The 288358-nt window shown below is 36.7% G+C and overlaps 11 protein-coding genes and 2 long non-coding RNA genes across 25 annotated transcripts in view; 4 read left to right on the top strand and 9 right to left on the bottom strand.

Annotated features, from left to right (window-relative positions):
• LOC127978734 (non-homologous end joining factor IFFO1) overlaps positions 1 to 4106 on the bottom strand; it is a 10417-nt gene extending 6311 nt beyond the window's left edge. Inside the window, exon 1 of the mRNA XM_052583607.1 lies at positions 2808 to 4106. Within this exon, the coding sequence (XP_052439567.1) occupies positions 2808 to 3778 (971 nt within the window). The 5' untranslated portion in view covers positions 3779 to 4106. The remainder of the gene's footprint in view (positions 1 to 2807) is intronic.
• A 3237-nt stretch (positions 4107 to 7343) lies between these two features.
• Positions 7344 to 11458, top strand: LOC127978582 (uncharacterized). 7 transcript variants are annotated; one of them, XR_008158556.1, is made up of 9 exons: positions 7344 to 7445; positions 7540 to 7592; positions 8318 to 8388; positions 8573 to 8685; positions 9617 to 9725; positions 9871 to 9960; positions 10075 to 10138; positions 10436 to 10674; positions 10742 to 11458. It is a non-coding gene; the product is annotated as an uncharacterized LOC127978582 (long non-coding RNA). The 7 variants fall into 7 exon arrangements; XR_008158552.1 differs by having other exon boundaries at positions 8058 to 8388; XR_008158555.1 differs by having other exon boundaries at positions 7346 to 7445; positions 7540 to 7586.
• Positions 11459 to 17189: 5731 nt separating this feature from the next.
• On the bottom strand, positions 17190 to 21328 carry LOC127979624 (inhibitor of growth protein 4). Its single transcript, XM_052585205.1, has 8 exons — positions 21235 to 21328; positions 20735 to 20806; positions 20429 to 20595; positions 20129 to 20243; positions 19910 to 20024; positions 19057 to 19201; positions 18781 to 18842; positions 17190 to 18615 (listed from the first exon to the last, which is right to left on the bottom strand). Exons 1-8 carry the CDS (start codon positions 21269 to 21271, stop codon positions 18576 to 18578), a joined length of 753 nt encoding a protein of 250 aa, XP_052441165.1. The 5' UTR covers positions 21272 to 21328; the 3' UTR covers positions 17190 to 18575.
• Positions 21329 to 27478: 6150 nt separating this feature from the next.
• LOC127978577 (uncharacterized) lies at positions 27479 to 51914 on the top strand. 3 transcript variants are annotated; one of them, XM_052583324.1, is made up of 9 exons: positions 27479 to 27656; positions 37709 to 37746; positions 40109 to 40141; positions 42877 to 42985; positions 44046 to 44264; positions 45622 to 45762; positions 47483 to 47778; positions 48635 to 48886; positions 49671 to 51914. In XM_052583324.1, exons 1-9 carry the CDS (start codon positions 27629 to 27631, stop codon positions 49905 to 49907), a joined length of 1353 nt encoding a protein of 450 aa, XP_052439284.1. In that variant the 5' UTR covers positions 27479 to 27628; the 3' UTR covers positions 49908 to 51914. The 3 variants fall into 3 exon arrangements, with proteins under 3 accessions (XP_052439284.1, XP_052439283.1, XP_052439285.1); XM_052583323.1 differs by having other exon boundaries at positions 40106 to 40141; XM_052583325.1 differs by lacking the exons at positions 27479 to 27656; positions 37709 to 37746; positions 40109 to 40141; positions 42877 to 42985 and adding an exon at positions 42996 to 43198.
• Positions 51915 to 52088: 174 nt separating this feature from the next.
• Positions 52089 to 70500, bottom strand: LOC127978657 (chloride channel protein 1-like). The gene is made up of 23 exons (XM_052583457.1): positions 70260 to 70500; positions 64799 to 65081; positions 64584 to 64715; positions 64057 to 64185; positions 63528 to 63661; positions 63273 to 63350; positions 63035 to 63113; positions 62038 to 62163; positions 61868 to 61952; positions 61371 to 61472; positions 61125 to 61209; positions 60231 to 60386; positions 59880 to 59949; positions 59006 to 59116; positions 58563 to 58776; positions 57198 to 57331; positions 56677 to 56864; positions 56387 to 56468; positions 56127 to 56212; positions 55791 to 55835; positions 55510 to 55614; positions 54092 to 54178; positions 52089 to 54007 (listed from the first exon to the last, which is right to left on the bottom strand). Exons 1-23 carry the CDS (start codon positions 70308 to 70310, stop codon positions 53540 to 53542), a joined length of 3030 nt encoding a protein of 1009 aa, XP_052439417.1. The 5' UTR covers positions 70311 to 70500; the 3' UTR covers positions 52089 to 53539.
• A 2037-nt stretch (positions 70501 to 72537) lies between these two features.
• On the top strand, positions 72538 to 80071 carry LOC127979748 (tyrosine-protein kinase STYK1-like). The gene is made up of 10 exons (XM_052585365.1): positions 72538 to 73021; positions 74196 to 74248; positions 74377 to 74589; positions 74899 to 75132; positions 76922 to 77103; positions 77469 to 77549; positions 77829 to 78040; positions 78137 to 78177; positions 78313 to 78409; positions 78811 to 80071. Exons 2-10 carry the CDS (start codon positions 74197 to 74199, stop codon positions 79004 to 79006), a joined length of 1308 nt encoding a protein of 435 aa, XP_052441325.1. The 5' UTR covers positions 72538 to 73021; position 74196; the 3' UTR covers positions 79007 to 80071.
• Positions 80072 to 80161: 90 nt separating this feature from the next.
• Positions 80162 to 92767, bottom strand: LOC127979747 (solute carrier family 2, facilitated glucose transporter member 3-like). Its single transcript, XM_052585364.1, has 11 exons — positions 92476 to 92767; positions 91396 to 91523; positions 87089 to 87187; positions 86704 to 86864; positions 85551 to 85791; positions 85062 to 85224; positions 84258 to 84445; positions 83771 to 83875; positions 83591 to 83689; positions 83269 to 83472; positions 80162 to 82272 (listed from the first exon to the last, which is right to left on the bottom strand). The coding sequence occupies exons 2-11, from the start codon at positions 91408 to 91410 to the stop codon at positions 81910 to 81912; spliced, it is 1638 nt and encodes a 545-aa protein (XP_052441324.1). The 5' UTR covers positions 91411 to 91523; positions 92476 to 92767; the 3' UTR covers positions 80162 to 81909.
• Positions 92768 to 95514: 2747 nt separating this feature from the next.
• On the bottom strand, positions 95515 to 106746 carry LOC127978779 (neuronal pentraxin-1-like). Its single transcript, XM_052583680.1, has 6 exons — positions 106627 to 106746; positions 102717 to 103728; positions 100804 to 101380; positions 99661 to 99911; positions 98195 to 98374; positions 95515 to 98121 (listed from the first exon to the last, which is right to left on the bottom strand). Exons 2-6 carry the CDS (start codon positions 103410 to 103412, stop codon positions 97912 to 97914), a joined length of 1914 nt encoding a protein of 637 aa, XP_052439640.1. The 5' UTR covers positions 103413 to 103728; positions 106627 to 106746; the 3' UTR covers positions 95515 to 97911.
• A 7225-nt stretch (positions 106747 to 113971) lies between these two features.
• Positions 113972 to 122000, top strand: LOC127978774 (voltage-dependent calcium channel gamma-6 subunit). The gene is made up of 5 exons (XM_052583671.1): positions 113972 to 114029; positions 115245 to 116039; positions 116145 to 116219; positions 118306 to 118443; positions 120625 to 122000. Exons 2-5 carry the CDS (start codon positions 115640 to 115642, stop codon positions 120843 to 120845), a joined length of 834 nt encoding a protein of 277 aa, XP_052439631.1. The 5' UTR covers positions 113972 to 114029; positions 115245 to 115639; the 3' UTR covers positions 120846 to 122000.
• A 5968-nt stretch (positions 122001 to 127968) lies between these two features.
• On the bottom strand, positions 127969 to 138484 carry LOC127978724 (voltage-dependent calcium channel gamma-4 subunit-like). 3 transcript variants are annotated; one of them, XM_052583592.1, is made up of 6 exons: positions 138308 to 138484; positions 135538 to 135840; positions 133895 to 134122; positions 131236 to 131319; positions 130953 to 131093; positions 127969 to 130047 (listed from the first exon to the last, which is right to left on the bottom strand). In XM_052583592.1, the coding sequence occupies exons 2-6, from the start codon at positions 135566 to 135568 to the stop codon at positions 129263 to 129265; spliced, it is 1269 nt and encodes a 422-aa protein (XP_052439552.1). In that variant the 5' UTR covers positions 135569 to 135840; positions 138308 to 138484; the 3' UTR covers positions 127969 to 129262. The 3 variants fall into 3 exon arrangements, with proteins under 3 accessions (XP_052439552.1, XP_052439554.1, XP_052439553.1); XM_052583594.1 differs by lacking the exon at positions 138308 to 138484 and adding an exon at positions 135972 to 136836 and having other exon boundaries at positions 135538 to 135869; XM_052583593.1 differs by lacking the exon at positions 138308 to 138484 and adding an exon at positions 135972 to 136836.
• Positions 138485 to 143536: 5052 nt separating this feature from the next.
• On the bottom strand, positions 143537 to 161043 carry LOC127978718 (voltage-dependent calcium channel gamma-7 subunit-like). Its single transcript, XM_052583587.1, has 6 exons — positions 160826 to 161043; positions 155723 to 155918; positions 153727 to 153813; positions 153128 to 153268; positions 147829 to 147974; positions 143537 to 146343 (listed from the first exon to the last, which is right to left on the bottom strand). Exons 2-6 carry the CDS (start codon positions 155916 to 155918, stop codon positions 145888 to 145890), a joined length of 1026 nt encoding a protein of 341 aa, XP_052439547.1. The 5' UTR covers positions 160826 to 161043; the 3' UTR covers positions 143537 to 145887.
• A 16247-nt stretch (positions 161044 to 177290) lies between these two features.
• On the bottom strand, positions 177291 to 179480 carry LOC127978653 (uncharacterized). Of its 3 annotated transcripts, none has more exons than XR_008158583.1 (5): positions 179063 to 179480; positions 178249 to 178281; positions 178097 to 178166; positions 177877 to 177982; positions 177291 to 177447 (listed from the first exon to the last, which is right to left on the bottom strand). It is a non-coding gene; the product is annotated as an uncharacterized LOC127978653 (long non-coding RNA). The 3 variants fall into 3 exon arrangements; XR_008158581.1 differs by having other exon boundaries at positions 177877 to 177975; positions 179063 to 179472; XR_008158582.1 differs by lacking the exon at positions 177291 to 177447 and adding an exon at positions 177631 to 177723 and having other exon boundaries at positions 177877 to 177975; positions 179063 to 179475.
• Positions 179481 to 180416: 936 nt separating this feature from the next.
• LOC127979689 (glutamate receptor ionotropic, NMDA 2D-like) lies at positions 180417 to 263753 on the bottom strand. Its single transcript, XM_052585288.1, has 14 exons — positions 262846 to 263753; positions 227117 to 227717; positions 218472 to 218738; positions 214478 to 214806; positions 204286 to 204400; positions 202899 to 203104; positions 201169 to 201337; positions 200709 to 200862; positions 199769 to 199894; positions 199304 to 199533; positions 198141 to 198301; positions 189546 to 189733; positions 187986 to 188218; positions 180417 to 186604 (listed from the first exon to the last, which is right to left on the bottom strand). The coding sequence occupies exons 2-14, from the start codon at positions 227669 to 227671 to the stop codon at positions 183578 to 183580; spliced, it is 5760 nt and encodes a 1919-aa protein (XP_052441248.1). The 5' UTR covers positions 227672 to 227717; positions 262846 to 263753; the 3' UTR covers positions 180417 to 183577.
• Between the last annotated feature and the right edge of the window lie 24605 nt (positions 263754 to 288358).

Raw genomic sequence — 288358 nt, 5'->3', positions numbered from 1 at the left:
ATAAAAAAAATATATATCATACGTTGTTTATTTTTATAAAAAATTATTTTAAAGGGGAAATGTGTAATTTCTGTGCCACTAGCATAAAGAACAGAATTAACCTTCATGAGGGTAAATGGCATATTTATTTCACTGTCCATTCAATGGGCTGTACTGCCATTGATCATTCAAGAAAATATATATATAAAAAAAAAAAAAAAAAAAAAAAAAAACTTACATACACTTTTACATTTTATCAAATTAAATGTGGTGCATTTGACAAATAAATATAATTGTATTAATTTACATTTTAATAAATAGATAAGTAAATATGTACATTGTGCTTTTGTACACAGTCCTACAATACTTGGGTATACTTTGCATAAAAACCTGTATATGTATATCATTAAATTAATTTAGGAATATGTATTTGTAAAATAAATAAATAAATAATAATAATAACTCAGTCCGTACAGCTTTACTAAAGTAAACATGAAACTCGACACTTCCACACGTCATAAAAATGCAACCCCCAGCTAAGAGTGAGTGAATCTCAGCCAAAAATAAAATCTGTCATGTAACATGATCTAACACTTTGGGCCGGTAGTACTCTACTCATGTAGCAAATCAGCTTTTTTTGTGCAGAAAGCATTATGTAATGTGTCACTAGACTGTGTGCAGAGGAGACGCACACTACAGCCTGAGACAGGAAGTGCAGGACTGTTCACACTCATGCTCCTGCCGTTTTAGGCCATTACTGCAGTGTCACTGCAGGTGTTAGAGCAGGTGATTTATGTTAGTGTAACACTCAGATAACATCCACATAACCTTCTTCTTAACACAGCAGTGACTACAGACACCTGAATCAGTGATTCCACAGACCAGGTGCCACTGCATCACATATACAACTAAAACAAAGACAAAATATAACAGAGAAAACATACAACCAAGGGCTTTTTTCAGAAATAATCCTGACTGTTGACATTAAAAGTGCTATTTTGGCTGGGATTCGGTGGCTTTGGCAGCTGGTAGTAGTCTGGGGAGCCTGAACGGGAAGGTAAGAGAGAGATTGTTGAATTATTCTCTAGTGGCATCCTGGCAGTAGCAGCACTCAGTTCAGTACTGCATTGCAGATGCTGAGGCGCAGAGGGGAGGCGGCTGAAGTTGGAATGAAATAGATGGAGAGATGAAGAGAGAGATTCATTGGGAGGAGGGGTTATACAAGGTATTAACATAACTTTTGTGTTATTTTACTCATTAAATGAAATGAAATGAAAATGAATGCATTTAGCAAACGCTTTTATCCAAAGCGACTTACAGTGCATTCAGGCTACCAATTTTTACATGTCATGTGTTCCTGGGGAATCGAACCACCAACTTTGCACTTGATAAAGCAGTGCTCTACCAATTGAGCTACAGGAACACTAATCATCATTAATCATTAATCATGTATTCTTCTGAAACCATGCAGAAAGTATCATTCAACGCTAACAATACTTATAATATCAATGCATTAAATGAATACCTATTAAATTACATGATATATTTAAAATAAGTCATTTAAAAAACGTCTGTGGAACTATAAAAGAGAATTAGGTAGTTTTCCAATACAAGCTTACAATACTTAAGATTAGCAATTAGAAAAAAAGTTATAAATAAAATTTAAAAAGTACAAATAAATAAGCCTCAAAAAAGAGATAGTGTCTAGCTTTAACTACCAAATGCAAAGAAAATCGTGAAAAAATCATAACCTAAATTTTACTATAATAAAAATTGTTTGTCAATTAAGTAATTGGGGCCTAGGGCAACAATGCCACTAAAAATAACAAAATTATGTATTAGAACTTTTTTCCAAAGAAATAATTAAGGTAAAAAAGCACTGGAAAATTTGAAACTGATAAGCACTGTAATTTTTTTTTTATTGGGATTATTTAATAAGTACAGTAATATGTGAAATACTATTTAAAAGGTACTTCATACTGCCTCAAAAAATGGCAACTGAAGGACTGAAATATTAAGTGAGAACCAGCCCTAAATGACTTGTCTTGCTAAAGAACAAATGCACTTATTCAGTGAAAACACATTTTTCATATTTGTTGAAAAGGTTTCATGTATTTGCATTAAGTGCATCTACAGTACCAGATGTTTATGAGCTAGGCCCTGTTAGAGCAATCACTATTATAAACCTGTAATCTCACCTAACAGAATCTATGAAAAACCTGAGATTTTTGTTAATAAAACTAAAACTAAACTGCTAAAAAATGTTTTAAAGTCTGTAGTCACTGGTTTTTATGAACAGACTTTAATATAATGTATGGTTGATAATATTTTGTTATGGTAATGAAATAATGGCAATAAGATTTTTACAGTTATCAGAAAAAAAAAAAACACCTGGATAAGCCCTGAATTTATACAATATGTTAACTAATAGTCCATTACACGGATTGATTGTGAATTCAATTTCTCTAAACATGTGTTTTAATGCCACCTAACAAAGGTACTTATAAAACAATCATAAATTGTTTTGGAAATGTTCACAAGCCCTAAATAAATAAATAAATAAATAAATATGCTGTGTTCTCATAATTAAAGAATCATCAATCGTCCATGTAGATAGGTAGAGAGACAGACAACGAAAGATAGATAGTTAGATATATAAATGGATAGATAGATAGATAGATAGATAGATAGATAGATAGATAGATAGATAGATAATATACGGACAAGAAACAACTACTACAGAAGTTGCGAAGCGCGCAAAGTGCTGCGTAAAAGTTGCGCCTTCAAGCTCTCTATTTACCAGAACATCAGATTGTACTCATACTAACCTCCGTTTGTATTCGTCTCTCTCCCTCTTTACCTTGGCGAGCACATTGTACAGGGCCCGAATCTCTGGGGTGATGGTGTCGATCTGGACACCCACTCCGACTGGAGGCACCCACGACGACACACCCGGACCCGAGACCCGCGACTCACACCCGGCGCTGAACCTCTGATTATACGACCACACAGTGCCAGGGTGAAATCTGGGTGCAGGGTTGCTGCTACAGCCGATACCAGTACTGACATACTTCGCGTTAACATTGCTGAATGTTCTTGGAGCAGGATCAGTCGGGCTGATGGGGAAATTTGGGGTGAGATTGGAATTAGAGTCCGTCAGATTAGATGGGTTCAGGTTTTCTATTGTTGTACTGTTATTAGACTCGAGAGGGAGGGTGATGTTATTGAGAGTCGGTGAGAGCAAGGCTCCAGACAGATACGCGATGTCGTTCGCGTTCTGAAGGGGTATCAGGTCGGGCCTGACAGGAATCAATCCAACGTAGCCAGTCTGAACCCCAACATCTCGCGTTAAAGGCTTTTTATTTTCTACACACTCCGCGCTCTCATCCAAAGCCTGTTGCAGCTGCTTTTCCAATACTTTATTCCTGCGTTCCAGCTCGTGAACTTTGGCTAAAAAGCAGCGGAAACGCAAATTCAGAGTTTTGAGGACGCTGATGTTGGACCCCAGGTCGTTCCTCAGGGCCGCGGCGGCGGGAGGAGGTGGAGACACCCGGTGGAGATAGTTACCCAGGTGCAGATATGGTGTTCCCGGAGGAGGTAAAGCTCCAAAGTCCAACCCATCTTGCCCGATGCCACTCGTGTGTTCGCTCAGGAAAAGACCCGCTGGATCGGTCCAGTGGCCCGAAGCCGCGGAGTCCGAGAAGCCCGTCACCTGGTTCTGCTGGTACGGATACACGTTCTCCCCCAATACAGGATTCATTCTGGAGTAGGAAAATCTGAAATGCTCAAAGTCCGGCATGAACACTGATTTAACCGAGTGCCTTCGAAGCCGATCCTCTGAAGTTAATAAACTGAAGGAACACTTGTCTGATTAAGTGGGAATGAATGAATCCAATCAAACTCAAGCCTTTGATTACGGCTATGCTTGTTTATAGTGTTACACAAGGACGCGTTTCGCCTGTTTGCATGCCATTTGTTATAACAGTACTTTACCAGACGTTGTTTATTATCTTAGAGAAGATTAAACGCGTCTTCGTAGCGGAACGGCCAAGCTCCAGCTCCAGAGCAGAAACAAACATGAAAGAAGAACTGCGGCTCCTTCATACCGAGATCGCGTAATAGAAGCGCCTCACTCTTGCGCAGCGCAGCACTTTGTTTATTTTAGCAAAATTCAACGTGTTTAATTTAATCGATGCTACTAAATAACACATTTAACGCCAGGAATTGTGTTTGATTATATTGTATTGTGCAATGTTTAAGATTAGTATTTTGAATATGCGTTTGTATTTATGGCATTTACGGTAGCCAAGGTGTACCTTTACGTCACTGGATGTAATTTGGCGACAGCAGCGTGACACAAATCGTTACTGAACTTGAAATATTGTTACAAATTTATTTTTATCGGCATTTTATTGGTTTTGTAAATAATCAAAATCAAAACAATGATTTTACATCTAAATAAAAATATTAAAGGAGTTGCAGGTTTTTACAGCAAATCAAAGCAGTGTTCAATTTCCTTTTTAAAAATCATATTTTTGACAGAAAATTCCCATTTATGAGAAGAAATAATAATAATAACTCCTTACATTTTATATGGCGCTTTTCTAAGCACTCAAATAACAAAACATTTACACACCCACTAATAAATAAATAAATAAATAAATATATAAATATATATATATATATATATATATATATATATATATATATGTGTGTGTGTGTGTGTGTGTGTGTGTGTGTTAGTGTGTGTGGGTGTATATATGTGTGTTTTTTTCACACCCCCCTTTTGGCCCTGTGGACCTGTAGAAAAGATTAATAGTAACTATTTTATGTACCACAAAAAAACGGACAGAATAACATACTATTTCACAAATTTTTCTATTTACGTAATATTCACAAATGTTGTATAATTTGTGATTTGTAATGATTGAAATAAAAATACTCAGCTCACAAATACAATTACCTTGATTTTTCAAGTTCATGTCTCATATTTTATCTTAATTGTGCTCTCTTGAAACTTTTGTCTTCTATAGTAAAACAAAGTACACTAATATTTGAGAGAAAAAGTTATTTTATAATGTACTTCCATAGTTTAAAACTGAAACTCTTGGTTTGTGACAAGGTTAAAGCTATAGGAAATCTAGATTTTAATCAATCAATGTTTTAAAAAGTCATACTTTTACAACAGAATATATCCAAAGCCCAATTATTATCTATACAGTAAAGCTTTATTCATACAGCACCCTTCAAACACTGTTTACGCAGTGCTTTATATGTGCTGAATGGTAGAACAAGCAGGACTCAGACACATGCACACAGAGGAGCTCATTGTGTGACACTGCAAGCTCACCCTCATTATCATCTGAATCTTTAACATGACATTACAGTGCTATTTCACCACTGAAAAATATTATTCACAAAAAAGAAATCACATTAATAATTTGTCAAACTAAATCAAATGTGCCTTTAAATATGAAAGCACATGTAATACATGTCTTTTTCTATTTTTTTTTGTGTTCACAGTTTCCAGGTGGATCGGTACATTGGGAATTCTCTGTGCTCCAGATGCTCAGTCTGCTACTGCCTTCATGGAGCTTACCTTCTTAACCTCCTCACACTCATCTAATTAGTGTAGAATGGGGTCAGTCGGCAAATAAAAGAGCATTGCCACTAACAAATTGCTAAAAGCCATATTTTTGCTTTTAGGACAAAAAAAAAAAAAGAAGTTATTGTGTTCTGCGTGCTCTACGCTAGAAAATAAGTAGATAGAGAGACTGTCCACAGTGACTCATCACAGCTAGCTCTACTCATAATGAGATGATGTGGAAAATGAGCTGAGATGACAAGAGGGGAGATGAAGGAATGATTACAGCCTTTTGCAGGTCCACTGGCAGGTCCATGACAGACACATCAGGCACTGACATGTGAAACACCAAGAAAACCAAGTGTCAGATTATATTTAAGCATACAACCGTGAGTTGAACATGTATAATTACTTTAATGGACAGTGAACAGGACTTGCTGAATGTGATCACAAGACAGTAATGTCTGTTACTAGACTATAGTATGTTTTGAAATATAGCCATATACAGGAAACATAAATTAAATAAATAAATGAAATGCAGTCACTGGATGTGATATATCTGTTTACACTCCTGGTAATTCACAATAGAGTATATGTTTTCTATTTGAAGATATTTAAAATGTAATTTATTTCTGTGATGGCAAAGCTGAATTTCAATCACTACCCCATGTCACATGATCCTTCAGAAAGCATTCTGATTTGCTGCTCAGTTATTATTATAATTAGTGTTCAATTAATAATAATGGTTCTTATTAGTATCAGTGCTGAAAACTAATTTAGCTGCTTAATATTTTGTGGAAACCATTATATATATAAACTACCAATCAGCACAATTGTTTTTATCATTGATAATAATAAATTTTTCTTGAGCACCAAATCAGCATTCTGAAAATTCTGCTTCGCCATCACAGGGAATCAATTCAATTTGATAATTTATTAAAACAGACACTTTAATTAGTAATAACCGGTCACAATTTAACAGCTTTACTGTATTTTTTTAAATGTAGCCTTGGTGAGCAATTGAGATTTCTATCAAAACATTAAAAAGTTTGAATAATTCCAAATGATTCAGTTTGACCAGTAGTCAATGAGTGAAGTGCACAGTCATAAACATTCCTCGGAGGAAAGTTCTTCCATTAAATTGTACTGCTTCCATTTACACTGTATTTGTTATAAGTGCCCATAAACTCACTGAGGTCTGAGATGACTTTGCCCAAAGCCTTGGCAGTCCCCATGGAGGATAGAATGATGTTCTGCTTGGCATCTGGCTCATATGCACAGCTCAATAAAAGATAAATGCACAGTCCAGAACACCTAGATCAACGTGTCTAATCAATGCAGCAAGCAAACCTTTCTTAAGACTATATAATGGCATAACTACTTGTGTACAGACAGAAATCACTGAATTAATTTATTTCTAGTTTAAGTGCTGCGGTTGTCAGTACACTCAACTTCAAAGTTCGCGGTTAATAATAACGCGATTCCCGTGTCACTGTGTCACTAGGCAGCAGTGAGAACTAATTAGGCAGCCACACCCGTGCATTCTAGCTGTTCATTTAGCCTTTTTCCCCGAATGTAGAAATATATTGATATATAATTCTCAACATTATGTGCGATTGAAAATATTTACAATATAGTCCATGAAGGCGCTTTAGCAGCATCAGGACCATAGAAAGGAAAAGGCAGCATCACTGCAAAAAGTGGACCTCTTACAGTATAAGTCATAGAGTGCTTCCAGCGCTTTGTAAGAGAACTGCAATGCAGTATCACACGGTCGCAACAAGTCCTCCAACTCATACGACCGTATGGGTCGTTTGTCACTATCCATAAATACGACCCACACGAGCGTTCTCTAAATTAGCGCCCCTATTGGCAACAGGAGGTATGATAAATGAACTTTCGCCTAAATGCATTGTGGGTTTATTTTAACATGTTTGCTATTTGCGTTTTGAATTGTTTGATTTAAACTCTCCCAGATGTTCGTGGATTTTGATGATATGGATTTTAGATGACTTCGAGACATGTACAGGTAAGGTTTTCTCCCGTCTCATAAAGTAGTCGATCGTTTATGAATAATATGAGTTTTTATTTTCAAATCGATACTGGACACTGTATGTCCTATTAAACCAGTTTGACGTTCAAATCATTTAATCGAAATCTGCAGCTTTATAAAGTTAGTTTTCATTGTGATATTCGTTTGAAATTCGCCTGTGGTGGAAAGAGGTCATGTAAAAGTCGCGCATTTACCATGTTTTTACCATAGTAACATGTCGCTGAACCATGTCACGTGTTATAAAACCTCAGTAACCACAACTCAATGTATCTCCCGTCATAACTGTAGTTTTACTTTGGTATTTGTAGTATAAACACGTTACCATGCTTTTCACCACAGTAACTGTGCTTATTGTGTACTCTTTAGTTAAGTAACACATTTGCCATGCCTTTAATACCTTTTTGTAATGTAATTGTGATTCAGTGTTTTTTTTCTTTTCAGTTTTGCAGTTTCTTCATATCACATACATCTCCAGCTCCTACAACAACATTCAGTGTCCAGCAGCTCTTTATGATGCTCTCTCTCTCTCTCTCTCTTTCTCTCTCACTCTCTCTCTCTCTCTCTCTCTCTCATTTTCCTTTCCTATTTTTCTGAACTGTAATTCATAAATAAGTCACACATATTTTTCTTTCTTTCTCTTGTTCATCATGGCATATTTTCACAGCTCAGAATCAGATTTTGATCAGTTCTTGTATTAACAGGGAACTTGTACTCGAAGCTCAACTTGAAGAAGTTTCCAGTGAAGATGAAGTCCTTCAAAGGTTCGACACAGGTAATGTTGAAGATATGTAGTTATAACTGATTTACTTTAATTAATTTATCCTTACTTTATGTTAATAACCTTCCTTATAGTCCTTCCTTTCAAATATTTTGTTCACAGATCATTTCTAACACACTGTCTAAACATGTATGTATTAAAACAACAACAACAACTTGTTACTTTTTCTTTATTCCAGCTGAAAAGGAAGACCATGGGCCTGTCAAACCTTGTTTGTGGAGAGGGATGAATTTGACCATCTTGTGTGTTTACGGAGAAGACCAAAAGCTGCTAAGGCAGATATTTCCAGAGGTACGTCTGTGTTGATCTGAGCACGTCGACAGAACTTTACTGCAGTTACATTTTGCACCGAATTTTATGTTTTTTACTTTTTTAAATACCTCACGACCCCATCAGTACAAACCCTGTGCTATGTCAAAGTATTAATAATTCAAACAATTTCAGCAAATTCATATGATATTGTACAAGCGTACTCTCCAGCTTTTCCTCCTGCTGTCATTGACCATCGCCTCAGCTCTCATGCAGACTGTGTCCATTTTAAGTAGTCAGAGCGTTATATCCTAAAGTTTATATTGAGTCCACTGTATTCTTTATTAGCACCGTCTTAACCCGTTCTAACAGTACATGATATCTGTCCGCACCTCACAGTCTGCCTTTATTTCCATGTTGATTTTAATTGAACACGTCTGTTTAAAAGCAAGTCAGGAAATGCTGTGTAACTTGTCATGTGACACATCAGATCTTCAGTTAATTTGGCCAAATTAGATCATTTAAGGCTGTTCACACCAAGAATAGTAACTACAATAACTATTTTAGCATCCACACCAACATCAACCAATGATAAAGTTATGTTTATTAATATACACACTGCAGCGACGTTGATGTCTGCCACTTTAAATGATCAAGCTTTTGAAATGTGCATTTTGATTGGCTGTTTAATGTTCATCAGCTGGAAAATATATTCCACTGATGTTGTTCCTCTGTGTCATTAAGTATGGACTCATCCTTGGTATGAAGAGGTCTTTAAACTGCTTACAACAATCCTGCTGCATGTTATAGTGTAGAAAATAATTGAGAATAATATAGCTTGAAGATACAGCTTTCTTCCCTCTCATTTTGTTAAACTCAAACGCAAGATTTTGCCTTTCTTTGCTTGTTTGTCTTCATCTTAGTCCTTTACTCTCTCCACTCACTCACACATTCTCTCTTGCTCTGTTGTAAGGTACAAACAGAGCGGATGGTTGCATGATGGCCTCTTTCAGGTTTGTCAACTGAATGTCTACTAGTGTGGCTCAGCAAGTTCCTGTCATGATCAGCCCTCTCCAAGAAAGGTTTGTAGAAAATTGTAATCAATATTCATTTAATCCTCTAACCTGAATCTTTTGGTGAATTTACTTAATTATATCTGTCTTAATTCATATGTAATAAGCAATAGTAATTAAACATGGGGTTAATAGACATATTTTTGTTTTACAGCTGAAGAGCAAAAACACAAAGAACATCAGTCCTGTTGGGGATGAGGAATGAACATGGCTCTATTGTGCCCAAACAGAAAAGAGTGAAAAGGTGCTCATCCCCATTGATGTGTCTGTATTCAAGCAATGCATTAGTACAGCATATGATGTTGATCTCTATTCAAGTCAGCAATTATCATTTTTCACATATACATCTTTTTATAAGTCCTAGAATGAACAAATCATCAGGGCATCATTTCTGGAATTTGGGCAGAAAATGACTGAATATGGTGAGTACTGACACCTGCACCTGTATTCACCAAAACTATTTTTCTTATGGACTCATAGTTTTTGAAGGAGGATGAAGTCAGTTGATGGAGAAATGAAGAACGAGATGTGTTGTATATGAAGACTTCAGATGCAAAAGCCTTTAAGTTCTGTATGAAATGTTCTTCTAAGAAGAATTTTAGAAGAAAACTTCAGGTGGAACTTAGATGCCTTTGCATCTGAAGTCTTCATATGTACTATGAGTTTTCAATACATAACTGATTTGTTATGACTGTTTTTATTATTTTCTACTTGTACAGAAAGACTGCAGTAGAAGGAAAGCTGGTACTGAGAACATTTGTCTTCACTCCAGACTAAAGAGAAGCGGGGTCTGAGGCCAGAGATGGAGGAGTCAATGGTCACCAAATGCAGCGCTGCAGCCTGAAACTGTGAAGACTGAATTCCCAAACAGCTGTGTGACTGCACAGATGTTACGGCCATAAAAGAAACTTCACAACTGAGAGCCCATACCTCCAACAACCTTCAACAGGAATCAATGGTATGTCCATTACAACAATTCTAAATAATAATAATATATAATTGACACAATGATTTTGTCTCTCCAGGACATCTACGCAAGGTTTTTCTTTTGTTGAGGACCGTCAGAGACTCCAGCCACACGAGCCATGGATTGCTCTCAACATCACCATCAGACAGACATTATCACAGAACCAGCACCAGCAGACTGCAAAACAAGTTCCTTCAACAGGCAATCAGACTGAACTGAACTCGTACCAGTAACACCACACACACACACACACACACACACACACACACATACACACACCAGCAGCCTCATACTGTGTGCACTGCACTCTATCAGCTACACTGACTGGACTCTGACTCACTATTATTCTGCAACCTGATATTCTGTTTGCACTAATTCATACTGTACTGAAAGTGAAAGTGACGTGACATACAGTCAAGTATGGTGACCCATACTCAGAATTTGTGCTCTGCATTTAACCCATCCGAAGTGCACACACACAGAGCAGTGAACACACACACACTGTGAACACACACCCGGAGCAGTGGGCAGAGGTATATCTACAGTATACAGTGATTGTTGTTAATTGTTTTCATTTTGTTCTCTCTGTATAGTATAGTATTGCACTATATTTTCTACCTGTATTGAGCTCTTATGTATACGGTTTATATTTTTGATACTGTATATGTGTTGCAAATATATTCAGTACTTGTCATGCTGCAGTTTGCAGAAAAGCATTTTACCACCTGTATACTTGCATTCATGGTATTGTGATAATAAAATGATTTGATTTGAATTGGTCACATGACTTGTTCATCAGTTGTATTGTTGTGCTGGATAAGAATTGCAAATTGTTTATGACATTGAAGAAGATCATGATAGAGACATGGATTTGAAGAAAACCAGGAGAGCTCTGATGATGAGAAGGAAACTGGATGTGATTCTTTGGTGCTCAAGACATTTCACCATGCCTTCATCTGGGTTTCTTCATCTGATTAAAATAAAATGGTTTTAATGTAACCCATTTTTATTTCACTTGAATATAATTTGTCTTAATATGCTTCTTTATCTGTCTTTATGCTGCATCCTAGTAAAATATTGCGTATGGTGTTGGATAATCAAGTATGGTGAATATTCTGTACTAGAGATGGTTTTTTGGTAGATACACCATTTAATTTTGTAAACAACACATATAATCACCATGGTTGTTTTGATGAAGACATGAACATTTAGTAATATTAATGAAATTCAGTTAGATGAAGAGCTGCATTAGAAGAGACTGCATGGACTTCATGCACAACTGAAGGTGATGAATCAAGGAAAGATCAACATGAATCCTGTTCTGTATTATAATGAAGATGTTCATGCACATTACTGATGTCTAGCTCCTGAGCAGGACAAAGATGAGACATTCTTTACAGAGATTTATGAATTAGGTATTTTATATTATGATTCTTTAAATTGCATGAATTGTTTGGAACCATAAACTGCACACTGTCACACATTGTCTTACTGAATGACACATTGGCCTTGTCTGATGAAATGTCAGAATATGTATTTGTTGTCTTTGTTTACTATTAGCACTGTATTATTGCTCTTGATCTTATGAAATAAATTGAGCTCTTTCCAAATGGGCACTTATGTTGATTTTCTGGTGTCTTAATTCTAAGATAACTATGACTTCCAACTTACATAATGGTATGCTTTTGAAAAGACGACCTACAAAATGTGTCTCAACAGTTTGTTGCCAATGATGAGAGTAGAGCTGTGCATTTTTTTCCTGCCCTTCCATCCCCAGGGGCCCAGTAGAGTCCCCTTGAAGAGCAAAACAATTAACATTCCAAATGGCTGTAAATCAAAATCTGATTATAGTTTCAAAAAGAAAATTGGTAGGACAACTCATTATGCTATGTTTACTAAATAATGTTTGGCACAGCTTTCAAACATTCATAGAAAAGTGCTATACATGTGTTTATAAAAGTACTCTTAGTAAAATAAAAAATGTCAGCCTGCCTCTCACATATGTCATATAACTTTGCACAATAAACATGCTTAGATATCCCTTTGTTTAAAAAAAGAAGTATTTTTCACAATTTCATTATTAAACATTTTAAACTACATTGCCCATAAGCCTTAGCCATTCTATCGATGGAAAGTTAAAGTCATGGCGCTGTTTTTTGTAGTTCAATTAAGTTATGTTCAGGTTTAAGGTTAGGATCTCGGTAAAGAGGTAATTTCACAAAATATAGCAATGCACCATTGTTAACTGAAGGTACTATTGACGTAATAATTACAGCAAAATTTACTTTGCAACATTAAACGTTTTTTAATTTGGGCTAAAAGAAAGTCCAGTCACAGCGAGTCCTCGAGTGCCAAGTGGATTTCAAAGCCAATGAAAATCCAGTTGAGCAGAAGCGACACCCTTACTTGTCCATATACGGCCATTCATGACAGGCTTTTCCGGGTTCTTGTGGTGAATTTATTTTCACCCACTAAATATAAAACTAAAATGACGGATTTGCATTGTGGGGTAAACCTGATTCAGCAATAGATTTGTTGATTACAGTTATTTATTTTCAAACAAGGGCCTCATATTTGCGATTATACACATTCTTTACCCTAATATTAATGTACAATATTTAAGCTCAACATTTTTGCATATACTGTATGAAAAAATAATATTATATTTATATATTTATAGTGTATTAAATGTATACATTTAATCACTTGTGTGTTTTTTGGAGATGTATTTACAATCTTGCAATTTTTAGCTCTACCAGTTAAACTACAGAAAAAAAGGAAAATAATAATAAAAATAAATAAATAAATACAATTTAAAAAACACAGGGATAATTTTTTTTTAGTAATTTCCATATCAGTGTTTATTGATATGTCAAACTTTTCAGACAAACAATGCAAATAACACCATTCTTTCTCTCTAGTTTGTCACTATGAAGAAATAAAAACAAAAAAATAATATATTATTGTGAAATATAACAACTTTTAAAAATTACTGATTGATAAAGTAACTAATAGGTACAGACAGAATTATGTAATAGAAAATCCCTTTAAAACTAAATTGGCTAATATAAAAATATATATATAAAATTAAAAAAATGAATAAATAAATAAAAATTGTCAATTTGTTTGCAGAGAAGTTTATAAAATGCCAAATAATATTTTTACAAACCAGGAGTTGCAAGGCACCAGCTGAAATCATATTATTTTCTTTCATTTAAAAGTGATTAACTAATTAGAAAAATATTGTTAAGACTAATATTTCACATGATTACCTCTTAATCTCCTGTAATCACTGATCGCTTCTGTTGTGAACATATGCAAGACAAACTAAAACGGTTATTAATAATTATATTTTATAAATCATTTTCAGCTGGAAAATGCATTTCTATCATTAAATGACCTTAAAGGTCACACACACACACACACACACACATATATATATATATATATATATATATATATATATATATGGCATATAGAATACAGTAGGTGGGATGGTGATAGTGACAGGAGTGTTCACAGTAGAGATGGGAGTGTTGACTAGAGGAGAAATAATACAAGTAGACATGCTAACGACTGAGAGCAGATGTGCCACACAAGAGAGAGTGATGTGGATGCTTTTGGAAGGGCTGCTATTGTGGAGAGCTGATGGAGAAGGACTCAGTAATCTGTCAGAAATCCTGCAAGACAGGAAAAAATTGAATTTATAACATGATGAATAATTAAAACATTGACAACAAATGAAAGTGACGTGACATACAGCCAAGTATGGTGACCCATACTTAGAATTCTTGTTCTGCATTTAACCCATCCAAAGTGCACACACACAGCAGTGAACACACACACACGGAGCAGTGGGGATCATTTATGTTACGGTGCCCGGTGAGCAGTTGGGGGCAGCGCAAAAAAAGTCGTATTGCCGGGCCGAGACTCAAACCCACAACTTTATGGTTAAGAGTCAAACTTTCTAAGCACTAAGCCACGACTTCCCCCTAGCAACGGGCTAGTGGTTAAAGACAACATAACTGCAGCGTGTATAATAATAAACAGAACTTTATAATTTGTTGGTAGCGATGCTAAAGTAGTCATTATAGTTATTGTTCTTGTTGTAAACACCTTTAAATGATCTAATTTGGTCAAATAAATTAAAGACCTGGGGCCGGTTGCATAAACTGCTTAAACTAATCTTTAAAAAAGTTAGCCATATAATTTGATTTACTCTAGACTTGTCATAATTGTTTAAAGTCAGTTACAAAAACATAGATTGGTCCAATTTTACTAAGAAATATGATTATCTCTTGGTTAACTGCTAGTTGGTCACAGTCTTAACATAATAGCTATGTTTACGCAACCGGCCCCTTTTGTGTCACATGACAAGTTACACAGCATTTCCTGACACAGTCTGCATGAGAGCTGAGGCGATGGTCAATGACAGCAGGAGGAAAAGCTGGAGAGTACGCTTGTACAATATCATATGAATTTGCTGAAATTGTTTGAATTATTAATACTTTGACATAGCACAGGGTTTGTACTGATGGGGTCGTGAGGTATTTAAAAAAGTAAAAAACATAAAATTCGGTGCAAAATGTAACTGCAGTAAAGTTCTGTCGACGTGCTCAGATCAACACAGACGTACCTCTGGAAATATCTGCCTTAGCAGCTTTTGGTCTTCTCCGTAAACACACAAGATGGTCAAATTCATCCCTCTCCACAAACAAGGTTTGACAGGCCCATGGTCTTCCTTTTCAGCTGGAATAAAGAAAAAGTAACAAGTTGTTGTTGTTGTTTTAATACATACATGTTTAGACAGTGTGTTAGAAATGATCTGTGAACAAAATATTTGAAAGGAAGGACTATAAGGAAGGTTATTAACATAAAGTAAGGATAAATTAATTAAAGTAAATCAGTTATAACTACATATCTTCAACATTACCTGTGTCGAACCTTTGAAGGACTTCATCTTCACTGGAAACTTCTTCAAGTTGAGCTTCGAGTACAAGTTCCCTGTTAATACAAGAACTGATCAAAATCTGATTCTGAGCTGTGAAAATATGCCATGATGAACAAGAGAAAGAAAGAAAAATATGTGTGACTTATTTATGAATTACAGTTCAGAAAAATAGGAAACGAAAATGAGAGAGAGAGAGAGAGAGAGAGTGAGAGAGAAAGAGAGAGAGAGAGAGAGAGAGAGAGAGAGAGAGAGAGAGAGAGAGAGAGAGAGAGAGAGAGAGAGAGAGAGAGCATCATAAAGAGCTGCTGGACACTGAATGTTGTTGTAGGAGCTGGAGATGTATGTGATATGAAGAAACTGCAAAACTGAAAAAAAAAACAAAAAAACACTGAATCACAATTACATTACAAAAAGGTATTAAAGGCATGGCATTGTGGTTAATGATTTTTAACTACAAATACCACAGTAAAACAGTTATCATGGTAAAAAAAAAAATATGGTAAGTGTTGTGGTCACTGGTCATTTCAGATTCGTTGCGATTGCCACACATTCGTTCACTGGCATTCACAACATATTTGTAAAGAAAACGTCAAACTGCACTTACTTTGACATTAATTGCAGACAATCAGAACAGTACCTTAAAAAATAAACCATAAAATAAAATTGTTTACAAACCTGGACAACAACGCATGGTAAGATGTTGGGTCACGCCTCCTTTTTTTGGGTGGTAACGATGGTAACGACAGTCAAAGGTCATTTGATGACGACACACCCGACAAACGAGACTGTCGTAATACGGCCGCTAGAGGGCGCTTGATTTTAAAACGTAATAATAGGTCGTAATATGCTGCTTGCACAAACGACCCATGTGGTCGTTTTTAAGAGGAGGACAGTCTCCACGGTCGGGGACTCAACATTACTGTGCAATGCCTTTATAGATATTTCAGAACCTATGCCATTTTATACAATAAAAATAAATAAATAGGCAAAGTGTATTCAATTGATAAAAAAATATTTATAAAATTGCAAAATATTTCTATTTGAAATTGTTTTTTGACTCATGAATCATTCTTTAAGAACTTAAAGTATAAAGTTTTCCACAAAATATTTAGGCAGCACAACTGTTTTCAACATTGACAAAAATAAATATTTCTTGAGCATCAAAAAGAAAAACTGCTTTTCTACCATAGATAGCAATGACATTTAGAAAAAATAGAAAACAGTTATTTTAAATCATAACATTTCACTGTATATATTATTTTAATGTATTTTGATCAAACATGCAGACTTGGTAAGCCAAAGAGATTTCAAAAACAACTTTTGAATGAGTGTAAATAAAAAAGAAAGTATATATATTTTATATATTACATATAAATATTTAATTATAATGTTTTTCTCTCCACTTTTTTCAGCTTATCAAATGACTTCCATATACTATACTATAGTATTATTATTTTTAATTCTCAGATGACTTGAAATACTTTACACGATGTTCATGATACTTTTTTCAGACAACAGCATTCAAAAACCCAAGAATGACCAACAGACACAAGGACACTTTCAGAATCAGGCATTGTTCGTTCAGGATGGAAGACACCAGACCCAATATCTGACATTAGTACGGTACTCTAGAATATCTGGAACAATCCAATCACGAAGCAACATGACAAAGGCAAAACAACACATGACACAAACCCATCATCTTACACCAGACAATAGAATCATTTAGAACCGGCAACAAGGACTGTAGCACCAGGTTTTGCATTGTCTGACATACCTGTAATTATTTTATTAAAATAACCGAACCTTAAATACAAGCTGATATCAACACATATCACACATATGATAAAAAGTATCATACTGCTTTAATGACATAAACACAATGACTGAGAACCACTGTAAGCAATGCTGTGTAATTCACGCACTTAACTAAACCATACACATCATTATCTTTAATATATTCATAAGCACCAAAATCCAGTTGCAAAGAACCCTGTTGCTGAATACACAGCAATCGTTGAGTTAATTCATAGGTTACAAAAGAAAACACCAAATGCATTAATGACCAGGTGTCAAAGCGATTTAACTGAATATGTTACATGCTGAGTTAATGCTTTGCAACAGTCCGGAATATGACCGATTTCATACGATCCAACTAGTGTGTGACCATAAGCACCAAAAACATGTCTGCATTGAAATCTACAGTTGTGAAATGGACTTGAAATGACGAGGTGGTCTTCAAGTGCAGGATTTGTGAATGTAAGACAAAGAGAGAGAGAACTGGAAAAGGCTGAGTAGGTGTAAATCAAGTTAAATAACCCCGTTGAGCAGCTGTTTTCTCGTAATTGCTGCTTTGTCAAATAAACGTCTCAGATCTGGTGAGGTAAATTGATAACTGTTGCCCTTTAAAGAAAATCGCACTGAGAAAATAAGTTAGATAAGGGACCAGTTTCAGTCTAATCTGGGACCTGATCCCCTTTTTGTCTGTTAAAAGGCAAAAACTGAGATTAGCAGGAAATGATCCCAACTGAGAAGGATGTACTGACAGAAATGATGCAGTCTGAAATCACAAGTGCGACAAAGAACTGCGAGATCTCCTGATATGCCCCCTGACCGCTGAGTTCATGTGTTTAAAATGAGTTATAAAAAAGACTATACAAACAAACAAACAATCCGAAAATGTAAGAATATTAAAAAATGCAGAACCAAAACACTCCATAACAAAAGTCATCTTCATTACTGAGCAGATAAATTAATAACTACAGCTCCTTCATCTTCACCCGTCATCCCTTCTTACTGTCTGGCTGAGAGAGGGATGTGAAGATGGAAAAGAGGACGACAAGCACCAGATTAAGCAGAGAGTGGATCTATATTAGTGTCTATGGGGGGCCCTTGTGTCTGCCTCTACCTCCCTCTCTGTGAATTCTCTTGTTTTGCATGTTCATTTCTTCTTCCGCTCCTGTGAACATCTTGGGCAGTACCTGACGTAGAAGGAAAACAAAGCAAATGTTGAAAAATACATGCACATTCACTGTTGCTATATTTAGTGAGTTACTCCAGACTGAAATTTCTTTCAGTTTCAATACTGATGCACGACAGCAATGACTTGCATCAGTTTCAAGGGCAAAAATCACATGACTACTAACCATTTCCCTCTGGGTTTGGTGGTCAGACCCACACAGGCAAAGTGGAACCACTCGATAGAACACTAAACAAAAGTGAAACACACACACATTTACCACAGCTCTGAAAATACAGGAATCGGCTGTAATAATGCTGCAGCCTATGACTAGATATTTCATCTCCATTCGAACTTGTAAAGGGAAAATAAACCTAATGAAATAATAAAATAAATATCTATGTCAGCAATAATGTATGAGAGGCTGTGAGCTTGTTGACTTTGGATGAGAAAGGAGACTCACGTCTGCATTGTCACAGCCAATCATCTCCCCGTATGAAACCTGGTGGCAGAGACAATAGGTGGGCTCGTTGGGGTCCACTGGCATGTCCAGCACATCCGAGGGGTGCACGTTCCCGAAGTTCACAGCTGGGGCTGAAAACTCCGAGCTGGAAGACAGTTTTATACAAATTGAGTTCAGTTTTGGAATGTATTTATTTTTGTATGGTGCATTTGGCCTCTTTTATTGACAGAAACAGTTACAAAGGTAAAAAAAAAAATAATGTAGTCTGGACTTTAGGGGGAAAAGCTAACCATCTGGTATTTCAGAACAACTTCATAAACAATTATGTACATGGTGGGAGGTTTTTAATAAATCTTTTATGCTCACCTAAGCTGCATTTATTTGATCAAAGACAAAACAAAAACGGTAATATTTTGAAATATTATAACAATTTAAAACAACTATTTTCATATATTTTATAAGCAATTTATTCCTGTGGTTTATTAGCATCATTACACTTGAATATGATTAGCTTCGCAAGAAACATTTCTTATTATTATCAATGCTGAAAGCAGCTCTGCTCATTTTTTTTTTCTATTTTCAGGATTCTCTGAATAACAGAAGATTCATAAAAACAAACTTTGTGAAACAGAAATCTTTAGTAAAATCTTTGCTGTCATTTTTGATGAACTAAATGCATTCATGCTGAATAAAAATATACATTTATTTAAAAATCGAAACTTTTAACAGTAGTAGTTTATAATATATGAAGATCAACCAGATTTTACTACAATTCTGGCGCCACAAGCGATTAAAAAATGACACTTTACATAAAAAGAAAAGAGTTATAATAGAAAATGCGTGTGATTCTCACCCTTGCGTGAGTTTGACCTTCTTCTGACTACTCTTTGAGCTGCAGTCATCATCAGAGTTCTTCACCTTTGACCTAGTGCGAGTCACCTCCTTCTTCTTGGGTCCTCGATGGTCACCTTCAAACAACAATATACGACCATCAGAGACTTGTGGAGATATAGAGATCCACAAAAGAGATGTGCATGGGCCAAAACATCCCTATTAGTCATAAGAAGCTTACTCTTGTTGCCCTTGCTGGAGGTAGAGTCATAATCGGTGCTTTCTATCTGTTTCTCTTTGAGGTCAGCCTCAAAGCGAGCCAGGTCTGTATCCAACCTCCGGATATGCTTGTCCACCTAACGCATAGAACAAATGATGCATGGAGTCATATATATAAAATATTGACTTATTCAAATAAATTCTTACTGACCCCACACTTTTAAATAGTAGTGTACATTTATATTAAAATGTAATATATAAAAACAATTTGCAAAAGTTATAAAAGGTCATTTGTAAGGAGTAAATGCAAATTCACACTAACCATCTCATAGGTTTGCATGGCAAGCTGGACCTTGTCATCTCCAAACTCCTTACACTTCCCATAAGACTGCTGGATCTGTCTTAACAGTGAGAGCTTCTGTTCGGAGGACAACGTCCGAGCGTTGGCTGTGTATTCACGAGCCAGAGAATCAATCTGCCCTTTCAGATCTAGACAAAGAAGAAATGTAAACAAACAATCACTCACTATCTCAAGCAACCAGGCATTAAATATAAACATGTGAAAATGTCATTAACGGTATTCTTCTATATTACTGTATTGGGGGGCGGGGCTATAGTTAAGACCCACCCTCTGTCCTCTGGTCCAGATCTCGCATCAGCTGGAAGTTCCTCTGCAGCTCAAATGGCAGATTTTCTATGCCTAAAGAGAAAAAAATGGCATATACATCATCTACAGTATCATTAAACAAACCCATAAGGCTGTGGGCATTTGAAAACCAGCACGACAATAAACAGTCTCCATCCTGAGAGACGTCATTGCGGTGTTTTTATTTACGATATGTGATTATTTTAATAGCAGTAACTTTATATATTACATTCTGTCACGTTTATCAGTGCCGCACCCACCAAGAAAAACTACAAAACCATCGTTACCATCAAAACACTGTTTATATTTTACAGTTAGCCCTTTAGCTTCAGAGACCAATGGTCTCATATCTATGCAATGGTCTGACGTAAATAAATTGTAAATAGTGTGTGGGTGTGAAACGTGCAGACATGCTGGACAATATGAACGCAGAAGACGTTTATTAATGTGGATGGAAATCGAAACAAAGACAATAGCCTTACTGTCCAAATAGTGCTCTAGATACATTCCAGCCGCCATTTTGACAAACACAAACAAAGGTTCTTCCGGTTTCGTCGGAAGTCCTGGGCTGGGGTGGGGAGTGAGGGGTAGAGGGGGAGGAGTCATGAGTGAGGGCTGTCTGTTGACCTCTTACATGTCCTTCATCTTCTTTGAAAGTGTGTTGAAACAGAATGATAAATCTCCTCTTTGGATGTTCAGAGATATATGCCATGAGAAATAGAACAATGAGTGTAGTTGGGAACAAATTGTAGGATTTTATCATCACCATTATTATTATTATTAAGTGCATTTGATTAATGGTTATGCTCAACATTTGTCAGACGAAACATTTTCGATGTTAAGTGTTGGGATTAATCTCTGGAATATAGTGATCAATGTCATTATATTAGGCTATGTTGAAGGGGACAAATATTGATTTTATTTTGAAGTGAAAAGATACAATTAGTCCATTGGGGTAAGATGCTCCCCAGAATTGGTTATTATTAAATATTAAATGAATATTTAATTACATTTTTATTGTGATTTATGGGGTTATTATTATTCAGTAATTTCAAATGCACATTTCTGATGTTTTTGCTATTCATTAAACCATAACTGAGTGAAATCTTTCACTTTGAATTCATAGTGTTGCTATTTTGACATTTTCAAAAGTAAAATATAATTTAATATTGCATCTGTCTAAGTCATGTAATAAATATACATTTCAGCTTAACCTCTTTTATAGGGATTCTGCTTTGTTTGTCATTGGTTATTCAATTATTCCACCAATTTTTCTTTCTTTCTTTCTTTCTTTCTTTCTTTCTTTCTTTCTTTCTTTCTTTCTTTCTTTCTTTCTTTCAGAGTTGATGACTGAACAGCACTTGCAAAATTTTGTAACTGCATAATATAACATACAAAACTGCTTTTTAAAACTAATAATAAAAACATTAGTCATTATACAGTTTGTGCAACATACTAAGCAGCCCTTTAGGACTATAGTGTACATCAAAAGTGTCCCAAAATTATAATAAACAATTTTTTTTTTTTTTTTTTTTTTACATCACATAAGATCTTAATGTGTCTTTCTTTCCTGTACATTTTTCCAAATCACTTAATTGTTTTAGTGTTGTTCAGGACCTTCCCAGTATCATCTAAATAAAGCACAGCGTTAGTTGTGCAGGGAGTTCTTGCCCAGAACCCATACTGCCAATCCAAACTGTATGCTAACTGTCAGTCATCTTTGATGATAGTGGTCCTGACAGAAACAAACAAAAGAGGTTTAAATGTCTGTTTTCTCTCTGAATCCTCCATTGGTTTTATGACATGCCTTTCCCAGCATGTATTCAGTACTTTTCACCAGAAGAGGGCAATAGTCAATAGATTTTGAACTGTTCCACAAGAGAGAACCTGGAGACTGAGCTCCAGGGATTGTTGGCTAGTAGCTAGTCTCTCTCCCAGTACAGTCAGTCATTATCCCAATAAACACATAACAGAAGTGGAGCTGACAGCCAGACAATAACACAGCAGTTAAGATTTGTGTTGTGCAGTTTGGTGAGGATACTCAATTTCATTTAAAAGAGAGCTGGCACAATATGTCACCCCACAGGACTGCCAAAAGAACATAATAACTGCTGCTTTCCCAATCCAGATGCATGTCTAAACAGGCTTCCACCTTATTTTAAAATCGCTCGCATATGTATTCTGGACTATGTAGTCTGTGAATCTATGCTTCTGAATCATATTTGTAAAATAGCTGTAGATAAACATAATTAAGATCTAGCGAGATGATCGCTTTCAAAGTACAATTTAAGATGTTATTTGCATGCTGATTTCTTTTCACTTTTTTGTGAAGTCCTTTCCTGTTTTTAAAAGCAGTTTTTTTTTCAACCTAAGCAGGCACAGAAATGTTGGTTTGGATAAAACAGCTCTCCTCTAGCTGTGACTGGTATAATTTTGCCTCACTAACACCCACGTATCTTATGAAGTATTAAGGGAGCACTCTTTCTGTTTAGGGAGTGTTGTCAGTGGTCTCCCTCAAGGAGAAATTACTGTGGCAATGCTAATAAGCATTTATGCTCCCTTGAGCAAATTAAAAAGGGAGAAGACAAGCACTCTTTCCTAGACAAAGTAGTAATCGCAAAGCCCATGGCGTTCATTAATGGTAGCACTGCCATCATATTATTTGAGCGACTTGATTTCCATCGTCATTAATGCATAAATCTGTCAGGGGACATAAAATATTATTTACAAGAAATACTTTGAAAGTGTGAATGTTTTTTCTCTCTCTTGAGTTAGCAAAAGAGAATCGAAAATCAATCACAGAGCTGAATCATGAAATAAGCTTGTAGCCTAATTATGTGTATAAAATAACATTTAAAATACCTCAAGAACAAAATAACATTGAAGGGGTCACATGACGTTGCTAAAAATAACATTATTTGGTGTATTTGGTGTGATGCAATATGTTTATGTGGTTTAAGGTTCAAAAAACATTATTTTCCACATAATGTACATTATTGATTGGCTGAATACCTCAAGAATGTGATGGGAATGTTATGCCCCTTAACATACTGTGATGCCCTGTGTCTTAACATACTGTGTGATGCCCGGCGCCACAAGACAAAAACAATACATACTAATTATAATGACTTTTTACATTTAGCATTGCCTATCGTGCTACGAAAACATAAAGCCGTATCTGCATTTGTGATTGGAGAAAGACAAACAAGCACTATTCTACATTGCTCAAAACTTGCATTATTAAATATCAAATTTTAAATATAAAAAACTTACAGTCTGTGTGTCAGAAGTACCAGACTGTCCCGAACATTATTCAGAAAATTTAGAAAAAGATTAACCTAAATATCTTTTGGATAGACTAGAAGCAAATTACATTGAACTTTCTGTCATTTAGCCAAACCGCTGTTTCAGGGCACATGCAGATGGCTGTTCATGGTGGAGGTTATATATATATATATATATATATATATATATATATATATATATATATATATATATATATATATATATCAAGATCAACAATAGACATGAACTGACCCTTTCAACCAAACCCATGTGAAGGGTAAACTATCAAGTAAACTATAAATCCCCTGCACAAAGTGACAGGACTGTGAGCTCTAGGTGATTCACGTTCTCAGAGGGCCATAGAAATGTGCAGAGTGAATAAAACCCTGCTGAATTACTTTGGTCTAACATAGAGTTATTGATCGTGGCCAAGGGCAGTATAGAGCCGGGCCGGAGCCTGCTCTCTGTCTGAATTAGAGCTCTGTCGGCACAGCGCAGGTCTGATGTACTCACACTGTGCAAATGTAGAGGGAAGAAATCGGATTTGCAGCGGCTGTACTGCAGTTTGCTATGGGGATTGTTAAGAGCATTCTTCCCCATCATCATGCCTTGTACAGCACATTGGGAGGTCAGTACATGTTCAGAGCTATTTATAGTTATGCAGTTAGCATGACAGTAAGTTACACCAGCATGTAGCCTAAAAGCATGCAACGATAACGTTAAGTTAAATAACAGCATGTAACCTTCAAATTATAGACCCTGGCATGGGGCATATACAGTTATATTAAAATGATGTGTTATTATGTGCACAGACAGACACACAAAAATCTAAATATGCAAGGAAGTCATAGGAAGTCCCAGCCTCAAAGTAAATTTGATGTCAGTGGCTGCTTTGAAAATAAGAGCTAGGGTGGAGAACGGGAGGGAGATGGAGAAAGAGAGAGTGAGAAAAGGATGACTCACCCTTTGAGAGAGCCTCCTGTAACTTCAGGCAAGCTGTTGGGTGCATAAATAAATGATGATATGGTGTCCCAATGTTGGCTTTATGATGTCAGGATGAGCCTTCTGCCTCCCTCTTCCTTCCTATTTATCTCCCTCAGTGTCAGGTATACGTCTCGTTTTTAAGTTGGGGATAGTTGAGGCATTGGTTTGTGTAAAGTCATTTATATAGTGCGAAGTGTCGACACTTTGGGTGTCTGATTTTCTGAAGCTGTTGATATGATGATGTGTCATTTAATGGTGTTTTGACTGTCTCTCTTCCTGTGGATTAAGCTGAACTGTGTTAACGTAACTTGTTTGCAAGATCTGATGCAAAATAATTTAAGTTGATGCTAAGTAAACACATTTTTTTTTAATCTCAAGAACAATGTACAGGAGGAGAAGAGGCAGGAGATATTTTTTTCATGTCTTTAAAGAACTCTCTTGTGCTCATTTGTTTATTCGATCAAAAATACAGCAGAACAGTAATATTGTAAACTAGTATTATATATATATAATTACACTACAGTATATACAGTACAGTATATACAGTACATTTATGCATTTAGCAGCTGCTTTTATCCAAAGCAGCTTACAGTGCAATCAGGCTATACAATTCCTTTTTTTTTTTTTACCAGTATGTGTGTTCCCTGGGATTCGAACCCATGACCTTTTGCGCTGTTGCACAATGCTCTACCACTGAACCACAGGAATGGCCATTACTACAGGCTTTAGTGTCACATGATCATTCAGAAAAAAAAATAAAAAATCTTATCAATGTTTAAAAAAAATTGTGCTACTTTATATTTTTGTTAAAACTGTAATACATTTTTCAGGATTTTTTTTTTTATGTGTAGAACATTTATATGAAATACAAATCTTTTGTAACAATTTAAATGTCTTTATTGACACTCTTGATTAAGTTTATGCATCCTCGCTTGTATTAATCAGTATTAAGTGTATAAGTCTTAAGGATTTTTTTTTTTTTACATAGGCCTAATTTTGATTAAAATATACATGTAATAATTTCAATGACAGATGCTTGTATTAATTTATATTAATTTATTATTATATTTGTAATTTCTAAGTTTCCAAATGACTAAATGTAAATAATGGGCCATTTCTAAATACAGGATCAAAAATCATGCATTTTTTAGAGGGGGGGGGGGGGGGCAACAAAGCTTACCTCACTCTCTTCCTATACAAAAAACAAACAAACAAACAAAAAAACATAATAATAATTAAAACCCAAAAAATGTGTGAATGTGTTTGTGTATATGTGTTATAAAGTGTATATGGTCCTAAGAATGTACGAAGGCACTCAATTTAAACCTAAAAGTTTATTTTAGAAAAGAAAACATATTGTAGATTTGATGTGAATCAATATAAAACCAAGTGAACAGTGTTAAATGAAGTGCTTGGAAAACTATACATATCGAAACGAAAAACAATCAGCCCCGGCATCTGTTTGGACAGCTCCCCTGTAATATTACCACAAACATACATACTTCATCCTATCTTTCCTCCTCCCATCCCTGTTATCCCTTCTTTCCTCTCCTCATCGCTCTTTCTCTCTCTCTCTCTCTTCCTCCTGAATACTAATTCAGCCTCACAGTCCTTAATATGATTCAAAGCACACCTCCTGGGTTAGCCCTCTCCATTTCTCTTCAAAGGTTCTTCTTCTGGCAGCGCTGGTTGAATGCAGTGACAGAATGTGTTTGAAAAAGGAGAAGGGAGAAACCTTGCTTGCTTGAGGCAGAGACAGTGCGCATGTACCGTCTGGACAGCATGCATGTGTGTATGGGTATATTCAAGGTTACGGCTCTCCACAGACACACTGGACATGACAAGCAAACATGATGAGCAGGTTTTATATTGATGTGCCGAACTCTTCGATTTGAGCTTGAGGGGTGAGAAAACAAGTAGAGAGGGAGTCCGAGAAATCAGGAGGGATTAACAGATTTTTGTACATGCTTTGGAGAGTGCAAGCGCAACAGGAAAATAAGAGCAAGGGAGGGGCGGCAGAGCTGGGTGGGGAGACAGATGCACCGCATTGTCAAGCGATAATGGAGAGAACCAAAGAAAAGAGATGCCCCGTATACGATTGCTCAAGATATTGATCTGGAAACTCCAGGGAATTGTGTGGAACTTCTGATCGACGCTCTTTCTTCTTGTTGTCATTGACATTTCTCAATGTCATTGTTAGCTGTTTGATACTACAACCAGTTGTATTGATTACCAAGGGATTTAGGGGAACATAAGTGACCGGTGAGCAGTTTCACACTGTTCTCTCCCGTTTCACAGGCACACTGACTTAGTGACTGACTAACTGATATCTCGGCTCACCAGAGAGTATTGAGGGGGTTGCATTGAGGCAAGGAGGGAGGAAGGGAGGGAGGGAGGGTGGATGACGGCGAGAGCGTGTTGGAGGCACACACACACACACACACACACACACTCTCGCATACAGCCTTACAGAGACAGGAGGGGAGAGTCAGAGACGCGGAGAAGAAGAAGAGGAGTGAGAGAGAGAGAGAGAGAGAGAAGGAGAGAATGTCTGCTGAGAGGGTGGCTCTCGTTCCTCGTTCACAAACCGGCCCTCGCTGAGACACCATGGGCTGTATTGGCTCCCGCACCATCAGTAAGACCCTCTCCGTTTTGATTGCCTTTCTTTTCCAGGTTGAAGGGAGACCAGCCAGGGGTAGAGGAGCGATAGGTGATGCTCGCACGCATCCCCCCCTCTCAGGGAAAAACGTGTGTGTGTTTCTATGGAAACCTTTTGGTTAAAGGCCGTCTGTCCTCCAGGCTTTGACAGTGATTCGGCACACTGCTTGTGGGAAGCCGGGATGGAGATGTCAGCTTCTGAGAGCCGTTAGCGTGTCTGCAATTGATAGCCGTGTGTGTCCGCATGCATTCGGTAGGTGCAGACAGAGTGGTTTTAAAGATCCAACGTGGAATTTTTGGAGCGTACGATTGCATTCGATGCACCTCCAGAACGACTTGCAATATCTGACACTGTGCTAAGGTCACGTCAGGAGCTGTTTGTGTGAAAACAGCAGCAGTTCACAGGTTTGAGCGCGGACGTATATGCAGGTTAACTGAAGAGGGTGTTTTTTGGGATCAGAGGTGCTCACACGCAAAAAGCGTTTAGGTGTGACGTGGTGCCGGCTGAATGCGTCTCACATGTAGGTCAAATTCTGCAAAGTCAATGGCACCGGTGGGCACCTGTTCCCGCCAAACAGTTACGCGTTAACACAGCCGCCGATGACAAATTGCGGGTGTTTGGGCACAATTAATATTCTGCTGTAACTGTAAGTCAGCAGGCAGGCTAACTACCCCGGAGAGAAGACTCTGAATTGTTCCTCTTAAACGTGTTTTACAATGCCGTATGCCCATTAAGACGAGAGCGCAGGATCAAAACAAACCCAGGCAGCTGATGGAGGGATAAATAAATAAATGCTGCTGTATTTGACCTTTGATTGTCATTGAGCTTTCATTGGCAAAGGAACAGAGAGTCCGGATGGAGGATTTCTTTCACATAATAAAGCTCTTGCAGAAAGTGTCAGAGTGGGATATATATTGGGTAATTAGAGAAGCCCCTGCTGAGTAACTAAATTTAACCACCTCTAATAGATTTATATTTTTTAAGAACTAAAAATTCTTCAAGTTGTGGCACTGAAATTGGCCGTCTATCTGATATGCTCTTGAGAGGAACGTGGATGGCATATTTAGTGTGTTTGGCTATAAATAGTGTCTAGTTTACAGTGACCGAAAAGCAGAGGAGAGAGGACAAGATGCATGCTCAATAATATGGGTCAAGTGCCTGATATAGGCCTGTGATTGTTCACCCCTTATTTTGAATGGAGCAAACACTTATCATGTAAGCTGAGTGAATTTATGTGCTGTCGACATGTTGCACTGATGCTCTTAATGGCTCAGCCAAGGCCCCGTTATCGATTTTTTTGGTTATTCTTGATTTTATGAGCTCACCAAGCAAATTGTTGCTACAGCCAGAAATAGGACCATTCTTAGGTCTACATTTATCATCTCAAATCCTAGTGAGATTCTGTGTTTACAGTAAAATGCATCGCATTTTAATAATACTTTTAAACTTTATTTTTTAGATCAGGTTTGGGTTATTAATTAGAGTCATTCACACAGACATTGCTCCTCTCACAAGATCATGTAATGAATCAACCACAGCCTTTAAAGGGCACTACTGAAATACCTGAATCTGGTGACAGATTGTAAAGGGCAATTGCAATTTATTAATCAAAGTATTAAACTAGAAATACCCTCTTGCAGCTTTCGGTAAACGAGCATGAAAGGACACTTCACAGGCTTTCCTCATTAAAGTTGTTATGTTAGCTAAGCAGTAAAACCTATTCACCGGGAATATGTTTGCTATAATTAAGCTCTTCAGTACTTCACCAATCAGCAGTGAGGGTCAATCAATGGCTGTGTAGACACAGCACTGAGCATTAACATATTATCATGAATTAAGTGAGGATATATTGTTCATTTTGAACAGATTCTGTGGGTCTCTTCTAGTTATTTAACACATGATTAACATATGACAGATTTTTTATATTTTATATATATATATATATATATATATATATATATATATATATATATATATATATATATATATACATACTGTACACACACTTACATATGACACACATCAATCTCCTTCACAATGGTGATGTCTTTTTTAAAATCTTAACTTATGTTTTTCTTTTTATTCCATAATACATTTTCCATAATACATATTCCAGACCACTGAAGCCGAATAATTCATGATGTGACCTTATGGTTCAATCCTAAGTAAGTGTCTCACAGGAGTGAATAATAACAAGAGAAGTGTGTGTTGGCAAGCTTGAAAGTCCAGTCACACACTGCTGTGTAATAAAAGAGTTTTCTCTCATTTCTTTCTGCTCTTGTCTACTCTAGTTATGATTGTTTCTGAGGTCTCTTTAGGTAAAGGCATCTGTTTAATGAATAAATGTACATGTAGATTGTGTAAAGCGGCGTGTGTATTTGTTTGTCACAGGATTGCGGGTGAGAACAGTTGTGTAGGTGTGTTTGGGAGGGCATCAGGTGGATGGCTGAGCTCTTGGCACTGATGCCGATGTTTGCACTGGGTCGCTCTCTGTACGTGTTTGTTCTGTTCGGAGCTATTGCGTTACTCAGGGATGCCTCTTTCTATTGATTTAATTTCAGGTTCTGAAAGAGGGACAGACAAGCTGACATGCAGAGGGTCTCTGTCTACATTTCTCTCTCTCTAACACACACACACTCAATCTATTGCATGTGTGTGCGTTTGCATGTGATTCCATGATCCAGCTTGTTCGGTGACAGACATGGTCCAAGGTGACTGGCTCAGCATGATTGAGAGATTTACTCATCAAGGAGAAGGAGGAGGAGGCAGAAGGGGCAGGAGGAATCACAAAGAGAGAGAGAAGGACTGCAAAGAATGAGTCAGATGAATGAAAGGAAGGAGGGAGGGAGAGAAAGAGGGTGATGGACGCCCAGGGAGTGACAGACAGGAACTTCTCAAATGTCTTCTGGTGAATTTGTACCTCTTATCACTTTTTAATCAGTGCTGTCCATAAGGGGAACCAATCCTCAAGTTACTTTTAGGTTTTATTCTAAAAGTGCCCCTGACTTTTCTTATTTTAAGCTGCTGCCATCCACTTTCACCTGTCTGTTCGCTCAAACTAAGTTTGAGACAGCAGAAGCAGTTGCTTTTTTTGCAGATTTCCATTAATTTTAGGCTGAAGGTCACTTCATAAACTGATCATTTAGAAGAGAATTATAAGTCCCAGGTGAAGAAATGTTCAGGCTCAACAAGTCAATATCATAATGAAATGCAATAAAATGTTCAATCTTTCTTGCTATCTCTTTATTTGAAACTGAAAGATTTTGGTTAAGTTAGTAATGCAATTCTTTAGAGATATGGCATGGATAAATCACAAGAAAAGGTGTAGCCCCTTCATCATTATCATTATTTAGTTATCTATATATATTTATACATTGTTACAAATAAATGTTGTTCTTTTGAACATTCTATTCATCAAAGATGCTGCTAAAAAATCAGCTTTGCTAACACAGGAATAAATGACTTTTTAAAATATATTAAAATGTTACAATTTAATACTTTACAATATTAACTGTATATTTACACAATATTTGCCTTTGGTAAGAATTAGAAACTTATCTGTAAAATTATTTTTTTTTGAAAATCACACTTTTGAACTGCAGTATAAATATATATTCCATGTAATTTGCATATATACTTGCTGATATAATTTGCTGATATTTATTTTTAGGATATTTATTTGTTAAAATTCATTATGCAGCTTTTTTATAGCACAGAAAATGAGATTTTGGTATAATTTAATTCTCAAACCAGACTTTGGCCTAGTTTAACGACTAACTAACTGACTCATTTAAAGAGTGATTGCAGCTGTTCAGTTTAGTTGCTGTTCATGTATCTATTTCTCATGCTCTCCATCTCTCCTTTACTGTCCCCTTTTCACTTAAGGTCACTCTTTTTCTCATTAGAAGTATTTATATTTAGTCAGTTCATTTCTATTGGTCTGATTGCTACACGATCATGAAAAGTGAGTGCTTTGCGAAATACATTTGTGAGTGTTCACATAACACCTTTTTCAACTTCAACTTTCAACTGACTACTTTTTTATGAATTTTTGCCATTCATTTACATAACATTGGTATTTTAGGGGCCTGCACACAGAAAACTTTGAAAAAGGGTTTCAAAGTGCACGTTTTTGAAAACAATACTTTTGTCATCTCTGTGTAAACTACAAAAACATCATGCACATTCGTATTACATGTTCGGTCTATAGGAATGTGTGCATGCGCAGGTGTAGTGCTTTTTTTTTTTTTTTTTTTTTACAAAAGTGACATTGCCAACTACATGCAAAATACAGCATTTTATTAGTTTTTGCAGATCTATCTGAACTGGGATTATTTTGACAGCATCGATATCTGTATGTGAAACTTTTCAAAGACGCAAAGAAGCCTTGTGGTACCATCACAGAGAGGCACAAAATCACTTTCCAGAACATTATCGTTCACCGTTCCTGGCTGGTGGAATAAACTTCCCACCCCTATCCGGCAGAGGTGGGTTGAGTACCCAAAAACTTTACTCAAGTAAAAGTAAAAGTAATTCTAGAAATATTTACTCAAGTAAAAGTAAAAGTACTAGTCTTGAATAGTTACTTGAGTAAGAGTAAAAGAGTATCGGATAAAAAATCTACTCAAGTAGTTAGTTACTAGTTACTTTGGGTCATATATACGGAGCCTTTTTTTATATAGATATATAGACAAAAAATGTATGTAATGTATGTGTGTGTGTATAAATGTATATATTTCATCAGCCTTTAATCCAATTTATGTAATTTATTATAAAACCCTGTCTGTTTATTTAAGTAACAAATATAGGTGTCATGCCATAACATATTTTTAATACGACTGACTTTATTTTAAATGTGAATTTAACATTGAAAGTTAATGTGATATAAATATTGCTACTAATCTTTCATTGTTCAGAAAGAGAGCAAATAACATTTACATTATTAAACATAATTTTCACTGACAGTCTAGATTTCATTCACTCTCAGAAACTACCATTAAAATCACTGAAACTGTTAACACTGTGAAATCAATATCTTAATTATAGATTCGTACACACATCTGCACTTTGTTGTTTCTGACGAGAGAATTCGGCAGAAAGAGGTATTCAGTAAGTGAGCGAGTGAAGGAAGCACCGGCATTTCAGCGATGACTCATCGGAACGCCTCTGATTGGCCATTGCATTCAAAAGCTCAACAGAACCGTGTGTGATTGGTTAATGCGCAGCGCTGTAAAAACGCGTCTGTCTCTGGCTCAGCGCCAGCAAGCGATCACAGATCTGAATTTAGCAGCTGATGATATGACTTGCTGAACGTACTCGCACTGGTGTGATTGTATTAAAATTAATAAAATTTTAATCGGCTATTCTTTGTCTTTTGGAAGCTGCATTCAACCTGTTATAAGCCACACACGTACAACAAACTAATGTCACAGTGGTATCGTGTACTGTAATCGAATGTAGCCCAAGTTATTACCTGTTAAACAGTAGACAGCACACGCGTTCATCTAATAAGGATCTCCATCGCAAGCAAAGAATAGCCTTTGCAGATTAGCTTTCAATTCAGTGCAGTTCCATAGCCCCGTTTTCAACGTGGCTAATATTCTTAAACGTTACAACTCTGAGTGAACCGCTTCAGAGCTCAGCGCGTGCAGCATGGAACTGAACGACTCAATCAAACTGATTCATGAACCAATTCACTCGTTTGCCAATTGGTTTGATCAAGCCTTTGAACAGAGTTGACTCAAAAGAATGAATCATTCGCGAATGGGCATCGCTCATTGTCGAGAGAAAAGTAGACGGCGCGTTTGGAATAAACTGAAGCATTTATTGCATTAAGATAAAGTAACGAGAGGGGCGTCGCCCACAGTAACGAAGTAAAAGTACAGATTTTTCCCAAAAAATGTACTCAAGTAAGAGTATAAAGTACCCATCTTTAAATATACTCCGAAAAGTATTCGTTACCCCGAAAAATTACTCAAGTAAATGTAACGAAGTAAATGTAACTCGTTACTACCCACCTCTGCTATCCGGAATGCTAAATCCCTGACAACAGCTGAAAACTCATATCTTTCAAAACTACTTGGCTTCATCATAATTATTTATTTATTTATTTCTTCTCTTTCTAGCTTGTACTTATTTGAACTATGTCTAAAACTTGGTATTACACGCACTTCCTGTGTCTGTTTGCCACTTTAAGAAGAATCGCTTTATGTATCCCCCAATTGTAAGTCGCTTTGGATAAAAGTGTCTGCAAAATAACTAAATGTAAATCTAAGAAAAATATTTTGGTATTTAGTATAATCTTTGTCATGTAAACTTACCTTTAGACCACTTCAGAAGTGGTTTAAATGAGTTCAGGCCAAATATAAAAATGTACTTCACTTACAGATCTCAGAATTCAAACACTCTTTTCCATTTGAGTCGAAGAGAGCATTCATCAGAAAATGTCACTGCTCTGCATTAGCATCCATACACTGGGAACAGGAGATCTGATTAATATCCATTTTGCTTAGACACAAACCCAGTCAGAAAGCAATCTGATCGATTAAGTGTAAATACCCATTTTGTTTTCTGTTCTTCACTCTGATGGTCTGTAACTCTGTGCTTTCCCTCTGACTCTTTTCTTTTTTTGTGTGTCTTTTAACTCAGTGTCATTTTTATCTCATTACGCCTACCCTCTGTTGTCCTCAGTTTTTCTTTGTTATATCGCATAGCATAGCATTCCTTCCTTCCTTCCTTCATTCAGTGTCTCAGTCTTTCTCTCATCCTCTTTGTCCCTGTCTTTCCTGTCCCTCCCCCTTCTCTCCGTGTGTTTTTGGCTCAGCACTGAGGTGAGTCAGCCTCTTGGACTTCGCTCCTAATCAGAGTCACTGTGAGCGTCACCGTGTGTCAGAGTTCCAGCCTGCATTCCTTTATTTGTCCCTTTTTCTTCACTCTCTCCACCTTTACCTTTTGCTGTAGAATTAAATCTCAAAGAAGTTCCCAGACGTGCTAGGCGGTGAGATCTTTCAAGCCAGATTGTCCCATGGTCCAGTTGTTCCTCCATCTGGTTGTTGGTGATGCAGATCTTCTGCTGCTTCTCCCCGTGATACCATCAGGCTCACGCCGGGTGTCTAGGAATCTTCATCCTGTTCCTTGTCATTCACTGCGCGTTGACGTTAGCTTTTATCATCGTCACATGCAGATTTGTTTATCCCGTTTGACTGCTTCTTTCTCCGTCTCTCTCGCTCTCTCTTTCCTTTCCCCTGAAGCCCCGGCCCTCATAATGCTCAGTGTCAGACTCAGACATAAATGTAGATGGCAGGGTAAACAGTGCAGCGGCCATGTGGTGCTTAGCGACCTTGGATGCGATGGCTTATCCTTCATGTCTCTTGGGATTTTCTCAGTGTGTTTTCCTGCATGAGTGGAAGTGTTTTGTCCGTAACAACATCATGGTGGAATGGAAGGATAGAAAGTTATGGGTCCTGACAGCTGGGATGTGCGTCTATCTATCTATCTATCTATCTATCTATCTATCTATCTATCTATCTATCTATCTATCTATCTATCTATCGTTCACATCTAGTCATTGTTGCTGATATTCTGGTCTGTTGGTTCTGATTGTCTCCTTTAATTGATTATGAGTAGATCTGCTTTACCTCAACTCTCTTGATCTGTCTTTCTCTATTTACTCCTCACTCTTGTTCACTGATCTCCTGCAGAGCTGCGCTGCTCTGCATGGCTCTATACGTCTCTCCAGAGTGGGTTAGGTTGATTGAGGAAATGGCCCTGAGGCCCAAAGGCTCTGCTGTACTTACAGAGAGCGAGAGCCCAGCAATTAAAAGACACACGCTCACACACACACACACACACACATGCACGGGATGCAATTAATGCATTCTGAGATCCAAATCAGTCTGGAGTATGGAGTGAAAAAAAAAGAAAAGAAAAGAAAATCAGATACAAATAGAACAAGGACTGGTACATTCTGTTTTGATGTGATTAACCCCATCCCAATATTGCTATTCAATTGCGTCAACGGTTTAGGACTGTTGTAAATGAGTTCAATGAATCAAGCCAATGCTCAACTCAATTTCACTGATATTGAGCTAAATTAAATAGACCTAAATTGAATTGAGAGAGGTGGGGGAGTGAGAGAGCATGTGTACTGCAGCTAAACAGGGTCTCATTCACTAATAATTACGTACATGTGCACAGCGAAGGTTCCCATGCAGAATTCCTTCCATATTCCTAACACGATTTTGCCATTTGAGACTTTTTGGATTCATAAAATACTTTTTTTGTCATATGGAAAAGTCATCAGACTTGGATCTTTGAGTGTGACGTGCTCAGCATGCATGCATTTTAAAAATAGACTTTTATTTCTGAAATGCAGGAAACGGTTTATAAGAATAATAATACATCACTGCTCCACTACGGTGAATGGGAGCTGCTAAGAAAAAATGAATAAAACAAAAATCATGTAAGTCTTTGAAATCCGCCATTGTTATGGCAGCAATAGATATGCAATAAAATATTAAAATGTCTTATATAGACAAGTTTGCAAGACTAATCATTTTACTAGTAAACCAAATACCAATGTTAACTTGTTTCCTAAAAGTTTTTAAAACAGCATTCATCATTTAAAGAGCTAAAATGCAAGAAAGAAAATAATTCCTATTATTGAATATATAAATAAATGTAAAACATGTGACTGCCTACATTTTCACAAAACTTGCTCCTCCACCATGAATAAATCTGCATCTAAACACACAATTTTATAACTGAAGAATCATAAAAAAAAAGTATTTTTACAGTCTTCCCCGTGAGAGACAATTACCATCCCAACAGGGCTTTTGTGATGAATTTCTGAAAGTGTTAGCGTTTAAAGGCAGGTGCCTACTGTTCACTTTTAGAAAGCTTTTACCATATAAAGCTAGATTCAACTTTCATGATTTCCAAATTTTTGTCAGATGGCAAAGTCTTACAGTGTGAAAGCAGCTTTATGGAAAGTCTCATTGGGCTCATATTGTACAATCGGCAATTGTAGAAGGAAAAAAACGACAGAGCAGGCACTAGGTTTTACTCTTGTTCTACAATGAATTGATGAATCTGGATCGTTGTAAATGAAGGGAGCAGTGACCGCAGTTAGCAATTAGCATACACAACCAAACCAGTTCTGCATGCTATAAGGACTTCCACAATCTCCTTCATCATTCTTTGCAAACATATACTTACTTTCGCTAAAGGTGACAGCATGAGCAGCAAGTGTGCCATTGTCTAAACCAGTCGGAACAGAAGAAACATATTTTATATAGCCCTAGAGTGCAAGATCACCTGCATGTTTGCATACTGTTGTTTATATGTTTGATACAGATGATTGTTTGATTGCTGGTGGGCCTCATGGACCATCGTTTCGTCACCGAACACTACAGTTCCATTTATTGCTTTGTCTCAAAAACACAGTCATTTTGCCTCAATATTATGTGTTCATGCAGACTCTAATGTTACAGGGCGATTGTTTTCAGGCACATCATTCAAACTGTTAGTGCAAACTGGGTTACGTGTCATTTCTTGTTTGTCATTTTGAATGAGTCACTGTCAACACACCCACCATCAACATAATCAAAACTATGCCGAAGTGCAAATACACAGAAAGCTAGAATACTAAATAAACATATTTATGAATCCGATTTCAATATTAAAGATGTCTGAATTATTTTTTCTACACTTAATCTTAAATTCAGCATCTTTTGGAAGCTTCTTAAAATACAGTGCATAATAATTTGCATAATTGCATCAAGCACTGCGATCACTAAATGTTTTTATCATTTTATAGGAATAAAAGCGTGAAATAACAAATCTCCTTCCCCACAGAGTGCTGGCGGTTTCAGATGGATAATTAATCTAATTTAAGGTCTTTGTGTGAATGTCAGCAGAAAATGTAGCGAGGAGCTGTCAGTTTGACTTAGCATATTCGGTAAAGGTTGCATAAGCCACATGCCTATTCCCTTATCTCTCTCTCTGTCTGTCTCTCTCTTTCCATGCAGCAGCGGATGCAGTTCCCGTTCGGAAAGATGGGGAGCAGGTAAGTAAAACTACAGCGCTTTGCATATTTAAGATTTGCTTTGCACCAAACCCCTGTCCCATGTTGTGAGCTTAAGCTCTAAGCATCACATCTACATGACGTCCCTTTGCCAAGATGATACTTGTGCGACATCTGCATTTCTGTCCGAAGCTATTATACCTACCAAGTGCTGACATTTGTGCCTCATGGCACTTTAATGAAGTCTTTAGCTTACAAGAAGACCCCCTGCGTGCCACACACACGTCTTACGCCCGGTAGCGCTGAAAGCCAGAGAAAGCGTGATGGTATAATGTGTATTTGAAAAACATCTATATTAGATTCTCAGTAAAGCCACGGGAGCTGGACGCCATAGCCCAGCCATTACCGTACAGTATTGCCGTATAACAGCTTTGTCTCCTGGGAAGACATAGCCTCATCCGTCTTCCATGTTTGCTGCCTGTGTTCAATTCCTACCCAAGGGCAACAGCTCTTGCCTTGTCGCTCTGCTCATCCACCGATGAATTTGGCTCAAAATCTGCCATTTGGATTCTGTAAGCTGTCCAAACCAAACGGCATGTTTTATATCTCAATGCAGAGTTATTAAGCCGCGCCAGGAGGCGGTGTCATCCCACTGTTGCTGGAGCCAATTGAAACAGTGTCTGTGTTGTGCGTGTATACATTTGAGTTAGCAAGCCACACTTGAAAAGCCATGTGCTGGTTGCTAAATTAAGAATAATAAAAATAAAAGTAAGAATTTGTCATAAAAATTGCCCAGCAATGAAAATATCTCCAGAATCAGGTACTTAGTTGCTAAGTAGCAAGGCTATTCTTGTTATCTTAGTGCTAACTCAAATCCCCTCTATCTTCACAAAAATAAATCATTATAGGTTGAACTGAAAGGCACTGGATGGGACTATTTTGTTTGACAGAATTGTATGTTTATATATATATATATATATATATATATATATATATATATATATAAAATATGTGTTTTTCTCCCTCTCACAACCTCGAAGAAAGTATAGGCATCAAATTACCTAGCCGACTTAGCTAACTTCTGACTCTGAGAAATCTACTTGGAATACGTGGGATTGTGGTTTGTTATTTACAGTGCTCTTTATTGATTTTGACCTTTTTTGATAACTGAACTAAATTTTACTTTAGAACTTTTTGGCAACTCTCTGGGTGAAATAACAGTTACTGGTATTACATTATTCAGCCATGGACTGACTGAAGTGCTCATTATAGTAACAGCGCCTTTTTAGGTTTTAGATTTAGGTGTGTTTGCTTGGGATTGTACCTAAACTCTGCAGGACACTGGCCCTCCAGGAATGAGTTGGTGATCTTGAATAACTCCCATGCAGACACATTTTAGTGACAGCAACAACAACAAGAACAACAACAAAAATCTACAAAGATTCTTCTCATTTGTACATTAAATCACAGCAATTCTCTGTTAATAACTGTAACTTAAAAGTTGTTTTCAAAACAAATCCCATCCGAGACGTTCTTTACAGTGTTCCACCTTAGAGTGTGTGGCAAAAACATTATGAACTTAATCACTGGCTGTTAGAAAACAAATTCTATGTTTTTAATTTGCACTTAGCTGCTTTTGTCCCCCACAGAAAAGCTGTAGGTGGCTGCCCTAATTGCAAGCCAACCTCAAAATTTTATTTTTAGGAGCCAGCTCCACATTTATGTTACAGAAGCGGCCATGAAGACTAAGATGGTGGGAAACAAATCGATCAACCCCCGAACCGTCCAAGCGTGACTGTAGTCTGTTCAGAGTTTCTAAGGGACTGACATTTGCCCCACGCCAACGCCTTTCTGACACTGACCTCCATTTGACCTTTCACATTGATCTCCCTCTTAATGAACAATGAGCGGCCTCTGCTGTTGGTACTGGCACCAGTGTTTGTCTCGCTGCGATGGGTGTGGTGTACATGCGATCGATCGCTCACTGTGAGTATGTTTGGGTTGGCTAGGATTACTTACTCCAGTGCTACTCATCAAAGTCGCCTTCATCTCCTCTTGCTGCTGTCCTCTTCCAGTGTAGAGACATCAACACGGATACACTATAGGTGGTACTTCATTCATGAATATTTTACCCCATATTAGCGAATTATCTGTATAACACGACAAGGATGCGTACAAAGATGTATATTTTGGTTTGCACAACAGTTCATAACAGAAGAACAGCCTCCTTCTCCTTCTCTTGCTTTCTGTTTATCTGTTGTTCTTCCAGATCTAGCGTTCTGTACTTGGCTTGATGTTTCGCCTTCTGCTGTCTCCTGCTAACTGAAATCATGCTTCATTTTCTTCTCTTTCACTGTATCTTTCCCATCTATTCTTCATCTGTTATCTGCTTTGCTTCTAGCAGGGACGTGCCGAGTTTTCCTGGGAAGGAATCAATGTAAGTCTGGTATTGACATTTATGCCCTTCATACTTTCTGGCTCTTTTGTTTTCTGTCTCTATTTTCATTTTTATATAATATGAACATCTGTTTTCACCAGCATATTACTCTCTGGGGGTATCCAGTGGAAATATATATATATATTTTTTAACAAATGCTCTAAAAACATGGATAGCATCTTATGACAGATAAAGTCCTGTTTAAATGTTTGGAATAATTACGATTTTTATAGTGTTTTTGAAAGAAATCTCTTATGCTCACCAAGGCTGCATTTATTTGATCAAAAATATGGTAAGACAGTACCATTGTTCAATTTGATTTCTGAAGGATCATATGACAATGGAAAATTGAGTAATGACTTCCAAAAATGTTGCTTTAATCTTAGCTAAAACAATTATTTTAAACTGTAATAATATTTCACCATATTACTGTTTTTGATCAAATAAATGCAGCCTTGGTAAGCGTAACAGACTCCTTATATATAATTATTCCAAACTTTTGATCGGTATTGTACAATGTGATGTTGTGAAGGTAAATGTAGTAATACTAGACATGTTAAAATACTGAAAGGTTTGTATGAACATAAAATGCACCCGAAACGTCTGCCATGACTCCAGTGTTTCATCACTGGCAGGTTTTCTGGGGGTTTGAGCTGTCCGCCAGCTGTCTTCGATAGGCCACGTCATGTTATCTGAGATTCGGCCTGTTTCTGTGACTTGTAGGTGGCAGTGGATGTGAGAGATGATAACACAGTGTGGATGACATGGATTTAGTGACATCTGCTCTCACCTTAAATTGAAAAAAGAACAGTTAATACATCAGAAGTTTATGATTCTTACCAGTGATGTTAGCTTTTTTTAAAACGATTATATCATGTATTAATATTTTGAATGAACTTTTATAGTCACATTTTATTATTGTAATTCTAGTACTTTAGTCATTTTTTATTAGGTTTTGTTTTTTATTTTCTATTTAGCTTTAATTTATTTTTATTCTTCAACATATTTTCATTTGAGTTCAGTTCAGTTTTTTTTTCTCCCATGCAATCACAGTGAATGCAGACTTGAGCTTTCAAGCTTCTAAAACCACCATAACGTTTTGTATGAAAGACAACAGTCAACCTTAACCAAATTATTGTGAACTAAGTTAGGGCTGTCAATAATGATTATTTTGTCAGTCGAGTAATCGGTTGATCAAGTCGCCCAATCAAGTAATAGATAATGATAATAATTGTATAATAATTTTTTGGTAATAAAAATTGACCTAAGCAAACAATAGCCATAAAATTACTTAAAATACATATATTAAAGCAATAAGTTAGTAATAATTATTTCAAACAAAGTATCAAAAGCAAGTAGTCATATGGTTTTACTGAAGAAAAAAACTTTGAAAATGCATAATGTATTATAAACAATAGAACTAATGTACATCATGCATTATATCAAACAAAACGACAATGCGACAGTGGGCGACAATGGCCTTACAATTGTTTTTACACTGCGCGAATGAATCATTGTCTAATGTTTACTAAACAACATTTAATTCAAATATACACTTAAAGTTTAATATGTGGACATTTCTTTATGATAGAAAAGCTACAGCTACTGTCATTTCCTGAATATGTGGACATCAAAACATGTTAACTCAGCGTGAGGTTTGAGCAATTAGCCTATGTCGAAATTGCAATGAACCATTAATTTGCTATGTTGAGAAAGATAAAGATGTATTCTCCTGTGATTTACCTTACAAATCTGATGAAATGGTTATAATAAACCCAAACTCACAGCAATATGCAAAGTTTGAGACGCTCCACACATGTATGGGATAACAGTTTGTGTGGAGCAGCATTTACTGTGAACAGAGCACTCAGATATGTAATAAACATGCATTAAATAATTAAAGTGCATATATTAAACCTGCATTGCATATATTTAATTGAATAGTGAATTCACAATCACATTGAGCTTTATTATGATGTGTAAATTGGTTTAATATATCATGCAGCCTGTTAGAAAATGGTAATGAATTCTTGTCTGTCATGCTGCGCCACTAAAGGTATTTTGCCGGAACCTTACTCAACAAGGACAACCTACAGTCGATGATTTTTAAAATTGTGACAGCCCTTCTGAACTGAATCAAAATATTTAAAATCCTCAAAAAACAAAAACAAAAAAACAACAACAAAAGATTGGGTTATGACTTGGCCTTCACTACTTTTCTAATTAACTTGATAAATAGGGCGAATGATTTCAGTCTGATTGGCCTATAAAATTACTAAATTTCTGTAGAAGATTCAGAGTATTGTTGAATGAATCATGTTTATGGTTAATTTTTAGTCATTTTTGAGCTTGATAGCTCCAATCCTCTATTCCTTTCATTCCGAGTGAACAAATTAAGTAATGATGAGTAAATGATGACAACATTTTCGTTGCTTTTAGTTTTGTTACCACAAAAAGTTTACTATTAGGCTACCTAATTAAACTATATTACCTGGCGGAATTATTGTTTATTCTCAGTTATGAATAACAAATATAATTATTTATTGAGCCTTGGTGTCCTTTATCAGTGCCATTGCTGGTGTATAATGAAAGCAATAAGCCAGATGAGGCAGTGTGTTAGTGATTTTTGTGGTTTATAGCTTTAATTGATTTTTACTCCTACTTCTCTAACTTTTGCTGTTCTTTCTTTCTTTCTTTCTTTCTTTCTTTCTTTCTTTCTTTCTTTCTTTCGTCAGCTGTCCATGGAGGACACCACCTCCATTTTGCCCCGTCTGAAGCGGAACACCAACTCCAACTCCTATGGGATTGGGGCTCTGGCTAAGTCCTCTCTGACAGGTGTGTCAGGTGTGTGTCTGTCCTGGTAGCTGGTAACCAACCCCATGTTGGCTCCAGAGGAGGAGATGGCGATTGGAGCCAACATGGCTGCCCCTGTGGGTCCCCCTCCCTTTCCAGTTTCATCACCTGCCTCCTCCATTATATAGTGCATGTCAATGGCCTCTTTAGCCATTGATGAAATCCCCAGTCAGACCCAACAAGAGTTCACACAAAACGGTTGACGTAAGTGCACTATCCATCTCCACATGTTTGCTGCTGGGAAATGTAGTCTTTCGCTGTGATGCCAGCCGTGTATTGTAGTGTGTTTGTGGTTTTGTGAGGTGAAGTGCTCTTTTGTGAAGTAAACTCTTGGTCAGTAGTGTGTCGTGTTGTCGTTTTTTTAATGGATACTACTCATGGTCACAACAGGTTTCTGGAAACGTAGGTATCTGTATATCTCTCGATTTAATGTCTTGTATCTTTTGTTTTTCTCTTGTTTTTCTTAAAAGCTTGAAAATGGGGTGAAGTGCTCAAGTGATACCTTTAGATTGTTTTCCCCCTGGAACAGAAGTGATTTATTAAAGTATTTAAAGAGAGCAGTCACTTCATCAGATGGGGTTTTTATCATTGTCAGCAGCCTCGAGAAAAATCACACCACCATCGATGAGGTTACCATCAGACCTCCTTGTTTTTAACTCTATTTTGCATTCAGAGCTTTCCCCCGAATGCGTCTCTTGTTCGAACGAGATATTTGCATGCTAATGAGCCATTTTGTTTAAAGGAAATGTTTAGAAGTTCGGCTCTAATTATTCATACATGCATAAAAGCTTATGAGTCTCATGTAATTCATTAAAGATGGTCAACCAATCGCATCTCTCTCACCGCTCGCACAGCGATGGATCAAATCAACAGACTGTAGCTCATTCATAATCACTCATTCAGGTGTTATCATCCACAGAGCCTTGCAGTAGTTTACTGTAGTAACGTGATTAAACAGAATAGTGCACTGCCTGGCTGCTTTCATTTCGCCCCTTTCTGCAGCTCCATGCGGAGTCTGTACAGGTTCTGACTTGTGTTTCTTTCTCTTTAGGAGTTACCAGATCAATGAAGGACAAAGTGACCAAGCCCACTGCCATGGCTCAGGGTCGTGTGGCCCACATGATTGAGTGGCAGAGCTGGGGTCAACCATCTGCAGGGCCAGAAGGGGGAGCGGGACGCTCCAATCTGATCCGCGCGCGAGAGAGACGGCTTGAAAATGATGCCTATTGTGACCTGAGTGATGGAGAAAAAGAGGCACGAATGGCAGCGGGTGAGAAGATTGACTGAAGACATTGAGATGATTGGAAAATATATATTCTAGTCACCAGACACAAATGGCATCCCCCCTTTTCACAATTAGTTGTGGTACAGGTTGAAAACAGTGTATTAAATTAAAATATTATAGTGTTAAAGGAATTTTAAATAATGTTTTCAGTAATAATAAAAAATTATCAGTATATTTGGGTTTCATTTTAAGCTTAAACCTCATATAATCAAGTTTTTTCCCCCTTAAAAAGAACAGAAAAAATGTATGTATTACAAAAGTACGTACAGTATATTGACTATATATTTTCTTGAAGTCTCAATGTCTCATGCAGTTTTGCTTCTCTGGTCAATTTATCTTGTTTTAAAGATGCTTATTATTTTACAAAAATGTATAATGTGTACTATAATGTATGAGTAAAAAAAAAAAAAAAGGTAAAAGGGACTAATAATGTGCAATTTATCGTAATAAATAATAATATATTTTTGTTTACAACAAAGACCTTTGTTACAATTTATTGTTTTTCCCACAATTATTTTTGCTACTGTTAAAAAAGTTATTTTATGCTCAAAGCTGTATTTATGAATACAATTCAGTAAAATAGTAATATTGTAAAATATTACAATTTAAAAAGCATTTTAAATATATTTATCTATATTTTTATATATATATATTATATATTTATATATATTTTATATAATCGCATCCAAAACTTTTTTTGCATAATTACATGTGTGTTCTGTGTATTTGTTATGAATACATATAAAAACACACATACAGTATATATTTTGAAAATACATGTATGTAAATATCTTTATTTATATTTATATAATTTATATTATAAATAAATATATTTAATATATACAAATACAATTTTCTCCTAAATACATACAGGCATTTGTTTGTATTTATATATACATAATAAATAAACACAGTACACATACAGATATTATGTAAACAAAACTTTTATTTTGGATGTGATTAATCACTTGACAGCACTAATTTAAAATATAATTTATTGCTGTGAGGGCAAAGTGTCACATGATCCTTCAGAAATTATTGTAATATGCTGATTTGGTGGTCAAGAAACATTTATAATTATTATCAGTGTTGAAAACATTTGTGCTGCTTAAATTTGTTTTTCAGGATTCTTTGACAAGAAAGATCAAGAAAGAAGCATCCTTTCTGATATTTTCTTACGAAAAACAAAACAAAACAAAAAAAAACCTAAACTATTGAACAGTATTGTATATATATTTCAAAATAAGAGTTGGTAAGCGTTTAGTGGAGTCAGCCACCCACTAAGAATCTGTATATATTTAAAATGTTTGTTCATCAAAATCGTTATCTTGCTTTTTTGCAGGCATTATGCAGCAGCTTGCCATTTCCGAGGCCACACTCTTTGCCTGGAACTCGATGGAAGGAGAGAGTCTCTGTGCCGACTCCAACCAGGGCAGCGTGGCTCACCTCAGTGAGGTTAACCAGGAGAGCATCACCAGCAGAGGTGAGGCTCACAAATAACCACCTCATGCCATAACACAATGAAGACATTGTTGGAGTGATTTAGGATTTCTGTTATGTTACATCTAAGTTTCTGCCTTTTGTTTGACTTTAGATGAAAAGAACAATCCTTTGTTTATCCACTGCTCAGATATTACAAGCACAGACGTCTTAAGCACATCCTCACATGATTATTACACTGGCAGCTCAAAAGCCTCTGAATATTAAGCTGCTCTTGCAGTAAGAACTGTCTGCATCTTTGGACCGGAGTCTCATAACCACACCGCTATGCTTCACTGATGTGAGCGCTCGGATACTTCTGCAGATTTGATTTATGTTGTTTACCTAGCCTTGACTGATGTGCCTTCCAGTCCACTTGACAGGTCTAGAGCACATTGCCACTACTTTATTTATTGTGTGGAGATGTGTCAGAGATGCCAGCTGCAGGCCCAAAGGCGATGGGGGAGAATCGTAGAACAGTAGTTTTCCTGAGGTTCAGCTTTCACAAGCCCTGGCTTGAAGAGTAAAACAAACAAACAAAAAAAACTCTCTTTGGCCTGATTATGTCAAAATAATGAGGATTTTGTGTAGCGGAGAATTTTAATGATGAAAAACCATGATTATAAACATTTTTATAGCAATAATCCAATCAAATTGAAAAGTGTGCCATTTACTCACCCTCATATGGCTTTCTTTGAGGAACGTTTTGAAGAATGTTGGTAACAAAAAAAGTTTTGGCTCCCACTGACTTCCATCTTTGCAAGACTTTTCAGGACAGTAGATGGAATAAAAATGAACTCCCAAAACTGATTCTGGAAGATAAATTCTTGAAAGAGTGGTACAAGAGGATGAGCGATGCTGGTCCTTCAAGAGTCACGTTGTCTATAAAGCCTATAAAAAATCAGTCTTCATGCAATTCACAACACTTCAGCTTGTGATTCTTATTAAGTGAGGGTCATTTTGGGGATTTTTTAAACAAGCAAAGTCTCTGAGAACCTGACACATTGCGCTTCTGGAGACTTCAAATAGGTTGCAGTTCTGGAAAATGGTGGCAATGGAGACTTAAAGGTTCCTGATGGTTTCACACCTAATTCTTCCCCTTAATGCTTATTTCTTTTGCAGTTAACATGTGCCTTTTCTTTTCTTGTGCGTTATTTTTCCTGTATTTTGCTGTCCCACGGTCATGCCTTAACTTTGTAAAATCTAGTATTGCATAAGTATTGCCTTCTGGGAAAAGAAAAATATGATCAGATTATCAACTTTCCTGATAATTATGCATGCAATGTAGGAATTCTATACATTTTCGAATCTAAGGTCCTTTCACACCAAGTACGATAACTGTACCAATACTGGTAAAGATTTCGGTAAAAAAATCATTTTAAATTTAAAAGAATAGCTGAGTCCACATCACAGTAAGATTTATAATGACACAGAGGAATGTTATCTTTGGAATCACCTTCAGAACTATTTTTTTCCCAGCTGATGAATGATATAAACATTGACAGCCAATCAGAATGCATCCTACTATAAAGAGCTTGAGCATTTAAAGCAGCAGACGACAACTGCAGCACACACTTATAATAAACAGAACATTATTATTAATTGGTGTGGACGCTGATATAGTTATTTTTCTAGAAACCACTTGAGTTCCAGTCTGCATTTGAATTCTGCCCTTTACCTTCTGACTTTCCGTCTACCTCTTTGTTTCCGTCTCTGTTCTTCAGACCAGCCATTGCATCATTCCTCCGCAGATGTGTGGCCTCACACCTACGTCTCTCAAGGCCTTTACTGTCTTACCTCCTCTGATGCATGGGAGCCAATCAGCAACGAGCCATCGGGTGTGGCTTCTCCTGCTGCTGGCTCTTATATCATGGCGGGTGGGGCTTCAGGAGAGGGTTATGATGGCTCCACCCACTATTTACAGCAGCAGCAGCTGACACTGCAGCAGCAGAATCAGCTACAGCAGCTCCAACAGTATCAGCAGTACCAGCAGCAGCAGCAGCTCCTGCAGTATCAACAGGTCAGAAAACACACAGCTTGACATGCTGCCATGTTTACATGCTCACTGAGTTGTGTTTAGCTCTTCTACTTGACCTCTTTTAGCCAGGTGTCATCTAGGGAGGCACTGTAGGTGGTCTTGCTGTATTTAGAACAGCATTGACTATGACTGAAAAGAGTTCAGGTGTTACGTCTCTGTGGGAAGACTATTCAGTGCTTGATTAGAAATTCTTTCAAATCATTTTAAAATAATTATGATTATATGTAAATAATAATGTGTAATATATGTAATTAAAAAAGCTTATTGAGGTACAAATTTGCATAGAATGAAAATTCAGCTTTGGCATCACAGAATAAGTTATATTTTGAAAAACAGGTGCATCTCATTAAACTAGAATGTTGTGGAAAAGTTTGTTTATTTCAGTAATTCAACTCAAATTGTGATACTCGTGTATTGAATAAATTCAGTGCACACAGACTGAAGTAGTTTAAGTTTTTGATTCTTTTAATTTGGATAATTTTGGTTAACATTTAACAAAAACCCACCAATTCACTTAAATATATATTAAAATATATAAATCCATTTAAAATTGTAATAATATTTCAAAATGTTACTGTTTATTGTGTTTTCGATCAAATGAATGCAGTCTAAGAAATGTATTTTAAAATACTATCAAAATTCATCACTAATCAAAATTTGAAATAAAATAGTTGTAAATATTTTGATTAAAAAATTCAATTGTATTGATTGCAGTGCTTGTTAATAGTAGAGTTAATTTCCTTATTTCCCTCATTAAAGACGTTCAGTACAATTTTTTATTATATCTTTTGCTTCAGAGTTTTACCGATTCTTACTTTTTCCTTCATACCTCTTGAAGTCTTTGGAATATCGACTGCACAGCGCCTCCCACTCCTTACAAGCCACGCCCAACAGCACTATTCACAGTTTGGGCCCGCCCACTCACCCGAGACTGGCTGACCTGTGGGCGGCAGCTCAGGTGGAGCCCCATCAGGTAGAGATGATGGGACAAATGGGCATGACCATGGCCGAAATGGGAATGACTGAAGTGTTCGGTGAGGAATCTGTTGTGGTGGAGACCGAATGCATCCAAGAGGAGGAGGAAGCCAAGGTGGGAAAATTTTATTTCCACTTCCTTCACCAACAGTTCAGTGAGAATGTACTAACCCTTAGACATCCTAGATTCAGATGAGGCTGTTTCTTCATTAGAAAAAATCTGGAAAAATTTAGCACGCATGCTCTGCAGTAAATGGGTGCCGTCAGAACGAGAGTACAAACAGCTAATAAAAAACATCCACACATCTATCAATGAATGTCTTGTGAAACGAAAAACTGTGTTTACAACTTCAAACTACTGCTTCCGGATAACATACAAATTATCCGTAATATTGCTTTTTCCACTTAAAATGTAATCTTGTCTGAATAAGGAGCGAAAAATGCACAGATCAAAGACCAAGCAAACAGTACAAGCAAAAACTGTCCAAAACATTTCTAAACTAAAATGTTGGTGGATTTTTATGTGAAAAGACAATAGACTTTTTCCATTGGAAGAAGCATTATAATGGATTATGGACTGGTATTTAGGCCAAAAATTATGGTTTAAAGTTGAAACTCCTTAACGATGGATTTGTTTGTTACAAACATGCAGTTTTTTGCCTCACAAGAGATGAATTGACGGACTGGAGTGGTGTGGATTACTTGTGAATTATTGTGATGTTTTGACCCATTCACTGCAGAGGATCCTCTGGTGAGAAAGTGATGTAATGCTACATTTCTCAGAATCAGTTTTGATGAAAAAAATCAACTCATCTGCATCTTGGATGGCCCGAGGGTCTGTACATTTTTCATCACATTCTATAAACTATTCCTTTATTTTTTTCCCTCTCTTTCTCAAGGATGATGACATAACACTCACCCTCGAACCCGAGCTGACATCCGTAACTCCTGCCCTGACCCCTCCCCCTCAAAGAGAGGACTCTACCCCACCTGGGGGCATGAGCCCAGGGCGAGCACCAGCAGAGCCAGTGGCTGAGCACATGACCTATGAGGTCACATCCTGCGTCATCCAATCGCTGGAGGAGAAGGAAGAAGAGGTGGAGGATGGGGCTGTTGTCGTGGTGGCAACCAACTGATGGTTCAAATCAAGGGGCAGCTAAAAGAACAAAAAACAAAACCGTCTGTGAAATAATCAACAAGTTAAGCTTATCGTATACACCCTTTTACCCCAGATGTGTACTCATACGGACTGTCACATCAGGAACAGATTTATTCGTTATTAAACGCTGAAAGAACATGCACTGAGCGGAGGGCGCATTTAAAGACTAAACGTGGGAGAGCGTCAAAGCCGGGATGATGCATTACATGTGCTGCTGCTGCTGTTTTATGGCAGGAGCGCTGACGTCCAAGGCCGCTTGCAAATGAAAACGAAGAGTGCAATACTGAGAAATCAATACAACCAAAAGAAAGTGCATGCATTTGTTTTCTTTTTTTTTTGGAGTATTTAAGTGACTGAATTAACAATATCCACATAGTAATAATATATATTGATTTTTGTAATAAAACTAAAAGCCAATGAAACAATATGTATTTGTATGTATATATAACATGTATGTACTGTATGTTAGTATGAATGTATGAATGTATGTGTCTTTAAAGGTATATTCTGAAAAAACATTACGAATTTGCCGTTTGCGTGAAGTTTCCCCAGTGTACCTCCAACACATTCACGCACACACACACTCACACAAACACTGATGCACACACACGTACACACCCTGGAAAACATGTTTTGCTCTTAATATATCCAAGCACAATACTGCCCAAATGGAAACAGTGCTGCCCTTTTCAACATCCTAACTGTATTGTTACTAAGACTTATGCACTACTATGGACATAAACGAATGTATTGCCTATCTTCTTAGCGACAGCCCGGTTTTCTTCCGTTCTACGTTCTTTCTCATCGATGTCTGTGTTTGTCTGCCTGGCTGAGCTGCTCAATATTGATTTGCACTGAACAACAAAAGGCAAACTGAAGAGTCACCGTCATCATTCTGGGAAGTTCCATTAATCTTTGCATGCAGAAAGAGGAGCAAACTTTGAAGAGTTGAGTCTGAGACTACGGGAAACCAAACTGAGAATCATGGGTCCATTTTTGGTGAACTAATATGTAGAAGCCATTTATGCCATGCATATTTTCCATGTTATTTACGTTTTAGCTTTCCTTGTAGCTGACTTAATGCAAAGAGATGAACTCACATTACCTCAGTATCGTAATCATGTGGTAATGGGCTAGATGACATGTTCGGTCACAGTATGTTTTTGTCACAACAGACCATACGACTGTGGAAGGAAATGAAACAGAAGGTGCTTTTCTGGTTAATGCTTGCAGGCTTTCCACTAATTATTTAATAAGCTGTAAATGAAATACCTGCTGCAGAAAGAAGTGCACTCGACTACTAGGGTGCACATCTCAAACCTGTGTCGAAACTTATATACGCTCCAAGAGAGAGAGAGAGAGAAAAAAAAACATTTTGGATGTGGCAACATTAACACTAATTTAGAGTTAGAAGGCATTTGGTTTAGCAATGATTTTTATTCTTCGATGTTTTTGAGAGTTTTGATTAATGCCGTTATGCAATGCTGAGGCAACATTTATTTTTCTAAATTAACGAGGCCTGCGAGCTGTCATCCTTTGTGATATTTCCAACATCGTAGGACTAGCGTCTGCCGAACGAGAGTCATTTTCACAGATCTAGTCGTTGGGTTTGGAATCAAATCTCGAGAGCAGGCGAAATGAGAAAGATTGAAGTGGATGACCTCTCGTGTTTAACGAACAAAATGAGATTCTGTTAGAAGTACACTCTCAGCATCTTCAATGTCAGAGCGCTTTGTGACATGTCCAAAAGATGGCAACATTATCAGCTGACAGCAATGATGCCACAAGGACATATTTCTGTCATATTCTGTGAAATATGATGCATTTAGTGCAGAATGTCGATGCGGTTTTGATTATTGAGGAATATAAAATAAAGCTAGGTATAGCGATCTTGCAGTTTCTTCAACTCCAGTCGGTGTCATCCTGTAACCTCATCTAAATCATGTGCATTTTAATGTGCTGTAAATAAAATCCTTATTGTGAAGGTCTGTCTCATTTGTTAACGGCTAGAGAGAGTTATCAGTAAATTGTTTAGATATATTAAGACCTCTCTTACAGTTTCACTGAATCAGTTCATTAGTTTACACATATATGAAAAAAAAACATCATCATTTATCATTCCACATAGCTGACTAATCTTAAAATTATACGATAAAAGTTTTTTAATTCAAATGTATCAGTTTATTGAATTGTTAATCATTCTTGGAAGATATGAGACAAAAACAATCAATGTTTCAAAGCTACATTAAGAATCAAACATTTTTCTGTCGATATCTCATCACGCCAAGAAGGAAAGAGAATAAATAAATTAATAAATATGACAAAAACAAACAAACAAACAAAAATGGAGGCCAATCAAGTTATTGCTCACAGACTGAACAGATATAAAATTACATTAAAATAACTGTGTCGTTTAAAAGAAGACAGCAGATCATATCAACTAACAGATTGTTCATAAACAGCAGACAGTCCTTGGTTTAAAGACATGAGAGACACCTGAGAGAGATTTCAGAAAATTAAGGATAGATGAAGGCAGGACATAAAGGGTTTCATTAAGAAAGGACAGTGCGCACACCCTGAACTGGAAAAGGGCACAAGGAAAATTTGTTCCAGGTGAAAAGAAAGTTCAGATTCTGAAGAGGTCCTCAAAGTGCCACCTGCTGGCCATGTTTTCTTATAAAGATATTTTTGACAACTACTAACAATGCAGTGCAAATATTCTTTGTTGGAAATTGATTTTGTATATTTTATAACATAAAAGGGTTAATACCCTTTAAGAAAGGGTTCATATGAAATGATCCGGGTGTATGAAGACTTCAAGTGTTTTCATGAGGTCTGAAATCTGGCGCATGTAAACCTGGTTCAACATGATCATTTTTGTCAGTAATAAAAATGTTCATGTTTTAGTGCTCCAATAAACATTATATATATATATTTAAAAATATAATCATTAAATGTTTGAAGATTTTTTTTTTTTTTTTTTGACAGCAGTGTAACATTAAACTACTGAATGTCAAGAAATATAAGAAGTGTTATCGGGGAGTAAAAAAAAGAGCACCAATCTGAACATAATCCCATGGGGCAGTTTATATTCATTTACAGATTTATTTATTTTTTTAGAGGAAAAGGAAAAAAAGGAGGAAGAGCAAGTGGTAGTGGAAGAGATGACATTTATTTACAGAAATATTTAGAGGAAAGAGAAATAAACAGCGCAAGTGTGAGTAGAAAAGTGAGAGGAAAAACAAGAAAGACGAAAATAAAATATACAGAAAATTTTAGAGGAAGAGGAGAAATAAGAAGAGAACTCTTTACTTCTTCCTCCTTCCCCTTAAGTGGAAAAAAGAAAAAGAGGCAGAAATTTAAAAAAGGAAAATAAAGTTATTTACGGAAATGTATAGGGGAAACAAAGAGTCAAGAGAATAGAGGAAAAGGAAGCAGAAAAGAGAGCAGGAGAACAAACTAAGTGTGACTCAGGAAAATAACAGACAGTTTGAAACCTTTGAAATGCAGCACATGAATAAAAAAACATGAAAATGTTATATAAAAATAAAAGTGAACAAAAGTACACTGTTCACCCCTTAAATAAAAGAAAAACAAACTTTACTTGTTCTAAAGGGGCTCCTCGTCCTCGTTTTCTTCACCCTCCTTGTTCTCCGGGACGGGCTGCAGGGTGGAAAGAGGGATGGGGGGTGGAGGAGAGGAGGGCGGTAGGGCTGGGCTGCTGTCGGGACTTCCTGTCTCACTGTCACTACTTCCTGTCCCGCTGCTGCTGCCACTACTGCTTCCAGTCATCGTGCTTCTGCTGTTCCCCACGATCACCTCGCGTTTCACGCCCTCAATCCACACCTCCATCTCCTCCTCCTCTTGCTGCACTGGGGCCGCTGGGCTCGGGGAATGGACGTGAGGGACCACGGGTGCAGACAGAGTTGAGGAGGGAGCTGTGGTGGAGCCGGGGGAGGATGGAGGGGAGGAGGCCTGAGGAGGCTTCGAAGCTTTGCGATTTGTGTCACGGAAACTGGCAAGAGGGGGGCGCAAGCGTACGCCACTGCGTGTGGAGCCTTCAATGGCTTTTTGAAGCTGATGCAGAAGAAGAAATAAGGGTTAGACTATCTGGAAAAGAAGAATTAACTAGCCATGACAACTGATGGTTGGATGAGCTACCTCTTTCAGTGCCACCACTCCCACTAGTTTTCCAGTATTGGTTACATAGGCATGACTGAGGCCCAGCAGAGAGAACAGGGTATGAGTCTGGGGGGAAAAAGTGTTTTTATTGACCTTCTATATCATTAAGATATAATGAGCAGAACAATTTTATATCACCATGCTTAAATGAAAAAAATGTGTTCCAATTATGCAAGTGTTTTCCAAACTGAAGTTTGTGAGTTAACAAAAATTTAATGATTACTAAATTAAATGTAAAATGTAAATAAATAAACAAACAAATAACTGTACAATAAAAAAATTAAATAAAACGCTTGCTAAAAATATACTATTTTATATATTATTTAAAAATGTGTCGTTCTTGTTTTTTTTACCTGTGTGCCATGTGACTATTTACAGACATCAGTGAACTGTGAACATGCAAAAGTGTTGTTGAATTATTGAAATATTAACAAAAAATCTCTATACTTTAGGTTAAAGGGTTTTGACTAATAATAAAAAAAGAAAAAACAATAAATAGGAATATATCATTAGAATTTTGGCTGATACAATAAGCCAATAATTATTTTAAAATATTAAATAATTATACTAATTAAATGTAACGTTATTTAACATACTGCAAAATAAAATTTAAACTATTTTATTTCATTTAAATGTAAATACTACAACTGAAATTATTCATTTTAAATCTAAGTGAATTTAGGGATCACAACAATGTACATTATGAAAAATAGATTAATTTTGAGATTTGCTACATTACGTACATTTAACAATGTCATTTAAAGGAGTAATGAAATGAGAAACCAAATTTCCCTTGATTTCTTTTGCACAGAAGTATGTCTGTTGTCTGCTTAAACGTGCACTAAGCAATATTTGAAAAATGCTTTTGACCATGTTTTTGTTTTTCATTTTGTTTGAATATGCTTGTGTGTCATCTTCACTTATTTCCGCGATCACCCTTGCCAGGGTTGTGAACTTATGTGTGTGGATGGCTTGACATTTATTTAGGCTGAATGCAGAACAGAAATTTCAATCACTGCCTCTATCTTGTCTACACTGGATACAGTATACAGATGCGTCTGTCAACAGGACAAATGGAGTGAAAAGAATGTTACATTTGACGCATTTGGTTTAAAGGGGTCATCGGATGCTACATGCACTTTTACAAGTTGTTTGAACTGAAATGTGTGTACACAACCACCCTTTTTTTGATGAACTGATGAGCATTGCAACATCGATGCTGTTATTGAGCTGAACTGAATCAACTCTGAACTGACTTCGAATTTGTATTTGTTTCATAACTGATGAAGTTTGCAACATTAACTCTGTTATATTTTCGTGTTTATTACACAGTATGTTTTGTATAATGCACAAAGAGACATCTCAAATGACTTGACTTGATTTGGCATGTCTCTCACCTTATGCAGTGATGTTCTCTCAACCAGCTGGAAGGGGGAGGGGTCTATTCTGATTTGATCGATATCTAGAGGTTTGTCCATCTCTGTCTCCTCCCAGACTTTGATCTATGTGACCAAATCAAAACCACGTAAAGCTTCAACTGTGCAATGCCTAGTTTTATTTTAGCAATTCTTCTGCAGTATTAAAACATCTAACAATAATCCAGAACCTACATTAATATAATTTCCTTTCATGCTTTAATATCTACCCGGAAGCTTATTACTAATAGTATTGGTAATACCTGTTCTGGTGTCATTGTATCAGTTAAAGGTGGAGGGTAAGGCTCCTAGGGTGAAAAAATAATTATATTACACATGGCATGGTGCATTTAAACCAAGTATTCAAACTCATTAACATTTCAGCAAGAATATTTGCATATTGACACATTCTATGGAAGACCATTCACTTCCCTTTAACCGCACATGTCCTTGAAAAACACTGATGAATATTAATGCAGACCATTAGCAACACATTGGCTCTTCTCATTTTATCGACCTTACATTAAAATTTCATACATGCTGAGGGCAAGTCAGACACACAGGTTTTCACAAGGGACTTATAGACACTAACAATGTACCTGTGGCTGACCTTCTGTGTGTCGTTCTGAAGAGGATGAAAAGAAGTTACGTAAAATTCTCCTGAAAGACGGAGAAGGACCCTTATCTAAGCAAGAAGAGGAGGAGAGAGAAGAAAAAAATGGAAGAGACGGAAGGCGGATTAAAGGATGAGTATCACTCATATGGCCTCAAGATGCCTGTTCACTAGAAGTGCTTGCCTGAGGTTTATTAAGGTTTCTAAAGAGGAGGGCTCAGTTATGTTTGCTGGAGAGTTTCTCACCGGGAGACGTGTGATTGGTGGATGGTTCTGAAGGTTTGGGTGGAGGCACAGGACCGTTTCTTTCCTCTTGAACCGGTATCGTCTAAACATTTCACAGAGAAGAGTAAGTACAAACTGTCATTTTGAAAAGGCATGCAAAAGCAAAGTTTCAGGAAAAATAAAAAAAAACTATTATGTAATGTAATTTTATTATTATTTATTAAATTATATTTTCTAAGCAAAGCAGTTCCCTGTTGTGTTTTGATGGGTGGATGGATGGATGGGAATCATAGATAGATAGATAGATAGACCTTATCATCTTCATTCTCCTCTTCTTCCTCATCAACAAAGGCAAAGGATTCCCAGCTGATTTTGGCACAAGGCACTTGGCCTTGTGAGCTCTGTCCTTGTGTTAGGATCCGCCTCTCTGCTGACAGCCACCAATCACAGAGGGCGAGAAGCTCAGACCGCTCAATGCTGCCCAATAGAATCATAGATTCTGTTGAAGGTGAAGTGAGTTCAGAAGCCAGTTACATATGAGTATTAAAATGGTTTCTGACACTAGGGCTCTGTTCCAAAACCTGTACTGCTGTATAGAGATAGGCCTCATACAGGTCCTGACTGATTTGAAATTCTATAAAGAAGCAACTTCATGTGTCTAAGCAAACGACATGAGGCTGATAGCTTGTTAGGTTTTTAAACAGAGCTTTAGGACTGAAACAAAATACTAATTCATAGCTCACCTTGGTAGACTGCATGCAGCTAGAAAAATGCCATAATAGGAAATGTAATTAGACTCAAGAAATTGTCTAGACAGCCTACGTGACATTACCTTTGGAGTCGACCAGTGGGAAGGTTTTTAAAGAGGTCGAGTCCAGCAAATGCAGTACTTCTCTGTATGTAGAGTGGGAACATAAAAACTTCACTTTCCTCACCATGATGTCCTCCACGAAGATATTATACTGGCTGCAGGAAAACAGAAACTGTGTGGTAATTTCACAGGCTAAAGGCTGGTTGACAGAGCTTAAAAAGGTTATTAACTCTAGACCGGTGGTCTATGGTCTATTCTAACTGTTCAAGAGATGTACAATATTTAATCCAAATAATAAAATGCACTTACTATATATAAAAGTGTATAGTTAGTAAAATAAATATGCTTTTAAAAGGAAGCAGAAAATGTCACATTTCATCAAACTTATTGGCTGCTTTGGTAATATGGGTAAAATAATGACACATACTGTACCATATTAGGCCCAGTAATAATAGTCATAATTTTACCCCCCCCCCCCCAAAAAAAAATACCCTTAATTTTTTTTCATACTGTACCAGTGTTATTTTAGTATCATTAAGATTAAGAAGTATTATCGTTTTTTACAAATATTTTGAATTAGATTTTATTTTTATATTTTCTGCATGGTCATGCAGAATGTTACATTTTTAGTAATTGTGTTTTGTAATTTTTATTGTTTTTAAATGTCTAAATAACTTGTAATATTATTTTAGTACATCAAGATAAATTAAAAGACCTCGGAAACTAGCTGACATCTCACTGGTTAACTTTTATTTTAAGTAATCCCATTATGTTTTACTGTAACTCTACACTGTACATTATAATGTTGTACTGATGTCTAAATTAACTTATAGCATTTAAAGTCATATTTTTTTTATTTCCTTTTTTAAAAGTATTTCTTCATGACTTAAAATGGCTTAAATTTAACTCTACACCCTTACCTCTTTTAGCATACAGTATTTAGACCAATGAATATGCAAATCAGTCCCTGCCTCCACTCAATATGCCTGCTCCACTTTCACTCGCTTAACTGAAGTAGCAAACGCTACAGAACAACAGGTGGCAATACTAGATTTAATTCAGCATGAAGAAGAGGAGGAGTGAATCATAAAGGATTGTCTAAATGTCCATGCATCAGAATGCTAATGAATTTTATGCATTGCTCTAATACAGAAACAATAGCCCAAATCCAATGCATGTGGAGCGGCTCAGTGTTAGCTGGAAGGGTGCCAAAACTTCATGTTGCTGCCCCTCGTTAACAAGTGTATTCACTAACAGTTCCTGCTGCTAATGAATCACAAGGACTTTGAGATGCTGTGTGCATGCAAGGGTGAGGGAACCTGGTTGCGGTTTGAGCCATGCATACACGTGGAGCACATAGTGCTGGTGTTTGTGATGTCTGCGCACCTTATGTGGCCGAAGCCCAGCTCTGGGAGATAGGGCAGCTTCTTGACCTGGATGATGGAGTCGTACAGTGATGGCTGCAGACCCTGCGCTACCATGTTGGCCAGGATGACGGCGACCATCATGGGAAGGATGTGAGAGATCTGACCGGTCAGCTCGAAGCAGATCACCGCGGTGGAAACGGTGTGAGTGACGGCCCCCGTCAGAGCCGCTGCACCTTCAGGAACAGGGAGAAAACAATAGAGTACCAGGAAGGAAAGATGGAGAGCTGTAAGACAGGGTCATGACAGGGGTGACATAATGAGTGGAGAGAGTATGGACACATGCAGCGGAAGATAAGAGATTAAGAGAAGAAAGGATAGGAACAGGAAGTGACATCATAAGCACAATATGAGCACACATTAGGTAAGAGTGGTGGATTGGAAGAGGAGGAAAGGATGACTGACCAATGACAGCGTACCCTCCAGGGATGATGCGGTACAGTATTCCATCAAACAGGATACCGTGAGGAAAGAGAGTAGCCATGATCTCACCCACTAAGCGCCCGAATGCAGCACCTGTAAAGACATTGCAGTGGATATTCAAAAAAAAAGAAGAAATAAAATATAACATTTCTATGAAAGTAAAAAAAAAATTAATTATGTGAGTGTAACAAGTGCATTTAAATATTTACCCTGAGATCTGAAAGTCTGGGACATGCAGCTAGCGAAAATTGTTGCATAAAAAAATTTGATAACAAAAATAAATAAAATAAAAAATGTCTGACTAACTTCAGTCTAATAAGTGAATGTACATATTTAGCTGTTGAATATTATTGCATAAAGTAAAATAAAAGAATAAAATGAAAATAAATTAAATAAAATAAAAAAAATTATCTGCATGGCTAATTTCTGTAAGTCAAAGTGAATGTAAATATTTAGAGTGAGATCCAAGTCTGAGACTGCTACTGAAAATGATTGATTTTTTTTCTAATTACAATAAATGTAAAAATGTAATTAAATTATTTGTTTTACCAAAAAAATACTTATTTGATTAGTGTCCTAAAATTGTGTAAAAACAAAAATATTTATTTATAAAAAAGTCTTATATATATTTATATATTGTAAATAACACTCATTTCTTTGAAAACATTTATTTGTTCAAAATCTTCAAATCAACAAATTATTTTTATACATTTTATAAATTTGAAATAGATCTAAAATCCCAGCATGGCAACATGGTTTCTTTTGGATCCCACTGTATGTTAAAAGGATCCTTAAATAAATGAGAAAATATCCATAAATAGCAGCCACTAATAAATAAATAATACCAGTGACCTACCCAATACAAAGACAGGCATAAAAGCTCCAGACGGGATGGGCATCGTGGTGGAAACTGCAGACATCCAGAACTGTGAGATGAATAATAATGCTTTCACATGATTGCCTTAATTCTAAAATCTCAAAGACTGCTGTCAGCACAACCTGTATTCAGCAACTGCTTCAGCAGCTTCAAACATGACAGATGGAGAGAGAGAATGACTGTGGAACAAGCAGCTTTTATTGAAGCCAGCTAGACAACTATACATGATAACTAAAACTAGTGTCAGTGCACGGTACTTTCGTAGTGTTTAAAGAGAAAATTACTTAACTGACAGAGAACAATGTGAACAAAATATCGCAAAGGACCAACCTTCATGATAAAGAAGAGAATAAGAATGACAAAGATGCTGACATCAGGGTGAAACCACACAGCAGAGCGACCGAGACCAGGAGGAAGGGAAGAACCCCAGATTTTAGTCCAGGTGAAGTTATCAAACAGAGAGTTGATGCACTCCCTGGGCATCAGCTGCGGACAAACACAGTCAAACTCACATTTAAACCCAAATGATTGAAAAATTTCAAAAGATTTCAGTTTGTCTGAATGACAGACAGACCATAAACATTATAGCAGTGGTTCTCAACCTCTGTGACTCAAATTCCCACCATTCTACACAAAAAAAGATCTGCTGTAATGACAACGTTTTGTTTTTAAAACTTATTTAAATCAGTGAACACTACTCGTTTGTACATTCCATTTCCAGATTGCAATATTCTTTCAGGTTCCTACTCTTCAAAATCAAAATATTTCCAAGACCTTTCCAGTTGTTGTCGATTTACTGGATAAGCATCGAAGATGAGGATTTATGAAAGTATTTGTACTCACAATTTATACTTGATAAAATATTAGAGCTTGTAAAGAGCAAATATTTATTGATATATAATATTTTCTACATAATAAGTGATTTATAAAAAAATAACACCTGGTCAAACACAAAGTGAGAATCCTGGTTCATCAAAGACCAGAAAAGTAAAGTAAGAAATATCTAGATTTTTAGTAATTTTAGTTTATTTGTATGCTTTTTTTTGTCTTATTTAAAATCATCCTGGGGCCCCTTTTGGAGGTTTGCCAAGGTCCCCTTGTAGGCACCGGACCCCTGGTTGAGAACCTCTGCATTAGAAGAAGATCCTAAATAGCTGATATAATTTTTTAGTTATAAAAATGAACAAAACTGTAGCATCAGTTATCAAATATTTCTAATCTGACCTCTCCAGCCATGAACTGCCCAAAGCCCGGAGGGAATGTCAGTGTCGTAACCACTAAGGTCACAACAGCAGGGAAAATCAGCCGGCTGAGAAAGAAAATGTGACACATTTTGTCATTATTTTGCTTGAGTAATAATTTGAAAGATTGTGATTACAGCAAAATAACTCTCAGGTGAGTACTGCATACTAGAATAATGCTAAAGGTCATATATTGCCTGTTATCATGTGCGGCGTTCATTTCTCTTACTGTTTTGTAAGGAATCTTGTGAGAATGTTCGGTCTTCTCATGAACAGGACAACTTGGCGGTTCAGGTAAACGAAGAAAGCTCCCAGGAACCCACAAGAGATCCTGTGGAGAGAAAGCAAATCAGAGACAAAAACAATCACATTATTCCAGTGATTCAAATATAAAAATCACATTTACAGCTGTTAATAATACAAGAAGATTGCTGTGCTCTTTTGCTGAATTGTTTTGGATCAGTGTGAGCACAATTATTATGCAATATAGTACAATAACCTCATCAAAATGTGTTAGTGAAACATGACCTTCTAAAAAAAAAAAATCAAATATACTGCCACCATCTGGTCACTTTGGTTAAGTTAAAGAGCTGTGTGCTCAGGTATGCGAGTGTGTCAAGGGTTGCAGTATGGCACACACACACAAACACACACACACGCGCGCACACACAGCTTCAGGATTGTGCCCTCACCACGAACGGCACGCTCTTGCCCCCGCGCTCTCACCCAATAATGGCGAACGCCGGGAGCTCCTGCAGGTCGAAAGGAAAATCCATACGGAAGTTGGTGCGGAAGAGAGCAGTGATGGTAACTGAAACAACAGATATGGGAATAAAACATCCTCATTACAGACGAATGGTAGTGACTTCATTCACGAATATGACTTCGCATCTCACCTGCATCCTTATTAAACACAGACAGCACTCTAAAAATAAAAGCACTGAAAGTGGCAGCAAAGTAGCCCCTCCAGTAGTTTCTCACAGCAAAATAGGTTGATGTGACTTCAATGCTGAATAAAACACCTGGATGAACCAAAGAAAACATTTAGAGTGGTTACTGTCATCTAAAGAAGGGAATCAAATTTGATAATACAAATGTGAAATATATACATGTGAATTGTGAAATTATTTGAAATAACTGCTCACTATTTTAACATACTTTAGAATTTACTCCAGTCTTCAGTGTCACATGATCTTTCAGAAATCACTCCAATATGCTGATTTGGTGCTCAAGTAACATTTCTCAAAATTATCAATGTTGAAATACAGTTGCTCTGCTTAATATTTTTGTGCAAATCATCATACATTTCTTACCAGGAAAGTCTTTACTGTCACTGTCAACTTATTACATTTAATGCATCCTTGTAGAATAAAATTCTTAATTTCTTTCAACAACAACAATAAATATCTGCCTCCAAAATTCTGTGTGGTATTGTATGTCTTATTTATTTAGTATTAATATTATTTATACAATCAAAATATGAATGCAAAAACCTCTACGTCAATACATTTTACTGGCAAATAATCATACATTTTGCTTAAGATTCAGAATAAAAAACAATTATTTGAAATACAAATCTTTTAAGATTTAATTTCAGTATTTAATTTAATTTCAGTTAATTTCAGTACATTAAAATTAATTGTAACACATTTTTGCATACTAAAAGTATTAATTTCTTAAATTAAATAAATAAAAACTGCCAAAAAACTTTTCAATTGTTACTAATTATTATTTATTTATTACCCAGTTTATTCTTTCAGCACAAATCTGACTACATACTACATTTTTGTCTGATTTATAACTTCCGTTAGACACTTTACTGCACAACAAACATGAATCCTTTTAAAAAAGAACTGAAAAATCAAGGAAATGGCATTTCTGCACACACTTTACCTCCAAGAGGGGTTCCAAAACAGCATCCGACCCCCACAGCACAGCCCACTGTGAGGATGTCTGTATAACAGTATGGGCTCTACTGACACAGAGGCAGACAAAAACAGTGAAGCAGACACAGTTGAGGGTACAACAAGTACAAAAGCTGTCCTGCGCCTGGATGATAAATGAGCATTCAGCATTTTATGAATGGAGAAGCCAAATGTGCATTGCAGGATCTCCATGCACTTCTGCTTACCTGATAAACTCCAGAGAAGAAAGACATAAACCTGCTTAGCACAGCGGCACAGATACTGGCTATGTGAACAAAGGGACCCTAATGCATAAAAACAGCACAGTTTAAAGGTAAGCATCAAATGGGGCTGAGGCCAGTTTAGGTGACATTAACTGGCACCTGTACACACTAAATCCCAGTGCATTTTGTATCATGTAAAATGGAAAATTGAGGCCCCTGTGTATGTTACATGAGACTGCAAAATCAAATGTTTCTCACCTCTTTGCCAACCGGCATACCACTGCCCAGGCCAGCAGTGAGTCCCACCACCTTCGCAATAAATGCCTTGAGTGTCAGATACTCCTTCAGCACAACACCTCGGAGTATGGTTTTCAGCTCTGGAATACCGGAGCCTGAGGGGAAATAAGAGTCAGAGGAGGAAAGAAAAGAGACAAAACAATCAAACGGCTTGGAAAAAGAAGGAATGTGAAAGGTCTGTAAATCAAGTTACAACTGATCAGATGTGACATTGTACTGAACCTAAATAATTTGAAAGTGTCAGTTTTATAAGATAAAATAAAAGAATATCTTCCTGCAACCTGCATAATTACCACAGGTTGGCAATCAATGGGCTGAATAGATGAACCAGCAGGTGGCGTTGTTGAGTAGTAAACAGTGAGCAGAAGTTACAGTGGTTAAAGACTATTTTTATGTGGCTGATATACTGTACATATAGAGACCTTGGCGAAAGAAAAAGTAAACAAGTAAATAAAACTAAAGAAGCTAATGAAACAATGAAGCTACACACCAATGGCCTGAGGAGCGACCAGGTGGCAGAAGAGGGAGGCAAACAGGATGAGCACCATGGGATAGAAGACCCAGACCAGGTACTGCAGCGGGATATTTCCCCTCAACTCCCCATAAAACCACTTATAGGCTGAGAGACACGGAAAAGGACAGAAGTGATGGAGCACATGAGGTAGAGAAAGAGAAGGACAACATAGAAGACAAAAGCAAGCAGTACGTAGAAGTTTTAGAAAAGAAGAGTGGGAAAAACAGAGACAAAAGAATAGGACGTATAACACTAGGCAAAACAGAAGAGGGATGTTCAAATGTTTTGATACATGGACCCCCAAATCTCTCTCTCTCTCTGCACACACACACATGCATGCACGCAGGCACGCACACACACTTTGAATTAGAATAAATAAGACACAAATAAGGGAAATGAAATCAAACAATAAATATATACTAACTAAATGCAACATATGCAAAATTAAATAACAGAAGAATAAGTAAAAAGACAAGCAGATGGTATTCTGGGGAGACTAGTACCTTGTAGACTCTTGGCACTAGCATAGTCCATGGTCCAGCTAACTAATGCCATGGTAATACCCAACAACACCAGAAAGATCCAGTCTTCTCCCAATTTGGAGACGAGGAACTTCTGTACTCGAGCCACACAGTCTGGGAAAACATTACAATCGCTATCAGATTCCAGACTTCACATTTATTTCCTTCCGGCTTTGGCAAGGCTCACTGTTACTGACCTCTGCACTTGGAGTAGGATCTGCGTTTCTTGAAGGACGACGTGTGGCCTTGCTCCTCCTCCTCCTCCTGCAGGTCATGAATGCTGCCGATGTCCAGCTCCACATGCTTGCGTCTGTGATGGCGTCTTCGATTGTGAGTGCGCCCATGGTGGCTGTAATGGTGGTGTCCGTGGTAGTGATGTCCATGTCCATGTCCATGTTTTTTCCGCTGTCTCTCCATCAGAAGGCGAGTGGCCTCTCTCCTCTGGGACCCACCAGGGTGCTCCCTGTACTCTCCATATAGCTGATGGAGAATATCACAGGTTTTTGTTACAGAAGAGATCAGATAAATACCTGACATATTTACCTGAAGCAACTTACAGGTACAATCCCCATGGAGCAACTTTTAACATAACAAAACTTAATATAAATAACCAAATATTATAATAGTTAAGTAAAATAAATGTGTACATATTCACAATATAAATGAAAAAACTTACAGTAACCAGGTCAGATTATTTCCCACTACAACACACCACCTTATCTTGTGCAGATATACAAGACAACTGCTGTTATACCTTTAGATTTGTCCGAAAGAAGTCCATTTGAAAACAATTTGTATATGTATTTTTTTGAAAATATCTAATACTGAAGTCACATTTCTTGCAATAAAATACCAAAAAATCTTTTCAACAGTTTTTCAGGAGGTCAAAAGTAAATAAAAGCAAAATAAATGCTTTCCTTTGGTGTATTATTATTATTATAACTACTATTATTATTAGCATTATTGCTACGACTATTATTATTTTATTATATTTTACATTTTATTTTATTAGTCATAATATTTTTGAATTTATTTGAATTTATTTTTAAATTGTATTATTCATTAACATTTAAGAAGTCAATGTTTTCTGCTGTCAACACTTCTTCAGATTAACCATGTTAAAATATGCATTTCACTTATTTTTGTGAAATGCATTTCATTTGACAAAAAAAAAAAAGTTTTGATATCACTTTTAATGTTTATCACTGGTGTAATCACATAACAAATTGTTACAGAAACGTGTCAAAATTTTTTTTTTTTTAATAAATTAAAACATTGCTCTTGTTTTTTGAAAACAACATGATGCACCCGAGAGGTGACAGAGGAGAGGGAGCCCAAAAATAGAGGAAAATCTTCTCGACATGCTCCGAGTAAGACCACCGGCGGAAGAGCAGTAGTCTACATTTAGATTTATTACCATCCGGATGAGACCTAGACATCTGGAAAATACATTCCCTGGGTCTTCATTCCTACTTACTTTCTCTAACACACACACACACACACACACACTCATGTTTGTTTTTGTGAAAAGTGGGGACATCCCATAGGCGTAATGGTTTTTATACTGTACAAACTCATTCTGTATAGTTTTGAAAAATGGGGACATGGGTTATGTCCTCATAAGTCACCCTCTCCTTGTAACACCTGTGTCATACCCATGTCATTATACAGAGTTGTGTCCTGATATTTCACAAAAACAAGAGCGCGCACACACAGACACACACACACACCAGTAGTTTGACCAGAAACAAAAAGCGTTTCTTTCTTATAAATATTAAATGAGATAGATGTTTCATTTAAATCCGCAAATCTCATAAATTACTCTATAAACAATTTGTCAGATTTCCTAATGATAGGGAGAGTAAATGGGATTGGAACATGATGTAGGCCTACCCTCCCACATGAAAAAATACTACAGTAATTTATAGTAAATACTATAGTGTTTTTAAACCGTACTATAGTAAAGAATTTGAATTAATTTGTTGTGGTAATTCTATGTGGTATTCTATATATTTATGTGGTAATATAATAACCATACTAATATAAACAAATTAATTTTTAATTAATTAAAAAAATAATTGTAAAGTTTTCTACATTTATAGGGTATAATATACTAAAATACACTACAGTTTACTGTAGTAAAAACTAAAGTATATTACAGTATTTATTACAGTTAATCAGTTTACTATAGTTAACACTGCAGTATGCTTAGCATTCATTAACAAATTGTTGCAAATACTATAATATTTACAGTATAATACATTTTACTATAGTATATGTACTTCAAAAACACTATAGTATTTACTATAAATTACTATAGTATTTTTTTCACGTGGGCTGTGTGGTGAATATGAAACAACCTTGATGCACTGTATCGGAGTGATCAACTACAACTTGTTGAAATGTTGACTTATGGACTTACAGATGCTATTTTCAGTATGGAAATAAAGATGTGAAGAGGTAAATGTGGATCTGACAGAAGCGTTCAAAGTGTTCAAAGTGTTCAAAACTTCTACACAAGCATGATCAAATATGGGTTTGCATGTTTGTGGTCATTTTCATGCTTGATAAGCTTAAATAAAGTGAAAATAAATAAATGCATTTTTTTTCATTCATACTTTTACATAAAAAAATTAATAAATACATGTCAAATAACTGCTGGTTATCTGTTGGAATCCCTGTATCATGGTTTCCTCGAGAGAAAAAAAAAAAAAAAACACTTGCTAATAATCTCAGATTTGCATAGAAACTCACTATGAGAAATGTTTTTGGAGTACAAAATATTGTGTATAACAATAAACAAATTTAATAAACAATAAAATTTAATATGTTAAAATAAAAAACAAAAACTATTATAATATAACTTCAAAATATTACAGTTTTACTGCATATTTGATTAAATTAATGCAGTACGTATTAGTATAAACTATTATGGTATATATTTTTAATCATACTTAAAACCATTTTTCTTTGCTTTAGACCTATTATTTTACAGCGAATATTAAATGTGTATCTATATGTGTTACTATTTGGAGTTTTATTGCTTTTAGGCGCTCACTTTCACCTTTGGAATGGGCCTATGTAGAGGTTTATCATGTATCTCTCTTCCTCATAACACATCTCTCTCTCATTCCCTGCTTCTATCCAGTTACTTTCACCCGTTCCCACAGTACATTTAATCCTTGCTTTCTCTATATTCCACCCCCTCCTCTCTTCTCATCTCGTACCAGTCTGCTCCTACACCTATGTTCTTCTACACCCCCTGCAGATCCCCTCCGTCCGCCATAGATTGGAACTACCCCCTTTCTAACCAGGGCCTGTAATACTAGCTGCTAGGCTAATAATAGCTTCGGTGTGACCCAATGTTCATGGCCACACTTCCCCACACACCTCTGTGTGGATCTTTCTATCTTCCAATTTGTTCATCTGTCTTTCAAGGACTCCCAAGGAAAGCTGGAAACCTATAATCAGGTGACACTGTAATGCTTACTAGCACTAGACAGCTAACAACAAATGTGGCGCTGAGGCAAAGAGTGCAGTTCACACATGCATGTAGGTAGAGCACAACCAAAGATTTTGTCTTTTTAATATAAAAAAAAACACTAAGAGCACATCTAGAAATAAGTAATTCTGTTCATAAAGTGCTAATGTTTTAAAGCTAAAGTTTTTTAATGATATGCTGCTGTGCTTTCGGTCATGCTGATGGCTGTATGGGAAGGCTATCGAGGCAATTGTCATGGTGTTGTCATGTGATGTTATGTAAAGTCATATGTAATTCTGGTGAAGGGCTTCTAAAATAGATGTTCTTCCCATGCTGGGATGACCACACTTGTCAACATATCCCAATATGCCTGGGCTTTCTGTTCAGGCTCTTTCATTTGGTAACTTTGTACACTTCATATTAAGTAGAAGTAAAGTTAAAAAAATGAAAAAAAAAAAAATAAATAAATAAAACGATTGACCTCATATGTAAATTGCACAGTGTTGTTAACAATTAAAAATAATTTTTTGGTAACTGAAAAAAGCTGAAATAAAATAAAATTCTTAATTAGAAATGATGCATTGGCAACTAGCTGAAATGAATAAGTTCAATGTGAAGAACTGAAATGACTAATATAAAATGAAAGCTAAATACAATAAAAACTATAAAGCATATAATGGAATAACTAAAACGTAAATATGAGACAAATAGCCGAGATTCAACAGTGAGTGATCAAAAATGCAACCAATAATATCACAAAAACTCTAAAATTACTAAACCACTGTAAAGTACAGCTAAAGCTAAAGCCCTGTTTGCGACAAAAATGGCTAAGAAACAGCTTGAGATTGCCAGGTTTTCGATGTTTGCCAGTTATTAGTTTCCAGAAGCCATTTCTAGTATCCACCTATATCACATGACTGATAAAACTCTACAGTACCACTGGTTGTCGCTGCATGGAATATCTGCTTATTGTCATAAACCTGAACTCCTACAGATCAAGACATCAAATTAAAATACATTTCAAAATGTCTTTTAGTTGTTTTCATGCTGCAAATCACTGGAAGACTGAGGTATTCTATAGGTGACCCATAACCCAAAATATGCTTATTGATCAAACATTTACACATTTTCTCTTGTTCAGTCATACTGTGTACATACTGTTCAATAAATCACAGTGACAAGACTGGAAAAAGATGACCTCAACTGATGACATCCAGTAAGAAAGAAATACTACATTGATAGTACACTCTAACCAAGATATATCATCGGCATTTCAAACACTCAAACGTTCAACCTCTTTCACCTCCCCTTCAGTCAAAGCAGCAATCACAGCAGACAGTCAATCACACAAGATGTTCAAGGGACATACAGATCGTAATAATATTTCACAAAATTACTGTTTTGTTGAGCAAAAGGTACTTCCTTCAAAAACCATAAAAAAACACACCACAAACTTTTGAACAGTAGTGTATAAAATGTGTATATTTGAGTAATTCTTCAGTTAGTCTTTTGATTCGGAATGTTAGAAAATGAATCTTATGTGTATTGTACTGTATGTTAAAAAAAAGATTTCATCACAGCTTTTGTCAAGTTTATAAAAGCTGTTTAGAAAAAGTGCAAAATACACTTTCCCTTATTTGCACATATTTAAAAGTCCAGCTCAAAACAGAAATTAAGAAAGACTTTAAATATATTTATTAAATTATTAATCTCTACTTTATTATGAAAGAACACTTTTTTTTTTTGCATAGCCATTCTGACTGAAGAATCACTCATTTTTTATTATAGTCATAGTACTGACTGCATGGGCTTATTCTCTTTAAAAAGTTGCACTGCAATCATATACAAATAAAGTAAAATAAAAGTACAGTACTCTTCAGGAGCCTATATATACATAAATGAGAGATGACGTAAAAGATAGAGAAAATGACAGGAGGAAAATGACTACCTCCTGTTGCACGTTCCCGTGAGTTCTGCAGCCCAACGCTCAAAACGGTGACTCAGTCAGTACAAATATACACATCATGCAAAGATTGTGCAACATCTTTCAGCCCATACTATTTCAAACGACAGAAGAACAGCAATTCACAACAGACTAAAGAGCAACCAGACAGAAGAAAGAGCAGAAGCAAGGGTGAGGGAGATAGAGAGAGAGCAGGAGAGAGACAGGGACTGACCACGGTCTGCTGATATCTCAGAGCCTTCCTTTGCGACGCATCTGCGGCCATTGACACACTGTCACTGAACCAAAAATAAACCGGCTGTCTGTCTTAGCATTCCCACCCTGGGGTGACATGGACTGAGGGAGAGAGGGCTCATGCAAATCCTCTCACTCGAGCTCTCTTTCCTAGCTTTACACATGCACAGCCATCTCTCTCTCACACACCTTTTCATATGGTGCAACACAGCACTCCAGCTGCCCGACTAAGCCATGCGTGTGTGTGTGCGTTTATGTGGATGTGGATGTGCCCTGGACACATACATGTGTTTATGCATGTGGGTGAGAGTTAGAAAGAGAGTGTAGATGCCAAACTAAACCCATCTGGCCCTTCATTAGCAGGGCTGGTTTATTTAATAGTGGCCAATCCTGTCGCCCCTGGCAACAAACTAAGACTGATCACCTGTTCATTTGGAAAGGGGCACAGTGAGGGTTTGAGCGGCCGAGGGAACTCCCCGTCCTCCATGAAACATGATGAGGGCAGCACTGGGAGGACCAAATCACCCAGTGCCGTCTCTGATTTGCCCTTTTCATCAGCGATGACCAACAGAATGATGAACGATACACTTAATGACACGCAGAGACAGTTTTAGCGTTATATAAACACATTCAGAAAAACTTACTGTCAACTTAATTTAAAGGTTGGCAATGTCAAAATTCATCATATATTACAGTATACAAATTTTCCGGTTTCGATTCCATTTAAATGAACTATTATTAAGTTTTTTTTTACTATTTTACCTTCACTGAATGTAGTGTTGCTGGAAGGTAGTAAGTAATGTTGAGTAATACTAGTCCATCAATCAGCATGTGCTTCAAAGTTGATGCTTTTTACACTATCAATAACATTTTGCTTTTCAAGCAGGAATAAGCTGGTTGGCAAAATAGTCCCTTGAGGTTTAATAAACTTGTTAATTTCCCCAAATTAATGAAATATAAACTGTTGTATCTATAACCACACACTCCACGCCCCTGTTTTACAAATAAAAATGCAATCAGGAGATGGTGTGATGCAATGAGTGGTTTCCATTTTACTTTTAAAATGCATGAAAATAATTGTTTTCTATCACTTTGTTTGTCACTCTTGAAATGACCTGTGCACTAAATCTAACCCTCATACTTGCATAACAAGAGCAGTCTATTTAATTAGTCGTCCAAGTTGAAGTCAGTATGTAGCTATATTAATGACAATATGGGACAAATATAATGTCATGTAGTGGCGGCAGGTGCTGCGGCTGCAGGTACATGGACAGTCAGACACAACGACGTGCACAGTTATCAAAGGCGCGAGTGCGCGCACAGTTGAGGCAACACGACGCGGCGCGTCTGTGGAATCAATGAGCTCAGTAATTAAAGAGGCAGGGCGGCGTTTCTGTTATTTGATTTGTGATATCCTTTGGGGAAACACCGAGTCGTCGGATCACTTGCGCAAGGCTGCTCACACTCACAGCGCTTGGTCACGTGTCGCACCAGAAACGTTTTCAGAACTGAAACTTAGAAATTGCTCACTGTTCCGGTTCTTTTAAAACAACAGAACCGGTTCTGAATAAGAACCGGTTTTCAGTTCCCAACCCTACTCATGAAAGGATCCTTTGCAATGAATGGGTGCCGTCAGAATGAGAGTCCAAAAAGCTCATAAAAACATCACAATAATCCACAGGTTAGTATCCAGTCCATCAATTAACATCTTGTGAATTCAAAAGTTGCCTTTCTGTAAGAAACAAATTCATAAAGGACACTGAAATTATGTGTTCTATATCCATTATATTGCTTCCTCCAATGAAAATGTTGTCTGATTCAGGACAGAAATATGCAGGTAAAGCTACAATGGTTCTAAACAAATATATTGGTGGATTTTGAAGTGACATGACAACAGGGGATACACTTTTTCACCAGAGGAAGAGTTATTATTGAATTTTTTGGGCTGAAGTGACCATTTAAAGTTTAAACTTTGGATTTGTTTATAAAAACACACAGTTGTTGTTTTTTTCTTCACAAGACATTAACTGATCGGCTGAAGTCATGTGGATTATTGTTACATTTTGATCAGCTGTTTGGACTCTCATTCTGATGGCACCCATTCACTGCAGAAGAATCATCGGGCAAGAAATGTAATGCTAAAATTTCCCCAAATTTGTTCAGATAAAGAAACAACCTTGCATGTATTATCCAAAACAATAAGATGCTAATAGTTCTATAAAGATTATTTTCTCCAAATCTGTTCTTATATAAAAAAATAAAAAAAACCTGGGGGTCACCTGAAGTTCAGTAAATTTGAATCAAATTCTCATTTTTGAGTGAACTATTCCTTTAAGACGTAATCACATACAGGTAGAATTGCAGACAAATATTTTATTAAACCTTCCATGGCAAACATCTGATAGGTTATTATATTAACATATGATATCTGAGCCTGTCTTTATCATTTACTGTCTGTGGTACAGTGATGTATGGCAGAAACTCAGGTGAAGGCGGAGCTTAAAGAAACAGTTGTAGGATGTGGGTGAGGCAGCAAGAATGCAGGTAGATGACAAACAGCAAAAACAAAGAGCACTTGCAGAATATGAAGAGATGGGTCCAAGAAGTTGAGTCTTTGAGAATACAGCAAAAACAACAGTTTTCAAACTGTGAACAGAAACAAAACAGCCACTGACAAAAGAAGATGACCAAGTTTGGAAAATGAGAAACAGTTCCATCATTCTTCGCACACAGAGATGACATGTAAGTTCATGCTAACCAAATACATATTATTTTACATAATACTGCTGTTTGTTTGTGTGTGTGTGTGTGTGTGTGTGTGTGTATATATATATATATATATATATATATATATATATATATATATATATATATATATATATATATATATATATATATATATAAATAACATATATAGACATATTTAATTATTATTTATATATAAATAACCAACATTAAAACCTGAAACTTGACAGACACATTTTCACTGGCTAAATTCTAGTTAAATCAAAATGTGATAAATCAAGATGTTGGCATTTACATTATACTGATCTCACATTGGCTCCTGCGTGTGGTGAAGATTCTGGTGTGTTTTTAATGTAATGTAAAGACAGAAATGCAGAGAAACCGGTTGAGTGAGAGTGAATGTCTGGTAGTTTCATACACAAACTTAAGAAAGAATGTGCTGATGAAAGGATGATCATTGGTGGAAGTGTTCAAGGCGTGATGTTGTCACAATGTTTTTTTACTGTACGTGCATTGATGTTCTTGATAATCTATTTTGAGAATCTATTTTTAAACCATTGATCACAAACGTCAATGTCTGAATGTCTGTAGATTATATTTGCTTTTCATGCCAGTGTACAAATATTTAGCTGCGGCGTTGTTGTCTCATTTTACAAGACAATTAATTAAATATTTCATTGCTGAATAAAAATGTCAGAGACAATCAAAACAAAGCAAATCTAGATTTATGATCGATACTTAGAAGTACTGTGAAACGTACAAATCATTTACAATAAAATAGCAATCTAGTTTTTGTTTCTGAAAAGTAAGATTTTTTTGTGTTTTTTAAACAATTCTCTAAGAGCAGCGGTATATATATGTATAAAACATAAAAAATCTAATTACTCTTCAAAAACTTTTGATTGGGAGTGTACATACACACTAACAAAGTATAACAAATTTTCTCTGCAAAACACATAAAGCAAACTGCACGGGTAATCAGTGTCAAATATCTAAAGTCTAGTTTTCAAGGTGAGCTGCCAAACTGCACGCATCATGCCAGATATGTTTTATACACTCATAAAACACATAAGCATTGCACGGCGCTTGAATTACTGGATATCATTTTAAAAGTAGTATTTTGAAGTTATGACATTAATGGTGGTAATATATATATATTTTCCTTTTACAGTATGTCTAATTCAACTAACGCAACAAATCTATGTGTACCAGGCAGTCTTTGTGGTAAGTAAGTGTGTTATGTTCAGTTCATTAGATTTAGTCTCCCTCTATCTGGGAATAAAACATGCACACATCATGTGACATATGGAATTCAACTTTCTAATACCGTTGTGTTTCTACTTTCTTTGCAGAGGTGCTTGTCTATGAAGTCGAACTGATCGTCATTCCGGTGCTGTTTCTCTTGGCTTTTCTGGTCACGCTGATCATTTTGCTGGTGCTCAAATGCACCTATAAGCCGTCACATCTTTATGGACACCACAGAAATGAAAAAGATGACACACAACACCATCGTAACTCACACAGACACCGTAACAACAACAGACAGCACCTGCAAGGCATTGACGGTAGCTACGGCATCTGACTGTGTTACACACTAAACACTCAAGTCGCTTGTTGTTTGTTGTGCTTATTTAAAGGTCTTCCGGTTCATGCACGATAGAAATGTTTATTTATAAGTCTTCCTGACCATGCATAATTGCTATGCTTATTTAAAGGGTTTCCCTTGATCACAGTGTTTATTAATAGATTATCTTTTATATTAATTATCAAAGAGTTTATTGAAAGGTTTTTCTCAAAAGTTATACTATAAGAACCAACAATAGATTCATTTTTTCCTCTCTCACTTAATATCTTAATTTACTTTGCAACTACAGCTCCAGCAGAGCTGAACCCATTGGAACATGAGGTTATTCCCATGACAGCCCAATCTCAGCATGACATGCAGAATTCTAGCCCTGCAGTCCCTCAGCAAACCACCGGGAGGCATCCGGACCTCTTTCAGCTGGTCTCTCCACTTCCTCTCACATTCTCAGTAAAACCAGACAACACCTTCACATTGCACAGAGCTGTCATGGACAGACAGCCAGTCGTTTTACGAGTGCTTAAAGGTACTTTTGGATAAGCATTATTTCATTACTTTTTATTATTGTAATTATTTTTATTTGATTTTTATAATATTAATATACTGTACTATTTATTTACAGCATACTATTTTATTTTATATTTCGAGTTAGCTATTCTTTTTTACATTTTCAGTTTTCATTTTCATTTTATTTTTATTTGAACTAGGGCTGGTAGTTTAACTCGTTAATTAGATTAATTAATTATGGAGGAAATTAAGATTATTATGGAGGGCATTAAGATTATTAACGCACTTGCCCCGCCCCAGACCTATGTGGATCATCTGCCATTTCATACAGTCGATTGATGACTAATATGAGGCAGGGCAACATATTTACATCACATAGTTAAGAAATATCACACGAGCTGTAGGCTAAGTGCAATATCACACAAGTTCAAATGTGATACTCATCTTATACAACAGTTCATTGAGAAGTTAATACTCTGTTATTTTAGACACAATGTTGTCTGTTTTGCTCAATTTTGCCAAACAAAATATAAAGACAAATCAGAACTGTTCATCCTCAAGCAACCCACAGCGGCATTTCATCTCTTAATAAATGATTCAGCCATTTGAACGAATCAAATGAATGAATAACTGACTCGATGACTTAATCATTAAAGGGTTAGTTCACCCAAAAATGAAAATTCTGTCATTAATAACTCACCCTCACGTCGTTCCAAACCCGTAAGACCTCTGTTCATCTTCGGAACATAGTTTAAGATATTTTATATTTTGTCCGAGAGCTCTCAGTGCCTCCATTGAAAATTTGTGAACGGTTTACTTTATGTCCAGAAAGGTAAGAAAAACATCATAAAAGTAGTCCATGTGACATCAGAGGGTCAGTTAGAATTTGTTGAAGCATCGAAAATACATTTTGGTCCAAAAATAACAAAAACTACGACTTTATTCAGCATTGTCTTCTCTTCCGTGTCTGTTGTGAGTGCTTTACGAGGTCTTATGAGTTTGGAATGACATGAGGGTGAGTGATTAATGACATCATTTTAAGACATTTACCAACACCTACTGGCAGTTTTAGTTTATTATTTAGAGTATCATTTCATTAAAGAAATCATTTAATATTTTCATAGTAATAATAATAAAATGAAGAAAATAAATAAAGTTATAGTTCACCAAAACAAAAATGACAATTCTGTCATCATTTACTCACATGGTCCAAAAGAGTATAATACATTTTACCAAACAATATATTTCTTGATAATTTATAAATAATTTGAACTTTATTATATTTCAGTTTTACTAATTGGAGTAATTATTTCATATTTCATTTTTCCATCATTAATTATTCAACCTCATATCGTTCCCAACCTATAAAACCTTTGTAAATCTTTGGAACTTGTCGTGGTACTGTAATGAACCCTTGACGAAGACTGAGACAGAAGAGAGGAAATAGTTGACTAAAGTCATTATTTTTGTCTTCTTTGAACACAAATAGTATTCTAGTAGCTTCATTACATTGTTAAACCACTGATGTCTAATGGACTATTTTAAGAATATCCTTATTACCTTTCTGGGCCTTGAACATGCCAGTTGTGTTGCTGTCTATTCAGGGTCAGAATCAGAAAGCTTTTGGATTTCTTAAAACAGTTATAATAGTAATTTGTGTTCTGAATATGAACAAAGTTTTTACAGTATATTTTGATATTGATTTTTGGATTGATAGAAGACAGACAGTCATTTTGAATGACAGACACACAGACAGAGAACCAGGCGGACATTCAATCTTACTTTCTTCTACTTTTTCCCTCATGCAGAATCAGCCAATGCCAAAGAGCGCCAGTCCTTTCTGGGGTTTGCCCACTTCCTTTCAGAGTTGGGACTGCATCCATCGTTGCCCAGATTGCTGGGGGTTGTGTCTGTGCAGACACCGTTGATGATTGCGGTAGAGGAGCTGGAACACCGTGACCTGCTGAGCTTCCTGTGGAGGTGCAGACAGGTACATGAGCAATGCTTCATTTTCATTCTTGCAAGGGACACTGACAAAACTAGCTTGGCTTGATGAACTGGTTTTCCACATTTTTTTGTTTACATCATTTTTTGGACAAAAGAGCAAGAATTGTTTCTTAATCAGAAAATCAGCATATTAGAATGATTTCTAAAGGATCACGTGACACTAAAGACTGGAGAAATGATGCTGAAAATACATTACACTCTCACATTAATTATTTATTTGCACTGCTGAAGTCACCTAAGAGTGGTTGTGTCATTCCTGATGATCTCATTTGCAATGGATTGATTAAAAGTCAAACTACTACTTTATAGCTCACCTTTGTTTTGACTGACTGTAAATCTCTTTCACAGGACCATACAGGTCGGGAAGCACCGTGTGACATGACTGAAAGACGAATCTTTACCATGGGCGCTCAGATTGCATCTGCTCTGGTTAGATAACAAATCAGCTTGCAAGATATATACAATCACATTAACAGACAAAAGACTGGCAGCAATGTATAAATGAATTGAATGGAGAGATTTATAAGACACATCAGACATGCACATACGGGCAGCTACATAAATCACAGAGCCTTTTACTTTGTTTGACTCTGGCATGCATTAATCATGACCAGTCATGAGCACTTAACCAAAGAATTTATGATTTACAATGTACAGTAAATACTTTGTCACACCTAAGATCAAGTTCTCATTCTAACACAATCACAGGAGTATCTGCATAGTAAGAACTACATCCATGGCAATGTCAAGGCTCGAAGCGTCTTGGTTGGTCGGGACCTGTCGGTCAAACTGTGGGGTTTGGGTCCAGCATACCGCAGAAAAACGAGTGCAGCCTCTATGGATGTAGAAGATACAGAAATGAGAAAATGGCAAGCTCCAGAAGCATTAGCACGGCAACCTCTCCAGCAAAGCAGCGACATGTGAGTTGGTGATAATTATTTATAGCCTATTTACAGTTTATGCTTTCGTCACCTTTGTTCTTGACATTGTGTCCATTTCTGTTTAATCCTCTATAGATGGTCCTTTGGCATTTTGCTGTATGAGATGGTGACATTAGGTGAGTGTTTCTGATATCCAGTATTATAAAAGTCTCCAGTATAGCTACAGCTGCAAGATTCCATTTATATGGAAGAAAAATAATCAAATTATGAAGTTGTTTAAAGGCTCTATATTCCATTGTTTTTTATTTCAGGAGATCCACCCTTTCCCAACATCATGGCTGGCGAACTTCTGCAGCATTTACAGAGAGTGAACACACTAAAGAGACCACCCAACTGCTCTAATACACTGTAAGTTTCTTTATCCACACATATTTATCTAATAAACACGCACTTTACATTTATTTGGTTGCAGTTAACTATAATAATCCGGGCGCACTCCATCATACACACAAATACAAAACATCTTCATTGTGGCATGTGACAATAAAATAATGAAATAAACATTCATTTTGATGTAACACAACACCCTAATGTACATAATTGAAAACTATTAAGGAACACAATTATGTAAACAAAATAACACAATTTGAAGTGCCACTCCGGGAATTCTAATGCCAGATTAAAGTTTGTCACGATGGACTATAACATAAGACTTGTACCATTATTTAAAGGGAAAAAAAAAACCTTTTCCTTCCTATTCCTTTTTGATAGCCACTATAACATGCACTTACATAATGTTTCTTCTCTAGATATTCTATCATCAAATCCTGCTGTCAGTGGAAACCAAAGGATCGAATCTCATTGGCTGAGCTGAACAGAAAGCTCCAATCAGGAGAGAGAAGCGCCAATGAACAGGCAGTGCTGCGAGTGTCTGAGCCGGTGAACATGGAGAAATACATACGGGAGGCGGGCTATGGAGAATCATACAATTATGCTGTGCTATAATGATCCCTTTGATCAAACCCAAGACTCACCAAAAGAGCTGCGGACTAGCTATGAATAAATAAATGAACCGTCAAGGTTTGAGATTAGCACTTTCGAAGGATTATAGAGAGCCACTGCTTGTTACAGACAGTGACATCACTCTATCACATATAAGAAGCACATTATCTCGTCAAGCAAGCAGGTGCTATTATGAATCAGGACTTTAGATTGAGGATAAAGGATAAAAAAGGGCAATTGCAACACAAATGAGAACGAGGGGATGCTATGTAAAACAGAGTAAGATTGTGTCATACACATATATGAAATATGCAGTCAATAGGCAAAAGCTATAATGTAAACGTATATGAAACAACAACAACAACAACAACACACACACAGTTTAGTAATAATTTAGGTAATGTGGTTTAACTTATCATTATTTATTTAGGTTGGAATTGTTCACTGCTACGGCTAATTCAAATGGTATAATTAAAAATTATATTATTGATATATTTATTGGTAACTGGAAAGTCTACTGTATTATAAAGTACACTATTTATTCATGGAAATGTACTTTTTTGTGTCAGTTTAGTCATCGTTAGTGCAATTGTAAATAATAATGGTCACCTGACTTGTTCAAAATAGGCCTACTTTTAAATATTTAGTTTCCCACTTACACCTTCAAGTCTGCGGTGTTGGCCCGTTAGGGAAACTGAAGTACGTAAGGTTTTATAGTAATCCTTCAATAAAAATGATTTCATCTGTATTTTGTCTTGGAAGTTTCTCTTCACCCGCTTTTAACCAGAAGCACGGTTGATGACGCAAAATGATGCTAAAATCTAATTGGCTTCAAAGATCGTTATTGAAGATGATTGGTTATTATGCGGAACGACGCAAATGACGCTCTATTATTGAATTTAAGTCCATTGATTAAAAATACAAACTTGTGTTATCGGAAAGAACTATAAATACTAATTATTAAATATTTAAATTCATATTAATATTTATATGCACACTGAGTAAAAACAGTAATCTTTATGACTTTAGTTATCTTGAATATATTTTTGCGATAACAATTAGGCTACTCCAAAATACCACAAATGTTACTGTATACTTCACTGAATCTGATGTATCCTATTATTAACATTTAGGAAACATAAGTAACAAGAGAAGAAATCATTTAGACTATTTATTCACAAAATAATACAACAACTGTACACATTACCACTCATGATTTTGACACAAATTCAGGAAAAGCCACCATAAAATATACACACGTCAAAACATCAACATTTCTTTTTAGGCCGACACGCTCCTTTTGACCTGCAATTACATCAATTAGACCATTCAACACAGAAACATGAACTTGGGTATTTACAGGGTGAGGCTCTTCTAACTGTACAGTAAGCAAGTGAGTTGTGTACATTATGCACAGTAAATGTTACAATATGAGATGGTCATGTTTGCTAGTGTTATAAGAGGGCTAGCTCAATGCGAAGCTGCTCTTGACCGCTGGAATACAAACCACAGTGCACTACTGCAAGAGGAATGTGCTTTCTTGGTCTTTTTTGGAGTTTCTCTCTGTGCAACACATAAATGACCACAAGACATCAGAATGGGAAAACGCAGTTCTTCATATTACCCCGGGCGTATAAATGTGCTCAATAATAAATACTTTCACATTCAATATATAGACAAAAATAGCAACACCTAAGCAATGGCAGCATAAAGCATCTATTGACTTACATGATATACATTTTTGGTAAAGATTCTCTAATTTAAGTAAAAAATAAAAGTATGGAAGAAAAACCTATATGTTCTCTATGAAAGGGATTAAAACAGAATGTCGGAAAGTGCAAAACTACCGCTAAAGTATTACAAACACATTTATTCAAATCAGGTGAGACTTGTCTCACTACTTTGTAAAACCTCAAAGTGAGTCGGTGCAGCACATGAAACGCTGAAATACTAAATCACCAAGCACAGGAAATTCAGTAGCGGGATTAATGGTCATAATCTAGCAAATTTCCTCATGTCATTTGCTAAAAATCTTAATCATGGACCTCTGAAATGTGAACTTGTTTAGTTAGTGAGACTGTATATATAGTAGTATATACAGTGAAATCCACTGAACACTGGTTGGTCCATTTGTGTCCTCTACAATACAACCTTTACTGTGATTTTAGATTAATGTATGACTTAATTTATCCAAAGAGTCCGTTTCCTTAAATGTATTATTTTTGGCAGTAAACTAGCGATTTTATTCTTGGCATATGCTTTACTACCTAAGCACTTCCTATAAATATAAATATTTAAATTATTCTTATTCATTAAATATTTGAAGTGTTTTTGATAGTAATAGTGATCTCAAGTAATGAAAATGTATATATATCTTTCCATATACACTATATATTACTCAAAATAAACATCGTCAGTGCAAAACCCTCAAGATTAGGATGACCGCCAACTATAATTCAAAGGAAAAACACGTTGGTTTTTCTAAAGGCAAAAAAAGAGAAGAGGTTTGACGGTGGAAAATGGCAAGAACTATGAAGGCCTAATGTTAAAATTCCCTTTTTCTGTTTGAGTTGATAAAACAAAACTACGTCCAACTTGTTAATTCACATTAAAACTACACTAAAAAAGCACATACAGGAATGAGCAATAAAATAATAAAACACTTCACATGAATCAATATTGCACCAATCCATCACACAATAAAATAAAGCTCATGTACTATGAGCTCTCGTATCCTTCCAAAATATTTCTAGATCTGTGTCTCTCTACTGTGGTTCTGTTCATAATGCGTTTACCCTAAATAATCTCTTTTTTATATAATAATAATCTCTAGTATTATATTTCTATCTGCAGTGGTACATGTCATGGCTTTAATCATATTAAGCTATATTTAGTTACACCGTTTCTTAGATGGCGGAATTAGATTTCTCTTCTTTACTAGAATCCACCAGTGGCTGGGTAACTGAGCTCGGTTTCTCCTCCACCTTTGTGGCGTCTGCCGCAGCTTTCTCAGATGAGCTTGCACCCTGTTCCGAGGACGATTTGGAAGCTTCCACCAACGGGACCTTTTCTTTGACCGGAGAGGCAGAAAGTGCGACTGTGCCGGCCTCCTCCACAGAGGTGGCAGTCAGAGGCGGAGCCCCGCTAAAACCACGGGCGATGTCATCGAATGTTCGCCCTTTGGTCTCCGGTACTTTGAAGTACGTAAAGATGAAGAAGAAGATGAGGAAGATCATAAATATAATGAAGACATATGGCCCGCACAGCTCCTGTAATTCACAAACAATAAGAAAAAAGTTAATTTTTACCACAAAATAAAATCACAATAACTAGTTGACTAGTTAATATTTCTATATTAGGAGAATTATTTGTTTTAAGTGGTTAAAGTAATGGCTATTGTTTTAATAAATTAATTTAAGAGATGAATTGTTGAATAAAGTCATTATTTTTGTTTTCTTTGCACAGAAAAAGTATTCTCGTAGCATCATAAAATGACCATTGAACCATGTCACATTGACTGTTTTACAGATGTCCTTAATACATTTCTGGGAATGGGTATATTACATTGCTGTCGATGGAGGGTTGCAGATTTCATCAAAAATATCTTAATTGATGAACGAAGGTCTTATGGGTTTTGGATTTTTCATTTTTGGGTATACCATCCATTTAAACTCGTACCTCCAATTCTGTAGTTTAGGAAACTATATTCCCCCAAGGAGAAGAATACACTTATATAAACATGGGATAAAAATGTATTATAATAGAATAATTATATATATAAAAAATACTGTATATAATATAAATATAGATATAAATGGATTTGATAGATTAAAATGATTTAAATTCAAGTTTTAATTTGAGCGATTTAAAAAAAAACATATTTAAAATAAATAAATATAAATATTTAACATAAATATTTATTTTTATGTACTTACAGTATGTTAAATATTGAAATGGTTCTCCATATAGAATATTAACAGTTTTACTTTAAAAATTAATTCAGTAGATTTAAGTGGTTAAAGTAAAGGCAATTGATTTAATACATTTTAAAAAGCTTTTAATACGTTTAATTTTTTAAGCTTTAATAAGCTAATTCCCACAAGGAGAATAATACACCAATTTAACATCCAAATCACTTGGCATGAAATAATTGTTTATTATAGAATAATTATTTAAAAACTTTATTTCAATGGTTATATAATGGTATTTTTAAGTAGTTAAAGTAATGGCCGTTGCTTTTAAATTAATCTAAATTAAGCTCATACCTCCAGTTTTGGGAAGCTGATTCCCACAAGGAAGTTGGCTGTCCAGTTGGAGCATCCTGCTACGGCCATGGCGGCAGGACGTGGCCCCTGGGAGAACAGCTCAGCCACTATGAACCAGGGAATGGGTCCAGGGCCCATCTCAAACATGGCCACAAAGGCAAAGACTGCAGCAATGCTGAGGTAGCGAAAACCCTCAATGTCCTTCTGCTCAGGAACAAAGGTAGGAAAACACAGGTACGACATTAGCATTCTAATGATGGTCAGATATTTACAGTGACTGTTTTGAATCTTCAGCAGAATGAAAACAGACAGCAGGACCCACCAATAAGAGAGCAATGGTCATGGCCAAGGCGCTGACAGCCATTCCACACAAACCAATAAGGTGCAAAGTTCTTCTTCCTGCCCTCTCCACCAAGAAAAGCTTGTAGAAAAGGAAAATTTCAAAAGTATTATTTCAAACACATCACAGATTTCTTATGAAGTTCAATGATAAAATACTTACAGATACTACAGTAAAGACAGTGTTGACGGCTCCAGCTCCAATGGTGGCATAAATGGGCTGAGTCACTCCAGCTGACTTAAAAATACCAGTTGAGTAATAAAAAACCTTTGAGAAACACAAAGAAAAGTCCAAATGGTTAACAAAAGAATGTAAAGTGATAGTAAAACAAAAACACTAGTGTACATTAAACATTTGATAGTCCGACCAAATAATGTACTATGAAGTGGAAGTTAAAAATCATGGTTGATAGCAGAAATCATTTGTCACATTCAAAATGTAAGGTCAAGACCGGCACATTGCATTTCAGGATACTGCATTTTTGAATATATTAAAAGTGTCACATTATAAGTAGAGTAAGACATCCAAATCTTTACTGCATATATAAAGCATGCATATTATAAAGAATATACCTACCGTTTCACATTCAAAATAGTAGGTAGCATGCAGTAACGAGCACAGTGCATGATGGGTAATGTATGTCACTCACAGCGTTGATGCCAGACAGCTGTTGGGACAGCTGCAGCATGACAGCGATGAGCAGAGGCTGGCGGTAAGCAGCGATGCGGAAGAGCTCTGGGATGGTCACTTTCTTCTCCATGGCCATCTTCGCACTCTCCTCCTTCATCTCCTGCATGTCCTTCCCAACGTCCTCGTAACCACGGAGACGCACCAGCGCTGAGTGACAAAGGAATGGAGTATTGGTCATAGAACTTATTTTTAACTCATTTTGGCATGGGTAAAATTTTTGAGTTTTTAAAAAAAGGATTTTACAACATACAGTAGCTGTGGTGTGTGCGTAATAATCTGGTGTAAAATAAATTATCCAGCTCCAGTAAATGGTAAAGTGTATGTTATTTAATAAAGGGCTCCTGTTTAAACAGATGTTTTAGCTCATTTTGTCATCAGCATTCTCAAAGGCATAATTAATGTTAAGTGGAAACATAAGGTTAAGTGCATTTGGCACAACTTCATTGCCACACAGATGGACACTGTTCACTGAATAAAAAAAGTAGTTTAGGTTAATGCTGACGCGTGAGTGTTCTCTGAGGGAGTGGTGGCAAATTTGACACGTTTCTCTTTTCTGACTAATGTAATCATTCTCATGATATTTGCTTTCTCTTTTGTAAAGCCATCATGGATTATTTAATTGCTTCTGAAGTAAAAGGCAATTCAAAAGATATATTTGCTGTAGTTTGCATTCACCACTATAAACGTTATTTCGGCGTAAGCTGTTCAGTGAAGCTTGGTTGCAGCTCAGTGGAGATAAAGCTCATTTTCATCTCTTTTTTACCTTTACGGGCCTGTTCTTCCTCATTGAGGTTAATGAGCAGGTACCGAGGGCTCTCTGGACAGAACGGAAGCAGTATACACTGCAGGACAGCAGGTAGCACGGTTAAAGCCAGAAGCAGAGGCCAGAGCTTTTGTGAACCCAGCAGATTCTCCAGACCCAAAATCTAGATGGAAAAAGGACAAGACTTAAAAGTAATTTGATCGTTTACAGGTATCAAATTAAAAATGATTAGGTTATGATGGCATAAATTAGACTAGCAGCCTTAAAAATGGATCAGCAGACTCAATTAGAAGCTTCATGTAACATAAGTGCATCAGAACTAATCAGAAGGGATATTTCCCCAAGGCTTTGTTGTGGCACAAACATATAATGAGGCCATAAGGCTCTTAAAATGACTTACACATTTTTTATAAACCATCTGGTCATGTCCAATATTAAAAGCTACTGTACAGGCAACAAACTACACTGCTGTGCTATAGAATGCTTTACCTGTGCGATTAAGATGCCCACCACGACACCAAGCTGGTGCAGGGTCCCAAAGGCCCCGCGGAGGGGAGTGGGTGACACTTCTCCAACATACATTGGAGTAAGGCCGGTGAAGAGACCACAGAACAGCCCAATAACCAGCCGACCGGCAATGATCATCTCAAAGGAGGAGCAGAGAGTGCACAGTCCCATGAGACCCCCACCAATCAGAGCCAAGATATTCACGAGGAACATGGATTTACGTCTGCAGAGAGAAAAACAGAGAGGGAGAAAGGCAGTTCAATTGAATTAGATACACTAATTCAGCAGCAAATGGAGGAAATGAGAAAAATTACAGCAAGAGAGAGAAGAACACAATGTTAAGACTTGCATCACAATTGTTGTCCTCGGATGAAAACGTCACAGCATATAGTCGATGTCATATTCACTCGTTTTATTATATTTTGCTCTGATTCAAATTATATATACTACTTTTAGTTGAAAAAATGTGCAAAACTGTAATAAACCATTTTTTTTCCCAAATATTTATCAGAAACCATCCAAAACCAGGGAGAGTGGCAGAGAAAGTCACAGAAAAAGAACAATGGCCACTGATCACATGAATGCTTGCTTTGAATGAGGTTTTTCTGACAGTGTGGAGTGTGTTCAAGCAGAGAGGAAGACAGAGGTCAACTCTTCTACTCTGAGTGCCCTCATCATAGTAAACTGCTTTTATTATTAATGAAGCATTTACTGTCCAGTTAAAGCAGCATTGTGATCAACTCTGACATAAGATGAGGCATTATCTGGCTGAGGTTTCCCAGCACAACAACATAAATGAAAAAAGACTACATTAAACTTCTCTGTTTATCTTTTTATATTTATTCCCCTTTACTGATACATAATAAACATTAGCTCCATGGTGCAATGTACTAGAAAAAAATGCATTAAGCATTAGGCCATAGCTCTGACCTCAATGTGTCTTTACCAATAAATGTAAACCTAAGTGTATGAGTAATGACACGGAAGAAGTCACAATCTCAGGATTTCTTTCTTTTCACTTAAAATGCAAAAGCCTCTGATCTCAGGACTTCCACAAAGGACATGTCAGGTTCTTTCCAAGTCAAAACTGGATAATATTAGCCAAATTACACATGATGAATTAATTTCCACTCACCTTCCGAATTTGTTGGCTACGACACCGACACTGAATGATCCCACCATTCCACCCACGCTAAAGATGGCCACAGCAAAACTCCACACAACGGTGCACACGCCTGGACTGATGGGCTCCCCGTAACGCTCCATCCATGTGGCATTAAAGAACGCCCGCAGTTTCTAAGCAGTTAAAATGTTTTCATTGAAGATGGCCAATGCATAATTCCTGTATTGCCATTTGTGTATGTGTGTGTATCTTATTTAAAATTTTGATGAATCATGTTTTGGTCAATTTAATGCATTCTTGCTTTAAATCTTAAACATTTATGCAACTGAATGTGTAGTATAAGTGTGTTTGAACCTTTGATTGGTACTACACACAACACAAATCCACACCTATTTACCTGCTCTGGGGCATTGATGACTCCTGTGTTGAAGCCAAACTGCAGGGAGCCAATTACAGCTGTCGATAAAGAAAACAGGAGGTAGCATGTCACCTGCTTCTGTGAAACAAGAGAGAAAACGTTCAATGTTGGTTAGTTGTCATTGTCATTTTATTTTGCCTTTTTTATTTTCATTTTCACATTTTTATCATAAAAATGAAACATACACACAGACTTCTTAGATTAATGTAGCCTATTTATCAATAAAAACATTGTTATTCATATTCAAAATTGTCTATATAAAACATTTAATAATCATATATGCGATGTTAATCATACTTTACTTGTGTGACAAACAGACAGCCCGGGAAAGATTTCAACTAAATAAGAAACACTAATTCAGCAGCAAAGAGAGGGTATGAGAAAAATGACAGCAAGAAAGAGAAGAATTAAGTAATTAGACTTACATATATTTGTATTCTTTTAAAGTCAATATTAAGTAAATTTTTGTGCTTGGATGAAAATGTCCTTTAATGTTCATTTTGTTCAGATCAAAATCCCATATACATTAAGTTGACAATAATGTGTGAAACGACAGAATAAAACCTGTCAAACTGTAATATATTATAAAATATTTACATATTTATTATAATAATTATTTAAGAACATAAAAGATCAACATCAGATAAGTGAAAATTTTTGTTTTCAAACTGCTGAAATAATAACATATAAGTAATAATTATTGTAAGCACAGTATTACCTAATTTATTAATTAATACTTTAACATTTTATAATTGTATTTTTAAAATGAATCACATATACATTTTAATTTTATACATTAATGTTTGTTTAACTGAATTCTCTGAAAAGACCCAGTAGTCACACTGCACTCTGCTTTGTTGTTGTAAATGTAAACAAAACAGCAGCTAATATACTATACTATTATAGAGCTCATCTTTATCATCACAAATCAGCCATGTCCTAAAACAGCCCTGCCTCCATCAGTAAGACTACACTGTGACTACAGACTACAGGTTTCTAGGGCAACAGGACACAGCAGTGCTGACACCGTGGATTGTGAAAGGCTGTGTGATGCTGAGACAGAGATGTTCACGGGTCTTTAAGATGGAGTCTGAGTCAAGTCACGAGTCCAAGTCGAGTCACAAGTCATTTAACGGCTCGCTAAAAAAATCCCATTCAGAATCCTCATTGAGATATTCCTACAAAGCTGTTTTATAGGCTATAGACAAAATAAATGATCTATGATCTGTTTTTTAAGAGGTTTTAAGATATAAGGTTAATGCACATACAGTCTGTGATATGTTTTAAACCATTACCATGTTCGAAACAGTTTTTCTGTAATCAAATTCTAGAATAAGAGACCTATCTACCACGACACATAAGAAAATATGTGACACAGATATTACAAAGCCATACAGTTTCTAATCAGGCTTTTCATCCTGAAATCTATACTATTTTAATATTTTTCTTAAAAGCATTATCTACAAAAAAATGCCTACAATAATCAATACTTTCTCACCTTGAGCAGAAAAGAAAGAGATAACCAGCAGTTTCAAAGTTTAAGTTCTATCCTAGCTATATAACAACAGTTAGCCAATTATAATGACAAGATTCTTCTGAAATCTGATAATGCTAAATCAGAAACGTATTGTCACACCTGGTTTGAACAGGTTATAGATAGATAAAAAGATAATAAGAAAAATAACTGTTTGCAGCATTGACTTTTTCCTGCTGTGTTTTAGTGAAAGTAATCTAAATAATTTCTCTGCTCTCTGTGTTTCTTGTGTTGTTAAAATAACCGCGTCATGCGCGTGTCCGAGAGAGAAAGAGCACGGAGCTGAATGGGCTTGAATAAAGCGCTTAAATATATTTACCATAAACGAGCGCTTGTTATGTGATCCGATCCGCTGTTCTGACCGTAGACTTCTGACACACTACTCACTTTAAATGGTGTTGTGTTACAGCTCTTAGTCCGGATGGGTGTGGATGCGCTCCACCTTTTGAATATCAGTTAGGCTGTATAAGGATTTAGACTAGAGTTCCTTTTAAAATATTCAAGAGTCCCTTTCCTCGAGTCGAGTCAAGGCTGGAGTCATTTCAGCTCGAGTCTGAAGTCATGTCTGAAGGCTATAAAAATGCGCCTCAGTGACAGACATTCAACAGAGATGACCTTAAAGATATTACTGAACTGTATCAAAAACAAAAGGAGTGTATAGACTTTACTATAAACAGAATAAATACAGTAGTATTTCTAGAATATGCATGCATCTGTGTAGTTCGATGCAGTGTTGCAGAACATAACTTGCACAACATTTGGCTTATCTAAGCAAAACCAACTGGATGTAACTATCTGAAATAAATGTAGATCAATAGCATCATTTCCTTTCAATCTGATCCTATTATTCCTATTACTCACCCTCCCTATCTCCCGCTCCCATACAAATGCTCTTAAGTCAAGATGACTCAGTGAAATACGTTTTGAAACAATCAGAATCAGAATCAGCTTTATTTGCCAGGTGCGCGCAAACACACAAGGAATTTGTGTTTTTAAGGTGCTCCTGATACATACATACATAAATAACAAAAAATATTAGTTATTTTTTAGCAAGACTTAGCAATAAATAATGTGTAGCCTATGAATCTGGAACAGTAGGTTGATTTATGTACAGAACTGTGCATTTTTACTCTATATAGAACCGTATTTACATAATACTTGAGAAAGGCAATAATTAAAGATGTAGAATGATTTACAGAAAATGTACGGAAATCAAACAAATATCATCTGACAAATGCATTCTGAGTCAAAAGCTGGGAATTAAAGAGTAACAAGAGAAACTGGACAGAAAAGTCCTAGCATGTGTAGACAGCTATGAATGAAAACATCTAATCTGCTCACAGGGACGATTTAATCTGCTGATCTAGTGAGTTTTAAGAACCCTCACGTACAAAACGTACAATACAAACAACTTCACCACCCATTCTGCCTCTCTCTCCTGGTCTCTCCCAAACATTTACATCCCAATAGATCTTAATATCATTTTAATCCTGTCCTCAGCATCTCAGCCACTCCTTCATCGTCATGGCAACATCCACTGGGTATAGGGTTGCCACCTTCGGCGAGGCAAAATAAGGGACACCCATTCATGACCCCCCCATAAACAATAAACCATGAGAAAACATGCTCAAGTATTGCTCGAATTGCAGCAGAAAACATTAATATCGTTATTTTAAATTAGATTATTTATAACTATTAATTATTATTATTAGTCTTTTTTTTTGACAGTTCTGCAGCTTTTACCTAGATGGGATGAATTTGTATTATTTATTTCTTGTTTTATTAATTTGCTTGAATTAGGACTACCTTATTATGTAATTATTTGTCCCATTTTTATCTAAACAATTTAGCTTTTTTTTAAATGCCAAATTGTATATGAGATATATGATTATGTATTATGTATATATTTCTGATTAATATCAATGATCCATTAATAAATAGGGCCTAACATTAATTATAATATATTAATTTATCTGTCTAATAATGTTTACAAATATAACAATTATGCCTAACAAGAAAACAATTACCTGACTAACTTTTAAGACTAGTCTTAACCTTTTATGCAACCTGCCTTTTGATGTTTTTTTGATGTTTCAGCACGCGATCTGGAGACTTTGTTGCTATGGAAACAAAAACATACACCCAAATCACGTGCAAATAAGCTTCTCTAATACTTAATGAAATTGATTTCAATATAATTGCTATTAGTATTATAAAAAGTGCAAAATACTTATTTGTTCAAATATGTGTTTGCCTTTTTAAAATACGGGACAAATCGCATCATGTATTGATTTTAATACAGGATGCATAATTTTACCTTTAATTACTGGACGATTCCATATTTTAAGGAAGGGGTTGCAACCCTAATTGGGTAATAGCTGCATTTATATTCCTTTCATTGAGACTATACAGCAAACACAGAAAACACACTGGGATTATGCATAACACTGCTGATTGATCATACTGATTGATTTTTGACATACATTCACTGTTGAAACAAAGACAACATATGAACAATTTGATTAACTAAAAAGATTAATCAAAGGCATGCAAAGCATCTAGGTGCACATTCATTACAGCCAAGATTCCTACATGCAACACACAAGCTTAGAGTGTGTGTAAACCATTTTATACAATTACGATGCATAAATGATATATTTAAATACATGTAGAGTGTTGTGGGAACATATCATTATACTATAGCACAAAAGCAGCCGGTACTGATTGAGCAAAACAGTTTAAAAGGACCAACCTTCTCCCCCTCCATCGTGCCAGTGGAAACGTCCAAGAATGATGGATTCCGAGCGAACGTGATACTTGGCACACACTCTTCTTATGCTCGAGATGCGATGCTGTACGTGACTATTTTGATTTTAATAACTGCAAAAATTGTAAAACATTTGTAAATTAGCGTAAACAGTGTGAGACTCATAAACATTTCCCCCACTAAACAATCTGTTGGGTTATCATCAAAGACTACACCCTTAAAGGGACTTTGGTTTTCATCTCCCGCAACATCTTTCAGTGCTCATCATACACGTCAAGCAAACCACAAACGTTGTAGAGACATATAAGCCTGTATGATATTAAAATGAATATTTTAAGTAATAAATAACGACGCTGGTACTTTTGTTTCGACGATGCTACATCCTGAAATTAACATCGAGGCATGTTAGTTACATCTTCAGACGAACTTGTAAACTTTTGTGTTAAAAATCATTGCTGGAAACCGCTTTGGACAGAATGTTTATGTATAAATATGTACTTATCAGGTACTTATACGTAAAAATAAGAAAATATACAGTTTTTGACCCCTCCCCCAAACCTTTTGTGACGACCCCCCAGCCCCCAAAGAAGAAGAAGAAAAAGATCCTATAATAAATAAACGAATAAATAGCCTTAGTTAAACAGACTAAATTAACTCCCAAACTATAAACTGTCGTACAACAGGTGCTTCTGAATATGGCGGACTCCACTTTTTGACAAGTGGATTTACGCAGCATCTTCACCTCAGACCTGTTTTTGATCAGTAAACATTTTTTTTACAAGTGCAAAATAAATATTTTCGTTATTTTAAGCGTCAAAACATCACACTTTTATCAATACTACTGTACTATTACACGTCTCATAACCGTAACAAAACCTAGATCACACTATCCATGTCATATTTTAGCATCACCACAATTGTTCATTAGGCTATTCTTTTTCACTTAAAGAAGACGCCGTCAAATCCATTTAAACTAAACAGCCAAATAAGATTATTACAATAATCAGCATCAGGTTAAAGTCGTTGACTATTTAAATGTGTATCATCAACTGAGTCTGCAGTTACCGTGTCTCTCGTGCGTCGTGACCACCCGTTCGCGTGGGCACGTATCCCGTTGACCCACTGGCACTAAAGTCTGTAGAAATTCGCTCCTGCAATTATGTATTCGTTCATTCGTCACACGCAGCAAATACACGACAAACCGCACGTTCCCCTTTTTGACTGAATACCGGCGGCCCATGCACGTAAAGCCTCGCCACCGCCCCCTTTTTATCCACTACTAGTATTTTGCGTCACGCCTTGTGACAGCTTTTTCGTCATAGCGCCTCGTGATGCGGGAATACCTTATTCGGCAAGGTTTGAGTTAGGATGCGGATTGTGCTCGTGGGGTGGGACCAATAGCGTGTGATACCGCCGCCCATGATGCTCTGCGCGGGTGACCTTGAGAGAGCATCAGCTGATGGGTGCTACCAAATGGATGCAGCGCCGGGTACCACAAACTCCAAGGATGCACCCAGGCGGCTTTTACTTCCTGAAATTGGTAGAGCGGAAAAAGTAATAATAAGAATACATTTAGTGTATATTATATTCACCTTTTCTTGTTTTTTTGTTTTTTTGTTTTCTTAATATCCGTTGAAAAGTGCATGTAATAGGCACATCCCACTTGAGTTTATTCAGGCCTCAAAGAGGCACGTGAGTCATGGCAGTATCAAATTCTGCAGCACAACAGCCCAAATACAGTAAATGGTCACAAGACTCCAGATGATTTTAGAACACAACGCAATTGCATCATTATATACTTATCGTTTATTTGCACTGTAAAGTTTCTGTTGATTTGAATAAGCCCAAATCTATATGGTGCTGCTGACTTAAATAGCTATAAAGGGAGATTTGGGCTAATTGTCACACTTTTTGTCAGGATATTGTTTATTTTTAGACTAGTTAATTTTGTATGGGTGTATTTTGTATAATTCAGTATTGGTTAGTTATTGAACATTTCCATCATTTACCAGGACAAAAACAATTATCAGTGAGAACCTGCTGTTGATTGGGACTGATTTGAGAATACATTTTTATTTAAAGTAAATTTCTGTATTTAAAATGTATTACAGTCAATTTAATGTTGTATTTGTATTTCATGGATTTAATGTTTAAAATGAACTAGCTAAAGTAGCAACTAAAGTTTAAGTAGTAGAAAAGGTAAAATAAAAAATAAAAATTAACATATTTGGGATAAACGTGGGACATTTTGATGCAAAATTAATGCCCCAATCTAAACATTTATGAAATATTTCCTTATCCTAAGAACATAGTTAAAATTTAAAGTAAAAATAGTTAAAATCTACTTTTATAATATATTGGATGCTTGCTTTAATACTATGGAGGACTCGAGACTGCCACTTAAAAATAAAACGAAGAATCAATTTATTGATTTAAAATTTCAATCATAATAACATATATAAATAAATTATTTTTTTAAGAGACAAATTAATAGACATTTAAAGATGTTTATTTATGATTTAGAGTACAATGCCTCCCATTGTTGTGTTCGCTTATTTATCCATGAACTATTACAAATAGGCTATATTGTTTTTTTCTTGTTTATTAAGTTTGTTTCTATTAAGTATTGGGTAAGAAATAATTTCGCACATTTAATATTATTTTTTTTAATTTCCATTTAATAAAATAATTAGAAAAAAACATCAAATTAAACAAAACAATGATATAAGATAAACGTAATTGACCAGAACGAAATTTGTCATAGTGTATTTCTTAAATGTGTGAAAATCATTTTCACTTATAAGCAAAATAGGAATATAAAGCAAAAACCACTCACACATAAACTTCAGTGTATGGTTTTGTGTTAGAAGTGTTCACATCATGGGATAAAAAAAAAAAAAAAAGATATTTCCTGCCATCCTCAGGACGAAATGTGGAACAACACCATTAGCTTGCAATTCAATAACACTAGCATCGCAATAGAGTACAGATGCCCTATTAAATTTATTATTATAATTTATTATTAAATGTATTTTCCTTTTGTTAGAAGTTTCCAAATCACATTGTAGGCTATGCAGTTTACTGACCATAAAGCGTTTAATGAAGATTAAACAGGACACGCCATCCGTGTTTAATCCATTTCATTATTCCTAAACTGGCAAAACCATATGGTCAATTTAATCAAAATTCTATTTTATAAATTATGCGCACACATTCATATTTACAAGTCTCCATTTACAACACACATCACGTTTGAATGTGCAAGCCAAATCTCTGTATCACAATCATCAATATATTTGCAATCATTTTGATTTAAAAGGTCAAAGGCTTTTTTCGTGCTCAGTTAGTTTGAGTCATATGCTCTTTCTAAACCCTGAGACTCAACATGCAAAGTAGAAAAGAAAAGGTCAGGCAGACAAAGGTCATTTCTTGCAAAGGTTTCTTTTGTCTGCAATCTTCCAACCTATTACCTTTAAATGATGAAACCTCTGCTGTGGCTCCCAACAGTGCAGGAGAGTAATGTTTGAATTTATACATTTATTGATAACTTGATGTTAATTTCCTAAATGTGAGGAAACCAGTAAAAAATATGTTTTTGCTGTTGTTTTCTGTGGACGCTGTGAAACTACTGTCATAATACATGATGGGAAAACACTCTGAATGTCATGAAACACAGATAGTTTGGGAATGATATAATAAATTATTTACTTAAACTGCAGTTGTGTTGTATGTATTTCAGTCTCTAAATCACACTGGTTGTCTCATAGACTCTCTTTAGGCCATTTTTGTAAGTGCCAGCTGTTGAGCTGATGTGTCCTGGGACACAAGGGAGACAACAATGCTACTGGTTATCTGCAATCTTAGCTGTCTAGTCCCAAATTAGACACTATGCATTTTCAATTTTTGCCTGTGAAGAACATTCTTTGTCGTAAAGACCATATGAAGGTTTGCTCCTTCTGGTAAAAATATGTGTACCAAAGATGCTATGGAACTTTGTACATACATAAGGATACCAAAAGTATATTTATAATTAAAAAAAGCAGCCATAATAAGCTGGCTAACATGTGCTCATTCTTATGCCTTATTCAAAAAACTAATGCCCAGTTTCCATTTAGAGTAGAGTTTAATGCACTGGATTTTGATGACATTTTGATGAAAATATGTGTGTGTGTTTAATGTCTGCCCTACATTTGAAGTACATCAAAGTGGTGCCAAAGATACAATGTGCCACAGTATGCACTTTTTTTCGACTAAATGTAAAAGCAGGTACAAGAGGAAATTTACAAGATTTATAAAAACTTGTTTATATATATTCCTTATATATGTTCATGTAGCTACACAGATAATATATCCCTGATGAAATAGTCAGTGTAACATTGTGCTCTTAACACAGGTGACAACGCAATGTGATACTGAAAGCTGATTGGCTGGAATGGTTAATGCATGCGGAAGAAAGAAAATTAATCCAATCTCCCTTCTTTTGCACACATCAAACCAGAGCCGTTTAAAACAATAATAAACATATTGTAACCATATGAACATGGTCTCACCATTATATGCTAATAATAATAATACTTGTCTTTTGATTAATTTGTTTTAAACTGGCAAGCCTAGAAATGCAATCGACTAACATTGTAGTAAATCCATCTCAAAGACATCTTTAAGAATACTTTGATTAGTTAAAAATCATTACTTTATTTAAAAATAATTAAATACATGCTTGTCTCAAGTTAAGCTTGTACATTTTGGCTTAAAGGCATTAAAGACATGCCAGGACATATTGTTAATAATGAGTAAAAATAGGATATACACATACAGTATATCTGCTATATACATAAATGATATTAGAAAGGAGAGAGAGAGAGAGAGAGAGAGAGAGAGAGAGAGAGAGAGAGAACATACATGACAGAAAACTAGTGCATTTGGATACAGATATATACCAAAGGCGAGGTTAAGCGGTTTTATAAAGTTGATTAATGCAGTCCATTTTAAACGCATGTAAGCAAATGCATGCATGCATAAATCTGACCAGTCAGGTTTAAGGATTATCTAACTGGTAAATCTGTAAAGAGTCTGCTCGATAAAAAGATGAAAGATACATAAGATACAAAGATACATAAACATTCAGGATATATCTGTGTGTACATTTGGCCATCTAGTTAAAATGTTCAACAAAACAATAAATGGGTTTTAATAGTGAAAATACATAATCTAAATATGCTTCCAGATTATAGGTTAAATTCATAACAATAAGAAGCAGGATTTTAATAAACTGCTGGAGGTAGCCTATGAATTCTGAGAGTCTTTGCCCCTAAAGGAATGCGATATGGTTTTTATAACAATGACATTTCAAAGCAAGCAGGAAACTTGCAGACTGTATGTAATCCACACAATGTCCTGCTGCTCTACATTTATAGAGATGAGATTATTTTTTTAATCACTTTTATCACCTTTCACTAAATCGCCTCGTGACATGTTGGTTTTTAATAATATTAAATTGCATTAATCACGAAAAACTCAATAAACATAAAAACTGCATGTTAAAAGAATGTTTTTTTTATAGTCCCACATGACACAAAACAGCTACATGTGCATGTGTTTAAACACAAAAAAGTGAATTATGTATTATGAAATGGAGTCTCTTTAATCCCACTTTATGCAGTTTTTCAATGGGAACCTCACTGTTTTTGTTTAGCCCCTAGTTTCCTGGCATGTGCGTACTGTATATAAACCCATAACAGCAGCCCACCTTCCCACAGACAACACTTGTCATCTTGTACTTTATACATATGAAGAACTCCATCTTTTTCGTTCTTCAAGTCTTCTAATGCAACACAAAACTGCAATCATACACATTTTATATGCTCAATCATGATGCATGGACATTTTCCGGCCTTCAGCAATACAAATTTACATACACAAAAAAACATCTTATTTCTTCTCCAGCATAACTTATTCTTGATTTGCAGGACTAAAAGAGCACCTCAGGTTATAAACTACTGAGGTTCTGGATTAAAAAAAGCAGCATAAATGTTATAATGAAGTAGGCCTTTTAAACTCACTGCTGCCCCCATGCTGCCCAGAGTGAACACAAATGGGTCAAAAAAAACAAAAAAAACAAGTTGTATTTCAAATCTGTTACATCACAGAGATATAAAAAGAAACCACTTGGTCTGGATTGTTTTGCATGTTGAGCATACTGAAGTTCTTTCATTAGTGTTTGGAAGGGAATCAGAAACACAGAATGGAGTTCAACCAGGCTGTTGACATCCTAAGTGCTTATCGATATGTAGTATGTAAATCTTAGACACGTGAACTACTAAAGTGCTTAGTTAAATGCCCGAGGCCTATGTAGACCTGTTTGGAATCCTATTATCTTGAAGGAGCGGCTGCAGTCCGTGGCCTTCTCCTCAGCCTTTCCATCTGGATTCAGAATTCTCCACCTTTCCAGCTGCACGTTAAGCAGAGGTGTGGAGGATCAGGCTCGGTTTGGTCAGATCCCTAATGGCAAGGGTCGAATGGATACTTTGTGACACCTCCGTGAAGCTCCACCATGGCCTCGCTCCAGGTGATGACGTCACCGGTGAGGTGGCTGGAGCAGGACGCTTGGTTGTAGATCTCGGTGGAGGTGAGCACACGCGACCACAGCTGCAGATCCGACATCTCGCCCACAAAAGACTGTGTGGCATCGAAACGGCCACCCAGAGTGTCCTGGGTGGAAGAGAGTCGCAAGTTAGCATGCATGTGGTTTTTTACTATGATCGACTGATTCTGTGAGACATACCTGCTCCTGTCCGAGGATGAAGACTCCTCCTGGTTTAATGGGATGCCACGGGGACAGATTCTCTCCAGAGCCCCTTTTCACACCGTCCAGATAAGCCTCCCACATCCCGTCACGTGTGGACCACGTTATACAAAGGTGGTGCCATTTACTGTCCGTCAGAGATAGAGGAAGAGTAACTGCCTGCAAGAGGGAACAAACAGAGTATATCTTTAAAGTATATCTAACAAAATGTAAAATGTTTTGTGAATATAGTATACTGAATTCTGTCATACACACTTTTGCATATTTATACTGCTATACTTTGCCCCAGGCCTAAAAAAGAACTAGCATTGCCTAATTAATTTATGAATAACTGTGAATAATATGAATAACTTTGTGTAAAAGAACTAGCTTTGTGTTGATTCCTTTAAACAAATTGATTTGCATAATGATCTAAATTATAGTTTGTGATTCAGTCTGAATCATTCAGACAGCTCACTCATTGACTGAATAATTCTCTATACAACAGTAACAGAATATTTTAGAGGAAAAAAAGAGAGAAAAAATTACATGGAGGAAGCAAAATTTGGTCATTTCCAAATTTATAAATGGTAAAAAAAAAAAAAAAAGTAAAATGATAATGTACAAATCACTGAAACAAATCATTAAACTTTCACTTCTGATTAAATGTTTATAGTTTGCTTGCCCTTATGAAACAAAAATATATTGCAGTATATTGAAAAATATAATGTAATATATTAGGCATATATTCTTACATATATTTATTTTTCCAATATATTGCAATATATTGAAAGCTGCAATCATTTGTATATTTTGCAATATATTATATAATATATGTATCATCAATATATTATTAAATGTATTCAAATATATAATATATTAGAAAAAAAAGGAAAATAATATATTACAATATATCACAATATATTTTAAGAAATATATTGGTAAATATATTTTCCTTTGTAAGGGTGTACAAAGTAACCTTGTGAAAATGTAGTCTATGCACTGACAAACCTTGTTTATTAGCTCTAGACTTATTATGCTGCATGCCAGCAATAGTTGTAAACAGTTTAGCTGACAGCAAGTAAACAGTCGTTGAGGAAAGAGGTCTCTGTTTGCAAAAAAACACTAGAATGTATTCATGCGTCAACCTCGGATAAGCCATTAACTAATTAGGCAGGATGATGCAAATGGCTGAGAAGCCAAGAGGAAGAGAGAGATTTGCAGACTGTTGAAGGGCAAGACAAGAGCAATAACAGGGAAAGTCTGTTGACCCCTCTTCCTAACTGTGAGGTCTAGCATTTGATCACAATGCATTTGATCACAAATGTTTTGTATAATGTTACGACGTGTTCAATTGTAACAATTTAAATACACTTCCAAGCTGAAATGTTTCTGATTGCCTGTGTTTAATAAATCTAGAGCATTCGTTATGCAATCCCTGTTTTATAATTGGATGACTTCTTTACCTTGTCATTCACCAGCAGCTCCATAGGATTGTTGCCCCATTCAATCAGGACAAGCTCGTTGGCCTGACCTGGGACAGAGTAGGAGAACGGGGTCCCGATCCCAGGACCTGAGCCCCCTTTCAGCCAAAGACAGACTGTGAGGGCGAAGATCTCGCTCAGAAGGGTGCGCTTGATTCTCCCATACATGTAGTTGGAGCGCATCGGGAAGCCAATCTGAAAAGCGTCAGGATTCTTGGGCTTCTTATTGGGTCCTGTTAGTGAAGAAAATAAGAAACTGTGAAACTGGATTGCATTTCTAGGCAGCATAACATCTAAAAGCTCTACTGAAATCCTAAAAGACAGTTGGAGACTCAGATCTCCTGGAAGAAGACTCTGTACCTAACCTCTTAGCAATTTTCACATTTAACCCATTTAGATCTCGAATATGTTACAGGAGCTCAAAAAATAAGACAATATTTTAGCTCAATATTTTAGTTTAGTAAATTATACTAATATAAAAGTTATAATAATAATAAAATAATAATAGTAATAATAATAATAATAAAAATAGATTAAACTTAAAAAAAAACTTTAAATGAATTATAATTTAAGATATTAGCTTTCATGGCCAGAATGTACACAACCTAATTATGTTAACCAGTGTTTATTTGTTTGTTTGTTTGTTTTTGTGGGAACTGGGGATAATCATTTGTGGGAAAATGTACAAATAAATAAATAAATAAAATATTATGATCAAAGGTGAGTGTAATGTGATTTCTAAAGCAAAAAATAAAAAAAATAAAAATAACAAAATTCCTAATAAATTGTGTGTTTTGACCTTGTACATAATTCTGTTAACAAATATATCATGGTTCTCTCAAAATATGCAGCGAAACCTTGTAATAATAATAATAACAGCCTGCCTTATTATTGACCACCAGTAATAACTGAAAATAACTGAGCAGAAGCTTATCAGCATATTAGAATGATTTATGAAGCATCATGTGATATTACAAGAATAAATTACATTTTAAAATATGTAAAAATAAATAAATAAATAAATAAATAATTAACTGCCCTTATGGTTGTCCAATTAAAAAAATGGTCATTTGATAAGGTAAAGTTAATTCAGGTCTATTTTGTACTACTTTCAGGACATATCACCTTGTTCTGGAGTTTTGTGGTGTAGGTTACTCAGCACTGCATCTAGTTTGTTGATGGCACCACGGACAGGTGCTCTAGACCCAGGCGGTTTGAATGAGGTTTGTGGATGATGAACATGATCATCATTTCCATGGTGTCCATTGTGATGGCCATCATCATGATGATCATCATGGTGGTTGCTGTTGTGTTGGCTGTCATGATGATCATCATGGCCACTTTGATGATTGTCTTGGTGATTTCCGTGGTGGTCATCGTGGTGATCATCATGGTGGTCGGTGTGACGGTCATAGCGATAACTATAATGGTGGTTACGATGGTTACTGGGGTGATGGTCCTCATGATGGTTTGCCTGGTGGCTGTCATGGTTATCATGATGGTCCTCATGGTGGTTATTGTGGTGGTTATTATGGTGGTCATCATGGTCATGGTTATCCTCATGATGACCATATCCGTGATGGCTGTCATGATGACCATAATGACTGTCATAGTGATGATGGAGCTGTTCTTCCAGGGCATTGATCTTGCGCTGCAGGAGGTCTCTCAATGAACTTGAATAGGAACTGGAAGAATTTCTTGCCTATAAGAACAAAAATGAAAACAATAAACAACAGTGTACAGTTTTTGGAAGATTGTTACGAATGTACAAGTGTTATGACATCACAAGACAGCCCCTCCTTCACTGCTAGCACTCCTTCCTCTGATTAGTTGCAGTAAATCCAGCTTTTCTCAGCACCACAGCATTCTGCGCTTAATGGCTTATCAAGGCAGATGGGGCTAATTGGAGATGGCAGCAACTAGCACATCGCAGAGCGCCGTCACCAGCTTGCTGTGCATGCACTTCCTCTCCAACACAACAATGATCCGGATCAAGCTTGAGGTCATGGGAAACAGGAAGAATTTTCTAAAGCACAGTTCAAACCTGAAGACACTTCCACAACTTTAAACCCGTCATCAGCGGTTCACTTGTGTACTACAGAATTTAAATGCATGCTATTAGTTTCACTGCATATTCAAAGAAAGTGTCACATTGTAGCTGGTTTAAAGGATTCACTGTACGTGGACTCCAATCAATAAGCACACAAATGATAATTTAACTTCTTTGTATTTGTACCATTTTATCCAATGTGCTTTCTCAGGGGAAGGGTTATGGCTAATTAAATAAGCAAATCCCAGCTGGGCTGCCTAAACAGAAGACTGTACTCAATGATCTGTTGTTGGCACAAGAAGCCACCAAAGTGTATGTTACAGAAACAGAAAAGAGCTTATGTCACGCTGAGAAGTTGTCCTGAATTGAGATCAGCCTTTGACATGCAGGATAACCCCTAAAAAACAAATCCAAGCAGGATTTGGAAATCTTGGAGACATCAGGGTTTTTGTTTTACTTTTATTTACCAGAGATGCATTATGCAGATAAGAAGTGACATTAAAGACATTTATAGTGTTTCGAAAGATTTCAAATAAATGCTTTGCTTCCTATTTATGAACAAATTAACAAAAAAATATATATTAAGCAGCGCAAATGTTTTCAAGGCTGCTAATAAAATTGCCATATTTTTAATGATTTCTGAATGAACCATAGATGCTGAGAATTCAGCTTTGTGATCACAGAAATAAATTACATTTTAAAATACAATAGTCAATATTTAAAGTGGATCAAAAAAGATTATAAAAGTTATCCTTAGACAAGAACACATTTTGGTTTTAGGTTTTTGGACAACTTTGATTTTGATTTTGATTGAAGTTTGAAATTGTATTAATATTTCCACAATATTCCTGTTTTCATTCCATTTTTTATTAAATAAATCCTTGGTGACTTAAAAAAAAAAAAAACATCTGAACGTCATTCTGTTAATTCTTCTTATTAGTATTATTATTGTTATTTACAAAGCTTTAGCTTTCAGTTTCCCTCCCACCTGAAGGTTTTCCAGCCTCTCCTTCAGGGCCTGCAGGGTTTTTCCTGTCTGTTCTGGGGAGAAGCTGTGTTTGCCCAGATATGGAGATTTGCCTCTGTGATGGTCACTGCGATGCCCGTTTAAAGGGAAGTGTGGGTCAGCATGGTGGCCGTCATAGTGGTGTGAGGAATGCTGGGAGTTGTGTTGTGAAGGGCCGTGATGATCTTCGTGGTGTCCCCTCCCAAAGCTTTCACAGAGAGTCAGTTTTGCCGTCAGTTCCCGAATGGTCTCTCGCTGATCCAAGATGGTCTCCTTCTGTCGCACAAGGCTCTCCCTCAGGTGAAGGATGGTGGCTTTGGCCTCATCGGAAATGGCGTGTCGGCTACTACTACTGCTGCCGCTGTGACCACTCGGCAGACCGCTAACTGGCCCATGATGTCCATTCCCATGGCCATTGCTGTTTGGCCCGTGTGAAGTCCCATGTGCAGCCCCACCTGGAGTGAAACAACTAGGGTCTGCATCTGCAGGGATAGGGATGCAAACAAGTTTGGGTTGCGTTCCCCAATCATATTCCAAACCTGGCACGCTGCTAACCGCAACCGAAGGTAATAAAGATAAGAGAAAAAGAAGAACGTGTGAGTGAAAAACCCCTCCCCAGTTCACGTGTTCTGAGAAAGGCAATGTCATAATGACAAAATTTGTGCTTTTCGTCATCATCGATTTCTTCTTTACAGCAGTGGGATGTTCATCATGAAGAAAGAGTCATGGGAGAACAATCACTGGATTTAGAAATCTACAAAAAATGTCCAGAAAATGCATTGTTTATACTGTGTCTACCACTTTTTCTGAGTGCAGAATGTTATATCCACTGTGAGCGGTTAGAAATCCGCCAAATGCAGATATTCCAGTGTACAAAAATGCATGTAAAAAATAAAAAAAACAGAGCAGAAGCAGGACCCGTTGATGATGGTTGATGAAATCTCCAGGCAGTTAGCAGAAATCCTTTAATTTCCAGATTCTGTCAGGCACATCCCTGTAGATTAAAAAAGAGATTTCAGTCAGAATGAAGCCTTGTCCTGAGGAAAAACACTTTTTGGTGTTATTTACAATCATTCTAATGAGACAAACGACTATGTTTTTTTGTAAAGTGCAGTAGTGGGATCACAATCAGTCAACAACATAGACTTGTTGAGTCAGACGCACCCCTGAAGTGAATGACGCTAACAGCTGCAAACCCGATCGGCTATTGTAATCAGATTACTGTCACATGAACTTGATGCAAACGATGAAAGATGGCTTTCAAAATAATGTATGCAGCCAAGCGATTTGAAAAGCCTACAGTCAGAGGTAGCTAATGAATGATGCATAGGGAAAAGGCAAACTAAAGCTAGAAGGAACACATCAGTAAAGCACTAGCGGGGGCAATATAAAGTTAACACAATAACAAACAGGACAAATACTGTGGCATAGCTCACTGTTAACCTTTTAATCATTGTTTAAGGGATTTTCCTCAAAGATTTTAAAGCATACACCATAAAACTAAAATGCCTCTGTGACTATATTTTCATAGTCGGTCAGTGTATGATGCCTAGCATTTTAAAATCAATTCAGATTTGTGTATTACAGCCTGAAGATGAGCAACTTTTTTTAAAGATGTAAGTAGTTTCGACCTGGAAGTGTCAGACCTAACACCTCACAGGAAGGGGCTCTCTTACTCTTGCGTCCCCAAGGTTGACTGTCTAATAGGATCTAGGAAGGCTTAAAGGCCATGGTGGATTGGCTTGGCATGCTTACTGTAGTCTCTTCCTGCAGTACTGTCGTGATCACATGTATCGGTGGTGGTGGGTCGTAGTCTGGCGATTATGAGCCAGTTCAGAAACACTCCACATGTGGCCAGCAGAATCCTAAGAGGCTTGCCCATTCCACCCGAATGTGTTTCTCACGCTGTACAGCACGCCACTCTAGACAGATCACTACACAGAGCTCATGGAATCCTTGTGTGACTGAGACGGAATGAGTGAGAATGTGAAAGCTCAAGGTGATTGCCAAGGACACTTCAGCTATCAGCTTAGTTAGACTTGCAGCAACTGTGAAGAGATTTTACAGACTATTCAGCTGTAATTAGAGTCCACCAGACATGTTCCTTGAGGGGCTTTTCACACATAACGTATTTATAGACAGTGCAACACAATAGAACAGACCGAATTTTTTATTTAAAGCACCTCTATGTTAGAGCATGCAAATCTATTTTTTTTGTTTGTTTGTTTTTGTTTTTACCTTAAAATATCAGTTTCAATATTATTCTCATTGTAAATCTCTAATAAGTCTGTTCTGGGAGTGTGTGAGTTTGGATGCAGAACTTTGGGCAGATACAGAAGCAACAAATGCATTCTGTAAAGCGATCATCTGTCATTATGATACAGAACAGTGATTTGTATCCACTTAAAGGGACAGTTGACCTAAAAATCTAAATTATGTCATCATTTTCTCACCATTCACTGTATAAGTTAATGTTGGTATACTAGCGGTTTAACAAAAATTACTATGAAAGGCTTCTGACAACTTTTTGGTTACCAATATTCTTATGAGCATCTGTAGGCCCTTGATCTCAACCTAACTGTATTTTAAGTTAAATGAATCTGTTGAATCATTCATAGTCTGCAGGCTAATTGAGAGTATAATTAGATAAAGCAAAGTAGACTGGTGCTAAGCTCCTTAAATCTGTCTGTATCATGTCACAAACAGATGTCATGGATGCACTTTTAAACATGATGATGGTTATCTTATTAAAATGGGTCATATATGCTTGTATGCACACTTGGCAATAAAGCTCTTTCTGATTCTGATTCTGACAACCTACCTGATTCACCTTATTAAATGAATTTAAGCATACATTGCATAAGATGTTTATTCATCTTCAAAAAAAAAAAGGACGTGGGTTGAGTGCATGCAGGCATTCAGAGATGTACAGTAATGATGCTTAAAGATTGCTTAAAAGATTGGTGTTTAGATTATTTTTAATGTGAGGGAAGTCTAAACTCCATCTAGTGTTAGTAAACTTGTAACCCATATTATTGTATGTTGTTTGGTAGTTTTACTCAGTACTAGCGTGTCTAATTTTACAGTAACATGAACATTGTAGTGTAAAATGTAAACAAAAACCTAAAATAATCATCCATGTACGGCATCGGTTGCAAGGTTAGCATAAAACAGGTGTCACTAGAACAGACATATTGAGATTTGTTCACCTAATGTATCAGGTCAAAGTACTTCATGAGGTACTGTGTCCTTTGTTGACCACATTTTAAATCTATTAACATGTCCAGTTACCAAAATGGTTACATATACAAAAAACCTTACATATTTACAAATGGCAATCAAAAACAATGCTGTAGAAAAGTATATAGAATGAGAAAATATGATTGCTAACCCTGAGGCTCTTGCAAGTTTTTAAACTGAACCATTGTTGCAAGCACCTCTAGTAAGAAAAATGTTGCTTTTAACAGTAAACAATACTGTTTTTTTATTGTAAAAAATTGTTTACAAGAACACATTTGTAAAAACACAGCGTATGTGTTTTATAGGCATAAGCCCATTCATAGGCAAATATCACAATATTCATGCATTTCTCTACTAAAAGACATTTTCCAACTATATTTAGTGTATATGGTGTGTGTGTGTAACCATGCATTGTAAATGAGCAATATAATCAACATTTAAACATCTAACACAATCTAAAAACCTCTTTAAAAACATCCTGGTCAATGTCATATTTCTCCATGAAGGAAAGTTTGTGAGAGCAAAAACAGACAGATCTTCAGTTTTCCTGAAAACTCATGGCTATTCACGTTGAACAAAAGTTTATCTACAGTGCAAAGCTGAACAAGCACTAATCGTACAATAAAATCACACTTTCTAAATGACACCATACCTTCTGAAGTAAATTTGAATGAACGCCATCAGAAAGTTGCCTTTGAGTTTTCTGGAGAGAAAAAAAGATCCCTCACCTGCAGTCAGTCACAGAGTTGGGGCGAGTTAGTCTATTCCAAACACGCTGATCAGATTGAGAGGGATTTGCTTTAGGGAGGATAATTTTAACTCTCTCCACTCCCCCATCCATCCTTCCCTCCCTCCTGTTATCAACCCTCTTTAAATATCGTAGCTTTAAGGGTTCTTTTGATGGTATTTTCTTGTAAAACACTAAATTGCAACAATACTAAAGTACTTGCCTTATCGTCTATTCCTAAACACTGATCCATGAGGCCGTTCTGGGATACAAGACTGATAATCTAAGGAAATTAAGATGAAATTAAACTATTTAACACCATATAAACAATGCAGTGCTATTAATGTACTATATACTATTTATTCATATTTAGAATTAGGTTTAATTTTATATGTTCAGTTTTAATGATAGTTTAAGTTTGAGTAATTATTATTTTTAAATCATGTGCATTTTTTTTATTTATTTATTAATTTATTATTATTTCTGTATTAGTTTTAGTAATTTTTAACACTTATTAATAATTTTGAATAATTATTTAAATGTAATATTTGAAACTAATTTTAATTCATTAATTTGCCAAGGAAATATTTCTAGTTTTTCAAAGTTTTTACGTTTTTAAATGATGTCTTACTTCAGCTTTATTTCTATTTTTATTACATTAGATTTAGTTTGCTAACAAAAACACTAATGCATCATAGATTTTATTTAAATATTCAATCTGTTATGTGATATATAATCTAAGGTAATTTTAGTTTTAGTTCCAAAATACAGATATGTACAGTGACAGATGGGAGAACCCGTCGTTTTCAGCACCAATGAAACATTTAGGCACAAAGAAAGAAGCAGGTCTCATACCGTCTTATAACTGTACTTAAGTATGTTTCATAATCCACACTAATTGTGTTGGGCAAGGTGCTTAACTTAGTCTATCAAGTCACTGCTGACCCAGCTTGGTCTGGTTATGGCATACTGATAATAGATTCTGCTCAGGTGACCTGTGAAGAACCTTGCTGGCACAACCATAGAGTTACCAACTTCAGCAGAAGGATATTCATGCCACTTTTACTTTCTTTTAGGAAAGGAAGGATTCTCTTCATTTCAGTATTTGCATTTTTCACTGTAATCTGTCATTTGAAACAATGATACTTGAATGTAAAAAGGACAGCTGGCAGCCCTAACCTTCCATGATAAAATGGACATCAGTCCCACAGATTCATGCACACAACTGATGCCAGTTGGCCTAAAAAGGGAGAGAAACAGATGAACAGGAAGACTGAGATAACTAATAGGACTGCCATTTTTTTAGACAAAAGGAAAATAATAATACTGGTTAAACAGTGTCGTCTTTGAGCTTTAGTATGCTACTTCTGACAAATGTTCAAGATTATATACACTTTAATGTGATGAATCAAGACTGCATTTATCTTAGCAGTAATTCAAATGAATTTAGTGTATTTTAAAATGTAATTTATTAATTATTAACAGCATTATTTATGCCATTACTCCAGTCTTCAGTGTCGTAATTCTTCAAAAATCATTGCCAATTTGATGCTTAAGAGACATTTTTTATTAATGTTGAAAACTGACTTTTAATATATACAGAAACTGAAAACTAAGTCCAAATTTTAATAATCAAAAAGGAATAATTAATGCAAAAACCATCCCAAATACCTGTCGGTAACCCCAAACAACTTTACCAGAGGATCTGGTTCTAATCTGTGCTCAAAGACTGCTGAGACCGTCTCAAATAGCCTACAGATCACCAATAATGCTCCAGATTGGGGCCTGTCCAAGTAAGGCATCTGCACATTTACATGGCATACAAGGAGGGCTAGTTCCTGAGTGCTTTCAGTCTTAACTTTGGACATATATGCTTGGAGCACTACTTCAAATTGGATGAGTGAGTACCTTTTCACACACTGATGAAGAGTGAACTTGCTAGAGGACAGAATCCCATGTGTTTTCTGAAAGCCGGTCTGCCAACATCCTCCTCACAGGCACTCCTGAGCTAAAATAAAGGACCTGCTGTTAGACTGGGAGGAGTCTGCAGCTTTGCCAAATGCACTCTGGGAAATACCAAATGACAATGACAGCAAGAGCTGAATCTGATGTCTGACTTTAAATTAATTGTGATTAATTGCCTCATATGCATTGGAGACACATCTTTACAGCATTAAACTATTTCCAGATTCCAGATGCTCAAGTTTAGGAATAGGAATGTTGTCCCATTCTTGTCTAATACAGGCTTATAGTTGCTCAACTGTCTTAGGTCTTCTTTGTTACATCTTCCTCTTTATGATGCACCAAATGTTTTCTATGGGTGAAAGATCTGGACTGCAGGCTGGTCATTTCAGTTCCGGGATCCTTCTTCTACGCAGCCATGATGTTGTAATAGATGCAGTGTGAGGTCTGGCATTGTCATGTTGGAAAATGCAAGGTCTTCCCTGAAAGAGACGACGTCTGGATGGGAGCATATGTTGTTCTAGAACTTGGATATACCTTTCAGCATTGATGGTGCCTTTCCAGATGTGTAAACTGCCCATGCCACACACACTCATGTAACCCCTTACCATCAGAGATACAGGCTTCTGAACTTAGCACTGATAACAACTTGGGTTGTCCTTGTCCTCTTTAGACCGGATGACATGGCGTCCCAGTTTTCCAAAAAGAACTTCACATTTTGATTCGTCTGACCACAGAACAGTTTTCCACTTTGCCACAGTCCATTTTAAATGAGCCTTGGCCCAGAGAAAATGCCTGCGCCTCTGGATCATATTTAGATATGGCTTCTTTTTTTACCTACTGAATAGAGTTTTAGCCGGCAACGGCGAATGGCACGGTGGATTGTGTTCACCGACAATGTTTTCTGGAAGATCACAGGCATCAGTATGGTTTTCCGGCCTTGACCCTTACACAGACATCGTTCCAGATTCTTTTAATCTTTGGATGATATTATGCACTGTAGGTGATGATAACTTTAAAGTCTTTGTGATTTTTCTTTGAGAAACTACTTTCTGATATTGCTCCACTATTTTTCCCCGCATTGGTGATCCTCTGCCCATCTTGACTTCTGAGAGACACTGCCACTCTGAGAGGCTCTTTTTATACCCAATCATGTTGCAAATTGACCTAATAAATTGCAAATTGGTCCTCCAGCTGATCCTTATAAGTACATTTAACTTTTCCGGCCTCTTATTGCTACCTGTCCAAACTTTTTTGGAATGTGTAGCTCTCATGAAATCCAAAATGAGCCAATATTTGGCATGGCATTTCAAAATGTCTCACTTTCAACATTTGATATGGTATCTATATTCTATTGTGAATAAAATCAAAATTTATGAGATTTGTAAATTATTCCATTCCTTTTTTACTCACAATTTGTACAGTGTCCCAACTTTTTTTGGAATCGGGTTTGTAGCTCAAATATATAAAAGAAAACCATGTCTGAATGGTGAATGGCTTCCGCTGCTGGTGTTGTGTAATCATCCACTTACAGATGTAATTGATCCTTAATTAAGAGTTTCTGCACTGATTACTCCGTAAGTCACTCGCGCTACAGCAACTCTCCGCTTGATTCTTGAATCCTAGCATTACTCAATCGTACACTATGTGTACTGTAGCATTGTTTAGGAGAAGAGTATGGAGAGGAAAGAAATGAATGAGAATGACTGGGCAGCAATACAGACAACAGAGTTTTTCAATGTGTGAAGCTCCATTGGGAGTAATCTCTTTATCTTTCTCTCCTGTGCGTCAGGACAAAGCTTAAAACTCACACGCACACAGTTCGATGGCACACTCTGACGCAGTGAGGCATTATGGGCTGGGTGGGAAATTAACCTTTTTGCCCACTGTCCACAATGGCTGATCAATGCTGAGTTTATGAAGTATGTGAAAAATTAAGAACACATTTCCTTTTGAATTCACACTGGAAGAGAAATAGGAATTGTATTGCATTTTTACAATCACAAAACAATATATTTCAAAATAAGTAACAGATACTGTAAGACAAAATTCCAGGTGACTTGAATGAATAGACACTGTTATAACACATTTCTACAGTTGTTAGCGTCATAAATCTAGTTTTTTTATACAGTATATAAATTTTCCTTTTTTATTCGTTTTCTTAAATTAGGCTTACTGTATTTAAATGTGTAAATGTTTTTATTTTCTGGACCATTTTGTGATGAGACACAGAACTATTAATACTGTATCATAAATGTATTCCAGTTTTTTATATGTTGATTTAAAAAAAATAATAATTTACAGAAAACTAGTTAATGTTGCTGTGGGTTTTTCTAGACTACAACATTACAAATATCTTCATATATTTTTTTTTCCTCTTTTGAAAAGTTTTTAGAAACACTATAGTTGATTTTTTTTTCTTATGGTATTGGATATAAAAGGTACACAGAAATGATTCTGTTTACCCCTTCAGAGGTTTGACAGGTGCTGCTTTTGAGGACCCGAAAAAGTGCAAAGATTTGATATCCTTTTTGTCTTCTGATCAAATGAATCTCTCAGTATTTTTCTTCCTTAGCAAATTCATTAAAAAAGCTATAGTAAATTTTCCTTTTGATATTGGAGCAAATAGGAATAAAAAAAATCAGACAATAGCCCTTTTTGATTTTTTACATTGACAGCTACTCCAATTCCTTAATTCTACCTTCTCATCTGAAATAAAAGGAATGTATGCACCAATATATAATATAATATGTAAGGTGTCAGTCTGCTATGTATTTTACTACTTGTATCGAACAGCTGATGTTTCCAGTCCTCTACAGGGAGAAAATAGCAGTTTTCAAGTCATATAATATCATGCATCATTGCACATGTACAACAGTCCACTAGAGATAAGTAAAAGATGAGAAAGTTGACTGAAAAAAAAAAAAAAAAACCTGGGTCTGTTATGACACTAAAAGTTGTTAAGATATATATATATCTCACCCAGGCTATATTTTTGAATCAGAAATAGCCTAACGTAATACAGCAGAATTATTGTTTATTATCAGTGTTGAAAACAGTTGTGCTGCTTGATATGTATGAGAATAAAATTATAATTCATTCAGGATTCTTCAATGAACAGAATGTTCAACAGAACGACACGTTTTAAATAGGAAGCATTTATAACATTATAAATGTCTTTACTGTCATTTTGAGTCAATTTATTGCATCCCTGCTGAATGACTGCATTCATTTCTTTAATAAAGAAATACATCAACTGAACTAAAAATCTTACTGACCACAAACCGTTGCTCAGTATTGCATATACAGTTACATTTCAGGCTTGTTAAGCACTTGTGTTTGTTGCCCCTAATAGAAACCATCTGGCCTGTGGCACAAAACTAATTTGAGTTTGCGACCCCTGTTATAGGGGATTAATTTCCTGACACTGACAGCCATTATAAAAATAGGTAGATGTTATATTATACCCTGTTTAATAGGCTGATTGGATTTCTGGAGACGTGTTGAGGCACCGCTGCCTGCTGGCGCCACCTACTGAACAAAGCCGGTACTGCAACGGGATCCATAGAGGTTAGTGAGTGCACAAATCAGAGCCATCGCCATGCTGAGCACATAAGACTGCAGCAGTGTCTGTCTCTTTCTCGCTGGCTCTCCTGTCTTGTCGGTCTGATAAAGCTACATAATACAAATGAGCACCACCCATGTCAGTACATCATAGATCCATCGAATGGACTGAATACAGATTGGATTGCAAGCATGTTGAAGCTGCAATCATCTCAACAGCACAAATGAACAATAGTTCACCTGTCATCTTTTACTCACCCTGACGTTGTTACAAACTCACTTGACATTCTTTCTTCAAAAGATGACTGCCATTTACCGTCACTGTATTGAAAGAAAGACTGGTGACGGAGGTATTCATTCTGCCTAAGCCAAATCTTGGCTGTTTGAACATGTGAAACGCTCATAAAGGAATACGTGTAAATATATTTAACCCAGTGGGATACTGTACAGCAGGTGCCCCTCGCACATGTCCATGACCATAATTCACTTGACATTCCACCGGGACATCAAAAGGGGACTTTACATTTGGCTAATCCACATAACTCATATTTACATAACATCTGTAAATAGCTACTTTAACCACCCTACTTAAGTGACTGTCAAGAATGTTTGAATTGCGACGTTTCTGTTTGCATTCTTGGTAACCACAACCTTTTCCCCGTTTCCATTTTCATCTGATTTTAAGACATCAAAATTGACACTATTTTAGCAAAAGTTGTCGGTCTGACTGCTAATTTACTAACACACAGTTTTAACAATATAATTAATTCACCAACAAATTGTCAAAACAATTCACAAAAAAGTCTAAATAATTAAATCGATAAATAAATAAATAAATAAATAAATAAATACCAACCTTCCATCTGGAGATGCTTTAGTAAAATAAAATAAAATAAAATAAGTTTTGACAACTTTAGATTCAATTTTATAAACTCAAATAAACCAGTAAAATGGGTGGATGGGTGGATAGATAGATCCATAAAACAAAACAAAACAAAACAAAAAACAAAACAAAACAAAAAACAAAACAAAACAAAACAAAACAAAACAATCAGGTGTTTTACATGTACTGATTAATTCCTCAACAGATAAAAAAAAGGTAAAAATAATTAAATAATAATAATATTTTTTTCAATTTATTATTATTATTATTATTTATATAATTTATCTTGAATCATCAGATATAATAATAATAATAAAACAGTGAAATATTTTGTTATATATAATTATGCACTGCGGAAGATATACTCCTTTGTGCTGTGCAGACAGTCTAAATCAACATTTAAAGTAAACTGCTCCGCTTGAAATACTGACACTGACACTGCTTCAGGATTGCAGGCCTCATTTTTTCCAGAATGAGCCTCACGAACACCCATGCACATGCATCCTGTAACCTCAGCTCTCGAGTGGGTTTGGTGCCACAATTTTTAATGTCATTAACAGGTGGCTTTCTAAAATAGAATCAAGAAATGCTCATGCGCGTACTCACACACATAGCGACGCAAGAAGATACAAACATCACGCTGACATGGAGACGCACATTTAAAATCTCACCAGAGCAGCCATGAAGTAACAATTGACAGACAGAAACAGACCCGGTGCCAACGTCCCCAAAAAAACCATTGATATCATTATGCCCGGACATGGGCGTGATCTTTTTCAGAAGCATACAACCCCCCCACCCCTGTGCCATATCGACGTCCTCCCTCTCTTATGTACTTTCTGTCCATCTCCCAGAAAACCCCCTACACGTATTCAACACTCGACAGGTCAGAAGCTTGTTTGTGCTCTTGTGATTTACGGTAAAAGTACCTCCTTTATCAGCACTGTTAAGGTACAATTAAAAGTCAGAATATTTGTTTTTATTGCAGAAAACTTTCATTTGTTTCAGTCTGGAGCTTATGTGATTTTTTTTTATTACTAATATAATAGGTACAAGGTATGCCTGAACAACAAGTCATGATTGATGTTTTTTCTCTCTATATACAGTACTATATATCCTGTACTGTTGGGCATTATTAGCATGTCCTGTTATTCCATAAACATGCTGTGGTTTTTTATATCTCGGCTGGTATAATAACTCACTCATTGTTTTCTGATTAATCTGTGCCAAACTCTTTTTGAAACTATTGGATATGATCAGAAATTAAACAGATGGCTTACTTTTTTAGCGGGTGGTGCTACAGTAAGACCATTACTTAGAAAATCAAGCATGCATAGCAAGGCTGCATTTACATGATAAAAAAAATATAGAGTGAAATATTATTACTTTATATTTTTTATTAAAATTTTTTTTACTTAATCCTATGATGGCGAAGCTATCTTTTCATCATTCCTCCAGTCTTGTCACATGATCTGTCAGAAATCATTCTAATATGCTGATATGATTTGCTGCTCAAAATTTCTTATTATAAGTTTTTTTATGGAAGTTGTGACGTACTTATTTATTTTCAGGATCAATATCAAAAATATACACTATATGTAATGTAGAATATAAATAATCTAGATTAAATATACAAAATATAGATCTGAAATAGCAGTTATTTGAAATACAATATTTTTGTAACAATGTAAAAGTTTGCTTTACTGAAACTGTTAATCAATTAAATTAAGGCTATAATTGCAAACACACTACAATTCTGTAGTTGGGGGAGGGGGCTTATCTCTAAATATGCTCTGTATTTATAATAATTTAAAAGAAAAATGAAAAAAAAAAATGTATTTTTGGTGGGCGGGGGGTCTATCCATGTAAAGCTCTAAGGACACATAAGAAATTTGAAAAACAACATCAACAAAAACATTAAAATATCTTATATTCAAATGATTGATTTTAAAAAGTACTGGGCCAATTGATCCAATTATGATGCTGCAATAAACTGAATTATGATATACGTCTTGAGACATACACGTTAGCATATGGTGATACCCAATTCTACTCATGTTAAACATTTTCCTCTATAAAACTGCTTAAGTTTGATTCACTGTTTCACATCTTTTTTTCTTTTTTTTTTTTTTAGAGTAAGCAACCTGACCATCTCCTGACTTCATCATCTCATCATTCACATCTTCAAACTGTATTAGCATTCAATGTCAGCAGCACTCTTTGTATGAATGGGCAATGCCCTTCCCTGTCCTACAGCTCCCAGCATCCTTCAGCTGGCCTTAACACCTCCATTATTAAGGTCTTCAACCACATCTTCTTCTGACGAAGCCTACATTAGAAACACATTCGACTGGCCCAGACTGATCACGCTGGATCAATCTAACTCAGACGTCTTCAGCACTGACTGTCTTTGTTTGCCCTCCCATTGGATTATTTTGACCTCAAACTTCTCAAACAAGAAGACTTAAATGTCCTTTCAAATTAAGCCTCTAATTCATTTGTCTGGATCTCTGAAGCTGCAAATCAATCATGTGGTCCATGTTCATTGTGCCGGATGAAGAGGCAAGGACAGTGAATACATCTCCAGGAGTGCACCAACCTTCCGGTGGGCTGGAAGGGTTTTTGGGATCACGAGGCGGTGGACGCAAACACCGAAACAGAACGCACTCCAGTTCTGGAGATGGAATTAGTGAAAACCAAGAGGGCAAAATCAAGCTGACGTTGTTCATGGCTGTAACCAGCATCATGCTTACTGTGCTCGGGGTGGGAACAGAGTTCTGGGTGGAGCTTAAACCATCCAAGAGCTTCTACAACAATCAGACTTGTCTGGTAGCACATTATGGCTTATGGAAATGCTGTACCAAGACATTCTTGGTATCAGATATGGACCCAAAGAAGGAGATCTGTGGGCCTTTGCACTTTCAAGGAGGTAAGAGCTTTTGTTAAATAATAATAATAATAAATGTCTCAAATGGAGTAGGAGAATTCTGAATAATCTGTCAGAATAACATTACCTTTTGGGATCCCATTATAGAATCCAATTGCACCTTCTTTAAGTTCTACACCACTGGAGAGAACATTGTCCTATTTCAGAAAACGCCAGAAAAGGGTGAGTCATCCCACATCTTCCTCGCTATCTTTAGATCCGTAGCACTAATGTGTCTGTCCCCTAAGTGCTGACCCCGTATATGAATTTTTCACCAAAACATGATAGGTAGCTAAGATGGTGTATAATAATATGATGGAAATAAAATGAAATAAAATGAAGAAATGATTGGTTGATTGGAGATTTAACTCCATGCCAGCTTCCTTGGCTATTTTCATGGCAAGTGACAAGTTGAAATACTTTAAAAGAGCCAAACCACTCTAAGGTTTTTAAAGTTTGCTTTAAAACTCTAAAATGGATTCAGTGTATTCACTCTATTAAAAATGTGTTCATATATATATATACATTTCTTTTCAGAAGTGATAATTCCAATATTTACTAATACATTATTAAAATTTGTATCTGTTAATATAATTTAATGGACCTTATCTAACCTGAACTAACAATGAACAGTTGTATATTTACAACTTTATATATATATTAAGTTCATACGTAGAAATAAATTGTAAAAAAATACATTGCTCTACATTCTCAACCAATTCTCAACCAATTGAACATTATTGTAAAGTGTAAGCAAATTTTCTGAAGAACATTACTTGTATAAACATATTTAAAGGTGCACTCAGTAATACTGTACTAATCAAAAGGTTAATGATTTTAACTTTTAAGAAATGTCAATAAAATGATGTACTCTTACTGTACAAATTGAAAGCCACAGGAAAAACATTCACCCGAGTGCTAATGGCAGCCCATTCATGAAGACAAACCACCTAAAAACAACAACACAAAGTTGATATTTCAGGAAATCCGAAAAAAAAAAACTAGATTTATTGCTAAATACAGTATGTAGACAAAAAGATGTATGAAGTCACAGAAATGAATACATATTTATACATCCATGTCATCATAAAGTCTAAGGGCCCTATTTTAACGATCTGAAACGCAAGTGTCAAAGCGCGAAGCGCAAGTAACTTTGTGGGCGGGTCTCGGCGCTGTTGCTATTTTCCCGGCGGGATAAATGGCTCTTGCGCCCGGCGCAAATCTAAAATGGGTTGGTCTGAAGTAGCTTCATTATTCATAGGTGTGGTTTGGGCGTAACGTGAAATAAACCAATCAGAGCGTCATCCAACATTCCCTTTAAAAGCAGGTGCGCAAGTTCCATTATGGATTGCTATTATTATGGCGTATTTACCAGGCGCACGCCAGGAGCGGTTCACAGCCGAGGAGACTGATGTTCTTGTAAGAGCAGTGAAAGAGAGAAAAGTTGTGTTGTATGGGGATGGGAGAAACCCACCCAAAATTGCGTAGGTTAAACAGGCGTGGGAGGAAATAGCCACAATTGTTTCATCGATTTTTTTCCTGGTTCTTGACGGACAAACATATTTGTCAGATGTCCTTACATAGCCTATATGTCTTGCCACTATTGGGCAAACAGGTCTGATCCTTAATTATACTACAATGAGCCTGAATAATTTGTAAGCTAGATTTATGCCTATTTTTTCACATCTTCGTGGCACACCACAATGATTTCCATCATCTCATGTGTTAATATTTTTTTTTAGTGTAACAGTTTATGATTTGCAAAAATAACTGTTGCATCTGTGTAGATTACATGAGCAAAGTGTATGCGCGTTGTGCACGCTATACATTATGGTCAAGCTTGCGCCCTTAAAATAGCATAATGAACAACGCGCAACGCGCCACTGACTTTAGACTAGGTTTTTTCTGGTCAGTGGCGCAATTGTTTAATGGAACAGCAAAATAGCACCAGGGATTGTTTGCGCCGGAACACGCCTCCTTTTTTGCGCTGAACCGCCCAGGGAGCGCAAGTTCATTCACTAGTTTAGCGACGTGCTTCTGTGGAGGGAAAAGCGCGCTTTGCGCGGGTGCAAAATAGGAATGACACATGCGTCGGTGTACAAAGTCAATTGCGCTGGGTGCAAGATAGGGCCCTAAGAAAACTGCACCAAAGAAGCCTTATAGAGTGTACCTTTAAAGCAAACATGTTCAAAATGTTAATTCAGCTCCGTATGTGTGCATGATGCCATCATATTCCAGCTGTTTGTTAAGACTCCTCTTCTCCCATCAGATCTGACCGTAGCGTCCGCCATGTTTGCTATCATTAGTCTTTTCCTGATGGTGATGGGAACTATCTGCATTATCATGGCAGTAAGCAAAGGTGTTCAGTTCTTCTTGAAGCCAGCAGCAGTTTGCTTCATACTGTCAGGTAACATTATATGCCACTGGCTAACACCTCTAAACTAAATATTACTAATGCATTTTACATGATGCTTTTATCCAAAGTGACTTTAAGTTCATTCCTATGAGTCGTCATACAGCAGTGTTCAAAAGTCTGGGGTTGGTAAGAAGTGTCTTATGCTCACCAGGACTGCATTTATTTGATCAGAAATACAGTTAAACAGCAAAATTATTAGCATAAAAATATGTTTTTTTAAAATGTAATTTATTACTGTTACCTTCAGTGTCACATGATGCTTCAAAAATTATTTGCTGCTCAAGAAACCTTTCTTATCGATGTTTAGCATTTTTGTTTATCATTATAAACATCTAAACTGTCATTTTGTTCTATTTAATGCATCATTGCTGAAAAAGGTTAATAATAATAATAATAATAATACTAAAAAACCTCATACTGACCATGAACATTAGTTTATACACTGATTTTAATATTATTATTATGGTTGTCTGTTTCTTTAAAATGCATATTTCAGTGCTGGTTCACTCCTATAACAGTCATTTATGCTAAACACGTATAAAAAAAAAATGGTGTAGAAATGTTTAGGAAATTTCACAAAGTACAAAAAAAGTTTTTTTTTTTTTTCAAAAGCAAAACTAGCCAAACAATGTATGCTAACACAAATGCTGCAGGGTCATTCAGATTGCTAATAAAAGCCAAGCAACATAAGTTTGTATTAGTGCTGTCAATCGATTAAAAAAAATTAACTAATTAATCGCACAATTTTTTAAAATTAATCGCGATTAATCGCGATTAATCGCAATTAAAAGACTGAAACTTTTTGGATATGTAAATGTAAAATGTAAATAATTAATGTAAACTCAAGACAAAGAAACTATTTAAATTCGAAATATGATTGTTTATTGGAATTTTTGTTTAACTTGTAACACAGATTTTCTCATGTAAACAACATACCTGCAATAAATCATCAATATCCTCCAAATTAACTGTTGGCTTGAAAGCCATATTTATTACAGAAATAAAAACACAGGCATGTAAGTACCATTTGAATTTCAAAACAATCAATGCCAATAAAAAACAAAAATGATTTCCATGTTGAATTCTAAGTGGACTGCAAAAAAATTCCAAAGTATAGTCATTGCCAGTGCTTTAAGTGAGCCGGTACGCTCATTTGGACATCTGTTTTAATAGAGGTTTTAATCTTTTACCTGCACTGCCGATTTTCAGAGCGCCCTTCACAATGCAAGCTTCCTAATTCATCCCATCCAGAGCAGAAACTACATTACCCATTCACCCTTAAGTTATACAAGTGAATAGCACATGTGTCGCTTTTCCCACTGTTAAGTGTCAACAACTCATCGTGGCCGGAGAAGGTGTGTGAAACTCGTTGTGAGTTATACTAAAGCAAAATCTTGAGTATTTATTGTCTGATAAACATTAAAAACTGTCTGCGGAGGTTGAGTCGTCCTGCAGCCCCCGCCGGCTGTTCATTGGCTGCAGCATCTTTTTTCTAAGTTCTTAAAAAATACCGTAGACGGCAAGGCACAAATTTAGATATTCATTTATCTAATTAATCTATAGCCTATGCACAAAGACAATATGATCTTTTCGTCCCCTTTTTGTTTTAAAGCTTGATGAAGAGAGAGAGCGCAAGTTGCTGCAGCTGAGGAGGACAGTGATGCACGCGTACAGGGGTGATTGACAGTTCGCGGCACTGTGTACAAAAAATACTCCGCTACACAATTATTTCGTTATTTTCATTTAAGCTTATTAACGTTAGCGTTACAGAAAGGTCTGATTTACGCACTGTTACAGTCATTGTTTTTTTTTTTGTTGTTGTTGTTTTTTTTAAATGACATTTGAGTTCATGATTTTAATGTTGCTGTTTCTTGTGGCAGACTAAATGAAGAGTAATGTTTCTTGTGGCAGACTGAAGAGTAATCCGGCAGAGTTTTATACTGAAACTTTCCGCATAAAAGTCCTTCCTTGGTCTTATCCATATTTCTTTGCACGTTGAACACACATAGGCCACAACTGGAAATAAAAAAAAAAACTGCAACCGCGTTAATTGCGTTATTTTTTTTTAACGCGTTAAATATTTCAAATTAATCGAATGCGTTAACGCGCTAATTTTGACAGCACTAGTTTGTATACATCTGAAGGTACTTTTCTCCCTCTGTCTCTCCACAGGTGTCTTAATCTTCCTCTGCCTCATCGTTTTCCACCAATCAGTGCTGTCTTTCTTAGCCAGTGACCAGTCCATACCTCTACATCATGAAATGTCATGGTCAGTCACGTGTTTGGGCTGTGCTGGAGCTCTGGTCATTGTCTCCGGTGTCTTGTTCCTGCTCCTTGCTCTTCCATTAAGTCCTTGGGAAAAGTGCTTACCTAAGAAAAACAGTGACACCTAGTGGTGAGGAGGACTTCTCATTCAGATTTGCACTGAAGCCTCTTTATAAAGTGGAACAGACAACAACAGTACATCCTGGTGAATCTGGGTATAAATATATAAAACCAGTGGTTGGAAATGTGATTATACTGTGCATAAGTTGGCCCTGATGCTGTTGGAAATGTAACAGGAAGTGGGACAGACATTTTGGTAGAGTATATGTATCATTAGGATGGAAGGCCTTAAATAATTATACAGTACATACAGTACAAGCTCATAACATTAAGATAAAAGCTAATTGTTTTGGAAGCTCGTGTAATATTTCATTATTGGTTGAACTATACCTTTTGTTATTTTAATGTTTTTAAATGATATAAGTCATATGTCCTAGTTAAACTTGATTCTGTATATTTCAGTTGCGTTATGTACTGCTTGTTACATTTAAAGGTTGAGGTTTTGAATACTGTTATATTTAACATTTTATGAGGATTGAGGTATAATTTAGGTAAACTTATAATAGTTAATATCTCTAGGACTATAATTTTGGAAACAGAAGTCTAATACTGAAGCCATACTGTAGTTATTCTGTGCTTTAAATATAGTTGTGGTATAAATGTCATTATTGGCATCACTGGGTTTCCAAACTCTGATTGTTATTGTTGTAGGTAAAAGAAATGAAGCTTATTCATGCTTTTATATTTATGTTTATGCAGACATTTTTAAGCTTTTACTTGGTCTTGGCACTAAAGTATTGTACATCCAAAAAAACATATGGATCTTTTCTCCTTTGTGATGTGGAAAACAGCCTTCATGTCTCGTCACTGGGGGAAATAAGAGAACCAGTTGAAATCCATAACAAATCTGCTTGAGATACATGAGTGAATTTATTCTGTTCCTGGCCGACACTGACTGCTTATTAACGTTGTGGAATTGCATATTTGAAAAACAACACGATCACTCAATTTATTTTATTCGATTTATTTTTGGAGAAAACTGCAGCATTGTAAATAAATAATGAATAAAGTGATGATTATTCACAGGAATACAAATTTAAATGTGCTGGCTGATTTGCAAAAGTATACTGAGAAATAGATAGGTGTTGGTTTTAACTGGAAATATGTTGTCAAATTCTCAGAAAGAGGGCAGTTTAGTTTTTGAAAAGGAACTTACCTGATTCTTCCAGTCTTCTAGTTCTAATGAAAATCTGGTTTTGGCTTTCATCCGTGGTTTTAGTCTGGCAGCTGACAGTGCCAGTGAAAAGCCCAGCTGAATCATCTCCGGTTCTGACCAGCCCTCTTCATCTGGAGGTGGTCGCTTGATGACAGCAAGAGATGAATTGAAATCAGAAGCACTAATTAAAAGCCCCAACGTCTGCTTCTGCTGCTCCTGCTGCTTCCCATTGTGAAAACTGACACTGATGCTGATCTAGAATCAGTTATTGAAAGTGTTAGAGGAAAGCAGATCATAATAATGAGAAACTTTCATTGCTGGCTGCCTCTGGTGAATGACAGAAATAGCTTTCCTACTGAGTTGGGCTAGATTATGTAAAAATCCAAACTAGGAAGGCACTGGTTTAAAAGTCAAACTTTGAGCATTTTATTTATTTATTCAGTTTTAGTCTTTTTATTAAACAAAATAATGTTTTGATGAAAGTATTTTTGCAGGTTTGCAGTGATCCAGCACCACAATGATGTACTCTGGGATTTTTCAACAGACCATTTGCCTTTCAGTCTTTTTTTCCCGTTGGCAAAGGGACGAATTCTTCCCATTTAAGCAATATTTTCTGTGTTTCTGGTAGTTCTGTTATTAATATCATCACTTCTGGTTTTGGTTCTGACTAATTTCATGATTTTTAATACTGACTGACTGAATGGAATTTGCACATTTTGTATTCAAATACTTGTGAGTGAATTTTAAATAAATATTTACATTTTGTGCATTATATTATATTATATTATACTATATAGGTGTACTTCAAAGGTCTTACTATACACATGCATTTTAACAAATGCATTAAATCAAAGTGTGATGTTAGTGCATATTTATAAATAAAGATTGATAAAGGTCTGTGAATGCATTGAATCTTATTCTAAATCTTATTATCTGACTGAATAAAAATTGCACAATTTTGGATATAAAATATTGAGTGAATTTTAAGTAAATAGTTTGATATTTAAATTTTGTGCATATTATATTATATTATATTATATTTAAAATGGATGGATTTATATAATATAATATAATATAATATAATATAATATAATATAATATAATATAATATAATATAAGCAGATAATGGATGGATTTTATATTATATTATAATTTCTCAAATCAAACTGTGATATCGATGCCTTGTTCATAAAAAAGAGTGGATGCGCTGATTCTTATGCTAACTCGTGTTTTGTCTGCTGTTGATCTCTCCTGCATTGGAGCACTTGTACATGTGCAGACTACACATGCACTTCAGTATTTGTCAGATATGTGAAATGACATCCATACCGAAGCCTAGATTCTATTGCCTATTTCCATCCATCCGTTTCGAATGTTTGGCATGCTCACTTGATATGCATTACAGTGTGTGCCAGTCATCGAGTGAACGCGATCCCTCTCCTGACTTGGATTAATGCAAATTTATCATAAAGAATAAAACATCAACCACCTTGCCTTCCTACTTTGTTTCTCTCAGTCACTGTCACACAGAAACACATGTCATTTTCTTTTTTGACCTCCTTCCAGATTTCCATCTCCCTGTTCATCCCACTCATCTCATTTCCTCCCTTCTGCTTTCTCTAAATTTAGAGCGTGGCCAATCGCGCTCCAGAGGATGTAAGCAACACAAACATGGATTAGAAGTGCGGCTCCCCTCTTTTACAGAGCCATCCAAGCCTCTCGTAAAATAGTGACCATGGGTATGACTAGTTTCATTTACACCCTACATATTGACTGACACCAGTGGTGTGGATGTACTTCTTCAGTTCAGTTCTGGTTACATATCAGGTGTCTTTACCTTCAGTGTGACCTAGATAAATCTGCAGGCCACAAGGCAAATAAATCTTCTGATGAGTTACAGTTTGTTTATGTTGGGCCTATCTTTAAACTCTGCCCTTGTTGGTTTGACCTCTGAAAACTCTGCACTTACAGTTCAAACACCTTCAGCCAGCTAACGATTGCTGCCGGTAATCCAGCACACGAGATAACTAGTGTTGTTTTCTTGTGACACCGTGCTTCTTTAAATAGCTAGTAGCCTCTAGCTTACGTCACAGTTGTGAATCATTATTTTCCACTTGAATCCAAGCTGAATCCAAGCAGAATCTAAGCTGCTTGAAGTCCAGTGTGAAGTTTCCGGAGTCAGTGATGATTTGGGTGCCGTGACGTCTGTTGTTGGGTCATTGTGTTTTATCAAGTCAAAAGTCAATGCACCCGTCTACCAGAAGATTTTGGAGCACATTACACTTCCATCTGTTGACAAGCTTTATGGAGATGCTGATTTCCTTTTCCAGCAGGACTTTAGCACCTGCCCACAGTTCCAAAAGCACTTCTGCTGACCATGAAATTACTGCGCTTGATTTTATGAAATATTCTGATAATTTGAGATACTGGATTGTCATGAGCTGTAAGCTCTTATCATCATCATCAAAAAAAAAAAAAAAAAAAAAAAAAACACAAACAAACAAACAAAAACCTTTACTTTACATGTAATGAATCGAGATTATATGAAAGTTACACTTTAAAAAAAAAGTTACAATAAAAAAAATGTTTTTTCATGATATTCAATTTTTTTTTGAGATGCAGGTGAAATTCTTAATAGTGCATGTAATTTTTTGTATTTTTTATTTGTTAACCCCAAATGAGGCCATGGGAAAGGAGTTGTAAATAAACATATTTTTTTCAGGCCAAACCCATAAATGAGCATTTTAGCAAGTCAATATGTTTTTTAATAGGGTTTTTGGTTAAATGCCTAAAATAAGGTCTGTGGTGAACACAAGCCAAGACATTTTCATGTTTTATTCTATGACACAATACATCATTGATGTGTCTTAAAAAAGGAGATTGCTAGCAAGTGACTAAATGGGACTACAGAGGTAATCAGCAGAGATGGGACCAAGTCACACATGTGCAAGTCTCAAGTAAGTCTCAAGTCTTAACCTTCAAGTCTCAAGTAAGTCTCAAGTCTTAACCTTCAAGTCTCAAGTAAGTCCCAAGTATTTTTTTCTTGGGCAAGTCAAGTCAAGTCAAGTCACAAGCTATGTCAAGTCAAGTCCAAGTCAAGTCACCTTAATATTGTTATTTTACCTGCAGAATCTGATCTTAATAAAGTTAAAAGACAAGATATAAGTAACTGTCAGTAAGTTAAAATAATTTGGATTTGCATTGTAAATACTCATGTTCAGTAAAATACATCATGGAATCAAACAAAATTGTAACTTCCTAAAATTATTTATTTTTCACTTCTGCCAACAGTGTTTGAAATGTTTTACATTTTCAACATTGAGTCCATAAAACAAATAACAGCTAAACATCCAACAGACTCCTCTCTGAACACCTCTCTCTCTCTCTCTCTCTCTCTCTCTCTCAAACACAGTTTACATACATTAAACTGTTACATTTCTCCTCTCTCTCTCTCTCTCTCTCAAACACAGTTTACATACAACATTAAACTTTGTTACATTTCTCCTCTCTCTCTCTCTCTCTCACACACACACTCTCTCTCTCTCTCTCTCTCACACACACACACACACACACACACACTCTCTCTCTCTCTCTCTCTCTCTCTCTCAGTATAGAATATAAATATGACGTATTTTCAGTTGTTTCATACTTTTTTGTTATGTACAGTACAGACCAAAAGTTTGGACACACCTTCTCATTCAAAGAGTTTTCTTTATTTTCATGACTATGAAAATTGTAGATTCACACTGAAGGCATCAAGGGCTATTTGAGCAAGAAGGAGAGTGATGGGGTATATATATATATATATATATATATATATATATATATATATATATATATATATATATATATATATATATGCAATGTGCACTTCTCATGATTGGGTAATCGCGGCAGCTACATTTGTTTTTCTGATTAATTGTTTTGCTCTATGAGAAAGACAAGGTAACAAAATATTCGGGGCTTATGCCCCCTTAGCCCAGCCCTAGCGCCGCCCCTGGAATGCGTTTTTTTGACGGCCTGCTAGCGGATCATTGGGGGCCGTACACATCACGTCTTTTACGCGCGCAAGTTCGCTATTTCCAATGTAGGCGCGCGGTATGCGCGCTCATAATGGAAGGCACCGCATCGAGTTAAAAACATCTAAACTTTTCAGAATGCCGCAAGCGCACCGCGGGTCATGTGACAATAACTAACCAATCAGCTTAATCCTTTCCCGTATCAACGTTGAAAGCTCAGCTAAGATGAAGGAACAGCTGTTCATAGCTGTATATGGATTGCCATTTTGAAATGAATTTAGTAGCAGAGCTACTGCGAGCGATTTTTAGTGCTGCAAATCCATTTATCCGTTGCTGAAATTTCCGCGTCTCCATTGAGAGAGAGCGTGTCATGGATGCTTAGCAACGACAGACGCCCCAGGAGCACTTCTGCCCGAGCGCTTTGGAAAGAAGTATAAAGCGGCGCACCCAGCGTTTTCCACGCGTTTTTAGGCGCGAATTATTGAAGACAAAAGCGATGACCGTCGGTAATCCTCAGGCTGACATGTCGATGTGATGTGATATCTGATTTAAGTGGGCGTGGTGTGTGTAAGGTAGAGAGGGCATGACTGATGATAGTGTTCTGATCCAGTCACGACGCTATTCTCAGCCTGCGCTCCAGCTGAGTAATCAACTTTATTTTAAAAAATAATTTATATATTTTATATTCAAACTGAAAACATGATGTGATTAACACTCAAGTCATTCAAGTCATCGTGTCTCAAGTCAAGTCAAGTCCCGAGTCTTTAACTTCCAAGTCCGAGTCAAGTCTCAAGTCCTAAAAATAGCGACTCGAGTCGACTCGAGTCCAAGTCACCAAGTCACAAGTCCCCATGTCTGGTAATCAGGAATATTAAACATCATGATGCTGAACAGGTAAACAAATCTATTCACTAGTCTGCTTTTACATCCTCCCTGTTTTGTATAATCGCTCTCTTGCAAACTATTCTTTTGTTGAGGGAACCATGGTGATGCTAATTTCTAGGTTGGACAAAAAAGGTCATCACTATGACAGCACTATAAACAAACCTTTTTAATGTTCCCGGAGTTCATGTCTCATCGGATGCACTGTACAGTAGTACCTTCTCAGACAGCATGGGATTTTGGACACATCTATTAACTAAAAGCACATGTGTCTTATCATCGTCATGTGACTTGAAGTTGTATCACTTCACTGCCTTTCACAAATCCTCTCCTATGGCCTGAAGTGTGTCCACTGGAAGCACACTTCAGATTCTTTTTGCCTACTATTTTATGAATACTGTGAATTCGGACATGCTACTCTGTTCACATCATGTTTTTCACCTACTATGCAGTAGGGAAATATACAATTTCAGAGGTACCTTGTAACAACTTCTGCTTTACCCCTTGTTCTTGGTGGATCTTTATACTGACACCCATTGGTGTGGATGCATGAAAGTTATCAACTTTGTGACCAAATTATATGTTGTGTTTTTCTGTAAAAAATGCTAGTTTTATTAGTATATGATATAAATAAAAGTACAACAATTTTGATAATTATTATTATTGTGTTAGTGTGATATATGTGGTAGAGCTTGATCCTGGACTACTTCTTTCACTGTAGATGTGTATTGCTGCTGGTTGTGTTATGTATGCATGTGGTTTGGACAGGAGCACTGTTGGCGCAGATTCAAACTGTAACTCAGATTGATGACAGCTCTCTTGAACAGACGCGCAGGTGAAATTTAATTGCCTGAAAGTTATGAGAGGTATGTACAGTAAGGGTGCCTAGGACTAAATATCTGTGTAGGAATGGATGGACATGCACAAATGAGGTCCCTCAGACTGCATGTATATATATATATCACTTATGAGTTTTCTTAAAAGCCAGCTCACTTTTTAGGTGCCCTTTAAGGGCTGTCACTGGCGATGATTACCAGGTGGTGTACAGCCGTCCTCTTGGATACACATTCCCATAGTTGTACTGTGGTAAAATTTTTTAAACTAAAACTTAATTCGAGGATAAATGCATGTTTTTTATGTAAAAATATGAGTATAAAGTGTGGTGTATCAAATCCCTTTCTAGTCTTCTGGGTCTTGATGATGACCTTTCTTTTGACCCTCATCTGTCATGCCAAATCAATCCATGTGAGCACATAAACGCAATACACACAAAGCCAAAAAACAGAGCATTATGAATATATCATATATTAGATATGAATCATGCATACAAAGTTACAAATAAACATGAAAATAATATACTGCAGTCAAAACTGCTAACAGTATGCACATAGATCTCAGTTTTACACATTCATAGAATATATTTTATTTTACCAAAAAAGTTTTTCCACACACACGCACACACAATTATATATATATGTATATATATAGTTATGTTCATAATATACTATATATTTAATAGATTTTTTTGTCTTTTCTGGTGAGGTTTTTTAGGTATACGTATTGCTCCCCTGGAATGAATGCCTTTCACTTCTGTATTCTGCCTCTTTCTTTTTCTCTTTTTGACTTTCAGTCTCAAAAGTAGTCCATTATAATTATTATCTTTTTTTGATAAATAAATAAAATATATTTATATGAAGACTTAACTACTTGTACACTTACGGTTACAATGAAAAATTCCACAGGTCTAAATATTAACAATCTTTGTAAAAACTAAAAAATGTCATCATCATAATAATAGTCGTCGCACTCTCGCAGAACTAACACGTGCCTGACACTGAATGACATCGTGAAATATAGTGTCAACAGGTGCAAGAAAAAAAATCACAGTTTGAGTTCATCAATCGAGAGGAAATAAATTAAAATGGATAATTGTGCAAAAACGAAATACCTTGAAAGAAAATGTAGAATGTATAAGTTAACCCAGCAACAACAATTAGCATAATAATAAAATAAAAACATCAACTATATTGGAATGCTAAATAAGTTACAGGCATAACCTGATGATAAAGCACGGGAAATGAAAGAGCTCGAAGAACTGAAAGATCACCATCACACACATCGAGTATTTCAACATGAATCAATAAGTAGTGCGGATGGAATTCTGTTACTCAAGTCACCATGTTCAGAAATAAAGAGAATGTATTGCCTTCTTATTCACTTCTTTGTCGTCTTGCAAGCGGACCTTGCTTTCTTTCTCAGCCCTTTCTTGCTCGTTTTCCCCTCTCCCGTTCCCCGTTTCCCTTTTTACTTCCAGTTCATGTAATCGCTTCTTTTCCCCATCACTCTTCCCTCCCCCTCCAGTCTTTCGTTACACAGGTGTTGTTCTCCTGTTGAGAGTGTTAGTGTTTGAACTGTCTCCTTTGCCAAGCCGATCCAAGGTTCCCATCCCTCGATCCCTCTCCATGGTGGCGGAGGAGCCGGCGGACATCGGCGCCTGCTGGGGGCCGGAGGAAGACGAGGTGTTGAGGGTGGCATTGGTCGATGCAGCTAGGTTCGACTTAGAGAGAGAGGGCAGCGTTCCCGTCATGAGCGCTCCGCCGCCGCCCTCTTTCGGAAAGTAATTGTGCAGCTGGTAGAGCGTGGCCCGGTCGACTGTACCGTACATGGGCGGCTTACCTTCCCTGCCAAGTGTGTACATGGATATATCCCCCATGCCTCCTCCAGAGTGTGTGTGCGGATTGGGAAGCGTGGCTACAGAAAAGGGCGGTGGGCCGGCGGCCAGTGGCGGGCCGAAGTTCTTGGGTGCGATGGCGGAGGTGGGGGACTGCTCACGGGAGCGGGTCGGCTCCGCTGTGGAGCGCGAGCTGGAGCGAGAGGAGCGCCGGCGGAAGCGGTATCCCGGCAGGCGTAACACAGCCGAGGTCGTGCTGCGGAAGAGGTCGGTGCGTGAGCGGCAGCGCAGTTCTTTGTTGCGCTCGATGTAGATGTTGACGGCCAGCACGCCCACCACTTCCGCCAGGATGAACGACAAGCCGCCGAAGTAGAAGGACCAGCCGTAGGAGTAATGCCACTTCTTGTCCTCGTCCTTTTTGGGAGAGATGTCGCTGAGAGCCGCCGAGATGTATACAATGACACCTATGATGTTGCTCAGGCCTGGATCAATTCAAGATAAAATGTGTTTATTGTTTGTTTGTTTCAGTCAGGAGCTTTGTTTTGAATACAGTGCAATGATTTAAACACTTGCAGGGTGGGGTGAATTCACACATAGTTTGTTGAAACTAAATTCTGTTTATAAAATCTCTAATCATGACAGACAAATATATATTACAATAGGTTAATAGCGCCGACTATAATAACGCTGCAGTAATAAACTTAGTTTGCATTGAAATGAGGTGTGATTTTCTGAAAAGAATGGCAATGGATTAAATGTTGACATTTAATATTTTTTTACGATTTTTAATATTTCATACATTGACTTAATGAATTTTTGTATTTTTTATAAAAAACAAGACATTTAAATCATTTTTATTTTACTATTATTTATATACTAATAGTATTTATTAATATTTAGAATTTATTAATTTTTACATTTTAAGTTTTATTTTAGTTTTAGTTAACATTTTTGTTGTTTTATAATTTTTAGTAAGCTTTTTAACTTTTTAAAATTTCATTTATTTTTTACGGAGCCCCGCACATGACGCAATTGTAATCATGTGGACGTTTTAGTACATTGAGGGAAAGAGTTAGTAAATCGTGCGCACAATTTATTTGTCACATTTTTAGTAATTGTTGTACTTCAACTTATTTCATTACTTGCAAAGCGACATTTTTAAGTTTTTTAAGCATTATTTCAATGAAAGAAAATATTTTTAATAGCTTTAGTTTTACAGAAGTTCTAGTTGATAATAACAACACTGATATAATTTGCTGGATAATAGGTAATTAGTGAATAAGACATGGAAATACGGCACACAAAAGTGTCAAAAAATTGTGAATTCACCCCTTCGCAAATTACTGTAAATAAGGAACCCTAGAACTATCATAATGAGAAATATTACCTGCCACTACAAACAAAATGCCTGCTCCCAAAATGATGTGTCTTTTGGTTTTGTAGAACCGACTAGAAGCCACACACACTCCACCTAGCAGCAATAATATGGCACTGAGGATAGGAAATATACTGGAGGCCCTGACTACACCTGAGAAGAGAAAATAAAACAAACAGAGACAAAGAAACATATATTCAGATGCATTGGTTTTTCCCATACCCCTGTATTTACAATGTAAAAATCAGTTACAGTCCAAAAAACATGCACAAAAAAACAAAAACTCCTGACTCACGTAAAAGGTACTCTGCAGCATCCTGATCATAATCAGCATCATCTGGGAAATGATTAATCTGGGAACATACTCCTCTCTTCAATCCTAAAGAGAATCAAAGAAAGAGCACAAACTAAGAACAAACTAAAATAAAGTAGCACCTTATCATGGGTGACGCAACACTTGCTCGGGTAACTTTGAGTTCAGTCTGCAATATTGCCCAGTCTAGTCTGCCCTTAATCATTTCCTGTCTTTTTCTCAATATCCCCTATAAATAAAACTGACAAAAGGCTAACAGAAAAAAAAGGTGTTTGAATGGAGTTCAGTCAAACAGTCGGTGAGGTGTTTTGTTGGAATTGGATTCAGAGTAGATGTCAATGGCTGTGAGTCACCCCAGGTCAAAGGCGTCATGCAGTGCTCTCCTGTGTGATATAAACCATTCACTTTAGACAACATGTTGGTGCACTGCATATGCCCAGTGTCTCCCAGTGCTTGCTGTTTTCATTTCATGCTACAAGATGGCAAACGAGAATTCTGTGTGAACCCTTCAGAAAAATTAAGTTTTAAGAAGAAAATGCTTTAATTCCTATTTTTGCTCTTCTAGATATAATGTATAAGGATGACCGAGAAGGCATTAATATTTCTATGAAACTGTTTTACCTTTGGGTTTTCACTGGGAACACAGAATCTACAGTGCCATGGTAAATAAATAAATTAGTTAAAAAAAAAAAAAAAAAAAAAAAAAAAAAAATTCAGTCTGAAATACTGAATGTGAACAAAATGTGACACTTATATGAGGCTTTTGCATCAGAATTCTTATTGCAAAAAGTATTAATATTTTAAATGCAACATTTGACCCTTGAGCACAAAACCAGTATAAGTATATTTGTAGCAACAGCCAAAATTACATTGTATGGGACAAAAATAGTGATTTTTCCTTCATGCCAAAAATGAATAGGATATTAAGTAAAGATCATGTTCCATTAAGATATTTTGTAAATTTCCTACTATAAATATATCAAAATGTAATTTTTTATCAGTAATATGCATCGATAAGGACTTCATCTGGACAAAATATTGGCCAAATATTGTCCTATCCTAACAAACCATACATCAATGAAAAGCTATTTATTCATCTTTTACATTATGTATAATTCTCAATTAAAAAAATTGACCCTTATGACCTATATTTGTAAGAAACGTTACTAGTAAAGAAGTGCTATTGGTAAAGAATTTCCCTTAAAAATAGGATCAGTGTGGCTATATAAAGCAGAGAACCAAAGTGAGCAATAATAAGTCAAAATTACTTCGTTTTTTCTGGTTTGATTATGCTGCAAATGCAACGAGAGAGAGCAACATGGCACCTTTGACCTGCGATGACTCACCACATAATCATAGCCATTGACATGCACTCTTCTAGGTTTCTAATGCAAATGGAAACAATACAGCCCATTTTTGTTTCAAACCTGTCTCTTGAGACCTGGCTAGAGCAAGTACTGTTAAAACAACTAGCTTAACATGGATACCCTGCACTGCAGAGCGCAGTGGTTAAAAGGATCTAGAGGCAGCGCTTCCCACAATGCTTTGGATAACTTTAAAGAAACGCTAAAGCTAGACGGTGAAATCAGTTTGTGTTAAGGTTCTGACTCAGTGCCCTGGTGTTGTTTCCTCTGTAACATCAAGCTTCTTAATTAAAAAAAATGTGCTTCATGTGCTAACATAAGTTTTTAAAATATTGAATAAATAAGACTGCAGTCAGAAAGGAACAGATCGTAATGGAGAAAAAAATGTTTCACGTGGAAACCAACATTGAATTGCAGGTTGACATTTGTAGACTCTCAAAAAACGTTGAAGCTGACTGTGAAAATGTGATACAATTTCAAAGAGAATTTGTGTCCTTAATATTTCTATTATGTTGTAGTTGTTTTTTGAGGCCATTTGAGGCCATGTTATTTTGTGAATATTTATCACCTCACTGCTTAATTCTGAAATAATTTGATTCTGATTTCTTTTAAAAAGCTATTTAAATGATGTAAAAGACTGAAAAAAAGTAATAATATTTGTAAAATGGTAATGTGGGACATTAATTTTATTCAGCAAGGATACATTAAATTGATATAAAGTAACACTGAATATTTTTACTATGTTTCAAGAGATTTCTATTTAAAATAAATATAAATGAAAATTCTTTCTATTTATTAAAGAATCCTGGGGGAGAAAATCATGGTTTTCACAAAACATTTTAAGTAGCACAACTGTTTTTAACATTAATAATAATAAAAAAAATAATAATAATAATAATTTAAGGAGACTTATATTAAGGGTCCTTAAAATATTTTCACAATATTACAGATTTGCTGTAATTTTGATAAAATAAATGCATCTTACTGATCTTTCCCGACAGGTTCATTCATGGTTATTCATAAAATGTACTTGAAAAAGCTCTTGAGCACTTGAACCTCTCCTCTAAAAATCAAAACAGAGCTGCAGCAAAGAACTCAAATGTTAGGTCGGTCGTCCAGACCGTGTAACACAATCACAATTCCTCCTGCAATAGAACTTCCATGAATCACTTTCACAAACTGCACAGGTGGGGACCTCCTTCATGCATCATTTCCTCCTTACATACATGCATGGCCCGTTCCTTCGCCCCCACACACAAACACAGCCGTTCACTTACCTTCCAGGCAGCAAATTCTCCAGAGGCCGGAGTGGGTGAGGGCTCCAGGATCCTTCTTGTCCTTGTTGTGGGGGTCATCCTGAGAGGAGTTGGCAGTGCTGTTGCAGATAAAGGCCCGAGCGTACAGCCAGTAGTCCGTGCCAATGGCCACGGTCATCAAGGCGAAGGCTGCGAATGCTCCCACAGTGGTGAGAAGCACCTGAATTCCCCGCTCGCACCACACCATGGCTGGAATCGGGAACAGAAACATGGTTAAATAAGCAGGTAAGAGAGTGTGAATAGAAAGCCGGGTGACGTGGATCGTGTTAAAATTGGGTATGACTAAAAAACATTCAGAAAGATTGTAATCGGAGCCCAAGGTTACAGGAAGAAGTGGATGAAATGAATGTGTGATCCTGCAGAACATATCAAGTGTTAGGAGATCAGTTGCATTTTGTGAGGACATTTGGAGCCAAGATGCACAAATGACATCAGCGTGTCCAAATATAGGCTTCTAAGATCTCGAGCAAATGCCAGTTCAACATCTGAACATACCTTAAACAAACAGAGAGGTCAAAACGGTCATGGTTTTTAGATCAGAACCAAACTTCTCACTGTCCCATTGGGCAGGTAGTTGCCAGGCAGTAATTGTGAACAGTCACGAGACAGTTGTAACTTTTATTTAAGCATTTCTTTGCATGGATAGATCTTTTATAAGGAGCAATTCAAGCATGTTGATCTGGACGAAAGATATTTAGGGATATGGTCCATTGCTTCCTTGCAGCAGATTAGGGTGTTTCTGATTAATAAAGCTAAATATGTCCAGTGAATGTTTACTGCAAAAAAATAAAAATAAACAGTTGACCCTAAATATCTGTTTTGTGAATCTAAAATAGTTCTATATTATAGAGCATATGAGTGCAATCATGTGACTGACGTTTTGTTTTAAATACAATACTTAAATTTCCTAACTATGGACAGTTGAATCTTCATTTTTGTGCAAATTCAAAAAGAATAGATGAATTTGAAGTTTATGTTATGAAAAATATTTGATTACAATGTGCAACAAAACTTACTTTTGCTCTCTCTCTATCTATAATAAATGATATATTTTTATGTATTTTTTGCAATATATATATATATATATATATATATATATATATATAAATTAATTTTAGAATGTTTATTATATATATTATAAATTATATATACATATTATTTTCTGAAATTCAAGTTTATTTTTCTATGGATTAGTTAGTTCAAATGTTTCATTACACTATAGCAATGTATTCAATCTGAGTGACATGAAAGTAGCAGCTGGCATGTTACCATGGACAACAGTCAAATATTATACAGAAACATTTTACAGCTCAGTTTTCATAATTGACCAAATAAGTATTCCAAATAAATCCAAATGACGAAATGAACTCAATCATGAGGAACCAAGCGGGATGAATAAACTAAGACTGACAATGAACACTTTAGGAACATCTGAAGACGTCTGCAAGAAAGTTCCCTGGTAAGACAACGGCAAGCTGAAAATGCTGCCGTCATCCAGCGGAACCCGTTCAGACTCTCACTCAAGAACATTTGACTAAACATGACAACAAGCATAAGACACGGTGGTCTCACAGCACCGGCGGCCATTAATAAGATCCGATTACCTGGAGGAATGTGTCTTCCCTTCCCATCCATCCCTGCAGCTCTCTGGTCCTTGTCACTGAAGATTGTACCGACCAGAGCGTCCAAGCAGCATCCATCGACTGTTATCCCTCGCTCTTTCTCCCCCCACTCTTTCACACTCCCCTCCACTCACACACACACACTCTCTCTCTCTCTCTCTCTCTCTCTCTCTTTCTTTCTCTCTACCCCTGTCTCCTGTCCGTGGGTGGGTGTAGATTTTCTAGGTTTCGCTGCTTTTCTCCTCTTAGAGAGATTTCATGGCAGAAATCCTACTGCTTCTCCTCCTGAGGAGAAACAAACGATGAGAACAGAGCTGAAAGAGAAAGAACATGTTTAAGGTGCACGCTGGAGGGGGAAATAAACAGCTTGAGGTTGTATCCTCGCCATTAAATGATCATTATCATGAGAGCAGTACATGTATTTGATCCAGGCGAGCGGTGGATCTAGATGGTTACGTCGCCCATACATCCGCGTGCAGAAAAAAAAGCAAAAGAGAATAGAGTGAAAGCAAGACAGAGTGTGCGCCATTCCGTAGTCATGGCAACAGCGCATTCTGAAGTCGGGAACAGAACAGGATGGTGTGTGTGATGTTACTGAGCGAGGTGATGCTAGTGTGTGTGTGTGTGTGTGTGTGTGTGTTATTCATCATAACATACCTAGTGATTTGCCAAACCCTCGACTGTCATGGATGTTCAGAGCGCACCTGGCGTTTGGCTTCGATCAGCGCTCTTTTCTGGCCGTATGGTGATGCAGTAATGACATGCACAGCGAGGACAGTTGATCTGTCCCCCCATGACGAGCTCAGACTCTAATAGACGGTTACTAAGAGTTCTGTTATGTACGTTCAGAGTCTTGTCACTCATGCTCATCCTCAGAAACTGGAAACCAAATGTTAACAAACACCATAGCTGGATAAATGCCATGAGATAAACACATGAAAAGTCCTCTAGAACTATACAAATGAAATGTTCTCACATCTACATACATTTATTTATTTGTGTGTGTATAGAGAAAGAACAAGACATTTCTTACACATGTATTATGCATGTACTGAACTGAAGAATAAGATTAAAAAGAGGAAGAAGATCATAGCTGTCACTATAAACACAAACCTTTTATAGAACTATTTTAATTTATTCTGTAATATAATTAAAGTGCATGCAGTTTTTGCTCACAAAACTTTTGATCTCTGCCAAGATCCTAATGGAAACATCTCACACTTTTAATATGAAAAAAATAAATAAACTAAAGAAAAAAATAATGTACCTCGGTGACAGAAAAAAAAACGTTTTTATAGACAATGTTACATATGAACAATACAATAATAAGTAAATAATTTTTCATAATAACATTACTTTATTGTTTATTATGCCAACATCAATATTTTAATTGAAAATAGTGATAATATATGCATTTTGACCTTCCAGGCTCTCTTTTATTGAAAAATGTGATGAGTTTCATAATTATAATAATAATAATAACTTATTATTAGTATTAATATTATTATAACTATATAAATATTTGTAAAAATATATATATTACTTGATCTAATAACAGTTTTTGCTCACAACACAAAATTCCATTCATATGTATTACAATGCATTATTATACATATTAATAGTATGCTACAATTACAATGATAACTTAAAAATATATTATTTCTAATATAAAATACAGAAATACTATTTAAAAAAAATTACTTGGGGGCACTAAACAGCAGGCCAAGTTTGTGGAGAAAAGGCAAGCTAGTGTTTCAGTGATACATATGAATGAGCTTCTGTAGGGCACTAATGGCCTCCCAGCAGAGAAACATTCATATAACATGGCAACCATGTGTCATGTCTGATAGAAACAACAGAGGATTCAAACGCCTTGCAGGAACGCTTCAACCTTGCCTATCTCATACAACAAGAGGAATACACCTCTGTAAAACAGTGATTTAAACTGCACATGCAGCCAATTTCCATTGCTTTCATTATTGCTGTTTTTACATATAAAGGCATTTAGAGCCATTTAAAGTGACCGCATTTTCATTAAAACGCATTGATAAAGTAGGTTAATGAGCATGAGCACCAAGAGACATTTCCGTTTTTGGTGTGAGTGAATGAATGAACGAATTAATAAATTAATGAAGAAGCATCCAATCATTTAAGGTACCCATTTATAATGATATAGCCTAACATACGGGTATTTATCACATAAATTGTCAAGTATAAATTGTCAATTAACATGTCGTGTTTGTATAGGTCAGTGCCACTAGAGCAACACGTAGCGTTGCAGTGCCAGCGGACCTTCGGTCGATCAATGATTTGTTGTTTTCGCCTTAAAGAGGACGATACAATATAAAACCAATGACTGATCCCCCCTCAGCTATCAAAATGACTGACAGATGTTTCTCCAGAGAGCGTTACTAGAAGCGTTCAGTCCGCGCGCGTCTCCTATTGAGCTCGCGCATCTGCCGTCGAGACGCGAGTCAAACGATTTAGCAGTTTCGCAATGTTTACAAACAACTGTGTATATAAACAGAATAAAACACGTTATTCACAACGACACATGAACGCCACAAAAACTGATTCGAATGAATCGCTTAACAATCGACTGAAGCTTTCGCGCGTCAAGTAAAGCGACCACAGAGCGTCTGTTAAATTTCACGATTCATTTCTGAAATTCTATAAATAAACAGGCTATGTGTTGTACAAATTGTGTCAAATCGCATAACATGTAACTGCTTGGTGTTTTATTTCGCCTTACCTTGGCTGTTTAGACATGTATCCCTGTTGCTTTTTGGTCGTAATTCTTTGAGGCGGCTCTGGAGAGGCGGTGAGTGAGGGGGCGTTCAGAGACAGTTGTGTTCATATGAATAAACGATGGTGAAGCAGGAATTTGCCGACAGGACTTGCTTAATATTGATCAAGAGACAAATCACAGTTCTCTAGGAACATGTCTGCAGGATGACAGACCCGAACTAATCGAACAAAACATATAGATTCTGTCAGAGAGTGAAGAATGGACTGATTGTAGGCTGTTTGGCCACCTCAGACTTAGCCTATAAGGTTTTTAAATGGCACATAAGATTTGTAATTTTTTGGATTGTTTCATTATGTGACACACTTTCAAGGCATTAAAAACATTAAAGGGAAAAAGAGTTTAATATGGCTAATGAGGGCAATGACTATTTACAGTCAATCTGACATGTTTTGGTCAGACTGAATATTATTTAGGGTAGTTCAGGTTGATTGGGACATTTTGTCCCAGTCATCTCAATGGCAAAAAGTGTCAGAATTTACCCCATGTGTCATATTTATTTGCATGTTCCCTCACAGGCTTCTTTTCATTTGTGAATATATATATATACACACACACACACACACACACACACACACACACATACACACACACACACACACACACACACACACACAAACACACACACACACACACATATATATATATATATATATGATCAAATGATGAAACTTGTGTATTAAATAAATTCATTGCTCACAGCCTGAAGTAGTTGAAGTCTTTGGTTCTTTTAATTGAGATGATTTTGTCTCACATTTAACAAACATATTAATTAGTATGCTATTAATATTAATTCACTATCTCAACAAATCAGAATATGGTGACATGCCAATCAGCTAATCAACTCAAAACACATGCAAAACTTTCCTGAGCCTTCAAAATGGTCTCTCAGTTTGGTTCACTCTGCTACACAATCATGGGGAATCTCACAGTTGTCCATAAGACAGTCATTGACAGCCTTCACAAGGAGGGTAAGCCACAAACATTCACTGCCAAAGAAGCTGGCTTTTCACAGAGTTCTGGATCCAAGAATGTTAAGGGAAAGTTGAGTGGAACAAAAAAGTGTGGAAGAAAAAGATGCACAACCAACCGAGAGAACCGCAGCCTTATGAGGATGGTCAAGTAAAATTTATTCAAGAATTTGAGTGAACTTCACAAGGAATGGACTGAGGCTTGGGTCAAGGCATCAAGAGCCATCAGACACAGACGGGTCAAGGAATTTGGCTACAGTTGTCGTATTCCTCTTGTTAAGACACTCCTGATGCATCTTACCTGGGCTAAGGAGAAGAAGAACTGGACTGTTGCCCAGTGGTCCAAGGTCCTCTTTTCAGATGAGAGCAAGTCTTGTATTTCAATTAGAAACCAAGGTCCTAGAGTCTGGAGGAAGGTTGGAGAAGCTGATAGCCCAAGTTGCTTGAAATCCAGTGTTAAGTTCCCACAGTCTGTGATGATTTGGGATGTCATCTGCTGGTGTTGGTCCAATGTGGTTTTTTGAAAACCAAAGTTACTGCACTCGTTTACCAGGAAAGTTTTGAGCACTTCATGCTTACTTCTGCTGACCAGCTTTTTGAAGATGCTGACTTCATTGAGGCAGTAAATAAAGCAAAGGAGCACTTACCAAGTATTGAGGACATGTACAGCAAATGAACATACTTTCCTGAAGGCCAACAGTTCGCTAAATATTTTTTTTTATTATTGGTCTTATGAAGTATTCTAATTTGTTGAGATGAATTGGTGGGTTTTTGTTAAACATGAGCCAAAATCATCACAATTAAAAGAACCAAAGGCTTAGACTACTTCAGTCGGTGTGCATTGAATTTATTTAATACACAAGTGTCACATTTTGAGTTGAATTACTGAAATAAATGAACTTTTCTAATTTATTGAGAAGCACCTGTATGGTTTTGTAGCTCACATAAAGGTTATAAAACATAATCTGTTATTGATAAGGCGGTGGTGGCCTTTGGATCCCTAAAAAAAGGCAAAATTAACCCCCATAAGAATTTTTTAAAGATATTTTTTACAGAAAAATAAAAAATTTCCATAAATTATTATTCCAAATAGTGCTAATGGAGAAATGGATCAGAAAATATATACATATACAGTATACTGTATATATGCAAAGCAGCACTTTGATCCACTGTAAAATTGTAAGGACTCCAGCAGGCTGGTGTGACTATTTAATCTAGTACGCCGTGTGATGTATTTATTTTTATGCCTTGGCAAACGCTGAAGATATGCAGCTTCATGTGTTCATTTGCTCACATGTTCCTCAGAGTTTTTTTCCTCTGAGAGAGAAAAAAGGGAGAGAGAGAGACACACCAGCCACTGTTCGCCCACACATCTTCAGGTAGAGAAGAAGCACTGATTATCAGCACTCCGTTATGTAGTGCTTCAAACATCCCTGTGGTCTGAACACACAGAGAAGTGCATGTATTAGAGACTGTGGTTCCTTATTCACGTGGGTGTTTATTCTGTCACTAGGGTGTTTTTGCCATGAAAGCAATTCCTCAGATTCAATGGATGCTGTTGCAGCGATAATGTCATCACACCTTTAACCAACAGGGAGCCAGCCTTTCCTCACAAACATTGTGTATTGATGGGAAATAATGCCTGAAGATTATTTCCCAAGGTCTTTCAAGGCCATTATATCAAAGCTAGACATGAGAAAGAAGGAATCAATGGAATTTCATGCATGAGGTCGATACTGCCCCACAGACATGCATTATCATCTGATTAAATAGATATCTCAACTGTGGTTTTATTCAAAAGCTTAAAAGAGATACTTTCATCACCCATAGACAAAAATTTGTTAATAAAACCAGCTGACACTGGCCTCTTTCTAGGGTGTTTTTATACCACTGAGAATATTTAGAAACATATTTCTGATATACAGTGAAAGTGCATTGACCTGCATAAGGAATATATATAACAAGATGAGGATGAGAACATGTACTTGTCAATTAATAAAAAACAACAACAACATGTTGATGTTCACCATTAAATAAACTACAATGATTAACAACACAAACTCTTCAACAAAGACAAATTTAGACTCTTACCTATTTTTTAATTGGCTTTTGATGAAACTGTCAAGTTAAAACCCCCCAAAACTAGCGGACTGAATCTCATGAAACCTGTATTGGTCATATTTCACCCTGGAATCAAAAGAAAGAAATGTGAAATGTGTTTGCTTTAAGGAAAATAAACGCATTTATATAATGTTTTTGTTTTCAATTATGATATTGTTTTCATCCCAATTAACCAACCCCTCATTCCCATTTTCTTCTTTTTTTTTTTTTTTGGAGGGGGTGGGGGGGGGGGGGTGGGGGTGGGGGGGGCATTATTATTTTGGGGTCAAATGTGACCTAGACTTGTTTTTACACGTCCTTATTTTAAATAAATAAATAAATCCGTCTTATTAAGTTACATGTACATATTACATGACATAGGCAGTTGCCTAAGGAGCAAAATAACTGGGGGACGCTGCAAGAAAGTTTTTTTTTTTTTCTCGGAAGTCCATCGTGCACTCCTACGCCCATATATTAAGTTAAATAATTTCTGACAGTTCAAATAATTTAAGCACTGATCTATCATCAAACTGATTAAAATAATGTTAGAATACAACAAAATTTACATCAACGAAAAATCATAAGATTTGACAATATGTCATGTTGGACTAATTTAAACACTTTCTGCGTCATGACATAATTATAATACGTCATCATAATGCATTAGGCATGGCGCACGCATTTAAGTGACGTGACACAGCCAAGTATGGTGACCCATACTCAGACTCTTGCTCTGCATTTAACCCATCCAAAGTGCACACGCACAGCAGTGAACGAACACACACACACACAGACACACACAGACACACACATACACACACACCAAAGCAGTGGGCAGCCACTTATGCTGCGGCGCCCGGGGAGCAGTTGGGGGTTTGGTGCCTTGCTCAAGGGCACCTCAGTCGTTGTATTGCCGGCCCGAGACTCAAACCCACAACTTTAGGATTAGGAGTCAAACTCTCTAACCTCTAGGCCACGACTTCCCCCATTTACAGTATGTGCTCTTAAATATAGATAAAAATCACTCAGTATTTTGAAATAGCCTTTTTAGAACATCTCAACTGGCAACACTGACACTGTAGAATGTTCTTGCATGAGTTGACTGCTTATTTAATTTTACTTTATTTTCTTTAAAATAAATTTAAGCTTCGATAATGTTGTTTTAATATCAGTAACATTATTGCTTGCTTTTAATTCACCAAAAAGTGTCTTGATGTCTTTTGAAAAAGGACCACAACTAGGACTAATCTAGCATAGCATTCAAAAAATAAAATAATTAAGTTTAAATATGTCATTTTTGCACTGTATGTATGCACAGAATTAAAATGACAGGTATGGGTGTGCTAGTTAGATGTATTAGCTAGCTAGCTGGCTAACATGTACAAATAAAATACAAAATGTAGTCTTTATTTTGTTGCCTTTGTTGTCTGTTAGACTACTTTACGAATTTCATATTGCTCATATTTCCTTTTATTGTAATAACTACTTTTCACTGTGTGTAGTTGTGGGAGTAGCTCAAGTCTGGTCTCTTCAATAGGCTATTTTATCAGATTCACTTATAAAATACATAGCCTAAAAGATGCTTCAACATCTCCATTTATTTATTATCACAATTTATTTACTACTTATTTATGTTAATACTTATCATTATTTATGTTATGTTATATTATAGTAAAGAATATAAAAATCTGCATTTTCAAAATTATTGTTTTTTTTTTAGTTATGTGGACATAAAATCTCACCTATAGGGCACCAACAGAGCCTGGGCCGGACCTGATATTAATTACAATAAATGATGCATAATGATATATAACTAATCCTAAACCCTAATCTAAACCCTAACCATATAGTTAGTAAAAGTAGTTAATATATATATTACTCAGTACTTGAATGTATATGTACACTGTGATCAAATAAAACATAACCAGAGAAAGCAGTTCTCTGTAATGTAGGCTAAAGTTGTATTTATGATGGCATATCATGTAATAACCATTCCAGTATTTTTGTCCTATATTTAAATAACACATTAAATGCAGTAAATATTTTAAATGCATTATTAGTATATTAGAAAATTATTAGAAATGCAATGGACATAAAACACAAGTCATTTGGTGTGCAATTTATTTTAGTTTCTTAATTTTTAAGCAAATTCCAGATTACAAAGAAGAAATGCCACAGTTTTAATAATAATAATAATAATAATAATAATAATAATAATAATGATTATATTAATAATAACTGTCATCATCACCATCTTAAGTCAGGCACAATTGCTTTGGCATTATGGAATGAAAGGCATGCAAAACTGATACTGAAAACAGAAAAGTAAAGACAAGAAGGCTGAGAGAGAGAAGAGAGAGAAATGAAGGGTAAAAGAGGAAAAGACAAGCCAAATGAGTGAGGCAGCTTCAGCTTAATGGGACTCTGAGAGAGACAAATCATGACAAAGGACAGCCCAATGGGAAAAAGCAAAAAAAAAAAAAAAAAAAAAAAAAAAAATCAATAACTAAATAACAAAACATTAGGAGGAATAGGGTATGAGGATGGAAAAAAAATGTCATGCAAAATGGTACATACATATTTATAAGCCAGACCCTCAGCGTAGAGCGCAACAACAACAAATGTCAACTGGAACTGAGAGAGCAGAAAGCTCATTATAACGCAATTATTAGTAAAAGACAAGAAACATAAACAGATATTCAGATTTCAGACTTAAAAGCAGACTAAATTTGTACCACCAGCAATACTTGAATAAATATTAGGATTCAAAAATCATTCCTCTTGCTCTTTTCATTTCCCAGAAATCATACCTTCAGTTCTGCATATCCCACTTGTAATAATGCTATAATATAAATAGTTATACTACTGTATGTATTTCTTTACTATCCAGCAGGAGCCAGTCCTGTTCTTTATAACTATTCGTATTTCATAACAATATATGATCATAATATTTACACACAATAATGAACTCTCAGTTACAACACTCTGGAAAGTATCTCAAGCTTCTGTGCATTAAAAGTTTAAGGGCTTAACAGGCATAACAGGTCATTATAATAATATCTATTAGCTAATATTTATTAAGGGATATTTTTCTACAAAGGTCGACGCTTATGCATTATTAGGAGAAGGGACTGATTTATTGGTATAATAATCATACTGTACAAACTGTCTTTACTGCATTGCTCAATCAATGCAGTATCCGCAGGCACCAGGTCTATGAAAGTGCTGACTCATCGGTTTCATTTTAGTCAATGAATCGAACACAGATTTCATACAACTTGTGGTTCAGACAAGGTTCTTCAGCACTGTAATGCACTAATACTGCATGGCCAGTAGATGGCGCAATACACCAGGAGCGCTCAAGCACATTGTTTGGTTCTAAATCCTTCCTCATGTTGATTTCAGTTATTTTTCATGAACCCATATTACTGTAAAAAAACATGATCTCTGAAACACTGCAGGACTGATATACAACAGCTTCCGCTATAACACATACGCAGGTTTACAATTCATTTTGTATAATAAACAATTCAATTAATAGTCGTAGTAATAATATCAATAATAAACAAGAACGGCTGCAATTTTAAGATGATGACTGAACAGTGAATTCATACAGGAGTCAACCTCCATTCTAGGTTAAGGTAAATGTTACAAATTTTCAAACGTTTCCTTTTTGTATCGTGCTATACCACTGCTAAATGTTTTTAAAACATTATATATTTTTTTTTATTAGAGAGCACAAGAAAACACAAGGCATATTGAGGGCCGTGGGGCCAAGCGAACAACATCCCAGTAAAGAAACATCAGCCAGCTTTGCAGCACATCTACCCTGATGTACAAATCTAAAAACATTACAAATTGATAGTAAAGGACAAATCGAACCTCTGCACCTAAAGTTTTCTTTGCCCACATGATGAAACGTAGGTAAATATGTCGGAATACACTAGATGACTACTGCTCTTGATACACCGTTTACAGAAATCGTCTGCTGAAATAAATCCGCAACATCATTTAAAGAAATCTGCCACATTTAGGGCACATTCGTGTCTTTTTGCTTTAGTAAAAACAAGAAATGGTATAAATAGCCTCATGGTGCTATGATATATGAGGTATGAGGGGATGAAAACTGTTGTGGTGTGCAATAAGATTTAAACATTTTACATAGAAATTTAAATATCTATACAGTTGTTTTCAACTATTTTCAGCAAGTCAGTATTTTGTACCTTTCTTCACCAAACATTCTTTCTATATGTATAAATGCTATTCCTCCACTTATTAATCTCGCTCTGAGAATCTGTTAAACTTCATTCAGGCACAGAATTGTAAGTGAATCACTTCCTCGTCTATGTCTTTTCAACTTAGCACCCTTTTGATCCCATAGTCTCTGGAGATTTCTCCTCTTATCTAATGTTATGCCCATATTTCAGTTGTTTAAGAACCTTAAACAGAGGAAATCTAACATGGGGAGGCGCTCATACGCATATGCGCATGGTAGCGAGGGGGAGGGACTGCAGAGGGGGGCGTGGCCATTGGGAGGGACTGAGGGGCGTGGCTGCCGGAATGGGAGGAGTGGATGGTGTGAGGATAGGAAGAGGAAGAGGAGGAAGAAGCAGGTGGGAGGTGATAGCTGGCCCCGGACGAGGGGCCCGAGGAAGAGGGTGGATTGGAGGGCCTGCCGCTTTTCGCCGGAGGAGGCAGCGGGGTCTGGTTGAGCTGAATGGAGATGTCACTGGACACCTCGGAGCCGCTGCGTCCACGCTGAGGAGGAGGCCAGGAGTCGGGGTGCAGGTACTGGCCACTGTAGTCGCTGCATTCAGACAGACGAGGGCGATACAACGCAGGGTGGGGCCGGTACATCTCTTCCTCAGCGTAACGTTTCATGAAGAGATAGACAGACATGACTCCAGCACCCTGGTACAACAATACTAGTCAACCAACATCATTCAGTTTACAGGGTCAGTTCACCCACAAATGAAAAATCTGTCAATATTTACTCACCCTCATGTCATCTTCAGAACACAAATTAAGATATTTTAGATGAAATCCAAGAGCTCTCTGACCCTCCATAGACAGCAAGGAAACTAACATGTTCAAGGCCCAGAAAGGTAGTAAGGACATTGTTAAAATAGTCCGTGTGACATCAGTGGTTCAGCTGTAATTGTATGAAGCTACTAGAATACCTTTTAAATTCAAACAATTATTCAACAGTTCTTCTCTTCCGTGTGAGACTTCGACGTGCATTCACGACACTATCACGACATATGCAGGGTTAGGGATTTTATCAAGAATATCTTACATTGTGTTCTGAAGATGAACAAAGGCTTTACAGTTTTGGAACAACATGAGGATGAGTAATTAATGACAGAATTGTCATTTTTGAGCAAAGAATCTCTTGAAATTCAAAATCAAGTCTTTTTTTTTTCTTTTAGAAATATCAGAGATAAAATGTTCCTACAGTTTAACAGAACCTAACAGTAACCCTAATGTCAATATAACCTAACAGATATCACTTCAAATAGATGTTCTGAGAAATCACACCTTTCTATGTGACATTCCTATGCAAAAAAAAAAAAAAAAAAGTCCTAAAAAGCTTGTGTTTTATTTTCCGCCAAAAACTAACCAATTAGAAATGCTCTCTGCCCAAGGGGTCAAGTTTGGCTGGTTAGCATGACCCAGTTAACTACACCATCTGGGGGCATAAAGCATATTTTTGCATTGACAGACATTCAAAACTAATGTATGTGTGTAGTTTGATGGAATAACTACATAAACTATGTTATTTATTCTCTTAAAATTGAAAAATATATTAAAATAGAAAACTGTTATTTTATATTGTAATATTTCACAATATTCTAGTTTTTTTATTGTTATTGATCAGTATTGTTGATCAAATAAATCCAGCTTTGGAGAGGATTAGAGACTTCTTTCAAAAAAAAAAATCTAAATATTATAAATCCCAGACTTTTGAATGACAGTGCACAAAATTGGCAGAAGTTCGAAAGACTACTAATTTAATCCTAAAACTTCGTCTATTTCCGGGCTTAAATTCGATTTTGAGTTTTTCTTTAGTATGATCTCAGACTTTTGCACTCTAATGTATGCATATATATAATAACAATATAAGTTGAGGTTACTTCAGACAGTGGATGCTGAAATTTACAAATTGCTGCACTGAACTTAATTAGCATATATGCAGCATAACGGAAATGTGTAGCCTTCACCCCAGCAAAAGCTAAGCTAAAATGAATGCATACTGATGAGGGCAGACCTATTGGTTTAGCAGCTAACAGCAGTGAAAGCTGTTAACACAGCTGCATATTAATGAACTGAGCTCTGTGATAAGAGTACACACACAGTCAGCTCGAGTGTTAACAGTCGCTGGGCTCTGTGACTGACCTCTTTGAGCAGGAAGGAGCTGGCAGCAAAGGCAAACGACCAGCCATAGTGGTAATGAAAGAACTGCTCCGGCTCCCGAGGCCTGTTCATCACTTCATCATTGATACTGGAGATATACAATACCAGACCAACAACTAAACTCAAACCTAAGAGAGAATAAAAGAGGGAAGAAACAATAAATCATGACAGAAAAGTGGTTAATCATGAAAAAAAAGGCAGGACAGCCTTGTTTTGGATACTCATCCACATCCAAAGGCAACCCGTTTTGGGCACAGGAACTGTTTTTTTTTTTTTTTGTATTCAGTCCGATTGAACCAAAAATTGTGCATGTAATCGTAGCCAGTGCTAACAAATAATAATTATAATAATTAAAATAATAAACAAAATTATTTCCTTTTTACACTTGCTTATATGTTATTCTACTGTATATTATTACTCAATATTGTTCAATCTTTTTATCAATTAGCACACGTTTTGATTTTCTTATTGAAACTGGCTGATTGCTAATACATCTCAGTTTTTGAATGCATGATGCCAACATTTTCACTTAAAAACTGAGATGCATAAGCTCAGATCAGTGATGCCTGTGATCAGTAAGTTCCAAAAAGAAATACAAAACCTCTGCTAACTACAAGAAAACAAGTGGACAAAAAGATTGAATCCAAGGCAACAATATAGCATTATAAGAGATTTACAAGAAATGTACAAGATAAACAACAAATTACATAAAGTACTGTATTTGCAGCACAGTACAAGGTTTACGATGGTTTCACAGCCTGGCCAGTTTTGCTGAACTCCTAGCCTCACCAGATGAAAACTTCTAAAACCAGGCAAAAGTCTAGCCTGACCAGGCTCTGGTCTTAGATGGTTTAAACTGTCTAAGCTTAAAGGAGCCTAAAAGCATTCAGCAACAATGGCAAATGAAAGAAACAAATACACCTTGTAAACATCTAGATGAAAGTACAGTTGATGCCGCAGTGTTTTCCTATTAGGCTACTGAACAGTCAACATTATTTTCTTCTGAAAGCACGGTGCGGAGAGGGTACGATAAAGCAGCATACCAACACGCAACCTGTCATACCGGGAAGCATTGACATTTATAGCGTACTCAAATGTTGCTGTGTTATGATGGAGAAAGCTCTGCTGCGGTAATTGTGGAGAGCAGGAGAAAAAAAGAGAGAGGGGGAAACAGTGGTAAGCAAAGCCTCTGGCGTAACCAAACACATTATCGCAGTCTGTCACTGCAAGCTGTCTATGCTGCGAATACCAACAAGGAATGTGCTTACATATTTACTTTTCGCATTAGAAATGCAAGACATTGGAAATTAAGCTGTTGTGTCACACAACTGGACATATACAGTATTCCCGAACAGCAAAGCAGTTGGCATTTTTCAAATATCGGCATTGACCGATACGTTTTTCTTCTTGGCCGATGTGCTCGAGGCGAGACTTCTATTTTGACAGCGCTGAAAACGGCAGTGCCTGAGCACACTGTGCTCACCCCTGATTTCCACTGCACACGTCTGCGGTGCATTAAATCAGGCTTTACTTTGGGAAGTAAAGCTAAAGCTGATCGCAGCTACTCTAGTCAATGCTTGTGTTCACACCAGACTTTTCAAAGGCGTATATCACATTACTATATTTTTACTAGGAGGCCACAAAAAGATGACGAGAGGTTCATCCTAAAAGTTGAAAACTTCACATTATTATATGACACCACGGATCGTTTTCAAAAGGACAATTAAAAAAGGACTGTAGGCTACACGCTCCTGACTGTAATTAAAGGCATAGTTCACCCTAAAATGTCATTTCTGTCATTGTTTATTCACTCACATGTTGTCCCAATCCTATATTCATTTATTTCTTGTGCTGAACACAAAAGAAGATATTGTGAAGAATCTGGGTAACCAAACAGTTGCTGGTCCACATTGACTTTGATAGTATGGGAAAAAAATACTATGGAATTCATATGGACTGTTTGGTTTTCCACCTTTTAGCAGAAAAATGAAACTCATTCAGATTAAAATTTTTTTTGAGTGGGTACATGAAGGTATAAAAAGCAAAACACAACCTATTTTATTTTTTGGGAGAATTAATCATTTAATGTTCAATACTCAATACTCTTGACTGAAAAACTTAATACAGTTGCTTTAATAGGAATCAATGTATATACTGTTTTTTTTATTTGTTGATTACATTTTTTGAATACTCCTGCAAATACTATTATACCAGAAAATAAAACACTGTTTATTTTTATTTGTATATTATGTGTATTTGTAATGTGTATCTCTGTTCTTATTTTTTTAATAACAAAGATAAAATAATGACACAGATTTTTTATCTTCTCCCACTTTGGCCTAAATATCTGCCATACTTTTTAAATATCTTGTTACCTTAAAGTAACAAGCTTTGTCTTTATAATAGGGAAATTAGTTTGGCTGTAATGCTCAAATTGCTTACAAAATAGAAAAACCCAACATGACAAAGAATCGTGATAAAATCATGATATATATATAAAAATGTTTTGATATTTTGCCATAACGCCCACATGAACAAGCCAATACACCCTATCCCATCCCATTTTATATTATTAGTAATAGAAAGGCAAACATTATAATACTTTCTCGTTTGCCATCAACATTGAGCAAATATGCATTTATTTCAGTATGCAGTATGTAAAATGAGGGTTACCATGGCTTTATTTGAAAAATATGATTCCCAATGCACAAATACTGAGTGCCCTATTGGTTACAGTGTTTACTTACTTTAAAAAAAAAATTGTTTATCAAATATTTATTTATTTGTGAAAAATACTGTCATCTAAAGTATAAGTATGTTTATTTTACATATTTATTTTTTTATCCATTGTCAAATGATTCCAAATAAAAAATTATATCTGCTTTATATCTGCTTTATATCAGCTATCGCCCCCTGCTTTCCAAGATATCGGTATCAGCTTCAGCATCGGCTGTCAATAAAACAATATTGGTTGACCACTAATAAGATACATAAAGACTTGATCAACCTGCTTCTATACCATAGTCGACTACTGTATACTACAGTTTAGAACATCACAGACTGCGTTTTTGTTTTTTGCAGGGTTATGCATGTCTATGTTCAGCATTTTGCAGAAGTGCTGTTGTGGTGTCTTGTGCTTTATTAATAATTCTGTTGTACAAAATGCTGAGCTAAATGTAACATTAGCACCTGATGCAGTGCTACATGGCACAGCGCTGGACAGGAGCCAGGGGTGCCACAGGAATCTGCAGTCTTACTACTGAATCCATTATTATTAAACTGCAGTATTTGCGTGCATTAAAGCCGCATTGGCTGCGATGCATGGGACATGTTGACCTGGCTCTGTGCAAACAATTGAGGGGCTTTGCTGATTCCTGACTCCTCCACTGCTGCTGACTCCTTGCTTTTGCCTCTTTGTTCATTTCCTGGCATCTAATGAGGACGGTGAGGCAAATTAGATTTTAACAGCCACTTAATGATTTACTGTATTCTAATGAGCAAATGTTGATTGTTTTGATTGGAGTGTAAATAGTCTCACGTAGAAGTGCAAATCAAGTGCTGCAATTAAGCAACAAGTTATGTGAGACTATGCTGTATTGTGAATATAGCAATTTAAACTCAAAGTTATTGAGTTGAAATTATCACATCATGCAAGAAGAAAAAAGCGATTGATGATCAATTATATAATTCACACTTACTGTAGCATTTACTTGATCACAAATGCAGAAATCTTGTTTAATACTGCAATAATACAATGTAAAAAATTTCATATTATATTTATATATATAGTTAATATATTTTCTATTTAAATATTTTTTGAAATGTTGTGTATTCTTATAATGGCAAAGCTAAATTTTCAGCAGCCATTACTCCAGTCTTCAGTGTCACGCGATCATTTGGATCTTATTAGCACATCATTAGCACATTTTTATGTGATAATTTTGTGCTCAGTAAATATTATTATCAATATTAGAAACAGTGTTTGGAAACTGTGAACTAAAGTTCAAAAGAACAGCATTTATTTGACATACAGTATCGTTCTTTTGTAACATTATAAATACCTTTACTGTCACTTTTGACCAATTTAATGCATTGTTGCTGGATAAAAGTATTCCTTTCTTTTCAAAAATTTTTTTTCATTGTTCAAGGGGGCCGGGCCACCAGGGGGTATCAGCAAACTTATATATATATATATATATATATATATATATACTTTCATATTTCTTTTTTTCCATTAAGTTTTGAATTAAGAACATTATTGAACTCTTAGAACATCTGATTGACTTTATAAACCTTATAATCAGTATACATAGAAAGGAAACATCATAGGCTATAGGAAAAAAATGTTGCGCACCACAGTTATATCCTGTATGAAGTTGATATCATTATTTGAGGAGACTGTGGAATGATACAAAAGACACGAAACAGCTATGGGACAATGAACAGTTGCACAGATGAGTGTGAATAATGTAAAACTATATGAATGAACGCAGCATTCCGCAATCAGAATGAAATATTCTAGAGTGCTGTTTAAAAGCGGTCCTGTTCCAGCATTCTAGAGCTGTTCAAACACAAGCTTTCTAAAGCTTCATGGGAAATCTGTTCCTGCTGGCTGATTTGTACAGCTGTCAGCAGGAAACTGATACAATCAACTAATAAAGTTCTGCCACATCGCTGTCTTCAAGCCACACTGAGAACTGTGAAATTCACAGCGCCGCAGTTCAGTCTGTACTGGTACACCTTGAGAAAATTTGCAATTAAACGGCTTTATTATTTTGGTATTAATCCAGCCCTATACATCTGTTATGTATTTAGTTGAATGCTTCCAGAGTTCTTTCAGAACGTTCATGCACACCAAATCTGTTTTAAGACATACTTTGCATGCAAATTAGTCAAATTTAAACACACTTGGATATTCTTGACAATCTGTTTCTATTAGCCTAATGCAAATGACAGCTGTTATGCAGAGCTCTGTTGACTTGATCAGAGAGACCGCTGTTATTAATTACTGTTTGTGATAAAAAAGGAGCATTTAATGGATATTGTGTCCCACACATTACCATAGATGGATATCGGGAACACCATTCATTAAATATGCAATCCTCTCAGTGGGATTCTAAGCCTGATTTCGGACGAAGTTGTGGAGAATTCCCAGGCTCATCACTGAAACTGGATATCAACAAACAGCATCTAATCTAGAGTATAAACGCAGATACACAACTATGGGCAGCAAAAATGAGAAACATGATGATTAGAACTTATATATTTTCATATACCTCACCTGATAAGATGAAGAAGATTCCAGAGATGAAGGCCAGGATGGTGCGCTGGGGACGGATGTGGCCGATGTTGCTTATGACAAAGGCCGTGAAGACAAAGAGGAGTGAGACCATAGGAAACGGGGTGGCCGTCCTCACCATTTCTGATAGAGACAGAAAAATAGTGATTATCAGTTACAGCACCTAAATAAATATTGATATATTTCTATGTAATAGATTTATAAATGTATATAATATAATATAATATTTGTGTATAATTATTATGCATGTAGTTTTTATGGTGTCATTATATTGAAAGTCATTAAATTGTACATATTCACATTATTGTTACATCAAATGATTAAAGACTACAAATGACTGTTTCAATTATTTAAACATAGAAATGTATATATACATATATACATATATATATACATATATACATATAATAGATATTTATATATAATATAATATAATATAATATAATATAATATAATATAATATAATATAATATAATATAATATAATATAATATAATATAATATAATATAATATAATATAATATAATATATTTACTGTTCCTTTTTTATTCATATACAATAAAGTGCATTCATTTTTCTTACTCAGTATATTGGCTGTGTTCTCAGTAGTGATCTCTATTTCTGGCTCGGTGAAGTATTCAGATGCCACACATCTCCCCTTCTCTGGCCCTGAGATAGAAGGAGAGACAGAGAGAGAGACAGACAGGGGAACAAAGAGAGACAGAGAAAGAGAGACAGGGACACAAAGAGAGACAGAAAGAGTGTAGAGGCAGAGTGGGACAGAGATTGACAATGACAGTAGGGGAGACGGAGACAAACAGAGAGAAACACACCAATGATTTTGGTTCAAACACTGAGAAGAGAGGTGAGAAAACTCACATGCACTACACGTATACACTGCTCTTGGTCAGATGCATCATGGATTTTTTATTTTTTTTGCACCAGTGGTTGTCCTGACTTAGTCCAAGCGATATACTGTATATATATATTGCTTGTTTTTTTGCATATATGCAATTACACAATATAATTAAATGACTGAATATTCTTCTTTCCAACACTTTGCAAAATGTAGTATTTAACATTAGTTTTCACACATACTTTTTAACTTTGAAATTCTGCAAGAAACTATTCATCAGTGATAAAAATAATATGAGGTGAGAAGATTTTTTTTTTTTTTTTTAAATAACTTTTAAAGTGAACACAAATTATCTTATCTATTTTTATGAAAGAACGCTAATATTTTGGAAAAAGAATGCAAAGTTTTTTTGTGTTTTTTTTTTTTTTTTGGTTGGATGCAATACTTTTGTGAGAGAATGCAAAAACACTGAACAATTATTTTTCTAATCCTGTCCCTTTAAAGGCTTTGTATATCTGACAAAACACAAAAACAATTCACAAAACTATATGGAGATGAGTTTCGTCTTATTGCTAAAAACTGTCGGAAGGTTCTTGACTTTTGATACATCTCTAGTAGGGAGAATACAAAATAATCAAATAGCAAATATGAATATAAATTAATAATTATGTTAAACATATTTATTAAATATTAAAATGTGACATAAAATAAATGTTTGTAATAAAAAAAAGATCTCTGAAAAATGTCTCTGTCCTAGCACCCTTCCTTCCCCTTTTGAAAACCATTGTTTTAGACAAAATATTTGAACCTACAGTCATTTTAATAATTGTAACTTTATTCAATGTCATTTCCAAAGATACTGTTAAGATAAAAAATCTGAATGTGCATGACTCTTCTGCATATCGTGCATGAGAGCAGGGCACATTAGAGCTCCCTTTCAGCAAACACATACAAAAAACTAGATCCTGCTTGAGCACACATAAATCATATGCTCTCCGGAGCGCATGGAAAGTGTGCAAATTATACATACAACACACCTAATTGGTGAAGAGTCTTGCTGTAGTGATTTGTCAAACTCCCACAAACAGCCAAACTAAATACCAGGACTGGTTAAGCTAGAAACAAGGTGACATCATCTTCACACTTCTCTTAGTCAGCCATTCGCAGCCAACTGGTGTGGCATCATTTCAGTCCACCTCAGCACTTCCTGTCAGTGTCATATAAACAAACCAGTATGCAATGCAAAGCAACATAAAAATGCAATTTTCCATAAGCAAAACCGAGAAATGCTTGTTTCATTGCATGTTTTCTTAGCCTATGAATTTGATGTGGTTACTGACTTGCCATCTCACAGTGGTTTGCCCACACAGCCTCACTAGTTCCTGTTTCAATGTCTGGCACGATCTAGGAGGGTGATGCAATAGGATGCCACACCAGTGCAGTGCAGGGACAAAGAAGACCAGCTTGCATAGCACAGCAGGACACCCCGCAAATAAACCGTGACTAAACCAAGACTCTGTCTTCTGATGATACAATGATGCACAGGGATTCAATGGTGGATCTGCGTGTAACACCTGATGCAGGAGTTAAAGTCGAGACAAAGCGATGCATAACAGCGTGACGCCAAAATCAACTGGCGTTTGATTTTTTTAATCAGGCATCTGTCTCAGCAACAAACTGATCAGCAATAGAAGACGATGTAGCACTAGTAAGGGGACCTACCAGCCACAAAACAGACCCTCCAGAGTCCAGAATGCAGAGCCATCTTCACCTCTGTGGTCTGGTTCTGCTGGAGGACAATGCCTTCTTCCATTAGCAGCCAGTAGTCCGTCGACACAGCCACACCCACCAGGAGTAAACCGCATGCCCCAAACACAGACGACAGTAGCGTCAGTGCTCTGGTGCTAAATGAACTCATCTAGAAAGACGGGAGAGAAGAACATGCATAAATAAATAAAATATAATTTCATATATTGTGGATTGTTGCCAGGGAACTGCTATGTGGTTGCAAGGGTGTTCTGGACTGTTTTCTAGATGCACTAATATTCCAGTTTCAGAGTCAGTGAGATTTATCAAAAGTGGCATTAAATACATTTAGAATGTTACAAAAAAGCCTTAAAATAAATGTTTCTCGGTTTCAACAAAAGTACCATATAACTCTAATAATAATATAAATAAAACTCTGATAATAAGAAGCAATGTTTCTTTAATAACAAATCAACATATTAGAATGATTTCTGAAGGATCATGTGGCACTGAAGATTTATTAATGACTGCTGAAAATTCAGCTTTGCATCACAGCAATAAATCACAAATGTTTTGATTAAATAAATGCAGCCTTGGTGATATGACTTCTTTCATTAAAAAAATAAAATAAAATAATTATAACAAAAGAATCTTACCAAACCAAACATCTAAATGATTGTGTATGCACTTGGTGAAATATGTAGGTTTCAGGACATAAATAAACAAACAAACAAATAAACAGATAAACATGTAAAAATAGCACATAGAATTACATTTTATAATTGTACCCCATCTCTAAGTGTGTTCCCTAAGAAACAAAACTGATGAGCTTTGTGTTTCAACTGAGAAACTGAGCAGATAAATGAACTGCTATTTGTTTTTAATAATGTTGCTTCTACTCAAAGTACTTACCGTAATTTGTGCAAAATCATGTGAAAAAACTAAAAAATCTTTCAATATTAACCATTGACCAATTAAGGGAAACAGAGTGCACTATAACAACTATAAGCCTGGAGTGATTATATTAGCTGTGCCTGAAGGGCTTGATGAAAAATTCCTCTCCATCAACTACTGAACTAGTGTGTGACTCATCAACAGAACAAACAGATGAAGGACAACAAGTCTCCTTTAAATAGTGTATGACTAAAATGATTAGGGGCAAGCCTGCAGTGAGACATATCTTCAAAATTACATGAGGGCTTAAAAACACTATAAATCATTAGTTATTTTATTTGATGGCTTTGCCACTAATGAACAGGACTGAATAGACAGGAAAGTACATGGAGAATGGGATTGGAATACAAGCTGGACTCTGCACCCCATGTAAGCATGTGCACTACCCACTGTCCCTAAAAAGGCTGCATTCTGATAAATAGTTGTGGATCACTAGCTAAATTCATCCTTTAAGGTTAAAGGGCAAGAGTGAACCCAGGGTTGTATGCATCACAGATGCCCTTTGCACTAATGTATATGTGTTGAACAGATCAATACATCCAATCTTGAAGGTTAACACCGAAAGAGACAATCAGAAATAATAATCATTGAGAAATGTAGAGAATGTGAAGTGTATCAGAAAGCTTTTGCAGTGTAATACCTCTTGGATTGCTACACATTTTGCTCTCATGCTCTAAAACACAAGTGAGGATTTGACTGGCATGCCTCCAGAAGACCCACAATTCCCTTAATTCACTGAATGGCACCATATAGCTGGTGGATTAGAAGCCCGGAAAATTAACATTTTTTGGGGGGCTTGGTTTTTGGCAGGGAGAGAAGAACACAATAATGGGTTATTATTGGTGAAATCCTCTCCGGTTAGTGTCGGGAGCCCCAGGGTGTGCTTGAAATGAATGAAGGATTCATAGTGAATGGTGGTTTATGTGTGCGGGTTAAGATAATCCACAGAGCATTGACAGAGCAGAGCTGAGGAGAAAGGGGTGCTTTGAAGAAAGTTAAAGGTGAGGAAAAATGGCTTCGGGAAAGATAATATGGTGAATAATGAAGTTCCTCTGAAGAAAGCATTAGCACTTTGGGTACCAGCATTGAAATAGTAGTACATTTTATGAAGAAAATGTGAGCAATGTGTGCATGTGTCTGGAGTATGCTGGGTGATTGGTTTTCAAATCATTGCTTGATTGCATTTTTTTTTTTTTGCTCAGTATATTGGATATGATTCATTGTCCAAAATGAATAAAATATTGAAATATTTAAAATATTTTAAAAAAAGCAAAAGTAATTGAATTTAATACATTTCATAATTATATTTAAATAGTAGGCCTACAATTTAAATAATCTTAACAAATATAGATATATAAATTATATATATTTTAAAATGTATGATTTTAATTGATTTGTTAGAGTTAAAGTTCATTTAGAAAATTAAAAATAGAATGTAAATAATTAGACGTATTAATTTAAATATTTATATATAATTTTAAATAATAAATTAAATGTATATAGTCAAAACAGAGTTAGGTAATTGTTAGAAATCCCTAATGCTAAGTATGCGCAAAATAACATTTGCACCTTTGTTTAAGTGTGCAAATAGTGTACCAGTAGCATACGGTCATACTAAACAGATAAAAAAATTAAAATAAAAAAACACGAATAAATCATAGTGGTCAATATGTGCATACTGCAGTAACAGCTTGTCATGCGATATGGCTATTGAAATGTAAATGTGCAGGTACCAGATGTAACCCGTTTTTAAAGCCGTGAGGTGCAAAGTGAGTAGAAAGGCACTCAATGAAAGAGAAAAAGATAAAAGAGAGTGAATCAAGGCTACAGGGTGGGAGAGAAAACAGTGAGGCAATTGGGAGCTGTCCATCACAGTGGTGCTGAAGTCAGGCGTCACACAGACCTGTGTTCACTCACCAAAGCTCTATAATCTTGATCAAGAAGGTTTTGCAATTTGTGAAAATAAAAAAAGTATGAAATGGTTTATTTTTGTCTAAAACACATATGTGTAACAAAAAAAGCACTCTAGTAAAAGTAGCCAATCCACTGTAGAGAAAAGCTTTTTTAATAAACTGAAATAAAAAAAAAGGAAGGTGAATACTAGGACTAATCCAAAACTTTTATGCCCACCCTAAAAGAACATGGGAAGCATCCAAGAGGAAAGTAAAGTAACTGTACAGTGCTGTAATCTACACTGGGCTGACAATCTGGCAGTCCTGTAAAACTCAATAAAACCCTCACTGCTGTGACCATTAAAAACACTATAACATATCTCAACCAGTCTAAAACATCAGCCCCTATTAGACGTACAGCACAACAGAACAATATCCAGTCGTCCTTTAAGCCTTCCAGGGAATTTGGGCAATATAGGTCTTACATCAGAGGGCATTAAATATATGCCAGACATGACCACATTTTGAAAGACAGCGCTCGTGGTGTACTGGGGGTTCCACAGATGGTGTGTCCACTCGGCTGGGGAGCAAGAGCCCAAGGGGAGTGTAGTTTTCTGTTGAGATGGCAATATGTTCCCTTGTCAGCAGGTTAGGCCAACTGGCAAGTGGGAAGAGTGTAGGAGGAAAATGAGTAGAGAAAACAGAGAGATACGTGCTTTGTAAAAGGATGGTATTCAAGTAGAACGAAAGGAGTGAGAGGAAAAAAAAGAACAGGGTCTGGGGAAAGACCTTGGCCCAAAATATCTCAGAGGACAGACGTGTATGCAGGCCTGCACGCATGTGCGAGCTCTCAATGACACACGCACATGCATTCACATGTGCACATTCATGACTTCAGCTCACTTCACAGAGATAGAAAGCTCCATTCACAAAGCTCAACTGATATCTTTATTTCAGCTGAGCAACAAGAAACCAGAAAGCAATCATACGTAACTCAAGGCAGAATCAACAGTATATAAATATATAAAACAATTCGGCCATTCTACACATCACTTTGTCCTCATCCACTCTCTCTTGCACTCTCTCTCTCTCTCTCTCTCACACACACACACACACACACACACACACCACCACTATCATAAAGAAGACTTTCTTTACACTCTTAAAAAGAAAGGTTTCAAAAGGGGGGGCTCTTTCAACAATGTCATAGAGCCATTTTAGTTCCTCAAAGAATCTTTCAGTCATCAGTTCTTAAAATATTTTTTTTTCCATAGTTTGGAATATATTTGAAAAATCTAAAGAGACTTTTTCCACTATAAAGAATCTTTTGTGGGATGAAAAGTTTCCATGAATGTAAAAAATTCTTCACGATTCTTCCATCGATTCCAAAAAAGAACCTTTATTGTATATAGATCGATGTAATGACATTTCCCGTCCTCTGCAGTTTTATATATATAAATATTATATAGCATATTAAGACATTTTCCTCATAAGTACAGCTGGATGGACCCCAAAAAGTGATATGAGATTGTACTATCCTTGCATCCCTTTGGTCCCTACAATAGAGATTTTTTCTCTCTCTATCATTTTGAGGACTTTCTTATTGGTTTATATACTCAGCTAATGTTATTTCCCATCCCTTGCCCCTAAACACAACCCTTACAGAAACATTTCTGCTTTAGCCTACTTATACAGTATGTAAGCTGGTCCTCCCTATATAGCTGATTTCAGGTTTTATTATCCTTGTTATAGGGACATTTGGTCCTCAAAATGAAGACAAATCCTGACCCACACACACACGCACACACAAACAGCGTGACTGCCCCTTCTCAATCCCCACAACCGCAGTACACTCTTTCCTCGTGGCGTTCCCAAAGTCAGCACTAGAGAAATGTACATCATCCATGACACATACAGTACCAGTCCCGCCACGACACGAGCCTATACTCTTACCAGACTACGAGTCTAAAAAATAAACCATACAAAACTCACATCTAAGATCATATAACATAAATACATCAACATTAAATGAACATTTCACTAGCTATATGACGTGGTCCGCAGTCGATATACTCAAATGCAAGGACTATATATGAACTGACTGATTCTGTCATACTTGGCTCGAAAGCACCGGAACGAATCGATCTCTCGACTTCAAACCACGCTGTCTAATCACGCGCCACTCATAAGGCGACGGTAACGTGTATGAAGAACGAAGAGCGCGAGCACTTACCGTCCAGCACGCGACCCCTTGTCAGCGCGGCACAGGCGTCGAGAGGAATGAGCGAACGCCTGGAAAACCTTGACAGATTTCGCAGTTTTCCTCTCTCTCTACCTCACTCGCTCTTTCACACACTAATAACACACACTCCACACACGCGTGTTCTCTTCCTCTCTCGCGCGCTCTCACTCTTTCAGCACTGCGGTGATTTGGCTGAATGGGGATGGGATGACAGAAGAGAGACTTTCACTCATGTAGTTTGACGCTGATGAGGCTCAATAAGGTCACGGTTAGTTTTAGGTCTGCATTTGTCGGTGAAGGCATGTGAGTCAGATACGGAGAATTTAACATTTCATTAGCAGATAGTTCCCTAAACGACAAAAACTAAAATGCATAAGTGCTTATACATACTTCCTTGTGGTACAGTAGATGTGATTGATTGATTGGTACATAAAGTGACTGGACACCTGTAATTTCTAAATGTATATACACACTGAAATTGAGATTTATACATAAGCTTGCCATTGATGTAGCTATATTTACAATTTCTTTTTTTTATGTAAAAGTATATGCATGGTCCTAAGAATATATATCAGAAAATATATTGAAATCATACCTTCACAATAAAATTACATGTATTTGTTGAAATATATATATTTTACAGTATATGGTAAGGAACCCTTTTACACTAAACATTATTTTACACTAAAATAATTCAACATTCATTAAATAAACAACATAAACTGCAACACAAAAGAGCCTAATGTACATAACTGATAACAAAAATAATTAGAAACATTTAAATATAAACTAAATCAAAATTATTAGCAGAAGGAATCTATCTTATTGCAACACAATGTACACTTTTTCACTTTAAATTTTTTTTTAACAACATATTTTTACTGTAAATGTTTATTTACGGGTTCAAATATTAAATATTTTAAAAGACAACATGTATTTTTGTTAAAAAACCTAATAATTTACTATCAATGTAATATATTTTACAGTATATGGTAAGATTATTTATAAGGCAACTTTTTACTAAAATTTTCTACAGTGCATAACAATATTCAGTTATTATTTTAAAGTGATATGAAACATAAAAATCTATGTGGTGAAAAAAGAATAAATGTTCTCTAAAAAAAGGAACAATTCCAAACTCCCATGTCAAATTCATCTGAAAGTATGGTGAATAACAGATGTTTAGGTCCACAGATGCCCACTGTACTGCAGTAACAGAAAGCAAATTCTGCTGAGGGAAACGTAGAGATACCACTAGACTGCAGCACATAAGCAGATGTTTACAACACTGCAGTGTGTTTGTTGTATGCAGCCTCTGAGTGTCTGTATGTGATAAACCATTATGTGCTAAAGAAAAAGTGTGTGTGTGTGTGTGTGTGTGTGTATGGTTCAAGGTGCTGCACTGCACAGCCTTGGGTTTTTATACTTCCAACCAGCCCATGCAGCAGATAAGCTCTGATGGTTGTGTTACATGTGCATTTTTGTTTGAATGAGGAGTAAGGTTAAAAAAAAAAAAAAAAAAAAAATATATATATATATATATATACTACTCTTACAGCACTAATTTGCCCCACTATATGGTATACTAATGCACTAATATGCACTCTATGGAGGTACATAAGCTACAAAGTGTCCCTTTTTATTTGAGTATGTCTATGTGTGAGAGTTCTGCACCAGTGACAAGCTATTGAACCCCTAAAGATACACTTTTGGCACATTTTTTTCTGACAGTGTACTGTACAAACACAATCACCCAACCATATTATTCTCCTCGAGTACTTTTTGTGTCTTAGTTGAAGACATTTCAAATTCAGTCAATTCGGTCAGGATCAATAATAGAGCTGAGAGTTAGATTCAGAGTTAATAATTCATCTTTTATGCTTTGTTAATCATTCTAACTGAATGACAGTGATAAAAAAGGAAAAAAGAAGATAAGAGAACAGTATAGGGAAGAAATGCATCAAACAGTAGAGAAAAACAGTAACCCTTACATTTTGTAACCGAACCTAATGGATTTAGTTTGATTTAATGATGTTAAAAATAGTATTAATTTGTAGAGAAAATTTCACCCATTCAATCATCCTCATAAACCAGTATGATTTACTTATTGTCAGCAGAACACAAAAGTATATTGAAGAATTTGCCCAAACAAAATTTGACTCTACTGACTTTTTATTGTATGGACAGTCAAGCCAAACAGTGAGTAAATTATGACCGAATTTGGTAACACTTTAGAATAAGGTTCCATTAGTTAATGTTAGTTAATGTATTAATTAACATGAACAAACAATGAATAACACATTTATTACTGTATTTATTCATCTTCGTTAATGTTAGTTAATGAAAATACAGTTATTCATTGTTGGTTCATGGTAATTCACAGTGCATTAACTAATGTTAACAAGCACGACTTTTGATTTAAATAATGCATTAGTAAATGTTGAAATTAACATGAACTAAGACTTATAAATGCTGTAGAAGGATTGTTCTTGCTTAGTTCATGTTAACGAAAGTAGTTAACTAACATTAACTAATGGAACCTTATTCTAAAGTGTTACCCAGAATTTTTATCATCTAGATTAGGGATGTCAACGATTAATCGATGATCGATTAATTGTCGATAAGAAATGCAATCGATTAAGGCTATCGATGGTCGGTTAACCGATTCAATGTTGGGCTGCGTGCGGCTCATGCGCACTCAACACGTGCGAGCGGCTGTGAGTGACGGTGACGATATATAAAAGCATCATCATTCATTCAAAATGTACAAATTAAGCTTTTAATGTGATTTAAACTTTAAATTAAATTAAAATAGAAACAACATAAAAGTTCTTCAACATTAAAAGCAATAGAAATGTAGTTACTAATCATTTCATCAGATAACTGTTTTATATCGTGCGCTTTGCAGGGCTGCGGGACACAGTGACAGGACAGGTAGTCTATTCATTCCTACAACTTGTTAATTCATTCCTACGAATTATTAATGTGGCAATTGTCCATGTTTCATTAATTTTGTTCCCTAAATAACCCATGATTTAAGTGAAATAAGGGAACAAATTAATAAATCGAACGAATTCTTAATTCATGAAATCTTTAATTTCCCTTCCCATGTTTACCACAGTAAGAGATGCGAAAACAGTTATTAAAAGCGAAAGATAATAAAATAAACCTGGGAAATTAGAGGGTTAGACTATGAATATTTAGGAAAAGAAACAATGCCTAAATATACTGAATTTGTGGAAATTCGTGACCAACCGGCAAACCAGAACAAAGCCGCGTAAATGAAGACAATGGGGTCCAAAAGCATGGTCGCGATCTAACATTTTCCAGTTAACCTATTATTCCTCTAATAAACAAACCTTTTATACCACACTTGTCATAATCAGATCTTATCATTTCTAAATAAATAATTGCTGGATTCAAAACAGCGATTAATAGGCGCTGTGACCGACACATTCCTGGAGCTATCACTGCTGTCACTAAACGGTGACGCCGAGCATCGTTCACAAGTTTCTGCATGGACCTGACTATGGCACAGGTTCTAAGCCCTGGGACAAAATGGGATGCTTTAAGGAAAATTTATAGCCTACTAAGTAATAGGCCCAACATAAAAATAACAATTTGTTTTCATGTTTTTTTTTTTTTTAAATAGGCAATGCAAAATATATCCGACTTAAATAGGCTAATTAAGATTAACGGATTTAAAACAGAAGTGTGGGCGCTCCATAAGTTCACAAAAAAAAAAAAAAAAGGATGACAACGCATTCTGTTTGTTTGCTTTATTTTACAAGAGCACAAATCTTCTGTTTTTATTGTGAGTGTGCACAAATGAAAGTAAACACTTTTGCGGAAAATATATATATTTTTTTTAATGTCTCAGCTGTTTCGATCGCACCGGAGCCTGCTGCACACGTATATTCTAGCGATTCAAACTTACATCGCAGTCTGTTCATTATCAAAATAAAATGTCAACTAAACATTAAAAGGTTACACTGGTCAGTTTAAATAGACCGTAGTATAGCGGTCCTCTCTGCTGTTATGCCAAGGACGTTTTTGCTCATATGAAGAGGATCATCTTTTCCGTCTATATGCGAATGCGTTTTAAGTACAAGCCTAGTTTACATTATAAATAATAGTTTGACATTCAAATACATTGCGAATATGGAAACATTTCGATTTGTGCCGAATGAGACATGAGCAATAACCTCCAAATTAATCTAGCCAAAGCCGCGCTCGCTCATCCTCGTCTGCACACATGCACTGTCACGATCTAATGCGCTGTATGCCGGATTTTTAAAAATCTGACATTTTCTAGGACAGAATCCAGCAGGATCAAATTAATGTGAGCAACTGTGTTTTGGTGCAGCAGCGCCGATGTAGTTCACTTAATGTGCAGCGCAGTCACACGCGCTCCACATTTCGGATAATTTTATTTTAAATACAATAATGTCCGTTGAAAACATTGCAATTGTGCTTTAAAATACAACAACGAGCACCACAAAACCATTTAAAGAGGCGCGTTCAGCGTTCTCCGTGCGGGATTGGAAACTGTCAATAAAGTAAAATGACCTCAAAAGTATGGCGGCTCTCTTCATTTTATCAAATGATCATAATCTCATCTATTCATTTTATAATCCTGCTACTAGCATTTTATTCAGACTAAAACCTCTTTAATTCAAGTGAGAATTCGCGTTTTGTGTGTGTGTGTGTGGCTTTTGCACATCCTGTCATACCGCTGACTGCGTGCCTGCAATAGACGCATTTTGCAGTATTATGGTTAACGATTAATCGATTAATTGATCGTTAATTTAAACGACGATCGATCATGGAAATAATCGAAATTTGACATCCCTAATCTAGATGAACTTTAATAAATAAGTTTATTTAAATGCACAATTGACCCCTTCACAAAAACCTGCCCTCCTTAGTTATTGTTGCTATGTCCGACAAGCCATGCCGCTCTCACACAAAGCAAGGAGGAAACTGACAACACACTGACAGACAAGACAGAACCGTTTACTTCTGGTATGAAACAAGGTCTCAGTTTTAAAATGTTGTCTTTTTTAAGAAATTCAAACAATAAATAGGTACTGTTTTGTTGCTCTTTAATGTGTCGTGGCACACGTAAACTGATTGTCTCTTCATACTGTATTTACTTAAAGCACTAATTAAACAGAATATTTAATATTTTATTTAAACTGCGAAAAGACATCAGTGTACACAGTTTTTCAAGTCCCCCGAAGCTAATCTACTCTAAATCGTTTCATTTGTTTGTTGGGCAAGATGGTGGATTTGGTGTTATGATTGGTCAGATCACCTGTCAATCAAGCAAAACTTTTTTGGAAACTGTCAAATAGGTTCACAATTTTCATGTCAACTGAAGCAGATAAGGCTTTTGGATATATAGTTCTACTATTTTATTTAAACACTTGAATCTGTCAAACAATGTGGTGATATCCTCTTTAATATAGGCTTCATCTGATTTCTAGAGCTTGCACCGAATTCAAGCTTCAATTTGGACACATTCACTGAAAAGGCTTTGCCACTGGAGAAACGTAATAAAGAATTCACTTTAAGGTGGTCTCAAGATTGAGCCCCTCTGAGGGTCTTCGTGATCGATCCATTCCAGGGGGCTAGTCTTTCACTCGCTCATTCTTCTTCTCTTTTCTCTTCCTCCCTCCCACTCCTCACTTAACTGCCTCTCCCTTCCTCCTTTTTTTTTTAGTCTATTTTTAGACCCCTGGTGGGGAAACCCAATACATGTGGGATAAAAATAACACACAGTGCTGTTGACTGACCTGATATCTCCATTCAAGGACGGCCTAAAATCTGCATTCGAACCTCCTTCTACAAATGATCACATTCTCGAATATCACAGATGGAGTGACATTTGAAATGGCGTCCAAAGTACGCAATGATTACAGACATGTCTTTAAACGTATTGGGGAAGAAAAATAGCACTACTGTGTGGTGAACATTTACCATTGTGCTTGAACCACTACTGTATTCACTTACCAAGAAAAAGGCTAATTTTGGAGTTTGATTTAAAGACTTGGGCCGATCAGAGAATCCCCAGCGTTCCACAGAGAAATGGCCCACAACCAACCCTCACTATCGTGTCGTTGCTGTGACAACCGTGACTTCAAAGCGGTTTCATCTGAGAGAGGCGGGAAGTAGGGGCGAGTTAAAACATGAAATCAACAGAAAGAGAGAGAGAGTTAGAGTTTGATGGAACAGGACAGGGGAAGGCAAGGAAGCAAGAGGGAGAAGCTCACAGTCCAGTCAGTGAGAACAGAGAGCGGGAAATGCAGAAGTACCCATGTGAAGATTATGTAAATCAGGACAGATTATAGGGACATGCACAGATGATTTGAATACATTTATGCATATATATGGATAACTTGTACAGGCAGCTCATACAGAGCAGGATGGATGGAGACAGAACAAGAGCAACAGGGAGAAAACAATTTTATGGAGAATGAAAGAAATAGAGATTTTTGTAATATATATATATATATTACAAATGAAGTGTGTCATTTCTGGCCTCAAAATCATAAAATATAATAGAAAAATTAATTATACAAACATTACTGAGCACTACTCCTGCAGCTACACACAAAAAAATATTCATTTATTAATTGATAAATCATATACAGGCACATTTTTTTTTTCCACACAAACACACACAATGTAGTGCCTAGTTATTTCTTAAAAAATCTAAAACTAGCATTATCTTCCTTTTCTTCGGTCCATGAGAGCAAAGGCAGTCTCAAAACCCCAAAGGGAGTTAATTATGAGCATAGTGAACACTTATGATGCTATATATATACTGTATGTACACTTAGACTGAAAGACATCAATCCATGTACAACGACAGATGCTCAATTTTAAAAGTGAGGAAAGGTTGTCAAAAGGTTTACAGTTCAATTAAACTGACAGCAAACCAATCATTCACAAGTTTACTTATTGAAATAATTTTTTAATGAGCTGTATGCATGTAAATATAGGCTAGTGCATGGAAATGATTAAAAGTGTTTTTGTGACGCACTGGATGTTTTTAGGACTGTTTTGTGGCTGTGACCCAGTTCGGGGCAGTGCTGTGCTGTGCCTTGATGTTCAGTGTGTGTGTGTGTGTGTGTGTGTGTGTGTGTGCGCGTGTGTGTGTGGCCTCGAGCTGTCCAGCTCTGCCACATCTGTGACAAAAATCACTGGAACTCAAGTTTTTGAGGACTTCTGACATGTTGCATGATATCGTGAGTTTTGTTCAGTAATAATAATTGATAAATTTTAATCTAATACATTTTCCAAAAATTTACTAAGAAATAATAAATGGTACTTTTACAGTAAATGGTATTACACAAGATACCTAAGACTCCTGCTGGAAGAGTATATCAGTAGCCTAATAAAAGCTCTTTAATTTTACTTGAATCTGTTTTTATTATTATTTAATATCTTTAAAAATTACATTTACATTCTTATACAGTCTCCATAAAAGATAATTATTCAAAAATGTCAACAATGTTCCTTGTATTATTTAGGTTTCAGAAAATCCCATCATAAATGACAAGAAAAGCACAACATATATCTTAATCATCTTACAGAATCTGTGTGATATTTGACTTAAAGAGAGACTACAGAGAGACAGATAGATAGATAAAAAGAAACACTTTTATTCAATGAGGATGCAAATAAATGCTATTCTTTTGAACTTTATATTTATCATAGGATCCTGAAAAAATGGCTTCCACAAAATGATTAAGCCACACAACTGTTTTCATCATTAACAATAGTAGTAAATATTTCTTGAGCACCAAATCAACACATAGAATGGTTTCTAAAATGTATGTAGCACTGAAGCAGTGGAGTAACTGGAGTAATGGCTGCTGAAAATTCAGCTTTGCCATCATCACCGGAATGAATTGCATTTGATTATAAAAATGTAATTATATTTCACAATATTACTGTTTTTCCTGTATTTTGATTAAATAAGCACAGTCTTGGACAGCATAAGAGACTTCTTTCAACCTTAAAAGCAATCTTACTGACCCAAAGTTTTAAATGGAGCACATTAAAATAATATTTTTTTTATTATCATAATTTAGCCTGGATTTAAGATATTTTAGTACATTCCAAAGAACTGACAGGTCCTGGAGGATGTGTCAAGAGCTTTACTGCTCAGGACAAACCAGTGACTCATGAAACTACCACAAAAAAAGACTACAAACAGTCATCGATGCTCGAGGAGACATGACATGATTTTAGGAACCAAGAACTTTTAACAGGATCATTTCAGAAAATTTTGACTTGTAGAATACAAATAAATAGCTTTCCTCATATAAATGCATCCTGGCTGAACTAAATAAGAACATGATCCCTCTTATTTTCACTGAAAAATCATAAACGCTGCAGATTCTGCAAAAGGCATTTAAAGTTGCAAACAGATGTAGAGAGAAGCGATGCTGTTAAATTCAGTCAAGGATTATATATATATATATATATATATATATATATATATATATATATATATATATAAACACTATGTGGAAAAAGTCTTTGTTTATTTTCTCGTACCTTAATTGCTCATTACTGTCAGAAGTCTACTGAGCGCAAAAAGACACACACAAGTGTGTATAAACTCACTTAGAAACTCACAAATTACATAAGCCCCTTTAGGTCAAAATACAGGCGCAATCTGTTCTTATTATCTACACTCATACAGGGCTGCTAATAGTCTTGTTAGGAGAAACAGGCCCATTTATTAATTAATTTGACTAATTAGGATACCGAGGTGAGCCAGGAATGAACTAGGAAATGCTTCAGTGGCCAACAGTTAAAACAAGCCTCTTTAATTATCACCTTGACTTCACCATTAGTTATAGTTCAGAGCATATTATTACCTAGAAAATGTCATAACTAAAGGGACATTTAAAATTGCCTTACACCCACTGCTGGCATTCACTCCTGCTCCCAGCGATTATCTAACAGATAGAATTGAGAGTGCAGCCGCTTATGGTGTCAGATCACAGTTTCTTGTTATCACGAAATGTCTTAAGGCCACAGCTTGCCATTTGAATCTAATGATGTTTGGATTGCATGTATGGAGCGGTTGTGTGCTGCTGGCACGTCTCTCATGTCATTAGAGCTTGTAACTGTTTATATTCCCATCCGTCACTCCTGACTTTTGACAACTCATTCCCAGGAGTGAAAAAAACTTTGGGACCATTTTGGTCTTTCAATCTCCAGCTTCTGTTATTCATGCTTATTTAGACGGATGAATTCTCTGAAGATCATGAATTAAGATGTAGGCTATTCAGACAAATCAACACTTTTTGTTGTAGTCATCTCAATGCTAATGTACTTGATTCACTGTAAAAATATGAAATGTACAAGTGAAAAGAATATATATATTTCAATACAGTTGGTGTTGGACAATAATTGGTACAACTAAAATAATAAACTGGTTCTGAATCACAGCTAGTGATGCTCAGAATTGTTAATTTAAATCAGTTATTTTCAATGAATCAGTCAAATCACTCCAAACTGATTCATGTGTGAATCATTCTGAATCAACATTATTTTTTAAAAATGCTTGACTGTAAAGGCCAATAGCTAACAGCTGACAGCTGTTAAAACACACCAAATTTCTGTTTTCAGTTTTAATTTGACAGTAAATACTGTGTGAAACTGAACTAGTGTTTTAAATATATCTCTATTATAAAGCTTGCTGTTATTCTTTGACGTTTTCTTTTGTAAAATATAATAAAACATATATTTTTATACGTATTATAGGCTACATTCATTTCATATTAAATGAATGGCTAGCCCATATGAACATTTATAATTAAAAAAGAAATGGAAAAAAAAATCACATATCCCACTTGCAGTTTTCTCATTTCTTATTATATCTCGTCGCTGAGATATTTAACTGACAGTGACATGTTAAAGAGTTTTTTTTTTAGCGATGCAAATTAAATTCCACCGCGTCATACGTGCCCAAGATATCCTCCACGCGCGTATAAAGAGATTCCCCGTCAAGCTGCCCCAGTTCAGCCTGAGAGCGCCCCACTGCTGTCAGCTGCGGCACATGCGCAGGATCAATTTATCCACCACTCTGGAGTTTATTAGTATATTTAATGCGTCAAGACAGGCGGGCTATATTTTCTTTGTATGTTGTCTACCACGGAGGTTCTTGCCCTAAATATGGCTGTAGTGGATTTAATAGGCAGAAGACTGTGTAATTGGTTGTCACTCCGATTTATGGGCTACGCTGTTGAACGTGTCCGTTTGGGAATTTCCTGTAAGGAAGTATGGAAATGCTGTCCTCTTGCGGCATGGTATGAGAATGCCATGATGTACTGTATGGGCCTTTCTATATTCATAGATTTTATTGATGTAGTAACAGTGAACATAGCATACAGCTGAAAATTGAAAACCTATTTTTTGAAAACCTGTAATTTCTTCCTATTTTAACCTAATAATAAACAAAGTTATAGGAATTGTAAAATAACTAAAATATGTAAAACTCATCAAAGTAGCGAGTCTGTGACATCGATCTACAGACGGGCAATCGGTCTCATTAATGTTGATGCTCAGTATTCTCTTTATTTGGATCATGCTGGAGAACGTGATCATTAGGTTTTACATGATGATTTTTTTTTTTACTCAAATTGTTATGCCAATAAAACTATTAAATATATACAGACGCCTTTCCACTATTGATCTCAGACATTCTGAGCATGTTCATTAGAGATCTCACTGTATACCAGAATTAATGATCATTTTGCTTACAGGCAAAACATTACTTAAATGTGTCAACAACCTAGAAGATAAAAGAAGCTAATTTCTTAATAAAGTTTTAAAGATGTCCTCTGAACAGAAATCCTTGATGCACCATTTGGGGTTCCTCGGATTGTTGCACTGGTAGAAACCTCTGGAGAACCCCTAAAATGGAAGTTCCTGCAAGAATTCTAAAAGACACTCGAGGCACTTGAAATACATATTTGAAGTTCTGTCCACAAGGAATGGGTATTAGAGGTACCTTCAAAAGCATGCTTAGATGTTCTCCAGAGGCTTCTGCCAGTGTGATGATCTGAGGAACCCCAAATGGTGCCTGAAGTATCTTTTAATTTTCACAGTGATTAGAGAGCTCCTGCCCTCCACCTCTCAGGATCGGAGTCAGATAATCTCACTGCAGGCATCCATTCCCTGTGATGCTGTAATCCAACTTTCACACAATAGCAGGAGCTCTATCAAGATAGAAATTTTCCTGAGTGCATTTTACCAGAGGCAGCAGTTTATCAGCGCATTTTCACAAATCACACCGTTAAATTAATTTCAGATTAATGTTCATTTTATCTTGCTCTCCCAGTCCCTCTAATCCCAGATTCCTCTCTTTTGTCTATACGTCTGTCCTTTCCCCAATCTTTCTCAAACCTTCCTGTATGATCTCTTATCTTCCTTCTCCTTGGCCTGATTTCTGCTCTACATTCTACTTGCAGAAAAGGAGGCGAGAGAGAAAAATCATTCGAAGTCTGGGGAGATCCTCGCCCATGCAATGACACATCAAATGGAATTGCTTTGGTGATAAGACATAATTTAAAGAGTCAGATGTCACTGTTTATTTGAATAACCTTCTGATCCTACATTGCAGTTAAGATTAACATCAGATGCTAAGAAAGTTTGATATGAAATCCTTATGCATACTAATCAATACTCATCCATACTGTATGTAATCCTACAAAGTAAGAGTATATCGAGCAAGGCTTTCTTAACAACATTCTCTTTTTTTCCTTCCTCTTCAATCTCCAACTAAAGCCCTGAAAGGTAAAGATTTTCTTACAGCTCGCCTCTTATTTCCTTCATTAATCTCCAGTAAATGGCCCCAATCGGTTAATTATATTCCCTCTCTGGCAGCATGGAAACATAAAGTGTGGTTACATAAATCTTGCATGTGTGACTAATTAAAAAAAATAGGAGAGTGAGTTCACGGACTTATGATACCAAACAAAAAGGGAGAGAGACAGACGTGAAAAGGGGAAGAAGAAGAAAACGAGGCCGCAGTCTGTTCAAAATATCTGATGTTTGATAAATGCTCAATCTATTACTTAGGTAACCCTTAGTAACCTCTCATTCTCGCTTTTCTCTTTCTGGAAAATGAGTAATACTAGTTGCCTTCACCTCAGTGTCTGCTGAGACGAGGAGGCAATGCTTTCTGCAAACTTGCCGTCACATGCATTTTACATGCTGATATTTCTCTTGGGTTGTACAATCTCTAATGTTCCTGCATATACCAACAGCTTGTGTCCAATAGCTCTCTTATCTCCCATTTCCAATATTTCCTACAGAATTTACTCACACAGAGCACACATGCTGAATTCACTGCAGATGCTGGCATATTTGGAATTGAAGAATAAATGGTAGATTCATCTGAAATCCTTTGCTGAGGATTGTGAATAGATAGCAATGCTACTGGAAAGCCAACACCTGTGGACATCATGTAATTCAATATGGCCAAGGTGAGATAGATTTTCCTGGCAAGATATGGGTCGCAATTTTGTAGTATTTACATCCTTCAGTGTTTTGTGAAAGTAGGCTACTGTGATGCTGGAATCAAATTTATCCAGAGGAAATTTCAGGAGATTTAATGGAGACACTTCTCTTAAAATTTCTTTACAGAAAAAAAGGTAGGCCTAATAAATAATGCCTCACATTTTAGGTAAAATATCTGAAACATTACTAGATAAAATTATACAAAATCATATGCATGCAAATATGGGGCATTCTACAGAATTGTTTTGATGTCAAAGTTAGAAAAGTATTTTGCCCAAAAAATGTGTATGTAAATTGTATAATATCCAAGGTACACATTTCTATTAATTGTACAGTTAAAAGTTTTGAAATACATGTCCTCTCCCCAAATTTGTCACTACCGAAACACAGTAATAATAGTTTAATTAGAATGGTAATATAGACCTATTAAGATGTTGCTTGCATCTACAGTATGTTGCAAATATATATTTATATATATATATATTTATATATATATATATATATATATATATATATATATATATATAGCTATTTTATAAAAAGTTTTTTTTTAAGTAAATCTGCATTAATCAAGGTAAAACGTAGGTGTCCTCACCAGTAGTTTCAAAAGGCTATTCACTCTTTCTTTTCATGTCCTCTCTCTTCCCAGAAACCTAGAAAACAAAGACTTACACAATTATTCACCGCGTTTGCTGTCAATCACAAACATTCTGCACTGTAAAAAATTGTCCTGTAAATTAACGGTAGTATACTGGCAGCAGGGTTTCCAGCAGTGTACCGTAATTTTACAGTTTTATTACCGTTTTCTGAATTACAGCTTTTTTGTAAATTAACGGTAATATACTGGCAGCAGGGTTTCCAGCTGTGTACCGTTATTTTACAGTTTCCAGAATTACAGCTTTTCTGTAAATTAACGGTAATATACTGGCAGCAGGATTTCCAGCTGTGTACCGTTATTTTACAGTTTTCTGAATTACAGCTTTTTTTGTAAATTAACAGTAATATACTGGCAGCAAGGTTTCCAGCGGTGTACCGTAATTTTTCAGGATCATTACTGTATTCTAGTTTTTTTTTTTTTCTAAACCGTAGAACTGGCAATTTTGCCAATCATTAACTTTATTAAAAATATCTGTATTTTAACAAATTCACAAACTGGCATTTCATTTATACTAAAAAGTGGCAGCAAATAGACAGAAAAGAGAAGACCAAGGGGGTATTTCTTATAGAACACTATTTATTTAAGTGCCCAACCAATAATTCAAATGCTTTCTCCAAAAAAAATAAGCAATCAAAATGGAAGAGTCAGTCTTTGTATGTGTTAGAGAAAGATGAGATGAAGAGAGAAGAAAATTAACCAATTTACAAAACAGACAATGTGCAAAATGAACCCTGCAGAAGTCTGTGGACATATTTAAACAAATTTAAGTTGACCATATAAAACACAAAACAAGCAGCCATTTTAGGTCTAGCTTTGTGCTATGAGTATGACAATGCATGGGCATGGGCTTGGAGTGTACGTTCCCCTAAAAACAGCCTTTAAGAAATGGCAAACAACTTCTGAACAAGAATCTTATTTTGGTGTAATAACTCAAAACCTGGCAAGGATTTGTAGAACAGTCCAAGAACGTTTCAGAAGCATAAAACTGTCACCAACTCTGATGCAAGTGTAGCCAGGGAGGGGTGTAGTCTGAAACATAAAAATTGAGAAAAATCCTTTTTAAGTTAAAATAACATCAGCAGAATTTTAATAGAACGTAACAAAAAACATGTATACTGCATAATAATATAAAACATTTCAGAAACTTAGGACCCTACGATTTCCACGATGTGAAAACAATCACGGAATCAAATCATGAAAACGGAATTAGGCAAATAATGTGGATTGTCACAGAATTTGTCACATTTGTGATGAATACAATAAAATAGTGTTGTACACTAACTGAAATCGCGATGTGGATTAGTGTATTAATTCATAAAAGTTGCAATATTATGTTAGAAGTTGTACTTATAATTTTTGTAAAGTTATCCAAACGATTAATTAGCTAATCAAAAAAGGGAACACTAGATTAAAGGGGGGGGGGGGGGGGTTGAAATGCTATTTCATGCATACTGAAGTTTTTTTACACTGTTAAAGAGTTGGATTCCCATGCTAAACATCGACAAAGTTTCAAAAATTAAGTTGTACGTTTGAACGTTTGTACGTTTGAAGGAGTATTCCGGTTTGTCACAAGTTTCGGAAAGTTTTTTTCGAGTATGGCTCTGTGTGACGTTAGATGGAGCAGAATTTCCTTATATGGGTCCTAAGGGCACTTCTGCCGGAAGAGCGCGTGCTCACGTATAGCGAGGCTGAGCACAGACATTCCCTGATCAGAGCGAGAGCGTCGCAAAATGTCACAAAAGAAGTGTGTTTTTGGTTGCCAGGGCAAGACAACCCTGCACAGATTACCAAAAAAAAAAACAGCATTAAGGGACCAGTGGATGGAGTTTATTTTTACAGAGCATCAACGGAGTTGTGCAAGTGTTTTTGTTTGTTCCCTGCATTTCGAAGATGCTTGTTTTACAAACAAGGCCCAGTTTGACGACGGATTTGCGTATCGTTTATTTCTTAAGGATGATGCAATCCCAACGAAAAAGGGTCACGATCGTGTGTTGGAACCGCAGGCGGTGAGTAAAACTGCTTCAAATATCTCTGCCTCCTTGTTAGTGCGTCCCCTCCCATGCCAGAGACTCGGGTTCGAGCCCCGCTCGGAGCGAGTCGTTGCTGCTGCTGCTCTCGTTCAGTTTCAGCCTCAGGATCTGATTCTGGATCATAAATAAATGGCTGAATCTGACTGTTAACCATGGTTTGTTTTGGATGATGTTTTTTTTTCCTCACGCTAATGTCACAACTTCCAAACGCTCTCAATGCAAAAGCCTACTGGCGCTAGTGATTCTTTAGCTCCACCCACACGTCACATTAGTTTACAGAAAAGATAATCAATAGTTGCAGCTCTATCCCACATACACAAAAAAAAAAAAAAAATCAAGTGTCTTCACATCAATCCTTCAAAATAAAGGTTCGGTCTAATGTGATGTGATTGTGACGGAAATATATCACTTTTGTACAGTAGAATATGTCATTTTCAAAGTAATATAATAATACAAATAAGAATTATAGTAATAAAAATAATAATAATCATTAAAAATGATGTTTAAGGAATAATTACACAATTGTTATTCCATGTTTTAATTGTAACAGGAATAAAAATGGAATTTGAGAATAAAACATATTTCTAAAATGTATTTTAACCATTAAGATGTAATTTTAAAAAGTTAAAACAAAACAAAAAAAAATCATAAAACATATTTACTTAATTTCTTCATGAGTGTTAAGTTAAATATTAAGCAGACTTTGAGCAACATTAGTGGACCAACTAAACTGATTAATAGTGTGCATGTACTCAAAAAAAAATAAAAAATAAAACAATTCATGGTTTTAATAAAATCATTATATTATTTCAACCTCGAATTTTTTTTGTGTGTTTGGATAGTTTTTGTGTAACCTGGGACTGAACAGTCGCAACAACATAGGGGTTGTAATGAGTGCGGACTGTATCCTCTTCAGGGTAGTTCTCAGTGCCACTGACGATTTTTTTTGGGTCAAATATAGGTTTGTGGATTTTATTTATAAAACCGTTTCTTTGCTGTAAATTATTTTATTTTATGTAATGCAAACTACAGGGACGCAACGTTAGTAACCAAAATGAGTCACACCAGTCTTTTTCAACTGACTACTTTTAAATGTTGATTTTTTTTTTTGTTAAACAAGTTTAAATGTGAGAAATATTCTGTGTGTGTAAACTGTGAAATCAGTTGTATTAAGAACTGTATTTAATGAAAATGTATGTGTAACTTCACTTGCCTAGATGAAGTCCCATTTGAAGTCCATTCGATTTTTTTGTAGAGTGGCAACCTTTGGATTGACTGTAGTGGACTTCTTATTCACCCCCTTCCCCGTCTTCTTGGAGACTACCTTGCCTCGGCAGGTCTTTGAGCCTCTTTCTGGGTTTATTCCATAGAATCATCTAAGGAAAGTTGCATTACACATTACCGAAGTGTATAATAACCATTTTTCAAAATTCTGATTAATTAATTTGGTTTAGAATTTAGATTAATTTTGTAAAACTTTATAATAAGTATAAAGTAATAAAGCACTTATAAATCATTTGCAAACGATCTATATATATATTCTGACTCGTTTGGATTTAATGTGGATCTACATGCCTTTCTCCTATTTTCTCCGTGTCTGGCATGCGAATAAAACCACATTTGACAGTGTTTCAGATGATGAACTGAAAAAACTGAAATGGAAGAACACAAGTAGAACACAGGAGAAAGGTTGAGGTAACTAGTTTGCAAATAATTTATTACTTTACTACTGTATACTTATTATAAAGTGTTACCACAGATTCTAAGAGAGTGATTAAAACATACGCAAAAAGGAAAACACTTACCTTTGAAAAAACTCTAACGTGCAACAAGCCGCCTCTTGATACTGCAGGTTGAAGATGTAGTGCACAGCAAACACTTGCAACTGCAGTCAAAAATGTTGACTGGACACTCACGAAAAAAAAGAAGCAATTTTAACAATTGTGCACAACAGCAATGTTAACAATTTTAGATCTCAGCCATCAGTAAATGTTTCTTCTTCATCATGTGCAATGACACACTAACCCAGCAAAATCAGATGAGGATTGGCAGGTAGATTGAGTGTCTTCTCAACCTCAGATGCAGATGCTGCAACCTGTCGAGAACACAAAATACACAAATAATAATATTACATAATATAATGTGGTGAAGTGGAAAGAAGAAAATTAAATACTTACATCTGCATGTGAAACCAGTCCATCTTCATGTTCCTGGAAGTGGGACATTAACGTTAGAATCTTGACAAGCAGGTGTACCATATCTTTGTTCTCATCCAGGGACATCCTCCAACTTTTCATTAAAAACACTTAAAAATATTCTGTCTACTGCTCTCTCCTCTTCCTCTCTCTCTAACTCTCTCTCTCTCACACACACACACACACACGCTCACTCACTCTCTCTCTCACACACACACACTCTCTCTCTCTCTCTCTCTCTCTCTCACACACACACTCTCACACACACACACAAAACTGTATTTGAGGCTGAGGAACAAGTTAGAATGTAAGTGAATGAAGTAACGTTTCCTCTGTGATATAGAGATTTGTGCCAATAAATCCAGTGCAAAATTAAAATTAAAATGTGCTCACATACAAAGCCCACTTTATTAATAATAAGTTCGAATATATTTAGATTACACTCTAACTAGTTTTAGATACGACTTATATTGAAAGACTAATGTGTCACTCCGAAAAAAACAAACGTTTCTCACCATAACGTTAACGCTACTCTTTCCATCTATCCAGTCAAGTGCTCATGCAAAGGGCGATGAGTTTATGCTTCCTAAGTAAAATTAAGTTTACAGGCCTATTTTCGATTTCCCAATATATAAGGATAATATATAAGTTACCAACTTTATACGCACCTAACTTAGCAACATTAATGCAAATAAAACAAATCCTCCATTTTAAACTACACTGGGTTGGCGCCAATGCAAAATGTAAATATAATTGTGCAAATAAGTGTTTCAGAAAATCAGGAAAACACACTTACTTCATATCCTCGTTATCTGCAATCTGTAATCGAGATTATATTTGAGATAATATCCGTTTTATTCACAGAGACTTTTCTCTGGTATCAGACGCTAACCGTTGCTCCCCTCCCCCACCGATCACGTGCTCATCTTCTAAAGTTGCCAAATATGTTCAATTCATATCCAATTAAATAATCAGCGAACGCAAGTATTTTATATTTAACTATTTACAAGTTTAACATTTACAGGATTTTACACCAGAAAAAAAAAAACGATGCAAATCCTTCACAAACACACTCATACACACTTAACTTTCAGGAGAAATTTGTAAAAATTGCATACATGCTAGTTCACCGTCTTGGCAAGATTTGTCAAAGGTAAATTCAAATATTGTGCCCACATAAAAAAAAACGCTGCAGTTTAAGATAAAAATGTATTCAGACTTTGATCTGCTTACCTGTAAATGAGCCTCAACTTGAGATGAAATCCATAAAACTTTGACTGAAACCATGCTCCTCCATGGGTCAGCTAGCCTTTGGTTCCCCCTCTCCCACCGATCACGTGTGCATTTACGGTAAGACACCGTAATTTTAGAAAACAGTTCAGTACTGTATATTTACGCTGTTAATATGCTGTAAATTTACAGAAATTTTTTACAGTGTGTGTTGAACACACGCTGAAAACAACAAAACAGATCAAACGCTGTTGTATTAAAAGTCTTTTATTCTGTTCTGCTCGCAGCACAGCATAGTCTCCCATGGTCGAGCGGCTCAGCGAGTGGCCCCCCTGTGAGGCTCCCCGACTGAGAGGAGTATGGCACAAGAACCTAACACAGTGGTACCGGGGGGTGGGGGGGGCACTACCGTCCTGGCACAGAGTGGCATAAAACATAACTGGCTCTTCTCAGCTACATTATCATAAAGTATTACAGAGCAGCATTGCATGTGTTCAAATGTGTTTTCAGCATAACACACTGCAGCTTGGCACAGACAGAGTGCGCGCACACACACACGGAGACTGCAAAGGTTTTGATATAGCGAGGTCAAATCCATTTGCTATGCTCATAGTGATCCTAGTGTGGAGCCTACCGCTGTGCATCACCATGTTCCAAAACGTACACATATACACCTCAATCACAGCGTTGGTTATTCACAACATAAATTCATTGTAGTCGATGGTCGGCCATGTTATTCATAAAAACACAGTTGAAAACTGGTCTCTGATGTCAGCTGTTATGAGACGAGAGATGATAAAAAGACAAAAGAAGACCAATTCAAAGATAATTAATTTGGCAGATAAACATCATATATATATATATATATATATATATATATATATATATATATATATATATATATATATATATATGCACGTTATTTGTTGCAATATATCATTTATATCTATATGTAAATATTTATATGCTGCTGCTCCTATAAGAGACTTATTCTTAGAGTAATAAACAAATAAACGAACGAACAAACAGAACATTTACCGTCAAAGACACTATCAACACAAGACACATGTCTAGAGAAAGGCCATTTTAAGATTCTTGGTGGCGGCGGTTCCTACTAAAACTTGTGCAATATGCCTGATATTTTATCATTTGAAAACGAACAGACAAAATACATTATCTTAAGGTCCTTGATGTTTCAGCCCAAATGTTTTATCAAAGCTGTCTGCTGACTTTAATGTGCACAATGGAATGGAAAGAGAATTCCAAATTATTTTTCACAGCTAATACATGAAACATCTTAATTATCAAGTCTGCCGGGAGAAATGTTTAAAAACAATGCTCATCTTCAGCTATACTGCTTTGCTGAACAGCTATTTCTCTATTGCTATCTAAACGTCACAAACACATATATGAGGTACATCTATATATAAAGTAATCCAGACACGTTTTACACAACAGAGTTGGAGTCAAAAGGATATACATACATAAGCTGCCAAATATTCTAAATGTTAATCTCAAATTACGCTGTGACAGTGAGGCAGTTTGTTATGATTCTGGTCAGAACTGACAAGATTTGTTTTACTGTCCTTCCGATTTCACCAAACAGAAGTCATCAGTGTTTAAAAAAAATAAAAATCATCACCCTTTATGTTTCCAGGACTCCAAAGTCTCTTGACATTACTATTTAGCCCATTGACAACAAAATATACCCCAGTTAATTGGTACTACTTGTAAAAAGCTTAGCATACAACAAATAAGCTTAATATGGCTCAGATGCAGTTACAAGCACACACACACACACAAAAACAATTAGCCTGTTGGACTGTGCGTGGTTCTGTGTCAAATATGCACTTAAACAAATTCATATGTAAACAATAACATACAGTGCTTCAAACCAAATTTCAATTAGTCAAACTTTGCTGCTGGCTTGACAAAGCCCTGCCTGAAAGTTTCAAATAAACTTCAGTTTGAAAGCTTAAAAGATCTATACATAGAGGATATACTCATTTAATTTTGGTAATTTTTTGGAATATTCTGTGGGGGGGAAATAGCAAACCAGATTAATCAGAAAAACATAAAACATACCAAAGTCAGAACTAGTGTTGGGGGAAAGTTACTTTTTAAAATAATGCATTGCAAAATTTGATCATGTAGTTATAAAGTACTTTTGAAATACGTTTTATCACCTGGGCTGGGATTTCTTTCTTTTTTTTGAAAACTCAGAAAACTCAGATTTCTTTTTAAAGTAATCTGATTACATAACTTGCATTACTTGCAATGTTTTACCCCCAGCACTGGTTAGAACAGCCTGAAGGATTGGATGGATGTAGCACGAACATAGTCCGATTACTTCAGAAAGGTGTTGGGAATTTTTGCAGTTATAGTATGCTATAGCTTTGTCAAGACAACAAAATTACAAAATCCAGTAATATGAAAAATAAGAAACTCTGAAAGATAGCGCATTTTAAATAGTGTATAAACAAAATAAATAAAATGAAACATAGTTGACTCAGACCTGCTGCCAACACGCATTGCCCTTAGCAATATTCACAGTTAATTATAGCGATCACTATAAAGATGCTAGCTTTTGGCTAATGGTGAAAGCTAAATTAAACAAAAGATCTAATCAGTCTTTTCCTCACAGTTCCTCAAAGTAAAACTTGATCTGGCTTTCTTTCTTTTTTTCTTTTTTATTTAACAGATATGTCTAGTAAAAGCATAAAACTGCAACTCTATTTTGCTCTCATTTGACCAGATTATTGTTGCTACTACTTGTACAGCTTAAGCAAAATTGCTAAGAGAATATGAGTATTGTGTCTGAAGCTAATAAATGGCAGAGCAGAGCAGCTTGTAAAAAAGGTGTAAAAACACAGTGTTAAACTGTAAACAGTGCTCTACTTCGCTTATCGCTCTCTGAATGATGACATGTCTTTCATCACTCACTGACATCTCGGTTAGCGAGTACAGTGCTGCAGTATGGCTAGCCCTGTCATCCTGGCACTCTCAAAATTAGCATTCAAAGTTACCCTAACTGGCTCTGATGAGAAGGTCTCCCCCGAGAAAGCTAAGATCTTAAAAGTGTCTTGGTTGCAGCACACTGTGTTGTCATGGCAACATGTACATTCAGTCGAGAGGGGAGGGTTTGCCACCGATTATAGGTAGTTGAAACATTGCATGTGCCCTTCAGTAATACAGCACAGTGTTTATATTATTTTAATAACTCAACACAACTGTTTTGAACCAGATCACAAAACATATATAATATATATAATAAAATAACTTTAAATATAAAATATATGTATTGTATGTTGTTTGTAGTTAATTATGTATTGCTCAAGGGACGAGAATGAAACATGAGGACCTGTGAAATGATTTCAATAGAATAGGACTGTACATCAGCTCCACTTTTAGTTTGGCATTCAGCTTCAGTAAGCCAATATGTGATCGGTCATGGCTAACTTACCCTGTTGCTAGGAATACAAACACTGACAACAACACAGAATGCAAGATATCAGTTTGCGGAAGGTGGAGGTCAAGAAAAATGGTTTGCTACTTTCCTTTGTGAGTGCGTCCCTTGAGATATTTTGAACAAATATACACAACAATTACATTGTGATTCAGAGCTCCGAGAGCAGGAGAGAAAAAAAAAGTGATGGGTGTGTTGCGTTAGGGCTTCGTATTTTGACCTCACGATCTCCCTTCGAAAAACCGTTCCTGAGCCATCAAGCAGCAAAACACTCCAAGAAAAAAAATCACATTTACCCACATTATTGACGCTCCACCTTAAAGCCCCAAAGAAGTAAGAAAAGCAAAGCCAATCCTATACAAACAGCCTCACTAACAACAAGATTTGTCAGCATGGCAGTATTCCATTCTTACACAAGTAAAGAGAAAGGGCTACAATTTATGTGTCATCCTAATCCAGGTTTGTCTCTGAGCATTAGAGCTTTGTGCAAAAGACGGCTGCCAGCGAAAACAACCCATCTCGACTGCTATGAACAGTTAACTGTTTGTGGCATGAGCAGGTGATTTGATCGCCCCTAAGGGCTACTTGCTGATGTTCCTCATTTAATTATGTTCCTTAGACCTCGCTCTCCACACTGGAAAAGTGGGCAGAGCCTCGACGAGAGCACAGGCTTTTGGTTTTGAGGGGAAGATGTGGGGATTGATACCTTTGGGGTTGGGGAACTGATCGCAGTTTCTGATACTGGAGCTTAGCACTAGAGGAGGACAAAGAGGAGGGCTGTGGGGCACCAGGAGTAGATGAGACAACCGAAGGGGAGGAAACTGATGAAGAGGAGGTAGGTGGAGGTATATGTATATGGTGAGAGGAAGAGGGTGGGGCTGGGAGTGCAGGGACCATTGGTGGTGGTAAAGATGGCGGTAGACTCTGAGGAGGGGATGGTGGTTGTCGGGACCGGTCTGAGCGCTGTGGTCTTTGTGCACTGAGATTGGATTGGCTTCCAGATTTTGCCTGGCTCTGAGCCCGATCCGTTTTGGATGATTGCCGTTTGGGTCTTACGCTGCTGCTGAAACTGTGGCAGTGGGGGAGAAGCTCCTCCTGACTCCTTGAAGTCACCCGATTCCATTTGGAGTGAGTGCTGGCAGAGTGATGGGGTGACTGGCAGGAACAGGATGTGTGAGTGCGGCCCTTCTCTTGAGATCTGCTTTTAGATTTCTTTTCAGTTTTCACTGGTAATTTATCAACAGACCAGTATTTTCGAGGAGGTGGCGGAGTCAATGAAGTTGGAGGCCACTTGTTTGAACCTAAGCCTCCTGATCCCCACCCTGTTCCCACTCTGAAACCCAGGACACTTTCTCCACCACCCCATCCCAAAAAGGAGTCATCTCTACTGTTTATACTGCCTCCTCTTTCTCTGGAAGGGTAGGTGCCAAAGAACCATCCTCCTCCTCCAATGCCTCCAACTGCCCTTCCTTCGTGACCCTCCCAATATCTCTCAAACTTACCAAACTCTCCTGAGGAACCCTCATCATCTGTGTATATCTCAACAGTTTTTTCTCTGTCCCTTTCAGATTCAGAGTCCATTCCTCTGCTTTCTCGTCGTCGCCCCTGTTCTTCTGGCCTGCTTCTTTCCACTTCAGATTCCTCATCTTCTTCTTCCTCTGACTCCCATTCGTGAAATGACAGGCCTTCTCTTGAGCAAGGCTTAACTCTCTTGTTTTTTCCCAAAAGGGGCCGACTTTCTCCACCTCTTCCTTGCTCATCTCTTTCAGCTCCTACAGACTTTCGTCTTTTAGATATGGGAAGCAAGGGTACAAAAGACGATGGCGAATCAGAAGTTGGGTTCCCACTACTCCAAAATTTGACGGTTGAAGAAGGTTTGTTTGAGCTAGAAAAATGCTTGTTGTTGGACCTTGGCCTGGAGTGGCGTTGTGATTTTGGGCTTCTCTGATGCCTTTCCTTTACTCTGTTGCCTTCGTCATCTTCTCCACCTTGATCATCCCTATCTCTCTTAACTCCATCTCTGATATTATCCCACTCATAACTCCTTGTAGAGCTTTCGCTCTTTTTTCGAAAAGAGCTTCGCCTCAGAGCAGGATAAGAAGTGTATTCCTGTCCTATGCCTTTTTCAAAGACATCTTTCCTGTCCATATCTACCTCCTCTTGTTCAGATCGTTTTCCCCTCTCCCTTCTTCTTGATTTCTCCTCTTTTTTCTTTTTCTTTTTCACCTTACGTCTTTTACGCTCCCTTTCTCTTTCACGCTCTTCTCTCTTCTTTTTCTTTCTACCCTTCTTCCTCCTCTTTCTCTCTCTTTCCCTTTCTTTATGTTGTCGTTTCTCCTCCTTAACATCTCTATCTCCAGCTGCTCTTCTAGCCTTTTCTTTCTCTCCCCAAGAGGCCCACCACTCTTGAAGCTGTGCAATCTGGCTTCCTGCTCTGTCTCTCACCTGTGCCCTCTGTCCGCAAGGTTTGCGGGGTGGTATAGGTGGTGGTGGAGGACTGCTGGGCAGGGAACGAGAAGACATACGTGAACGACTTTTTCTCCTCCCCAAAAGCAAGCTCGACTCCTCCGTAAGCTCATCTGTGTCAAAGTCCTCATACACATCTCGTTCATCTGCTCTGTATCTAAAGCTCTGGGATGATGTGTACGAAGATGAAGATGAAGGAGAATTGGATCTGGAGACTGATTCTGAAGAAGAGGATGAACTGGAGGTACTGGAGCTGCTGGACGAAGTGGATGAATAGCATATAGATGGAGAAGGTGAGGGTGGAGTCTGTGTTGGGGAAGAGAGTGGCACAGGTATAGGCAGAGGAAGGGGAGGAGGACGACGTCCTCTTCTTCCACCAGCATCTCTCATTCCATATCTCCCACCACATCTCCTTCCGAGTGGAAGGATGTTTTCGTACAGTGGCCCACCTGAACCCTTCCTTTTTGAGAAGCTGCTTCTCCTCCAAATAGATTGCTGAGGTGGAGAGGGATGTGGTAAAGCATGGTTAATTTGTAAGTGTCCAGAGGTTTGACCTTTAGGAGGTAACCGTGGGTTTCCAGAAGATTTCATCCCTCGATGCTTTGTTTTTGGAGTTTGGGTGACTACGTTTTGAGGTTCAGCAGAGACCCCTAAGCCTTCTGGATCAATTGGCCCATAGTATCTCTTGTACTCATCCAGACCCCCCTCTCCTAAACTTATTTCTGCACCCCAGTGAGGGGGCATGCCTTCGAATTGTGTTAAGTTTGTTATCCCACTGCTCACACAACCAAGCTTCTCAGGACCAACCTTTGGACGTGTCCACCGATCCACCACAGCTAATCGACGATCATGCCGTGGTAGGAATGTAGAGCAAGGCATGGGTGCTCCAAGAATGGGACTGTTTGACGGGCCTAGAGCCATTCCAGAATGTCCAACTGAAGGAGGGGAGCCTGGCAGAAGAGCACTGTATATTGGTGGCTGCTGGTGGTGTTGCTTCTGTTGTTGCTGCTGTTGTTGTTGTTGTGCCATAGCGATGGGAGGATTGGCCACGGCTGTAGAGATCACATGAGGCGGTGGAGGAGGAGGAACTGTGGAAACATGATGATATTGAGGAAGTGTGCTTTGGGAACCTCCAGGAGCTGTTTCATCCTCAAAATTGCAGCAGCTGTACATTCCCTGTAAGAGATAACAAGCAAAAGATTTATTTATCAAACGGTTCAGGATATCACAATATTCCCCTTGGTGACATACAAACCGAATTAAGCACTTTGAAATTGTCTCTGTAAAGACGAGAAACATTACCATAATAATGAAATTGTAAAGCTCCCAGTGCTTTGATGATGCAAGAGTACACATTGTAAGCTCAGCTTACTTTTTTCTGAGGTTATGGCAATGCTGACCTCACTGTTTGAGTGTCCCATCTAACCTTACTGGCTTACAGTTCTCTCATAGAACGTCTGGTTGCTTGCAAGGGGGATTTAAGGTTCTTCAAATTTTTTCCACAATGTAAGCAAAGACAGATGAATAAATGATCCATCTTCTGTCATCCTCTTTCTGCCCTATTCATTACTATGTGAGAAGTTATGGGCTTTCATGAAATCCCTTTGTGTGTGCAGTGGGAATACTGGATGTGCTATCACATTTTAGAAATGACAGGAATTAAAGGAGTGTGCTGCAAAGTCCCCTTCTAAGGATTTAACGCCTGATTGCAGGAGATTACTGCATGTCATTCTTTGTTCTTGCTGCAAATAACAAGAATTGCAAAAGCTTAATCATTCCTTTTACTTGCAAATACATTAAATGATTTCAGTTTTGTTTCTTAGGTTCATTTTTACATTTCCTGGGCTACTGATTTCAGTTTACAGGGCTGTAATGAAATTATCATTATGGCACAATTATTGTTCCTCAATGTGTTTTATCACCTTCTCTCAAATTGCAGCAGAGTTTCATAAGAAATAAAATAAAATAAGTATATTTATAAGGGCTGTGAACATTAACATGTTAATGCTTATGAATAATTAAATGTTTTTAAGTGGGACTTCTGTTTTGTGTGATTTCTAAAAAGAATGGGAAGCTTTCAGAAATGACCGAAACCAATTGGAGCAACAGAGCAAGTCTCTCTCACACACATGCACAAAATTCCCTATGGATGCTCCCATTTATCAGCGGCCTAAATGACTGAGAAAACCATTATTTTACAGATTATTTATTTATAAATCAAACCCAGATGGGACGTTTAACAATGGTTAAGTCATTTAGAGCCTTTATATAATGAAATGTAATTATAAACGAGGCTCAAAAAGTGAAACATCATCCACAAGTGGAACCCAGTCATCATAATTTATGCAATCACCAGCGGAGGACTGTGGGTCAATGGTGGTGGTAGGGGGGTGTACATGTATTCTGAGTGTCATTAACACAAAATAAAGACCAATAATTGCATATATTATTTTGTTTTCTTTCCATAAAAAATAATGAGAATGGATTAAGATTACTCAAGAAAACAACTGACAGCCCTGCCATTAATATTATAATGTAATTTATGTAGGTCACTCACCCGACTGAAAGCCAGAAGGAAGTCCAGTCCTCCAGAGTGGCCCAAACAGTGGCGGAGCTTCCAATAGATAAGATGCTCCCATGCAAACACCAGCAGACTTAGGCCCATGGCAACCAGAAGCATATAGAAGACTCCTGCCATATTGTCTATGTCCAGTTTGGAACTCATGACCTCAATCTTATCATTATGACAGATCCCAGACAGCCAGAGTCGTTCAAGCATGTCAATCTCATCTACAAAGAAGGAAAATATGAGCACAATGACAGGAGATAAGAAGCATGAAAGATAAGCAGGCCTACAAAACAGGGGACAAGACAGATGGATAGAAGGGAGAGAATGGAAAAGAAAGGCTAAAGAAAGAAAGAGTATAGTTTAAAACCCTATTGTTGGGAAAAGTGAGTCTTTAATACAAATCTCCAGACAGTGGAGATCTTGGTTTACCTTCATTTATTATTACACTGTGTTCACAAAAAGGTGAAAATGGAAAAGAAAAAAACAGAGGAAAAGAATCATGAAAGGCAAGGAGGAGGAACGAGAGAAGCAGAGAAAGAGAGACTGGAGGATAATAACAGCTTTGATGGAGGTCTGAAATAGCCTGGTTTGGAGGCTCTTGTGATAAGACAGGCCCAGAGTAGTTTGGAGATGAAAGCACTAGACTGATGGGCCTACCTCCCAACAATAGCCATTAGTGCATTTATCAGAGTGAAAATGTCACTGTGGAAAAAATAAAGGCATGACAAGGGCATGTTTCTGGCAGAGAAGAGACATATGCATTTAGATGCCGGCTTTATATCGAGGATTATTCCTTCACTACGAAGGAAGGAGAGAGATAAGTCTAAATCCTCTTTTCAAATGAAACAAAGAATAAAAACAAAACTGCGTTGACCCGCAGGTTAATTACATGTAAATTATGACAATATGGTCTTGAACTATGGCTTAGGTAATGGAAAATATAATCACAGGAACTGAAATCATAACATTTTTCATTATATTTATTTATTCAAACAAGCAAAATCAGCCCTGAGAATTTCAATCCAATTTGGAATGAGTCAAAATTAAAAATCAAAGCGTTCGACTACTGCACTGTTTACTGATGTGACCCTATGGCTATTCATAATTGTGTTTATTAGCATTCTTTCTAATATAATTTGTCATATTTCAGTGGGACTCTTCCAGCTCTCTTTCACATTTATTCTTTAATCATTATGGGGCAACTCATTAGGTTCCTCATCATCGAGTCTGATCAAAGAAAAACAAGCAATGCAAGAGAGAAATATGCGAATGTGTGCATATGCGAGATGGAGAAAGGGAGGAGTACCTCAGAGAATCAAAATAAAAAGTGTAACAACACACAAAAAGGTTTAATTTCCCAAAAAATCTTCTCCGTCATTATGTAAACAAAACAGTAGGAATGTTTGTTTGTCACAGTAAAAATCAGGGCTTTGAGACTGAGTATTAGAGATTACAACTCCACAAACAAACAACAAGACACCATTAGCAAGGGTTAACGTGTTGTTAAGTTTGGGTCCTGGGGTGTACCTAGGTATTTAATTCTCTTACCATCTCCAACTAGCTGCAGGAGGGCGAGGTCTAGTGGCCGCTTCCAGCGGGAGTTTTTGTGTAAGGCAATGCCATACCCTGTTGTAGCGAACACTTTGCCAGAGCCAATGGTCATTACTTTGCAGCCCTCATCCTTACGAGCCATGTAGTTCAGGACAGCCGCATCATATATGAATGCATCCAGTTTCCTGCAGAGACAAAAAGGAAATGGGAAACAAAGGCATGGGGAAATTGCTTTACGAGACCAATTATCACTTTATTGATTGTTAAATTGTAAAGACAAAAACATTGATGATCTTCAGGGAAATGCTATTTCTAAGCTAAATAGTGTGTAACGGGTAATCAGTGAAGTCAGTTAAGCACTCACCCCAGTTCTACACCATGCATTTATTGGTTTAACAGCACTGACAAATCGTTTTAAGACTTGGTTTTTATTCCCTCTCAAAAAGCTTTTTGTTGCTGCTGGTACCTGCCTTAAAAAAACACTGAATTTCCACGATTTTTCCATTACCTTTCTATGGGTTTTACAGATGAATTCCTGAGTATTTAAAAAAAAAGTTTTTTATAGAGTTTCACTCAAAAAGAGCCAATGTAATATTTCAGAGCAGAGAATAACCAGAAAAATCTCCACTACTGTTTAAAACTTTGGGGTCATTGTTCCGAAAAAAAAAAAAAAAAAGTTTATCAAATAAATTCGGTTCTTTTTGGAATTTTTTATTCATTATTCTTTTATTCATAATTAATAAATGTTTCTTGAGCATCAAATCAGCATATTAGAATGATTTCTGAAGATTTTATTTTCTTAAACGATTTCAATAACTGTAACAGCATTTATATGCCTTTTCACTACACTGGCTATCACTTAATTCTTTCAATTAACATCACAATGAATGTTTAAATATATACATAAAAATACAGTTGATAAAACTATAAAAATGTGTGAAGAAAATGAAACTGTAAGGCACTAGGGTGGCATGAATAAGCCTCAAAAATACAGTGACTTCATGCAGGCATACTCTGTTTTTATATGCAGGTGTATAATCAAATACCTCAAGAGTTTTCTAGGACACGCCTTGTTTCTCTGCCATAAATGTGATAATATATGCGCACATGCACTTTGCAGAATAGCACCAAAGAACACTGATACTCTGTCTGGTTGCTCGCTTTGTTGAAATGAGCAGCGCATAATTGGAAGGCTAATTTGTGCAGACACTGGTCTTCAAATAAACCCCATGTAAAAAAAAAAAAACTAAAAAAAAAACTAAAATACATGAAATTGGGACCGGATCGGCTAGCAGAAAGTTTCCTGCGACGTCTGTGGCGTCACAAATACACATTCCTTCTGTGGTGAAAATAGTTGTGTAACAGTTTGAAATGTGATGCTCGGAATAGAGCATTTTACGCAATTACATTCCTAAGCAATCATACTGAAAATGTTCACCTGCTGCATGATAAAAAAAAAAACCAGCAAAAAACGCAACGTGCCATTTAATGAAAAAATCCAATAATGAAAAAATCCACATTTTATCCACCAACTTATTACTCCATATTCATGGTGCTAAATTATTCAGCGGGGGACTCTCATACAGTAAAGACAAAAAAGTAAGTTGTTTTTCAGAAGTCAAGGAAGCTTTGTGCATTATCAGAGTCAGGTGCCTCTTTTCTCATATTTCACTCACCTTGAAACATGCCAACGTCTTCGCAGCAAAAACCTAAATTGACAGCTTATTACTGGCTACTCTTCAACCTCCTCCTAAACACACCTTGAGGTTATTAACAAGCTCAACTTGGCCCTCCAAGACCAGCGAGCACCACATTAGCATTCAAGGTGGCAGCTTTTGTCAGAAGTGTTGTATCCAACAAAACAGAACCCTTAGGGGAAAATGAGTCACACATTTCAGTAAGGGTGAAACCAAACGAACAGAACACACATAGACAGTTGTTTCATAGCACAGCACACTGCCCTTCAGTGCAACCCGACTGAAATAGGAAGGCAGTGAAAGCAGTAGGTAGGCTGCTGAGGTACACAAGTGCCTTTGAGAATCAGCTAGCGCCTAGTTGGAGACCTAACTTGTTGACTTGTGGACCAGCAGGCCTGCCTTGCATTACACGGCTTGAAATCGAAAGTCTCACTCTGCAGGCTACAACTATTACACAAACCAAGTGCTTATGAATGACAGATGAAATCTTCACCAGCAATTGCAAAGCCTGAACACTGTGATTACACATTCTAGCCTGCAAACATAACCTTTTTTTTTGTGATGGGATGCATATTCATGCCCTTTGTATGCATAATGCAGAGACTTGAGCTTTAGATAGGAGAGCTGTAGACACACACACTTTCGTGCACACAGATCCGAGGGCAGTGAAGCAGTGTTAGCGACACCACGTTGCAATTGAAGAATTCTGGAACAATCATGGCATTTTACGATGCAGAGCAGCAAATGAATAATACACAAATGCAGAATTGCTTGTTTCTGTGATTAAACACTAACGGATGAAAATGGAATGACATCCAATGCTCTTTGTATAACAAAGTCTAGCAAAGCTTTTTAAAAAGTTTTGTTTCCTAAACCAGCATAATGCAGTGTGGTGTCTACTGGCTGCGCACATAAAAGTGCCATCATAGGAAAACTATGCTTGATTGAACAACTATAATACCACCATGCCTCTACACTAAACTGCCACGGCTTAGGGTCACTATGTGGCACTAACAAAAACACATTCTGCTACTACATTATAAAGCAGGCTTTGTTTGCCTTCTTTGTGAATACATTAAAGGTAACGACACTACTGCCTAGATTTGCATTTCCAGAAAATCTTTTAAATACAAAACTAGCCAATTATATGATTTGTTTTTTAATTTAGTGCAGTATTTTCCTGGCATAAAAACAACAAAGATCAAATCTAGCATGACAGTATTAAACTTGAACTACTAAAAGCAAAGAACACCTGACTAAATCAAGAGAGCCGAACAGTGACATTTACCTAATATTACAACACAAAAAAGATCAAATGTTTTGAATGGCTAAGACAAGTCAGAGTAAGCCAATTGGACATTTGATTTTCCTTCAAAAATCATTCCAATATACTGATACTTGTTGCTCAAGATACATTTCTTCATACAAATCAACATAAAAAAAGTTGTTAATATTTTTGTGGAAACCATCCTACATTTTTTTGACGAGCAGGAAACCAAAAAGCATTTATTTAAAAAAAGAATGTATTTCAAATAACAATATAAAAGTCTTCAATTCGGATCGATTTAATGCATACTTGTTGAATAAAAGTATGAAATCGAGCATCGCGTTAGTTCAGTCAGGCCACGTTAGTCACGCTTGCATCAGCTGACAGTCAGCTGTTCCTGACGTGTACCAATCCAGTCTTGACACCTATCACCTGCGGTTTAAATTCCCATTCTTCAGTGTCTCTTCCATTGCATTGCTGATTCCAATTAACTCCCTCCTCCAACCCCAACTCCACCAACTGAACCTGTAATCTGATCTAACTTTGTTCTTTCTTTACAGTCTCTTCATTGCAAGCAGTCTCTATCACATTTTGTTTACAACTAATTCTAAATTGTAATTTTGTATGCTTATAATGGTTCTGTTCTGTACCCCAGGGGGGTTTGTCTTGCTGCTCTCCCCGCTCTCTGTCCAACATGGCTGCATGGACAGGCATGTGGAGTGTTGCCCAGAACATAACCATACAGCGAAAGCTAACTGTATGCAATTATAATTGTCATAAATATACTTGACGGAAGTGGTCCTGATTTAAATATATATTTTGTTTAAAGCTGCAGTCCGTAAATTTTGCCTCTTTGAAGCCATCTTTGTTTGAAAACTTGAAATTGCAGCTGTTTGTGGAATTATCTTCCTTGTGTTGGTTGTGCGCTGGCACAGCTCCAGCTGGATGAATCTAATGTTTTGAGGAGTATGTGTAACAGTCAGTCAGATTCTAGCCAACGTCTTGGAATATATGACCCAAATAAGAATTTTTACTGTATATTGTCATCTGAACAAGTAACAGGTCTGCCAAGTTTGTTGTGACCAACTGAAGAAAAAAAAAAACATTAGAATAAATTGCGCAATATGGTGATTTAATCTAAAGATCGGTAATCAACTGTGCAAAGTACTGTTATTGTTATACTTTATTCTAAAATTATTAACTATTAATTATTGACAACATCAGCATTTCAGATTATGAGTGTGTATTAAAGTGTAGATTTCAATTACTGTACAGTCTAATCTCTAATTTTCATACCATTCGAATTTCATATTAAGAAATTTTTTTCACGCAAAAAACAAACTACGCTCTCTTCGAACTGGTTGTTTTTAGAATACAAATCTTGTCCAATCTCAGGCTATCTGTAATCAGACACATTTAAAACAGCAATATAATTGAATTTCATTCTATAAATACAAACTCGATTACTCAATAGATGAACTAATCGATTCTCTTTCCAACTCAGACTGCATTGGTTAAAGCTTATGGGGCTGCCACATTATGAAAGAATGGCTTAAGTACTAGTAGACATGTTATGGAAGTTACACGTAACATTTTAATTATATTTTGATAAAAATGAACGAAATGACTCGAAAAAAGATTCACTAATTTTGCTGAAAGCGACTCAAAGGTCCGAGTCGGTAAAATGATTACTAGCACTTAACTTTTTCAGTTGTGAATTTAAAATATTTTTGCAGCCCCCCCAGAGTGAGTTCTTTTCAGGTGACCATTATTTTAGAACATTTCCACTTACTATTTCCATGGCGATGCGTCACGTGACACACCGCGGCCACAAAAACATTGTTTGACAGATGGATCACTTTTATTACGTTTTCCTTTTTTTTATATATATATATTCACAAACTTGCATACCATGTCATGAACAATATGATATTCTGATTCACAAATATGTGTAAATGAGTGTTTTCTCATTTAAAAATCTTTCTAAATGATCTTGAGCATGCTTTATATGACCTGTAATGTGAGATGTGAACTGCCATGTTTATTTGCACTGCAGTACAGAGAGTCCTATCAGTCAGATTTACAGCACGTGAATTCATAAATTTCTCCCGAAATACAAGTGATAAGTGGCCGGTGAACTAGGTGAAGAATAAAGTGAACTTTATAGTTACTTACGCTATGTGTATCTGATATAAATAAAACACATCAGCAAATTATTTCTGAATGGATTGTTAGTGTTGCTTACATAGACGTGTGTATTTTTCAAATTCTTAATATATTGTTTTACTAGTATTTATGTGTATTTAAAGCTGCGGTAGGGAACTTTTGACGCTCTAGCGGTTAATAAACAGAACTGCTTGCGTCTTGCGGAAGAACATTGTAGCCGGAACTACTTCTCTCTGTTTATGTCTATGAAGAATCACAAAGGTACTGGGTTACTCCGCTGCGGTACCCCCGAAGCAATCTAAAATAGTCTGAATATAAACACTTATTATAGGTGTACCCTAGTGATTCAGGACAAGCTAAAAACACGGTTTGGAAAATGGATTCATGGTGTACTCGCTTATTATGTTAATTTTTCTACATTTTGAACACAAACAAAGTTACAGACCGCAGCTCTGATTGGTTGTTTTTTACCGGGAGCGCATGACTTTCTGCAAATGGCAATAGGACCACTGGGAGGAGCCAGAGGAGCTTGATTTTTTTCACAGATTATCTGTCTCATATTCTACTGTCAGGACATAATGACAGGTTTAATAAATATGTAAAAAATATTTTTTTTTACAAAAGTTCCCTACAGCACCTTTAAATATCTGAAACCTAAAATATACATGATGTGGTTAAGAACACTGCATAGTTGTGATAATATGACAAGAGCAGTGCAACTCAAAGGGTTAAAGTAGCAGGAGTTAAACCAGTTCTTACAAAATTTGGGAGCGATACTGCCAACATGTCTAATTATAGGCCTATTTCAAACTTGCCATCCGTTGCTAAGGTTCTTGAGCATGTGGTAGTTGGTCAGCTACAAAATAATTTATCTGCGATCAGACTACTAGAACCTTTTCAAGTAGGGTTTAAGTCTGGACACAGTACGGAGACTGCCCTTTTGAGGGTAAAAAATGATCTCCTTGCTGCAGCAGATTCTGGGGCTTGTGGCATTATGATATTGTTAGATTTCACTGCTGTTTTCGATACCATTTGTCACACTATACCACTGGAGAGATTACATAAGTGGACTGGTCTTTCTGGTGTAGATTTAAAATGGTTTGAATCATATCTTTCAGGATGCACTTAATTTGTCTATTCTGGTGCAAACAGATCTCAGACTGTTCCATTGTGGCAGGGGGTCCCTCAGGGATCGGGATTGAGTCCCACTCTCTGTTTTTAGAATTTATATGTTGCCTCTTGGGCAGATTATTCAAAAGCATGGTCTGGGTTATCATTGCTATGCAGATGATACCCAGATTTACATTAGTACTCAACCTTATGTTACATCTGCACTTTCAACTTTATCTTCTTGTTTACTAAAATACAGGCATTGGATGAAACATAAATGTCTACAGTTAAACTGTTCAAAAACTGAAGCACTATTTATTGGCACTTTAACAGCTGTAAATATACTTAATAATTTTAAACTTACAGTGGAAGATTGACAGATTCTCCCTTCTGTGTAGGTCCGGAATTAGGGTGTGATTTTTGATGCACAGCTGACTTTTAAAGGGGTCATTTGAAGCGATTTAAATTTTTCCTTTCTCATTGGAGTGTAACAGGCTCTTGGTGCATGAAGAAAATTAAAGTCTCAAACCCAAAGAGATATTCTTTATCATAGTTAAGACTCTGCTATGCCCTCCTAAAAATCGCTCATTCAATGGAAATATTTGCATAATGCCACCCAAATGTTCACACAAAGAAAGAAGGTGTGGTTTCAGTAACTGCAGTTAGTGTTGAAGCAACCATGTCTGGGAGATGCTGTGTATATCTAGGCGAAAACGAAAGCACTTTATTTAGCCTTCCGAAAGTAGATGCATTTAGGAATCTTCAAGATTACTTACAATAGAACAGCAACACAATTTATGGACGACCGTTTTGTGAACCTAGGAGAGGAGGTACTTCTGACTTTGCTACGACAATGTGGTGCTTCTGAATCAGCTACTGGAAGTATGTTTTGTTATGAGTTTAAGTATTTGCTATTGACTGTTCAAATGCAGAGTTTTGTGTGTCGTGTGTGAGAGAGAGAGAGAGAGAGAGAGAGACAGGCTCACACAGTGGAGTCAGCTGTCTTAACCGTCTATGGTTTGTGTACTGCAAACACATACGAGCTTCATTACTGTGTCTTTCACGCGACTCTGTTTTAAAAATGTTACTAAAGTAGGTTTTTATCATCTTCGGAATATTGTACGTATAAGACCGTTTCTCTCTATGCCTGATGCAGATAGACTTATTCATGCCTTTATAACATCTAGGCTTGATTATTGTAATTCATGTTTTGCAGGGTTACCTGCAAATTTGATTAAGAGGCTGCAATATGTGCAAAATTCAGCTGCTTGTGTCTTAACTTATACACCATCCCGTAATCATATCACTCCTGTGCTTTCGCAACTACATTGGCTTCCAGTTCAATCAGGCACTGATTTTAAAGTTATCTTAACTTATAAAGCAGTACATGAGCTGGCCCCAGAGTATATTTGTAATTTGGTCACAGTGTCAACACAATCTCGGTCTCTCCGCTCTGCTGATTCTCTTACTCTGTACCAGCCTCATTGCAAACTTAAAACTATGGGTGGGAGATCATTCTCTTTTGTTACTTCCAGGTTGTGGAATTATTTTGCCTCTTCCTATTATGAATTCTCCACCTTTTGTTTTAAGAAATTACTCAAAACATTCTCTTTAGTGAAGCTTTTATGTAATATTCTTACAGTTGTTGTTGTCGTTGTTATTGTGATGCCATTGTGATTGCTAATATGGAGTATTTTGTTCTTTTTATTGTTGTTTTATACTGTTGTAGCACTTTGAGTGTAAGAAATGCACATTACCAAAAGTTGTATTGTACAAATGTATTATTATTGTTATTACTATTATTATTATAAAAGCATTTAAATAAAATAAGTTTGACTTCAGAAAGTTATCAACCATGATAGTTATTATTACCATGCTGACACAAATTGAGCTTAAGGAGTGGTATCCTTTAGAAGTAGTAATCCCCGCTGAATGTTTTTTCCTTCCAGTGAAATACTGTAGCACAAAGGAGGAAAGTCAATCTTTACACTCCCCTTCGAAATGGAGGCGAAAAGCAACAGCCAACAAAATAATTAACACCTCTGTTGTGATCCATCATGTCACCCATATCAGTCAATTACTTGTGAGCACATCTGTTTTTCCCCACTGCTTAAAAGAACATCTTGATTCATTGGGACCTAACACATTTGTGGTCAGATTTAGGCCAGGATTAAAGCTTGAGTTTGGCAGATTTTTCATTTGCCAAGTTGGCTACTACTAAAACCCTTCATTATAGATACAACTTTATGCGTATGGATTAACCTACGGATTCTTCCGAGAGAGTGTGCATACCTTTGAACCTCATTTGTATCTTTTTAATGTCGTCTTTCACCACGGTTGTCATTCACTCACCCTGTCTTAAGGTTGTCAATGGCCTCTTCCACTCCTCTCTGATTGTTCCGCACCATGTACTGATGCATGTTGGGGTAATTGCTCCGTATATTCTCCTCTGTACTTCCGTTTGGGACAGTGCCAAAGCGCAAAGGAGGATACTGGTCTGTGGGATGCTGAAACTGAACACAACAGTAGAAGATACTTCATTAGGTTTCTGAAATATGAGATTACAGTTTAGGCTACTGAAATGCACATAATTAATCATGTGCATAACTATGATTGGAAACACTAAAGTGTGTGGTGGGTGTAAAAAGAATTAAAATTGAATTGTTTCATGTGATTATAGGTTGATGATTTATTTGCATAATTTGGCCTGACTGCTCCACACAAACAAATGCCTGGTTCAAATACAAGTGGGACCCATTTAAAAAGATTTATAGTGTGTATCCGTATCACTGCAGTGTCAGTAATTGTTATAAAACCACAATTTCACCTTCTATTGAATTTCATGCCCAGTAAATAAGGATATACTGATATGAAAATTGTAACTGATATGTCTCTTTTATGTCTCAGAACCATGATGTTATCATTAACTAAAACTATTTAAAAATGTTTTAAGTAATTGAAATGAAGCTGAAATGAAATGAGACATAAATGTTAAATGAAAACGTGAACGTAATCTAATCATTTAAAAAATGAGAAATGTTGCCTTAGTACATTAGCATACTACATACTGAAAATGTAAATAAAAATAACTAAAAAACAAATAAATTCAAATAATTAATTATACTATAATAGTATAATTAAAATACTATTATAAATCTGTACTTTATTTGTAAAATAAATAATGACCAACATTTTCCTTAAATACTTGCTATAAGAAAAAAATAGCTCAAAGAGCGTTCTGTTTTTACTATAATCTATGAATATCCATTTAAGTTAGTGATAAATGGTCATCTAACAATTCAGTATTATCATCATCATAAATTATAAATAATTATACAGGTTATAAATTACAACAAAATACCATATAACAATCTCTTTATTCGCAAATTATCATACAATTATAATATAAAACAATCATACTTATGACAATGTTTCCACACAGGTACGACCTCTCAACATAATAGCTGAAAAAGGGAAATATGTTACAAAAACAAATCACTGGTATCACTGTCTACCTTCTTATCACTGAGGCCAGACACAGTGTCGATGTACTCTTCTTGAATCATGAAAGCAGCCAGGTTAGCGGTGTAGCTGGCCAGGAAGATGACAGCGAAGAAAGCCCAGACCAGCACCATTATCTTACTGGTGGTGCCTCTCGGGTTTTCCACCGGAACAGAGTTATTAAACACAAGAGCCCACAGCAGCCAAATAGACTTCCCTATGGTGAACTTTGAACCTCCTGCCTCTGAGAGAAGAATAACACAGGAAGGCCAAATGAGGCATGTCTTATTATGACATACACAGTGATAACAGTGTAAAAGGAGACAACAAAAAGACACATGAGAAAAGAAGGAACACAGCTCGAGGTGAACTGTGGAACATGCTTACAATGATAATAACAATCTGTAAACAAGTCCTTCATTGCTGATTGCATTTATGAAATTGCCTAGAGCACAGCCTTATATATATAAACAACATACTTTTCCCGCTCTGTAAGCTTCGGTTGTATCCAACAGGGCTGAAGAACTCGAATATGAAGACGGTCACAGCTACCACCGATAGGCACATGACGAACATCATCACCCACACAGCTGGGCTGTACGGCTCTAAAATGGTGGGAAAAGCATAAAAATGAATGAATGGCAATCCAAACAATGTCATTTTCCCCCCCTGAGCTCCTTTTTCCATCCTAGAATTATTCAATCTAATTATCAGCCTCTTACATAAACAAATCCATGCAAAAATGTGCCACACAAACTGTGACAATCAAATTAGAAATGATCAAGCACATTTAGTCATATTTGTTTATGTTGGGATCCTTTAACGGTATTTGCAAAGCAGTAGGTGCTACACACAGCTAGATCAACACAGGGTTTGACAAACTCTCTCACATTTTATCCACCTCCTTGTTTAGAGATAATATTATATATGCATGTTGACGCGTTAATCTATGCACAGAACAATTTAGATTAAATAAATGGGGAGTGAGAATGGGGAGGAAGTTCATAGTATGTTCTTATCCAGAAAAAAAAAAAAATCACGAAAAATGAGATGATGACACGATTGCCGAAACAATTAAAAAGTGTTCATTGTCAGGGAGAGGCCAAGTTGGATTGCTAAGTACAAGATTATAAGGATACTTAAAACACTCACTTGGCAGTATGCATAAAAAGCCTAAAGGCAATCAATTTTTTAATAATCTGAATAATTGCTAAGGCAGCATTAAACACACATCTAACAATGAATCTAAAGTAATGTGAAGCCTGTAGCTACTGGTACAGCATAGTGCCGGCAAAATCAAGGTCAAGGCCTTTATTCTCCATGAAAGGTACAAACTAATGAATTGCATTACTTTGGAAAAGTATGCCAAATGACAAAGTAAAAAAGAAGTGTGGTGCTTGCTCCCTCCTATTCCCTTACCGAGGAAAGCAGATGGTGACACCGTGCCATTGCTGCGAGAGACCATGACACTGATGCCAGTCTCCACAAAAGGAACGGAGAACTCCACAACCTCTGACCTCTCTTCATTAATAGTCAGGGAGCCGATCGCCATGTCGGCCCGCTTGGACACCACCTGGTGGGGAAAGAGACTAATAACATTACGAACAGAGAAAGTGCATTTATAAAACTTAAAAAGTTTGTCAAGATTGTAAGTAATCTTTATGGACTACTTAGTGAATTTGAATGCCGTTTGGTTCATACATTTAAAAATATATTCAGTTTCATTCAATATATAATTATAGCACATTAGCTTGTATATTATGGTCCTTTACCAGTGTCACAATTTAAGACAAAAAAAATGCTCCACCTGAATTCAGTGGACTTTGTGATAATAAAATCAAAGTGAACAAATATTCGAGAGGTAAAATGAAAGCCTGACCTCCCCGACCAGTCCATTCCACTCTCCGTTTATGTTCTTTCCATGCCTGCCATTGGTCACCAGATAGAGGTCATAGCTGAAGCCCACTATTTTAGCCAGGCGCTTGAGAACATCAATACAGAAGCCTTTGCAGCAGTGCTTCATGGATTGAATGCCCTCAACAACCATGCTGTAATTGAAAAGAAGAAGTAGAGGAGAAAGACATAGAAATGGAAAAAGAAACAGAAGGGGACAGTGACAAAAGAAATAGATAATGTAGAGGAAGAAAGCAAAAGAAACTAAATGAACATCCCTGCTCAGAATTCAGTGCTGTGTCACCTAAGGCAAGCACATATAATCTGAGGTCCATCAGTATAAAGAATAAAGTACTTATTCTTGAAACGGTCTGCTGTTTTAAAAACAAGCACTAATAAATAGAAACTTGAGTAATTATTAAATAGGAAAAGGTCATTATTTATCTAAAGATTGTATGCCATATATCACCCAAAAATATAAAATACTTTTTTTATTAATTTTGCCAAATTTAAGCCACTGTTTATTATATTTAATATTGTCATGACAATTAAGCACATTTCCCCTAATTCTCATTATCATAAGCCATATATTTGATATAAATGAGAATCACCAATGCAATAATATACACTGGTGGTCAAAAGTTTTGAATAATGAAGACTTTTTAAATATTTTTGGAAAGAAATAACACATCGGAATAAATACTCACCAAGGATGTATTTTTATAAAAAATACAGTAAAACAGAAATATGTAATGTGAAATATTACAACAATCTAAAATACAATTTCTTCTAAAATGCAATTTATTAAAATGTAGCCATTACAATATATAATGGCAGTTTAATTCTCTTACCCAAAAATCCACAATTTATATAATTAATATAGATATATCATTATTTTTTAAATTAAAAATGTTCTGGTAATGAAAATATGTGGTGTAGATTAGTGATGCGTGGGTCGTCTCATAACCCGTGAACCCCGCCAGTAACACGTTGGAGCGGGTAAAGAAATTGTCACTTTATTTGCGGGGAGGGTCATTAAAAACAAAATAAAAATTCTCTATATCCTATATTAAATATTTGGAATATCTATTTTCATATTTTATTAGGTTCTTTGATAAGGTTACAATACGAAGGACTACGTAGCAACGTAACTTGCGTGATGTCCCCGACCCCATGGGTAAAACAGCGGATCGGGTTGGGGCGGGTAAAGAAATGTTACTTTATTTGCATAATTTCATAAAAGTGGGAAATTATTATTGTTTATATATGAATTATAATGAAAATGTTATTTTTAAGTGTATTTATGCAAAATGTTGGTTGGTTAAACAAAATCATAATGTATCTAATTATATAAAGCTGATCTTTCTTTAGATTTTTGTGGGTAAATATGACCTGGGCATGTTCTTGTTTTCGTGAGATGCACCCCGGCGCTGTATGCTAGACCAGGAAGAGTTCTGAGAAATTCTGCATTTAAATAAAGTAAATGAAGTAAAGTGCTCTAACATAGAACCATCATTGATCAACCTCTTCCATTTCTACGTGCATTTCTAATTTATTTAAATTCCATCAGTGCTAGTGACAAGATGGGGAATGAATGCCCCTGGGGTAATGTGAATGTAATTTGTAACATCTGCATATTCACTGCCACATTTGCCAAAGTGATAACCTCAAAGGTTGAACATTTCCAGTCTAAAAATCCACAGACTGAACCTTGACCTGTTGTTGAGCGGCAGACGGCACGGCACAGAGTCTCTGATACAGGAGCCTGTTCCAGGATCAGCAGGCTCTACAATGACGAACGGCCTCTCCTCCAGAGTAACCACACGCAAGTGCTGGGAGTCATCCAGAGGTTTGAGGAATGGGCCGTAACGGGACCAGGGCGGGTAACGCAGACGCAGCACACCATTTTCCCACCAACCTACCTACAACAATAACAAGATGTCATTAAAATGATACAAACACATTTCTGAAACCTCAGACAGATGCAGAATACCACATAATGATACTGGTACTGTGAAGAAGTTAAATGATTGGTGTTGGAATCTGTTTTCTATTTGACATTCTCAAGACTGACTGTGGATGTAGTGCCAACCGTATTAAGTAAGAAACTGAAACTGAAGAACATTTACATTTTCTGTCTTCCCAAGTGACAGCTATTTTACCTTTCAACAAGTCACATAAACTCAAACCTTTCAAATCTACTGCAGCATGGCACCCTTTTAACTTCACATTATTCCCAATCCCAAGTGTTAACCATCTGTCAGTGAACATGACAATTAAATATAATACAAAAAGACTTGTTCTAGCTCGACAATGAATGATTAATATTTCTGGAGCTCCACTGGCACGCTTGTGAAACCAGCCATTTCAAACTGTCAAAAAGTGCATGAATGACCAATACCAAATATGTTCCTGGAAAAATAGATTATTTCCCATGGCTTATTGACTTTTGCCAGGAAAATGAAGTATGTGCAATCATTTGCAACTGCATTCAAGTGCACTGCCCCCCCGTAAAAAATTTCTCTTTTGAAATTCACTGAATAACTGGAACATTGTGAATTATACAGTAAAACATAAATAAGCATATAAAAACCTAAAGGTACGAACTGCCGACTAGTCATTTTTATAACTCTCAGTGCACAGTAAGTTGATAATTTTGCTGCATTATATCAAAGGTATATGTAGTAAATATAGTACTGACAATAAAAATCAAGCATAGTTATGCTATTAAAAACACAAAAAAGTTATCAAACAGATTTTAAAAATCCAATTCCAATGAATATTGCACCATTGAGACCTTGATTTTCATAACACAGTTTATACATTATAATACAATTTAAAGAATTGTGTTGATGCAACTTTTGAGGTTTGCACAAAATGTATTGTAATCTAATAGGAATGTGCATATATTTATTCTTTGATGTACTTCAGTCCCTTCTGTATGCGACACATGGTTCATTTCAAATGCATTCTTCACATTTCATTTATTTCATTTAAATGGCAAGGCAAAATGTGAACTCACTTGGGAGCTGCATTTAAAACAGTTCAATGATAACCATGAATATCTAAACACATTTAAGCATACTAATGGCTCCACCCCTACCTCCTCCCAGCCTCTTCCTGCAGTGTAGGAGATAACATCCAGGAGCGGATTTGCCAGATAACCGTCATTATTAAAGGAATAGTCCCGTCCAGATAGAGTTATGTTACTGAAGAACCTGCAGGAGGAGAAGAGGAAAAAAGAGCAGAGTGATAAAGGAGGAGTCTGAGTGAAAGTGATAAAGAGAAGGAGAGAGAGCAGCGAGAGATAAAGAGTGATAGATGGGAGTTCCATTAGTCACCTCTCCACTTGGGGTGCTGTGTGTGATTTGTGCTGAATACTTAAGGGACTCTTAAGCAAACCTTCTCTGCTGAACATTAAACAGAAATGACAACACTGAATCTCAATGAACATAAAAAAGAAATTAATTTACAAAACGACCAAAAACTCAATTCAATTGGTTAGGGTAAAACTGCCTAACCAATTGAAAGAATTGATAAAGAGGAAAATTGAAAGTATGGAAGGATTAAAAATAACAAACAGAGAATGTACTGTATTTGTGAATGGATAAAAAATATATTGGAAGAAAGGGTAGACAAATGCATGGATGAATAAAAAGATGAAGGGTGCTGAAAGATGAACTTAATGAATGTATAAATTAGGGAACGAAAAAGTAGAGAGAAAAAGATGGATAAACAAACAGATAAAAAATGAACGCGAGTAAAAAGGATCGAGGTCATGAATAAATGTACAGATAGGAAAGAAAAATGGGATGGATGAATGGATAAAATATAAGTAGTTTAAAGGGTAAATATAATGAATGAATGAAACCATATGAATATTAAATAGAAATGACAACATTGAATCTCTGTGAAAACAGAATGACCAAAAACTCTAACCAAATAAATGAATCAATGAATTAATATACACGAAAATAGACAGTATGAACCGAAAGAAAGAAAGAACATAGAGTACAACATAATGAATGAATGAATGAACGAACGAACGAACAAAGTAACAAACAAGCAAAATTCTGAAAGAGAGAATGGATGAATGAATGGAATACATTTTATATATATATATATATATATATATATATATATATATATATATATATATATATATATATATATATAAGGCTGGTAATTTAACAAGTTAATTAGATTAATTCATTACGTTGAAAAATTAAAATATGGTAAAAAAAAAAACACATTTAATGCACTTGCTCCGACCCATATCTACAGTATTGTTCAAAATAATAGCAGTACAATGTGACTAACCAGAATAATCAAGGTTTTTAGTATATTTTTTATTGCTACGTGGCAAACAAGTTACCAGTAGGTTCAGTAGATTGTCAGAAAACAAACAAGACCCAGCATTCATGATATGCACGCTCTTAAGGCTGTGCAATTGGGCAATTCGTTGAAAGGGGTGTGTACAAACTCAAAACTATTTTGTACAAACATTTTTTTTTTCTGGGATTTAGCAATCCTGTGAATCACTAAACTAATATTTAGTTGTATGACCACAGTTTTTTAAAACTGCTTGACATCGGTGTGGCATGGAGTCAACCAACTTGTGGCACCTCTCAGCTGTTATTCCACTCCATGATTCTTTAACAACATTCCACAATTCATTCACATTTCTTGGTTTTGCTTCAGAAACAGCATTTTTGATATCACCCCACAAGTTCTCAATTGGATTAAGGTCTGGAGATTGGGCTGGCCACTCCATAACATTAATTTTGTTGGTTTGGAACCAAGACTTTGCCCGTTTACTAGTGTGTTTTGGGTCATTGTCTTGTTGAAACAACCATTTCAAGGGCATGTCCTCTTCAGCATAGGGCAACATGACCTCTTCAAGTATTTTAACATATGCAAACTGATCCATGATCCCTGGTATGCGATAAATAGGCCCAACACCATAGTAGGAGAAACATGCCCATATCATGATGCTTGCACCTCCATGCTTCACTGTCTTCACTGTGTACTGTGGCTTGAATTCAGAGTTTGGGGGTCGTCTCACAAACTGCCTGTGGCCCTTGGACCCAAAAAGAACAATTTTACTCTCATCAGTCCACAAAATGTTCCTCCATTTCTCTTTAGGCCAGTTGATGTGTTCTTTGGCAAATTGTAACCTCTTCTGCACATGCCTTTTTTTTAACAGAGGGACTTTGCGGGGGATTCTTGAAAATAGATTAGCTTCACACAGACGTCTTCTAACTGTCACAGTACTTACAGGTAACTCCAGACTGTCTTTGATCATCCTGGAGGTGATCATTGGCTGAGCCTTTGCCATTCTGGTTATTCTTCTATCCATTTTGATGGTTGTCTTCCGTTTTCTTCCACGTCTCTCTGGTTTTGCTCTCCATTTTAAGGCATTGGAGATCATTTTAGCTGAACAGCCTATCATTTTTTGCACCTCTTTATAGGTTTTCCCCTCTCTAATCAACTTTTTAATCAAAGTACGCTGTTCTTCTGAACAATGTCTTGAATGACCCATTTTCCTCAGCTTTCAAATGCATGTTCAACAAGTGTTGGCTTCATCCTTAAATAGGGGCCACCTGATTCACACCTGTTTCTTCACAAAATTGATGACCTCAGTGATTGAATGCCACACTGCTATTTTTTTGAACACACCCCTTTCAACTAATTCAACTAATTGCCCAATTGCACAGCCTTAAGAGCGTGCATATCATGAATGCTGGGTCTCATTTGTTTTCTGAGAATCTACTGAACCTACTGGTAACTTGTTTGCCACGTAGCAATAAAAAATATACTAAAAACCTTGATTATTCTGGTTAGTCACATTGTACTGCTATTATTTTGAACAATACTGTACGTGGGTCATCTTACAATTGATACAGCTGATTGATTACAAATATGAGGCAGGGCAACAACTCACTGCGTGATGGAGCAAGAATGTAGTTAGAATGTCCCTAAAATTCAAGATATGGGAGCAAAAATGCCCCGTTTGAGTTTTTGTGTCATATTTACACAATATAGTTAAGCAATATCACACGAGCAATAGGCTAAGTGCAATATCACGAGTGCAAATGTGATACTGATCTTATACAACAGTTCAGTACGTAAGTTAATATTGTGTTATTTTAGACACAATGTTATCTGTTGTCCTAAATTTTGGCAACAAAAATATAAAGACAAAGCAGAACTAAAGAACGAAGCAGCATTTCATCTCTTAATCCACATTTTGAACAAACTGGGTGAACCATTAGGTGTGTTGAACCATTGGTCATAGGTGCATTGGATTTGAAGCAGCACTGCACAGATTGGTCGGGTGTATCTTGAAATCAAAGGACCGTGAGAGTGATTCAAAAGCATAAGGAGCCATCTGCTCTCAATAGCTCTTGTGGTACTTTGATGTCACGCACCTGAATGAATCAGATATTTGAACGATTTGAATGAATAAATGACTCAATGACTTAATCATTGAGACATTTACTACTACCTACTGGCAGTTTTAGTTTATTATTTAAAGTAACATTTCATTAAAAAATAATTTCATATTTCCATAGCAATAATAAAAGTAATAAAACAAATTATTAAAGGTATATTTCACACACCCCAAAATGACAATTATGTCATCATTTACTTACCCTCATGGTCCAAAAGAGTATGGCCCCAATTTTAATGATCTAAATCATGGTCTAAAGTGCACGGCACAGGTTCACTCAAGGCGTATCCAAATCCACTTTTGCTAGTTTAACAATGGGTCTGCGTGCCCAAACGCATTATTTAAACAGGTTGTCCCTATTCTCTTAATGAGTAATGCGTGTTTTTGGGTGTAACGTGCAATAAACCAATCCGAGTGTCATCTCCCATGGTAGATTTGCTATTTACACGGCGGAATTTGCAAGCAAAAAAAAGAACACGTCTCCAGAGATTAAACGGAGCTGCTTGTTCACGAGCAAACAGGTAGCATAATTCTGATATATGCAATCGCTATATATCGGCATTTTTATATTTATGTACACTATAATAATTGTTTTACATTTTAATCTTTTATTGTTTCATATTTAAACATGTTTGTGTGCTGCTGCGCATCTCTGTGTGTATTAAACAAAGTAAATGTGCATTGTGGACCCACACAGAGGCACATTTTCTACTAACACGCTCTTTATTTAGTAGAAAATTTAACATACTGCACCATTGACTTTAGACCAGGTCTTAGCTGGTCTATAGTGCAGTCTATTTTCAGTTCCTCAAATGGGCACAAATGCATTTGCTATTTAAACAACGCGGAGCAGGACAGGAAAATGAGAACTGCGTCGGGCTGAAACTAGCAAAACACTTGTGCCGGGTGTATGATGGGGCCCTATATGTAATAAATTTTAGTAAACAAAATATTTCTTGCTGAAGATACTTTTTATAATGTCTGTTTACAACAATTACATTAAATGATCTTTTGGGAGTAATTTCTCAGCCAAATTTGATGTGCGATTAATTAGCGATTAATTAGACTAATTAATCACCACTTGTAATTAATGTATTTAATTAGATTAGATAACCTTCACAAAAGTGAAGAGGAAAAGATAAATGAATGGACAGGTAAAATAGGATCAACTTCATGAATAAATGAACAAATAAGATAAGAAGGGATTAATGGTAACAACTGAAGAATAGTTTCAAGGGTAAAATCGTTGGAAAATGTAATTAAATGAATGAATGAAATGTTGAATAAAGAAATAGAGAGGTAAAAAATGGATGAATAGATGTATTTATGGAATAAATGTGGAAAAACATAATGAAAACATTAATGCCAGAATAAATAAAAAATTTATTAATGTATTCACAGTTTATGAAGAAAAATTGTGATGTACAGATGGAAAAAACAAGGGTAAAGTAAAGGATAACCTTCACAGAGGAGTGATTCGATAAATCTATGAAAGAGGAACTGGGTGGATGGAGGATGAATGACATGCCCTGAGGCACCGCAGCCAAGGCTCTGATTGCGCTTTTATCGCACTTCCAGATCGGCGGCAGGACACGGCAGTCATCTCGCCAATGGCTTGTTTTCAATATTCAGTGTTTGGAGCTCTTTGGATGCTGCCGAGATGCTCTTGTTAGTTGCCATGACAACTAGGAACAAGCGAGTAGCACCCAAACTCTGGAACAGACGCGAAACGTGAACATCACAACGGAGCAATCTTTCTCTCCTGCACGTGTGGAAGCTGCTCCTCTCGTTGGGTATTCGTCAGCAGTTTTCTTTTCACTGGTGATGCGGTAATGGCCAGAGAAAAAGACACTTTCAACCAGCTTGTTTTTCATTATTTATTTTAGCCAGTCTTTGTACTGGATGCTAGGCTTGTTTTTATGAGACATGTCTCATAAGTCTTTCCAATTGTGTCTTTGGGAGAAATTGTACTTGATATCATAATTTATGTAAGGCTCTATATAAGAGATTATGTTTATTTCAAATCATCAGGGCTTCTGGTTAAATGCCCTGTTTAAAGAACGTGAGTGGTATTTCTTAGCCATACTCTCATTCCTTCATCTCGAAACGGCACGCTAAACACTTTTAGAAATACGAAATGAAGCTCTGTTCATTTTTCATGCACACTCACAGGGGAACCATAATCGAGTTTACAAATCGCTCTTAAACTTCTTCGATCTGTAACACGTGAAATCTGCCCGCGGATCGGCAATTAAAGAAACCGTCTGATCAGGCGTAATTAATTTATCTGGCGTTGATTTCGAGAGTGCAATGGAGAGCATGACAATCTTATCAACCTCGAGTCTGCAATGCCAGCACTCACACTTCCCTCATTCCATCGCTCTAGACCCCTGCAAGGTTGTCATAGCGACACAGCCATTGACATTAAATGTGTTCTGCTAATGCCTTACATTGTGGGGTGAACAAACAACCTAAAGCACAGCACGTAGCAGAATACAGATGTCACTTGTGTCATCACAATGAAGACGAGAAAGAGAGAAGCAGGAAAAAGGGAGCGTGAGCCTGACACAAAATGGAAAAGTAGCAGTGATGTACTGTCACTCGGAATGTAAAATGAAAAAGCCTGGAGACACAAGGAAGAGAAGGCAGGGGGGGAAAGTGTGTGGTGCACACACCAGGACAGGATAAGGAGAGATCCAGAATGTTTAAACATCAGAGGGGTGTTTAAACATCAGAAACATTTGAGGGGTTTTAATGTGTCCATTAAAGCGTTAGTATGGTGATGAGCAGAGGCACTGCCCTCTGCAGCTGCGTGCGTGTGTGTATGTGTTTGAAAAAGAGAGTATCTTAAAGCAGTATGGCTGTATACAACATCAATATGGTTACCCTATAAGCAAAAGTCATAAAGAGAGAGGCTGTTTCAAAGCCTAACAAGACCGAGACAGCATTTTCGGGGTTCAAACGGTTCAAAAAGTTAACTGAAATGGTCAAAAATGCTGTCTCCGTAACCATGTTTAAGCTCGCCCATGATGCCTAAGAATGTACTGTAAGTAGGAACATTCAAATATGCCTTCTAAGTACCCAAAATGCTGTCTAGGAATGAATGTTCAAGCTCAAGAGTGATGCCCTGAAAATGCTTTCTAGGCACATTTTAACATGCCTATCATGCTCAAAAAGGGCCTCTAGGCTCATCTAGACAGGAACCATGGGCAATGCAATACGTGAAGAGAGAGAGAGAGAGGGGAAGTTGGCAAAGTTGGCTGAAGACGTCAATACTGCTGCGACATCCTGCACAGACAGCATGAGTTAATAGGAGGAAGTGGGCGTAAGAGTGAGTGAATGAGGGATGGAGCAGACCTTGAGTGAGTGAATGAGTGAGAGTAAGATTGAGTTTGAGTGTGTGTGTGGGTGAAGCCGGGCGGCTGTGAGATCAGTTCCATTGGTGACAGTCTGTGATATTTCCCCCTGCATTCGGCGCACCATAACCAATTATCCTATTTACATGCAAAACGACACCGCATGCGTGCCTCTTTAGAGCCGCCTGCAGGGGCAAGATGAGAGCGCGGAGGAAAAATGATGGGATGAGACAGTGGGGGCCAACAAAAGGGTGGGAGAAAAGGAGGGGGACAGGAAAGAATGAGTGCGAGAGAGACTGAAGAGTATGAGATAGAGATGGAATTAGAGTGGGGACAGTATTGTCGACATGATGAGAGAAGAGAGATATTATGAAAGAGTGCAAGGACTAAGAAATGCACGGGCATGAAAGAGTGGGAGGATGTGAAGTGGGGGGGGGATGAGTAGGGGGATTTGAGAGACTAAAATAAAGCAAAACAATGAGAAATGAGAGAGAAAACTTCCCAAAAAGAGGGTGAAAAGTTGGAAAGGAGAAAGGTGATGAAGGGTCAATAACAATGGGCAGGAGTACAGGTGAGCATTCACCACACTCCGTTAACTTAAGCAGTAACAAAAAGTTAGCAGTAGGGGGAAACAGGTCTGTTGAAATATGCTTTTCTCAAAGTACTGCCAGTGCTCCCATCTAATGCGCCAGCCCCTAATGACTGATTCTAATGACACATCTGCTTTCATATTTTATCTGGAGTGACTGCATTAAACTGTTTCCAGAGCAGACGTCATATGGTGCGATGGTCAGAGACAAATCTGTATAATATACAGCAACCGTATGTGTAATCTGTGAACCAGTACCATTGATTGGACTGCAGATAACGCTGGAATATAATGAGGACAAAGAAATAAAAATCAAAGCAGTATTTCATTATTTCATCAACTCAAAAGTGGATCGTAGATGATTTCTATTCATAATAGAAGCTGTATTGTAATTTTCCATTATCCAGCTGACCACCATTATAATAATCAATTCAGCTTCACTAATACATGACCACAAGCTCAAATATCAAGCACGGGTGCTTCATAACTCAAAGTTTTATCAATATCAGTCAAAATATGTCAAGAGACCACATTAATCTCACCATACTTGGCATGAAATTTGTTCAGCTCATATTTCTATGGGAGCCCATTGCCACCACAGAATAAAAAATAAAAAAGGTAGTTGTGACATTTTATGACAATTTTCTCACAATTGCAGGATTTCTTCCAAGAACTGCAAGAATGATATCGCAATTGTGAAATAAAGTCACAATTATCTTTTTTTTTTTATTATTCAATGACAGTTACAAGCAAAAAATACAGAAATAGAAATTATTGTTTGCTTAAAGAAAAGGCAACCTATTTGTAGGACCATTGAAGGAATAGTTCAGGCATCATTTATTCACCTGTATGTCGTTTCAAACAACTGTATGACTCTTAACACAATTAAAGCTAATTGGGTCCAAAAGAACACTGTCTTTACATCGTTAAAATATTTTCATAACAACTTCCCCCAAATTCTCCTTATCACAACATGGAGGAAAAAAAAGAAAAGAAAAAACCTCTCATTACCGTAAGGTGGAACAAATGATGGTATATTATTTAAATTGAAAAGCAATTTAATGAGAACCAAATGAGAATTCCCATTGAAAATAATAAGAATTACACACAAACTAATAACCTGATATATTGCTGTAATGAAGGAAAATATGGTAATTTGTCATGAAAATAATGTCACAGTGTCACAATCTTAATGGTCCTAAAAAAAGACAATATGCAAAATATAGTATAAATTCTTATTTTTCTAGTTTTGATATTGGAACTGAAATATGATCCGGACAACCACCCTTTTTAAAAAATTAATTAGAGAACAAAAATGTGCTCTGTGACCAACCTACAAAAAGCTATGCAGAATGTACTAATGGTGTCATATTCGCCCACTGCTTAAATCCAATATGAAAAGCATGAAGATTGAATGAGTTTCCAACCCAATTTGCAATGATTTCAAAATAAGGAAGAAAACAATTAAATGAGAAACTGAAATTAAACAAAAACCTGTACGAAAGCACTCATACAGGATCTATAGAAGTGATTCCGTGCTCAGCGCTAATGAATAGAGATCAATGGGAAACCTTGAGCAAAATATAGCAGCAGTTCTTAAAAAGGGCTGTCCGTTGGCTCCCTGAAGGAATAGATGTTGCAATACTTTGAGGTAGAGAAGCAAAAAGTAACAAAAACCTCTTTCAGGCAAAGAGTAGAGAAATTCATTTAAAAAAAAAAAAACAGATCATTTTGGTTACATCTATTATACAGATGTCACAACAAACTAAATCCAATGATTGATAACAGTCCTTGTAAAGTGGCCATGAGAGAACGCTCAGTATGAAAATAAACTGGCAGGGTCAACTAACCTAACCTGATGGCATGTTTAAGTGATTGACTTTTGAAGGTGGTTAAAAGATTTATGAGTCTCTCAGTTCATGCCTGAGTGACATGAACACTTCCGAGAGAGCTCCCCCCACCATAAAGACTAGTCGACAGTGCTGTTTGAGGCCACTGTTTTTTGGAGATTGAGAGATTTGTGAGAAGCATGACTGACAGGCAGCAAATCCCTGCAGTATGGGCTGTCAAACACAAATCAAATGCAGGTTAAGGGCATGTGTGTGTGACTGAACACACGTGGCCTCATTGGGGTGATGGGTGAAAAGAGACCCAGGAAACAGACAACAGGGGTTTTTGATACAATCATCATAGTCGCACTGTTTGGCACCGCTCTTTGAATTTTGTGCTGCAAGAGATGAAACAGAAACTTGTTACAATGTATTTTTTTTTGTTTTTTTTTGCTGTTCATGATGCACCCGGTTTAGGGCCATTTCCTCTAACAGTACAAAGTCAGTGTAGTGTTCATACATAATTAACAACAGCCTGAAATAAAGATTTCAGTTTGTGTCAGGAAACTGTGGGGAGATATATTACAACAAAAATGTAATCAATATTTATTATCAAATGAATGCTTTAACAATTTTGAGTGGAACGAGTCAGGACTTAATTTGGGTCAGTACCTTTAATCAAATGCAGCTGGAATTTTATCTCCCTGCAATTATATGCAGATAGATCATGGTTAAAAAAACAAACAAAAAAAACTTATTCATGATTTTCTAAAGATGTCATAAAATTAAAATATGTGATTTGTGGACCCAAATTTTAGCTTGATACTGAAAAGATTTGGTGGTAACAATTATTTTAATTTAGAAACTGCTAGTAAGTTTCACATTAAATTAATCATAATTTGTTTAAGTAAAATGATTGTAGAGCATAAGAGAAAAAAAGCATGAATAAAACCTTACCAACCTCTAAATTTTGAATGACAGTCTATATTCTATTCCTTCTTGGATGAGACAGGGATGTACACCCAACAAAGCTGTGAATTTATCAGCTTTCAATTTGATTTTCTCACCTGATTCTATCCGGTACCCTCTGTGTTTGATTTCCATCCGTCACGCAGTTCCCAGCAAAGCTTGTCCCTCGAGCCCCGCTGTACTCTCTACGTAAAGCCATAGCACCATGCGTCAATACTGACACCCCCTTTGCAATTCGCCGTCGCGGCTCATCCCTCCATCCCTGGGGTCGCACAGCAAACAGAGCCTTGGGAAGACCCTCAAGACCAAGTCCAGACAGAGCCGGGCCCACCGCAAACCACATATGTGAGGGAGTAGCCTGCCCTGATGCCCATGCAGCCTTAAAAATGTGCTCCGCCTCTTCCTGTGAGCAATATAGCAGTCGCACCTGTAGAGAATGGCAGAGCAAGAAAGGAATAAATATTCAAAAGGAACCACTTTTTCATCTTAAAGTCGACATAAAATCTAAATGTATTTACTTAATGTTCATTCATTTGTGCATAATGATGAAAATAAGAAAAAATCATTGTAATGTTTAATTAAAATGGAACTTAAGACACTTCTTTCTGATTCAATTTACTGATTTACTCTAAAATGTCACATTAAGAAAGACAAAGAAGATCAGGGGTTTATTAAAATAACTTTGGTCATGCAAAGAATATTAAAGAATCTAATCAGGAAAATGAATATCATGCTGACTTAAAGTGACGGCAAAAAAAAAAAAAAAAACGAATTACAGTCATCAAGCCCAATAAGGTCTTTCTGGCAGCTCATGATACTTCTATAATTTCAGAGATTGTCCTATCGGAACAGAGTGATCTGGTCAGCTTGTTATACATGTGCTAACTCATGTTCTTCAGTATCCTTAGCATGACCAAGGTTTTTTTTTTTTTTTTGGTAACCTCAAATCATGGAAGGTGTACACAGGATTTTTCTTCACACGTTTCAGAAAAAGGTCAGGGATGTCAGACATCTTGAAATTACTTTGATGTGCAGGGGTGTTGTTTTTCTTGCTGGGGATGGGGTTGCTTATCCCACTTGTCGACATGTAGCAACAGGCTCCTGACAGGGAGATAAAACTACTCTTGAGGGTTGTTGACTGGTGACCTGCACTCTTCCAACAATTCCTACAGTATAACAACTGCAGCGAAAGTAGAAGTGTGGAATCAATTGACCTTCCAGCAGGGCAAGTCTAGGCTCTTGCTACTGGACTACACCGCCAGATGTTTTTTCATTGGCCATGGGTTTTATTTTCTTTGTTTCATGGGCAAAAATAAATGAAAATACTTAAATATAAACATCTCCTTAAATATAATTCTAAAACTGCCAGTTGGTGAGAACGCAAACTTTAAGAATTTGTTTATTACTTGAGAAAAAGTCTTAAAGTACGTGATATTTATTTTACTTAAGTACAGATAGTATTTTTAAAATCTTAAATGTAATTAAGTATTGAAAGTAAAAGTACTAGTAAATAAAGCAAGCACACACACACATTTTGTATTTTTTGGGTAAGAATAAGAAGCACTTCTTCCGGTCCTTACTTTCCAACATAAGAAAAAAATTCTGGAATCTGCATCTGAAATAGGATTTAGCCTACAGTTGAATGTATTTCAGCCGGGACATGGATGAAATTAACCTGCAGTTACTGATGCATAAATAGGTTTTAGAACTAAATAACTATTTTCATTGTCAAAATTGAGTAAAAACAAGCGATATTATGTCTACAATGTAAGTCACTTATTGCTTTACTGAGCTTGTATAAAATTATTACTAAATGTGTTCACACATCTGCAGAAACTGTACTCTTTTTGTGATATAGATTAAGTTAACTAGGCCTATATTAAACTATATAAATATAAAAAGCATACAGAAGAATTTTTGCTGTCTACAATTTAGAATGCCTGCAATATTGAGTTTTAATAGAGTTTTAATAGTGTGTGATTTGGTGATATAGCCTACTAGATAACATCAGATTGCACATCATTACAACAACATCATATTATCACAGACGATGCTGTATATCACACACTCCAGCCTCGACTTGAGTGGAAATTATAATCATCTGCACTTGTTTGCACATGAGCAAACATGTTCAAACCCCAGACCACTGATTTGTCAAAACTGTTTTCCTGCAGTCTATGTTCATCTGACTATTTTGTAGTAAGTAACAAATATACTTAGGGGCAATGAATCACAGTTAAAGTATACATTTTAATTAGGGAATATAGTGGAGTAAAAGTAAAAGTTGGCTGAAATATAAAAACTCAAGTACAGTACAAATACCCCCCAAAAATACTTAAGTAATGTAACAAAGTATTTTTACTTCATTACATTACACCACTGCTGTAATGTGTTGTTTTTAACCCACATATAGTGAAAATTATTTATTCATTGATTACTTTATACAGCTGATGCAATTATTCTACGCTGGGCCTCTGATTGTTAAACACTTGTGAAAGAGGAATGCATTATTCATTTTGATAGCAGTTTTGATAATGGAGCAGTTAACATTTTACATTTACAATTTATTATCATGCTCGTCTTTTTGGTAAAGCTTATTAATATAAAATAAAGCTAGCAAGCTTATGTTTCAAAGCAAATCACTGGAGGCAGATTTTTACTTTTAAAACAAAGCTCGCCGATAACATCTGCCCTTTGATGTAGCATGTGTCTGTTGGGCCCTTACAAAAACCAAACTGATGTTTAATCACTGCGAGAAAAAGTTCCTATCACATTGCATCAAGCTGACCCCAATTTTTTTCTCGTTCTTTTCCATGCAGGAACCGTGACAGGCACTTTGAATGTGCTCCTGTATCAGTCACTGATTAGGCTCTGAAAGTCTGGGTGCTTGGACACTGTGGAGAATTAATCAGTCAAGTTGTTGAACGTCGAGGATGTCTGCTGGCATGGCCAGTCCTGTCGGGAATTGAGTTGGCCACCTTTGGGTCAGAAGGAAACTGTCATTTAATGTCACGCTGCTCAGTAACATTACGGATGCCATCTCCCCTTTCATAGGTCACGCAACCTCCTTCTCTTTGGGAGCCTTCACGAAAAGGCCAAAGAACGCAGGAGAGTGAGAGAGAGAGTAAGAAGAAAAAGAAAGCATGGAGCAGATACATGAGCGATGAGAGAGAAGGTTAATCGAGAAATCAAGCTGGGAATATGGAGGAAGTGACTTATACCACGCATGAGGAGCTTTACCTTATGTTGCTGATTTTGGAGTGCTATAGAATAATTGCTCTGGGGCATTAGAGCTGCCTTTTCTCTTTTCGTTGTCATATTCATACTTCTATAATTAACCAAGACTGATTTGGTAATACAGTTGTTAATTGCGCTGGCAGAGAAGCCACTTTGAATTAAAAAAAGGGGGATTGGGGATGAAATATGAGCTAGTGGAGCTGGAACGTTAGTTCAGTGAAAGGAGGAGAATGAACTGGACAGTCGCAAAAGAGAGAAAGAGCTTCCAGTGCAGTTCACGAAATGGATTGGATTATATGAAGATTTAAAAAAAAAAACATTTTATGATTTGCATAAAGACGTAAAAAGATGTTCAAGAAAGTGAGATTTTGAGATTTGATTTGAATAAATAAAAGTATGTCAAAACGTAAAAACGAAACAAAATTAACCCTTTTAGTATTTAAAAAGTGAAATAAATGAAATCAATAATCCTGCACTATTGCCATATAACTAATCAACTGCAAGTAATGTTGTAACAGCGATCATGTGACTTCTTTGTACAGACAGTCAGATGCTTTTGTTTCCATTGAGGCTCAAGATGCTCTTTGATCATTCCCAGATCATGCTGGAGAAACTGATCATTAGGTTTTACATGAGCTTGTTGAGTTCAAGCAGCTGCTCGAACGCTGTTATCATTAAAGCAAAAGAGAAACAAACCAAATACTATTCTGATGTTTATTTTTAAACTAAAATGTTTGTGCTCATAATAACATCTTTAAGTGAATGTATTTGATTACAAAATGTATCTGATGCACAAAATAGAAGCATTTTTACGAGACGTTCAGAATCAACTGCATTTATATGGCCACTCCTGACCTGTGCTTCATTCTCTTTCAGCAGCCTGCGTGTACGAGCTCCTCCGGGGTCATCAGTCAGGTTGAGCATCACCACGCTCTTTCTCTCCCAGCCGATGAAGGAGCCATCTATCATGCCTTCTACCATGGCCAGGAAGTCCTCATAGCCGTGGTGGCGTGTGGTAACCACAGAGAAAGCCGTCCAATCAAACTCCTCCAGAACTTCGAAAATAACCTCCAGCTGCAGGCCAGTGGAGCACAAGAACTGCAAGTAGACGGAGCCGCTCTCCTGAAAGAGCAAGAAAATGTGGGACATGGAGAAACTTTGCAACATAGTATTTTGCATAAACAAAGGAACTACTGAAAGGACTAGGGCATGTAAGATTCCCTTTCTGACCTAAATTTTCTCTGAACATCTGCTCATAGTTTTCGATCAGTCGTCTACAAGTCCTTTGTTTCAGTATATCTCATTCATCAGGTTTTTTCTCGTCCCTCCATTTACCCTTCTGCTTCTTACTCATTCAGATCAATACAGTCATTCTTAATACCCACACAGCATGACGTAAAAGATTCATTGCTATTCATAAGCCTGTGTTTCAGGTGACATTAGTGTCCTTGGCTGCTTTAGGATTCGAAACAGTCAGGTCGGCTTTGCTTCAGCTCATCTCAGCATCTTTTTTTCTATACCCGGAAGGTGACCATTCCACTGTACAATCGAGGAGATTTATTACTCTGACATAAAACCGTATTTCTGATAGTGAAAAATAGCAACGCTTAGTCTGACACTTGCTAATGCATCATAATCATGATCAAGTATATCACAAATGTGGCATGACACCTGTTTTGTGCCTGCTGGTGACACTGGCCATTAAATTATAATTGAATTTATTTCCAGAAAATTCAGACGAGCTAATTGAGACCTCTCTAGATCTTTGAAGGATCATTTCTGGGCAGATGCCTTGTGTATACTGCAGCTGCTTAAACAACACATTACAGTAAATATTGTAATTGCAGCAATGCAAATTGCATACAGACAAATTATCATTTACACGTCTGATTACTTACATCTGCACATAAACAGCTTTTTCTAAAAAAAGTGTATAGATTATAGGAAATAGTGTATTTATGCCTTCAGAGAAGTTTACATTGAGAAGTGCTCTGTGAGAATGAGGGCTTTGTGTCTGTATGCTTTAAAAACCTGTGGGTTAAATATGCCTGGTTTACCTGCACTGTTTATGGTATAGCTTCACGTAGAACTTTTGCAGGATTTACACAAACATCAACCGCAATAGAGCGAGTGAAGAGATGTGACCATTCAAGATGGCCCCAGTTATAATAATCAAAGCTTTCATATATTGAATTTGACTTAAGCACATATTTGCTCGTCCATAGCGTCTATATTTTTCCACAGACATTATTATTTCTGGATTTTAATTTAAAATAGCCAAAGTGGTAATTTGATCTAAATGGTCTGAGTCATCTATGTATGAATTAATAATTCTGTGACTGAAAAAACAGCCTATTCAAATTCACGGTTAATCAATTTATTTCTAGAGTTATAGAAAGATTAAAATAATAACCGCTTTGAAGTCAAATCAACCCAGAATTCTAGTCAAAATGAGCTACCATCTGTGTTAAATGTGTAACCCAGCCTGCTGGGTAAATGAACACCCCAACTTGTCGGATAAGATTAACACAGCATGTCTTCAGACTGTTATTTACCCAAATTGGCTTGTTTTTAACCCAGTATAGACACCTGACATAATGACACAACAAAATATCAGCCATGGCAACTACTAACAATGTGTTGTTGAACTCGCTGATTTTAAGTATGTCTTCATCTAGAACAGTTTTCCCCATTACAAAAACTTCCTATGCAAATAAAATCTCAATTAACTCCACAGTACTTTCCCCTTATGAATCATTTCCCCTAGGCGTTACCTTGGCAATCTGGCAGGTTTTTTTTCTCCTATAATTACACTTACACTGTTAGTATATTCATGATAAATACCTGTAAAATACAGAGAGGAATTTTTAACATCTCTGTCAGCATTCAATGCACTCAGCATGTTTTCTAACATGCTCATTACAACACAAACATGCTAAACAAGTGTTCATACTGTGTGACCAAAGGATAAAGCCAGGCTATTACGTCGAGTCTTTCAAATAATAACCAGACAGAGGAGCCGCAAACCTGGTGAGGAGAAAAATGTCACGACTGCCGAGCATTAACCAGGCATAAAGGCTCACTTCCGCTCTATATTTAAATTAAGACTAGCTTGTGAAAGCTCAAAGAGCTTACAGTAGTACTGTTACTTGCAACAGTGAAGCCCCTAAATGGGTCAGGTTATATTTGCCATGTTTCGACATTTCCTTCAACTCCACATTGGAATCAAATACCTTGATAAATTTGATACACCAAAATAGGAGCAGGTGAGCCGAAGGGAGAGAGTCATTTCAGACCTTCCTGTCATACATATAGAATTCAATTGAAATATGTAATAAATAAAAAAAAGAGAGATATTTACTGTGTAACTGATGGTGAATAACATTTAACAAACTTTTTTTTTTTACAAACTTTTTTCCAACTTCAATGCGTTTGTTTAAAACCAAAGCTCTATTTCTTTTTTAATCATTTTTGGAAGTGGGGCTGGGTTGTTTGAGGTGTTTGTGCTCCAGAGACTCCAGTCACGTCTGATGCTGCAGCTTTGATTCTCTTGAAATCAATCTACATTGAGCACTTGAAACTGGATTTGCAGCAAGCATTAAATGCATTGCAGGTGGGAAGATTTAGACTTAATTGCAAAACAATAGACAGTACATTTAACACAACTAGATCAATTTCAGCTCTAAATGACCCAAAATGTAAATCTATATGTGCTAATGAAGTACCTTCTGTTAGCAGCAATTACATTCTGTACATAGAGAATTGGAACAGTCTGCTCTGCAACCTCTCAGCAGCCAAACCATGCATTATAAACACATTATATTTTTGGAAACTTATAGATCAATTCTATATTGTGGTAAGAATATAAAATCAATTTTCTTTTTTCCCTCTCAAAAATGACCTATTTAAATGTGACAGGAAACATTTTTTTATTTGAACTCGATTGTTTATTTAGATGCTTTGTTCCAATTTCTCACATATATCACATCTAGGCAACTGAAGAGTCCAACAATCTAAACTTATACTTCACTTATACTTGAACCAGAAGTTGTGCACATGCTAGCTTATGTCCCTGAGATGGCAATAATTTTCTGTACTGCATTATGTGCCATACTGAGGTCCAGATGGACTAAGTTATTTTATTTTATTCAGAAGTTCTCAAAGAATGAAATGGACCCTGGAAGGGCATGTTTAAAAATGACATCAAAAATCTGCCTAAAACAGATGCAATATGCAATTCTACATTTATTTTTCACTCTTTTAGGGGGGAGAGCGAAAGCCTGAGGTGTTTGTGTTTTCAAAAGAATCCCAGTACTAACAGACTCCAGTCTCTTCTGATGCCGCAGCTTTGATTCGGCTGAAATCAATCTACATTGAGCACTTGAAACTGGATTTTGCACTTGCAGCATCACATTCTGCAGCTCTGGCAGAGTGTGACGGGTGCCAAAACGGTGTCTGAAACATCTACTTTCGTCTCACACAGAAATATTTAACCACATGATGTAATTGATTACTGTCCTAATTAAACCAGTTAAGTGACTCCTTTGTGCCATGCTCCGGTTGGCGGTTTGTGAAGAGGTAAAAGAAGTCTCTGGAGACATGCCCCTGCGAGAGAGAGTTAACTTCATGGCTCCAAACCCACGCTCTCACCAATCCACAACACATGAGCCTTTCTAAGTGTAGTTAATTAAAGCCTAAGCAAGCAAATGAAAATGTAATGTAATATTTTTCCACATGAGAGAAATGCGGTGGTGGAGAGGCTGTCTCCCGAGTGTGAATTAAAACAACATAGGTAGCCTGAAACTTATTCAAGTTTAATTGGTCATCTTAATTATGGTGAAATCATATTAAGTAGTATGACACGGTGAATTTTTTGTCCACAATCTCATGTATGGTTGCCGCAGAATGAATAATTTAAGTAGCGATTTTTCCAAACAAGCCCAGACGCTGTTTGTTGTGCGAAAAGGACTGAGATTTTAAATATTGTAAATCCAGGGCATGTGTTGACAGCATGAGGCTTAAGTGACAAAAGAGACCTTCAAAAGGCCTCTGACTGACTCATTTCTGACAATAATAGATGTACCAGATGTGTTTGTGTAGGAATAACACTTAATAACAGAGTGGGTACAAAACCATCTTCACAAGATTTTCAGTTACTTATGGCACCTTACTATGGAAATACAATGTCATCTTAATACTGTACATACTTTTTTACATTTAGATTAAAGTGCTTTAGCTGTTTTCTTTGGAATACATCAAATCAAATCAAATGTGTCCTGAAATATCCTACATGACAGACCCAGGGTCCATAAACAGCAAAAATGTTTTTGGGAGTGTCTCACACCTTTTCAGCCAATCAGAAATCCTCTCTGCTTTTGCCATTCTGAAATGTCTTTATAGGGGTGATACAACTTGTAATGTCGAAAGGTAAAATTTTCTCAAGTTATGGTCAAATGATGGTGCATCAATTTTAGCTTTTTGTCCTCTAAGCCAAAATGTAGATAAATTCCAGTGTGTATAGGCACCATAACTCTTGCCTCATCTACCATAACATTGGTAAAACATTTTCCTATTATACACAGGTGGCTCGTACACAACATTCTGTTCTGTTTACTGCCCATTCACTGTTTAAAAAGCCCCCAAGTGACCTGTATTGTTGACTAATGCTTAATACATTGAATAATTACCCACTGTTTCACTAAAATTAGAAGAGGCATATTTGGGAGACAGTTCAGTGCTTTTCCTGGCCGCTGAGAGCAGTGTACATAGAGAGGACAACTGAGGTCATGGCTGAAAAATGACCAAATACTATTGCATCTCTGTGGGAAAGTGCTTTGTGCATTCCAGAAAAAAAAAGGTCCAAAAGAAAATGGTAATGAGCTTCAGTTTTTTATTTTACTATCGTTTTTATTAGGCTGCACCTGACTGGGTTTGTCTGGCTACTCTAGTGCAGGCTGCACCTGCAAGATGATGTCGTGACTACAAAAAAACATCTTTTTGTATTGATGGCAACTATACAAGTATTTATGGATTTCTAAGGGAATATACATATATATAATTTACTTTTTTTTTTTTTGGAAAGTATGCTGAAAGCAATGTTTCAAATGAGTATTTTTCCCTCATACACACCTATTGTTTGGATTCAGAAGACAATGATTCACCAACTGGGGTCCTATGGAGTAGCGTCACATTTGTTTTGTGTGGTTTTTGAGGAATCAACTTTGAGGGACCAATGAAAAATGGTCTTCATTTGATTTCAATGGAAGTAAGAAAATTATACACATCTGGATGAGTAAATGAGGAAATTCTAAATTTTGGTTGGAGAATCCATTTGTTTGGGAAATGAAAAAATGTATCCTCTGTTCTCTCAAATGTAAGTAGAGATATAAGCGTATGGAAATTTATTATCATGATTATAGTGACCAAAATTATCACAGTTACCAGTATCATCACGGTATTGTTAAAATGTACTGGAAATGCTCAAAAAGTACAGACACATAAATCTCTTCACCAAGTTTTAGATTTAAAATCAACAAATAATAAATATAATTATTTTTGCATGAACACTAAAACAATAACATTACCAGTGATCTACTGTAGTTTAAATGGTAACATGACTGACAACAGTTTATTTAATAGCATGTTTTAGATAAACTGTATAATATGTATAGTATCTGCTTCATAAAAATTCTAGATGCCTTATCCAAAATTTTTAAATGTGTAGAATCCACATAAAATTTACAGCAGGGCATTGAAATTCGTTCTGTTTTTTGGCCAGACAAAAACTGCACACAGGCTGAATGTGAATGTGATACTCTGTAAATCCACTCTCTGACACTAGGTGGCGCTTATGGAACAGCAGAATTACAGCTGTTTCTCATACCCTCTGCAGAGCATTGCAATTAAGAAGACTACTTTATTACGTACGACATGGAGCAAAGATAAAATCAAAATGCCATCAAATCTTTTCTGAAGACAGCCAGAACCTTACTGGCTCTCTTCCGTTACATTCATATAATTACTTTGTATAATTCCCTTAGCACTCTTTTAAAACCAACTTTCTGCCATGTTTTCACAAAAAAAACTATATTACTCTGTGTACTGTGCATCCTGACACTGTTACTTAAAACTTTGCTTTATGCTGGATAATATTTATTCATCCTGAGTTGTCCAAATCGAGGTAATTGAATATGGTTTTAATGATAATTTAAAAAGAGACCTTCAAAAGGCCTCTGACTGACTCATTTCTGACAATAATAGATGTACCAGATGTGTTTGTGTAGGAATAACACTTAATAACAGAGTGGGTACAAAACCATCTTCACAAGATTTTCAGTTACTTATGGCACCTTACTATGGAAATACAATGTCATCTTAATACTGTACATACTTTTTTACATTTAGATTAAAGTGCTTTAGCTGTTTTCTTTGGAATACATCAAATCAAATCAAATGTGTCCTGAAATATCCTACATGACAGACCCAGGGTCCATAAACAGCAAAAATGTTTTTGGGAGTGTCTCACACCTTTTCAGCCAATCAGAAATCCTCTCTGCTTTTGCCATTCTGAAATGTCTTTATAGGGGTGATACAACTTGTAATGTCGAAAGGTAAAATTTTCTCAAGTTATGGTCAAATGATGGTGCATCAATTTTAGCTTTTTGTCCTCTAAGCCAAAATGTAGATAAATTCCAGTGTGTATAGGCACCATAACTCTTGCCTCATCTACCATAACATTGGTAAAACATTTTCCTATTATACACAGGTGGCTCGTACACAACATTCTGTTCTGTTTACTGCCCATTCACTGTTTAAAAAGCCCCCAAGTGACCTGTATTGTTGACTAATGCTTAATACATTGAATAATTACCCACTGTTTCACTAAAATTAGAAGAGGCATATTTGGGAGACAGTTCAGTGCTTTTCCTGGCCGCTGAGAGCAGTGTACATAGAGAGGACAACTGAGGTCATGGCTGAAAAATGACCAAATACTATTGCATCTCTGTGGGAAAGTGCTTTGTGCATTCCAGAAAAAAAAAGGTCCAAAAGAAAATGGTAATGAGCTTCAGTTTTTTATTTTACTATCGTTTTTATTAGGCTGCACCTGACTGGGTTTGTCTGGCTACTCTAGTGCAGGCTGCACCTGCAAGATGATGTCGTGACTACAAAAAAACATCTTTTTGTATTGATGGCAACTATACAAGTATTTATGGATTTCTAAGGGAATATACATATATATAATTTACTTTTTTTTTTTTTGGAAAGTATGCTGAAAGCAATGTTTCAAATGAGTATTTTTCCCTCATACACACCTATTGTTTGGATTCAGAAGACAATGATTCACCAACTGGGGTCCTATGGAGTAGCGTCACATTTGTTTTGTGTGGTTTTTGAGGAATCAACTTTGAGGGACCAATGAAAAATGGTCTTCATTTGATTTCAATGGAAGTAAGAAAATTATACACATCTGGATGAGTAAATGAGGAAATTCTAAATTTTGGTTGGAGAATCCATTTGTTTGGGAAATGAAAAAATGTATCCTCTGTTCTCTCAAATGTAAGTAGAGATATAAGCGTATGGAAATTTATTATCATGATTATAGTGACCAAAATTATCACAGTTACCAGTATCATCACGGTATTGTTAAAATGTACTGGAAATGCTCAAAAAGTACAGACACATAAATCTCTTCACCAAGTTTTAGATTTAAAATCAACAAATAATAAATATAATTATTTTTGCATGAACACTAAAACAATAACATTACCAGTGATCTACTGTAGTTTAAATGGTAACATGACTGACAACAGTTTATTTAATAGCATGTTTTAGATAAACTGTATAATATGTATAGTATCTGCTTCATAAAAATTCTAGATGCCTTATCCAAAATTTTTAAATGTGTAGAATCCACATAAAATTTACAGCAGGGCATTGAAATTCGTTCTGTTTTTTGGCCAGACAAAAACTGCACACAGGCTGAATGTGAATGTGATACTCTGTAAATCCACTCTCTGACACTAGGTGGCGCTTATGGAACAGCAGAATTACAGCTGTTTCTCATACCCTCTGCAGAGCATTGCAATTAAGAAGACTACTTTATTACGTACGACATGGAGCAAAGATAAAATCAAAATGCCATCAAATCTTTTCTGAAGACAGCCAGAACCTTACTGGCTCTCTTCCGTTACATTCATATAATTACTTTGTATAATTCCCTTAGCACTCTTTTAAAACCAACTTTCTGCCATGTTTTCACAAAAAAAACTATATTACTCTGTGTACTGTGCATCCTGACACTGTTACTTAAAACTTTGCTTTATGCTGGATAATATTTATTCATCCTGAGTTGTCCAAATCGAGGTAATTGAATATGGTTTTAATGATAATTTAAATATGAAATGTTAATACTAACTGTGGGGAATTTTATCATGATTTATTATCAAACCTGTAATCGTTTCATCCCTAAATGTAAGCCAACAATGAACCTTAACTCTTACCTGTGGCTCCCTCCCCAAGCCAGCCCCTCCTCCAACAGCAATCACAGGCACTCCTGTCTGGGCCGAGACGAATTCAAGCATTGGTGCCAACGGTGCCCGGTTGGGTGGTGGTGGCTTCTCTTCCTCAAACACAAGGCCTTGTAGTGGAGTGGTAGCCAGTAACTCGCACAACTGTAGCAAGAGGCTCCCAGGACTGCTTTCATTCACGGCCAGCCAGATCACGTTTGCGGGTCCCCATGGTGTCATCACACTCTCACCCACCTGTCCCGACCAGGCCCGACTCAGAAAACCCGTCCCCGAGTTGCTGCTGCTGCTTGGCCCGGCACCAGAGCCGGAGCCCGCCGAAGAGGCGCCACCCACGCCCCCCACCCCGGCGCTCGTTTCCGGGAGGTGGGAGGAGCCGGAGTGGACCACAGCGATGTTGACTCCGCCCGAAGCCCCTCCAGAGTCCCTCTCTCTCTCCCGGGGGCGGAGCAGCAGTGGGGGGGAGGGCTGGGCTGGCCCAGTGCACGCCAACACAGCCAATAAGAACGAAAAGGCAGGCCTCGCCGCCATGGCACAGCCAGAGAGTCACTTGGGTGGGTAGTACTTTATGCAGGACCTTGAGGGAGAAAGAAAGAAGAACTGTTAGAAACACAGAGAACTGAACAGAGGGAAAACATGAAAGGCAAGCCATCAGCAATACGGTCCTTCAGCATAAATCAGGACGCCACCAGATACCAAGATACATTAACCTGGCAGCAGTAGTTTAGTCCCTGCAGGGGGATTGGAGAAGAAAGCTAACACATCTCACCTCCTTGAACCCCACCATTCCACAGGGAACATGGGAAATCATTACTCCTCCTGCACTGATTCATGCATTAGATCCTTCAACGCAGGAGAGAGTCTCAATTCTCCGCAATAAATCTGCCTGGTCATAAAGCATCCATCCCTGCCTGGGTAGATTCAGAACAAGCTGAGTAAATAAAAGTGAATATAAAGAAGAACAGAGAGGATGAGGCAGCCCTCCGCGCCTGTTGTTTGTGTTCCTCGCACAATGAGCGAAAAAGCGAGAGCACACAAGAACGAGAGAGGGAGGGAGAGACTGTGCGCTTGTACTGATACAAATGGCAGGCCATCTAAGCGCCAGCAACACCATGAATCATTTTCAAGTCACTTTGTACGCCAGCCATCAAAACCTACCCACCCATCCCCACGCCTTCGCTGTAGACATGCACATACACACTCTCTTTAATTAACCTCCCACTAAACACTTATTTACACACAAACAACATGTACGTGAGTGCATAGACGGGCAATAGTGTGATATTTCATGTGATGTATAGCACAGGCATACCTATATTCGCATTTTAAGAAAAGCACTGACTCAGGGCTTGGCAGAACATTCACACACCCACAAACGCAAATGCATCGATCTCTCTGTCATACTGGCTACATTTCAGCGCCGGAGCTGCTAATGTCATAGCTTTGAACCAGAAGGCACGCTGACGTCATAATTTCTTCTCTCATTTCCCTCTTTCTCTCTCCCCCATTAATTCTCCTTGTGGTTCTTTTGACACTGGGGAAAAAGACACACAGAATGGGGGATTAAGACTTGAGAAAGCTAGATCCGTTTGGGAAAGACCAATAGGCAGAGAAGAGGGGGTGAAAAAAAATGAAAGAGATGTGGACATTTGGATGGAAGCAGAGTGTGTTAAGTGGGAATGAAGAGAAGGGGTGGAAACAATGGGAGCAAAGGAGGTAAAAAGAGAAATATTTAAGAGCAAGTTCATTAACATTAAGGACAGATGCCTAAAAGGGAGATTTGAGTAAAGGCGAAAGAGCCTATCAGAGGGTCTGCTGCATAATTCAGCACATCATTACAGTATTCACACTGGCCTATAGGCAAAGACTGCAGTGGCAGGTAAGAGGGAAATACTGTGCATTAAATAGAAGAGCACAAACAAAATGAATTTAACTCTTGTGTTAATGTCTAGCGTATAGCACTTCAAGTGGATGGCAGAGGGCTATAGGTTTCAGTTCTCATTCGGTGTGTTGAAATCCAAATGGATGGCAGACCAGAGAAGGTGACTTCTTTGTGCATCAAGCATAAGAATCCATTAAAATTATAATTTTGCTTCAAAGAAATACAAAGTAACAGATGGATAAGAAAACAATAACCCGTACAGTAGAGCAAGTCTATATAGGAACATCTGTTCTGGATAGTTAACTATGATTATAAATGAAGCTGTGGAGGTATAAAGCTTCTTATGTTTGATTCAAATGGGTTATTAGTAAGAGAATGCACAAAAAGTCCAACACATACCTCAGGCAAAATCATCAGACTTACTTCTAATATCAGACTAACATGGGATAGTAATTATGGACAATTATGAACTCTGTAAAGGTGCAAGTGTTAAATATTTTCAGATTGGTTTGACGCTAATGTCTGGTTTGTATGCATCAAGGAGCCACATGACTTCTCGTGAAAATGAGGTAGAGGATTCTTGTCATTTAGGCCAGTGGTGGTGCCCTCAGGAGGCATGCAGCATGACTCTGAAAAACATATTTTTTTATATGCAAAAATAATGAAAACAATTACTTTAATATGTTTCAGTAATTTTCCATGCTTTATTTGTAAAAGTCTATTTTTCATTTTAAATATACGTTCATGCATATGTAAGACTCATGCATAGCCAGCACTGTTACATCAGCAGTGCGGAATGTAAATAAGTGTTCATTTTTTATTAGACGACATGCTCATAAGTGTGTATTTCACACTCTTACTCTAGGCAAAAACTAAGACGATGGACAAAACGGCAAGATATTAAAGATATGAAACGACAGCAGTTCAAACCTTTTGAAACAGAAATGAAAGGCTTTAAGACAGTACAGTACATTACTCCAAGTTCATAAATATTCATTTATTCAATATGAATAATGATTTGAAATGTCGTTGAAATAGATTTGCAAAACTGATAAGGTAAAGCAAACATTGTTCCCTATTTTTATGAGCATTTAAAAGCTTCTTGCCACATGTTGATGATGGAAGCGCTTCGCCACATCAGAAAATAGTGTGAAAGCAGAACAGAGGGGACCAACTAAAAGTGTTTATGGACTGAAGCAATCGTACAAAGTGTGAAAACACTCAAAGTCAGGCAATTTGGCCAGTCGCTGTCTCTGTGAGTGGCCGTCTGGTGATTAAGACTCTGTGCTGATAACACAGACGTCACAAATGTGATTCTGGGCAGGACTGAGACATAAACTGGGGAGTTTCTAAGTGAAGCCTAACACAATCAAGTCTTTCATCAGGACACTTAATACCATGTAGCTCTAGGGAAACAGCTCCTGCCATTTGTTTAGAATAGTAGAAATCGTCTGCTAAATGACAAGTAACCTTCATGAAAGCACACTAAACTTGCGACTAAACCTTCATGTAGAAATGAAAATGCCACCAAGCAGTAACTTCAAAAACATTTAGTAAACAAAATTATATTTGTTCTATTGTACTTCAGAAAATATAGGCCTACATTACTTAAAGCTAGATGTTCTGACAAAGCAGCTGCCGAAAGACAAAGAGAACTTCATGCTGCTAAACAAGCTTTAAATGTGTCTCAGAACAAGCCACAGGTCTAAAACAAATAAAGTCTTCAATTCAATTCACAATTCAAATAATGCTACTTTGGACCATAAAAGAAAAATGTAAATGGGATTCTTAAAGGATAGTGTGTAATTTTACCATCCCCTGTGGGGTATTGTTGTGTGAGTTCATGTTGTTTCCCCAAGAGAATGATGGCAATAAATATTTCAGTCTCGACACACAGGTCGCACAGTGCAAATCCCTTCAGGGTTGATAAGTAGAATTGACTCATTCTGGGGCGAGTGACCTCATGAGGAAATGAGTCAAAGAAAAAATGTCTTGAGATGTCTGTGGTGTACTGTAAAGGCAATATACATTTTCTGCATGGTGACCACATCTTATCACATCACTGCTCTCCAATATGTACTGTAGAGAACAATAATTTAAGCAAAGCAATTTAATCTGAAGCAAAATGAGCCAAACTAGGATTTCTACAAAAAGCTTCATGAGATAATAATACATTTCATGAGAGAAGTAATATAAAATGAACTGATTTCTCAATTCGATTAGATTCCAAATCACAAGCTCTCAATTTGATTCAGATTCATCTGAGCACATATCAAGTATAAATGTTTCTGTTGTGTACATATGAGGAGTAAATGACCGAATTTTAGAACCAATACTGGGGTTGCTGTAATAAAAGCTGCATTTAATTATTTTTTTCACCCGTTATAATTGTTTGTTTGTTTTGAACTTTACCATTTCAATCCATTTTTTTTTACCCAGTTAAAGAAAAAATCTAAAACAGTGATTCTCAATTTTGGTCACTGTTCTGCACATTTTGTCTGACACACCCAGAATTTCTCTCCTGAAGAGCTGATGATCTGAATTAGATGCATTAAATAAGGAAAACATACAACATGCACAGCAGTCAATCCCTAAGACTGTAGCTGAGAACCACTGGTCCAAAAGATTTTTAGCATTCAATCTTGTTAAACTGACTCGCTGTTCGTTACACAAATCTATTGTGTGACTTGGAACATGCAAGATGTTTGAAGCACTTTCATAATACTTTTATGGTGCTTCTTTTATCAATTTGGAGCTTGACAGCCCTAGCCTCGCTTTTAATATATTGAAAAGAGTGGCATGTGCTTAAAAACTCACTAAAGAAGCTAAAGAAAAAATAACAACAGAGATTTGGAACATCATGAGGGTGCGTAAATAATGTCAACATTTCAGAATTGTTCTTTTAATCTTTCAGAACTACACCAAACAAGATAAACTGTGGGACTTGTCAAGGGAACTGAAGGGCAAAAATCAAATAAGAGCTACTCGCTGCTCAACAAACAGGTTCTTTTCAGCATGGTTCAGCTTGAGGTACTTGCGTATGTGGCAGTAAATTTGTGGAGCTCTGTATCCGACTGACTGACTCGGAGAAATTGACTGGTTTGGAATCCGTTCTCCTAGTCCTCTTGACTTGCTTATAACTTGGCATATCCTAGAAAAACAGGATCTGTTCACAAGCTAACAAGAATTTTCCTCTTTTTGTCACAGGTATTCTACATTCGAAATTGAGCTCATTCAAAACAACAATTTGTGCTTCTGTTAAATGTCTAAAGCTAAGTACAGTTCTTTGACAAGCATTGGTTGTGCTTTTGGTATCCAGAGAGCAACCTTCGATTTTATTTTATTTTATTTTTTTTGTAAAATAAAAATGCTTTACTCACAGCTTTGGTAAATGCTGGCTCTTCCGGGCATTTTCATGTTAATAATGCACCTTTAAATAACATTCTCGCTAAATGACATCTCTGGGATCATTCACTCTTCAGCTGTGCTCCCATCCCTTCACCTCAAGAGGATTTTGCTGCAGGTAAATTTACAGAAGTGCACTTTCATCAGTCTTGAATGACTATAAAAATCATTCAGTGTTCCTCAATGAGCCCCTATAAATATTCTGGTATGGCACCGTAGCATCTGTGCACTGGGTTTTGAGTAGCTTGCAAATTTCTTCTTATATTGCAAGTTGCTTGTTTGGGGGAAAAAAATGGAGGGCTGAACAGATGGTCACTTGTTCAGATCATAGGTCTGCAGTGCAGTGCTATTCAGAGAGAAGCACTTATCCGAAATTACTCTCTTGAAAAAAAACAAAAAAACAAAAAACAAAAGAGCACTAAAAATAAATAAATATATAGAAGATGCTAATCTGGGTAGTCCCATGTCATGCCCACCATGAACATCTTCTTTGCCATTTCCAGTGTCTGGGCAGTATTGACTTCAACATCTTCAATATCAAAGTCTCTTTTTTGTGAAAGATCTGTATGTTGTTTAAGCCGCCATCCCTACAGGTCTTTTATAATGTTGTTGCTGCAAGGGATATAGGTAGATCACTGTCTGCGTTGCGCAATGCTGTCTAACATGCAGTCGTCTGCGATTCGGACATGGAAATGAGTTATGGCAGAGTCCGCTGTGTCTCATCTAACAGCACAAGCCCTTCATCATTCACAGCTCATGGCACAGGTTTTACAAAGCCTTCTCTGGATGTATTTAACATTCCTATTGCTTAAAAAAAGTCAATGATAAACCGACAGCCATAACCCATTTATGTCTGGGTGAAATCTGATATTTTACAAAATAAAAAACTACATTTTTAAAATAAAAGTGCTGGGATGAACAAAAATGGGATTTAAGCAGCAAGACCATAGAATAGTGTTTCTCAACGGGGGCGGTCGGAGAGCATCGGGGGACCTCGAAGCAGTAATTTTGAAAGGGGTGTTGAGGTGTTCTTGGGGGGAATTTGGTTAAAGGGTATGCGCAATGCTGACCTCATACGTCATTCCCCCGGAACTGCTTCCATTTTACAAGAGTTTGCTTTTGTGGAGATTTGCTACAGGACACATTTGTTCATCCCCCGGAGTTTAAACCAAAGATGAACAATATGAGCTGAAACTTTCAAAAGAAAATGATTTGCAACGCTCAGATGCCATCTCTACACTGGAAGCATCAAAGAAAACTTTCCATATCTACCTGTCCAGATAGCGGTGCATAGCACAAGCATGTGGAATTGGTCAGAAAAAGAATGAAGCACCCGTTTACTGTAGAGCGCATTGAGTGACAGAATCACTGAGCTTCATGCAATGTTCACATCCGGTATAGTAGTATTACCTACTATTACACCAACATCAATGATACTAGATTAGATCTAGATTACTCTTTACTTCAGTGTTTGCTCAGATTTTTGTAACACAGCTTCCGAAGTTCCTGTGAAAACAATAACTAGCATTCAGAAACGATAAATCAGTAATATGCTTTTCCTTGTATTTGTTTGGAAAAAATTAAGATGAATGCTTCTTGTTTGCTGACTGACGGCGGTTGTTTTGAATATATATATATATATAGTGACGAGTCAGCTACCTCCTCCTGAGAGAGGAGGGGCGCTGGACGAGCCAGGGCTGGCGAACCCTGTAGCATGACGATGACAGATCCCCTGTTTATTTGGACACTCTCCCCCTTTGGCCACTTTTATTCCCTGTTTTGTTTTATTTTCTGCTAATAAAAGCCTCTCCGAGGCCTGAAGCCACGCCCACTGTGTCTGTCGTTGGCTGCTCCCGTTACACTGGTGGAGAATGTGGGCAAGGCGGAGCCTAGACAGCGCAGTTGGGAAACACCTGGTGACGTCACTCCCTCTCACTCGCAAAAGTTCACGAAAACCCGGACTGGGACGGAGGAACGAAGGAGACAGCCTACCAGCCACAAAAGGCGTAAGTGACTTCTCTGTTATTGTCATTTTGCCCTGTGGTTGGTTGAGGCTGTCGACTAAAACCCGGTTTCTCTGAGAGACCGGTCTCTTCCCTGGGCATGCACACTGGTGTCCTCGTGGGTCCAGGAAGGGTGCATTGAGGGACACCCGTGCAACCAGAGACGTGAGCAGCCGGACCCATGGTCCGGACAAGAACTGCACCCATTTACACGGCCGATGGGCCAGGATGCCGCAGCCAACGAGCAGGATGCGGCCGCTAGAAGAAGCCGCCACCCCTCGCACCCCAGACCGAAGAGGGAAGCGCATGCAGCTGCAGGACTCCGCCCCTTACCTGGACCCTTCCTCCATGAACACTGCCCGACCCACACGAACCTTGCAGCAGGATGAAGACAATAGATCCGTTTGTTTTGGATTCAGTATTCCGTATTCAGAAAACGATTGCCTGTTACATTACATTACAGTATATAAAATTTTGCTTACCACATAAACAGGGTAAGAAAGGATGATGGCAAATGATTTGCAGATCCTCAGCACCACTGACAAACATCTAATCTTGTCAAATGCGTGGTAAATACAGCTACTACATAGTATAAACAGAGTAAGTGTGATCTCGAATCTCGAAGTTGAAAGTGACACTCAAAAGCGATCGTGCATTCAAAAGCAGTTTCAGTGTAGGGGGAATGGTGGGGGATGTCAAGATGTCAGCTCAACATGATGGCTATCAGCCATCGCGATGGAAGATGGCATCATCTTTTGGCGCAACCCTAGTGAAGGTGTTTTCATTTTTTGATAAACAAAGATTGCAATGGAAAACAAAAATTTATATATATATAAAAATTAGTAGTAGTAGAAGTGTAGAAGTACAATGCAATGACAGAACATTGCAAGACTCCACACTGACATTCTAAAAAAAGAAAAAACAAGATTTGAAATTTAAAGAGCTCATTACTATAACAAATGTGACCATGGACCACAAAACCAGTCATAACAGTCAAATTTTTTTAATCGAGATGTATACATCATCTGAAAGCTGAATAAATAAGCTTTCCATTGATATATGTTTTTTTAAGATAGGACAGTGGTTCTCTAACTTTTTGCATCTAACATTCTTCTGTGTACCCCCTCTTCCACTTAAGCCCCGTTCTCACTGCAATTCCAGAAAATACACGGGTAATATGTCCTGGCAATTGTTCCCGGGTCGCTAGATTTTGAATTTACCTGGAATATGTGGACGCATTCACACACAACCCATAAAGGTCCCGTAAAGACACATGACATCAGGATGTGATGTGTAATGTAGGAGTCGAAAATGCTAGGCACATTAACTTTCACTGAAGCTGGCAAACGATTTCAGCTTCAGTGTGGAAAGTGAAGAAATAACTGATCTCTGCTTTATTACAGTTTGCTAATTTTTTCTATTCGCGAACGTTTATCTTCCTTATAACTTCCGATAACATGTGTCAGCACTACGACATAGCATTAGTTCTGGCTTTTGTTCACACAGCACTCGCTCCAGGACTGAACCTGGCAATGTTACTAGGTCCCCGACCCGGGACCAATCCCGGAATCAATCCAGAGATGTGTTTGCGTACACACAGAAGGCGACTCGGCAATGTTTCGGCAATTTTCCGGGTCCAACATGCAGTGTGAAAGGGGCTTTAGACAGAAGTCACACCTTTTCTGTTAAAGGACAATATTTGCCCCCTTTAATTTAAATTTTATGAATCAATAAATTGAAGTATTTATTGACCCCAAATGTTTAAATGATAGCTTACAATACTGTAAGTATAATAATGTTTTTCATTATAAACACAAAATAATAATAAACTTTAAAATTTTAATATTCTGTGAAGATGATAAGATTACATTGAATTTAATGGGGGGCAGTAAAGGACCTGGATAATAGGTAGGGGGGTGCTGGCCCAAAAAAGGTTGAGAACCACTGCCATAAAAGAACCATTTTTGGTACCCCAAAGAAAGAGTCAATGAATGAGCATAATTTTTGCCCATTTTGTCACTCTTAAAAATAAAGACTCTTTGTTGCCATTGTGGTTCATTTAAGAACCTTTAATGTCAATGGAGTGGAAAACCTTTCATTAGATTATTAAAAGGTTCTTCACACTAAGAAAAAAAAACACTCTAAGAACATTTCAGGGTGTAATTTTCAGGGTTCTTGAGAGGGAATCAAAAATGGTTCTTCTACAACACTGCTATTAAAACCCCTATTAGTTCATCCAGGAACCTTTATTTTTAAGAGTGAAAACATTTTGTGCAATGGGAAGTTTCCCAGAATGTTAAAATTTCTTCATGGAAGAATACTTTTCAACAAAGAATGATTCGAAAACTTTTATCAGTGAAGGGCAGGACTCAATTTAATTCAGTGGAACTGATTGGACTTGAAAAGTAGGCGTTATATATCAGAATGCGGTCAGGTGGAAGAGGTCAAAAAATAAGAGGAATTGGTGCCATCAAATGAAAAGAAGCTGTTTCAGAGGTGGAGCAGAGGTTAGGGGTGCTCCTATCACGATCGGCCGATCGTTATGCGCATCTCGTCAGTAAAGCCGGTTCTCTAATCAGCGGTTAATTCCATCAGGTGCGTGATTTCACATAGAGCAGCTGTTACTACACAGAGCCATTGTTAATAGAGAAGATGCGCAAATCCACTTCATTTTCAGTGTTTTTTGGTGCATCTTCTCTATTAACAACGGCTCTGTGTAGTAACAGCTGCTCTATGTGAAATCACACACCTGATGGAATTAACAGCTGATTAGAGAACCGGCTTTACTGACGAGATGCGCATTAACGATCGGCCGATCGTGATCGGAGCACCTCTAGCAGAGGTTATAACATTTTGAAGAAAGAATACAAAGAAAATATGAACACAAAAACTTTTTTTCTTTTGAATAACATGCATCAATGAGTTGTGCAAAATATAAGCAGAAATGTGTATCAAGCAAGTAAATAAGGTCAATTTCGATTTCATGTTGACCTTAACAAAGATGGATCCCACTGCCCTTTCCAACAGTTCCTATTTCCCAAGCTTAAGCCTATATGTGGTTACAACACAGAGTTCAGAGTCATATTATTGTAAAATGCATTACAATGGAAAATGTCCACCCACGGTCACTCCAGAGGTCACAGAGTCTGCCACCATGTCCTGACCGCCTCTGCATAGGAAAGTTTTAATGACATGATAATATGCAATACCTTGAAAACCTGCTATTAATTACTTTGGATAATTAGCAGAGCAGAGACCCCATTCATTGAATACATTACAGAGAGGTACCTTGACGTAAGCCGTCATCCCCTCGGTCTTGCTAGTGCAAAAGAGCACGCACAAGTGCTCTCCGCGCTGCAATAACCTTCTCTGTGGAAAAGGATTATATAATGAGATGTTATCTTTGGATTCACAATCAAGCTGAAGATCCCCTCCCAACAAAAACATCCTCTTAGAAACATATTCTACAACCTCAACCCAAAAGAAAGGAGGAAAAAAAGTGAAGAAAACAAATTAAACTCTGTGAAGACCAAAATGATTAGGGCACTGCAGGGTCCCTGCTATGACAGGTATGGAATTTCATGCAGTTAAAGATGGCTTCCTCTCACTCAGGCCCAGTCTTGTCCCTTGCAACAGGGCAGGGGTGACACTACTTATGCTACACACACCTAAAATACGAATTGATATGCCGATGTGCCAGTTCGCTTCAGAGCACCTCCATCGTTTCGTCCATCATTTCAAATTTTTCCACCAGAGTCATTCCTTGCTTCCGTAGCCTGCTGGCAAAAACCGAGAGACTTAGGAGGAGCTTCCTGCCCCAGGACATTAGGCTCCTAAGCTTAAATTCAGTCTCTTAACTTCTACATTGCTTCACTTAATTATCAGCAAGATATTTAATATACTGGCATTGTCAATTGCACACAGCAATTAAAAAAAACTTGTTTGTACATTATTCTCTTGTACATTCCTGCTCATCTTAATATTTATTAAGTCTACAGTATACGGTCCTGCACATTTTATTTTACTTTGTAAGCATTTTATTTTATTCTTATTTTTTTATCTTACTTTTTCCATACCATATTAATATATAGTTTTTATATATAGTTACATATTTGTTTTGTGTACAATAATGCCATCATTAGTTCCTTTGGTGCAAATTGTCATTTCTCTTTCAGAGACCCACCTGGCAAAATCAGTCCTGTCATTTCATGAAACGACATCTTCATTCAGTGTTCCACACAGTTTGGCACAAGTCCACCCTCGTAAAGAGCACAGAATTGCAATTTATTGCACCACAGATGCATTACTTCAAGCATATTCTTCAAGAGCGTGTCGCTGCGAGAGAGCAGATTGTACCTGAGAACCAGCAAGCCCCAAAGCATAATGAAGTTAAAAGGAGGCGAAATATAAAACGATACACTGAAGGTAAAAGAATGCCTCAGTTTGGACACTGGTGCAATCTTTTGTATGCTCAAAAGGATGACGTGATGAAAAAAAGTATTGTTGTTGTAAACGAGGTGTTAAAAAATTAAAAAGGGTGTTACGGTATCTGTGAGGCTCCAAGCATATGAATCGACAGATGCCAGCCGGCTCTGCTGTATTCTGCAACAAGGGGAAAGTAATCAACAGGCATCACTGTGACCTTGTTTCCAGTGTTCTTAACAATCATTTAGTTAATTAGATTTAAAATAGGCTTGGGAAAATGAGGACGAAATTTAGCATGGCTGTATTTTACAGGAAATTACAGATTACATAAGGTGAAGAGGTTGCGGAAGGAAAGGGTGAAAGCAGAAGATATAGGCCACAGACAGGGAGAAACAGACACACCAAATAGAATAAATAAAAGTGAGCAAGTGAGGGGGAAAGAAACTGAGAGAAGAGGAACAAGAAATATGAGGACAGACCAAGGACAGTACCAAGAAGGTCTAATACAGGAAAGAAAACAGAAGAATGCTAACAAATTCAAGTGTTTCCTGTGTTCCTCACCAGGGTTTAAATGGATTCAGTATTCTCTCTTTCACTTTAAGTTTTTTTTTTTTTTCTTATTGCAGTCCCATTTGCCTGAGCTAATGAGTTGATATTTAGCTGGCTCAGACACAGGCTCTTAAAAAGAGCTGCTGGGAATTTCAGGCCGGCCGGGAGCCTCAGGGCCCACTCCACCATGCAGATAGAACTCTCACACTTAAACAGGGTCAGTCACTGGTTTACAAACACCACATCATTTCAAATTTAGCAAAAAAAAAAAAAAAAAAAAAAAAGGCATTCAAGGTGGACCGCAATCAGCACATGCTGAGTCTCCTCATTATATCTGAAAAACAGACAAAAACAGTGGCAACTCATTCCAGGATTTAATGAACATTACAGTACCTTTTTTTTTAATGCAAATATGCAGCCTTAAAGGAGGTGTGTTTATGGGGTGCAGTTTAACATGTTAATGCTTTGTTTTTTTTAAAAGCATTATTTTTCACATAATTTACCTTTATTCCACACTGCTCTGTACCTTCTCTGAGAAACGGGCTGATCATTTCCTTATTTTATGAAGTGCCTCCATCAGAAATAGGTGATGGACTCTTATTGGTTAGCATGCCAGGTGTGTTGTGATTGGCTAAACATTACTTACATACACTTGCATACACTTGCATACATACTTGGTCAATATATGTTGTTGGAAAGGAAAGTGTGGGTCAGTCCAGTAGCGGGCTCTAATAGACTATCTTATCATAACTACCTGAATATTATTGCGTTAAGAGGGAAGTTGTTTATTTTTGCAGTGGAGCGACTGGCAGAAGGAAATCAGCTCTTTAGTGTTGTTTATGCTGTGAATCTTGTATTAGCGAATTTGTGTGTGCAGAATTTTTTTTAAATTAGTATCACATATTATCAATGTATTATCAATCACTTGTTATATGCATACATTTGAGAGAATGAGCAACTTTCGCGAATTCAGCCATTTAGTATTTGCCGTCTGATAACTGAATGACTCAGCACGTCTTTACTGTCAATTGCGATACATACACTTAACGTGAACATTTTTATCTTGCATTTTAATTGATGCTGAGTAAATTTAACTTTGTTGTTTTGATTTATAAGAAGGATTCGTAACTATTGTTGTTTCTGTTTAAGTGACTAAACTTAAATACATCATGCTCTTTAAATTAGGGCTGCAACTAACGATTATTTTGATAATCGATTAATCTGTCGATTATTTTTACGATTAATCGATTAATCGGTTTATGTACTTATATTTTAGTTTTTTCCATTTTTTCCCCAAGTAAATTATTAATATAGGGTCTTTATCATTCAGCATAGATTTTTAAGAGATTTTAACCATTTTGCATTGTCATATCCTCATCAAAAATATACCTGGAGTTGTTTTATTATGTTAGTAATCCTTTGTCGAACTCTTCTGCAATCAAAACACTGACCCATACTCTAGCAAAATTCACAAGGAGATTTCAAATATTGTTTTCACCATGGCAGCCCTTAGAGCTCCTAAAGTAGTTTAACATCCCAAACAAAGCTTAAGAAATCTTTGAGAACATATTTTCACGAAGTATAAGGATAAAACAGAATAAAATTGCAGTGCATTGTATTTTATTATTTACTGGGAAAAAGCTTTATAGCTTATGCTGTGAAATTGTAAACAATCCTTCGAAAAAAAAGTGCCAATGGCATGAAACCTGAATGGAACTCACAATTTAAAGTAAAATCCATCAGAAGGTTGTCCAGAAAAAAAAAAATTGGGACACACACAAAAAACCTGCTGTGTGAAAAAGAGCAGTGAATACTTAGAAAAGAAGTGCATTTTAAATATACTCAAACATTTACCTCTCTCATTCAGTCATAATTAGGCTGCAAGTCTGAATTATGAACTGGTAAACGACAAACTGATCACATAACATGTTTGTAAAGCTTTAAATGTTAACTGTTAAAAAGCAATGTTATCAGCTTTTACGACTAAACATTTGCAAACAACCTTGTACTGGAGAATCTGCACAAATAAAATTCTTAGGGGCCGTTCACATATCGCACCTATAAACGCGTGGAAAACGCTAGTCGCGCCGCTTTCTCCTTCTTTCCAAAGCGCTCGGGCAGAAGCGCCCCTGAGCCTTTGCTAAGCAACCATGACGTGCTCTCTCCATGACGTGCCCTCTCCATGAAGACCCGGAAATTTCAGCAAAGGATAAATGGATGCGGTGTGGACGCGCCTGGAAAAACGGGCGCATCGCACCGCGTCGCTTCCATTATGAGAGTGCATACTGCGCGCCTACATAGGAAATAACGAACTTGAGCACGCAAAAGACACGATATGTGAACGGCCCCTTAAACAGTTCAGTAGTGCAGAGTTTACAGGTTACTCTTCATTTTGAAGGCTCAAAGTAAAGTACTCCCACTTCTCGCTGAATGCTGCAGAGACGCTGTTCGGGAAGCACGTGACATAAAACGAGGCCAGCTATTGGCTATTCGCTACTTCACCTGCTGTACTGGCTGAGTAAAACCTCCGGTGGCTCATTACTGCCACACTTTGGTCACCGCAGATTTGAAATATGCACGAAATGAGCCGCTTATGGCAAATAAATTTTATTTAGCGACGAATCGATTACTAAATTAGTTGACAACTATTTTAATAATCGATTTTAATCGATTAAATCGATTCGTTGTTTCAGCTCTACTTTAAATAGTTTCCTTTGTGCATATTGTTGCCAATTAGAAAGGCAATTTAATAATAATTTACTGTAATTTTAATATGGATTAATGCTTGTTGTGATTGGACTAAGAAATCTTTTATTTGTTGTTATTTACTTATGTAGAAACACATCTCTGTCCACCTGTTACTTGAAAGAAGTAAGCTGGAATAAAGAAAATGTAAATGGAGAACAAAGACCCATGCATTCTAAAGGCCCGTTCACACCGAGCATGATAACTATAAAGATAACAATAAAGATATAGTTCTAAAAATCTTTCTCAATATTAAAGAATCGCAGAGTCCACACTACAACTATAACGATAAAGGCATAGAGAGACGATATAGTTGGAATCATTTCAGAACTATTTTTTCCAGCTGATGAACAATACAAACATTGACAGCCAATCAGAATCCATCCTGTTATAACAAGCTCGAGAATTAAAAGCGGAAGACGCACGTGCACTTAGAATAAATAGACAATATATTTCACTGGTGTGGACGCTAATATTGTTATCGTTACAGTTACTAATACTGCTGCTCCTCCACTGCCACCTCCGAAGACTTACAGCTTCACTGATACGACCACATAGCCAGGAGAGATTGGGGACTCAAACCTTCAATCCCAGACTTCACATGTGATGACCCCAGAGAGTTTGCAAGACTGCGGATATCCTTGGTGAATAGCCTTCCCCATGATGCAACTGAGATGTTCGAATACCAAATTTTGCTGGACCATCTCAAATTTGAAGAAGTCCTCTTAATTCTTGACTCTTACAGAAACTCTCTGTACCCTTACTCAGACACAATAGCCTCTCTCATCCAGCACTATGGTCAGCCTCACCAACTAGTTTTGCGGAGAATTGCAGAGTTGATGGATGGACCCCCTATCCATTCAGGAGATTATATGGGATTCCATAAATTTGCACTGAGAGTCAGAGCACTGGTTGGAATGCTAGAACCGCTAAAGTAGGAAGAACTCGTTGAACTTCAGTGTGGATCATATGTGGCCAGACTAAGCAGTAAGTTACCCCAGGATCTCAAAGCCAACTTTAGGCGGTATTTTCACCCACTAAAGAGAGGAGTGCCCTGCTTTTTGGGCTTTGCAGAGTGCTTTGAGTATGAGCTACAGATCCAGGAAGGTGGTGATGTGTTTGATAACATAGAGACTGACAAAGATGTAGCTAAAAGACAAAGACACCACAGGAAAGATGGTAAAGGAAGAAAAAGTCCAATGACTGTGCTCTACACAAACTACTTCTGAAGCATCTTTGACAATGAAGATCCCTTCACAGTTACCTGAGAAGTTCAGACTGCATTGCCCTTACTGCTGTAATAACCTGCACAATCTTGATGACTGTTCTAACTTCTCTAATCTAACTAAACTGCAGAAGAAACAGTGGGTGATAAAAAACGGTCGCTGTTGGAGATGTGGCCACAGCCACCAAGTAGCACACTGTCGTCTGAGAGTCAACTGTAGAGCCTATAAAGGCAAGCATCTGAATGCTCTTCACGATGTTAACACCAAAACAGAAGAACTGTCAAAAGGGGAGAAATCCAATGCTGAAACACTTTGTGGACTTGTAAATGTCTCTACCAACATTCATTATCCGGACAGAAAGGCTGCAACCAAGTACTCCTCAATGTCAGAAAAGTTCTCCTGCGGAAAGGTAGTCTTTCCGTGGAAACTTACGCTATCCTAGAAGATGGATCAGAGCGAACAATTTTCCTCCAGGAGGCAGCACTGAAGTTGAAACTCCAGGGTCCCTCAGAGTGTCTCACACTCACACTCACACTAAGAACAGTGCAACAAGACTTACGAGTGATACAATGTTCTTCTGTGTCCTTAACTATCTCACCAGCAGGCCAACCCGAGAGTGTTTATAAGATCTGAGGAGCTTTCACTACAGCTCAGTTTAGTCTAGCGGAGCACACATACCCAGTGGGACGATTTCAGTGCAAATACCGATACTTGATAAATTGCCCATGTCAGAAATCAAATAACCCAACCCCTTCTTCTCATTGGATCAGACTTTCTGCACTTAATAACCCCAATCCAGCCAGTAAGTTTAGGACCACCTGGGGGTAGTGCGGCAGTAAGGACAAGACTTGGCTGGACACTTCAAGGCCCTACTAAGTGCTTATGACTGCAAAATGGAACCCAGTCATGCCTGTTTACTGCAACATTCTCCCCAATGCATCAGTTGCATCACCATGTGGAAAGGTTTTGGCAACTCATTTTTTATGCCATACAAGTACAAGAAGCTGGTGACCAGGTCTCAACAGGATCAGAGTGCAGCAGAACTCTTGCAATCAAAGACAGTTCGATTGAATGTAAATGGATTACGCAGGTTTGCCACACCTTTAATAACAGTGCAGTCCATGCCCACTTTGTCTGCCTCAACAACTGCAGTCCTTGTTAACTTAAGGAGTACAACTCAGAGATCCAGAAACTTGAACAGGCAGGGTATGCCACAAAAGTGAGTCAAGAGGTGTGGGAGTCATCTAACAAGTCCTGGTTCATTCCGCATCATAAGGTGACTCGCAATGCGAAGAACAGAATCGTGTTTAATTGTTCCTTCATCTATCAAGGAAATCATTTGAATGAACTGCTCCTCCCTGCTTGGTGTCCTGCTGCGATTCAGAGAGCAGCTGTCAGCAGTGACATTAAAGGTATGTTTTATCAAGTGAGGTTACTCCCTGACGACAGACCACTCTTAGTGTTCCTGTGATGTAATATGCATAGAGACAGTCCACGTAGTGTGTATGAATAGCAAGTCCTGCCATTTGGGAAAACTTGCTCCACATGCTGTGCCACATACAGGCTTCAAAGGCATGTCACAGACCACAGTCAGGAAGAAGAGGGTGTGCGTGACGCTGTCAAAAAACACTTTTATATGGATAACTTGCTCTAGAGCTTCTCTTTCTCTGAAGCAGCGGTCAACAAGTTGAGTGAACTGCTGGTTAGTGCAGGATTTGAATTAAATCAACGGGCAAGTAACATCCCAGAGGACACCTTACCCCAGAAATGTTGTCGTAAGATAGTGATCAGTGGCTCAACCAAAGTCAAGTGGACCCATGGGAGCCTGCTCTGGGACTACGCTGGAAATGTAGAACAGACACACTGACAAACAAGTCGCATCTGCAGGAAGCAAACCATGATGAATCTCTACAGGGTGTTGGCTAGCCAGTATGACCCACTTGGGTTCATCACCCCCTTCACAACCAGGGCCAAGATAATTGTTCAGTTGTTGTGGAACAATAACAGAGAATGGGATGACCCACTGCTTCCAAGTGATATTCTTGAAGTTTGGAAAACATGGGAGAGCGAACTCCAACATTTATAAAAACTCAAGTCTGCCTCAATGTTATGTAAGCCTTAAACTTGACCACCCCAGCTGCAACAAAGAAGTCCATATATTCTGTGATCCATCAGAGCGGGCCTAAGGATGTGTCAGATATCTCCGTACTGAGGATTCAAGTGGCCAAATTGAGGTGGTATTCTTGACTGCCCAATCAAGAGTAGCCACCGCTGGAGCGGTGCACTGCCCTCACTGGTGCTTAACTCACACAAGTGCTGCAGACCTAATAAAGGCCACCGAAGAGTACCTACACAATGCAACTTCATCTGACTCACAAAGGCCTCCAGATGAAACTTATCAGAAAGCCAAGATGGAGATTCTTAGAGCTGCTCAAAGAGAGAGTTTTCCAGAGGAAACCCACTGTCTTACTGCTGGTAAACCAGTACCACCATCGAGCCGTCTAGCTCTGCTGGCACCTGAGCTTGACAAAGATGTACACATCATTCGTTTTGGTGACAGACTACATATATGTAACCAGCTGGAAGCAGAAAAAGCTCACCCAATTATTCTGGATCCAAAGCACCCTGTGGCTAGAATGCTCATTCAGCATGTAGACAGTAGGGATGGGTACCGAAACCCGTTATTAAACTGGCCCCGGGGCTAAATTATGAAAGACCGTAGTATCAGTAAGATCTGACGGTATCGGTTCTGCTTTCGGTACTGGAGGAAAAAAAAAAATGTACTATGTATTTTTGCTTAATAATGTTGTCGTGCACATTTAATCTCGCCAAACATTTCTAATGTGCGATCATATTAAGACGTATGTCCGTGAGATCTGCGTGAACTCTCATGCACGCCGCGCTGTCAGTCACACACACACACACACACACACACACACACACACCACAACGACATGCATTAACTGTACGTAAACTCCTGCTTAATAATAAAGAGTGACGATGGCGAAGAGATTTGCTTAATGTTATCGTGCACATTTCATCTAACTAAACATTTCTAATTTGCAATATTATTAAGACGTTTGTCTGTGAGATCTGCAAGAACTCGCATGCGCGCTGCGGAGGCTGTCTGTCAGTCAAACACACAACAAGAACGAGCGCGGTACATGCATAACAGTACGAAAACTCCCGCTTAATACAAAGAGTGACGATGGCAGAGAGAGCAAAACGTTCCAAAGTGTGGTTATACTTCACTAGAGCTAATGCTGACAACCCTCGTTGTCATAAGTGCAAAACAATATTTGCATGTAAGGGCGCAAACACAAGCAATCTGTCAAAGCATCTTTCAAAAGTGCATTATGTTGCCCCATCTACGTCAGGTATATGCTAAAATCATGTTGAATCAACGTTGTTCACGTCATTTAAAATAAATGTAAAATCTCCCTGGTTTGCTAACCTTACGTAGAAATTCTGTTGATTTCTTTTGGGAAAAATGAGAATGAAATCAACAGATTTTCTAACTGTTTTTAAAATTCCAAATAAGGAAAAATCAGTATGTAAATGTAAACATTTATTTAGCTAACTTAAAGGCACAGCACCTCAAGTTAGTTTACAAAATAGCCAATTGCCACATTTTGCAACCTTTTAATTATTTATTTAATCTTTTTTTTTTTTAAAGCTGCAGCTACTATGAACCAACCAACTCCTCCGAACACCTCTGGTCCAAGACAAGCCCATTATTAATTTTACATAAAAAAAGAAATGTTAATTCTGTTCTCGACTTGTTCTTAAAAAAAACACACACACACACACACACACACAACACAAAGTACCGATAAGAATACCGTTAAAGTAACGGACCGTTAAGCAGTATCGGTAAGAGTAGTAATATCGTTAAAAACTTAACGATACCCATCCCTAGTAGACAGTAACTTAAAGCACCCTGGTTCTGAGTGACTTTTTGGAGAACTATGGCACAAGTACTGGAAACTTTGCGATCGTGAAGCTGTTCGGAAAGAGCAACTTTTCATATTTACACGTTATATGCATACATTTGTGAGGATGACCAACTTAATTTGAATTCAGGCGTTTACTACTTGCCGTCAGATGACTGAATTATTCAGCACTTCTTTACTGTCAGTTGCAATGCATACACTTAAAGTGAACATCTGTATTTTGCATTTTAATTGTTGCTGAGTAAATGTAAATTTGTTGTTTTGATTTATAAGAAGAATTAGTAACTATAGTTGTTACTGTTACTGTTTAAGTGACTTATATGGAAATACACTGCTCTTTAGACATGGTTTTCAAATAGCTTCTTTGTGCATATAATTGCTAATTAGACATTTATTTGTTACAAGGCAATTTAATAATCATTTACTATAATTTTAAGACTGATTTATGCTTGTGATTGAGCTAAGGAAGGTTAGGTTTGAGGTTGTAGCAAAGCTTTATGTTTGTTATCCTTCTATATATATATATATATATATATATATATATATATATATATATATATATATATATATATTTTTTTTTTTTTTTAAATAAAACAAGGAGAGAGAAAATAAATTAATTAAGAACGGCAAGCAGTTTTCTCATCAATAATGTTGTTTGATTAAAAATAAAATTTAGGGATGCACTGGTTGACCGGCCATAAATTTAAAATAAAAATATTAAAAATAAATAATTTAAGGCCAGTTCTAGTTTCAACCCAATTCAAATACAAAACCTAAATGCTGATATCTGTACCATCTATGTTTGTATTAAATGTAGTCTATTTACTGTGCAGATACTGCCGTTAATTTCAGATGGTTATGGTTATTGTTTTCAATAGCCAAAAGCCAGTTTGGCCTATTAAATACCAAATAAACATCTTGCTTATGTACACTTTCCTTTCTTCTTTCTTGTTTGTTTCTTAAAGATAAAAAAAAAAAAAAAAAAAAAATCAGAAATTGGTATCGGAATCGGCCAGTTTGCTTGTAAAAAATCGTTATCGGAATCGGCCATGAAAAATCATGATCGTTCATCCCTAATAAAATTAAAACTATATGCTGCATTTACAGATCATCACATGGCATCATTTACAGATCATAATTAAAATAAGGTGTTAGTGCCCTTCAGTGATCGTGTATATAAATTCACATGACAAGGCAACTTGGCAAAAAATAATAATACTTTTGACATCCCTACTCCCTACTGAAATATGATCTATCAAACCTGTTGTCTTCATTTTGATGCCTAATGAGCCTTGTATTGAATGATATCACTATTTTAAAACTATGCCTAATGCACTATCTGCACTGTTTCTTTTATCGCCTTGCTCTTCTTTATCCACTAATAAATGCAAAATGTATGCACACTTTATAGATAACTATGACTGCATCATTAATAAATTAGCTGTACCCATTTATGGGTTCTGCAGCTAGATTAGAGATGCCACTGAATCTGGAACAGTGCCATCAATGAGAGTTATAGCTTTGTTATGTTTGGCTGTAACATTAAATTTACTGATGGCCTGCCAGTAGCCTACCATCTCAGTTCGGTGACCTGAAGCGATAACTTTCCCAGCATCAGCGGAGTGGGTCGTCTCGCTCACTGGTGTATGAAACTGGCAGCTGCTCAGTTAGAATTTCTACACACTGAAATTTGATTCAAACTACAAATTCAACATTGCAGTGAGTGTTAGCTCTGTGAATTTCAAAAAAGACAAAATGGTTAGATTCATCACAAATATTGTTGAAGCAAAAAGGTTTTCTTTACACAAGCACACATTTCCCTAATTCCAAAGCATTCACTAAATGGACAAAATTCAAGAGGACGAGATTTGGCACAATAAGTATGCAGCCCAGTGTCTTCATACAAAAGTGAATCTACCTCGGACTTCAGTGATTGATGTGCTCTCCACTTTAAGCCTTGATTGACTGATGGCATTAGAGAAAGTAATGCATGTTAAGATAAAGCCGACGTGGGTCACTCAAAATTCCAGTTGTGGTCTCAGAGTTTCTTGCAACTTCATTTTCACTGTTGATGTAAAATACATAACCTTGAATTCAACTTTGATAGCATCTCTCTTTTTTCATTCTGCAATCACATCCTTGGTTCTGAAGTCTCCTATCTTGTCTTAACACTTGTCTCTAAAAATGCATCTCCAAGAATACTGACCATATGCAGTTACTAAAAACAACACTGTCCACACTTGGCTTTTGTATCAGTCCATGACCAGATATCATTCCCAGACAATGAGATAACATTGAGGCACTGAAGGGAAAAAAAAGTACACAGAGGACAAATTCTGGCCACGTCGAGTATGACAGCGCAGTTACCATGTTTGCCAGTGCACTTGGGTAATGGACTGGGCAGAAACATCTGGCTGTGAAACTCTACTCCGAGAGCATTGTTACGGCTAGGGGCATTGTTAGTGTGAAGAAGACAATAGTAATAAAATGGGGGATGATAAATAATAAACAGAAAAGCATTGACAACACACCTGAAGGCTTATTTCATCACACAAGGACCCTGCACTATATTAGAGCTAATGAGAAAAAAATCCCAGGGTGAGTGTTACAGTTGAATGATTCATAGTCACTCTTCTCATCCTTTGAATCTGATGTCATTGGATTTATCTATCAAATGGGCTTCTTCATCATCAGTACAATCACTTTAAGTGCGGCTCTGATGAGTAAACTGTGTGGCTTCTGAATGCTAGCCTAACATATGTTCCAACCACTGATCTATATATATGACTGGATCGCTCATCGCGTTCTAAACTGCCAACAGACAGTGAAGCCACCAGAAGTGTTCGATCCGCCATCTTACTAATTCCTACCAGCAAAGAGCACCATTGAGTTACATTCAAACCGCTGTCCTAAAATAACTCTATTTGAAGGAAATCAGTCAAATGGGATTCGTTTTTATGTTATGTGTATTTAAATTAATCTTTACTTCAGATGTTATCTGCAGTGTTTACGGTCTTTTGGGGCAGTATAAGCGATATATTCAGATCATTTAGGTGGGTGTGTCTGCTGCTCACTGACGACACAGGTAACTGATCCAACACAAAATAAAGCCTATTTCTTTATGAACATAATTGTTCAAGAATTGTTAAACATGAACGTATTAGTATCGGAAGTGGATTTGAATATATTACAATGGATAATTCAATTATGTTATATTGCTCTATAAATGAAAAGCTTAACTTACTATCTGAGAAATAAAGCTTTATGTCTTTAAATCCGTATTGTATATAGTCAGTTATTTCTCTGAATAAATACAGATTTCAGAATGAGCAGTTTGTAGTTTGTTATATATGTTGAGGTAGTGTCTGTCTGATATTTATCGTGTTCATGATGCTCACTACTGTAGGCATTTTAATAAGTAGGGGAAATTCGCGACCTTTAAAAAAATAACTGTTTACATGCCTAGGGTGTTTGCATTGTAATAATGTACAGAAATACTTCAGATTTATAAACGCTGACTTGTTAGGTGATGTTTTATAATTAAAATAATACAATTTCCTATTAATTCAATAGAGCGTTTACGCACACTAGGGATTACCAATATGGCGGCGCGGCGGCTTCACTTTCATGACGTCATGAGCAATCCAGTTCTATATTATAGATCAATGGTTCCAAACCATAACAGATTTAGGGAACTTGCTGGTAAGAAAGAAAAACAAAAAAGAGGCCTCCCAATTGTTTAATACATTATTTATCCAGCAATGTGATTAAATAAGGAGCAAATGGAGACTTTTGTGAAAGTCTTATAAGAAAAAACCTCTTCTAGTGCTTCACAAAGATGTCACACAGTGCTCTCAGATTTACCCAGAAACCGAAGTATTGAAATCATTGCTATTTAAAAGCTTAATTCTTCCGAGACCAAATTATCTGAGCTATTACATCTACAGGTACATGGTATAGACACCACAGCCATATCACTCTGCAGCCCAAGACTGGTTGCCCACTGAAGCTAATCAGGGTTGAGCCTGGTCAGTACCTGAATGTGAGACCTCCTGGGAAAAACTAGGTTGCTGTTGGTAGAGGTGTTAGTGAGGCCAGCAGAGGGTGCTCACCCTGTGGTCTCTGTGGGTCCTAACTAGAGGTCGACCGATGTATCAGTTTTGCAGATTAATCGGCACCGATAGTTACCGTATTTTCCAGACTATAATATCCTGCGACATATAGTCAGGTGCGACTTATCAACATTAATTTGACATGAACAGAGAGAAATGAACAAAGAGAAAACATTACCGTCTACAGCTATGAGAGGGCACTCTATGCTGCCAGAGATGCTGCTCAGTGCTCCTGTAGTCTACACTGAGCAGCATAGAGCGCCCTCTAGCGGCTGGAGACTGTAATGTTTTCTCTTGGTTCTTGGTTCTTAATGAATGCGACTTATAGTCCAGTGCGACTTATATATGTTCTTTTCCTCATCATGACGTATTTTTGGACTGATGCGACTTATACTCAGGTGCGACTTATAGTCCGAAAAATACGGTATAACCGATTGTTAATCAGTTATCGGCAAAAATCCATGCCGATAGTTTTCCGGGTTGCATCCATTGCTGGAGCGGCTGAGAAGGCTCTGTTTTCATTATACAGTGCAAAAACGGCTTCTAGTGGTTGAAATCACTGACAGCACGTGCTATTTGTTTAGACACGTAATGCTGCACACTGAACAGAGCGAGAAACTTCTGTCCCCTTATTTAAATGCAGCTGACAGAAAATCCTGCCACGCCTCAGAGCGCCATTCACATAGTTCTCCATTAAATTACATTATATTCACCCCTGAATTGCTGTTAATGTACAAAATGAATTGTATATTGAACATTTACATCAAAACGTTTGTCTTTGTGTGGCTCTAATAAAGTCTGTATGCTTCATTTATTAAGCTATAATATATAATATGCAGAAACACGGATGAAATCGCGGAATCCATTCATAAAAATGGAATTCACAGTTTAACGCAGAATGTCACAGAATTTGTCAATTTTTTTTTTAATTAATCAAAAGTAGGTCATTACACTTAAAAGTTAAATCAAATCACGATACGGACTATCCGTAACTATTAAGCTGTGAAAGTCGATTTAAATATGAATCCTGCTTTTTCTGCGTGTATCTGTAAATGAATGGTGCAGACACTGGGTTTCATCTACTAACGTTACACATACTGAAGCACACATGACACTCGCGGTGATTTCAGCGTCTGTCGTCTAACTAAATGAAAACGTTTTTAATTAATTAGACTTGCTCTTTGATTAATAAAACTTTAATTTAACTATTAAAAAGGAGTGGAGAAAAATGAAAACGAAAAAAAAAAAACAGAATACAGAAAAATTAAAACAGAAATAAAACGGAATTTGGAAAATAATAAAACTGATTTCATAGGGCCCTATTAAATAAAGCACTATTTTAGTTTTTGTTCAGTATCCATTTTAAAAACTATCGGTTAATTAATTGGTTTCGACCAGTGTGGTCCAACCTAGCTATCTGTATCAACAAAATCCACTATCGGTCGACCTCTAGTCCCAGTATAGTGATGGGGACACTATACTATCAAAGAGCACCATCTACTCTCACTAGACACTGCACTAATTCGCAATCACAAAAGTATTATTATTATTTTTTTGCATCTGTTTTAAAGCCTTCAACGTTTCATTTGTGTGCTGTTCTGACGAGCGCTTTTTCTGAGCACACCCAAAAAAGCTTTTCAAACAGTGCCTGATTACTGAACTAAGTTATGTTTGTGCTAATATTGTCAAAACACACAAGGTTTATGTATAGACTTAGTTGGTTGTCAGCGAGCTTTTCCGTCCCACCTCATCTTCCATCGTTTTAGCACCACCGCCTGGGGGCAGCAACTCGCGGTCTCCACACCTTCCTGCTGCCCAATCTCCTCAGCACCGCGATCCCCCTCAGCAGCAAAGGCTCTCTGACAGCGTGTCCCTCCTTCCTCCCGGGTTTCGTCACCAATGTAACAACATTCATAGTGACGGGAAGAAGGAGGCGGGAACCAGTGAACATTTAAATAAAACTTTAAGGTCACACTTTATTTTAGGGTCCAATTCTCACTATTAACTAACCATTAACTATGACTTTTGCCTCAATTAACTCCTTATTTGCTGCTTATTAATAGTTTATAAGGTAGTTGTTAAGTTTAGGGTATTGGGTAGGATTATGGATGTCATGCATTATATGTACCTTATAAGCACTAATAAACAGCCAGTATGTTAATAATAGACATGCTAATAAGAAACTACTTATTAGTGTGATTTGGACCCTATACTAAAGTGTTACCAACTTTAATAATAAAATAAGCACATAAGAGCTCGTCAGCCCCACACGGATGACTGTCACAAACAAACATAAGCAAAACACAAAATAAAATCCCGGCCTGGTCGTCTCTTGACTTTCACTGTCATTCCTCCTTTTATCCTTCTGGAGCTCCTCCGTGGAACTCAAGACCGGAGAGTGGTGCAGGTGTTGCTCATTATCAACTACTCTTCCAGTCTCGCTTCATTCCCACGGCTCTCGGCCCCACCCTACTCATCACAGGGTGTTCATGAAGTGGGTTTATGTCTTCATTTCAGTCCATTACACAATCTCTGCCACTCAGTCACAGAGACGCATTCGTACACAGCAGCACTGCATCATTGGTTTAAGGCTCATGGTACCTCTCTGGGGCCATCATGTTGCGGAAAGTGGAAATGACAGACACATCCTAAACAGGATGGGGAACCATCCAGGAGATCAAAATATTGAAGGTGTGGACGAGCACACTCTACTGAGCCCACATAAATTATTTGGAGCCCCTCACAGTTTGGACAGCTCTGAAACATGTTTTGCCCTGCCTGCAAATTCATCACATGCTGGTGCGTTGTGACCACGCCACAGCCATATGAAACACCAGGTGGATGTACCCCTCCAAGCTCCATGCACTAGCACACAGGCTTTCATTATGGGCGACCCATGTCTTGGGCATTCTAAACAAGGGGGGCAGTCCTTTACTTATGTCACAGGTGGTACCAGTTTGGCTGGTTAGACCCTGCTCTGGAGTAGGAGCTAATTTGGTTATCTAAAAAAAGTCAGTCCATTACTAAAATCGCACCTAGTTCCGGCATTTAATGGAATTGAATGTGGCCAATCCATGTTAAAACTAGGGATGCCCCAAAATGACACTTCTTGGCCTAAGCCACACAAAATGGAACATTGGGCCGAAGGCCGAATACGTTTTTTCAAAATTTTGCCTCATGTAATCAGAATTTGCAATTTTTTTACCACTGCATTAATTAAATTGCCAAAATGTGCTTTTAACTTTTTTGTCCTGCTTATCAAATAAAAAAATCAATTACAAAACAACTATTTAAAAAAAAAATTTTCCATCGTGTCAATTGATTTTGATTAATATGCGCGAGAGAGAGCAAAACAGCGCTTTTGATGTTTGAAGATGGTGAAGGTGAGCGTGCGCACACGGCCGGGGCTCTCTCGCTCTCTCTCTCTCTCTGCTTGTTCTTATATGCGCCCTGTTAAACTGACAGGACTTAAAAACACATGCAAATTATAAACTTTCACACTAGGATGGTTAAGCTGTGCAATTAATCCATGAATCACATTCGTCAAGGGCTGGGGAGCAGCTGGCCCGTACGGTTAATGAATAACGGATCAACTACGACAGCCTACATTTAACATCCTGCGATGTGACTATTGTGGATTCGTACATCGCAATATCGATGCTTAAATGACACATCGTGCAGCCCTAGTGGTAACATTGTTCACATGATTTTAGAGCAAGAAAAAAAAGTTATAATCAGCTTTTACAACTTCGACCATGACAAACCCTAAAATTACTGTTAAAACTATTTAAACAGCTTTACAACTATAATGATACACACATTAAAGTTAATGTAAGTGTGGTTTTACAATATTCTTCACAGCTTTTACCTCCTTTAAAATTGGTGCCATTCACTTCCATTGTCCACAGTAAAAGTTAAGATATATATATTTTTTTCAAACTGATAATTAATTTTTGTGGTTATGAACATCATACTACAAACACTTTTGCTTAACTTGTACATGGAATATTCCTTTAAAAGAATCTGAGACTCCCATTAAGTCCCCTGAGCTGTGACAGAGCAACCTCAGAGCACTAAAAATTTCCTATGGAAGTCTTTCTTTGGATGGTCCTCAGCAAACAACACATTTTCCATAAATTGGTGAAACATCAGTAAACAGCCCTGTCCAAAACAAAGAAACCTCTTGCCGTGAATCCATGTTAAATTAATGCCTCCTCCTTGAGGTGCAAAATGAAAAGAGCTGAAAAAACTCATCCATCTCATCAAACACAGAACCATATCCCACTCAGGAGACAAAAAAAAAACTTGCAAAGGTAAGGAGCTTAATTTGAATCATATCCCAAAACCCAGTGGGAGGGAGGAGAGAGTGGCAAACCAAAGAGTAAAAGTGACAGTGGCAGCAGCAAGCCATACTGCACTACGTTGAAAATCACATCTGTGGAGGCCCCTGGGATTTAATTTTGGATGCTTGCAGGGAGCCGGTTTCTGTCTCTCTCGCTCAGGGGAAAGAGAAGGAGGGAATCCCTGCAAACCCCACCCTACCATCCGCCCGCCCCCACAAGACATCATGTTGGACTAATTTGAACCCAAGATGTCCTTGGCTAGCTTTAGTTTCAGAGGCTCAGGACTCCACAGCTCAGACTTTATCAAGCACAAGTGCACAGATAAAATGTCGGTTTACACTAGAACAATTTACAATCAATGGCTTGAGAAAGAAAAAAGAAAAAACATTCACGCCTGTCCAATAAGCAAGGGTAATTTACGGCTGATTTCAAGCCCTGATGTTAACAGAGTGCGAAATAGAAGTTCGCCCTGGTTCCCTTTTCACTAAGGCACTTATTTAGATAAGCAATCAAGCCCAGTGGTCAAAAGGCATAGACATCATTCCACCACATATCACCTGAGACGGGGAGAAATATACAACTTGAACAAATTGAGGACAAAACTCAGTGGGCATCAAGTTCATACCAAGTCAGCACATGAGGGTAGAGCGCTTACTGGAATCGAACTAAAAATCTGATGAATAAATAAATATGGGGAGTCTCTGTTGGTACTGAGAAGAAAGTGTTTTTAATTCACAGTGATCAGAGCGCATCTGGGTCTGGGGGAGATTCTTCAGTGGGCTGAGTAGGGCTGGACCGGTATGAGATTCTGACCATATGATAACCTTAGATTAAAAAATATTATAGTATAATGGTATTGCAATTACAGTTATTGTTAAAAAAAAACAATAATTAAAAAAAAAAACATTTTTTAAGAAACCTATAGAACATTTTGGAACAGGCTAAATAATAGAGTTATGTGAGTAGTACATATATAGTATTGTTGGTGTTTAATGTTAATGTTAATCAGTAATTTTACACATGCTGAAATGTGCACTTAATTTAAGTTGCTGTGGCTCAGAGGTAGAACATTGTGTTAGCAGTGTAAAAGGAATTGGAATTGGAAAACACATACTGGAAAAAAAAACGTATAGCCTGAAAACACTGTAAGTCATTAAATGCATACATGTAATTTGCTTGGAAAATACTTGTGAATACGGCTGTCATAAAAAAAAAAAAAAACATGCAGTAGCCCTGCCTAATAATAATTTGTGTATATTAAATGTATTGCTCTTACGGACCTGTGTGTTTTGTATCAGTGGTGCAGTGATCACACAGTAGGATCGAAAGTCGAATCTATTGTTTTCTGAAAGTATCCTGAGAGTGTGAATGGCACTACAATCATTTGGGGACAAGAGTTTATAAACAAAGGTAAAAATAAAAGGTGAAACCAGGTCTAGAATTGTCAGAGAGATAGTGGCTTCCATTATTTAAATGCTACACGTGCACAATGAGGACTTCCAAAAGCCCTTATGAAACAAAAATATATCGCAGTATATTGGAAAATATCATGTAATATATTAGGCATATATTCTTATATATGGGATTTAATATTTATTTTTTTCCAATATATTGCAATATATTGAAAGCAGCAATCATTTGTTTATTTTGCTATATTATTCAATGTATTCAAATATATAATATATCAGAAAATAAAAAGGGAAAATAATATATTACAATATATCACAATATGGTAAATATACTTTCCTTTCGTAAGGGAGAGTTTGGTACAACACACTGAATTAGGGATGTCAAATTTCGATTATTTCCATGATCGATCGTCGTTTAAATTAACGATCAATTAATCGATTAATCGTTAACCATAATACTGCAAAATGCGTCTATTGCAGGCAGACAGTCAGCGGTATGACAGGATGTGCAAAAGCCACACACACACACAAAACGCTTTCTCACTTGAATTAAAGAGGTTTTAGTCTGAATAAAATGCTAGTAGCAGGATCATAAAATGAATAGATGCGATTATGATCATTTGATAAAATGAAGAGAGCGCGCCATACTTTTGAGGTCATTTTACTTTGTTGACAGTTTCCAATCCCGCACGGAGAACGCTGAACGCGCCTCTTTAAATGGTTTTGTGGTGCTCGTTGTTGTATTTTAAAGCACAATTGCGATGTTTTCAACTGACATTATTGTATTTAAAATAAAATTATCCGAAATGTGAAGCGCGTGTGACTGCGCTGCACATTAAGTGAACTACATCGGCGCTGCTGCACCAAAACACAGTTGCTCACATTAATTTGATCCTGCTGGATTCTGTCCTAGAAAATGTCAGATTTTTTAAAATCCGGCATACAGCGCATTAGATCGTGACAGTGCATGCGTGCAGACGAGGATGAGCGAGCGCGGATTTGGCTAGATTTATTTGGAGGTTATTGCTCATGTCTCATTCGGCACAAATCGAAATGTTTCCATATTCGCAATGTATTTGAATGTTAAACTATTATTTATAATGTAAACTAGGCTTGTACTTAACACGCATTCGCATATAGACGGAAAAGATGATCCTCTTCATATGAGCAAAAACGTCCTTGGCATAACAGCAGAGTGGACCGGTATACTACGGTCTATTTAAACTGAATGCTCCAGGAATGTGTCGGTCACAGCGCCTATTAATCGCTGTTTTGAATCCAGTAATTATTTATTTAGAAATGATAAGATCTGATTATGACAAGTGTGGTATAAAAGCTTTGTTTATTAGAGGAATAATAGGTTAACTGGAAAATGTTACATCGCGACCATGCTTTTGGACCCCATAGTCTTACGCGGCTTTGTTCTGGTTTGCCGGTTGGTCACGAATTTCCACAAATTCAGTATATTTAGGCATTGTTTCTTTTCCTAAATCTTCATAGTCTAACCCTCTAATTTCCCAGGTTTATTTTATTATCTTTCGCTTTTAATAACTGTTTTCGCATCTCTTACTGTGGTAAACATGGGAAGGGAAATTAAAGATTTCATGAATTAAGAATTCGTTCGATTTATTAATTTGTTCCCTTATTTCACTTAAATCATGGGTTATTTAGGGAACAAAATTAATGAAACATGGACAATTGCCACATTAATAATTCGTAGGAATGAATTAACAAGTTGTAGGAATGAATAGACTGTCATGTCACTGTGTCCCGCAGCCCTGCAAAGCGCACGATATAAAACAGTTATCTGATGAAATGATTAGTAACTACATTTCTATTGCATTTAATGTTGAAGAACTTTTATGTTGTTTCTATTTTAATGTACTTTAAAGTTTAAATCACATTAAAAGCTTAATTTGTACATTGTGAATGAATGATGATGCTTTTATATATCGTCACCGTCACTCACAGCCGCTCGCACGTGTTGAGTGCGCATGAGCCGCACGCAGCCCAACATTGAATCGGTTAACCGACCATCGATAGCCTTAATCGATTGCATCTCTTATCGACAATTAATCGATCATCGATTAATCGTTGACATCCCTACACTGAATATAATATCACTTACCTACATTTAATCTCAATAGCTGCAAATGGACAATCTCTGCTCTCCCTGGTGCATCCATAATGCTGATATCAAATGAAAGAAAGACAAATCTCCTCAAATTTCGCAGAGGGCCAGCCCCAGGCATCAATATCTAGGTAAAAATATATCACAGACATAAATAAATGTCTCGTGCGCAAACATATGCCTTTATGTGCTTCAAAGCAAGCAGCTTTGCTGCTTCAGCGTCTTCCCTGGTAGCATACATTGAGTTTTTTTAAAAAGTAAAATGCCTGCTATTTCCAGATGCAGCCAGCGTCTGAGTTGTTCCTCCCAGTGATCTCACTGCCGAGCAGTGAGAAGACAACATCAACAAATACGAACCGTCAAGAAGGAGAACAGGAAAAGCAGGATGCAGAGCTGCTGAAAATCATTAGCACTCTAGTTCTCCGAGAAGCTACACTGTCAAGATTTTAAGTCTCACTTTGCATAGTGACATTGACAAATCCTATGGTACCATGGGAAAGTAATGGAGACTGCTACCATCCTCTTCATTTAGATTCAACTCCAGTTTTATATGCCTATGAGCTTCAGACAGCAGGAACAGAAGGCTGAAAAGGTTTGACGAGCCTTTAAAGGTTCATATGATGTAGCTACAAAGAACATTATTTTGTGTATTTGGTGTAATGCCATGTTTATGTGGTTTAAGGTTCAAAAAACATTATTTTCAACATAATGTACATTACTGTTTCTCCTCTATGCCCCACCTTTCTGAAACACGTATGATTTTTACAAAGTTCATCGTTCAGTAAAGCGAGGTGTATGCTGATTGGCCAACTATCCAGTGCATCGTGATTGGCTGAGTACCTCAAGTGTGTAAAGGATAAAGTATTTCCACTTTCGCAATGAAACACACAGCGTCTCCGACATGGTGGCGGTGGCAACAGCTAGAATAAAAGTTACGCCTTCTTTCTTTGTGAACATTTTGGCAGCGTTATGCAGATCTTCTCGCATAGTGATGTAGATGTGAGGGCATGTTAGAATTAGCCGTTTTAGGAGGGTGTGGTTGACTCTTAACTTTTATAAAGAATATCTCTTTGGATTTGAGACTTCAGTCTTTTCAACTTTACAGATCTTCATTATGCACCAAAAGCTTGTAACACTCCAAAGAGAAAAGAAAAATTTAAATTGCATCATATAACCCCATTCAAGGATCTGGTTATAACATTAATTTGCCCATCTCATTTCACTAGTTATATAATAAATATAGAAATATTCAGTATCTCTGTGGATTTTAGAGACATTTTTGAACACCCGCTGAGACATGTTTTGGAATATAGAGAGGCTAATTGCTTCTATATCTCTTTTTTGACATTTAATTAAGTTTAAAGGGCAATGTAAGACCTTCTGGGGGGTTTTCGGGTATGATTAAAATCTATTGTGTGACCGATATTAACATACTACAGACTAAAGGCAAATACAGGTGCATTCTGATGGGGCCTTGAAAAGAGAATCCACACCCTAATCCAGCAAAACGCTCCAGTTCATCACACAATTAAATGATGTTCTGCAAAATATAAGCATGTCAGACAAGCGGTTTAAAATCATCAAATTAAAATGATTATGAATAAAGATCAAAAAGATCTTGTAGTAGAATTTTCTAATATGTCAAAATGTGTTATCTGCATTAAGTTCAGGCTTCAAGATCTAGATATTGCCCTGCCACAAACAAATCAACAATAACTATGTGCCGTTAGATAATGTAGTCATTTTCATATGCTCCGAAGTCTTTTGAAAAAAATATCAGTCAGTCTCAGTCTTGAATGCAGGGTGATGTAACACAGCTCTGATGCATAGACATGACAGGGCTGGACGTAGGAGGTGGCTCCTCAGAACAGCTGGGGTCTAGCAAGCAACAAATCCCATAGGGAGGGGGCTTGAAAAGGAGAGGGGAAAACAGGACGCAATTTGGCTTCTCCCTAGCTTTCTCCCTGGGATGTGCCTTTTCAAGACCTCTAGGCCAGCTTCCTGTTGGGCAGTCGTCCCAAAATGCCCTCAAGCTGTGCTTCTTCATCTGAAACAAGTGAGAGTTTTTTTTTTTAAGGGGTGTATGTTTGTGTTTATATGGTGGGTGGTTATGTTCTTGGAGTCAACAACTATAACCTGGGGATGACTTTGAAGCAGCAGCAATCTCTGAGACAGACCAAACGGTGCCCCCCTCCTCCAGTATCACCAGCACCTTCCTGCCACCTCCAAACCTGTCAGACGAGCCTTTAGGTGGCTTCTGCAAAAACCTGGCTTTCCCATGGGGAATCGTCTAAGGCTGTCAAACAACTCTTAATGTCTCAGGCAGGTCACCAGCAGAACTTCAACATTTAGGTAGGAAGTGGCCAAAGGCTTTGTGAAGTGCTGTCAAATGCACTGAGTACCCTATAAAACATGGACACTTAGAGCTGGGTGAGAGAAACTAGTAGAACGGCAGCCACACCATAAGCAATTGAACCAACGACATATGGCATTCACAGCAAAGAGTTCTGATAATTGCAGCAATGTTAAGACCGCTGAACAACAAAAGACAGCTTATTCTTCCCAATAAGCCAGAGACATGCAGATTCCTTGGATCTCGATTACCCAGTAACAAGTGGTACACAAAAGGAGTCAATCTGAGTTACAAGAAAGAAGGAACCTCACTTACCATAAACTCAGCATACTGGCTCTGATATTACAAAATTAATTACATGTATTTTGATTCTCGCAATTGAAATGCATTACATTTATAAAAAACTGATACCTGTTTTAAAATGCTACTCTTCTATTAGTTTCAGCAATGACACAATTTCTGTTTTATGCGAGGAAAAAAAAAAGTTGAAATGTCGGCATATTTTTGCACTTTTTGGCTACACACAACATGATGAAAACTGATTTTTTTTTTTTTTTGATCGACCCTCAAAAAAAAAAAGAAAGAAAAAAGAAGCCACACACACAAGGAAAAAAGAATGACTGAATTAAAACTGCAGTGTTTTCACAGCAACGTTAAAATATTTAACAAGAATATTTTATTTTTGTAATATTTTAAACAGTCTGTGTAGGAAATTCGTGCGACCACTTGTCAGAAATAACACCGGAATACGGAATGGCTTTACATACGTGCTTTCCCGGTGGACTGCTGCTCTCCATGAGGAAGCATACCTAGGCTCTACCCTTGGCAGTGAGGTAAAGTTGAGACCTTATTCGTGAGCCCGTGGGGTGAAAGTCAAGTCAGTACTATCCTATATGTGTTTAGGATGTCTAGGTGATAGTCAGGTTAGCGGGAGAGAGAGACCTTGTGTTATGTGCACGCGCATCAATGACAGAGGGGTCAAACCCCTCGCTCACCGGCCGGTTGTCTCCTATCCATCAAAGTGGATATGCGCGCGAGACGCAGGAGCGTTCAGGCGCTGTCGCAAAAGCGTGTCTCGCGCTTGCCGCCTTTTGCCGATTTGAAGGACAAAAATCCATTGAGGACTTGACCGAACACCCCACAAGAAAGCAGAAAACCAGCATACTCACTGTTTTTCAGGATCCAGACACACTGTTATTCCTGCGGCACTTCGTCACTTGTATATCCATTCCACAGCTGCCCATTTCCACGACGCTTCCCTCCGGTATGTTTCTCTTAGGTAAAAAAAAAAAAAAAAACGTAAAAAGAAATTGTACGTACACACAGTCTCGACCTCTCTTTACTCAGCCTGCCTACATGTTGCTGACTAGCTCTCTCCCACCCTCCTTACCTCCCCTTCCTCTCTCTTTCTCACTCACTCAGTCTCTCTCTCCAGTTATTTTGTTAAAATTCAGTATATACGCGCCGTCACCTAGCAACCTCCCTCTCTCTCTTCATTACTCTCGCGACACGTGTTGAATGCTAAACTTGCCATTGTGGACGGTTGCAGTAATATTTTAAAAGCGCATGTACACGCGCCGGTGGCGTATCACTATGCAATCAAGATAGTTATTATAGCCCGCTTCCTCACACGCCTCCTCTCGTCCTTTTAACCCCAGCCGGGAACGTTCCCGCTTTCCCCAACCCAACAGACCCCGGAGACGCACCAGAGAAATAAAACGCTCGCCCAAATTATTGTCTAACCTGGGATTATCCGTTATTTGCTATCATTGTGTTCCACGGAACACTAAAAAAAAGTTATTTTACAAATCGTTAATTTTTATCAGTCCAGACGGGCTTTGCCTGTCGCAAGGAGAAAAGGTGAGCTATATTGAGAGCGTAGCAAACTCTTGGGGAATTTTGTCTGTTTCATCGTACTCCTCCCCCCGAGTCGGTCATTTTGTTGTCCTCTGCTGGACATCTGGGTGTTGAATGCTGCAGAGAACGTGAGTGCCCAGCACTCTGCTGTCCTATCTGAAGGTAATCACTTCATGCTGTAAATGTGGACGGACTGGGAGATGCAGAGCGCGTTCGCGAGGATGGGGATGTTGCGTGTGATTGAACAGAAAGGTGTGAGTTTGTAAAATTGAATTTCAGTTGGCCACACCCCACAGGAAGTTAAATTGAATTGCCAGGAAGAAAAAAAGTAGCTAAAAAAATGAAGACAGAAGGTTCATTTAGTGTATAAATACGATAAATACACTAATATTATAATAGAATTACTAATTAAAAGTTGAAAAAACATTTCAATACTGCAATTTATTTATTTATTTTTTACAAAAATGCTGCAAAATCTTACTACAAGAATGAAAATTGGCTTAGGGCATCTTTATCTGTCTGTGTATCTGTGTTTTTTTAGTATCATTAAGATACTATAAAAATTGTATTCATATTTTGAATCAGTTTTTATTTTTATATTTTATGTTTTCATTTTAAAGTTAAATTGTTTGTTGTGTGTTTTATTTTTGTAATAGCTTTTATACATTTTTATTTCTCGTTCTCGTTCTTTATTTTTAGAACTTTGAAATAAACTAAATCAAAGTGAAAAATGGTGCCTTGGCAACTGACTAAAATAAAGCATCTTTTACATTTTACTTCATTTCAGGTAATGTTTCAATCTGTCTATATATATATTTCACTTTGATTTAATTTATTACAAAGTTCTAAAAATAACTGAGATAAAAATTTATAAAAACTATTACAAAAATAAAACACAAAACAAACAATTTAACTTTAAAATGAAAACATAAAATATAAAAATTAAAACTGATTCAAAATATAAATAAAATTTTAATAGTATCTTAATGATACTAAAATAACACATATACACAGACAGATAAAGATGCCCTAAGCCAATTTTCATTCTTGTAGTAAGATTTTGCAGCATTTTTGAAAAAATAGATTTCTGTTAATCTATTTATCTTTTGGACTGTTTGCAAAACTTACAGTAAAACCTTGAAACATATATTTTTTAGAAACCTTCAAACAAACCTGTCAAGCCAAAATTTTTCATGACTAACTTTTCTCTTTCTGCAGTTCCTTTCATTTTAATGATGCTTCCTTAAACTCAAATTGAATTTCTGAATCCTGTTGTTCATTTCCTATTCAGAATTTAAAAGCCATTCTCAATTCACTTCTGAACAGCACACAACCCTGGTTTGCCTGTGTGTATCTATGTGTTATATTTGTGTGGCAGATTGACAGCGTGAGTGTACGTGCACAAGTGTGACTGAGAGAAGGACTGTGGGTGTTTTGTGTATTTTGAAAAGCTACACATGATTGTATTTCCACCTGTCTGTATTTGTCCATAAATACTCAGCAGCCTTCAGTTTCCTTCATATATTAAAAATAGCTCTGATTAATTTAAAAGCGTAGGACTCGCATCCCATTTTTGTATAGTCTAGCAAGTAATTGGAGGACAGGGCAGTGACCTCTGTTGGCAGTAGTGGTATGAGAAACATTTACATATTTTTATACAATGCAGACTGAGTCCAAACATGGATACATAAATCACCGAATATTGGTACAGTCAGCCCAGTAACAGTTCTGAGATGAAAGCCCTTGTGTGGCACCAGGAAAAGGGATTATGTAGGACGAACTGTGTAGAACTAATGTGAATATTATGAAAATTGCAGTCTGCTTCCATAAAATCTGTATATAAGGCTTTTCTATCAACTTCCCTGCTATATCATTTTAGCTTGCACCAGAGGCAAGTGAATAATTTAGCTATACCGTCCAGTAAGCTCTCTGTATCATTATGAATCATTTATGTCATAATCATTCTTTATAGATACTCATTGAAATATTAGTGGTATAAATGACTCTTTTCTTATTTTTAGTGGCATTGGCTATTGAATACATGTCCATTCATGTGTATCAATATGGCTTGCTCATCTCTGAAGCTTTACTGTAAGTCATTACTTTAAGCCAATAGCCAATTCAGCACTTTTCCAGGATTGCAGTGGAGAACCATGTTATCAGCAGTCTTGCATTCCAGTAGAGAATGAGAGTGCTGTTTCTGTATAAGTTTTCCCCCTTACAAAGTCACTATATGTACAGAGGGGAAAACCCCAAATCAGCACCACTGTCTCTTGATGCATGCAGTCTTTGAGGCTGGGCATAGAATAGATCAAGGTTTGAGTTGTATATTTAAAGGTATTTTTGTCAACATCATCCATAAGATGCCTTTTATTCTGTGGAACACAAAAGGTGTTGTTTTGCAGAATAGCCAAACTGTTTCATACAACAAAAAATAATCAGTGACTGTTTTTAAAAAATCATACCAAGGAAGTCATACTTAGTATAAACTCTAGGTAATTTTCTGTTTTGTGTGACCTATTCCTTTAAGGCAAAGTAATATGAAAAGTAATATGCTAAAAAGGTGCATGTGAATACTTCATGGAAAAGTGTGCCATTCTTTAATATGTTTAATATTCCTTCAGATCACTTGTTTGTGCAATTTAGCATTATTATTTTACACGCTCCAACAGGAAGTATGTGATTTGAGTTAAAGTCTCACAATCTATTCATTAGTTTTGATATCTTTTATAAGAAATGGCAGAAATTACTTTTTAAGGCTATTGATTTACTCAAATACAAACAGCTAGGGGGCTTTATTGCTTTGCATGAATCATGTGCATATTATTTTGTTTACAGTGAGTATATTATTTATGAACCTTGGGATTGCAGTTACAGACAGAATCCCCAGAAGTGGATTTGATTTGGATATTATGGCAGCAGTTGGCAAGTGTGTCCTCTTCATAGATAAAACTTTTACGTGTATTCAGAGTTCTGAGAAAAATATTTGATAAACTGTATTGCCATTTTTAAATTAAAGACATATTCAAGGGCTGTCAATGAGAAAAACATGATTAACATTATGGTTCAGATGCAAAAGCTTCTAAGTGTGATTGAAATTTCCTTCTAAAATTAGCATTTTTCTCAGACTCCTATGTTTATGTTCAGTCATTTCACTTTAATGGAAATTAAAAGAACCTATTCATTCATTGCCATTAAAGTGAAATTACAGAACCTACACATAAGAGCCTAATAATAATGCTCATTTTAGAAGATAATTTCAAATGGCACTTAAGAGGCCTGTGCATCTGAACTATATATATTTATATATATATGGCATCACTTTAGTATAGGGTCCAATTCTCGCTAATAAGTAGTTGCTTATTAGCATACCTATTATTAACATGTTGGCTGTTTATTAGTGCTTATAAAGTTCATATAATGCATGACATTCCATAATCTATCTCACACACACACACACACACACACACATATACATATATATATATATATATATATATATATATATATATACACACACACACACACATTATTTTTCTTTAATTTATGTATCATGAGTGGTACCAAACAGAATAATGAAAGATAATAATTGTTTAAAAATTGCCACTGACCGGTAATCCTGCAATCACATTTCTATGAATCAGCATTTCTCTCTTGGGTATTTCACTTTGTGTGTGTGTGTGTGTGTGTGTGACACTTGCACTGTGGATTTGTTCAGTACCTATCAGTGTTTAGAAATCACAGAGAACCAAACAATTCAAAATTATTAAATATGTTAACGATGTAAAGGAAAAAAGGATTAACAGTGATTGCAGGTACTGTGCTATGAAGATATGTTCTGGGTTTTGAATTATGGATTGCATCAAGTTGTGTTTGAATATTAAAAGAAATGTGTGTAAACTTATAATGGCCTGTCAGAAAAGAGTATATTTTGGGATTTTTCAAAATATCTTAGTCATTCCCATAGCTACGTTTTTTTAAACACTAAGTTACTTCAGTCTTTCTGACCCATCCTTCAGCATAAGTTCTTCTCAAGAACTCTTCTTCTCCTCTGTTATATTATCTCCGAGAGGCTCTCAGAGAGTCAGTTTTATGCTCAAGCAACTTCTATTATGGACAGCCAACCAAAACTATCTCTCATTTTCCACACTCCACAACGGCCTCATGTGCATTACATGAACATGAATTCGGGATTTAGTGCATAAAAGTGATTTAGAGGTATGGGATTCAAGTAACACTTTATAGTTGATTGTTGAACAATTTCTCATTCTTGGTTTAGTATATAAACATATAATTTATACCTTTATTTAACTAAAGAAACATCAACTGAACCAAAAATAAATACTCTACACATGTGATTTGTTACAGAATACAGTGCCATGGCTGCATCCTTAATTAATTTAAAATGATGCAAACACCATTTATATAATGGTTCTAACCTCTTTTAGCTTTGTGATTGATTTTACAAACAAGGAAGAAAAGTTGTTTTAATTAGAGTTTCAGTTGAGCAAAGGCACATTTTTTTTCTGTGTCTTTTGCACGTCCAAACATATTCCCAGAAATGCTCTGACTTGTCACCACCCAAGTGCTAATTACCAATGATCACATTCAATGAGCACAGAAAAAAAGAGCAATCAAGTGCTCTGGTGTAATGAAATTCACCACCGCAGAGAGTGATTTGCCCTGATAATTTGTCTAAGAAAATAAACACGGAACTAGGCAGCCATATTTGTCAAAGGCGCTCACAGCTTTATGCATCAGAGGCAGTCTCAAAGGTCTTGAACCTGTAACTGTATGCTGTAATAGCCTGATGGGCTTCATGATTAGCCCATCGAGCTGAAGACCCAGGCCTGTTCCCTCAGGGAATGCTGCTTAATCTGCCCCTTTCCCTCTGTTTTCTCTATCTCTCTTTCTTTACTTAGAGAAGTGCTCATCTTTATAATGCCGTCTGCTGTGGTTTCTATTAGGAGAGAGCTCATTTAAGTTCATGAGGAAAGTCTTCAGATAAGTATATTCTGAAGAGGAGTTTGTCAAAGGAGAATTAAACTGTAAACCCTGACAGGTGAGTTAGAGAATTAGCATTTCCTTAAAGGAGCCATATTCTATACTTTCATACAATGTTTTTCCATGCATGTAGATCCATCCATCCATCCCTATATAGCATTTTTAATATGCTCATCCTTCTGACATCATAGCTATGATCATTTCTGAATGACCTGTTTTGACAGCCTAATTTCCATAAATCAGCAGTGTGGACTGGGGAAAGGAGCTTTGCATCATGGATGTTAAAAGTATGAGGTCCATTTAAATATTTTATTTACCTCTTATTTGCTTCATAATGTCTTTAAGCAACACACCACTCAAAGGGTATTTTGTGAATTGAACTGTTGATCACAGAACAAAGCCGTTGCTCTATAAAAGTAAATTCCTTGAAATGGTGCTATTACAAGGATGCTTTGCTGTCAAATGTCTAGTCTCCACTCCAGTGTGTTTTGTCAAGCCATATTCAATTCATTATATTGATTACAGTACTTAGGGGAGTGCCAGTTAGTGCCTGAATACCGAAATGAAATAATTCATATTCAAAGCAACAGCCCTTCCCTCAGCTCACCCCTTCAGTGAGAAGTATTTTTCCTCAGAGTCCATTTAAGCATCTGCCAGTGATAAAAAATAAATAAATACATGTATACAATTTTTATGAAGCCAATCTAAAATTGAATTTTTAAATCTAATCAGGTCTTTCAGGCATCTGTCATTCAATGTTTGAGCCAAGCTCAACTCAACTTTCTTCTGTTTCACTATAAACAGAGGTTTTATTTTAGAACTAGAAGTATTTATTAATATTTTGAATTAGCTTTTATTTTTATATTTTCAGTTTACATTTTCATTTTATTTGCTTTTGTCTTTTTATATAAAGCCATATTAAATTTTTATTTCAGTTTTAGTTATAGTAGTTATAGTCATTTTAGTACTTTAACTTACTTCAGTTAGCTGCCAAGACAACATTTAAAATTTTCTTTTTGTTGAGTTGTACATCTAATATTTGTATAGTATTTTAGTTTAACTTAATTGGCAAACAATTTTAGTTAACAGCACTGCAATAAACTTCGGTATGTTTCCAAGTTTTGTGTTTTTTACAGTGAACTTTCCCATTAGGTTTATCTCCAAATGACCATGATCACCTAGAAATGAAAATTGTGTAATTTACTCACATTTATGTCAGCACCATATTTAAATTGAGAGCGATGCTCTAGAGCTGCAAGAGATTCTGTGTCAAGGTTCTTCAAAAAAAACAAAAAAAAAAAATTGTATGTGTGTGTATTCCACAGAAAAAAAAAACTATAGCAAAGGGATTTGGGACAACATGAGGTGAGTAGAAAATGACAGAATTGAAATTTTTGAGTGAAATATTCCTTCAGGCCTGTTCCAACATGTTCATTGTCATTTTTTACGCTTAGAATCGGTGTAAACTATCTGCCACAGCCTCCTCTTTTATACACATGGTTGTTCACATGATTCACAGGATTTTTCTATTGTTGGACACTGTTCGCTCCCAGGCCTTTTCCCCTCATTAATCTTAATTAACATCATGCTGGAAAGGATTCATTAGCATCTACCTCCGTGCACCTGCGATTCAAGTACGTCTCCATCTCCTCGCAGGGCAGACTGGCCGTAGCTGTGTGAGGGGACTGGAACAGAGCAGAACGTAATCATGCATGTGTCACCTCCATCTCTCATCTCACAGTCCCCAAGAATGTTTTTCCTCCTCCCGCTCTCTCTCTCACTGAGTCTTTCTCTCTGACAGCTGCTGGAGGCATCCTAGCTGTGATTGATGGGTCGATATCCTTTGTCATTATCAGATAACAGCACAGATATCTTGTGAAGAGAGTACAGTGATGGTTTGATGGGAGATCTCGTCACACTCGCAGGCATCTGTGAGCTTTTCCATTGGCGCACTGACGACGTTTTACATTTTCCCTCCATTCTAGTTGGTTACAATGACACATTTCACGGATGCCAGCCTTGTTCGGCTATTCACGGGGCAACGCTGTAATCAATATCTTATCATCACTCTTTTAAAATTTGATCCTTAAAGTGGGTCATTGGATAGAGCATTTGAAATACAGCTAAGAAACACATGAGAGCCGTTAGACAGTCATAGACTTGCTGTAGTCGTAAATGAACTGTCAAATGGAGAACTCGCTTTTTAATTCAAGCAAATCTGTGCGCCGCTTACAAGCTGCTCCAGAATTCTGTCTGGCAGCTCCAGGGAACTGACCTGCTCGGATGTGCATCAACCTCATACAGTTGCTTATGTATTGCTAGAGGGAATTTCACCTCTGTGGTTTCATTTCCTTCCATAAATCTCAGTACTGTCTTTATCATCTGTGAAGTGTACAGCAGATCGAAACGGTGGCACAGTGTTTGAATATTTACCGTCCCAAACTACACTAGCTGTCAATGACTAGTCCACTGCATCTCCAACTATTGTCTGATTCCATACTAGCAGCTTGTGTATTATTCACATCTACAATGTTCTCACTGAGGCTTAGTATTTCTCTCCTCCACAGTGTGGTTCTAATTATTTCTCCCATCGATCATAAAATATTATTGCTTTGAAGTTCCTGCAGAGTCTTACCATATTACGAAGTATCAAATTAAGTCTATAATGTTGACTTTCATTTTGCACCATATTGAGCCAGACAGCTGCAATGCAGCAAATACACTGTAAACATGTTGAATGAATTGCATTAACTGAAAATCAATAGAAATGGACATCATGGGAGAGTGGCTCTCCTCTCGTATGGTCTTTCTTGTAGATTACTCAGGTGTGATTCTAACAGTCCAAAATACAAATTGGACTAGATTAAAAAGCATTAATAGAAAAAGCCTGCTGTCTTGCTGGCGGCAGCGTGCAATCGTTTATTCTTCCCCTGTGAAGATTAGAAATAGATAGGAATGGCATGCAGAGATGTTCTGAACAATACAGAGAGTGGGAGTAATGATGCTTTATTGGGTTTTCTGACATCTTGCAATTCAAAATGATCACAATAAAAACAGCCCTCCAAAACCGGCATGAATCTTAGATGAATTATATCTAAGATTCTTTGATATTGCTATTGTTGTTGCTCTGAGTCTGGAACATCAAGTGCTGACTCACACTTTAAACAAGGCAGCACACTTCATCATGCAATTAATCGTTTGCGTTTTAACACCATATTTTACTTTAAAAGCTACAACAGTTGTTTAGGTTATGTTACAGCTACATCTCTCGCTGTCTCTCACGCCATGTATCCTCAGGTTTCAGTCACACCACTCTATATAATCACATGTTTTCAGTCACAGTTTGTAGAGTATGTTGCATTCTCTTTGAACTGCAAAATGTGTGAAGAGCATTGCTAGGAAAAAAACATTGATTCTGCTTCCAGTGTTCAAAAGAGAGTCTACAGAGAGAGAGACGGCTGTGCAGAACAGCCTGTCCTCTTTATGTACAAAAGCACACCTTCCTCTGTCTGGATGGTGTGTCATTGACGCATTACTTACAGCAGGGGGCAGCACTGAACAACATACACTCTTGTGGCGCTTAGTACTCCGGCATTCCATAATAGAGTTTAATTATGCAGAGAATGGTGACGGTTTGTAACTCATTCTCTTTTTTCCTCCATCTCTCTCTTCCATCGAATGCATTAATTTCTTCTCGTATCTGGCTTTCTATCCAACATAAGCACAGACATAATTCATGACTTCTTGCATTAACATTTGCACAGCAGATCATTTCCAAATAAATCAATACATACATCCCAGCAGACATTCTTGGCATATATATATCACATTCATTGAACACGCATACACACACATCCTCACTCCTCCTCATCCTCTGTCTGACAGATGGGACAGGCCACTGCCAGCTTGCATTCCCATGAGAGTGGCCAACACTATCTGATAAGAGAGAGCAAAAGAGAGAGAGAGAACAGGAAAAGAGAGTGGTGTGACTGAAGGATTTCACAATGACATGTCGGTCTGTAATACAGAGAGACAGAGCAAAAGCATGAGACAGAGGCTTTGGTGAAATATATGGTATTTTTCTGACAATACACATGGAAGCAGAGAATCCTGATAGTTTATCGGCCAGTCTTCACACAGCCAACAAATCAATAGCTGTATCTTTGTTGCATGGTAAATGTGTAGCAAAATGTATAACAAAATAAAAAAAAGATAAATTATGATGTCCTTAGAAATCTTTGAGGGGAGGTAGGAATGATCTTTTCATTCAGTGTTGTCACAGAGCTGCTTTGGCTGTGATTGTAATGAAACGGGATATTGGAATGTGACATTAAGCTGCAGAATGCTGCATTTGTGCTGATGGGATTTTCAAATTGCATGAGAGCAATTATAGGATTATCATAATGAGCACCGGTAAATAAATATTCTGAATCAAAACTGATGCAAACAGGCCCAAAACAAAGATAGTTCTCACACACCTGTTATTTGTATTTATTTAATAGCCAGAGAGAAAAAAAATAATAGCTTATCTAATGCATACTTATTTTTTATAATAATGATTTAATAACATTATCTTGAAAAAGAATAATAAGTATTAGTCAAAATTTTAATATTGCAATATATATATATATATATATATATATATATATATATATATATATATATATATATATATATATATATATATATATATATATATGGAATTAAGTAATTAAAATGTAGTTAAAGATATTCAAAAGTTTGATTTAATAAATTGTATTTTAATTAGATATATAGTATCGCAGCATGCAATATAGAAACTACAGTATATAAAAAATACAATTCTCAGTGTACACAATAAGCATGCAATGCACAAATATACACACACAACAAACTCTAAAACTCCCAAACCTATATTATTGAGGGTTTCACTGCAATCCCTTGTTATGTCAAGACAATCCACAGAAAATCTCCTTGTACAAAGAGAGATAATGAAGCCCTATAGGTGTGTGGATGTGCTGGACTATAAGTGTGTGTGCTCAATAAAGCTGTGTAAGAAGGGGAAAAAACGGCGGTGAGGGTAATGAATGTCTCATATCTCACATCTAACACCGAGAGAGCTCTGTAGGGCTGTGCGAGTGACTTTGTTAAAGGACTCAGTGACCTTTAGCACAGGTCAGTAGTCTTCTACATAAGTTCATAGAGATTTCACCTGTCTTTCTGGAAGCAAATAAGTAGCAATGGGCTGAAGGAAATCATTTTCATAACAGAGCTCAGTAACAAAAAAAATAAAAATACAAAATCTTTTGGGAAAGACGGCTCTTTAATAATTCATATTTGTTAAATATTTCTACGTTACTACAAAACGTGTGTTTGCTTGCCTGACATGAGCACTGAATGTGCATAATGTTTCATCCTATTCATAATATGTCAGCTGCATTATAAGCACATTTTATTGGCCTAGATTACAGAGAAAGAGTGAGAGAGCTGAAGAGATTGTGGGAGGCTGCAGGGACTGGCTGTCACTGGTTGAGAAGACATTTGTGGTCTATGTTGTGTGGTTATTGATGTAGTTCCCCAACACCAGGGATCTGCCCACATTAGGCCTCACGTACTCTATGAGAGCTCTCTCATCACGCTTACATCAGTCTCCCAGGCTTGGAGGGATACATGCATACCATTGAACACAGACAAACAATGCATGCTCACTTAGCTATAGACAAATACATGTGCACACACCTGAGCATACATCACAATCTCTATGGGTTCAGTTGCTGAGCTAGAGAGTGGAACTATTTGTGTACGTGCACACCTCAAATACACAAAACACTGCTCAGATTAAACAGTACATATTGAGTGTAGATTTTACATTTTATGTAGATTCCATGTTCACTAGAATTTGAAATCCTAATTTTAGAAGATAGACTGATCAACTGATCCAACCCTGCTCCAACACACATGCCATGTAGTTTTCAAATAAGCCTGAAGGAATGGATTATGGTGTTTAAGTAGGGTTGGAGCTAAACTTTGCTCCTCCTCCCCTGATTCGATGGCTGGATAAAAAGTAACAGTGACAAGCACTGTGTTTTACCCAAATTTAAACAGTTTATTAACTATCAGCTACAAAAAGAAAAAAAGAGCAAACAAACTTGTAAAATATTATTATGGCAGTGCATCAAAATTCAGTGTCATCAGTTTGCCAAAAATAACACAAAACGTTTTACACACCATTTACACATGGTGTAAGGTGTACATTTTTTGTACATTTCTTTCATACCAACAAGAACACTTTCATGAATCTGAAACGTTATGTCAGAACTTATTTACCAATGTTTTACACTAACAAGCATTCTGTTCGTGTTTCATGAATGAGTCCCAATTATTTTATATTCACATCCAATTTTTTGAGGAGACACTGTTTCCTATGCTTCCTCAGAGGAAACGACTCTCATTTAAATGTACTTATAAACTTGTAAATGTGTTTAATTTTTGTTATGCACACAGTAACGTTTTTGAAAGTCTCTTATTATGCTCACCAAGGGTGCATTTACTTAATCAAAAATACAATAAAAGAGGTAATATTGTCAAAAACATTATTACAGTTCAAAATATAGCTATTTTCTATTTTATTATATTTAAAAATGTACTTTATTCATGTAGTGATAATTAAAATACAGTCCATGCACTTTCATTTTATGGAAGAGATCACTTGGAACATTCTGTAAAAATGACTCATTTTGTTTTCCACAGAAGAAAGAACAACAAACAGGTGGGGAAATAACAAAAGAGGACTACTGCTTCAACTGTTTGAAATCCAGGCTCAATCAACAGTACTGAAACAATAGAATAATATGAAGTGACAACTCGAACACAAAAACGGTTACATGACAGTTCTACTCCTTTTTGAGTTCAATCACTGCTTTTTGTTTGTCCAGAAAGATAGAGAAGGTTGGAAACTGTGCCCTAGTTTGAGCACCTAAGCAATAATGTATGATCAGACAGTACCAACAGGAGAAAGAAACGGCTCAGCAGAGAGCAATTCCTTTGATTCCAATTTGCAGTTTCCTTATGATGTTGAAGTGCAATGTCAGGTGTGGGACTCCTAATCACACTCTCTTATTATGTTTACGTTGAACTTGTGCATGTGTTTTATGTAAATGCCTGTTTTTGATGTGTGCACGTCCTCATGCCACAGGACTCCAATTAAACATGGCCTCTCAGTGGAGATAATTAGGAAAGATGTTACATCTCAATATAGCCACCAATGAACCACAAATTATCTCTGTACAACACCCTCACAACCAACAGCAAGCTCATTTATACACACCAGTGTATACATTCCTCACGGAGAAGTCATTATTTTCACCTTGCTTTGCATTCGTTCATCAGTGCTTTATTCTCAAGCTTTCCATGTCAGAATTGTTGGTGCAACACATTTCAAACAAACTAAAAGTGATGTTTGTATTTGGAACACTGCATAGTTGAAATCTTTAAAAGTCTTTGAAAATCGTTTTTATTAAAACATGAATATTTTTATGCTTTGATTGCATTCAAATAATGAGGTACATTTTGAATGGGAATTGAATTACAATAGCAACCACATTTTCCTTGTTCTTTTAAAATAACAGCATGGAAAACTACACAGGGGACTTGTGATGTTGCGTTGCCCAAACCTGATTTGTATACGGCGGAACTCCAAATAAGCAGCATGCACAAATGGGAATTACAAGAACCAGAACTTTAAATTAATTCACCATCTGGCAGCCACAAAATCAAATCCCACTCTCCACGGTTTTTCCTGTGGCTGAGAAAGAACTGGTGTGTTTGTCAAAGTGAGGTGATGATAAACAAAATCTTAATAAATACTGCCACTATAGCAATACAGTCGATAGTTCTTTTTCTTGGGGCACAACACATTTTGAAGAGAAGCTGACTCACAAGCTATATCTGCTTTTTTAAAGTCAAAAATTAGAATCAGAAAACTGTGAAAAGTTAGATAGCTTTTTTTTTCTATTTTTGCTTTGCTTGCAGCACTTTATTACCAATTTGCCTTTCATTCTTGATACTCTGACCTTTCTTTTCACTGACCCTTTAACCCTTTTCTTTTTGCCTTTTTTCAAAGGGAAGGTACAGAGAATGTACTTTCCCCGAAGCTAAATATTTTTTACTTTCTGCCCTCCTCTCTGTGGGGTACAGTAGAGCACTGCTCTCAGTAAGTAATAAGAAGCCAAAGCCTGGAACATGAAGCTGGCTTTCTTATATTATGGAGAGTAAAAGAACTGCTGGGGAGAATGACATTATTAATTTGGTAATATATATATATATATATGTGTGTGTGTGTGTGTGTGTGTTCCAAGAGCAAATCAAAATGTTTACTGAAACAAAGACATTGTTATTATTGAATTTTACAGGGGCAATTGTAACACATAAATTATAATAATTTGCTGCATCTCGAAATACCATCAGACCTCAAAATTGTAATATCATTGAAATGTCAATAACAGTATACAGCCAAATACTTGAAGTGAAATAATGCTTATTACAAATGTACAATGTCCTGACATTTACAATTACATGCTTCTCTGTGTTTATCTTATTGGTAGTCAAAGCGGATAGACAACAGAACATGAAGGGGAACAGCATCAGAAAGCAAAGCAGGCTGTTAATACAGACTCCTATCCCACTTGGACCCCAAGGGGTAGCCATGCCTAATCAGAAATGTCTGCTGCATCATCCTGTTGTAACTGATTGCATAAATATCCTCATAATTAAACAGTACTTGAGTGTGGATAATGTATTTCACATACTGAATGTACATTGAATATTATGTTACATAAGCTTTCTGTTGTCGATTGAACATCATTATTGGTTTTAAATAGGCAATATGCTATTATCTTTATCAGTATTGCCAACGATGCTGAACAGACAGTGGTTTTCCTAAATCATTTGAGAATGTTATTCATCATTTGCTATGTATTTGTTGTTATAACATAAGTTTTCTCCTTTGCATGAAGATTTTGTTAAAAATATTTCCAGAAATGTTGAAGTCCTTCCAATGACATTTATTTTTCAAGCTGAATGTGGTTTGTTTTAAAATGCCACTTCACCCAAATGACTTAAAAAAATAAAATATAAAAATGTTAATGTCGCTGAAGTGAATATGAAGACAGGCTGTTTTCGCAACATAGCACACAGTTTAAAAGATTTGCATAACCCTTTTACGATTAAATTAAAAGGGAACAAAATCAGTGTCGTATTAGTTTTGCCATTACTATACTGTCATGGTGGTGCTTTAAACGAGTTTCCTTAATAGATTAAGCTTCTCATGGATGGTTTTAGCATGCTGAATGTAAATGATAGCAGACTTGCTCTTTCAGAAGTTTGTTTGTTTGACACTCGAGCCTCCTTTAAATGCCCCATGAGTGAAAATATGATTTAAAATCACTAACCCAAAAATAAGACGGCGAAATACAGTCACAACTCCAACATCTAGGCCGGGTCCAAAATCGCATTCTCTCTGAGTAGGTACTTATTTTGACTAAGTAAATTGTGACTATTAAAAAAGTATTGTCTATTTAGTATGAATTGTGTTATATGCATTTAAAACTGGACAAACTACATTTGTGATGTTGTCAATGACATGACCTTCCAGTGTCAGTTGTATCGCTTCATTGCCATTTACAAATCCTTTCCCATGGCCTCATGGGACAGTGAAGTGTCCATCGGCACCAGTAGCCATGGTAGCAAGCTCCGCTAAACTACGTTGTGACCAGAGTTTCTTTTGTGAAACACACTATGTGTCTCCAACCATATAACATTCACAACATTCAGAGAGCATGTAAATGCAGCAACTACTGTGAAAGATTTCTCCTATTATTATTAAATAAACAATTAATTTCAGACCTATGAGAATTTCTTTTTTTTTATGTTTTTGAAAGAGGTCTGCATTTATTTTATCAAAACCTGTATACAGTAAAAAAGTAATATTGTGAAATATTATAACAATTCCTAAATAACTGTTTTCTATTTGAATATATTTTAAAATGTAATTTATTCCTGTGATGCAAAGCAGAATTTTCAACATTATTATTATAGTCTTCAGAGTCACATGATCCTTCATAAATCATTCTAATGTGCTAGTTTGATGCACAAGAAACATTTCTTATTTTATCAATATTAAAAACAGTTATGCTGATTCATATTTATGTAGAGACGTTAATAAATTTTATCCCAGGATATTCTGATGAATACATATATGTAGGCTTTTATTTGAAATGTGAATTTGTAACATATATGTTTTACTGTCACTTTTAAACAATTAAATATATCCTTGCTACATAGATTTATTTTGATTATCATAAGTAATTTGCACTGAATATGTTGACTTAGTTTGTAAGTTACCTGAAAACATGGAGAATATCATTTCATGTTTTTAGGGTACAAAAATGTGAATGTTTTTAAACTAAAAACTAAAGAAATGTTTAATTTGATCTTTTGTTGAACCATTCATTGATTTATTTTCCTAAATAGTAACTAAAACAGCCAATGAACTCGCTTTGGGAACCAAAGTGGATAGGATTTGGCCAGGGGTCGTCAAAACATCATGTAAAACTGTGTCTCCCATGTGAGCGCCACAGCTCAATCCATCTGGAGCACATGCTAATCACTAGACCACGGCGCCAACTAGTGCTTCCTGTTGGCACCTGCGGCATCAAGTGTTGGGTGTGCAGGTGGAGTGAAGGCACTGTAACTTTGCCAACCACTGGCAGTGCTACAGCACTGAAGATGTGCATGCGAGAGAGAAAAAATAGAGAGAGATTGAGACTGTGACAGTGTGTGTTGTGTCTTGGAATGTCAGAAAAAGTGCCAAGCTAAAACACATCATAATTATCACAGGTTAATCATAAGTCATTTTGACAAGCCTATGGTAGCTTTATTAATTAAATGCACTATATCTTACTGAGAGACATCAGGGAGAGAACTGGTGTGCTCTGGTACTTATCTTGTCAGTCTGTGTTGGGTTGTGTTGACTAGTGTGTGCCTGTGTAAATGTGTGTGCATTTGTGTGTTTGGGCGAGAGAAAGAGAGATAGATACAGTGAGAGGAGAGCTGCATAGTGCTTTAAATGAACAATCAGGCACTGAGCCTTGCTCAGCTACAGCTGCCACCCACACAAACACACTTATGCGTTTCTCACTCAGGAACGTTCGGGTCACATGGGGCGCAAAAAAATTCAGATAGTGCTTAATTAAAATGCATGCCGAGATCTCTACAATCACACACCTTACCACATTTCCAGGCGGTCTAGCACACACACGTACACACACGCTTTCGCTCATACTGTTGAGCAACAGTGATCAGCTGACAAATATAGCCTCATTACGCCCCTCTCCCGCTCTCTTTGGCTCTTATTCTCACATTCTCTGTCTCACACTCTCATATACACACCAGCACACATTCACACACGGGGCTCTTCACCTCATCCACCTAGGCAGAGGGAAACAGGCCCTCCCTACTACCATTCTGGTCTCCGTGGCAACAGCCAATCAAGTCATGTCTCTGAACAGGCCTGCCAGTAGAATAAGAGGAGATGAGAAACAGCACGAGGTGGTTGGGAAAGAGACTTTAAAAGAGGGAAATTATTTCGAAACAACAAGGCAAAACCTGAGGTTGAAGGGCAAAGGTTCTTTTGTAGAACGCGATTGGCCAGTTTATATCTTAAACTCAGTCTGATGTACTGCTGATATGTATATAATACAGTTAATACAGCGTATTTCATTAAATGTTTTATTTAATGGAAATAAAAATAATATTTTACAATTATTATTTTTAATTATTATTTTTTATTTTATTTTTATTTTCTCATTATTATTGCTTTCATTATTTTTATATAAAAATCATGTAACAACCCATAATTATTCAACTATATTTTTATTGATATCTTTCATAATTATTTTTATTAATATTTGTTTTTATTTTGTTAATCATTCAATTGTATATTAAAGGGAATTAAACCAAAATTCCCCTGATCTTTCGACATATAAGAGGTCACTTGTACTATAAAAAAGTGGTTCTCAACTCCAGTCTTCAGGACCCAATGCGCTGAACATTTGGTATCTGTGTACCTTGTCTAACACACTCAGTTCAGTTCATGAGAATCTCTCTCCAAATGAGCTGATGATCTAAATCAGGTGTGTCAAATGAGGGAGACATACAAAATGTGCAGAGCAATGGTCCCAAGGACTGGAGTTGAGAATCACTGCTTTAAAAACATCTAGTAAGTTTCAGAACTCAACATTTTTTTTGTTAACTTATCTTTTTCTGGAGCGTACAGTGCATGTGACGCAAATTTTGTCATCAGAATAGCACATGTGCATTGAATTTATTTTGCAGTAATCATTTGTTCCACAAGGTGGCAACACTGTCCTGGGCCATTGTTTCACATTAGAAAATTAAACTTAAGAGACCGAACACAACAACAAAATAGCAGAGAAGGCAACAACAACAGACGGCTTTGGATTTAAAAAAAGAGCAGACAGTGGACATGGATGAAGCTTTCAAAAGCGCATGTGTTGACTGCTCGCGTTAGTGCACAATATCAAATGGAGTATACTTTGAAGGGCTATGTGTTCGATTGTAAGCATACACTAGTGTACACATTCAAAAATGAAGTATACTTGGTCTCTTTTAGAATGGTCTATGCTATGATCTAATAATGTGAATAAGCAATACCTCCGCAGAAGAAGAGCAATGCCTGCTTCTACATCACTGTCTGTTTAGCCTCGCCCACCGATTCATGGATGTTTACGAGAGAGGTGAACACGCAGGTCTACGCAGAAACCAAACAATAAAGATGGCCCAAAAGACAACAAGACACTGTGAAGTGCAAAGTTTTGGAGAAAAAAAAAAGTCTTTGCATTGCCTTCCTTCTGATGAAGCTTGTATGTGTTTGGAGTACACAAGTCATGGACAGTTAAGACAGCTGACTCCACTGTGTTACCCTGTCTCTCTCTCTCTCGCTCTCTCTCTCATAGTGTGTGGGCACACATATAAAAACACACATACACACATGTGGCGATCAGAACTCCACATTTGAACAGTCAATAGCAAATACTTAAACTAATAACAAAACATACTTCCAGTAGCTGATTCAGAAGCACCAGATTGTCGTAGCAAAGTCAGAATTACCTCCTCTCCTAGGTTCATGAAATGGTCATTGCTGTTCTGTTGTAAGTAACCTTAAAGATTCCTAAATGCATCTACTTTCAGAAGGGCAAACAAAGTGATACACACAGGATCTCCCAGACATGGCTGCTTCAACACAAACTGATGTTACTGAAACCACGCCTTCTTTCTTTGCGTCAACATTTGGGTGACTTTACACACTTATTTCCACATAGTGACGTAATCATGTGGGGGTGTGTTTGAATGAGTCGTTTTAGGAGGGCGAGGCAGAGTCTTAACTTAACTTATAAAGAATATCTCTTTGGGTTTGAGACTTTAGTCTTTGCAACTTTACAGATCTTCTTCATGCACCTAAAGCTTGTTACACTCCAAAGAGAAAGGAAAAAATGAAATCGCATCATATGACCAGGGTTGCCAACTCTCACGCATCTGACGTGACACTCACACTTTCAGCATCAAACTCACGCTGAAGTCCAAGCGTGAGTGTTGGCAACCCTTTATGACCCCTTTAATGAAAAACATGTTAGGGCTAGGGGGTTGCCAGGTGTTGCTATTTGATTGCTAAGGTGATTTAAGTGGTTTTAGTATATTTCTTTGTGGTTGTTCATTGGCCTAAATTAAAAGTATGTGAGCCTAATATGATATTCTGATATACGACAGTAGCCAACAATAGCTTCTGTTAATCTGTGCTTACATCTTCAAAATGTCAAAATTTCTGCTCATTACTCTGCCTAGCCGATATATTGTTTTATCAATAATTTGCACATTCACAGTTCACAGAGTCTTACAGTTTCTCTTTCTCACTCATGACCCGTGCATGGCTACCTTAGAGTTGAAAAATTAATCTCAGGTGTGCCTTTTTCTTTAGGTTATTTGAAGGATAGAGGCTTTAGTATTGAGCTGAATGTGCTTATGCTTTCTGTTGCCGGTGCTCTAGAGACGCTGACTGAATAAATCTAGAAGAAGCAGATCTTTCAGGGGGGTTTTTTTCTCCTGTTTGCCATGCAATTTGTTTCAGCAGCAAGCAAGAGGCCTTGTTGTTTGACCAGAGCTTCTTTAGTGAAGACAGACTCTGTAGCATTAGTAGTCGGACTCTTGAGAGGCCTTTAATAAATCAAATAAAAATAAATCAAATAAAAAGAGAGCTGAAAAGGGGCATGGAACAATATAAAGTGTGATATTCTCATCGGATATGGGAAATGCGAAGGTCACGTTGAGCGGCGCAAAGCCAGGAGGTCATCGAGACCTCAAGGACAACTGGTGCGTGCAAGAAAAATACCTTTTTCCCAAGAGCGAGATGCAATGCAAGATTTATGACTGCGGTGACGAGGCATAATAAACATCACACGTGCTCCATCAAGTGCTGCCAGTATTGCGGCATTGTCATGCCCCTCCTCACCCGCTCCTGCTGAGATCCTGGACCTGGGCCGGCAACTAAATTTGGCCACAAGCCATCATTTTAGGGCAAGATGATATTGAGTAAAAATTACATTTGACTCAGGGGTTTAATATGGCATAAAAACCATAGTTTAATACAGATTCTTTTCTTCCATGAATTAGAATGCATCATTTCATTTTAAATGTTTCATTTTGGCCTTTCTGAGCAAAAAAGAATGACTATCATACATTTTACATTTTTTTTTACAGAAAAAAAAAAAAGTCATACAGTGTAGCAATAGTTTTTATAACCAAACATCAGCCATGTTTAGAACAAGAATCATTAGATGACAATTCAGTGTTATTTTAAATCTTTATCGATCTTTGCCGCTATACAGTACTTCAAAACACTGAGTTTTACCAATTTGTCAGCAAGATGTTTTTAATATTTAAAATATAACAAAAGTTTAGTATGATCACTTATTATTTTATAGATTTTAATAAGTACAGGTCAGAATATGTTTCATTTTTAAATACTTATATCTGTTCCACTCACTGAATGATGATGCAACATTATTCCAGCTATATTTTGACATTTTACTTTCACAAAAGTGATTTGAAATATTGAAGTAGACACTTTACATTATTGCAATAGTATTTACACAATAGCAATAGTTTATTCATAATTTATTCCTGTTCTTTTATCATTGAAATTTTCCTTTCTAAAGTAGCCTACTCAGAAAGTCTTCCAGTTCCGTAGACATTCACACAGAGATCATTAGTCATTAGTCAGGTGGCTACATAGCATTTGACAGCTGGATTTACAAAAATCATTTCAGGTCGCATACAGTGAAATATTTCAAATGATTCAGTACACGAGTCGTTTTGAAAAGCCAGTTATTATGAAACCACATGCTTGAAGTGCACGCAGACAGCTGAGCTCTGCTTGAAGGTTACACTCAAATCCAATAAAAGGACTAAATCTGCTTTCTTCATGTCGCTTGAGAGATTATCTGTTATAATATTGAAAATTAGTTGGTCTCAAGCAGACACTATGACACAAACATGGTCGGTTGGTCACATTGTGAAACAACTTTGAAGACAACAATCTCTAGCTCTGTTTTCCCGAGCACTCTTGCAATGACCGTGGAGTCCTAACAGCCCACTGTTACCGAGCAGTTGCTAAGGAGACAGGAATTTGAGGCAGAGAACCAGGATGAGGTGTGAGATGGAAAGAGAGATGAAGTAACAGAAAGAGAGGGAGGCAGGGTGAAAATGAATAAGGAGACTTGTATAGATTGCAGGAAGGGTATTTGAAGGTCTTACATATGGTTTCTATTGATTTAATGTCTAATGAATAGGACCTTTTAATCATTCCTGTCTCTTGTACATACAAAAGCATACATATAATCAATTATACTTCCACACCTCGAAGGCCTATAAATGTTCCCAATCATCTGCCCATAATAAAAATCTTCATGCTGTTTAGATTTGGCCTTCTGTGTGAAAATCTGTCTCCTTTTGGATCCATTTGAGCTGTTTAGATGTTTCACTGCAAGTCAAAACTATTATCTGTCAAGCCTGCACATTACTTACAGTGAGGGTTAGTAATTTAGAACCAGTTTCTTCCTCAGAGCAGTAGTGGAACCAGTGATTTTCATGACATTAATAGTTCTCGAATGCCTATGTTCTTTTGCCAATGTGAAAAGATGGTAAAATACTCTGACAGTGTTTACTAAACTGCTACTGAATTCTGCAGCGCCACAGCAAAAGAAAGGATGCGTTGTGAGCTTGTAGTTTGAATTTAATATGGTGAAAGAGAAAAAACATGCATTGAAATAACAAATAAATGTATAGGCATCTTCCTTTTGCATTCCCTTACGAAAAATGCGTTTATTCAAGTGTGCTATTAGTATACTTCTTTTAAACTAAAAATATGAAAGTATGCTTTTAGTTTTTATGTACTTCTCAGAAATTTGCTTCATGTAGGGGAGAGCAGGGGCGAAAGTACCATTTTTCAGAAAAACTTCATTTTAAAAGATAATGTTGTATACCGAGATATATTTCTGCTGTGGCCAGTAACTCAGAAGTGTGGTCTATCAATACCAGGTAGTATTTTGTAGAAATGTAGAAAGACTTCAGTATAATTTCACTTTGAACATAAGTTGAACATTGTTACTTTCGACCCCATCGGTTGGGACGAAAGTAACACACAGGTGGGTCAAAAGTAACACAACAATATAAGCTAGATTGTTTTCTGTTAGTCTTATTTTTCTTAAGTATACCTGATTGTGACATTGTTAATAAGTAACTGCAAACATATTTTGTCCTTTATCTTTGCAAAAAAAAATATAAATTACATTTTCATTTTAAATTTAAGTTTAAATTTCATCAGATGTCCAGAACCTGACTGTATTTTTTTATTGTAAATTTAAAAATACAATAAAAATTTTTATCACATTAGCATAATAAAAAACTCTAAAAATAATGTAACAGTAGGTCTATTTATGTTTCCATCCAGTTGTTTTTATGCATGAATTGAAAATGTGCATTAAACCATCTGGAAACACTGCAAATTCACAGGTGGAGGTGTAAAGGCTAAGATATGGCTAAAACCTAAATATAAATGTGATGTAGCAGCTGGCCAGAGAGTGATGTCCCTCTATGTCCAGAAACACCCTCTCAAAAACATCTGGATAAAACCAGACCTCTGTCTGTCTTTCTGACCCTCACTCAGACATATTCTTTTGGTATAATATGACATAAAAAATTGTAAGAAATTATGCAAGACACAGAAATTCACAATATAGCTTGCACTGGAACAAAATAAATACTTTTTGTGACTGTAGCGGGACAAAAGTAGAAAGAGGCTCGGAGAAAATCGCTTTGTTACTTTCGTCCCACGTTACTTTCGACCCCGCTCTCCCCTACTCCTCAGAAATATACTTAAAATGACATTTAAGTATACTTGACTTATACTTACAAACATTCTAAATATATTTGAGCTATTCTCCTAGAATCTGTGTTTTCATTATTATACTATAAAACTACTAAACTGGTAGTTTACTGTGACTATACTTCAAAGTGTACAAAGTATTTAATTTGTAACTATCAGTAAACTGATATTTGCATACTTGCTACATAAAGTATACTTAAAAATATTCTTGAACTCTACTTAAGTAAAATAAACTTGAAATATACTACGTTTTGGTAGTATTTCAAACAGTCGCCACTGTATGAAACAGCAAACACATGGCGTTAACAGTGAAGTCCGATTCACATTCTTTTTGAGTAACTCATTGAAAAAAACTGGCTAATAAGAGTCTTTCTTTATAATTGATTCATTACGAGCCTTTCTTATGAATCGAATAGCACTGTTTTGCAGTGGTATATTAATAATTCGATTATTGCTGCATCCCCATATTTTGATACTCTTTTAATGCTCTAATGGGTATAATATAAATTGTCTTTACCTGCTGTAAAGTCGTCCGAAACTTAATGTACAATAAAGATGTCACTAAAAAATGATAGAAGACTTTTCCAAGTTGTTTCATAAAAATAAACATTAGCTACTCACCCAGCGCTCTTTTTGCTTTCTGTCTCAGAAAGTACCATATTTTTGATTTGAGAAACAGAGTTTCTAGAGTTTGACGACTGAATCAAGAGTGATTCATTATTTGAATCAAACAGCTGACTGAAAACTGGTGAAATGTTGTTTGGTAAATGATTTTTTTACTGGGGCTCGCCGCTCGCGTCTTTTATTTTGTATATCGGTAGCTATTCAAGTTGTGCACGGGCGGAAACTGTTAACAGAACCGAACGTCATTGGGTCCCGGTTTTTAATAGGTATCAAATGTTATAAGACTAATGTCCGATCATATAACAACGTGTAATTATATATCCGGAACAGAGTTTCGTTGCAATATATGGTATTATAATAAAACGATTAAAAAGATTTAGAAGAAGAAGAAAAACGATTTTCTTTACCTCACCCAGAAATGTGCTAGTTAAAGGGATAGATCATCTCAAATCTGTCATCATTTATTTATCCTCGTGTTGTTACAAATTTGACGTTCTCAAATGTTCCACAAAATGATGAATGCTCATTTTTGTACAAGCTACCTCTTTAATATTCTGTCTTTTTCAATGATTGTGGACTCTTACCATAAAGCAACTTATATACAACTTATATTCCTCCTCATTAATGGAGAACCAACATCTTTTTTTCCATAAGAAGATTCAAAACATCAACACAAACGGCCTGAACTTCACTACAATCTTCAGGTAAGCAGAAGCTTGTCAGCACCAGCCTGTTCTGGGATATCATTGTAATCAAACATAAAGGCTTTTGGCATGTTATGAAGCATTTCCGGCCAGGCATGGTTTATGGACCTTGAGCCCCAGGGCCTCAGACTGTCAGGGCCCTCCAAAGCCTCAGGCCTGAGACTGGCAGATGAGCAGCAGGGCTGCTGGTGCATACACAACAAACTGAAAACTACAGCCTACAGCCTATTGGCGAATACAGCGTAAGATGACCACTACGCCTCCTTGGCAGACCAGCATGAGCTGGTCTCTGTTTACTATTTTTAGTTGCCTAATGTTAGCCTACCAAAACACTCATTTTTATCCACATATCACTACAACCACAAGATCCAACAAAGCTTTTTCCTCAAATCTAGCTGCTCAATAGCACTGAGTGATCCCCTCCCCCAACCTCCCACCTGAAAAGTCTACCATGCACTGAAAGGCATACATATGTGTATGAAATTACAATACTGACCTCAGTGTAAAGAAAAACTGCGAAAAAGCACTATACTGAGAACTAAATTTCATATTAATGTCCCATTTATTGTTGCCCACGCCTGGTAATGTTCTATTTCCATTTACTGTTTAATGTTGCCTATCTTATGCGAAACGTTCACAATTGGAGAAAGTACATTTTGTTTAGTCTCCAGTGCAGCAGAGGAGAGCCGCAGTAATAAACTTTGACTCGAGTCGGTGATCCAATTCGAAGTCTAGACCGTTTTCAATACATCTGTTAAATTGATTTGTACAGACATCATTTTTCATACATATCCCTGCCTTAATTAAAATCAGATGCAACTAGAGTCACAGTGAGACGTTTCAGTAAGCAAAAACATTTCACTCTACAATTTCAAGCTTTTCACCTGCAGTCTGTTGAAGGCCACTTGGGAGAATGGATGCTATATTTGAATGCTTCTCAGAGATGAAGACGAGAAAGGTCATACTTCATGTGACCTTTTGGAGCGTTTTGGATTG

Source organism: Carassius gibelio, chromosome B19, assembly GCF_023724105.1.
Source record: "Carassius gibelio isolate Cgi1373 ecotype wild population from Czech Republic chromosome B19, carGib1.2-hapl.c, whole genome shotgun sequence".
Lineage (NCBI taxonomy): Eukaryota > Metazoa > Chordata > Actinopteri > Cypriniformes > Cyprinidae > Carassius > Carassius gibelio.
Note: the sequence above shows the minus strand (reverse complement) of the source record. Positions and strands in the feature narration are given on the sequence as shown.

What these genes read in the sequence shown, in the direction of transcription:
- LOC127978657 (XM_052583457.1), bottom strand. Translation starts at nt 70,310, where the DNA reads ATGGCCGCAGATGCGTCGCAAAGGAAGGCTCTGAGATATCAGCAGACC. An exon ending in TCTTCTCTGGAGTTTATCAG is followed by an intron (nt 63,114 to 63,272) that starts GTAAGCAGAAGT and finishes CTGTGTCAGTAG; the next exon opens with AGCCCATACTGTTATACAGA. An exon ending in AGAGAACATCACTGCATAAG is followed by an intron (nt 54,179 to 55,509) that starts GTGAGAGACATG and finishes TTTTCCCCCCAG; the next exon opens with ACTCATACCCTGTTCTCTCT.
- LOC127979689 (XM_052585288.1), bottom strand. Translation starts at nt 227,671, where the DNA reads ATGGCGGCGAGGCCTGCCTTTTCGTTCTTATTGGCTGTGTTGGCGTGC. An exon ending in TGAAAGAGAATGAAGCACAG is followed by an intron (nt 214,807 to 218,471) that starts GTCAGGAGTGGC and finishes CATTCTCTACAG; the next exon opens with GTGCGACTGCTATATTGCTC. An exon ending in AAGCTTACAGAGCGGGAAAA is followed by an intron (nt 199,534 to 199,768) that starts GTATGTTGTTTA and finishes TTCTTCTCTCAG; the next exon opens with AGGCAGGAGGTTCAAAGTTC.
- LOC127979748 (XM_052585365.1), top strand. Translation starts at nt 74,197, where the DNA reads ATGTCTAATTCAACTAACGCAACAAATCTATGTGTACCAGGCAGTCTT. An exon ending in GCACCTGCAAGGCATTGACG is followed by an intron (nt 74,590 to 74,898) that starts GTAGCTACGGCA and finishes TTGCAACTACAG; the next exon opens with CTCCAGCAGAGCTGAACCCA. An exon ending in TCCTGTGGAGGTGCAGACAG is followed by an intron (nt 77,104 to 77,468) that starts GTACATGAGCAA and finishes TCTCTTTCACAG; the next exon opens with GACCATACAGGTCGGGAAGC.
- LOC127978718 (XM_052583587.1), bottom strand. Translation starts at nt 155,918, where the DNA reads ATGAGTTCATTTAGCACCAGAGCACTGACGCTACTGTCGTCTGTGTTT. An exon ending in GAGGGTCTGTTTTGTGGCTG is followed by an intron (nt 153,814 to 155,722) that starts GTAGGTCCCCTT and finishes CTTCTATCTCAG; the next exon opens with GGCCAGAGAAGGGGAGATGT. An exon ending in GCTCCTTCCTGCTCAAAGAG is followed by an intron (nt 146,344 to 147,828) that starts GTCAGTCACAGA and finishes TTGTTGTACCAG; the next exon opens with GGTGCTGGAGTCATGTCTGT.
- LOC127978724 (XM_052583592.1), bottom strand. Translation starts at nt 135,568, where the DNA reads ATGGATGGGAAGGGAAGACACATTCCTCCAG. An exon ending in GGGAAGACACATTCCTCCAG is followed by an intron (nt 134,123 to 135,537) that starts GTAATCGGATCT and finishes TCCCGATTCCAG; the next exon opens with CCATGGTGTGGTGCGAGCGG. An exon ending in TGCTGCAGAGTACCTTTTAC is followed by an intron (nt 131,094 to 131,235) that starts GTGAGTCAGGAG and finishes TTCTCTTCTCAG; the next exon opens with GTGTAGTCAGGGCCTCCAGT.
- LOC127978774 (XM_052583671.1), top strand. Translation starts at nt 115,640, where the DNA reads ATGTGGTCCATGTTCATTGTGCCGGATGAAGAGGCAAGGACAGTGAAT. An exon ending in GCCTTTGCACTTTCAAGGAG is followed by an intron (nt 116,040 to 116,144) that starts GTAAGAGCTTTT and finishes ATCCCATTATAG; the next exon opens with AATCCAATTGCACCTTCTTT. An exon ending in TCAGAAAACGCCAGAAAAGG is followed by an intron (nt 116,220 to 118,305) that starts GTGAGTCATCCC and finishes TTCTCCCATCAG; the next exon opens with ATCTGACCGTAGCGTCCGCC.
- LOC127978577 (XM_052583323.1), top strand. Translation starts at nt 27,629, where the DNA reads ATGGGCTGTATTGGCTCCCGCACCATCA. An exon ending in TTCGGAAAGATGGGGAGCAG is followed by an intron (nt 37,747 to 40,105) that starts GTAAGTAAAACT and finishes CTTTGCTTCTAG; the next exon opens with CAGGGACGTGCCGAGTTTTC. An exon ending in TTTCCTGGGAAGGAATCAAT is followed by an intron (nt 40,142 to 42,876) that starts GTAAGTCTGGTA and finishes TTCTTTCGTCAG; the next exon opens with CTGTCCATGGAGGACACCAC.
- LOC127979624 (XM_052585205.1), bottom strand. Translation starts at nt 21,271, where the DNA reads ATGGCGGCTGGAATGTATCTAGAGCACTATTTGGACA. An exon ending in TCTGGACCAGAGGACAGAGG is followed by an intron (nt 20,596 to 20,734) that starts GTGGGTCTTAAC and finishes TTCTTTGTCTAG; the next exon opens with ATCTGAAAGGGCAGATTGAT. An exon ending in AAGGTCAAACTCACGCAAGG is followed by an intron (nt 19,202 to 19,909) that starts GTGAGAATCACA and finishes ACTGTCTTCCAG; the next exon opens with CTCGGAGTTTTCAGCCCCAG.
- LOC127978779 (XM_052583680.1), bottom strand. Translation starts at nt 103,412, where the DNA reads ATGATGACGAAAAGCACAAATTTTGTCATTATGACATTGCCTTTCTCA. An exon ending in CCACAAAACTCCAGAACAAG is followed by an intron (nt 99,912 to 100,803) that starts GTGATATGTCCT and finishes CTTCACTAACAG; the next exon opens with GACCCAATAAGAAGCCCAAG. An exon ending in AGCTGCTGGTGAATGACAAG is followed by an intron (nt 98,375 to 99,660) that starts GTAAAGAAGTCA and finishes TCCCTCTTGCAG; the next exon opens with GCAGTTACTCTTCCTCTATC.
- LOC127979747 (XM_052585364.1), bottom strand. An exon ending in GTAGCCAACAAATTCGGAAG is followed by an intron (nt 85,792 to 86,703) that starts GTGAGTGGAAAT and finishes TTCTCTCTGCAG; the next exon opens with ACGTAAATCCATGTTCCTCG. An exon ending in TGACCATTGCTCTCTTATTG is followed by an intron (nt 83,473 to 83,590) that starts GTGGGTCCTGCT and finishes GTTCCTGAGCAG; the next exon opens with AAGGACATTGAGGGTTTTCG.